At 41.5% G+C, this 282,500-nt stretch overlaps 11 protein-coding genes across 40 annotated transcripts in view; 7 read left to right on the top strand and 4 right to left on the bottom strand.

Moving 5' to 3' along the window:
* The window catches only part of LOC123774005 (protein wntless), a 49,434-nt gene extending 28 nt beyond the window's left edge, over positions 1 to 49,406 (bottom strand). The window contains exons 1-11 of the mRNA XM_045768063.2: positions 49,223 to 49,406; positions 48,192 to 48,355; positions 47,531 to 47,624; positions 46,586 to 46,890; positions 46,164 to 46,341; positions 41,722 to 41,849; positions 28,026 to 28,238; positions 24,183 to 24,308; positions 22,357 to 22,513; positions 16,899 to 17,005; positions 1 to 15,300 (exon numbers count right to left, since the gene is read on the bottom strand). The exon at positions 1 to 15,300 is cut by the window's left edge and continues 28 nt beyond it. Coding sequence (XP_045624019.2) covers positions 16,917 to 17,005; positions 22,357 to 22,513; positions 24,183 to 24,308; positions 28,026 to 28,238; positions 41,722 to 41,849; positions 46,164 to 46,341; positions 46,586 to 46,890; positions 47,531 to 47,624; positions 48,192 to 48,355; positions 49,223 to 49,328 — 1,560 coding nt within the window. The 5' untranslated portion in view covers positions 49,329 to 49,406 and the 3' untranslated portion in view covers positions 1 to 15,300; positions 16,899 to 16,916. The remainder of the gene's footprint in view (positions 15,301 to 16,898; positions 17,006 to 22,356; positions 22,514 to 24,182; positions 24,309 to 28,025; positions 28,239 to 41,721; positions 41,850 to 46,163; positions 46,342 to 46,585; positions 46,891 to 47,530; positions 47,625 to 48,191; positions 48,356 to 49,222) is intronic.
* A 1,055-nt stretch (positions 49,407 to 50,461) lies between these two features.
* Positions 50,462 to 65,108, bottom strand: LOC123774006 (chaoptin). Of its 2 annotated transcripts, none has more exons than XM_045768065.2 (8): positions 64,487 to 65,108; positions 59,130 to 59,255; positions 58,531 to 58,674; positions 57,319 to 57,513; positions 55,212 to 56,926; positions 54,443 to 54,638; positions 53,560 to 53,630; positions 50,462 to 51,568 (listed from the first exon to the last, which is right to left on the bottom strand). In XM_045768065.2, exons 1-8 carry the CDS (start codon positions 64,919 to 64,921, stop codon positions 51,412 to 51,414), a joined length of 3,039 nt encoding a protein of 1,012 aa, XP_045624021.1. In that variant the 5' UTR covers positions 64,922 to 65,108; the 3' UTR covers positions 50,462 to 51,411. The 2 variants fall into 2 exon arrangements, with proteins under 2 accessions (XP_045624021.1, XP_045624020.1); XM_045768064.2 differs by having other exon boundaries at positions 53,425 to 53,630.
* A 6,977-nt stretch (positions 65,109 to 72,085) lies between these two features.
* On the top strand, positions 72,086 to 168,513 carry LOC123774008 (modifier of mdg4). Of its 6 annotated transcripts, none has more exons than XM_069318758.1 (10): positions 72,086 to 72,295; positions 84,581 to 84,850; positions 85,430 to 85,601; positions 86,629 to 86,784; positions 87,321 to 87,499; positions 160,795 to 160,977; positions 161,176 to 161,672; positions 162,648 to 162,815; positions 163,480 to 163,605; positions 166,454 to 168,513. In XM_069318758.1, exons 2-10 carry the CDS (start codon positions 84,586 to 84,588, stop codon positions 166,562 to 166,564), a joined length of 1,857 nt encoding a protein of 618 aa, XP_069174859.1. In that variant the 5' UTR covers positions 72,086 to 72,295; positions 84,581 to 84,585; the 3' UTR covers positions 166,565 to 168,513. The 6 variants fall into 6 exon arrangements, with proteins under 6 accessions (XP_069174859.1, XP_069174860.1, XP_045624022.1 ...); XM_069318759.1 differs by lacking the exon at positions 72,086 to 72,295 and adding an exon at positions 74,078 to 74,155; XM_045768066.2 differs by lacking the exon at positions 72,086 to 72,295 and adding an exon at positions 75,384 to 75,530.
* Positions 92,494 to 153,653, bottom strand: LOC123774009 (uncharacterized). Of its 4 annotated transcripts, none has more exons than XM_069318761.1 (3): positions 107,908 to 107,923; positions 104,789 to 105,075; positions 92,494 to 98,349 (listed from the first exon to the last, which is right to left on the bottom strand). In XM_069318761.1, exons 2-3 carry the CDS (start codon positions 104,838 to 104,840, stop codon positions 97,289 to 97,291), a joined length of 1,113 nt encoding a protein of 370 aa, XP_069174862.1. In that variant the 5' UTR covers positions 104,841 to 105,075; positions 107,908 to 107,923; the 3' UTR covers positions 92,494 to 97,288. The 4 variants fall into 4 exon arrangements, 3 of the variants coding, with proteins under 3 accessions (XP_069174862.1, XP_045624026.1, XP_045624027.1); XM_045768070.2 differs by having other exon boundaries at positions 107,894 to 107,915; XM_045768071.2 differs by lacking the exons at positions 104,789 to 105,075; positions 107,908 to 107,923 and adding an exon at positions 153,266 to 153,653.
* Positions 168,514 to 173,092: 4,579 nt separating the features above from the next.
* On the top strand, positions 173,093 to 190,532 carry Mic26-27 (MICOS subunit 26/27). 2 transcript variants are annotated; one of them, XM_069318763.1, is made up of 7 exons: positions 173,093 to 173,223; positions 173,911 to 174,074; positions 175,358 to 175,503; positions 178,054 to 178,200; positions 181,157 to 181,261; positions 181,474 to 184,811; positions 189,582 to 190,532. In XM_069318763.1, the coding sequence occupies exons 1-7, from the start codon at positions 173,209 to 173,211 to the stop codon at positions 189,708 to 189,710; spliced, it is 4,044 nt and encodes a 1,347-aa protein (XP_069174864.1). In that variant the 5' UTR covers positions 173,093 to 173,208; the 3' UTR covers positions 189,711 to 190,532. The 2 variants fall into 2 exon arrangements, with proteins under 2 accessions (XP_069174864.1, XP_069174865.1); XM_069318764.1 differs by lacking the exon at positions 173,093 to 173,223 and adding an exon at positions 173,416 to 173,706.
* A 344-nt stretch (positions 190,533 to 190,876) lies between these two features.
* On the top strand, positions 190,877 to 195,489 carry LOC123773847 (MIF-like protein mif-2). Its single transcript, XM_069318765.1, has 3 exons — positions 190,877 to 192,679; positions 193,663 to 193,837; positions 194,261 to 195,489. Exons 1-3 carry the CDS (start codon positions 192,574 to 192,576, stop codon positions 194,322 to 194,324), a joined length of 345 nt encoding a protein of 114 aa, XP_069174866.1. The 5' UTR covers positions 190,877 to 192,573; the 3' UTR covers positions 194,325 to 195,489.
* A 1,807-nt stretch (positions 195,490 to 197,296) lies between these two features.
* On the bottom strand, positions 197,297 to 201,579 carry Mthfs (methenyltetrahydrofolate synthetase). Its single transcript, XM_045768075.2, has 3 exons — positions 200,031 to 201,579; positions 198,471 to 198,659; positions 197,297 to 197,559 (listed from the first exon to the last, which is right to left on the bottom strand). Exons 1-3 carry the CDS (start codon positions 200,270 to 200,272, stop codon positions 197,394 to 197,396), a joined length of 597 nt encoding a protein of 198 aa, XP_045624031.2. The 5' UTR covers positions 200,273 to 201,579; the 3' UTR covers positions 197,297 to 197,393.
* A 146-nt stretch (positions 201,580 to 201,725) lies between these two features.
* Positions 201,726 to 209,995, top strand: lark (RNA-binding protein lark). 2 transcript variants are annotated; one of them, XM_045768073.2, is made up of 7 exons: positions 201,726 to 201,859; positions 204,703 to 204,921; positions 205,181 to 205,348; positions 207,250 to 207,561; positions 207,790 to 207,968; positions 209,311 to 209,340; positions 209,553 to 209,995. In XM_045768073.2, exons 2-7 carry the CDS (start codon positions 204,715 to 204,717, stop codon positions 209,581 to 209,583), a joined length of 927 nt encoding a protein of 308 aa, XP_045624029.1. In that variant the 5' UTR covers positions 201,726 to 201,859; positions 204,703 to 204,714; the 3' UTR covers positions 209,584 to 209,995. The 2 variants fall into 2 exon arrangements, with proteins under 2 accessions (XP_045624029.1, XP_045624030.1); XM_045768074.2 differs by having other exon boundaries at positions 201,793 to 201,974.
* A 13,811-nt stretch (positions 209,996 to 223,806) lies between these two features.
* On the top strand, positions 223,807 to 247,639 carry LOC123774014 (RNA-binding protein lark). Of its 4 annotated transcripts, none has more exons than XM_045768077.2 (12): positions 223,808 to 224,034; positions 227,136 to 227,467; positions 228,636 to 228,779; positions 230,219 to 230,437; positions 231,239 to 231,409; positions 233,452 to 233,670; positions 233,877 to 234,044; positions 237,528 to 237,839; positions 242,627 to 242,808; positions 245,873 to 245,902; positions 246,717 to 246,746; positions 246,941 to 247,639. In XM_045768077.2, exons 2-12 carry the CDS (start codon positions 227,276 to 227,278, stop codon positions 246,969 to 246,971), a joined length of 1,698 nt encoding a protein of 565 aa, XP_045624033.2. In that variant the 5' UTR covers positions 223,808 to 224,034; positions 227,136 to 227,275; the 3' UTR covers positions 246,972 to 247,639. The 4 variants fall into 4 exon arrangements, with proteins under 4 accessions (XP_045624036.2, XP_045624033.2, XP_045624035.2 ...); XM_045768078.2 differs by lacking the exon at positions 223,808 to 224,034 and adding an exon at positions 225,325 to 225,347; XM_045768080.2 differs by lacking the exon at positions 237,528 to 237,839 and having other exon boundaries at positions 223,807 to 224,034.
* Positions 247,640 to 249,696: 2,057 nt separating this feature from the next.
* LOC123774015 (RNA-binding protein lark) lies at positions 249,697 to 269,095 on the top strand. 11 transcript variants are annotated; one of them, XR_011225956.1, is made up of 12 exons: positions 249,697 to 249,831; positions 250,876 to 251,175; positions 255,173 to 255,289; positions 255,716 to 255,934; positions 256,895 to 256,969; positions 257,218 to 257,424; positions 258,365 to 258,532; positions 259,643 to 259,894; positions 260,333 to 260,465; positions 264,463 to 264,536; positions 268,481 to 268,510; positions 268,707 to 268,723. XR_011225956.1 is itself a non-coding variant. In XM_045768082.2 (11 exons), exons 2-11 carry the CDS (start codon positions 250,993 to 250,995, stop codon positions 268,735 to 268,737), a joined length of 1,356 nt encoding a protein of 451 aa, XP_045624038.1. In that variant the 5' UTR covers positions 249,697 to 249,831; positions 250,876 to 250,992; the 3' UTR covers positions 268,738 to 269,095. The 11 variants fall into 11 exon arrangements, 9 of the variants coding, with proteins under 9 accessions (XP_045624038.1, XP_045624045.1, XP_045624037.1 ...); XM_045768082.2 differs by lacking the exon at positions 260,333 to 260,465 and having other exon boundaries at positions 268,707 to 269,095; XM_045768081.2 differs by lacking the exons at positions 249,697 to 249,831; positions 260,333 to 260,465 and adding an exon at positions 249,939 to 250,078 and having other exon boundaries at positions 268,707 to 269,095.
* Positions 269,096 to 272,890: 3,795 nt separating this feature from the next.
* LOC123774077 (protein FAM110B) overlaps positions 272,891 to 282,500 on the top strand; it is a 119,640-nt gene continuing 110,030 nt past the window's right edge. For 4 of the 6 annotated variants that reach the window (XM_069318770.1, XM_069318774.1, XM_069318769.1 and 1 more), the window contains exon 1: positions 272,891 to 273,277. The gene's annotated coding sequence lies outside the window, so the exon portion shown is untranslated. The remainder of the gene's footprint in view (positions 273,278 to 282,500) is intronic. The other 2 variants (XM_069318768.1, XM_069318775.1) reach the window with 1 other exon arrangement.

Raw genomic sequence — 282,500 nt, forward strand, 5'->3', positions numbered from 1 at the left:
ATATTATACAACACTACACATTACAGACAATGCAATACTAGTAATGAAGTATAACATGGAGCTCAAAATAAAGAAAATCTTTCCTCCACAAAAATCACTGTTATACTGCAAATACAAAATACTGTGCAATAATGGATTATTATTAACAAACTTAATATCAAGAGGACAATATAAAAAATACAGTACTTTTCAGTAAAATAATATGTATATATGTAATGGTAAAACATTATCTTACTGTACTGCATTATAATAATAACTTTATTTAGGCAAAAGTACAAACATACATACATGGGATATAAGAAGATAGTGTGAATCATGGGTAGGGAAAGTACAGTGCCTGAATCAACTAATTAGCAATGTGTTTCAGGCATAAAAGGGACAAAACAAAAAGACTTTCTAACTAAATGAGATAAATCACAATAATGAATTGAGTTAGATCAATAGGAAATTGCAATTATTACATGATGGTTGGAACAGCAAACATTTCAACTGAACATACTAATTTTTAACCATAAACAGATAAAATACAGTTTTTTTAAATTTTAACATGGCAGATAACAGCAGTAGTACAGGTTCAATAACACCAAAATATAGGTTGACATTTAGGAAGTAATTTAGGTTACACAGAGCTTATCAGGTGGTTCTTAGTTTCTCTTTTAAACTGGTTGAAAGTCTTTGATGTGATTAAGGAGGTTAGTCCACATTTTGGGATCCTCAATTTGTTGAGCATTTCTGCTGTGGTTGAGAAGAGTGAATCAGTCTCGTACCGGACTGGACTGCCTCTTGAAAGAGGCGGAGCCGCGGAAAAAACTCCGGGTTCGGACACCAGGCAAGCAGCACCTGAAACCACGGCTGGGCCGGCCACCAAGGGGCCAAGAGGGCTACTCGCCCCTGGTAAGTTTCCAAGCAAGCCAGGACCTGTAGCAACAGCTGAACTGGGGAAAAGAGGTACAGGAACCCCCCACCTCGACCAGTCCTGCCAAAAGGCATCGATCCCGACAGTCTCACAGTTGGGGAAAGGCGCTACATATACAGGAAGATGCCTCGACTACGCCGACGCGAAGAGGTCCACCTCCAGGCACCCGAACGTCTGACAGAGCCACCTGAATGAGTCGGCGTCGACAGTCCATTCCGTGGACAGGGAAACAAAACGGGACAGGCCATCCGCCAGGACATTGGACACCCCCAGATGTGAACCGCCAGGATAGCCAAACCCCGAGGACTCAACAGACGAGTCACCTGAAGCGACCAACCCCAAAGACCCAAGGACCACATTGAACCCCCTCAGTTCAGGCAATGAACCACCGGGGAGCAGTCCAAATGGAGCTGGCTTGTCGATCCGTGGGTGACCAGAACCCTCCGAAGCACAAAGCACACCACCGCGAACTCCTGCACCGTGCTGTGGACCCGATGGAAGGACAGACCCCACTGCCCCTGGCCGGCCTGGTGAGCACTGGTCACAAAGCCCCAGCTGAGAGACGACTCGTCTGTGAACACATCGAGTGAGGCTCGGGAAGGCACCAAGGCACAGAATCCCGAAGAGGAAGCTGGGGACGTGGCAGCCGACAAGGTCCCCGGGGGACGAACCCAGCGATCGTGAGAGAGGTGGAAGGGATGTCCCCGAAGGAACCAGAACAGTCGACGAAGCCAAACCCGACCCGGCAGGTAGACCAACAGTGCAAAGTTCAGGCTCATGCACAGACCCTCGAGCAACCGCCGGGTGACCCGGGAGCCTCCCAGAAACAAGTATAGGCGAGACCCCAGCCGAAGGAGAGACGCTGGAGGAAGAGACAAGGAAGCGGTCCGAGAGTCCCACACAAGACTCAGCCAGGACCAAACCTGGGAGGGAACCATTTGGGACATCCTCCAGTTCACCAGGAATCCGAACCTGGCGAGCTGGGAAATCACCAAATTCCTGGCGAGCAGACACGCGGACCAATTGGGAGCCCAGGCGGGAAACCCAAGGCCAAGAGAAACAACCCGAAAACCCCACAAATCGTGAGACCAGGTGTGAGTGAAAAGAGCAAGCCTCTGTTCACTCACAAGGGAGGAAAACCCCCATACACTCGGGGCGGCCAAATGCCAAGCAGCGAAAGGCCAACCGAGGAAGACCCAAGGCGACTTGTGGAAGGGAACCCCAAGCTCCAAGGGTGGTACTTACAGGGAAGGAGACCCAAAGCACATGTATCTTCTTGAGGTTATCTTGAGATGATTTCGGGGCTTTAGTGTCCACGCGGCCCGGTCCTCGACCTCCACCCCCAAGAAGCAGCCCGTGACAGCTGACTAACACCCAGGTACCTATTTTACTGCTAGGTGACAGGAGCATAGGGTGAAAGAAACTCTGCCCATTGTTTCTCGCCGGCGCCCGGGATCGAACCCGGGACCACAGGATCACAAGTCCAGTGTGCTGTCCGCTCGGCCGACCGGCTCCCTCGTAGCCCGTAGCGTACTGTAGCCCGAGTACCTGAGAATATTACTCCCAGCTCACACGACCACCGTAAGAGCAGCACCGAAAACAATGAACAGCACTGAGAGAAGACTGGAGCTGGAGCCACACGACCGTGCACGATCCCATCAGCCGAGGAACTGGGGTGGTGATCGCCAGCACAGGGGGTCTGGGGCTTCCCCTTTACCCTCCCGGGGAGGGGGGAGCTGTGCAGACATGTGGCGCGGCTCGTGTGACGTCATGCTTGTTTGCTCATTTTTCTTTTGGAGAGTTCTGTCCACTTGTTTGACGATTTTCGTTGTTAACCAGAATAGGGGTTTGTTTTGTAGCGCTTATCTTTCTGGGTGCCTGTCCCAGTCAATGGAAGATATAGAATGCTCTAAATCACATGTGCATTTCTATGGGCCATTGCTCCTTCGTCCTCTGTGAGGGGGCCAGGTTCTGTCTCGTGGTCCCCGGTAGGCCTAGAACTCCACTGACATCGACTGATGCAAAATAGTTAGGGTATCCATATCAGCCATGGATAGCTCCTGGGAGCCGTAGGCTTTCCTCCCAGAAAATAAAGAACTAAGATCATAATTGTTTGTGAAAAAGCAAAGGTTGTTTGCAACGGCTGACACGCTACAGCAGACATGATATTCAATGAAACAACCAGTTTGACGCTGCACTGTACTGCAAAGCCAGACTAACAACAACGGAGAACACACAGTAATTGTATACAGTACTGTAAAGCTCACCCTACAACAGCATAGCAAAATATATAATCAAATAAATTATTATCTAACATTTGAATACTACAGCCTTTCACTCCAAATAGTGGAACAAAATGCCCACCTGCCCCCTCTGTTTAGTGTGTGCTTCAATGTGCAGCCTCCTACACAATCCTCCAAAAATATTTTAAACAACTTCAAATCATAAAACACTTTTAATTAGGTATTTTAAAAATGTTGAAAAGTTATCACACAATTACTGTATAGTAATTTGACTATAAAACCAGCGTTGAATGTAATGTAATGCCATTTTCTGGGCGATTCCCATTAGCTCTCCGGAGCTATCCAGGATGAATGGATATGAATAACTTTCTGGCATCAGTCAATGTGCTTGGAGTTCTTGCCAACCAGGGATCATGAGCCACAACCTGGCCCCCTCAGAGAGGCACGAGGAGCAATGGCCTATAGAAACCCCCTGTGGTTGAGAGCATTCTGTGTCTACCCTCAAACGGGACAGGCACCCAGAAAGGTAGGCGCCCCAAAACAAACCCCTATTCTGATGAAACTATTGCTACCGAAAGCCGAACGAGTGGACAGAACTTTCCAAACGAAAATTAGCAAACGAGCACGACGTCATCATGCCGCCGCTGCTGTCTGCGCAACCCCCCCTCCCCGGGAAGGGGAAGGGAGAGCCCCAGACCCTCACGCCAGCGACTCAACCTTCAGTTCTTAGGCTGGATGTCAAAACACGCGAAAAAACACTGCCAACTTGGGGGTGGGGAGGGAGGGAAGCCGGGGAGCCTCCGGGACTCAACCAGAAAATGGCTGTGTTTTGGTATACCACCAAAACACAGAAGAAAATACACACATACACCACCCCCCCACCCCTACAACTGCTAAGGGGAAACCACGAAGGCAGACCCCCCACCATGCAGAAAACACAAACAAAAGAAAACCCCCACAAAAGGACAACTTACCCAGGCAGAACAGAGCCGGCCGCTATAATTAATCAAAACTTGCTGTGCAGTAAACCGAGCACCTACCAGTAACAAAAACTACCCCTTACCCAGGGACACACAAGGGCAAGAAAACCCAAGCAGACCCCGAGGGCGGCCAAGTACCGAGCAGTAAAAGGCACAGCAGAAGCAGATACCATGGTGAATTGTGGAAGGTGGCCCCCAAGCCCTAAGGGCAGTACTTACCGAGCACCTAGGGAAGGTAGCCCTAGATGCATGCAGCCCGAGTACCTTGGAATATTACTCCTGGCTCACACACTACCTGGAGAGACAGCCCATGCCACCAGACACAGAACTGAGACAAAAAATTCCGGAGCCAAAGGCACAAGACTTTCCCAGAATCACATCAGCCAAGAACTGAAGGTTGGGTCGCTGGTGCGAGGGTCTGGAGAGGTCTGGAGGGGAGGGTTGCACAGACAGGGGCGCAGCAGCATGATGACATTTGCCAATTTTCGTTTGGGGGAGTTCTGTCCACTCGTTCGGCTTTCAGTGCCAATTAGTTTCACCAGAATAGGGGTATGTTTTGGGGTGCCTATCTTTCTGGGTGCTTGTCCCGTTTGATGGCAGACATAGAATGCTCCCAACCACATGGGGGGGGTCTTCTATAGGCCATTGCTCATGCCTCTTGAGGGGGGGCCAGGTTCTGGCTCATGGTCCTCAGTAGGCAAAAACTCCAAGCACATTGAATGATGCCAGAAAGTTATACATATCCATTCAGCCTGGATAGCTCCGGGGAGCCGATGCCTCCCCCCCCCCCTAGAAACAAACAGCATTGAATGTAATGAAATGCCATTTTCTGGGCGAGTCCCGGAGGCTCCCGGAGCTATCCAGGCTGATAGGGATAGTCTAAACTTTTGGTATCAGTCGATGTGGGTAGAGTTCTAGGCTTACCGGGGACCACGGCCAGAACCTGGCCCCTCCCCCCCTCAGAGAGGCACGAGGAGCAATGGCCTATAGAAATGCACATGTGATTTTGGAGCATTCTATATCTGCCATTGACCGGGACAGGCACCCAGAAAGGTAAGCACCTCAAAACAAACCCCTATTCTGGTAAAACCAACAAAAATAACAAAACAAATGAACAGAACTCCCCCAAGGAAAAACAAGCAAACAAGCATGACGTCACACGAGCCGTGCCTCATGTCTGCGCAGCTCCCCGGTCCCCAGGAGGGGGGAAGGGGGAGCCCCAGACCCTCGCGCTGGCGATCAACACCTCCAATTCCGAGGCTGGATATAAAAAAAAAAATGCAAAAACCGCCTACCGCAGGGAGGGAGGGTTACCGGGGAGCCTCCGGATTCACCCAGAAAATGGCGTTTCATAACATTCCACGCTGGTTTTCTGGGGGAAGCCCCTATGGCTCCCCGGAGCTACTTCACCAAAGAATAAGGAAAAAAGGGGACTTACCCGGGAGGCGGTCAGTGTTCCACACCTCAACTCGAAGTTGAGACAGGCTGCAGCCGCTGACCCAAAGCGACACAGGCCCAACTAGGCCCAAGAACGTCCACAAGGTAGAGTGCAGCCAGGACCCTGTTCGACCGCCAAAAACCTCGTGCCCGAATGTCAGCCCAAGACATGTTCCCAAAAATGCCAGCAACAGCAGGGAACTTACCAACGTCATAGGCATGGGGATAGACCGCAGGCTGGCTAGACTTAATAACCCTGTGGACGACCTAAACCTATCCTGCAATGCGCGAGCTGCCTGCACTCGAATAACATCATCATCAGATTGGGTGAACTGAGTCACATACAAGCAACAAAACTCACAGGACTCTGGGTCAAACGTGTACCTGACCCAACAGGCAGCATGACAGAGGCAAAAACAATGAGAGTCGCCCTGAGACAAGGGGACAGAGCAACCCTCAAACTCACAAAAAGTGAGAGGAGACTCAGGGGTCACATCCATTGGACCTGAGCATCCCGCGGAGTTTTCCAGGGGCCCTTAGACTGGGTCTGCTAAGGGTTATTCCAGGCAGGGTACTGCTAACCGACACATCCAAGCTTCCAACCAACACTGCTAAAGCTGAACCCTTGGGACGTGTCCACTCGCGAGGGCGAAGCAGGGGGTACCACCAAACACAAACAACCCTAAGATAAAGGGGGGAGGGACACCAAGGCAGACCCCACCCTCCTGCCAGGCAAAAACAAAGAGAAAAGAAAAACCTCACAAGAGGACAGTGTACCCAGAAGGAACAGAGCCAGCCACTGTTATAGGTGAAAACTAGCTGGGCAGTACCCCGTGCCCCTACCAGTGCAAAAACTACCAAGGCAAACAAGGGAGGAATCCCCCAAACACTCGGGCGGTCAATCACCAAGCAGCGAAAGACCAACAGAGGTAGACCCAAGGGGACTTGTTGAAGGTAACCCCCAAGCCCCACGGGCAGTACTTACAGGGCACTTCTTAGGGAAGTTAGCCCTAAGCGCATGCAGCCCGAGTACCCTGGAATATGTCTCCCAGCTCACACACCACCAACGGGGAGTACTGAACCCAGGCACAGCACAAAGAGAATCTGGATCTGGAGCCACAACGACTAAGCCTTATCCAATCAGCCAAGGAACTGAAGGTGTGGATTGCCAGCGTGAGGGTCTTTGGCTACCCCGTCCCCTCCCGGGAAGGGGGTAGCTGCGCAGACATGCAGCGCAGCTCGTGTGACCTCATGCTTGTTTGCTGGTTTTCCCTTGGGGAAGTTCTGTCCATTTGTTTCGTTATTTTCATTGGTTTTACCAGAATAGGGGTTTGTTTTGAGGCGCTTACGTTTCTGGGTGCTTCTCCCGGTCGATGGCAGATACCGAATGCTCTAAAATTACATGTGCATTTCTATAGGCAATTTCTCCTCGTGCCTCTCTGAGGGGGGCCAGGTTTTGGGCGTGGTCCCCGGTAGGCCTAGAACTCCACCCACATCGATGGATGCCAAAAGTTAGGACTATCCCTATCAGCCTGGATAGCTCTGGGGCGCCATAGGGGCTTCCCCCAGAAAATACTGTATATTGTTATCTACTTTCATATAAATACAAAGACAAAATGAAATATAAAAGCTAATAAGAATCACCAGGAATAAGTAGGATTCATTGTGATCCTACAATGTGAAGATACACAAATAATTGGAAAAGGGATGTCCTGTCTAATTATCCCTGTGTAATGTCTTCAGTACATTAGAATACTGTCAATACCAGCAATTAATCTACCTTCTGACAGAAGAAAATATAACACAGTCAAACTACAGTAGTTATTTGATAGAGGAAACACACTCAAACATATAATACCTTATAACACTAATAAATATGATACACTAAATGAGTATACCTTAGAGTAAGTTTAATTACAATATACTTTGATGACCAAAAACAAGATAGATTACAACACAGCATGCAATATATAACACAGTCAAATGCAAAAAACTAACAGCTATCCTTTAAAATGTTGTATGCTAATTAAGTGAGCAACAAGTTAACAATACAATATTTACCATCATAAGACAATAAAGCCTACTTCACCCTTTATTCATAACCAATATATTCTTAATTACCAGTATTGCTGGATAATCAATGACTATGTTACAGCATGTTTTGCTACAAGATAACACTCGAAGCCTCCTCAATCATAATTTTACCTATTTTAATTTTTCAGTGGTTAACACTCATCAACTTAAATATGTATAATTCAATTGCAGAAACAAATAGAAAGGAAGATTGCTTTCAGAGATAACTTTTGATGCCTTCTTTTAATAATCACTTACTTGCTTCAGAGGTAACTTGATTAAAATCAATTTGTAACAAACTAAAAAGCTCAAGGTAAAGTTATCTCTATTGAAAAATTATCTCCAATTTACTAAAACGAAATTAAGAAATTAGTAACAGAGAATTGAGAAAGTGAAATCAGCTGTTGTACAGACCAAGAAAACCTAAGAAGAATTGCAAACACCTGAGAAGGCACTGCAACACCCAAGAGGGCAGTGCAACACCCTAGAGGGCAGTGCAACACCCTAGAGGGCAGTGCAACACCCTAGAGGGCACTGCAACACCCTAGAGGGCACTGCAACACCCTAGAGGGCAGTGCAACACCCTAGAGGGCAGTGCAACACCTTAGAGGGCACTGCAACACCCTAGAGGGCACTGCAACACCCTAGAGGGCACTGCAACACCCTAGAGGGCAGTGCAACACCCTAGAGGGCACTGCAACACACGAGAGGGCAGTGCATAACCATAGAGGGCAGTGCAACACCCTAGAGGGCAGTGTAACACCCTAGAGGGCACTGCAACACACGAGAGGGCAGTGCATAACCATAGAGGGCAGTTCAACACCCTAGAGGGCAGTGCAACACCCTAGAGGGCAGTGCAACACCCTAGAGGGCACTGCAACACCCTAGAGGGCACTGTAACACCCTAGAGGGCACTGCAACACCCAAGAGGGCTGCAACACCCTAGAGGGCAGTGCAACACCCTAGAGGGCACTGCAACACACGAGAGGGCAGTGCATAACCATAGAGGGCAGTGCAACACCCTAGAGGGCAGTGCAACACCCTAGAGGGCACTGCAACACACGAGAGGGCAGTGCATAACCATAGAGGGCAGTTCAACACCCTAGAGGGCAGTGCAACACCCTAGAAGGCACTGCAACACCCTAGAAGGCACTGCAACACCCAAGAGGGCTGTGCAACACCCAAGAGGGCTGTGCAACACCCTAGAGGGCAGTGCAACTCCCAAGATGGCACAGCAACACCCGAGAGGGCACTGCAACACCCGAGAGGGCACTGCAACACCCGAGAGGGCACTGCAACACCCGAGAGGGCACTGCAACACCCGAGAGGGCACTGCAACACCCGAGAGGGCACTGCAACACCCGAGAGGGCACTGCAACACCCGAGAGGGCACTGCAACACCCGAGAGGGCACTGCAACACCCGAGAAGGCATAGTACAAGACAGCTTGGTAAAACAGTGTGGTTATAACAGTAAATGTCATAAAAAAAATGAAAGAATTACAGGAGTAACAGCTTTTTTTTATACAAAATTCAGAAGTAACATGGCCAGAGAAATCTAAAGGGAAATCAATCCAAGATTTGCATAGGAAGGATCTGGTATGTTATGCAGTGTAATTTCTTTGTGCCTAGACAATACTTGAATTAAAAATTCCATTGGAATTTTTAATTCAAGGGGGTGGGACCTTTGACAAGATGTCGGCTTCTTGTCTCCACTGAAGTCACTCGACATGGTGCCCTTCATGTAAATTTGGGCAAATATACTTCTAAAATTTAGTACATACAGTAGAATATCTTTAAATCAAATTCTAATTAACCAATACTCAAAAAAAAATGTAAAATGTTAAATTTGTGTAGTGTAATCTTCTACAGTGCGACATTTATACTACAATATATGAGTTAGGAAGTAAAGGAAGGAGCATCATTTCCATATTTACCAATTTCTTGCACCACATGCCAGCTCATATTCAAAAGTATTTATATACTGTACAGTACATCATTTATATTTTTATTTAGACCCACTGTATATAATTTTGTAAGTAAACCCTTGCTGTGTGAATACTGTGTTTCTGTAAACCTCAACCATATTCGAGTAGTGCACACTTACCTGTACTGTACTGTACTGTATATGGTTAAAATATTATGACATTCATGACTCAAAAATTAACTTTTTTTTAACGAAAATAGTCAGCAACGTAATGTGCAAAACGTTTGGGGAGACACCATGCAAGAATATAATACAGAAAGTGCAGAAAACACACAATAACTGCAAGGAATCACAAGGACAGATCGAGATATTGTGGCAATGCACACTGAAACAATGACTGGGTTGCGCAAATCTTACACTACAAATCTGCCATTTGACAGTTAGAATATTAGTGTTTTAAAAATTAATTTGTCTGAATTTACACATAGCATAGGTTTACTAAATTTTATTTATTTATATATTTTAATAGTTATTTACCTGTTACCCAAACCATGTGGGATTGACTAGTCCCAAATAACTGGGAAGTTCATAGAACACATCCACCAATCATCTTTGTACTCTATGGCCACAATACTTCTGGGAAAGCTGCTAAACCTTTCTAATAAGCTCTATTTTCTGTTCAATGCTCACTATCGCATGTTTTCTTTCCAATGGTCCACTAGCAGAAGCAATAATTGAAATGTTACCTTAGTTTTGAGTGAAACATATTGAAAGAATATTTTTTGTACTTTTTACGATGGCTGGCCCAGAAACCCCACAGAAGTGAACAGAAAATGTCACACAAATAGATGCACCATTTTGGAAATTTGTGTTTGAATAAGTTACCGGTAAATTTCTATACGTTATATATACTGTATTCATATTATAGTACACAACCTATTATGTATGATTCTTTCTTTTTAATATATACAGTAACTGATCTATTTTAGTATATGATAGGTCCCAAAATTTTAATGAAGAATGGATCCATGTCTTCTGTGATGTGATCACATTCATGCAGCGGGTGACCGTGACACCTCTCGACTCTTAACAAGTTAAAGTTAATTTTAGTTCAATTTACAGTAAATCAAATTAAGAAGTAATACTAATGTAATTGTGTTATTAATATACTGTACAGTATGTGGAAACAAGTATTCTACTGATTGCAAGAAAAACTACAACTTTTGAAATTTTTGTGGACACAATGTAAGACAATCAGAATACAAGATTCTGGTCATCATACAACAGATGGGATCCACTCTATATGATCTGAATTAGTGAGCGATCTCTGTACTGTACGGTGCTGCGTATGACTGTAAACAGTTGTAACAACTACGTCAGAAATTGTGTAGCAGCTACTTACACATCTGCAGGAATTGCAAGTGCTACAAATGATGTCCACACGTTTCCCAGAATTGAGCAGTTTCTTCATTAATCAAATAATGAACGGCGTTGCTCCAAACAGAGTCAGGTCGATAGGATTGTAAGGCTGTCTGACCACAGCATCAGGAGCATTCTCAACACAGCTCAGCCAGAAGCAAAACCACCTTTGATCTGCCTCAAACCTAGCCATCCCAGCAGACAAATTTGTTTACAGCTACCAGCCATCACCATCTCTGCCACCATCTGCACTCTACAGCCTCATCTTATGGCTCGCCTTGTCACGATACTGTCGTACCATACAACCATTACAGCTACCAGCCATCACCATCTCTGCCACCATCTGCACTCTACAGCCTCATCTTATGGCTCGCCTTGTCACGATACTGTCGTACCATACAACCATTACAGCTACCAGCCATCACCATCTCTGCCACCATCTGCACTCTACAGCCTCATCTTATGGCTCGCCTTGTCACGATACTGTCGTACCATACAACCATTACAGCTACCAGCCATCACCATCTCTGCCACCATCTGCACTCTACAGCCTCATCTTATGGCTCGCCTTGTCACGATACTGTCGTACCATACAACCACCACCGCTGTAACCATTTACATCAAATATATATCTAGTTACCATATTGCATTTGTCCAACCTGTCAAGGTGACTAAAAGTGTTTAGACTGCTTAAGTCTGTAGTCAAATCATCCACAGTACATGGCCATGCAAATGTAAAATGATTATAAACATTCACATTCAGCACACTGCCTGCCACTCAAAATCTGAGCTGAATTATGTTCACCATATGACTGGTATTCTAATTTGGGGTACCCGGCATGAATACCAAGAAATACCAGTACATACACACACACACACACACACACACACACACACACACACACACACACACACACACACACACACACACACACACACACACACACATAGGGAAGCCACTGAACTAACTTCATTTGTCTTTTGACCAACAGAATATTAAAATACAATACTGTACAATATAAAAAAAATTTACATATTACGAATATTAAAAATGATTGTATTTATCTAATACCTGCAGGCTGATGCCTCAACCTCTCACGAAAGTGGAAAGCAATAATAATAGTAATAATAATAATGACAATGTGGGTACATCAGTATGAGTACACATGGACACGTACAATCACACCCAAAAGGGTTTGTATAGGGCTAAATGATTACAGCGTCAGCAAAATCCAATAAAAATGAATAGAAATTAAAAGTGAGAGAAACATCTGAAAATTTGCACTTTGCTCTGATTAATCAAATGTAACTGGCATATACAGGAAAGTAAACCAAATAAGAAATACAGTAACATTATACCATACATTACTGTACTGTATAGTTAATAAGAGTACAGTACAAGTTTGCTCGAAAATATAAACCTTTGGATAATATAGCTTCTATATATTACTTGGCTATTCTAGATTACAAGTAAGAGAGGAATACATTCACAAAATAATGAAGATATGGCAAAAACATATATTTTTTAAAACTTTACTATTTTCATGCAGAATTTTGCTGTTTAATAAAAGTGAGCTTCACAAAAATAGGAACTGAGAGCCTCTTAGAAACTTCAAGGGAACATATGTCAACTATTTACACTGAAGCTTTTGTCATTAATTGGCAATAACAAGTTCAACAGAAGCATCTATTACACAAAGTCTTAACACCCAGTAAAAGGCATCATACTACCTTATCTTTAACAAACGATACTTTATATTATGCAATAAAACAGTCTGCAAACCATGACGCATTTCCCAAACTTGTCATGCATGCATAATAAAACAAAATTCCATCAATAAGGCTAAGGTCAATCCATGATCTACAAATAATCTTGAATCAAATAAAGTGAATTTTTTGTTACTATTCTTTTATTAATCTTTGTCAAATAAGCCATCAAACATGACACGCAATTTAAGTAAACATTTACATATTAGAGAATACTGCAAGCAGTGGATGATCACTGTATAATAAACTTGAAAATAGAGAAAAACAACATTTTTTGGAGCTCATAATAATGTTACTTATCAAATGCACGAGCACCATTAAAACACCACAAGATTTCTCTGCGAGTAAAACAAGTACGCATGCCATGTGTAACAAATATAGCCAAAGTAAACTCACGTTAAGAGCATATTTTTTGCAACCCTAATAACTTTGATCAAACAACTTTCTGCATGCAACAACTCAACAGCTCAAAACTAATATTATTTACTACAATATGCATAGAGAAAATGTGCAGTGCTGTACTAGGAAGTCTATAGAACATATTGACCTTTCGAGTGCATGACTATCTAATTTCCAAAAATCTTGGAGCCACATATATCTAAACTGCAAAGATAAAGTATGTTGCAGCATATTAACTCAAGTTAATCATGTCTCAATTGCTACTGAACAGTGACATGAGTGACACTGATCAATTACTGAATATGCTTTTAAGTCACTTTAATCTCAACCTCTTCCTACCTGTGTCAGAAAAAGACCATTTCCAAAATGCTCCACACAATAAATGTATCAACAATGAAATGTGATGTTTGAGAAGAGCCCTGAATCTTACAGCCTTAAATGAAATCGTGAATGATGAAGCCGAGATACACTGAGCACCATGCCATACATAACTTATAAAACCAAAAGTAAATCAAATAGTATGGCTACCTGTAATATCTAGAGTATATGCATCAGCCATAAACTTCCAGCTATTTCACAACAGAAGAAACAAGACCTTATGTAAGCCTAGGCAGACGTCAAAGAGCTAACAACTGAAGCAATATATCTAATCCCAAATGAGACATTGGGCAGTAATGAAACATTATAATATCTTCATGTCCTCTTAACATGCAATGGTAAACTTGAATAAGTAACAAATACTGTAACAAGTAATTCATTAAAGACTTTGAGTATAATCTTCAAATATATCTAACAACTGAGATCAAATGAGGTACAGTATTTACTAACATACCAGGTAAGTGCCAATGTGTCCAAAATCAAGTTCGGCGCATCAATGCATTCATCCAAGCGTCTATTTTGTCGGAACATAATATTTGACTAAAAATGCAAACACTATTAAGATCTACCTAAATAGTATTTGCATTCTTGGTCAAATATTATGACAAAATAGTGTGTTGGAGGAACAATTGGTATTTAATTTTGGCTGCAGTTGTCCTTAGCCAAGTATGTTAGTAAATGCCTCCAAAAGAGGCTTTTACAGCACAGGACTAGTTAACTTTATTAATCAAACAAAATATTAAAGAAGAGAATATTAAAAGTCATCATCAACTTCCATAGCCTGTGTATGATAGTTATTGGGTATCAACTTTATAAATTTAAGAATGATCATACCAAACGTGACTGATGACAAGACTCAAGTGACAAGACTACTGTACCTATCAGCAGGACCTGAACAATCAACTGGCATCCATCAAATTTGGTTTGAACCAAATTTGACAATATTCTAAATACCACTATAAAAGTCAAAATTGTCTACATTGTGATATAAATTATACTACCAGAACCTAGCACAAGTTTACTGGTTGGAAATGTTTGGATGTTAACAAGTGTCGAGAGATTGAGATAAACATTACCTACACCATGTACAGCTGTCTCCTGGGCTCAGGCCTTCTCACAGTCGGCTATTGTTCTTTCTCTGGCTATTCTTAATACTAACTTCAAGTTGACAATTATTCCTTATAAAATATATATTGTTTCATCTTATATTTTATAAGGAATAATAAAAGTAGCACAAGCATTTGCTTCAATAACGTTGTGTTTGTTGTAAGTGGCAGTGCAACAATGATGGGGCTCAGGTATAGCAGTTTATTATTATTCAGCCAAGTACTCTAATTATGCAACAGGTAACTTTAGGAAATTACAAAATATTTGAATGAAATGAAACCAAATAAAATACTTATTTATAATTAAATTAGCTTTACTGTTTAATATAATAAAATTAAGCAATGCACTGATATGGTGTGTTAATTTTAGATTTTTAAATGCTTTAACATTATTAAAATGCTGGAACAATATAAGTAAAAAATATATAGTTCCTGACCTTAAAAAAGATCATTACATCAGAAATGGAAAACCAGGCCTTTGATATGGATATTTTGATACATAGGCTACGAGCTGCCAAGTATAGGGTAGTTTCACACTGAGCTTCTCGGGTAAGTTTTAATAAATCTGGAAACAAATGTGGAGGAACAATGTTTTCCAGTATTCTTCAGTCATTCACTTGTGATTTACTACAGGAGTAGAGGAAATTAACACGAGTCCTGTTGGAAGCAGACAATTTAATACATTAATATAATTTTGCCATATATAAGCTAACACAAATAATGTACCTGAAAAAAAAAAACAGCTAGAATGTTGCTTACACGAGAACCAATAATAATGATGTCTGAATACTTGACAAAAAAGTTGTATGTCACTGCATACACAGTACATAGTAATGCAATACAGTCATTTATCACAATGACAAAGAGCAGAGAGGAAGATGTTGACAAAATAATTAGTTGAAGTGCAGTAATTATTCAACAGGACAATGAAATGTATCTTTTAACATTACTGTAACAATGTAACTTGCCTGAAACGCTTTGTGTAATAGTGACTTCATAAGTATGTGTAACTCCTTTCCCTACAATTGAACATTTACTCTTAAGTTCTTTGTACACACATTCTTTTGAATAAACATTGAATTGAATTGAATATAACTTTTTGAATATAACGAGGGTTGGTTAGGTTAGGTTAGGTTAGGTTAGGTTAGGTTAGGTAGGGTTGGTTAGGTTCGGTCATATATCTACGTTAATTTTAACTCCAATAAAAAAAAATTGACCTCATATATAATGAAATGGGTAGCTTTATCATTTCATAAGAAAAAAATTTGAGAAAATATATTAATTCAGGAAAACTTGGCTTATTAGGCAAATCGGACCTTGAATAGCAGGTCGAGTACGATGTTCTGGCTACTAGGTACAACATAATAAATAAATTATATATATATATATATATATATATATATATATATATATATATATATATATATATATATATATATATATATATATATATTATTAAATATGACCGAAAAAGAACGTTTAACGATGCATAAGCAACAGGGCTCCATTAAGGAACATATAATCTCTTCCCACAAACAAACCATCACCAGAGAAATCTTAGCAAACAACACAGAAATCATCAATAGATACAGCGATAGCAGGCGGCTCGCCGTCTGCGAGGCACTACACATCAAGAAGTCAACACCAGCAATCAACAGCCAATTAATGCACAACTATATTCTACCCACTTCAAGACTCCGCTCCAATATAGAAGCATCAAGAAATATGGACCAATAGGCTTTCTACAATTACTTCCATTCAATACCCATTGTTTCGTGTTCTGTCTTGTGTTGGAATTTAATACCCATTGAATACCCATTGTTGAAAGTTCGTTTTTCACCTCAGCCACCTCACCCAAATGTAGATATAAACCTCGAAGATATGTAAGCTCTATTCAGTTTCAGTTGTGTGTTTGTAAACTAAAGTCTTTGAAAATGTAATAAGTTTTACGAAACGCGCTCAAGTGTCGCGTCAGACTAGAAATAATAATGAATTTTGGAGAATTGATCTTTGAATTACCATCAACAGTGAAAAGAAACATAAGAAAGATAGAGAAAATTCGTGTTAGAATTATTAATCTTACTTTTTCGGTCATATTTAATTATATATGTCTACAGGAAAGACTGCTACCAAAATATACTAATATATATTTTATTTATTTATATATATATATATATATATATATATATATATATATATATATATATATATATATATATATATATATATATATATATATACTGTTTTTCACTCACCTATATAACAGAAGAGTTTCATAATGTAGTGACTCTCAAGTCAATAAAGGAGGGTGACTGCCTGGCCCGCAGAGGTACACCCACAACTCTGTTTCTATCTAACCTGCCTGAAAAAGATTAAAATTTAAAAAACCAGCGTTGAATGTAATGAAACGGCATTTTCTGGGTGAGACCCGGAGGCTTCCCGGAGCTTATCCAGGCTGATATGCTAATGTCAGACTCTGACATCAGTCATGTGTATGGAGTTCTTATGGGCCTACCGGGGACCACGAGCCAGAACCTGGCCCCCCTCAGAGAGGCATGGGGAGCAATGGCCTATAAAAACCCCCATGTGGTTGGAAGTGTCGGAAAACCCGACACCATTTACTAATATTAAATTACAATATGCAGATAATATTGCTGCTGTTGTATACACAAGTTAACCCATAGAAAACGTAGCTTGTAATGGAATTTTCCGTCAATAGAAAACGGCATATCATTGCCACATAGTACTATAAATTCACCAGCTATTCTGTTGGGAATTATTCTTAAATACCGTACTCTTTGGATTTTTACCATCATAAATACATCTCATTTGAATTAACTTAATTATCAGTATCAAAATATAGTAAATGTGACCCTTCTATCACATATTGACATCTGGACAAGGAGAGCCAGGCATCAGTGGTGAGGGAGGTCAGCCATTGTTAAGATCATAGTGGCAGGAGCAAATTCAGCTCCTATAATTCTCTTGGACGAAGTGTTATGGAGATCAAATTAGTGTTCTACTATCATCAACACGCAGTCAACATAAACAAGGGAAGTGCCTTGCCAAAACCCGTTTATCAAATCATTTCTGGCCAGTTAATGTTAAGTAGATTAGGGCGAACCGGTTACGACACGAACGAGCCACTAAATACAGGTAATTAAGCCTTGGTCCTTATCTAATAATATATAAATGTTTCATCTGATATAGCTGTCATATATTAGGATTCCGGCTTTACAGCTAGTGCCCTTTGACAGGAACAAGAAGAGGAAGCAAGAATTAATCTCGGTACATCAGTTACTTGGGTGATGAAAGCTAGCCTCTCACAAGGATAATTTGGTGTCTACATCCTAGTTATACCTGGTGGACTAAGCCTACCATACAATAAGATAAGGCACCTCCAATCTTATTAACTAATATATGTAGTTTAATACTGTAGTTTGATTGGCTGCATATACATACATTTAATATAAACCCCCCCTAATGTGTAAAGATCGATTTGTGAGAATTTGCAGATATACAGTCCGCTAAACATCATACAAATTGCTATTGAAATATATAAATTAATGTAAATATAAATTCTATATAAATTCATATAAATTAAATAAATATAAATTTCACAGGTCGGTTCCCCACAGGAAGCATTCTATGTCTGCCATCAACAGAGTCAGGCACCCAGAAAGGTAAGCGTCCCAAAACAAACCCCTATTCTGGTGAAAATTGCTACCAAAAGCCGAACAAGTGGTTAGGATGTCAGGGAGCCTCCGGGTCTCACCCAGAAAATGGCGTTTCATTATATTCAACGCTGGTTTTCTGGGGGGGGGGGAGCCCCTTTGGCTCCCCAGAGCTAACTACCCACAGAGGAAAAGTAAAGGGACTTACCCGGGAGGCGGTCGCCGCTCACTCCGCAACTCGAAGCCGAGACAACTGACTGCAACCCCCGACCCAAAGCGACACAGGCCCGACTAGGCCCAGGAACGTTCACTAGGTAACGCGCAGCCAGGATCCTGTTCGACCGCCAAAATCCCTGCGCCCAAATATCAGCCCAGGACATGTTGCCAAAAACGGCAGCAAGAGCAGTGAACTTGGAAACTTCATGGGCATGGGGGATAGACCGCAGGATGGCTAGCCTTAACAACCCTGCAGACGACCTGGGAGACCCACACCCGCGAACATGGAAGAAGGGAAACCCGGATCAAACCAAAGCGTGTCCCTGGACACAGCGGCTGTGGCGTGCAAATAACGGCGGAGGGCCACAACCAGACACAAAACATGATGCATCCCCAGCCCGACCAGCCAAGCATTAACAACCGAAGGACCCGTCCGGAAAGCAGCAGTCTCTTTCTCTTTCCAATGACCGTCCTTGGGAAAACAAATTCAAAATCCCCCTGGCCCCAATGACTATCCCTGGGAAAAAATGGCTAACCCCCTGGCCCCAATGTCTGTCCATGGGAAAAAACAAAATGGACGGTCACTGGGGTCATTTCCACTACTACTACGCTTAGGGAGCAAGGTCCCCAGATACAAGGTATCATTTGGGAGATGAAATACTTCAAGAGTCAGAAAGAGAAAGACATGGGGGTTGATATCATGCCAGACCTGTCCCCTGAAGCTCATATCAAGAGGATAACATCAGCTGCATATGCCAGGTTGGCTAAGATAAGAATGGCCTTTAGAAACTTGTGTAAGGAATCTTTCAGAGCATTATATACCACACACGTCAGACCAATCCTGGAGTATGCAGCTCCAGCATGGAGTCCATATCTAGTCAAGCATAAGACTAAACTGGAAAATGTTCAAAGGTTTGCCACCAGACTAATACCTGAACTGAGGGGTATGAGGAGAGACCACGGGAATTAAACCTCACATGACTGGGGGAGACAAGAGTTACAGGGGACATGATCACCACATACAAGATTCTAAGAGGAATTGATAGGGTAGATAAAGACAGACTATTTAACACAAGGGGCACACGCATTAGGCGACACAAGTGGAAATTGAGTGCCCTAATGAGCCATAGAGGCGTTAGAAAGAATTTTTCAGTGTCGGAGTAGTAGACAAATGGAATGCATTAGGGAGTGATGTGGTGGAGGCTGACTCCATACACAGCTTCAAGTGTAGATATGATAGAGCCCAGTAGGCTGAGGAACCTGTACATTAGTTGATTGACAGTTGAGAGGTGGGACCAAAGAGCCAAAGCTCAACCCCACAAGCACAACTAGGTAAGTACAAGACCCACCCAAGTCTAAACCTGAGAGGGAACCAGATGGGACTTCCGCCAGTTCACCAGGAACCCGAACCCGACAAGCTGAAAAAGAACCAAATCCCTGGCGAGCAGACACTCGAACTAGCTGGGAACAGCCCGTCGTCGAAGTAGGCCAGCACCCGAACCCCTAAGAGACGCAGATGGGCCACTACGACCCGGGTAAGGCGTGTGAAAACTTGAGGTGCCAGGTTCAACTCAAACAGGAGACAACAAAGCCGTAACTGAGATGCCCCCACAACAAACAGAGCCAGTCCCTGAACCCCGGATGAAACAGGACGTGCCAATACATGTCCTGGAGGTCCAGGGATACCATCCAAGTGCCTGGCTCCAACAGAAACCAGACCTGGGACAGAGTAGTCATCCAAAAGGATGGGCAAAGAACCCAGGGGTTCAAACAGGACAAGTCCAGAATGAAGCGCAGGTCTGCAGTCCCATTTTGGGACTGGGAACAGACGGGAAACCCATCTGAGAGACGATGTCGTTTCAACCACGCCCAAGCGAGTCATCCGAGATGCACCACAACAGCGAGATGACCCAAGATGACCCAACAGAGTAAATGAGAAGGCCGCCCTGCCAGCCCTAAGCCCCTCAAAGGAGGAGGGGCCACCCAACGCCACCGCAGGCCGACTGAAATGACCCGAAATGCCCACAAATTGTGAGACCAGGCACGAGTGAACAGAGCGAGGCTCCCCTCCCCCCCCCCCATCACCCCATCAATGGGACAAACAGCAAAAGGACTGGTGCCCCCTTACAAGAACCCGACCCACGCACAGGGCGAACACTGCGCCAACCAGACAAAGACGAGTTCGAAAGCGGTGCTGGATCTGAAACTGGCACCAGTGGCCTACCACGACGAACGGAACCCCGAGCCCTGGCACGATCCCTCCGGGAAGGAATGGAAACCTAACAAGTCCGACATTGGATGATAACTAGAAGAAGCTGCCTGCAGATACTGCTCAACTGCAGAATCTGCAAACAGCAAGGGACAAAATGGTTTAGACAACCTAAGAGCCATGGCCCAAGCAGATTCCAAGGAGGAAGCAAGTACCGCCTGCAGACACGAGAGCCGCAAAGCATAAACAGACAGTCTGCCAGCCATGACGACTCTGGAACCTCAGCCTCAGAACTGGGTTTTGGATAGCCGGCGCAAGGTGTCCGGGACTTTCCCTTCCCCCTTCCCCCTTCCCGGGAAGGGTGAAGCTGCACAGATGGCGGCGCAGTGATGTGGTGACATTATGCTCATTTGCTCATTTTTGTTTGGGGAGTTCTGTACACTAGTTTGGCTTTCAGTAGCAGTTTCTTAACCAGAATAGGGGTTTGTTTTGGGATGCTTATCTTTCTGGGTGCCTAACCCGGTTGATGGCAGACATAGAATGCTTCCATCCACATGGGGGTTTCTATAGGCCATTGCTCCTCGTGCCTCTCTGAGGGGGCCAGGTTGTGGCTCGTGATCCCCGGTAGGCCTAAGAATTCCATTCACATTGACTGATGCCAAAGTCTGACATATCCATATCAGCCTGAATAAGCTCCGGGGAGCTGAAGGAGCTCCTTCCCCCCAGAAAATTAGTGTAAATACTTGTGTAAAAATGGATAACCATTACTAGTGGTGTGCCCTAGGGGTCTGTTTTCGAGTCCTTTATTTTCATAATGTATGTCAACAACCTAAATGATGAGATGAACACTAATGGAAGCAAGTCTGCAGATCCAAAAATGACAGTGGTACCATCTACTGAATCAATGATGTAGATTTATAAGATTAAAGTTGCATAACATATGATGACCAGACTGATCCTTGATACAGTATCTGAGACCTATACAAGGGGAAGTTAAGAGAAATTGGGCTACATTTCCAGGAGAGGCACAGGATGAAGGAAAACAGGATCGAGTTCAAGTGGATGAGGAGTATCACTAGGGAAGATATGAGCAAGGTCTTGAAACTATCAGTTCAGGTCAGAACCCATAACCATGGTAATAAGCTTGAGCAATTCAGATTCAGGAAAGCTTTCATATTATTAATTATTGGTTTGGCAACAGGTTGGTAGATGAATGGAATAAGCTGCAAGCCAACATAATTGAGGCAAATGGTATAGTTAGCTTTAAAAATAAGCTTTATATATGGGTAAGAGGTATTAGCTTTAGTTAGGCACAGCTCAGAATGGGGCAACAGGCACGCTACATTGTTGCATTAATGCCTGCTTATGTTCTCATGTTCTCTACATAAATACCCTCCTCCTCCCAACCCTCGAATAATGTTTCCATAAAATCAAGCAGTGCATTTAATTTTGTACAGATGGTATAAGAATGCACACTGAAAACAGACAAAATATAAATTAAAGTTTCTATATTTCATTCAAAAATTAGCGCAGCTAGTAGGTCAACATTGCTATCCTAAAAGTGAAGAGAGACAAATCTTACTGACAAAAAGTATATAAATAAAATTAACTAACCTTGTTGTTCTGGTGGCTTTTTTAATGGAGTGTATATAGTCAATAAAACACAAGTGTAAACATTCCACATACAGTAAACACCCAGGAGGAATCCACCTGTATTCTTGATTTCTAATTGTCCAAAACTGTATTCCCACATCCACATACCATCATGGAGCTGTGGACAGAAAAATGAACCAAGCTTTAAAATTTCATGTGTGGTATGAATATCTAATTCCATCTGATACTGAAAGAGGAATGAGTTCCAAAAGGACCATATTTCTGAAACCTGATTCATTGTGAGGACTGTGACTAGGAATATTGGTCCTTTTTCCAGACAGGATCAAAATGGGGACAGACAATTCATTTTAAAGCAATTCTGGATGGCCCAATGTTCTTCAGTTCATTTGTTAATTTTGAAAAATTAGAAGAGGACTGTGTATTAAGGCGAGTTATTCACAAATAGAAATACTGTAGTCTATTTCCAATTTAGTACTGGAATAAATTATGCACCAAATAGTTATTTTTAATTAGTGTCAGTTGTATACAATCTCTGCAGAGAACTGTCACCTAGTATTCAATGGCAACCCAGCCCGGCAATGAAGGACTTGTTCATTAATTTCAGTATGCCTATTGCTTCTATTGCCAGCATGTAGAGGTTCTCCTCTTTGGGGTAAGACGTCTTTAAGCTGAAGAAATCAGGCCTTGGTGACAGTCATGTTGAAATGCTAGTCTTCTTGAAGGGAAACTGAAGCATTCAACTTATTGTATTTGTCCTAATTTTGTTACAACAATATTGTATTAATTGCATTATTTGAACTAGTTATAAAATTAAATATTAATGATTTTTGGTGTCTTCAATTTAATATTTCACTTATATTATATATATAACGTAAGGACCAGGGACTTGAGCCATAGTTTCTTTCTTCCGAAAGGATTACGACTGGTGTTGGTACATTGAGAAATGGGGTGGCCATTTTTTACAATACCTAATTGCCTTCGATAATTCTAATTGAAGGAGCAAGCAGAACAAAGATACATACTGTACAGGTTGCCCTAAAGTAAGCTGTTATATCATATTCCATAGGTAACATCTTCAAGAGAAAACTAGATTGTTTCCTCCAAGGAGTGCCAGACCAACCGGGCTGTGGTGGATATATGGGCCCGCGGGCCTCTCCAAGCAACAGCCTGGTGGACCAAACTCTCACAAGTCAATGAGAAGGCCGCCCTGCCAGCCCTAAGCCCCTCAAAGGAGGAGGGGCCACCCAACGCCACCAATGCAACGGGCTTGGGGAGTAGAACAACTCCCAGGACCCCATCAACCACGTACTAGGTACTGCATTTTAATCATTTGAGTTTAAAAAAAGAGGAACAACTGTGCACAAATAATGCCCATAATCCATGTAAAATAGAACAGAACAGTACATATTATGCTTAACTTAAATTTTATAGTTACTGTATATTCAAAGGACTATGAAAATTAATTGTGTATTTATATTCAATATTTTAAAGTAAAATAAATGAAGAAAACAACTTGCCTTGTTATTTTATTTTACATTGTTATATTATGATTTAAGACCCAAGGCCAAATTCTGAAATTGACTGGTACTGAAGAAGACATAATCTCACAAGAACCTTTAGAGGATGCCTTAATTTGGATCCTGATCTGAGAATATAACATTTCTTAACATTCACAAGATTTATTTGGCCTTCTTTTGACTATTTCGTAATGTATACAGTATACGCAAATTATGCAAATAAAGTTGAGTAATACATCATCAGTAATGATGACTGATGTGAAACCACAATACAGGCTCATGGCACACGATCTACCGGAGTAAACTTACACGCTTGATGACAAAATCAGCTGCACTCAATGAAAAGCAGATCCAGGTGACAATAAGAACCACCACTTCTTGACACTGTGTTTCTTCAGCATAAGTTGGACCCTTCTTAATGACTGCAACAATTGCCTGCAACCATCATAACAAAAGTTTTGAACGAATTCAGAGGGATACATATTTTTGTTTTTAAATCTGGTCCTCATTTTTAAATCTTTTTCCATCAAGTACTGTAATGCAAAATAAATAACTTACCTGCTAATATAACAATGTTGTGTCACAAATACAGCAATGTGTCACAATTACTCTGAAATTTATTGATGAGTTTCACTTTAATGACAGAAGTGCATCTGCTAGTTTTAGTTCAGCGTTATTCTAGACATCTAGATTAGGTTGCAAACATTTTTGAGTAACTGTAAAACAATTCTAAAATGTAACAGTCAGACAGCCATGAATACCCTAAATATTAAATAAGCAGATTATCTTATCATACGGTCAGAATGTAGTCTATGAGCAATATTCTTGCATAAAAAGAAAAAAAAAAAAGCATTGAATGTAATGAAACGCCATTTTCTGGGTGTAACCCGGAGGCCCCCCAAAGCTATACAGGCTGATATGCGAATGTCAGACTTTGGCATCAGTCATGTGTATGGAGTTCTGTGGGCCTACCAGGGACCACGAGCCAGAACCTGGCCCCCTCAGAGAGGCAAGGGGAGCATTGGCCTATAGAAACTCCCGTGTGGTTGGAAGCATTCTATGTCTGCCATCGACCGGATTGGGCACCCAGAAAGGAAAATGTCCCAAAACAAACCGCTATTCTGGTTAAAATTGCAACCTAATGCCGAACTAGTGGATAGAAGTCCCCAAAAGGATGCGAGCAAACTAGCATGACGTCACACAACACCGCGCCGCTGTCTGCGCAGCTCCCCCCTCCCAAGGAGGGGGAAGGGGGAGCCCCAGACTCCCACACCAGCAATCCAGTTCTGAGGCTTGATATCAAGAAAATGCAAAAACCACCGACCGGAGGGAGGGAGGGATGCCGGGGAGCCTCTGGGTCACACCCAGAAAATGGCGTTTCATTACATTCAACGCTGGTTTTTTGGAGGGAGCCCCGTCGGCTCCCAGGAGCTAACTACCCACAGAGGAAAGTAGAGGGACACATCCGGGAGGTGATCGCTGCATGCTCTGCAACTCAAAACCGAGACAACTGGCTGCAACTGCCGACCCAAGGCGACACAGGCCCGACTAGACCCAGGAACGAGTACGAGACCATGAGCAACCAGGACCCTGTCCGACCGCCAAAAACCCTGCGCCTGAATATCAAACCAGGCCACGTTGCCAAAAACAGTGGCAAGAGCCGCGAGCGTATGAATGTCAGGAGCACGGGGATAGACCGCAGGCTGGCTAGCCGTAAGAATCCTGCAGACAACCTGGGAAACCCGCACCTGCGAACCGGGAAGAAGGGAAACCGGAGCAACCCAATATGCATCCACAGACACAGAAGCCGAGGTGAGCAAAAAATGGCAGAGAACTGCCACGGGCCACAAAACATGATGCACCCCGGCCTAATCAACCATCCATCAAAAACCCAAGGACCCCTCCGGAAAACAGCAGTCTCAATCTTTGTCAGACAAAAAGGAGACGAACAAACCTACTGCCCCAACCGAAGGAGCAGAAAACCAGAACAGGAGGGGTCACCATAAACCGAGGAAAAGAAAGAAATGAGCACTCTGCCCAAAGACCAGGATGGCACAGGCGGTGCATGAGCAGGTTAGAGGTGCACACGAGACAGCTTGCGGAACGGCTTAGAAGTAACATCAATACTGAACGCAAGCGAAAGCGGCTCCGCCAGAGCTGCACGATACGAGGCGACAGTATGCAGCAAAATGACGGCCAAGAACACCCACAAGAGAGGAGCAAGACAATGCCAACAAAACACAGCCACCTAAGAAGGGACAGAAGGAAAAGGAAGGACTGCCAAAAAATGAGCGTTGAATGTAATGAAACGTCATTTTCTGGGTGAGCTGCGGAGGCTCCCTGGAGCTCATTGGGCTAATGTATGTTATATTAGACTGGGACATTAGCTATGGAGTTCAGACCTACCAGGGACCAGCGCCAGAACCTGGCCCCTTCAGAGAGGTTTCAGGGAGCAATGGCCCTGGAAAACCCCCTTGTGGTTGGGGTTTTCTTTATCTGCCATCGACCAGGGTTAGGCAACCAGAAAGGTAGGCATAACAAAACAAACCCCACATGGTGAAAACTAAAACAAAAAAAACGAACAGAGAGGTAAGAAATTCCCTACAATCCCAAGTAAATAAGCAAACATCACACTTTACTGCCGAACCGATCGCCCGCGCAGCCCTCCCCGCCCCAAGAGGGGGAAGGGGAAGCCCCGGACCTCACCACGCCGGCTGCCTAGCATCCATTCGGAAGCTAAGCTTCAACCAACGTGAAAAAAACCGCCGACCGGTGGGAGGGAGGGTTGCCAGGGAGCCTTCGGGGCTCACTCAGAAAATGGCCTTTCATTACATTCAACGCTGGTTTTCTGTGGGGAGCCCCTACAGACGTCATGCTAGTTTGCTTGTATCTTTTTGGGGAGTTCTATCCACTAGTTCGGCGTTAGGTAGCAATTTTAACCAAAATAGGGGTTTGTTTTTGGACGCTTACCTTTCTGGGTGCCCGACCCGGTCGATGGCAGACATAGAATGCTTCCAATCACACGGGGTTTCTATAGGCCATTGCTCCCCTTGCCTCTCTGAGGGGGCCAGGTTCTGGCTCGTGGTCCCCGGTAGGCCCACAGAACTCCATACACATGACTGATGCCAGAGTCTGACACTAGCATATCAGCCTGTATAGCTCCGGGGAGTCAACGGGGCTTCCCCAGAAAATAGAACAAAACAGAACATATTTGCTATTACTTGTACAACACTGAGCTTCACCAAGCCTCAAATTTTCTCTAGTCAAAAGCTAATGGCCGAGTGAAGCATCACCAAAAATAGTCATCTTCCTTATTGGTGTTTTTCCTACTGAACACCTTATTAGTGTTCAGTACTTGGTAGTAATCTTGCCCATTTCCAGGGTCCTGTGGCACAAGGATAAGCTTAATTGGGTCACAGCCAAAAAAGGTCCTGGGTTCAATTCCCATTGTAGGATGCAGGTGTTTAGGCATTGTTTTGTTTCACCTAATGTGCCTGTTCATCAAGCAGTAACTATGTACCTGGGAGTTAGGCAACTGTTCTGGGTTGCAACCTGTGGAAGGTCATCAGTAGTTGACCTTGGGGTACCTCAATAAATCTTAACAGGCTTCCTATCCACAATTATGGAAAACAAAATGAATAATAAAATCGATTGAATGAAATCAGTGCTTCTGAGCACTACTACTCAGTTGCTCTTTAAAGCAAGATCCTCTATAGTACTGACTTCTGTTTAAGATCGGGTGCTGTATTTGTTGTATTCACTTCAACCTAGTCAGAATCTTTTGTTAAAAGGATGGCCACTATCATTACGTTCAGACAGTGATGTTGGCTTCCTTAGTAAATATATTTTCACATGACAACAAAATGCAAATTACCATAAATAATCCTTTTTATATAAACTTAAAAACATTAACTGTCTTTGAAAGGATAGTCTGAATTTATAATTAAGCATTTATAAATAGAATTGTTACCGAATCTTAAATTTCTGGCAAATTACATTTCAGCATTAATGAACACAAGTTAATTACAATAATGAGGAAACATTTTTCATTGCATCTGGAACATTCAAAAAGACACACTACAGCTTTTATACAATCAAATACTTTACCTATTTGCACATAAGAAAGCAAGAGAACAGACGACAGCTCCTCACCGAGCAGGTCCTGACAGTGATGCAGGTGAGGTAGCAGCCCAACATACAAAAGAAGAGCATGGTCATGCTCAGGTGCATACTCTCAAAGGTCACAGCCAGTGGGTGCTCGGCATTCACAAGGTGTTCTATCATGTCCACGATCAAGATTGCAAGGGTGCCAGACCGAATACTAATGTTTATGGCTTTTTTAGCATGGGGACATAATTTTCCAGGCTGTAAAGAGAAAATGGAAATGATTTTTCCACAGATATATAGAAAAAAAGTCACGTTAAAATATAAAAGAAGACGGAGGTGGAGTAGAATATGGAAGCAGAGAAAGGGTTGAGAAGAGAGACCAACAGATGGAAGAAAAAATGGAAGAGAGGAATGGAGGTTGCAATAGCAAGTGGTGATAGGAAAGATAGAATGGGGGTAAGGAGGGGAAAGAGAGAATGGGGTGCGAAGAAAGTGCATTTTGTGCATCTACAGTGCAGGATGTCTGTAGTAACTTTGCTTATCTCTTACATCTCTGATTCACTCAAGTGTTCAGCTTTCACTTGTGCCTTCTCTTGGTATCAGAGGTATCAGACATCAAATATCTATCTTTCTTATGGATTCCTGTAAGTATCATGTTATGAGCTATGTTGTCTGTGTTTTTGTTTCCTCAAGCATCGTTAGATATGGTTCAGTTATATTATAGTACAGGTATACCATTTACATGTCATTGCAAATATTATATATCAAGTAAGCATTTCCATGTCTTTTCTTACAAAACAAGCCATCAACAGCAATAAAAATACCACCTTAATAAATCCATTCTGAAAATGTGTTGGGTAAGCTCAACTCCAAATTATTCAATGAAAATCACTTTTAATTAACCCCATATTAGTAAATATACTGTACTTGAGTATTCTTTACAGTAATACAGAAAAAACACTTGCAAATTTTCTGAATGACAAACATAAACATGTATTTTCAGTTTGCATGCAGAAGCAAATTGTCTACAACACTAGCAGTGGCCGATACCAGTCAGACTAGTCAAAGTTCTGTACATGTGACACTTTCATTGCCTACTGGCAATAAAAGTTGCCTCCTCTACAAGGGGATCAGAGAGATCAACTAAGTACCAAAAGTAAACCACCCAAAAAGCAATGAAAAGGTGCTACTAGACACCAAGATCTCCACCAAAAACAACACTTTGTTCGTTAATATATATACAGTACATGTGTTCGCCGTAACGAACCACTAAGCTAGTATGGTGGGCAAAACAAGAGTGGCTGCCACACACAGTGAGGCTACCTCAATTCCCTCCCTCTCTCACTAAAATTCCTTCTCCCACAATATTACATGCAGCACTAATTATCACCACAATCCTGCTATTATCACAATCCTGGTCACTAAATCCTGTAAATGAATAATTGACCACAAGTTTATTTTGTAAAGGAACATAAGAAGTCATTTGAAGATTCCAAGATGGACGAAATAATGCTGTGGTGCTGTAGCTAGCGCTGTGAACATCATGAACAGCATTGATTCACTGATATTTGAACATTGTACACAGTCATTATCACATACAGGCTCTACTGTAATACTATCATGGCTAAATAATACCAGTTATATATTTTGACATTATTAGGCGATGCTGTGGTCACAAGCTGAACAGCAGTGCTGTGAGCTCATGCTGCGTGTATCAGCCTTGGTTGCTCACTCAGTACTGAGGCTCTCACACCCAGGAATGTTGCCCACGATTTTTTTTTTTAATGGCGTCTGTTTACAAGAGCCCTGAGGAAGCTGATGTGAACCCCATGTAGCCGTGGGAGTTTTGAATCATACGCTAAAAATAAAAATACCCGGGAGGCGCGTTGCGTGCCCCCCCCCAATCCGTCGAGGGCCTGCAGGTGCATTGCGCAGTTCAGTGATTAAGGAATTCAGTCTTATTATCTCTCTGGCAATTAACTTTTCACTTGCATTCCCTCGCCACAGTCTCTCGCCTATCAAGCAACTTGCCTCTATCCACTATGTTGATATGTCAGTACTGTCTCCACTCGATTATCCAGACTATATGGGAAGGACCCCCAACCATTTTTTTTTTTTTGCGCCTGTGGTGTTGAAGGTCAAAAGGCCCTTAGTGGCCTAAGAGTTAATCTCAGGGATCAGCCTGGTGTTAAATTTTGTGAGCCTTTAAAGGCTCCTAGTGCTTGAGGAGGAGAGGGACTTCATATTATCGTCTGTTATATTTTCTTCAAATGCGTGTTGTACAGTATTACAAACAGAAAATGACATTGTCGAGATTCAGGTTCTGGCATTTGCCAATGTTGCATGCACCGCTGATGTTATCCTCCAAGTGCATGTTTGTGCATGATTACCTGTTTATAATTACATGATCAGGGCAACATAATTGCCTTGTGGTATGCAAGCATGCATCTATAATTGTTTGAATATATTTGTATACATATATACAAAACATCGGTGTATGGTATGTAAATTCATGTACAATATACATACTTAAATATGGGTATGTGAGTATTTTTATGCATGTGAATGTTTGTTTACATGTTCATACATACAGTGACACCTAAGCTTACGAATGCCCCTATTTACGAACTTTTCGGGTTATGAGCCCAATTTCTTCATAAAATGTGAATCGGCTTACAAGCTTTGCCTCGGGTAACGTATTTTGTTGATACCCATGTGGACGATCTTGCGCATGGTTCCTGGTGGCACAGTCTCTCGCACTTTAGTTTACCAGTGCCTCCCGCTTAGTGACGGTCGCGCATGAATTCTTTGTAAGGAATTTCATTGTTTTTCGGCCTTTTTGGGTTTTGAACGTAAAAGTAATTATTATATATCCCGCCATGGGTTCCAAAAAAGTCAGTGGTAAGGTTCAACCTAAAAAACACATGTGAGGATGACCATTGAGCAAAAGGATGACCATTGAGCAAAAACAAGAGATCATTCGTAAACATGAAAATGGTACACGGGTTGTTAAACTAGCTAGGCAGTAAAACAAATCTGTCAACGATATACACTGTAATTGCCAAGAAAAAGGACATTATGAGTACTAAAGTGGCAAAAGGCATATCAACAATCACGAAACAAACAACACAAACACTTGAGGATGTTGAATTGTTATTAATTTGGATACACAACAAGGAGTTAGCAGGTGATAGCATTTCAGAGGCCATCATTTGTGAAAAAGCATGGCTATTGCTTGAAGTCCTATTAAAGAAAACTCCTGGAACAAGTGATTGCAGATTAGAAAGAGTTTAAGGTGAGTTTAAGGGGATGGTTTGCGAAATTTAGAAATAGAAGTGGCATTCACAGTGTTGTGAGAGTTGTGAGTGTTGTGTGTTGTGAGTTGATGGAGGAACACAGCGAAGAACTGACCACAGAATAACTCCTAGCCCTTCACAAGAAGCAACGAGAGGCAGCTGAGGAAATTTCTTCATGGAAGGAGGAGGCAGTACAAAATGCCCCTTCTCCAACAATTAAGAAGTGGTGTAGACTTTGGGAAAAAATGCAAACTTTTGTTGAAACAACTCACCCGGAGCAAGCTGTAGTAGGCCGTTGCCTTAGCTTCTTTAATGATACTATGATGCCTCACTGCAGACAAATGTTACACCATAGGGAAAACAAGTCTCTATGGGAAGGTTCTTAGAGAGACAGACAAGCAGTGAGCCACAACCAGGTCCTAGTGGTATGCAGGCAAAATGTAGGACAGAGCATACCCCAGAGAAGTCCTCACTGCCTGATGTTATAATGGAAGGGAACTCCCCTTCCAAACACTAACACCTTGATACCTGGTTGATACCTGGTTGATGGGGTTCTGGGAGTTCTACTCCCCAAGCCCGGCCCGAGGCCAGACTTGACTTGTGAGAGCTTGGTCTACTAGGCTGTTGCTTGGAGCAACCCGCAGGCCCACATACCCACCACAGCCCGGTTGGTCCTGCACTCCTTGGAGTTGTACATACTGATCTGGGGCTCTGACAGCTGAGCGATTCATAGTCCTGAGGTTCCAGGTTTGATTCCCGGTGGAGGCGGAAACAAATGGGCAGAGTTTCTTTCACCCTGATGCCCCTGTTACCTAGCAGTAAATAGGTACCTGGGAGTTAGACAGCTGCTACGGGCTGTTTCCTGGGGGTGTGTAACAAAAAGGATGCCTGATCAAGAACCGGGCAGCGGGGACGCAAAGCCCCGAAATCATCTCAAGATAAGATACTATAGTATTAAATATTTGGGTGAATTAGGTATGAAATTTATTTTGAAGTTAATATTTTTGGGAGTGTGGAACGGATTACTTTCAATTTACATTATTTGTCATGGAAAAATTTGTTTCGGAGTGCGAATTTTTTACTTACTGAACCGTCTCTGGGAACGGATTAAATTTGTAAGCTGAGGTACCACTGTATATGCATATAAATAGTACTGTCCATGTTTATGTATATAGACAAAAATACTTCAGTACCTGTAGATGCAAATGTACATTTCCATGCACATGTGAGCAGGAACATTTTTTTTATAGGTGAATGTTTAGGCACACTGTGTCAATGGTGTGAATGTTTTGGTGCATGCTGTGTGTGAATGTTTATGGGCAACTTGTTATAAGCCTAATTAAGCACAAAACTGTAAAATATGTATATACATTGATAAAATATGGCTAAAAGTAAAAACAGGAAAAAAAATATACTCACCAATATTGTCAATATTTTGGTGAGCACAGGTTGTGTGTGCACCAACAAGCGACCTTAATGAGGTGAAATCACTCATTGAACTCACCCAGTGAATGGCCTCCCTCACTCCATTCCCATCTACATGGGTAAAACACATGCACAAAGTTTTATAAGAATAGACAAATAAAGATAACAAAAAAAAAATATGCAAATAAAATCTACACAACATACAGTATTGACTAAAACAAGAATAATGGAAGTCAACTCATTTATATCCGCAAGTCTTGTGACAGCAAAACACTACACTGAATTAGAGACATGCACACTTGAAGTACTGTACAGTATTTATAAATGGTTTTGATTTATCAACGAAAATTCTATCTCTACTCCTCATTTGCCTCTTTCATAAAATTCTACTTCGAGTCTCAAGTGTACATTTCCTCTAATCTTTCCACTAGCAGCGTCTACTCGGATATCTAAAGATGTTCATGCTATGAATGCACAGTAATTACAGTATATCTAGGGCATATACAGTCTTTTCCCTCTCGTAACTTCAACTATACTCATTAAAATCCTCCTCCTCATCATATTTATGACTCATTGTGTTCGTTCCAAGCAATTTTCATTCACATTTCTCACAAATTATTTCTTTATCCAACAAATCTTTCTCATACCTTTACCCTACAACTAATTGTCTTACTTTGTACAAGTTACTATTTTACATTCCCCACCCTTTTAATAAACACAAACTTGAAATTTATAAGTTTAATATATATACAAAAAACATAACACATTAATAAACCAGCCTTGAATGTAATGAAACGCCATTTTCTGGGTGGGACCCAGAGGCTCCCTGGAGCTTACTAGGTTGATATGCTAATGTCAGACTTTGGCATCAGTCATGTGTATGGAGTTCTGTGGGCCTACCGGGCACCACGAGCCAGAACCTGGTCACCTCAGAGAGGCAAGGGGAGCAATGGCCTATAGAAACCCCCGTTTGGGTGGAAGCATTCTATGTCTGCCATCGACCAGGTCAGGCACCCAGAAAGGTAAGCATCCCAAAAAAAGCCCTATTCTGGTGAAAATATTGCTACCAAAAGCCGAACAAGTGGATAGAACTCCCCCTAAAAGAAACGAGCAAACGAGCATGACGTCACACATCACCACGCCGCTGTCTGTGCAGCTCCCCCCTCCTTGGGAGGGGGAAGGGGGAGCCCCAGACCCTCCACGCCAGCTATCCACCCGTCAGTTCTGAGGCTGGATGTCAAAACACGCGAAAAAATGCCGATCGGAGGGTTGGAGGGATAGCGAGGAGCCTCCGGGTCCCACCCAGAAAATGGCATTTCATTACATTCAACGTTGGTTTTTTGGGGGAGAGCCCCTTTGGCTCCCCGGACCTAACTACCCACAGAGGAAAAACCATAGGGACTTATCCAGGAGGTGGTCGCCACTCACTCCTATACTCGAAGTCGAGACAATTGGCTGCAACCGCTGACCCAAAGCAACACAGGTCCGATAGGGCCCAGGGACGTACACTAGATAAGGAGCAGCCAGGACCCTGTTCGACTGCCAAAAGCCCCGTGCCCGAAAGTCAGCCCAAGACATGTTGCCAAAGACAGCAACAAGAGCAGCGAACTTACGAACGTCATGGGCACGGGGAAAGACCGCAGGCTGGCTAGCCTGAACAATTCTGCAGATGACCTGGGAGACCCGCACTCGCGAACAAGGAAATAGGATCAACCCAAAGCGTGTCCTCAGACACAGAAGCCGTGGCGCGCAAATAACGGCAGAGGGCCGCAATCGGACACAAAACATGATGCACCCAAGGACCCTTACGGAAAGCAGCAGTCTCATTCCTTACCAGAAAGGAAGGAGACGCCTGCAGAAGAACAAAGTGATCGCCATGACCGAAGGAGCAGAAACCCCTGTGCCGAAGGAGAGCATGAAGCTCACTGACCTGACCCCCAAAGGCCTATGCTAACAGGAAAAGAGCCGTCGAGAACCAAACCTGAACTGAAGGGGCCACAACAAATCGTGGAGAAGAGAGAAAAGAGAGCACACACTCCAACGACCAGGACGGCTCAGGTGGCGCATGAGCAGGCCGCAAGTGAAACAATGCACGAGACAGCTTGCAAAACAGCGCAAACTGTTACAGCAAGACTGAAAGCAAGCTGAAGCGGCTCCGCCAGCGCTGCAAGATACGAGGCAACAGTATGTGGCAAGATGACGGCCCTCAACCACCACAAGGGAAGGACAAGACCAATCCAAGAAATGCAGCAACCTAAGAAGGGACAGAAGAAAGAAGGAAGGACCACCAAAAAAACAGCGTTGAATGTAATGAAATGCCATTTTCTGGGTGAGCCCCGGAGGCTCCCTGGAGCTTATCGGGCTAATGTATGTTATATTAGACCGGGACATTAGCTAAGGAGTTCAGACCTACCCAGAACCAGCGCCAGAACCTGGCCCCTTCAGAGAGGTTTCAGGGAGTAATGACCCTGGAAAAAACCCTTGTGGTTGGGGTTTTCCTTATCTGCCATTGACCGGGGTTAGCCACCCAGAAAGGTAGGCATAATAAAACAAACCCCACATGATAAAAAACTAAAACATAAAACTGAACAGAGAGGTAGAAACTCCCTACAATTCCAAGGAAACAAGCAAACATCACACTTTACTGCCGCACCGATCGTCCACGCAGTCCTCCCCGCCCCGAGAGGGGAAGGTGGGAGCCCCGGACCTCACCACGCCGGCTGCCTAGCATCAGTTCGGAAGCTAAGCTTCAACCAACGCAAAAAAAAACGCCGACTGGTGGGAGGGAGGGAGGGTTGCCAGGGAGCCTCCAGGGCTCACCCAGAAAATGGCGTTTCATTACATTCAACGCTGGTTTTCTGTGGGGTGCCCCTACGGCTCCCTGGAGCTTCATACCCAAAGAGAAGGAAAAGAAAAGGCTGACCCGGGAGGCGACCGACACAAACTCCACAACGCGAAGCCGAGACAATAGGCTGCAACCTGCGACCCAAGGCAACAAGAACGCACAGGAGCAGACACGCACATAAAGAATGGGCGGCCAGGAACCTGTGCGACACTCAAATCCTTGCGCCTGAAATGAGCCCTAGACGTCACCAACACAGCAGCGAAAGCTGTAAACGCCCGAATAGCACGGCGGCAAGGATAGACCGCAGGCTGGAAGACTTAAAAACTCTGCGGACGACCTGGGAGACCCGAGCCCTGAAACAGGGAACGAGGGGAACCAGATCAACCCAAAACGCATCCCCAGACACGGTATGCAGGTACCAGTAATCCAGTAATGGCAAAGAGGCGCAACCGGACAACACAGGACGCACCCCCAGCCGAACCAATTAAGCATCAATAATCCAAGGACCCCTCCGGAAACCAGCCGTCTCGACCGTCACCAGAAGGACTGAGAAAGGCTGCAAACTTACAAACCTACCACCAGTACTAAAGAGCAGAAACCTCTGCACAAGAAGAGCCGGAAGCTCTTCTTGTGCAGAGGTTTCCCCAAGGCGAACAAGGGAGACAGAACACCCTAGCACACAAAGCACAGCCGAAAGTCAAGCAGTAAATGGCCTAGCAGAGACAGAACCCAAGGAACTTGTGGAAGGCGGCCTCCAAGCTTCCCTAGGACAGGGCACCTAGGGAAGGAAACCCTAGGTGCATGCAACCCGAGTTTTGGAGAATCACTCCCAGCTCACGCACCACCTAGCAGACAGTCACCACACACTAGGTACAGTGCTGAAACAACCATCAGAGCCGGTGCACACGACCTTTGCCTCTAGCATCACCCTTAGAACTGACGGGTGAAAAGCCGGCGTGGAGGGTCTGGGGCTCCTCCTTCCCCCTCCCGGGAAGGGGGGAACTGTGCAGACAGTGGCGCGGTAACGTGTGACGTCATGCTCATTTGCTCATTTCTTTTAGGAGAGTTCTATCCACTTGTTCAACTTTTGGTAGCAATATTTTCACCAGAAAAGGGGTTTGTTATGGATACTTACCTTTCTGGGTGCCTGACCTGGTCGATGGCAGACATAGAATGCTTCTAACCACACGGGGTCTTCTATAGGCCATTGCTCCCTATGCCTCTCTAAGGGGGGGGCCAGGTTCTGGCTCGCAGTCCCCGGTAGGCCCACAGAACTCCATACACATGACTGATGCCAAAGTCTGACATTAGCATATCAGCCTAGTAAGCTCCAGAGAGCTGAAGGGGCTCCCCCCAGAAAAACCTGATTTGCCTATTCAAAATTGAATTTCTCAGCCAAGAGGCATACTACAGGTATTTCTACACTGCTCATCCTTTGATCAGCTTCTCCTTTTTCACTGTTCTCTTTATCAAATATAATAGTCGAGAATGTGTCCTATCCATAGCCATCCAAGTACAGGTATCACTTTAAACTTTCCACTTAACTCATTTATCTCACCATTTACACTTACAACTAGTGTACTGTACATTTTGAAGTTTTTACAAAACACATTAATACTGTATCTCCATTTGTAAATTTTCACACACATCTCTCCATTTACACTTGCAATTGTTCACACACCTCACATCTACTTGCACTTACAACACTCTGGTCTTCCATATAATGTACATTAATTCTTGATCTCTCATTATATATCACAAAATATTTTAAAATGTTGCATGATACATCAAAAATATAAAAGATTTGGAAAACACTTAAAATTGGAACAAGTACAATACAACCATGAACTCTTAATAATTGTTTTTACATTTTTTCACAGGGCTAAGAGGATATTGCAGTTATTTTCAAGGGTATCATAATAAAGCACTGCTAAGAAAACAAACATACATGTACATAGCCATGTGTGTATATTCATGCATATATGGAAATCTAGTGTAGGATATAATTCCATTAATCATACTGTACCTGCATCAATAGTCACATGTATTCATATAGTATATATTTGTGTAAACATGTGTTTACCTTCGTGTGTGTGTAATTACCTAAGTGTAATTACAGGACGAGAGCTACACTCGTGGTGTTCCGTCTTCCCAATGCAGGTACTCTTTTCAAATAATGCTTTGAAACTACTGACAGATTTAGCCTCCACCACCTTCTCACTTAACTTGTTGTGTGCTAACCTAAATGTGCTTCAAAGAAACAAGCTCGGCTCCCACGAGGTTTTGCCTCTCAACTATCAATTACCTTATGTGCATCATCCTCAACCCCATGGATTTTGTCAATTGGTATTTACATTTTAATTCATGTACTGTATAACGCTTGCCTCCAGTACATCATCAAGGAAATTTAACCAACTTGCTACACTCACAAAAGTAATACCGTCTCACACACCCATATCTCTAACTCCCTAGGTGGGCTACGATTATTTTTCTTGGGATCCTTTGCATCTTTTTTTACAGGGATGCATGTCAGGATTCTGGACTTGAGTTAGTACATCTGTTCCCTTCATGGAATCCAGTACAGGTATTAATACAGTATAGTGCTTGATCGACTGTTTTCCAGTTCTCTGATTTCTTTCATTTTCAGCAATACATAATAATAGTAGCAACTTGCTCAGAGTGCCAGACATAGAATCCATGTCAAGCTCTTGTCGTAGATTGCTTTCTTACTCATACAGAGCTCTTTCAGGCTCGCGCGCTCGCTCTCTCTCTCAGGCTCGCGCGCGCGCTCTCTCTCTCTCTCTCAGGCTCGCGCGCGCTCTCTCTCTCTCTCTCTCTCTCTCTCTCTCTCTCTCTCTCTCTCTCTCTCTCTCAGGCTCGCACGCTCTCTCTCTCTCTCTCTCTCTCTCTCTCTCTCTCTCTCTCTCTCTCTCTCTCTCTCTCTCTCTCTCTCTCTCTCTCTCTCTCCCAATATTGCCCATCAATCCTCAATTTTAAACATCTGACATCTTTCAATTATTTTTTACAGACTTCCTAGTTGTTACTTGTGCAGCAGTTAAGTGTTCTCTCTCAAACTGATTACTTGGTCTCTAATTACCAATTATATTTGTGTAATAGCTTTGGCTGATCTTTTACTTTATCATGCAACAGGGAGCATCATGAGGTAAGGTTAGGTAATTATCAGGAGAAAGCACCAACCCATTATGACTATATAGCACTTGGAAGGGATAAGGGAATAAAGATTTTGGATAGGACGAAAGAAAGAAATGGTGCCCAATCACTTGGGACAGTTGGGGGATTGAACGCCGACTTGCAAGAAGTGAGACCGTAGCTCGACCATCCAGTCCAAGTGGTTGGGTGAGCATCATGAGGATATAGTAGCTGTAAGTACTTGCCACCTTATCAGATCTAGTACTTGGCTGGTTAATCTTCACTCATAAGTTCTTTAGCATGCTAATTGAAGAACTTCTCTAATATATATATAAGCTTCACTCTCAATGTTTACTTTTCACCATTGGTAAAGCAAGCTTTCTACTATTTTTTGGAACAGTAGCTGAAGTTTCCCATTCTTTACTGGTTCAAGCCTCTTTATCTATGGCTACAGACATTCACTCTATTATGTTTATGATGCCTCCAATGTTCTTGTCTAATTCCACATTTGGTCTCCTGACATTTGCAGGTGGCATCCAATGGGATTGCTATGATTAATCTTTGTTACTGCTATCCTCATTGAAGAGCCTGTAAACTCGGGACAATTTGCTAATCCTAGCTCTTCAAAAATGTTCTTACTTGATCAAAATGTATATGTGAGCATATAGTACATGCATGATCATATGTGCAAATAAGCATGTGTGATGCTAAGTGAATGAGCATAAATAAGTGTGCAGTCGTGTAACTGCATATACTGCAGCAAGGGTATGCATGCAAGTGTACATTTTCTGTAATTACCTATGTGTAGTTACAGGATGAGAACTACATAGTATGTTAGACGATGTGCACAAGAGAAAGAATGAAAGGAAACTTGCACACATACATGTACATGAGCATACAGGGTATCAAGTGCCCTCTTGTGAGTTGATAAAAAAACATTATGGTGGCAGAAGAGTCTGTGGAAAACAGGATGGAAACATGTTTCTAATTAAAATAAGGCAAGACAGCATGATAAAAGGAGAAAGTCTCCCAAGTTTTTGAGTGTGAAAGCTAAATAAATGAAACAATCTCTTACAAAAAAACCAGCGTTGAATGTAATGAAACGCCATTTTCTGGGCGAGTCCCGGACTCTGCCCGGAGCTATCCAGGCTGAGTGGATATGTATAACTTTCTGGCATCAAAGCGCTTGGAGTTCTTGCTTACTGGGGACCATGAGCCAGAACCTGGCCCCCTCAGAGGTGCACGAGGAGCAATGACCTATAGAACCCCCCCCCCCCCCCCCCGCAAGCACAACTAGGTGAGGACCCCACCAAAAAGCTAGAACCAGCACCTGGCCGACAGAGTCGTCAGACAGTACAATCTCACCTGCAGAACAGAAACACCATCGTGTCATGACACAGCTGAGCTGTGCAATGTAACAGGAGCATCCCAAGTGGAGAATGTCCAGAGGTGCATGCCCAGTAGGAGAAGACGAGGTGCATGCAGTACAGAGGCGAAGGCAGCGCCACTCGGAGCCGCCCCACACTCACAAGCTGAGAAAAGAACTGGAAGATCACCCCACACAAAATCGAGAACACCCCAAGTATCCAGAGAGTTATGACCAGAGATAAGAGGAGTGAGAACAGCATAAAATCCGCGAGAAAGACGACGGAACACCAACTCGCGTGTACACCGCCCAAAACAACCCCTCCCCCAGACCCTGCGCTTGAGGACCAAACCGCACACCTGTCTTCGGGGGAGGGCGCCAGCAAGGCATACGGAACAAATAATAGGAATGGTAAGACAGGAAGGAGACACAATGTGAAGACTAAATAATGCAAAAACAGAAACAAAAGAAGAAAAGAAGCACGGAAGAGGACCAACGAGTCCGAGAAAAGACTAGAGGGAAACCTCACCGGAAGTGAGGGTCTGGAGCTCCCCCCTTCCCCCTCCCTGGGAGGGCAGGGGGGGGGGTTGTGCAGACAGCAGCGTGGCGACGTGATGACGTCATGCTAGTTTGATAATTTTGTTCAGGGAGTTCTGTCCAGTCGTTCGGCTTTTGGTAGCAATATTTTCACCAGAATAGGGGTTTGTTTTGGGGCACCCAATTTTCTTGGTGCCTATCCCGGTCAGTGGCAGACACAGAATGCTCCCAACCACAGGGGGTTTCAATAGGCCATTGCTCCTTGTGCCTCTCTGAGGGGGCCAGGTTCTGGCTCGTGGTCCCCGGTAGGCAAGAACTCCAAGCACTTTGACTGATGCCAGAAAGTTATACATACTGTATCCATTCAGCCTGGATAGCTCCGGGAGCCGATGGGGCACCCCCAGAAAAGGGATGTTGGAAAGAGCTGGATATTTGTGTGTGGGCAGGTTTTGAAGGATATATACTGTAATATGGTCTGTTCTGGAGGAGCACTACTAACAAAATACAGACCTGTGAGTGAACACAGGTGCAATAAATTCCATTTTGATAATGCTGAAAAATGAGAATAAAGACTTGGGTATGGACTGGGAATAAAGGAGTATGAAGGGTGGGGGTGTAACTACTTATGTGTAGTTACAGGATGAAAGCTATACTTGTAGTGTCCTGTCTTACCTATACAGTAATCCCTGTAATATGACACTGAAAATATTGATGGTTTTGGCATCCACAACCTGCCGACTTAAACTGTTCCAACCATCTACAACTCTGTTCACAGAAAGAGAACGTTTGTATATTTTTAGGCACCTTTGTTTCCCTACTTTGAATCTTTAGCCTTTTGTTCTTGTAGTTTGCAGATTTCACAAATTTTTCCTTGTCCACTATGCAAATTCCTGTCACTATTTTGTATACGGTGATCACATGACCTCCTTTCCTTCTATCTTCAAGCTTTTTCACACTTATTACCTATCTGTAGTTACGTGCTCATAGTGTTCCGTGTATATAAGTGCGTGTGTGCACATGTCCGAGTATACTGTACTTGGGCATGCTCGTGTTCACATGCATAATCATGACTTCACATAAGAGTATTTTTCATGCACTGTGAAGTGTCTACAACATTCTTACCTCAAGATGTTTGTCAGTGAGGTAGAGGAAGAAAGTCATGAATGAAGCATAAAAAAAGTTATGTCGAATATCATTAATTACTATCATCCAGGGACAGTCAGCAATGAGCGTTACAAACTCCAAGGGACCTGCAATGTCACAAAAATATCTGAGAACTCTCAATACCATACATACATATACACACATATTCATACATGCACACACAAATACTGTACAGTAATTATATACATACATACACACATACACAAATACAGTAATATTTGTGTGTGTATGTATGCTCACCTCTCATTATATCTTGGTAATGCAGTGGTACCTTGGTGTACAACTGCCCTAGAGTACATTTTTTTTTGGTATACGAAGTCAAATTCATCGTAAAATTTGAATTGGCATACGACATTTTCCTTGGAATACAATGTCTGATGATACATGTTTGGGTCGAACGAGAGCATGATGCTGGGGCAAGGGGCGATTGTTTACCAGTGTATCCCGCCTACCTGCTCAGTGATGATTGCGCTTGAATTCTTTGTAAAGAATTTCATTTTTTGTGTGCTTTTTTTGGTTTCTGAACATAAAAGTTCTTACTATATATCATGCTATGGGTCCCATGAAAGTCAGTGGTAAAGTTCAACCTAAGAAAATAGTTGCGAGGATGATGATAGAGGAAAAACAAGAGATCATTCGTAAACACAAAAATGGTATGCGGGTTGTTGATATCCCTTCCTCATTAAGAAAATGTGTGCAGTATGGGAAGAATTGCAAAGTTTTACTGAAAAGTGTCACCCAGATATAGCTGTAACAGGCTATTGAATTAACTTTTTTAATGACTGTGATGTCTCACTACAGACAAGTGTTAAAACATAGGGAAAAACAAGCGTCAATAGACAGGTTTTTAGCGAGTCAAATAAGCAGTGAGCCACAACCAGGTCCTAGTGGTAAGCCTGCAAATGTAAGAGAAAGTACCCCAGAAAAGTCCTCACTGTCTGATAATGTAAGGGAAATCCCCTTCCACACACTAACACCTCTTCTCCCCCCCTCCTCACCGTCTTCCATACTGCCAACAAAAGTCCTCAATAAAAGTAAGATATACATACTGTATTGTAGTACAAAAAACCAGCGTTGAATGTAATGAAATGTAATTTTCTGGGTGAGACCCGGAGGCTCCCCGGAGCTTTACCAGGCTGATATGCTAATGTCAGACTTTGGCATCAGTCATGTGTATGGAGTTCTAGGGCCTACCAGGGACCACGGCCAGAACCTGGCCCCTTCAGAGAAACAAGGGCCTATAGAAACCCCCATGTGGTTGGAAGCATTCTATGTCTGCCATCAACTGGGTCAAACATCCAGAAAGGTAAGCATTCCAAAACAAACCCCTATTCTGGTTAAAATTACTACCAAAAGCTGAACTAGTGGATAGAACTCCCCAACAGAACACAAGCAAACTAGTATGATGTCACACGTCACCGCGCCGCTGTCTGCACAGCTATCCCCCTCCCCGGAAGGGGGAGCCCCAGACCTCTCACACCGGCTATCCACCCATCAGTTCTGAGGCTGGATGTCAAAACACTCAAAAAACCGCCGACCGGGAGGAAGGGAGGGTTGCCCGGGAGCCCCCGGGTCTCACCCAGAAAATGGCGTTTCATTACATTCAACGTTGGTTTTCTGAGGGAAGCCCCGTCGGCTCCCCGGAGCTAACTACCCACAGAGGAAGGTCAAAGGGACGGTCAAAAGAAAAAAAGGGGGGAGCAATGGAGAAGAGCACCCACCTACAGGACGGAACCAACCGACTCAAAGGACAAGGAACCAAGCCCGGGGAGAGACCGACATCCAACAACTCGTACGGCGAGGGGGGAGGAAAAACCCCACTCCACGTAACCACAAGCCCCGCCTAGAGGGTAGAAAGAAAACCCCGCGGGGTTCTACAGGGCCTTAGGCCCCCCCAAATCAGCCCCTCCCCAGCCCCGGGAACCCACACGACAGGCCCCGGGGCCGAGCTGTCCCTCCAAAGCCCCGGCCACACCAGAAAACCAGGGGCAGCCGCAAAAATACCAAGGAAGGGAACCTACTGGCAGACTCTTACAACACGGCTGGAGGAACAGGCTCGAATGCCCCCGTCACTACCCTGGAAGGGGAATTCCCCGAGACCGCTCGAATCTCAAAACCATCGAACCCCGCCCCGACCCCGAACCCACAGAAGGTAAGGAACCGGATGGAGGTAGGAAGGGGGCATCCAGGGGAAAGACAAGGGGGCATGGAAGGAACCGAAGCAACCAACACCCCCATGTCCCAACACCAACCAAAACAGGGCAGCCCCGGGGCTCCCGGGGAGCAAACAAACGAGTGTTGCCACCACCAAAGCTCAACGTGTAACACCCCTGCTGCCTGCACCCGCATAGTCAGCATACAACTGGGTAACCGAGCCACAACGAGCAATAAATTCGCAGGACTCCGGGTCGAAGGTGTCACCGACCCCACAGGCAACAGACGGAGGCAAAACAGAGTCACCCTGAAACAAGGGGTGAGAGCAACCCTCAAACTCGCTGGAAGCGAGGGGGTACCCCGGGGTCATATCTATCGGACCCGTGCACCCAGGGACCAATAGATATGACCCAGGGTCCCGAGCGTTTATTATAATAGGACTCGCGCTCAGGTAATCCCAGGCAGGGTACTGCTAACTGGCGCCCAAAGCTACCAAACAACTTTCTAAGAACTGAACCCCGGGACGTGTACACTCACTGGGACCTAGCAGGGGAAACCACCAGAATAATACTCAGAACACAAGGGACACAGGGGGCAAGAACGAAGGCAGACCTCCCACCAGGCAGATAAACTAAATTAGAAAGAAAACCTCGCAAGAGGTCGGAGTACCCAGGCGGAACAGAGCCGGCCGCCATATAGGTGAAAACAAGCTGCGCAGCATCCTGCGCCCCACCAGTGCAAAACTACCCCTTACCCGAAGGCGAACAAGGGAGACAGAACACCCGAGCACACAAAGGGCGACCGAAAACCAATCAGTAAACAGCCTAGCAGGGGCAGAACCTAAGGAACTTGTGGAAGGTGGCCCCAAGGGCAGTACATATAGGGCACCTAGGGAAGGTAACCCTAGGCACATGTAGCCCAAGTACTGGAGACTCACTCCCGGCTCACACACCACCTAGAAGACAGACACCACACTCTAGGTACAGTGCTGAAACAACTAATGGAGCCGGAGCACACAACCGGTGCCTATAGCATCAGCTGAAGAACTGAAGGGTGGATAGCCGGCGTGAGAGGTCTGGGGCTTCCCGTTCCCCCTCCCGGGAAGGGGGGAGCTGCGCAGACAGCGGCGTGGTGATGTGTGATGTCATACTAGTTTGCTTGTTTTCTGTTGGGGGAGTTCTATCCACTAGTTCAGCTTTTGGTAGCAATTTTAACCAGAATAGGGGTTTGTTTTGTAATGCTTACCTTTCTGGATGCTTGACCTGGTCGATGGCAGACATAGAATGCTTCCAACCACACGGGGGGGGTTTCTATAGGCCATTGCTCCCCTTGCCTCTCTGAGGGGGCCAGGTTCTGGCCGTGGTCCCCGGTAGGCCCTAGAACTCCATACACGACTAATGCCAAAGTCTGACATTAGCATATCAGCCTGGTATAGCTCCGGGGAGCCGACGGGGCTCCCCCCAGAAAGAGTGGTATTCGGTATAAAATGTATTTTTAAGTTAATATTTTTGAGGGGTGTAGAATGGATTAATTTAATTTACATAATTTTAAATGAGAAAATTCTTTTTGGTTTACGAAGTTTTGGTGTACAACCTGTCTCTGGAAACGGATTAGGATCATAAACGAAGGTACCACTGTACAGTACATCATCTTTCATTCACCATTAAATCTCAACTAAAATAGTACAGTACTAGCATGTGATCTGACAACTATAAATATATTCCCATTACACTCATTTTATCTCACATGTATAGTACTTTAACACTGATCTTACCACACACATGTAATCAATTAGTATATTTATGTGAATTCTGATACTTAAATGTATAAATACAATATTCAAACCAAGCAAACAACTAGACGAGACAATGACTTCTCGATGGAAGAACTTGAAACAATATAAAATATTTACTATTAAAAGAAGGGACAATGCAACAAAACATTTAGTAGTGGACTAGCATAATCATAACAGATGGACTGTGTTATCATACTTAAGAATATGAGCATTCTAAGAAAACTACATAATGAATGAAGGAGTGTGAAATTAAATAAAGATGCGAGTGATATGTACATAGAAATAACACAAGGTAATGCAAAGGCTTAAATATGGATATTAAATGTCCCTATCAAAACTGGGCAGACATGCAGGGAATCCTAAATTTGCTGGAGGTTCTATGTGAAATACCATACTGTGGAAGGCAAAACCTGGAAGTCAAAATCTATAATAAGATATGGTTTAGACTTACAGTTCATTACTATAAGAGCCACAGCCAAGAGTGCCAAGACGCACTCAAGGTGTGTAGGAGGTCGCTCCAGCTCCCCAACACACTTCCTGAATCTCCATAAGAGTGCGGACATAACAGGAAAGAAAACTGTTTGAAGTGACACCAGCAGCTTTGTGTACCAGCCAGTCTGGCTGAAAAACTGTCGGGCAAAATACAGAAAATTAATGCTTTCCCGAGATTAAAAATTCTGGCCACATTTTTTTTAATGTGTGTAAATAGGTAATGTATAACATTGTGCATAATAAAATATCTCTACAATTTATCTAATAATGATTACGTAGTAAGCCTATTCTAGAATACTTTAAAATTATATTTATCTTTATTATCGCATCTAAGGTAGAATTCTTCCTTTTTCCAATTAGACTAATCGACGATTCACTCACTGTTATATATGCATCCTTAACACGTCCAAAATTCCGATTAACCCATTCATTTGTATCATCTCTGTGATGAGGAATCATAATGTTGATGAGGTAGTAGTCATGGTGGAGCGAGTAGAGAACTACCACCACCTGGGGAGAGCAGTCATACATCATTCCATCAAACGTGTGCTTTCTTACATAATTACAGTATAGTTTCCGTTCTTGATAATTTTCTGCAATCAGTGTTGGATTGTACATGTCATCATCATCCATGTACCCTATACGGGACTTCAGTACTATATCGTTACTGTGCCTTGATATATGCCCTGTAATATGAATTATAAGAACAGTACTGTAATATGATATATACAAAAATTATACTGTACACTAGTGGAACCTAAAATATCCAGACTCATTATATATATCACATTAACTGTCAAGAGATCTAAGGTACCCATAAAGAGAGTCATAATACAGTACTTCAGGTATAATATTGGTCTTTATAATACAGTGCAAATACAGTGAAACATTTACATACATCATAGAAAAATATAAATTATTTAATAATATTTATCATTAATGCATAAGAATAATGGAAATACATGTATAGTACAGCACTATAGCCAAGACATGACTGACAAGAAAATATTATGCCAAGTTGTCTTGAATTTCAGCAATGTCTTTGAAATTCATGTTCTGTGTTACAGACTGGTGAAAACTCTTCTACTAGTCAAATAGATCCAAACTTTCAAGGGCTCTGTTAGGTTGATGTCTGGATTTTGAGGCTCCACTAAATATACAAAGTACTGTATATAGAATATAATAGATGTACTGTATGAATTATTTCAGTGGATATAATTTATAAGTAAAAACTACACATTTTCTTTTGACATGATAATTACCTTGTCTTCAAAACTGAATACTGTATATGACATGATTACAAATCTGATACACTCAAGGATCTACCATCATTTATCAGAAGGTGCAGGCGTAAAACTCCGTATAGTCTCCATTGCCATCTAGAGAGCCTTGGTGCTGTGCTGTCTTTCATCTGAGGGACCTGTCAGTGAAAGGTCAAGATACTGTATAGTAAACATATTTAATTACAATGCCATTATTATAAAGAAATTGAGTGTAGTAGTGACAAAATACTTTGACAGTGAGGTACAGGATTTAGAAACTGTCTGATTGATGGTACAAGATTATGATACCTTTTCACAAGTAGAAACTAGAATCCAGAAACCATTTTAATAGCAGTTCAGGGATATAGATATCTTTTAGAAAAGTATCAGGCTTATTATACAGTATAGTATTCTTTCATTCTGGATGAAAGGAAAGGATCTAGAAACCATTTTCACTAGCTGGTCATAAGCTCTATATATTGCTACGAGTCAAAAAAATGTATATCTGCTCTGGGCTCAAGCCTTCCCTCTCCCTAAATCTTGGGCTGGAAAATGATAACACTATACCTATTGGATACCAACAAAACTATTGTATAGGATAAAAAATCCCATTAATGAGAAAGCATGCATTTGCTTTATGAATTCAAATAAATCAGTTTAATTATCAATATTTCAATACCAGGTATTTTAGTACATTTTCAATTAAATAAAAAACTTATATTTACCTGAAAAGTATAATATGTGTTGTCTGGATGAATGGTCCTCTTAATGTTAGTAGCATCAAACCCACTGAGGCAATCGTGTTTTCCATCTGAGAAGTACCATCCATTCACTGGTGACTGAAAACACTTTGTTCCTTGGACTGTGATTTGAGTCCAAGGAGTGGGTGCTAGTGGGAAAAAATAATGTGATTCAAGATTGATTACTGGGATTGTCATGGTCTGACAGTTTTAGATTATAATGTAATGTAATTTTCAGTGTACTGTAATACACAAAACTAATAGTGGCAAAATCATCACAATTAGCACCTCCACATAAGTTTAGGTCTAGCCTTTTATGGTATTTCAAAATTGTGTTTTTAATTGTGTTCCAAGAGTACGACTTAATCAAACTAGAGATGCTCTACAAATCAAGGGACCCAGAATGTGGAATGACCTTCCCAACCATGTTAAAGACTGTACCTCCCTCAACCAGTTTAAGATAAAAACGAAGCACTAACTAATAAATTCCCTGTAACCTACCTTACCCCTATATTGTCAACCCATGTCTGTTTTCTTAAACAACGCTGCTTGTCGACCTAATTGTATTTGTGCTGCGTTTTCAGCCATGTTTCCCCCTTTTTTATTTTTATATTCTCTCAACATATTTTATACTCTAATCTCAATTAGTATTAAGTTTTAGTCTTTAGTGTTTTTCCTCCCCAAAACGCTTTGCGTAACAGTGGCTTTAGGCATTGTATGTACTAGCTCTATCTATAAATTCATCAATATTTGTATCACCCCTTGTATGTATGTACTTTACCTGAATAAACATTTGAATTTGAATAGCATGAACATACATTACCTGTAATAGTTGTATGACCCCTTTACTGTATTGCAATACGACACCCTCCCCCCACATTACCTGCAATAGTATCATGACCCTCTCAACACCTGCAGTACCCATTAGTAATATAATCCCCTATTACCCTCAACAATACATTTCACCCCCATTCAGGGCTGTAATTGGGCAGGACATACTTCAGTAAATGACTCACCAATTTCTCCACCAATAAGCACGACTGCAACAACCACCAAAGTGGCCAAAGTCCATGAAGTTAAGAAGATAATCGTACTGGTCCTCTTGGGGGCATTATCTGGCATATCTTGCTGACAACGTTGAATGCAGCTCAACTTTGTTTACACTGTCGGCTGACATCTGACACAGCTGGGCGGCGGCGGCGACGGCGGCCCAGCTAGCAAACGCTTCCTGGCGCTCCTAACATATATATATATATTCCCTTCCCGTCATATTAATTTGATATTTACTTAAATAATGCTTATTCTTTCTTTCATAATATTTTTTTCTGAACTGGATGGAAGAATTTTATTGTAATTGCACTATTGTTCCGGATAGATTACTTTAATAGCAAACGTAATCAGCAATCATGAATAGTAACGAATATCCCTGAAATGTTTATTTATTTATATTTTTATTTATATATACAGGAGTTCTTACATTCTTGTACAGCCATTAGCACGCATAGCGTTTTGGACATAGGTCCTTAATCCTATGTCCGTATAATACGACCCGCTGTATGTCTGTGTCGAAGCTGTAGTGTCTTGGGTCGATTAGAACTGCCTACGCCGAGTGCTATATTCTTGACTGGAAATTGTACTGTTGTCTATTCGATAGATTGATTGATAAAGATTAAGCCACCCAAGAGGTGGCACGGGCATGAATAGCCCGTAAGTGGTGGCCCTTTTAAGCCATTACCAGTATCAAGAGCTGATACTGGAGATCTGTGGAGGTGCGACTGCACCCTGCGTGACGGGAGATGTCTCCCGTGGTTGTCTATTCTCATATCGCTTCCTTATATTTGGTGACTACCCCTCACCTTACTCTACTAGGATAGGAGGATGTGAGAACTGTTACCTGTAATTAGGGATAGAATTATAGCTGGTGTAGTTAGTGCTAATTAGTTACGCCATTATGATAATGAGATACTGGAGCGAGTATAAGGATTACTCGCTACAGAACTATCAGTCAGCTCTTTGGGTACTCGACTCACAATCAGGAATCCTGAGTTCGATTCCCGTGTGGGACAGAAATGGTTGCGCACGTTTCCTTTTACTGATGTAGTAATATGTAGTGACAATGGGCTGAAATATTTTATGAGGAAAATTTGTTGATAAATATATATTTTTTTAAGATAACTGCACTGCAAATACACACAACTTAATTAATCTTCCATTTATTTTGGAGGTTACAATTAATTTTGTTTAAATCAAAAGCATTTTGTAACACAATGATTTATTTAGTATTATACAGCACGAGAGATAATATGAACATGAGGACATAATAATATATACACGATTACTACATAAAATTATGCAGTATATTTACAGATTAGTGACGCCAGTCTAATACATCAAGGTATACTCATATGAAACAGTTTTATTGCACACATTATAAATTAAGAAGAGAAATACAGTACTGAATATATGGACTGATAATCACAATGGTATGAATGTAAACATTGTGATTATCAGCTGCTATAGTCAATAGAGCCCACATGTGGGAACTCTACTCTGAAACTCTTACTTTACTTCAAGTTTCAGTTCGTATAGTGTAGAGAGCAGCCAACCACTGGTCACCTCGGGTCACCAGACTGAGTCAGGCACGGGTTATAAAACATGTTGGACAATAGTGGAATACCTTTCAGTTTTTATTTGAACCCTTGAAAATTCGAACTCTGGTCAGAAAAATAAGAAACAAGTCACTGTAGCCACAAGCCAGGATGCTCACAATAAGGAAAGGTTTCAGAAGTACATATATAAGGGGTACTCAACTATGACTAAATCTCATTTGAAGCATCATGGTCTGGAGCTAGGGTGTTGGTCTTTTATATTTAAGGCTCAAGCTTGAATCTCTGAGTGCCCAAGTGAATTAAATATTATTACTCGTGATAATGTGGATTTGCATTTGATCATACTCGAGGTATTATAATTATATTCAATTTACCTTACACAAATGCTATAGTTATTATGTTCATGAAACAAGTCATCGTACGTCTTACTGGAAAACACAATCAAGAGGTTCACATTATTTAACTTAATGATTGTCATTATTCTCATAGGAATATCTTGACATACTTTGTAGTTGAAGCCCTCGTACTAGAGAACTATAAGCAACATTTTGTACAGCATAATTATAACAATCAATTATAGTAGCCTCGAGCGAAAGTCACCTAAATCCTAGGAGGAGCACGAGGGTGGCAAGGAGAAGGAAGGAAGTGGGCGTGGGCGTGTGGGCGTGACTGACGTAGAATCCCTGGCACTGGGAAGGTTGGAGAGCTCGCGTCCCATTCGTTGAGTCTGACACTCCCACACACACTCTGTACCTAAACAAATCACCAACAATTAATACAACGGTTATCTCAGTTGTAATTAGATAGAGATTACCACCAGTTACGAAATATTCATGTTATATTCCATCAGCCAATACGATGTTTAAAGAGAGTTGGCCTACATTTACAAGTAGCCTATCCATCAGTGATATTTTGTTTATTAGATCTTTTAACCAACAGTATTTGAACCCACTTAATGATACTTTATGCGTACCATTGTTATTTGTAAGAAAATCAGTTAGAGCCGTGCAGAGGATTCGAACCTGCACCATGCGTACTCCCAAGCACGTACATGCCTTAAACCACTGAACCACGATATTTTATAAATAATGTAACCTGGGATTCAATTGAATCCACAAGGGGTCTTGGGGCATCGAATTGACACAAAATCAAGTTTTTACACATTACCCGCAAACACTCTGGTGTAATATATGAGGTCCTTCCACTAACACTCCCTTCAAATGCACAAAGAAATCACATTAATGTGATGTATCAATAAGAAAATCAATTGACTTTCTCAGTGACATCACATTAATGTGATTTTTGTGCAATGTTATTAATTTCAAGTTTTGGTCATCATGGCAACTGGATAACTGCCTATCGATCATAATTTTCATTATTAATAAAATTCTTTAGATAATATTTAAACAAATAAGAAGTATAGTTAGTTGAGCCTGTCCTCAGACATAATCCATTACCATGAGGACCCCTCCCCCCCATTAAACCATCTGGATATTTATCTAGATATTTGTGATGGTTTGAAAGTATATTGCGGTTCCAGTAGTAGTCTACATGTAAACTGGCTTTTATCCTAAATAGAGATTATTCTCAAGCAATTCGAAATTGTATGCAATTCTATTATAAAATCGTTGTGTTTAAAATATAAAAAGTATACGCTGAAAACGTTTTCTTTGATCAATACGGTTTTCTGTAAACGGAATTCTCGAGGACACCTAAATAGTTTTCAAATTCCATATTTCACATTATCATCAACAATGCACCACCTTAACGTAACCAAATGTAATGAACACTAACCTAACCAAAACTTAACATAAAGTAACCTTACGCTAACCTAACCATGGATGGAGAGTAAGTAATAGTACTAATTATGTAGTCGTTCTCAATCCATCCCTCATTAACCCATTTCTTCAGAGGACAGGTTGGTTTAGTACTATGGAAATGTGCTTTCGTAGTATATAAGAAACTTACTATCAAAACAAACATTTTTCCGTTTATCAAATTCTTAGATAAAAGGAAATGATTAATTTTGGCTTTCATATACTGTAGAGAAAAGAGAACGGAAATTGAAAATTGAATATGCTGAAAAAGGAAAGGCCATAAAATATTGATTTATGAGAGAATTGATATTATAATACAGCCCTAAAGTTACATACATATTTATGTCATATAGCCAAAATATAAAGCAAACTAACCAAGATCGATGTACTAAAAGTATTCTCTCCTAAAAAATAAGAAGAGCCAGAGGGGTCATGATCCAGACGTGCAGGATATTTAGGGGTATCGACAAAATTTAAAATAAATGTTATCAAGATGAGAAACATTAGATGGAGTGGGCATGCTTGAAGCCATGCATGCAGATGGCCACTAGGGATAAGGCAGCACTTCCTCAATGTGAGGACAGCGAGCACGTGCAGTGAGTTAAACGGCAGGAGGTAAAAACTCCATTGAATAGATTTTAGTTAGAACATATGACAAGAAATATGAGGCGTCGGGAGTCATCAGACAACCCGAGAGTTAGAAAGGCGGGGCCCAGCAGGTGACGCTCGGCCCTGGAAGCTGTTTAGCTGAGTACTGCTTGCTGCTTGGGAAGGGGGAACCTGAAGACTGACCTGCCCCGCGGCACGTCTGAGAACATGCCCCGCCGGGCCGTGTAGGGGTAGGGGCGTTGGACCACCTCTTTGCCCGAGCTGATGTTGTACACCATGACTTTAAAGCCCCCTACATCCTCCCTCGTCGTCACGTACCACGACACATCCAGATGCTCCAGCTCGTCGGGGTTCTCCCCAAGTAGTCGGAACCTCACATCCGGGTTCACCTGGGAAATAATCATCCGGGGTTATTGGTATCATTGTACAGTATTTGTAGAGTTCATATTTGCACAAGGGGGGGTAGGGAAAGGTGTCGTATGACACTCGTCTACAGGAACCGTACTTCATGTCTGATGTTTAGAGTACATTGTACTGAATGTATGATGTTTAGAGTACATTGTACTGAATGTATGATGTTTAGAGTACATTGTACTGCATGTCTGGTGTTTAGAGTACATTGTACTGCATGTCTGGTGTTTAGAGTACATTGCACTGCATGTCTAGTGTTTAGGGTACAATGTACTGCATGTCTGGTGTTTAGAGCGGGCGAATTACATTGTATAACATGTTTAGAGAAAACGCTGATATCTTGACTAACAAGTAGTGCAAGTTAATGTTTTTTTATGAATCAATTAAGTTTGTCGCCGATATATAGATAAGATTGAAGATTATTCTTTCCCGCTTAATTCATGCACATAAGGCTGTCCCACCCGGGATTCGAACCCGGAATTCTTGATTGTGAGTCGAGAATGAATCCGACTGTACCACCCGGACCCTCAAAAGAGTACTTATTAGTCCTGGAATACACATGTCAGGGGAAAGACTTTCCTATATTCTATGCTATAATTATAAGCCAAAAGTGTTGGTTATCACAGAGACGGCACCACTCCCGTGCCAGGTAAGTCCACTACGGGCTCACCATAGCCCGTGCTACTTGCCCCGCTCCTGTGCCAGGTAAGTTACGGGCTCACCATAGCCCGTGCTACTTGGAACCTGTTCCGAGTAGCTGAATCTATAACAACATGTTGGTTATATTCACCTGGTATTGATCAAGAGCGCGACGCTCGTCTGAACACCGGAGCTCCTCCTCGCTGACGGCGGGCAGCGGGCGGCCCGCTAGGTGCAGCGGGGCGCCGCACACCACGTCCCGCCACCTCCCAGACCCCAGCCACGTGTCCAACCACGCCCGCACTCGACGCAGCGAGCAGTCACACACCACGGGGTTGTTGGTGTACCTGCAACACACTCACAATGTTGGTGTACACGCAACACACTCACAATGTTGGTGTACACGCAACACACTCACAATGTTGGTGTACACGCAACACACTCACAATGTTGGTGTACACGCAACACACTCACAATATTGGTGTACCCGCAACACACTCACAATGTTGGTGTACACGCAACACACTCACAATATTGGTGTACACTCACAATGTTGGTGTACACGCAACACACACTCACAATGTTGGTGTACACGCAACACACTCACAATGTTGGTGTACACGCAACACACTCACAATATTGGTGTACCCGCAACACACTCACAATGTTGGTGTACACGCAACACACTCACAATATTGGTGTACACGCAACACACACTCACAATGTTAGTGTACACGAAACATATTTACACAGATGATTGTGTACTTTATGATTAACGGATGGTCTATATGATGGCAACGATTAATAGCAGATCTATATGATTGACACGTTGTGGATATAATGTTGGGATCGTTGATATGTGACAAGAGATAGCAATGAGACCTTCAATGATGGAGGTCCTGTCTAAAAGATAGTATTACCTTATGGTCGTTCCATTGATGGCTCTAGGTACAAAATCTTCGTAGTAATGATTGAGGTTGTTATCAGAGAGGTCGAGGTAGGTGAGGTTCTCGTTAGACATGAAAATGTGAGCTGGGACGGAGATGAGGCTATTGTTCTGGAGGTACACCTCCCGTAAGGACTTTCCTCGTCCAAACACGGTGTTACTAAGGGCCTCCAGGTCGTTGGAAGATAAATCCAGGACCTCAAGTTTCGTCAGATTGCCAATAACGTTGGGTCGTATTTCATTGAGGAGATTATGGGAGATATTAAGTCGTTTAACCTTCTGTAAGCCAATAAGTAGGTTCTTGTGGAGGACGGGCATGAGGTTGTAACTCATGTCCACCGACTGCACGTTGTATGGGATCCACTTGTGGTATGGAAACATCTTCTTGGACACAGTGCCGAAGAGATTGTGTGAAACATTGATGTGCCGGATTGACAACAAGTCGTCAAATAGCCCATTAGTTTCATTGTCGATTTTTTTAAGGAAATTATGGGATAAATCTATACTTTGCATTGATACACAGCCTCTGAATGCCTCGTTGGGGATATGATGAAGGGCATTATGCGAGAGGTTCAGGGTGAGTAGCTGCAGAAGCCCTTCAAATGATTGTTTGCTGATGTTAGTCATACCATTGTAAGCCAGATTGAGTCTGAACACAACTGGGAGACGACCAAACGCCCCTCTCGTGAGGTTAGTGATGTTGTTGTAATCAAGATTCAGGTATTGCAAAGTCTGCATCTCACTAAACGCTTGCCATGGTGGTTCCGTTATGGAGTTGTTGTTGAGACTAAGAGAACGGAGTGAGTTAAGATTCTGGAAGGTACCCCCTCCCATAGAGTCTCCTAGATGATTGTGGTCTAAGTCTAGATAAAGGAGAGCATTCATCAGAGGCCAGGTGAGGCCAGGACGGATACTGGAGATGTTGTTGTGCTGCAGGTAGAGGTAGTTGAGTGATTGTGGGATGAGGAACACACTAGAGATGGCGTTATTGTTAACCCACAGTTCTCGCAGTGACACCAGACTTGCGAAGATGCCTCGAGAGACCTTGCTGAGACGGTTATGTGACATGTCTAAGCTGAGGAGGGTCGGGAGGGACCCGAAGATGCTACCGAAGAGCGTGTCCATATTGTTGTAACTGAAGTTCATGTTTCTAATGGAGAAGAGGCCGGCAAACACACTCCTGCCGATGGTATGGATCTGGTTATGGCTTGCGTCGATGGTATGCAGTTCAAACAGCTCAGGAAATGTTCGTCTTGGAATTGTTTCAATTCTGTTATATGATACATTAAGAATTTTTATTCCAGAGAACTGTAAAGTTACATGAGAAAGATCGGTTATATTGTTAAACTGTAATCGCAGGTCGGTCATATAACTGTTCGTACCCGAAAAGGCTTCTTTGGGTATTTCTGATATATTGTTGTAAGAGAGATCAAGCACTGTAATGTTGTTAGTGTTGACGAACGCTTCTTTCTCGAATGTTGTGATCTGGTTGTGGCTTATGTTGATAGCCACCAAAAAAAGACTAACAAAAGCATTTTTCTGAATTGTGGTTATTTCATTCTCTGCTAAATTGATAAGTTCACAGTACTGGAAATCATCAAATATCTTGGTGTCGACCTGCTTGAGCTTGTTGCGCGAGAGGTCGATGGTTCCTATACGCCGCATGTTACTGAAGGCGGCGCGACCCACCTGCCATGGAGACACACATTAATATTTTAGTGCGGTCAAGTAAAACTGTATGGGTGTACACTTTAAGCAAATTTATTACACACACACACACACACACACACACACACACACACACACACACACACACACACACACACACACACACACACACACACACACACACACACACACACACACACATTTATGAAAAATTAAGACGTTTTTAATTGGAATACATCCAGTCAGCTAACATTATTTAAATAAAAACCATATTATATGTTTAATTCGACTGCACTGAAAATTATTTGTCAGTGTGAATATTCCGTAGTGTTTGTTGACTTACACAGTTGACACAAACAATGTCAGTATTAAGGGTAAGTATCCCTAGAAGTGGGTCAGGGTTTGGGACTTACATTGTTGATGAGGTTGTCGTTGAGGTAGAGCCGCCGGAGGAACCTCATGGACCTGAAGGTCTGAGCGTCGATCCTGGCCAGGCGGTTGTGGGCGAGGCTGAGCCAACCCAGCACATTATTCCTGGCGAAGGGATTCCTGCCGAAGTTGTTGATCTGGTTGTGGGACATGTTGCAGTACGTCAGCTGACTCAGGTCCTGGGGATAGCGTACACGGGTTATGGAGAGGTAAGGTTCAAGTTCAAGTATGTTTATTGAGATAAGCAATAAATACATCTCAAAGGGATAGAGTAGCTTAGGCTATTTCTACCCCCCCTTAGGCTATTAGAGGTAAGGTAATTATGAGAAAACGCTAAGCCAATATAACTACATATAACAATTGAAAGGGATATGAGGAACAAAAGTTATAATATGAGGACGAGGTGAAAGAATGGTGTAGCGTACAGATGAGCACTTTTTTCATATTTTTTTTCAGTAAAGTACTAATCCCTGTTTTTTAACATGAACCTACACAAATGCTCTTTTCAGGATTAATCTACATAAATGTTATTTTTAACATACTCTTGGACAATGTACTCTTTTTAACATAATGCGATATTGATTACCATGCCCTTTGTAAATTATTCTGCTAGTCTTATCAACAAAATTTAAAATACTTTATTATACGGGAATTGTTTTAATATTCGGACCAAGACTATATGTAGTATATAAGGAAGTTTCTTCCTGATAATGAAATAGGAAGAAACCTGTCTTATCCGTCCTGACCCATCTTCCTTAAACCTAAATAAACCTTCCTTAAAACCTTTTGACAGTCTCCGTGGCGTAGTGGTAAGACACTCGCCTGGCGTTCCGCGAGCGCTTTGTCATGGGTTCGTATCTTGGCCGGGGAGGATTTACTGGGCGCAAATCCTTAACTGTAGCCTCTGTTCAACTCAACAGTACTTGGTTGTAAAAACGATTCTTCGCGGCGGGGATCGTATTCCAGGGACTTGCCCGAAACGCTACGCATACTAGTGGCTGCACAAGAATGTAACAACTGTATATATCTCAAAAAAAAAAAAATAGGAGCAAGAACGCCCTCTCCTCCGTCATTGACATTTACCAAACTCCATATTCTGGTATTAACCTAGAAGGCATCTTGTCTCCCAATACAAGCCTGAATATATTACCAAGCTATCTTTCCCTTCCTCCCCCAACCCATTTACCAGTACTGACCTGGAAGTATGCGAGATCCAGTTTGGTAAACTTGTTGTGGGAAAGGTCGAGGGCTCTCACTTCACGCTTGTTCTTGAAGACACCGTTGGGTATGGTGGCCAGCTCGTTGTGGCTGAGGCTCACCTTCTTCAGCTTGGGCATCCCCTGTGGTGTGCATACATTAACCTTACTGCTAATACCTAAGGTTATCCTCGACACTTTATACTACAGATTGTTATTATTCCTATGCTATTTCTCTTGCTGGTCCTGTTCTACTACATTACTTCTACTATTACTACTACCACCACCACCTACTACTACTAGTGCTGCTACTATTACTGCTACTGATGCTACTGTTGTCGCTACTGTTACTATCACTACTATCATTACTACCACGACTACAATTACCGTCACTGCTAATATTTCTACAAGGCCGACTACCGTAACAACTAGTACTACTATTGATAATAATAATAATAATAATAATAATAAAGATAATAATAATAATAAAGATAATAATAATAATAATAACAAATAATAATAATAAAGACAATAATAATAATAACGCCAATAACATGATGGCGACCACACCAGGAGGGCGGCAAGTGGTGGCGACTCACCTGGAAAGCTTGTTGGTTGACGTTCTTGAGAGCGCAGTGGTTGAGTTGAAGAGTCTCCAGACTAGTGAGACTGGTGAACACGGAAGCTGGCAGACGCGTCAGGTTGGCCCCCACCATCTCCAGCGTCTGAAGAACAACAGTGCTTGGAATTTGACTTTCAATTCTACGCTAGCCTATAGATCTATCCTCACCCCCAACCGTATTACAGATGGTCCAATTTAATTACTATTTTCGCGCCCATTCGACCAATGAGACCAACCATATTACCCAAGATAGTGTATTTTATAATGTTATTGTTCATTCCAAAGTTTCCTTGTCACTAGGCTGTATCTGCCTCTCCAAACGACCAAATAATTTTAATTGATGTCACGAAGCAAATTATTAAACACAACTTGCCTCCGATTCATCTACACAATTCCTACTTCAAATACCAGCATTAATATGTTTTTTTTCTGTCAACATTGCCATTATATATACTACCATCTCTCAAGCCTACTCGTCCCAAACTACGACTATGAAATTTCTATAAAACGGTGATTCAGGATTCCACATCCTATTTAAATTCTTCATGTATCCATCATTATATTCCACGGTTAAAATGTTCATACTTCTCCGGCAGCGAGATTCTATCCAAGCTCTGGCAGCACTTTAGGTTCACTGCTTATAATGAACAAATGCGGCCAGAATAAAAGATGGTTGGCGAGGGGGAGAGAAGTCGTTATCGCAGCGAGCTCAGCAGTAGTAATTGTCAGTCCCGTTACTGCTTGGTGGGGATCCTACTTCCTGTAGTAGCCCCAACTACAGCATCTCACATCCGTGTACACCAAACACGCACAGACAAGAGGTTATTAATGTGTGTGCACATTTGTAAAATTGTTTATAATCATTGTTCTTGCGCGTCGAAAAAGCTATGTGGGTTAGTGGCTTTGCAGATTTTATAACATTTAATATTCAAAAGTATAAGGAAATATATATTCCTGTGCTGCAAGTGTGGGGAACTCACAACCTCAAGGAATAAAAGGTATTCAAAGAAGACCTTGCATAGTCTCTCAGAACACTTGTTGACCCATTTTCTTATCCTATCACCCGAATTTTTCTTTTAAAGTTATACCCGTTTTCAGTTGCCCGAAACGCTGCGCGTTTTCGTGGCTTTAGGCACAGTATGTACTAGCTCTATCTTGAAATTCAACATTTTGTTAGATTCAACATTATGTTAGATTAAGGATCTGCCCGATAAGCTATGCGTGCTAGTGGCTTTACAAGAATGTAAAACTCCAAGTCTCTGTACTCTAATAAACCCAATGTACCTTCTTGTATATAAATACATAAATAAATAAAATAAATAAATATATGTTTGTAACTCATTTTGATTGTATGTACTTATACCTGAATAAACATTATTATTATTATATATGAAAATACAGCCGAGAAGTTAGTTCATTACTATGTTGACTGTCGACAGGTGTTGAACTGCTCTACATGTGTTGACCGTCGACATGTGTTGGACTGCTCTACATGTGTTGACTGTCGACATGTGTTGGACTGCTCTACATGTGTTGACTGTCGACAGGTGTTGAACTGCTCTACATGTGTTGACCGTCGACAGGTGTTGGACTGCTCTACATGTGTTGTCTGTCGACAGGTGTTGAACTGCTCTATATGTGTTGACTGTCGACAGGTGTTGAACTGCTCTACATGTGTTGTCTGTCGACAGGTGTTGAACTGCTCTACATGTGTTGACCGTCGACAGGTATTGAACTGCTCTACATGTGTTGACCGTCGACAGGTGTTGGACTGCTCTACATGTGTTGACTGTCGACAGGTGTTGGACTGCTCTACATGTGTTGACCGTCGACAGGTATTGAACTGCTCTACATGTGTTGACCGTCGACAGGTGTTGGACTGTAAGTCCAGAGATGATCACCAGCCTCCGGCTCTTTAATTATCTAATTAAAACACCAGGATATTATTTTAGAGTTAAGTAATTATTATCATTTAATATGAAAACACGAATGATCATATTATGGCGGTATACACGGGTATACCCATTTGTATACATTATCGTATACTCTATTATCGTGACCTTATCAAGCGACCAACGTATGACGCACGTTACTGATGGCAGTAACTTGACCAACTGGTCACATCTAGTTGTAACAGGGTTCATGGGTTCGTATCCTGGCCGGGGAGGATTTACTGGGCGCAAATCCTTAACTGTAGCCTCTGTTTAACGCAACAGTAAAATGTGTACTTGGTTGTAACAACGATTCTTCGCGGCAGGGGATCGTATTCCAGGGACCTGCCCGAAACGCTACGCGTACTAGTGGCTGTACAAGAATGTAACAACTCTTGTATATATCTCAAAAAAAAAGAAGCGGTCTCAGGCTATTCAACTCTACTAATTACCGGCTTGGTCATCTTACAGACGAGCTCTTACTAGACCTACGGGGAAACTATTTTACACAGCCAATTTTCTTGAGGTGAGAACTAGAGCATTCTTCACGGCCGGTAATTAGGCTAGCGTCAGCCACAGCAAGCTTTCCAACACTTAACTCTCTCATTCAAACACTGTTTGCTTTATAACAAAATATTTTGTTTTATATTGAGAATAAAGATTTAACTTAACATACCGTTAGGTCTATTTTATATAGTTTTGTTTACTCTTTGATTGGATCTGTCAAAGTTTCTGTTGATTTGCTTCTCCATTATATAGCATGTAAGTGTTCCGTCCCTATTGGAGCACCGTGTCGTTATAAAAGTGAATGGCTGTCTGAGGTTGGAGACCAGGGGCCAGATTCACGAAAGCACTTACGCAAGTACTTACGAACGTGTACATCTTTCCTCAATCTTTGACGACTTTGGTTACATTTATTAAACAGTTTACAAGCATGAAAACTTGCCAATCAACTGTTGTTATTGTTATAAACAGCCTCCTGGTGCTTCGGAGCTCATTAACTGTTTAATAATTGTAAACAAAGCCGCCAAAGATTGAGAAAAGATGTACAGGTTCGTAAGTGTTTGCGTAAGTGCTTTCGTGAATCTAGCGCCAGACTAGTTTTGAGAAAACATTAGTAATATAACACACGTTAAACCCCGGTTGCTAGAAACCGGGGTTAAGAGAGCCAGTAATGTGCAAACAAAGCAACGTATTTACCACACTTTACGGTCTAGTGTGTGTGTGTTTACCTTATTGTGTCCGTGTTGCTTGCCTGCTTTATATTTTACATTTATTGAGAATATAATAACATTTAGGTTAATAAGTACTGAAGTGAAAGGCCAGAGTGCAGGCACTCGTCCCGTCCACTGTGGACGGCCCCCGACCTGTTTATAACGCTGAAATATTTAATTTATTGGACGGAATACATTTAGACGCTTAAAAGACCGGACACCTGAGTCCTTGAAGTGGGTTAATGGGACCTTTTACCGGTATGAGAGCCTACGTCACCACATTCCCAGATGCTCACGTCTTCCCGGATCTATACTGAACCCCTCCTCATACATCTATACTGGACCTCTCCCCATACATTTACACTGGACCTCTCCCCATACATCTACACTGGACCTCTCCCCATACATTTACACTGGACCTCTCCCCATACATCTACACTGGACTCCGCATCATACATCTATACTGGACCTCTCCCCATACATCTATACTGGACCCCTCCTCATACATCTACACTGGACCTGTATCACTATACATCTATACTGAACCCCTCCCTGTACATCTATACTGGACCCCCTCCCTATACATCTACACTGGACCTCTCCCAATACAGTTACACTGGACCTCTCCCAATACAGTTACACTGGACCTCTCCCAATACAGTTACACTGGACCTCTCCCAATACAGTTACACTGGACCTCTCCCAATACAGTTACACTGGACCTCTCCCAATACAGTTACACTGGACCTCTCCCAATACAGTTACACTGGACCTCTCCCAATACAGTTACACTGGACCTCTCCCAATACAGTTACACTGGACCTCTCCCAATACAGTTACACTGGACCTCTCCCAATACAGTTACACTGGACCTCTCCCAATACAATTACACTGGACCTCTCCCAATACAGTTACACTGGGCCTCTCCCATACAGTTACACTGGACCTCTCCCAATACAATTACACTGAACCTCTCCCAATACAATTACACTGGACCTCTCCCAATACAATTACACTGGACCTCTCCCAATACAGTTACACTGAACCTCTCCCAATACAATTACACTGGACCTCTCCCAATACAGTTACACTGAACCTCTCCCAATACAATTACACTGGACCTCTCCCAATACAGTTACACTGAACCTCTCCCAATACAGTTACACTGAACCTCTCCCAATACAGTTACACTGGACCTCTCCCAATACAGTTACACTGAACCTCTCCCAATACAGTTACACTGGACCTCTCCTCATACATCTACACTGGACATTTATCACAATATATGCACAGTAATCATATGTCTACATACATACACCACAAGCCATCCTCGTGTTCACATAGTACACCTTGTAACTATGAGCACCACAGTATAAACATTAATGTACTAAGCAATAAGATAGTAGAACTTTATGTTATTCACTTTATAGTCTGACAAAAATTAAGCTAAAACCAAACTTAAATATTCCTAGGCCTAGTATAGCACACATATGTACTATATTAGGCCTCAGATAGCGTGCATTAGGCCTAAGAGGTTATGTTAGGTTAGTTTAGTGTGTCATTGCTACATACGTAAAAAATCGTTTTCCGGTTTGTCCTACTTCAATAGTACCGATTTCTACTTTCTAATTGCGTTATAGGTCTGTATAAGAACTATGGTCTTTATGCTTCCTTTAAATACTATCAAAACAGGAGGATGGGGCTGCGCATACACTAAGCCTGTGTACAATACATGGAAGTTAAGCCTATGTACCAATAAATATATGAATGTGAAGGGAAGATCCAATATATGTAAAATATATTAAAAACAAATTTTTGGTTGTAACCTATAACTTTTCTCAAGGTCCTGTATACAGTAGAGAACATTGTATACAGCACCTTGAGAAAGGATGTAGGATACATCCGACAATTGTTTTTTAATACATTTATACATATATTGGGTCTTTCCTTCACCTTCATTGAAGCACTACGGCATTGTAGTAAGTTTCTCAATAAATATACAATATGCCTGTGTCCCAATACATAAACACTAAGCCCATGTCCAAATAGATATACACTAAGCCTATGACCTAATAGACATACACTAAGCCTATGTCTCAAGCCATATAGAGAAGAACATTGTTGGAGGGGAGTCAGCCCCCCATATGGTGCAGAGTGTGTACAGTGGCTGGCCAGCACCGCCCGCCTACCTTCAGCTTCTTAAGGGGGTCGAAGGCCGCCTTGGGGAGGGCCTGTAGGGGCGCCTGGAGGAAGTGCAGGCCTGTCAGGGTGTCGGCCACAGGCTGGAACACCCTGGCGTCCACCTCCGACACCATCGTGTCCTCCAGCACCAGCTTGTGTAGCAGCAAGGACTTGAACACATCGCCGTAGAGCTTCTTAAAGTTGCACTTGTAAAGGCGTAGTTCCTCGATGGGGAACCTGACGTTGGCCAGTCCTACCGAAATGGAGGCGAGGTTGGTGTTCTCGCAGCGCAGGTAGAGGCCCTCCTCGCCTCCCCGCACACAAAAGCACGGGTAGTAATACGGCGCTGTCGTAGGGCACTTGAACTTTGGTTCGTCAGCTGTGATGGAACAACATAAGAACCCACTCACCACCAACAACGTCCACGTTACCGACCTTGGCATATTACTTCACTTCTCTTATTTCCGGATCACTTTACTACAAATTGCGTGACATTTTCTCTTGTTTTACCATTGATATACTTCACAGGTGACCAAAAGCAATGATAATGTTGGTAAGATGTCACACGTGTGTGTTAGTTTAACGAGAGACGAGAAGCATCCTCCCACCACAACGTCCAGTCATGCACTGAGAGACAGACCTGAAGGTGAAAGTTAAAGGAGGTGCCGTGCAGCCATTTAACTGTGCTCACAAAACCCAATATATTTCAGCTTAATTACTTCATGGATTGGTATTGTTTTCTAAGGGGATTATTGAACAGGGGGAAAGTATATGTGAAAACACCAAAAGGTATTTTGATGACAGTTTTCTTAAGTTAAGGGCGTGCCAGTGTTCGTGCTTGTGGCAACACGGAAGCCTGTGTGTTTGTCCAGGTGAAGACTGAGTACATCACTGTACGTACGTCACTGGCGCAGCTGTACGTACACCACTGGCGCAGCTGTACGTACGCCACTGGCGCAGTTGCACGTACACTACTAGCGCAGCTGAACGTACACTACTATCCCAGCTGTACGTACACTACTATCCCAGCTGTACGTACACTACTGGCGCAGCTGTACGTGCACTACTAACGCAGCTGTATGTACACTACTAACGCAGCTGTATGTACACTACTAACGCAGCTGTACGTAAACCAATGGCTGCACGTAAACTGCGAGGGCAGAATAGAAAGCCTAATATGACGACATAACATGAGAAAATACGAAGCTCTATTATTGACACACACAAAATATTGAATGTCTTTTAATAAACTCGTAACATCACTACGTCGACCAGTCACACAATATTATATACGACGTATGAGGCCGTAGGGTCGTGGAGAGCGGCCAGGGCAAGCACCTCGGTCAGGCAGTGATTAGTGGAGACCTTTACAAGCCTAGCATTATATCACATACCATTGTGCGTCTCACTTTTAAGAGTTAATAGACTGGTGATTTCAACACCGCCGCCACCAAGTAGTGATCCACAGCTGGTGTAGGCGGGTTAAGCTTGACCTGTTGGCATGAATAACCTATATATATAGCTCTCCAGTTTATACATTCTCGTGTACCTTAATGTTTCTTTATAATCGATCTAAAGTTGTCTAGAGTGCTTGACAACAGATTTGACAACTCATTTGTATTCCGAAAACTTTCCTGAAATTGCCAGGCAATAAAATAATATATTTTAGGATTCAGTTCTTGAGCCCCATATATCCCACAAACTTCCACTACCACACACAGCTACCACACACAACTACCACACACAGCTACCACACACAGCTACCACACACAGCTACCACACACAGCTACCACACACAGCTACCACACACAGCTACCACACACAGCTACCACACACAACTACCACACACAACTACCACACACAGCTACCACACACAACTACCACACACAACTACCACACACAGCTACCACACACAGCTACCACACACAGCTACCACACACAACTACCACACACAACTACCACACACAGCTACCACACACAACTACCACACACAACTACCACACACAGCTACCACACACAGCTACCACACACAGCTACCACACACAACTACCACACACAACTACCACACACAACTACCACACACAACTACCACACACAACTACCACACAATCAATCAAGGGGAGCCGGTCGGCCGAGCGGACAGCACGCTGGACTTGTGGTCCTGGGTTCGATCCCAGGCGCCGGCGAGAAACAATGGGCAGAGTTTCTTTCACCCTATGCCCCTGTTACCTAGCAGTAAAATAGGCACCTGGGTGTTAGTCAGCTGTCACGGGCTGCTTCCTGGGGGTGGAGGCCTGGTCGAGGACCGGGCCGCGGGGTCACCAACCACATACAACTACCACACGATCAATTGTTCGAACTTTAACATTTTATTTATAGATAATTTAAAATATTATTTTCTAATTACTCATTTAAGTTAATAACATTTCCAGCGTGTTATTGCATTATGTTTTCCGCGAGCGCTTTGTCCAGGGTTCGTATCCTGGCCGGGGAGGATTTACTAGGCGCAAATCCTTAACTGTAGGCCTCTGTTTAACGCAACAGTAAAATGTGTACTTGGTTGTAACAACGATTCTTAGCGGCAGGGGATCGTATTCCAGGGACCTGCCCGAAACGCTACGCGTACTAGTGGCTGTATAAGAATGTAACAACTCTTGTATATATCTCAAAAAAAATGTTAGTGTAGGTCTATAATAGACGCTCATTTGACTGATAATTGAGTTTATCTAAAACAATTTCCGAGACTTCAGAACCTTATCCTATATTGTTTGATTGAACTTTTCATACATTATGTTTTCATTCTTTTAATTTAACATATATTGTTTGTTTGAACTTATCCTGCGATGGTTGTCCTACACGTACCCTATGGTGTATGTCTGTACGTACCCTATGGTGTATGTCTGTACGTACCCTATGGTGTATGTCTGTACGTACCCTATGGTGTATGTCTGTACGTACCCTATGGTGTATGTCTGTACGTACCCTATGGTGTATGTCTACATTGGCAAGCTCAGTCGAGGCTACAAAGTTTAGTAACTCAACGGGTTTCCGATGAAGTCATTGTTAACAAGAACTGGAGTTGGCAGCGCTGGCCTGGTGCATAACTGTGTCTCAAGGCCTCGTGTGGACCCCGCCCTGCCGTCACTCTGGACCCCGCCCTGCCGTCACTCTGGACCCCGCCCTGCCGTCACTCTGGACCCCACCCTGCCGTCACTCTGGACCCCGCCCTGCCGTCACTCTGGACCCCGCCCTGCCGTCACTCTGGACCCCACCCTGCCGTCACTCTGGACCCCGCCCTGCCCTCACTCTGGACCCCACCCTGCCGTCACTCTGGACCCCACCCTGCCGTCACTCTGGACCCCACCCTGCCGTCACTCTGGACCCCACCCTGCCGTCACTCCAGACCCCACCCTGCCGTCACTCTGGACCCCGCCCTGCCCTCTCTCTGGACCCCACCCTGCCGTCCCTCTGGACCCCACCCTGCCGTCACTCTGGACCCCACCCTGCTGTCCCTCTGGACCCCACCCTGCCGTCACTCTGGACCCCACCCTGCCGTCCCCCCGCAGACTACGACCGCATCAAGCTATAATGCTCACGCTCCCCGTGAGTTCAGACACTCACGATTCTCCAATCGAGCCGCCACGCTCTCCCGCATAGAGCTCCGCGACGTCGGCCTCACTCAGCTCTCTGCTCTGCTACAAGTTTCATCTGAACGTCTACGACAATGTCACCAACCGACTACTCTAATCAAGACTACTAAATAAATATGAAACTCACTAAACACTGTGTATCTAATTTACCCAACAACGTAACATAAATGTACGTTACAGACGTAAGAGCAACACATGCAGTAATCTCCGTAAGTTCTTCACTGATTGCTTTGAAATTTAAACACAACGTTCCGTTCGAATTCTCGCGTGTTTTTATATACCTACTATATAGATGCCACACCTGTGACAGGTAAAAACATGCTTCTTCGAAAAACAGCGCCATTTGTTGGACATAAAAGCAACACATGCTATACTAAATATGTTACGATTCCATTTCAGTGTTTCCGATTGCATTGATAAATCAAATTTTCATTGAATTTGATTTATTTTCTTTTTGATCTAATTATTTTGTGTGACATTGCGTTGGTATTGAGCTGTGTTGTTTGCCATACCGTTCATTTCATGAGTATAGTTTATTTCCTTATTTTTTCATTGTTTTCATTTCGTTTTTTTAATGGTTCTCCTTATTTTTCAGTGATGGGAACATCAGATCATGTGATGTTCCCAGTTTTCTGATGGGAAGATCAGCTAATTTGGGAACGCATCGTACAAGGGAGTGGGGAATAGTGGGGAGGACGAGGGGACGGGGGAGGGGGTAGTGGTGGGGAGGACGAGGAGATGGGGAAGTGTAGAATAGTGGGGGAGGACAAAGGGACAGGGGAGGGGTTACTGTGGATGCTGAGCCACAGCAACGTGTGGGCCATGTAGAGCTAGTGTACATATATATATATATATATATATATATATATATATATATATATATATATATATATATATATATATATATATATATATATATATATATATATATATATGCGAACAAGCCTGAATGGTCCCCAAGACTATATGCGGAATGAGGTGATTTGATAATTTATGCGTGTATATTATTGATAATAATGATAATCTGATTTGATAATGGTATGCGTGTATGTATTATTTATGTATTATGTAATTCATACATACACCAAGTGTACACTTGACCTTAATTTGTAACCAATGATATAAAAAGAGGCCTCTTTTGTCTCTCTCTGACCTCGTTATCTTGACTCTCTTTTTCCAGTGTTGCTAACACTCTCCCCTCTCCCCAGTGTTGCTGACACTCTCCCCTCTCCCCAGTGTTGCTGACACTCTCCCCTCTCCCCAGTGTTGCTGACACTCTCCCCTCTCCCCAGTGTTGCTGACACTCCCCTCTCCCCACTGATGCTAAGTCTCTCCCCTCTCCCCACTGTTGCTAATTCCTTCTGTTTTTGTAATATATGACCTACACATGAATTTTGCCAGAGAGAGGTCAATGGCTCTTAAATATACTCATTTGTTTGTGTATGAAAGAGTATTGTTGCAAAGCTTACGTCGATACAGTTTATCTTGACCTTATTGCAAGACTTTCAACACTGTTCCACATGGCAGGTTCAGAAGGAAAGTTGCGTGGTACTGAAGGACAAACATTATACTAAATGGAATTATAAATTGGTTGACAGTTACACAACGTTTAACAAAAATGGGACGAAAGCTGAACTCAGAATTGTCTTTTATCGCGGGGCCTTAATCATCCATAATATACAGGAATTATCCTGATATTTGAGAAAAATAGCGACATAAGTAAATTTACGGATGCGTCTAAAGATAACGCATCTGTAAATGCATAAAATGCACAAGAGAAAATGCATTAACAAATACTATGTGTGGCCAGAAGAAAAGGGAAGAAATATTGTGGACCATCCTAAGGCGTCAGGTTACACGCACAACTAATAATTTGTTTACATTTTTGGGCATTAGTGTGGTTATTCTCATTAATGTATATATGTTTATGTTATTTTACTCTCAGAGCTTCGGGAGTAAATAGTAAAGACCAAAAGCCTAAAGAGTAATAATAATATTGACATTTGGCTAGCCTAGCCAACCTATACTGAATTTTGTAACTAGCTCATCATGATTGTAACTTGCTTAGTTAAATGAATTGTGGTGTTCAGTCCGGGAGCCCATTTTGTGCCTCTGTAACCCTTTCCACTACCGCCCACAACATGGGTATGGGGTGCATAATAAATGAACTAACCTAAACTAGCCAACCGTTGGCCGCTGGAGAACCTCAATTGCATAGCGTTGTGACTGGGGGGGGGGGGGACACGTCCTCTTACATATTACGTCGCTTTTCGCTCGAATGCGCTACGGCCAAATGTCGACGTAATTCAAAACTGAAATTTGTTTTACAATTAAATTTTGGATTTTGTTTTTCCGAAACAACAAGTTAAGGGTCCTCTGGTAGGTTAGGAGGGCAGGGAGTTCTTCTGAGGTTTCAAAACGTTATGAAAACTGTTAATTGAAAGTTTCTTCTCCTAACCTGACAGCCTAAGCCAGAGGACCTAAAACAGAAAACGGGACAGTACGTCACTTTCGTGAGTCGATTTCATTTTGAATTACATCGATTTTTAACCTGAGTGCGAATACGAGCGAAAAGCGACGTAATTTGTAAGTGGACGGGTTACTCCATGCTACAGTATGAACATTAACTTCTCTCGAAATCTACAACTAATTCTTGACATGTGGAATTTTTATCATGAATATCAATTTGAACCCATGAACATCATTTGTTCTTAAAGGTGTAAATTTAGTGGGTGAAAGCCTTAACAGAAGGTGTAGAACGAGTGGATGAAAGCCACAGCAGTTGGTGTAGAGTATCTTAGTGTCAAGCTTAGAAAAGAGAGAGATAAGAGATAAGAACAGTTGGGAGCAGCCAGGGCGGACCTGCCTGGCTTGTGTCCGTGTCACACTTTTTTATTTCTTTACGGCATAACTATATGACGTCACGTTAGTCTTACCCACGTGTGCTGCAGCACCCACCATGGGATGCCCACCTGCCCACTGCCATAAGACACTGGCGGGCATGGCCTGTACCACTATGAACCAGTACCCACCATGGGATGCCCACCTGCCCACTGCCATAAGACACAGTGGCGGGCATGGCCTGCACCACTGTGAACCAGTACCCACCATGGGATGCCCACCTGCCCACTGCCCTAAGACACTGGCGGGCATGGCCTGTACCACTATGAACCAGTACCCACCATGGGATGCCCACCTGCCCACTGCCATAAGACACAGTAGCGGGTATGGCCTGCACCACAATGAGCCAGTACCCACCTGAGGTGTCTAACAATAAACATTGCAGTAGTAAATAATATACTGACTCACTACAGCATTGTTAACATCCAGAAAGAACTCAAATGATCCAGCGATTTAAGTGTTAAGGCATGAGACTCAGTTTGATGAAGTCATACCTGAAATATTAGCATAAAAGAATGATTCAAATATTCCATCTTAGAGATGAGGCCAAAAGTAATGATAAATGTTAATGTTTAACATGCAAGGCTCCCATGAGTTTTCTTACATTTTACAATTTAGAATGGAATGAAACTTCCTAAAACACTGGAAACAAATGTTTACATAATTCTACGCAACAGTTTAATCGCGAGAACGTGACGCATCTATGAGGAAATATTGAACCAGTATGACGGGATCGAACCCGGGTCCTCAAGACTGTGCCCGAGGAGTCCAGAGACGTGGGTTCGAGCCCACCGTACGCTTTCAATATCTCCTCAACAACACAATGTTTTCTTAAATTTCCGTTAAAATGCAAGAAATTATTGTGAAAAAGTACAGTTAAGCAAGTTTATTGTGATAATAACATACATCCCAGAATGATAGAGAGGCTTAGGCTATTTCTACCCAGTTTTTATTGAGTAAACCGCGCCAGTGAGAGCATGTGGCGGTGTTCAGGGCCCCGGAGGTGCCCGCACACGACCTTTAAAACCCGCCAGCCTTGAGGTGTTGGTCACCTCTGACTCGCTCACCAGCCGCTCTGGATCCCTGTACTGTATATGTCTCCCAGTGGTTGGGGACAGGAAGCCGCGTGTCCTCGTGCCACCTTCCCCGGGACGCAACCCACCACAGCTAATGCCCGGGTACCTATTTCCTGCTAAGGCAGCAGAGGCATCGGGGGAAATGAAATATTATCAAGACGTCTCGTCCTGCCCCGGAATGGAACCGAAGGTAGTGAGCAGACTGCGCTAGCTACTGCACCACAGGCCTTATTAATGGGGTTCCCTGTACTGTATATTGTGATTCCTCGCACCATAACTGTAGTGTTAGTCAGAAGTATTAAAGCTCTATGTTAAGGTCAGCCATTGGTCAAAACTTGTGACTAACGCCGGGAAAATGGTTGTGGAGCCCGGTTGTTGTGGACCCGCTGAGGCTCCACCAACATGATCAAGCTCACGCCCTTTACTAAGCTTGCAGTAAATAAATACAATGTTGGACATAATCTTGGGCTGTCAATATAACTCTTGAAGAGTGTCATTATGAGAGAACTTTCAGATGAAATTGGAGGAAGCAGATGAGTAGCAAACAGGAACGAGCACATCCATTGTTTATCACAATGTAAGGAGTCAAACAAAACACTTGTATTGGGCAAGTAACGAAATCAGTAGCTTGATAGATGGTTTCACAGCTGGGATACGGCTTGCCTACAACAGTCTCTGGCAGTTCAGCTTGTAATGGGATGTAGATGGCATGAAATGTTCAGTGTGTGGAAGGACAGGGGCGCACTACATCTTATACCTTGTGAACATTTTGCCATTAAGAGATAAATCTAATCGTACGTTGCCTGAAATGGAAAATAATTTTATTATAAATGAAAAAAAAAATATCTCAAATTCTTGCACGGTATCCATGTTTCACTTCTAGTAGATAAGTGACTCATGTATCTTACCTTACCTCGGGCCTCTGATGTTGATAGAGTTCTCTCTCAGAGTACCTGTTGCACCTCCGCTTTTCAACGGGAGTATTCTGCACATCCTGCCGTTTAGCAGCTCATGTAAGATGAAAGTGTAAGCTGTGTAGACTAAAATTATATTCACCAACTCTTATATTACCCTGTAATATTAAAAAATGACAATTATTTTAAATATTACCTAAATGATTTACCTCCAGTATATAATAATGTGATGTAGTTGATACAAGTTACAGTGCAAGGACGTCTGTTATTAGCCAGCATCACAATTAGTTACAAGGTGTGTCGCTAATTTGTTAATGCTGAACATACACTAAGGTCTGATTAAGACCTTTTGAACCTTTTGAAATCCATTTGATTTAATTGATGTTTATTAACACTCTAAGTTACACTGACACTGGATACCTTAGGAGTTTCTCCGGTGTAGATTCCTCAAGGCCAGCAGTTCATCAGAGATGATTCACTTCCTTGTCCTCTCTGGTATCTGGGATGTTCACTCCTCACAGATATCAGAGAAATCAATTAAGTCAGCGGAGCAAGTGAAAGTTACCTACCCTCAAATCCTTACATTTGTCAGCATTAAACTTGTATCTGCCAACCTTTTCACCATTTCAAAACCCTATTTAGTTCGTCTTGAAGTGATAGCGAGTCTCTGTGTTTACCTCCCTCTACGTGGGAGAGTCTCCTGGGTTCACACATGGCTCCTATAGCTATTACTTTCTAACTTTTATATTTGATTCCCACATTGAATTGAAGCAGTTTTCGTGGAGAAATTTACCCCATTGATAGTATTTCTTGCATTTTCCTGATCGGTCAGTGGTCAAGGGTACACTGGTAAAAGGTCATATGGCCGGGTATAATATATTATATTATTTAGTTTAAACTTTCAGGTCAACTCTAAGCCATCAATTATATATTTTCCCTCGTCGAACTCGTTCATTGACCCCAAAGCCTCTGGGTTTATTCACAATAGCGTTCACAAGGTGTCGGGTGAGGCGAGTTGAGACCATATAGAGGGACCTCGATCTTCCAGTCTTGTCGCAAACCAACAGCCCGCTAACCTGACGAGTCAGAAAGTCGTCCGCTCAAAACCGTTTAAGCAAAATCGTCAAGATGCATACGTAAGTTATCTATAGAACAAATAATCTTGGAAACAAAAAAATGTACTCGGAAATATGTTTGCCAGACGTCATATTCTTGAGGTGCTCGGTTACTGTTTCGGGAATGTGTGTGTGTACTGTCGCTGTGGCATATGTCGTATTTCCTGCTTTTCCCGAGTCAGGTACACATGCATGGCTGTGTGTATTTTACGCCAGAGTTGAGAAGGACATATTTTCCATAATTATTGAGTTTTATGGTGGTCGATTCACAATTATGGCACATCGCCGCAAACAGTGAGCGGTGGCATGGATATAACTCATTCATGTTTATGAGTGACTGAGCGCATGGAACTCATACGTATTAATGAGGGAATAAACCCGGCGGCCTGTGACAAGTATCTTCATAATGTCTGATGAGTTTCAGTTGTATTTGCAAGCCAAACAATAATGCTGCTTCAGTGGTTCTGGAGGCAGATTTTTCATATCAAGGACCTCCAAAGCGCTTCCTTAAAAGTTGTAATCTCCTTCTTTATCCGAGCTGTTGATCTGTGTAGCAAATATCTGAAAGTTAAGTTGCACGTATTGATGGCCCTGATTGATTTAGCATCACCTATGTTGCAAAAAGGTAATATTTTAAATAAACTGTTGTTTCTAAGAAGGACTAATCGTTAGGCCACGAAGAGAATCACTTTAAAATCAATTGTGTATTTGGTCTAATCAGATAAGAGTTTAACATAAACAATTCATATGTTTTATATATTTCCTTGTCTCATAATATAAATGGATTAACGAATTGTTTTTAAATAATTGTATTTAACAGCCGTATAAAAAGTGGATTTTATTCACTTTTAAAAGTGGATAAATTTTTTATCCACTTTTAAAAGTGGATACTAATTAATGAAAACCTGACACGAATGTTAAGATATGCCCGAAACACTGCTTGAGTGATTAAAAGGAGTGAGTGAAACGCTGCTGCTGAGTGATTAGTTGCTGTACAAAAGTACTTTTGGTGAGCGCAGAGTGGAAACGCTTCGCGGTCCTGTTTAAACCCGCAAGCCATAGTTTCCCACACTTGTTTCTAAAACTACCAGCGGTGATATTTTTTTCTAATTTCTGTTGTCAATTGTATCGTATTTTCTTGTAAAATTTGTATATAAAACATTTTTTTAATTAATAGCTTTCAAAACTGTAGTTAGTAAATAAAACGTTAAATGTTTTGCAAATAGAGATTTATTTCGGATCAAGAAGAGAAGGTTTAGAAGGTGTAGAGCGAATGTCTCATTCGTGGTCCTTGTTTACACTTGACAGCTCACCAGGCGACATTGTCTCACCAGCAGAGGACTGTAAGGGTGGAGTGTGAACCCCTGAGACAAAGTGTCGCACCTCGGTAGTGAAGGTGAGTGATCCTGAGGGTGAAGCGCTGACTCTGGTCCTGCTGTGTTTCGAGCCTAACCACGAAGCACTTTGCTGACGAGTCTGTTTACGCCATGTTGACCAGACGGCCTCGAACCACCCGAGATGCTTGCTGACATTTTCTGAGTATCCTTGTCCATGATTCGAATTGGCTTTTAGGCACCACGTGAGGCTTGGTTATAATACAGCGGTGAGCATGGGCTAGGGTCGCCATTAGCTTCTTGTAGGAGCAATAATGAAATTGGGAAAATGTTGTAAGATAAAGGCGAACCACTTCGAGTGATGGTTCACAGGTTTCGTGGTGGATTATGATGAGCATCTGACTCGAGGGGTTCGACTCCCGGGTCTCAGGAGGTGTACTCAGCCTAATTGTGCTTGCGGCTGTTGAGCTTGGACTCTTTGCCCCTGCCTCTCGACCATCAGTCACCTGGTGTACAGATCCCCAAGCATATTAGTCTCTATCATATCTACATTTGAAACTGTGTATGGAGTCTGCCTCCTCCACCTCGCTGCCTAATGCATTACATGTGTTAACTACTGACACTGAGAAAGTTCTTTCTAATGTCTCTGACTCATTTGGGTACAATACTCAGTTTCCACCTGTGTCCCCTTGTGTGAGTCCTACTTTCCTTAAATAATCTGTCATTATCTACCCTATCAATTCTCTGAGAATTTTTTATGTGGTGATCATGTCTCCCTTAACTCTTGTCTTCCCTAAATTTTAGTGTGAGGTTTGTTAATATAGTCCACATAGCTCATACCATGCAATTTAGGGTACTAGTCTGGTGGCATATCTTTGAACCCTCTCCAACTTAGTCATGTACTTGAGTAATTACAGACTCCATGCTGGAGCTGTATACTTAAGGACTTAGTCTGACATATGTGGTATACAAGGATCTAAATGGATTCATTACACAAGTTTCTAAAGGTGTAATTACTTCAAGTGTAGTTACAGGATGAGAGCTATGCTTGTGATGTCCTGTCTTCCCAGCACTCTTGTCATATAACGCTTAGAAATTACTGACGGTTTTGGCCTCCACCACCTTCTTGCCTAACTTGTTCCAACCTGTCTACCACTCTGTTTGCGAAAGTGAATTTACTTATATTTGTTCGGCAGCTTTGTTTAGTTAGTTTAAATTTATGACCTCTTGTTCTTGAAGTTCCAGGTCTCGGGAAATCTTCCCTATCAATTTTATCGATTTCCGTTACTATTTTGCATTAGTGCTTATTGGCCCCGCCTCTCGACCATCAGTCACCTGGTGTACAGATCCCTAAGCATATTGTCCCAATATCTAATGAAAATCTCACTGACCTATCAATTTCACAAAGACCTGAAAGTTGTAGCATTAAATATTACGATAAATATCATGAGGAGACATTCACATATGGGACTAATAGAGTAAAAACTCGGCAATGTGATTCTCAAAACCCAAGTGTCGAGTACACAATGTGTCAACTTTGTGAAAGAGAAAACATGCACTCACTTGAACATTATATTGGTAGAATGTCCCATATTGACTGACTTTTGCCCTCCTGGGCTGAGGTATGTTGAACTCTGTAACTACTATATAGGTACTGGAACACTTGATGGTATATTGGACTTGTACCTAAGATTGACCAATGTATCAATTATACAGTGTATGTATGTGATGTAACTATATAACCTGAGCCATCTTAATCACTTTCAGTGGTTAAGTGCTTAATAATAATAATAATTAATTTATTTAGGAACAGTACATACATAGTTGCAGAGTTACAGTACATACTGTTAGATTTAAAGATAGAGGTAATACATACAATACCTAAAGCCACTAGTACGCATAGCATTTTGGGCAAGGAGAGGTGGGGAAAAAACACTTGGACTAAAACTTAATAGTAATTGAGCTTAAAGTATAAATTGTGTTGAATGAAAAAAATAATAAAAGATAAAAATAGGGGGGAACATGGTAGAAAATAGCCAATATACAAGTTGGTCAACAAACAGCATTTTTTTTTTTTTTAATAGTAAGACATGGGTTAACATTTAGAAGTAAGGTAGGTTACATGGAGTTAATTAGGTAGTACTTAGTTTACATCTTACTGGTTGAGAGAGGTACAATCTTTAACATAATTGGGAAGGTCATTCCACATTCTGCGTCCCTTGATTTGTAGAGCATTCCTAGTTTGATTAATTCTAACTCTTGGAATATCAAATAGGTATTTGTTTCTGGTGTGGTGCACCAGAAATTATTTTTGTCTACAAAATGTTAGACTGGAAATCTAGTGAAATAGTACATAAAAACAAAACAACAAAATCATTAGTGGAAGGGGGAGTAAAGAATGAAGGGGAAAGGGAACATGTTCCTGAAAATTGTATATACCAACATGGATGGAGTGAGATAAAAAGTATTGGAGCTGAAAGATACAATTCAGCTTAAGTCCCAGATATTGTTTCATTAACATTGACGAAACTTGAAGAAAATATTTTAAATGAAGTCGTATTCTCAAGGGGCTACTCAGTTTGGAGACATGACAGGAAAACTAGGAAAGGGGGGAGGAGTGGCTGTGCTGGTGAAAGAACACCTGAAGGTAAAAAAGTTAATAATTGAAAACCCTCGATGTTGACATTGTAGCGAGTAGATTATCCCAATAATATACTCGCTCCAAATGCATTGTTAATATTCCTGTCAACCTTTGGAGATGAATGAGGTGAGGCGTTGCCCGGGCAACACGGTGAGGTGTTGCCCGAGCATATAAGCAGCAGAATAGCAAACATTAACTAGTCTACTTTCAAGTGTGGTCTAGAGCAGACACTTGCGAGATACTGTACCGACGCTCAGTGCGCTCAACTCACACCAAAGTATCACCTGTGTACTTCTGTATATTCGGCCAAATATAGTATCCACTCAATTTAACGGCCTATATGGGGCTGTACCCTAGTCGTTATTTCCGGAGCTCCGTTATTTCCGAAGTTAAGTCGGGTCGGGTAATTTTTCAAGTAACATTCAAGTAGGATATATTTTATACTGTATAACTAAAATTAAATAAAGTTCATTGTGTAATTGCATTCCAATTTAGTGCCACACCGATGATTAAGCCAGTTGTTGGCTGCTGCATGGATGATGTGTGAACACGGTCTGATCAAGCCCAGATGGGTGGGAAAAAATTGATTCATTCCTTTGTATTGCAAAATATTTCATGTATCAATCAGCAAGTTAATATTTTCTCAATAATATTTTAGAGATGTGTTTTGATTTACCCTGAACAGTGCAGGTAATGTATTTTTAATGTTACAATGTTACAACACACGCTGTGGCGGCCATGCCATAACAATGGCGATCGAGCCTTGTCACTGAGAGCTAGCCAAGACGAAATATTTTGAGCTCACCTATTCTCTGCTGACGATAGAATATACATTTGCAGAGACTAATATGTAGCTTTTGTTGAAAAAAAACAATTAATATCTTGTAATACTATAATAAAATTGGTAAATTGACTTACTTTTAATGAAGCTGAAGATTACGAAGCTGTGAAGATTACGTCATCCTCTGCAGCGCTTGTTTTATATTGTTTATATTGTATACAGGGTACATACTGTATGTACACTTATTTTCAGGCATATTTTAATAGAGTATCCTTCTGTTTCTTGATGTCACTTACTGTACTTTTCCCCGATGTTAAACTCTGCTGCTGCTCGTGCATGAGAATATCCTTTATCAAGTTTCTTAATTAACTCCAGCTTCTGTGCAACCGTCAGGCGCTTCCTTTGGGTAACTTTTGGCATTTTGTAAATTAAAAAGATCACAATTACAGTACAGTAATATCCTTCACAATTGAAGCTAGCCGCGCGAGTTCACAGTAAACACCGGGAACACATGGCCCGGCGGAGTACATTCTAGGTCCGTGGGAAAAAAAATACCTAGTGCCTATACTATAAAAGGTATTTAATAAGAAAACAAAGACTTTTGCTTAATAAAAACTGTTTCAAAATATTTTATTAATAATAATTTACAATTTTCTTCATTAAAGTGAATCATTTTAAAAGAAAATTAAGATGTAATATATGACTCTGGACGATCCAGGTCGGTGGCCTGGTCGCCATGTGAGGGGACTGCTGATGCCACAACAAACCCAATACCGACCGCAGACCGGTAATATCGACCGCAGACCGGTATAGCAGGCTCCAGATACCGGTCGTTAATACCGGCAGATCGGTATAAAAGAGGCCGTTAAATTGAGTGGATACTTATCTTAGTAGTCTGTGTTTATTTGTCACCATACTTTACGTAACAATAGAACCGTTACAACATAATGGTATTGCAGGTCTGGAATCGGGATGATAAACTGATAGTTGTAAATGCCTACAGCCCACCAGCAAGCAACACATGGACACAGGAAGAACTGGATGACAAACGAGAGGGCCTCATAATGGTCACGAGAGATTATAGTGCAAGCAGATAAAAATGAATCATGATTGTTGGTACTGGGGGACTTAAACTTTAAAGCAATAGACTGGGAGGCCTACGCAGCAAGAATGGAGGACATTTGGACAGGCAGATTTGTAAACCTCATTCTGGAGACATTCATGTATCAACACATGCTGGGCAGACTGCATATTTTTGGATTGCCAGAAAACCTTTCACACAGTACCACACAAGAGGCTAGTGCACAAGCTGGAGATGCAGGCGGGAGTTAAAGGGAAGGTACTCAACTGGAAAAGGGAGTACAGTACCTAAACAACAGAAGACAGCGAGTCGCTGTGAGGGGGGAAGAGGTCACAAATTGGGGAGGATGCCTACAAGTAGAGTTCCGCAGGGTTTAGTCCTTGGACCTATACTGTTTCTGATATATATAAATGATCTTCCAGAGGGTATAGAATCGTTCCTCTCATTGTTTACTGATGATGCTAAGATTATGAGGAGGATTAATTACAGGAATGAGGCTACAAGATGACCTAGACAAACTGAATGAATGGTCCAACAAATAGCTACTAATGTTCAACCTGAGTAAATGTAAGGTAATGAAACTAGGCAGTGGAAACAGGAGGTCAGACACAAGATACCGAATGGGAGAAGTAGTTCTTCATGAAATGAATAGAGAAAGATCTAGTAGTTGATATCACACTAAACCTGTCTCCTGAAGTCCACATAAAATGAAAAACATCGACAGTGTATGCAAGGCTGGCTAACATCAGAACTGCCTTCAGGAACCTGTGTAAGGAATCATTCAGAACCTTGTATACCACATATGTAAGATCAATCCTAGGAGTATGCGGCCCCAACATGGAGCCCATACCTTGTCAAGCATAAGAAGCTGGAAAACGTTCAGAAGTATGCCTCTAGGCTAGTCCCAGAACTAAGAGGCATGAGTAACGAAGAAAGGCTGCGAGAAATGCACCTCACAACTCTGGAAGACAGAAGAGTAAGGGGAGACATAATCACTACCTACAAAGTTCTCAGAGGAATTGACAAGGCAGATAAGAATAAACTGTTTTAACACTGGGGGTTAGCGAACAAGGGGACACAGGTAGAAACTGAAGACCCAAATGAGCTACAGGGACGTTAGAAAGAACTTTTTCAGTGTCAGTGTAGTTAACAGGCGGAATGCATTAGGCAGTGATGCAGTGGAGGCAGACTCCATACACAGGTTTCAAATGTAGATATGATAGAGCCCAGTAGGCTCGGGAATCTGTACACCAGTTGATTGACAGTTGAGAGGCGGGACCAAAGAGCCAGCGCTCAACCCCCGCAAGCACAACCAAGTGAGTACGTCAAGCTGGCCGCAAGAATGAGGGAAGGAGATTTTCCATCAGTACTGGATCTAATATTCACCTAGAAAGATTAAATATGCTTCGAGATATAATGTAGAAGAAAACGGGGACATTGAAACAGTTGTTAATCTTGATTTCAAGATTAAATTGAATTGATTAAATGGCCCTCTCGTAAAGTAATCTTGATTTCAAGATTAACTTTCAAGATCAAGGACACTATGGGGAATTTAGAAATTTTTTTAATGGGTGTAATTGGACAGACTTGTTGCTAGGCAAGGAAGTAAATGAGATGCATGTCAAATTTTGCAAAATATACGATGAAGGCACACATTCATACCAAAACGGAGATTTAGTACCAGAAAACAGGATTCGTTTAACAGAAATTGCGAGAGGGGCCAGAGACCAAAATGACACAAAAATGGAATCAGTATAGGAAGAGGCCAAAACTGCAAACATTCCAGCGATGCAAGGAACATCTACACAGCAGTAAGGAGAGATGCAGAATAAAATTTTGAAAAAGGGATAGCAGACAAATGTAGAACAGAACCAGACCTATTCTATAAATTCATAAACGACAAATTGCAGGTAAAGGATAATATTCAGAGCTTGAAAATGGGAAACAGATTCACAGAAAATGAAAAGGAAATGAGTGAAGCATTACACAAAAAGTTCCAAAGTGTGTTTGTACAAAAATGAAATCTTCAGGGAACCCGACACAATAAGAATTCCAGAAAACAACATAGACACCTCTATGTGCTCTAAGAGAAAAAGGGGAAAAAATACTCGAAGGAGCTAAGAAAGAACAAAGCAGTTGGCCCAGATGGAGTTTCACCATGGGTTTTGAAAGAATGTGCACCTGAACTCAGCATTCCACTTCAACTGATTTTTCAGACATCCCTGTGTACAGGAGTTGTAGCAGATGTGTGGAAAAAAGGTTAACATAGTTCCAGTCTACAAAAGTGGGAGCAGGAAAGACTCCCTCAATTATAGAGCCTGTATCGCTGACAAGGTCTATAAGTTTTTCCGATAGTCCAAATATTGGAAAAAATAATTAAAACTAAATCGGTAGAAGCACCTGGGAAAAACTGATTTAATATCAGTCAGTATGGTTTTCGATCTGGAAGATCCTGTGTAACAAGATTTTTCAGAGATTTTACAGGAAAGAGATGGTTGGGTTGACTGCATCTATCAGGATCTAATAAAGACTTTTGACAGAGTTCTACATAAGAGGTTGTTCTGGAAACTGGTACATATTAGAGGGGTGTACAGGTAGGCTTCTAACATGAATGAAAAATTTTCTGATAGAAAAATGAGGGCACTAATCAGAGGAAATGTATCAGGACTGGAGAAATGTCCCAAGTACCACAGGGTTCAGTTCTTGCACCAGTAATGTTCATTGTCTACTTAAACAATCTATCAGATGGAATACAGAATTATATGTACAGTACATGTTTGCTGATGATGCTAAGATAATAGGGAAGATAAGTAACTTAGATGATTGTCATGCCCTTCAAGACGACGTGGACAAAATAAGTACATGAAGCATCACTTGGCAAATAGAATTTAATGTAAATAAATGTCATGTTATGGAATGAGGAATAGAACATAGACCCCACACAACCTATAAATTATGTGAGAAATCTTTAAAGAATTCTGATACAGAAAGAGATCTAGGGGAGGTTCCAGATAGAAAACTATCAATACAATACAATACAATACAATTTTATTTAGGTAAGGTACATACATACAATAAATATATACAAGGATTGTTTGACTTATAGGTATAGCTAGTACATACAATGCCTAAAGCCACTATTACGCAAAGCGTTTCGGGCATCACTGAGGATCACACAAAGAACAAGGAGCAAGGGGCACATGCTACACTTTCTAACTTCAGATTTGCTTTTAAATGGATGGTGAAATATTGTAAAGAAATTGTTCATAACATTTGTTAGACCAAAGCTGGAATATGCAGCAGTTTTATGGTGCCCATGTCTTAAGCACATCAACAAACTGGAAAAGGTGCAAAGATATGCCAAAAGTGGCTCCCAGAACTGAAGGACAAAAGCTATGAGGAGAAGTTAGAGGCATTAAATACATATGCCAAAACTAGAAGATAGAAGACAAAGAGGCGATATGATCACTACGTACAAAATAATAACAGGAATTGGTAAAATTGATAGGGAAGAATTCCTGAGATCTGAAACTTCAAGAACAAGAGGTCATAGATTTAAACTAACTAAACAAAGATGCCGAAAAAATATAAGAAAATTCACTTTCGCAAACAGAATGGTAGATGGATGGAACAAGTTGGTGAGAAGGTGGTGGAAGCCAAAGCAGTCGGTAATTTCAAAGCGTTATATGACAGAGTGCTGGGAAGACGGGACACCACGAGCAGTAGCTCTCAGTCCTGTAACTACACTTAGGTAATTACACAGTATCTGAAGGCAGTAATAATAGTGGGTGAACCAATCATTTATAAGAATGCAACTTTTGTAGTGATATACTCAACCTTTACTTAATTGGGAATTTCAGTTAGAGTTTGTGAATAGTTTGGTAAAAATTGCTGGTCCTTGCCTAGAATCTTTTACATGACTGGGCTATTTTTGGCCTAGACTATACAGTACTTAGATTTTACTTTATATTAGTTACCTGGACTAGTTGAATGTTGCAGTAAATTACTGTATTACATTTTCCAGAATCAAGTATCTCTAGGGAAGGGTAAACCCTGCTAACCCTATCCCTATATTTTAATATTTTTGTATTTTATATTCATTTTATACATTGATATAGAGTACAGTACTATATTCTTTAATGCATTATGATATTTCTTGTATTATTTCTTATACAGTATCATTGAATTATTAGTGATTATAGTATTGTATTTATCTGTTGGATAATTTAGTTTTACAAAATGCATACATTATTAGTGACTTATAAATGAAGAAATTTTTCCAACTAATTGCCACTTATAAACAAGTGTCAATTATTTCATTTAATTGATTCTTCACTGACAACTATTTGCTACGTGTAATAAGTTATCATGTATGATTTGGGTTACATTTATTCTATTGTTTGTGTTGGTAATTAATTACTATTTAGTTAAATATGTACCATCATAATACATATGATGGTACATATTTAATGAATTTATATTCCCATTCCAAGTCTGAGTTTTGCTTGATCCAGGAATTATGCACTTTAGATTTTCTACATCTCACATTTGAGGAATATTTATTGTATAAAAGCTTTATTTTTATTGGGTCTTTCATATTTACACACAGGAACAATGCAGAAAAAACGGTCTGCTGTTTGGAGACATTTTGAGGAGGAGGGGGATAACAAAGTAGCTTGTAGGACGTGCCATAAACGACTCACAAAGCATGGAAACACCTCTATGATGATTCGCCACCTCCGAGGGCAGCACCCAGAGTTGATGCATTGCCAGCTGGATGCTGAGGGACCCACTGTAACTGGGGAAGGTGTTTCATGGCAGATAGAAGAACAACAAGTGGATGATGTAGTGGAATCACTTCCTTCTCTGGATAATTCAGGTAACTGAATAATGATACATAACTTTAAAAATAATGAAATTGAAGTTATAATTATGTAAATAGTTTGAAGTAAAACAAAAATCCCTTGCTACATGCAGTGTTTCATGCTAGTCTTTAAGGTGCTAAGATATGTTCTATTATTTGTAGTAAGAGGCCTAAAGACCTGTGTAATATTGGAAAGCAAAAATTTTATTGATGCCTTGTAAAATGACCTAAGTGTGTAGTTAAATGATCACCATGACCGCCAAATGACTTGGTTCATATTTCATTTAAATTGTTATATGTTGAGAATGAGTAAACTTTATTTGCTTGTGTAGCTGTAACAGTTGTAGTAAGTTATTTGCTGTGAGAGAGATGTGAATTATTTTGTACCAGTTTTAGTGCCCTTGCTATTCTTAATGTACTGTATGTGTATTGTCAAAAAATTCTTTTAAATAGCTAAGATTTGTACTGATCAACAGCATTAATAGCAAATTTTAACAAAATATAAAGTTGCTTTAAAGTTGCTGACATTACTTTTATTGTTATAGTTAGTACAAATATAATTGGTGCTCATGATGTTCTTTTATATAATGTCAGTGAAGAAGAAAAGGTCGACAGTTTGGAGACACTTTCAAGAAGAGGGAAATGACAAAGTTAGCTGCAGAATATGTAATGAAAAGTTGGCCAAGCACGGGAACACCTCATCAATGCTGCGTCATCTCCGTGGCAAACACCCACAGCTCAAGTTAGGGGATCTCCAGGGAGACAGGTAGGAAGGGTAAATAGTTTTATTTAGATATACTGTATAGGGAGGTGTCTTAACAAACTTGATAACCAAAATTTGTAAATTGCACACGAAGTTGGTGACCATGGGGCTGTCTATGCTGATTGTCTGGTTGACTGACTGGCAATCTGGCTGTCTGGCTACAATGTAAGGGTAACCGAGGACATTTCCATAGTGTTCACCCCAAGTTTAGTCTATCATGTGTGACTTTGTAGGTCACCGAGGCCATACGAGTGTCATTCCTAACAACATTACCATCACCACACCCGAGAACACTCAACACTGACAAAGACTCCTGTCACCCATACCTATACTGTGTTCCCATTTTTAGCTAGCTAGCTAGCTGGTTGGGTGTCTAGGTCTCATATTGTCTGGTTGACTACTGGGATGTGGGCTTAGTGTGACCAACCCATCCTCTAGCCATGTTCTTCCAAGCTGTGGCCAACCCTAAAGATGCATTCATAAATTTTAATGAACTGTGTATTCAGAAGTGCTATTTTCTCAGATGTAAATTAATTATATTTTATATGAGAATTGTGTGTATAGTTTGGTCAAGGCTTGATTAAGTTATATAGGTTCTATTTGCAATTATTTGTATTTGCAGTGCAAGTGCCAAACATTAATGAAGGTTAGATTTGAAGATAGGAAGTAAGCAAAGTACTGTTCAAGAAAAGTACAAATATAATCAGCTGTAAATCATGTTGTAAAGAGTTTTTCATTCCTACATAGATTAAGTAGTTGGATTAATGTGCATTTGGCCAGTGTTTTAATTATGGGGTGATTTAGCTTAGGCAGCACTAGAGGGTTCAGAGACAAACTGTATAAGAGTAAGCAAAAAGTTAGGAGGAAAAAAAAATCATTGATTCCTTATGGAATGTAGTCTGATTCAGATTTTTTCCTCCCACCAATGTGTTCATGGTCTGTATAGGTAAATTTCAATCATTGACTATGCCTACAAAATATTAGTGATAATTAACTTTGTACGATTTTTATTAATTTCCTTTAATTCCAGGAAGTTAAATCGCTTGCATCTTCGATCAAGCAACTCGGAGACAAGATTTTTGTCTGTGTGTGAAAGATTGTTGCGTCATAATCAGCTGACTGACTGTACCCTTGTAGCTGATGGTCAATTTGTTCAAGCTCACCGACTGATCTTGGCTACGTGCAGGTATAGTTTTTAAATTTAGTGTCTAGTTTTGGTCATTTTATAGTGAATATATTAGTTGGTCATGATATGTAATTTTCACGTTTTTGTAATTGTTTAAAGCACCTAAAGAGTAATATTTTTATTGATTAACCGAGCCAAGATTTATTAGCCCTGTTATCATCATTGCCTCATTTCCTGCTTCATGAGATGAGAAAGCATTAGATCAAGATAAAGTAGGAAAGCAAACTATGGAAAGAAGGAAGCCAGTCTCACACTATGCAGCATCACATAACCTCAGCACCAACCAACTCCAGTAAACCATCCATGTCTGTGTGTCACATTGCTTCACACAACTGCTTATAAAATGCTTCCCATGACTTGTCATTTAGAATACCAATTTGAAAAAAATTATAATAAAATTTAAATGGCTTTAAGAAATTATTTTTAAATTTAATAATTTGTTATAAAAATTGATGCAGTAGCTTGTAGTGTTAGCTTAAGAATACTTAATTTTTTTGTTTGTAGTACTGTAATGGTGTATGTTTTTGTCCCCACAGTGAAAGTTTTGAAGACATTTTTAAAACTGTGACAAATGCAAACCCAGTTATTGTACTTCGGGACATTACAATTCAAGAACTTCGTGGTTTGATCAACTATATTTACAAGGGTGAGACTCTTGTAAAATCAAGTGAGCTTCCAGGGCTCCTTAAAGCAGCATCACAGCTTAAAATTAAAGGTAAGTTGAAACCCATTAAAATATATAACAGGAAGAATATGATTCATTAATCTATTCTGCAAGCAACATTCAAATTAGTACTGTAATGGTTAAAAATTGATGCAACTTAAATTAAATCTTGACTTGTTTTCTTGTGAATTCTATTTTTATTAAACCGAAATGAGCCTTATAAAATACGTACCTGGGTATTAATCCTTAAACAGCGCAAAACATACATATATGATTGGACGTAACATCAGTTTTTAAAACTTGCACAAATATTTTTCAATTTTTTATGCATAATAAACTCTGCAAAGGCTCCAATTTTGTCACTTGATCACCAACATAACTTGAAAAACAAGAAAATCAAAAATAATTTTAAAATTAAATATTGAAAGCTTCAGAGTTTCAAATCAAATTCAAAAATATAAACTATCGCCAATATTTCATTTAGTGTTGTTATGCTCTCGGAACAGCATATGATCTTCATTTTCATCAAATTAGAATACTGTATAGGTTTTCAGTATACAGTGGGGCCTCGACTTACGATGGTAATCTGTTCCCAGAGACGGATCGTAAATCGAAATATCGTAAGTCGAAGCGATTTTTTCCATAAGAAATAAAGGGAATTGAATTAATCCGTTCCCCACCCTTCAAAATATTAACTTACAAATACATTTTATGCTGAATACAATTTTTTTTTCAAACTACAATACAGTACATGTTTATCTTACCTTTATGGAGGACTCGTGATGCATATGGAAGATGGTGAGGAGGGGAGGAGAGGTGTTACTGTTTGGAAGGGGAGTCCCCTTCCATTATCACATCAGGCAGTGAGGACTTCTCTGGGGTTCACTCTCTCCTACATTTTACCTGCATACCACTAGGACCTGGTTGTGATTCACTACTTGTTTGTCTTACTAAAAACCTTTCCAGAGATTCTTGTTTTTCTATATGTTTTAATTTTTGTCTGTAGTGAGGCATCACAGTGTCATTAAAAAGGTTAAGGCAACGGCCTACTGCACCGTGATTTGGGTGAGTCGTTTCAGCAAAAGTTTGCAATTCTTCCCATGCTGCACACATTTTCTTAATTAATGAGGATGGGACATTCTGTACTCTCCTGAAGAAATTTCCTCAGCTGTCTCTTGGTGCTGCTCCTTGTGAAGTTCTTCGGTGGTCAGTTCTTCACTGTGTTCCTTGACCGGCTCGCAACACACAACACTCAAAACACTATGAATGCCACTTAAAATAGCATTTTATAATTAAAATGTATAAAATATAAAATAGAGTTTGAAATCTCTGAAAAAATCATCCAAAAAAAATTCCAAGTTCCAAGTTCTGCGAGTTCTGTTACTGATTTATTTGTTGACCAATTTCATTCCATCTTCAGATAGTTAGGGATGTGTATGCACTCTCCAGGATGTAAAGGTTCTAACAAAATCGGATAATAAACAAAGTAAAAAAAAAAATTAAAATTTAAAAAAAAAAAAATCGGATCCCGCTTGCTACATGCAGGTCGGCGTTCAGTCCCCGACCGTCCAAGTGGTTGGGTACCATTTCTTCCTCCCATCCCATCCTAAATCCTTATCCTGACCCCTTTCCAGTGCTAAATGGTCATAATCGCCTGGCGCTTTCCCTTGATAACTCCCTTCCCCCCCCCCCAAATGGACATTGATGAAAGTAACAGATATTAACATTGGGCAATGTTTTTATATGATGTATAACAAAATAGAGCATAATAACATAATTATTCATTATTATGTTGTTATATATTACTCGGCAATGCCATAAAGGCACCAGCTGCATATCCACTTTGTGGACACTTCTTACTACTATTCTTCTTCTTTGAGCGTCGGACAGGTGCTTGCATCTCTTTATTATTCCATTATCCCTCGGTTCCAATTAATAGGAGCTGTTCTCGTCAACAAAACGTTCTTCTTTTTAAAAAATTTGTCTAAAATCAATTTCAGAAAATATTTTGATGGAAGTTTCATGGCCCTGAAGCCAATAAGTTGAAGATTTGCAGACGAGGAGTCACAATAAATTGGCTGAAATATGTTGGTCAGAAACAGTGTGTGAAAGTTGACCAAACCACACACTAGAAAGTGAAGGGACGACGACGTTTCGGTCAGTCCTGGACCATTCTCAAGTCGATTGTGTCGTCCCTTCCTAGAAACATTGTCGTCCTCTCACTTTCTAGTGTGTGGTTTGGTCAACAAGTTGGAGATTTGTTTAACATTTTTAAGTAATTTTTACATAATTTGAATATTTTTCGTTTTGTGACCTCTAAGGATGCGCCGTTTAAGGGTTAAGCAACTGTTCTAAGTTGCATCCTGAAGGGGGTCAGTGATTGGCCCTTGTAGGACCTCAATAAGCCTTACAGGTTTCCTCTACTGGTAATAAGAAACTTGTCTAGTTTTCAAAAGTTGCATATTATTTTACATGGTTCATATTCTGTATGAAATAAATAAGAATGGTGACGTATTAGAAGTGGGTCGAATATATTAAGCGCTGAGGTTGTGTAATTGATAAAAGAGAATTTTGTGTAATCGCAGTTGAGAGTAGTGCAAGTTGGGAAAGAATGGTGGTTATTGCAATAAATGTCCTAGTTTTGAGAAACCCAAGACAGAGTGACAGATGCAGCCAGAGGTCTGCATTGAGGAGTAGTTATGCTGGACCATTATGTACAGGTGCAAGATGATGGGGTATGAATGAGAAATTTTGACTTAGGCTGTTTAAAATAGTACAAATAAACACTACAATGTCAAAGGTACACCTACAGATAAAGCTCGCTAATTATTATGCGTCATTATTAAGAATCAGGCAGGTCTGACCAATATCTATTATTTTCAAAAAGGGAAATGTGATAAGCAGGTTAATTAAGATATGTTAACGTGAAACAATTAAAATGATACTGAATGAAGATACGAGTGGGATTCAGCTGGACAAGGCAGAGACTTTTGAAGAGGAAATATAGTAGTTTGAAATTATCGAAGATTGAGGACTTCTGACGCAGTGAGTTTGAATACGAAAAACCCTGGAGGAGCTTGGAAAACCTTGCTTCCAAGGTGAGTGATTTATTATGTGGCAAGCAAGAGCATTGACAGCCATTAAAGACACTTCTCTTAAGAAGAGCATTGATAAAGAGAGTACTGTGAAGAAATATTGTACAAGTATTAGTATTGCATTTAAATGGGCGGGGAGGGAGGGAAGAGTACTTGTAGAATGTCAGTACAGTATATATATGCCAATTTAGAGGGGAAGTTACCTGTGGTGAATGCATGTAACTCTGTGGGTGGAGCTTTCTGTCTTTTAGCTATGCTTATATTAAAAGAAAGTGAAGGAGACTTAAATGCTGAAGATAACAATAAAAAATAATAATTCATTTTGTTAGGGGATAAGCAGCTAGAGTATATTTATACACGGTAGGCTTATATCAAGATTCTTCCCCCCCCCCCCCAGTCGAATTACTGACCTTGCCCAGGATGCAACCCCACAAGAAGCTGATAACTCCTGAGGACCTAGTTACTGTTAGGTGAACAGTCCAAATAGGTGAAAGGAAATGTGCCCAACTACAGTATTTCTGTGTCCCACCCCAAGATTCGAACCCAGAATTCTCGATTGTGCGTCAAAATTGAACCCGCTGTACAATACTACCGGGTCTCTGCTTGGAAACATTTTTTTTTCCTGTTAAAGCAACAATATCTATGTAGACAAATGTAGGAAAAAGGCCTTCTGTAGAATTATTTTGTAGGCTGTAATAAAAATGAAGGACCAAGTGCCTGAGAGTGTACATTATAGGATTCTGGTGATGGGAAGAAATGGTTTGACCTGCTGAAAAAGTGGTAAAAGTTTGTTCCCTGTGGGTCTTTGCTGACTGAAAATCGGCAAATGAGTCTGGTGTTTATATTTCAGCCAAAGAATATTGTTCATGTGGTCCTGGATGTTCTTGTAGATCAGGAGAGTATCTTGAATGTATTTGATGAAGCAGGTTGGGTGAACAGTTTATGGAGAATGCTTGGGCTAGTGGGGCAAAAGACTGTTGCATGTCTATAATGTTTCCCAACACATCGTTCACTAGCTAATTCTCTTGTCAAATGTTGGTGTTGTAAGAAAGAGAGAGACATGCGCTATGAGCATGTGTGGAGGGTTCAGTCTATTGCGTAGGGTGTATGGGAGAGGGTGATAGAAGTGTACCCAGGAGTGGGTGCCTTTTTTGTTTTTGTCACCTGAATACAGGGAATTGTGGGGTCAGAATTGGCCAAATTGGCCTAGCGAAAGTTGCCTGTTGTTGTTTTAGATTCGGCTACTCGGAACAGAAGTTCCAAGTAGCACAGGCTATGGTGAGCCCGTAGAGTGGGAAGTTGCCTTCTTTTGGTTCCCTGGTTTTTAGCTTTATTTGCTCCCATGGAATGTTTACTTTTATGAGTGAATAGAAAGAATTTGGAATAACATGTGCTAACAGTAACATGTAGACGTGTTTGGTTAATTTGCGATAAAGTGACATAACTAGTAAAATCTTGTATGGTGAGGCATAGTACTCTGAAATACTGTAGCATGATATAGAGCTAATATTTGTGAATTAGAGTGCTTAAGGTAAAATAAAGTTTTAAGGAGGTTGTCCAGGGGATAAAGAAGAGGAGAAAATTGTTTTTAATTGTATGACAGTGTTGAAGAGTAATGTTGATCCTAGGATAGAGAAAGCAGTCAAGGATTGGTAAATGATTCAGTAGAGGTTGTAAACTTAGCAAACCTGATGAAAACATAGCTATGGAAGACTATGCTGCTACATAAACTACCTGGATATGTGCTTTCCTTTGATAATTACTTTCAATGTTCTAGATCATCCCTATAAATAAAGGTCAAGTAGGTTGCTATAAAAGATATCACATTAATATGTATCTGCACAGTCTATATGAGCCAAGTACATCACAAAAGTACTGTACTTGGATTTCTGTTTTCTTGGATCATCTGTTTTCTGATTAGAATATTATAGGTTAAATGAAAGCACAATATACATAATAGGTGAAAACATGTTTATTTTATTGCCACTGTTGGCTGAACTCTCAGAATGAGTAATATATGGAAATCTTTCTATAAAATTCATAATGTATTTATTAATAACATCACAGTACATTGCCTCGTATGATATATTGGAGAAGTTTTAGTCATTTTTTCTACTTTAGGCATAAGGATCTAATCTACACTTCAGAGTTGTTCTTTAAGTGATGTGACCTTACAGTTACAAAATTTCTCTATGTACTAAATATAACAAATACTGAAGAAGATTAGGAGAATTTGATCTTAACAAAATGTGAACCACCTTAATAATAACATCCATTGCTTTTAGAATGACTTCTTGTCTTAAATGTAACATAATTTTCTCATCGTCTGCTCAGTTAAAGAAACCTAGAAGATAATAAGGTTTCATTAGATAACTGATCACCAGTGGATCTACAGTCTAATTGATCAGAGGATGAATGAATGTGGTTCACAAAGTACAATATATTATAACAGGAGGCAATTTGTTTAGATCTTCAGTAACATAACATTTATTTTTTTTTTTTTTTTTGAGATTCTCAGTTGTGCAGTGACTTTGAGATATGTTTTCTTGTCTAAAGATATGAATGGGTATGTGGAGACGAGACTCCAGTTTTGCCATTGGCTATGAATGGAAGTAACACACACACACACGGTAGTTATACTATGAATACTTTGTGTATAGAGGTTGAACTCAAGTTTTATCATTGGTTATATTCCTTAGTTTACATTATGCTGTGACATTAGAGTTGATGGTGTCTCAAGAACCAGAGTACAATGCAGAATACATATTGCCTAACCTTTACAAAAAAGGGTAAAATATGAACACCTGCATGAACGTTCTACTAAACATTTAAGACATAAGAATTTAATTATTTCTTAGAGTGATTACATACAGAAAGGCAACTTTAAATGCAGTATCAAAAAAGTTACAATATTTGCCATGACACAGCAGTGTATTAAAACTATAACAATTATACAGTATTTGTATTACAGAACAAAATACTATAACTTAAAATAGTCTACACATATACAGTAATAGTGAATTAATGGTTCATAAAATGTCAGTTATGAATGTGAATTTTTTATATTGTATCAAATATCTGAGTAGTATTTTTTTTTTTTTAATTTCCATAAACAGTATTTAAAAACTAATTATATTTTATAGGTTATTAACCCTTACATTGCCAAGTTTCAGACGATTTAGACGTCCCTCCACTGGTATGACTTACAACAAAATTTTATTGCTTGCCCGGTCGGGTACACAGTTGTTCAATTTATAGCAGTCTGATTATGAAGGGCTGTCAGTGTTGTCAAAAATTTGCTCACGAGTTTAAATTAAATAGCCCTATTGAAAAACATTCTTTAGTACAAATACTATAGTCGTAATAGGTAACTTGTATAACCAAACAAAATAATAATAATTATGAATGTTACGTAAATTGGTGATTTTATTTTTTCATAAATATTAGTAAAATATTAGTTAAATCTAAAATTAAATAATACAATAGATTGACAATAATTCACAAGTAATAATTAGTGTAAATAGCGTCACAGCATACATATAAAACCACACAAAGACATCCGATACCATTGTATGCCATTGCTGTCTTAATCTTGGAAGATGCTAGCAACCTGTACAGTGAGAATTCTCACACACAATCACACCACATGAATACAAATTAGTGTCAATATAAATAAAAATTATCACAATCATTAAGGGCAGTCTTGGAACAAATGTCACACTTGTACTATATAATCGTTGATGGCAGTGTAAGGGCTAAATTCTTTTTACTGTTTAACTACTGTAAGCTCATGATAGTTTTTAAAACTGATTACATTTTTTATTTATAGAGGTTACCATAATAATTCCAGTATATTTGTTTCTTAGTTTGCAAAGAACTGTACTCCTAAATAACTGTCTCATCTTAGACTAGTTATGGGGTGGAGTCTTGAGAGTCATGGAAAAGGTTGGCATTCCCAGGTTTCACTCTTAGGTGCAGGTTTCCTTAGTATATAAAACTAATTATGCTTTATTTCATAATTGGCTGGTTTAAGGAAATTACTTTGAGATCAAATTATTATATAATAGTAAATGCATTGGGGCCTATAACCCGGGAAAAGCCCAGTCATGCACTGCAATAATGTTAATTATAAAAAAACTGAGAGAAAATCACAGATATATAAGAGGTATAGTACTTGGAAATATTTGACAGTATGAATAATAGTATGAACAAAATACTGCACTTAACATTTAAGTAACATTGATTTGGATCAGTTTGTTTTTTCTTTAGAAGCTTTTAAAATAAGTGCAAAGAAAAGAAAAAACCTATTACAACAGCCACTGTATTTAGTTTGAAGTCTTTGCTGAGAGTTCATACCTCATTCCTCACTAGGGTTAAGGGGCAGGGGAAAGGAGAACTTCATGACAAAGACTAGGTTAAGTGCAGTGCTCTTGTATACTTCACGTGGAAGAAGAGTACACGTTGTGACTTGAACTACTGATAGATCTAAGAGCAGAAAGATTTCAACATGGCTCTGGTAACTAACCATCTGGACATTCCCGATTCAGGGCAGTGAAATGTTCATGTACAAAATAACTTTAAATGGAGTTTGTCTGTGGTACAAATAAATAGTTATTATCCACCACTTTCTACATGTTAGAAATAAGTACAGTACTATTAAAATATACCATTTTTACTAAACATAAACATATATAGAAAATGCTTCTAAATATTAGTGCATCAAGATATTGTGATTAATCCAGAGGTTTGTCATGGGTTTGATTACTTGACAATTATACACAAATAAAATAGCATTTGAGATAGCTTTGCTTTAGTTAATTGAAGGTCGTGATATTTAGCTGCTTGATATACTATATATCCATAAGCTGTCCAAAATTTACGGCTAAATTTTCTTTTCAGAAAAATATCCAAAGTTGATAAATTATGCATGTTTTAGATGTTCCATTCCATACACATCTTAATAAGAATGTTTTGGAACTTGCAAAAAGTAAACATTATATCTTTAAAGCTTGCCCAAATGTAGCAATATTGGGCCAAACATTTGGGCTGCAAGGCCCAAGATTAATAATACTGAATCATGTGTCTGTAAACAACATGCTGAATATCTAACAAGGTGGATTACATACAGGAAGAAATAGATCCAAAGTTGGACAGTGATAAATGTGTGTATCACGCCTACCACACAATGTGATGCATTATGAAAATACTGGGTACTTAATGTAGGATTGTTATGTTGCAACCTCTTATTGATCAATGGAATGTTGTCCAGTAAAAATATATTGCTAACACTTCGTACATCTTGGTCACAATATTGATAAATATATATACAGTGTTTCTATCTTGTTTTTCAGCGCTTACCAGTATTGTACAATATACAAGAAACCTTAATAGAAACATTCCAGGAGTGACTGTTTCGTGGCTTTCAGAATTATTCTGATTCTACCAAGCTTTCATCCCAACAAATCAGTTCTCCAAATTCCATCTTTTGCCTACCCGGAGCCAGGTGCAGAATCTGGCTCATTTTACAAGGGAGGGGAACAAGTGTATTCTGCTAGTGGCTATTTCTTTATCTTTGTTTATGCTCCATGATTGTGTTTGTCACTGTTATTGCATGTGTCCTTGGATTCCATTTCACTCTGACCATTGCCAGGGTTTCCCTCTTTGGGGTATGGTTGCATTTTCCTGTACCCAACCAGCTATGCATGTTCTAAAGGATTGTGGAGTTCCTTCTAAGGAAGGAGACTGTATTCTCAGCTTAGAAAAACATTAGCATTGAGAGAGAGTGAGACTTGTGTACTTGTGCAAGTGAAAGACCTGCCTGTCATGCTGGCCCTGCTCCTGTGAATGTTTAAGAGCCAAAGGTGAGCATGGATCACTTATTGACACTTTGTGACCTATGTCTGCTTACTCACACTTGTCAAGGTTTAATATTCTTCACCTAGATTATTTCCCTACACCCAGCATGCCTGTCCTTCTGCATAATGGTTAGTATGGCCAATGGCTGTTGCCCATGTGTGATGGGGTTTATTATCTGGTAGAGTGTGTTTTAGGATGAATTGTTGTGGTTTCTCCATCGGATTCCATACTTGAAATTACTGTTTATAATTTTCCAGAATGTTCCTCTTGTGTTCATAGACTCAGATGGCTTTTCCTGTTGTTTCTATTATATGGCCTCCAGGGGTTGTTTTCATTCACAGGTATGTACTGTTGGTACATACCCACATGAAATATAAAAATACAAGTATGTATATGACATGAAATATAAAATACTTGTGCAGTAATTACAATATAATTCCTTAGGATATATGATATCACTAAAGTTTCATTTATGCTGTTTAGCTTGAAACAACTTTAATGTTTTAATAATAGAATTTGTGTTGGGGACAACCATTTGCTTTGGCCACATGTGCTGTGTAGTGATGCGCCAGTAGTAGATAGGTAACAGAATATAGCTACTAGATTGGCAACGTGTTCAACAAGCAAGAGAGTACAACTGCCGTCTAAGCACAGTTATACGTGGCACTAACCTTTTTACTCTTAAATAGTTTTCATTATCACTGTTCTGTATTAGAATTATAAACTTGTGCTGTGTTGGCATCAAGAATGGTAATGGGGAGCCTTGTTTACTAGTTGAAAATTGCTTCCCAAGTAATACTTGCTATACCAAAATCTATATGTGGACTTTACTACTGTTCAGTAATACATCTCTTCCTTGTGAAACCAACTGAAAAGGATTGAGCAAGTATCAGATAACAAAAATAGATCCAACAATGCCATTATCCACCAAAAAGTTTATCACCTCAACTAATGATTGAAGGCCTTCCTCAGTGTGGAGTTGGCGATCGAAAAACCAAGTACCGGAGACAACAAACTTGTGTATTATAGTGATGAAGGCATGCAAGAAATTTTCGCCTAGATCTCGCATTACATCAAAATAAGAGAGTTCCTCCACATCAGATGTTGCCTCTTGGCGAAGAAGTACTTTATTAAAAGCATTACAGTAATCATCACAGAGCTCCATATAACGGTCATGTAGTGTTTCTCCTTCAAGTAGAGTGAGCCAGACCCAAGCAGCATCACGGAGTGGTGGACTTTCCATTTCTTGACCACCTCTTAATCTTATTGCAATCATATCTTCATCTTCTTCCCCCTCCTGTGGTCTGATCCAAATATCTCTAGTGCAGACAGGACCCACACTAGGTACTTTACAAATCTGCATGGCAGAGGCAAATTGCAAAAACTGTGTTAATGTTGGAAGGTCAGACTGCAGAGCCTCCAATCGTCGAACGGTTCTTTCATTGCTGCCAGTATTCTGTAAAGTATCTACCAAAATTGACAAATTTGCCTCGACAATGTTTAACCGTGATACTTGTGCAGTCCACTTATCATTCACACAGCCTCTTTCCACTGGCCTGCAACTTTTTGCATCATTGCTCTCCCCAGTATTACTCTCTTCTGCATCTGTAGTGGCTGAAGTAGCAGAGTGAACTTCTCTTTCAGTTTGTTTAATTTGAGATGAAGATCCCCAAGATCTTTTGCTTTGTTTTGCTTGCTTTATGAGTGTGTGAGCATGTAGAGTGGCAAGAGCACGAGTGACTGAAAGTGCGTGCTCTGTAGTTAGATGGACATGAGGATAAGGCGAGAGACCCTGGGAGGCGAGATCGGCAGAAGTAGCTTGGATGACTGTAACCACACCACCCCGGTATAACAGTGCATGGTCAGGAGAGCTGCCCTCTCCCACTTCTGGACCCATGAAACATGCCGCTCCACACAGCATATCTGGACCAACCATGCCAATCAAGTTGCCTGGAAAATAAGTGCATGATATTAGTGATTTATGACAACTTTAATAATACAATTTAGCATCGATATATGAAGTATAAAGCCAAAACATGTCGTGCATACTTTGAGTTTTGTTTTCTATAATTTGCTGCTAGAACTGAAAGTTTGCTTTTAAAGAGCGCTTGAAAAGTGAAACATAAATAATTTGATATGTGGTGTTATCCAAAAACTGAATAATGTCATCAATAAACTTCATACTAATGGAAGGCATTATAATTCATTTTGTTGGAACAGGCAGCCAGAGTGTATAATGTATATACATGTTAGCCTTGTATTGAGGTATCCCTAAAGTTGAATTACTGACCCCCCTTCCAGGATGCAACTTCACGACAAGCTGACTAACTCCTGGGAACCTACTTACTGCTAGATGAACAGAGGCATTGGGTGATAGGAAATGAGCTCAACCATTTCTGTCCCACCCTGGCTTTGAACCCAGAATTCTCAATTGTGAGTTGAGAATGAACCCAACTGTACTACTTTACCAGGACCTTTTTTATACATACTACAGTATTCACTAGAAGACATTATATATAGTGCATGTCATGTGTTTTACCAGGATTTTCTCGATCATGTTGCTAATTTACATAAATAGAACTTATGTGTTTCTAGCCAAAACATAGTTCTATGAATCGTGTATACTGTACAGTATGCTGAAATTGAACTCGTCAATTTATACAGTATTGATAATTTTCTGTTCAAGAAACTTGTTCCCTGTAGGTGCTGCCCATGCAGATCGCCCACAAAATAATGCTAATGAACATGGACATGATAAATGTTTAGCTATATACAGTTATTATTATTATTAGATTTAGATTAGATTTAGATTTTTTAATAAAGTAAAGGTACAGTACATACATTGAAGATGAGTTACAAACATAATGTTGGATTTAAAGATAGAGCTAGTACATACAATACCTAAAGCCACTAATACACATAGCGTTTCGGGCAAAAACAAAATTATTATTATTATTTACAGGTACTGTATATAATAAATCTTGGTTAAGTCAGTAAAAGTACATATATTTTATTACTACCTTAACAATTATTTTGGAATGAATACAATATTTGTATTAAAAGTTGCGAATACTAATACAGTACTAGAAAGTGCTATGTAATATAATTTTTTTTTTTTTAATTAGTGAGGAAAAGCACCTAGCCATTATGACTTTATAGCACTTCGAAGTGGTCAGGATAAGGATTTGAGATGGAACGGGGTGGGGGGGAAGGAATGGTGCCCAACCACTTGGACGGTCGGGAGTTGAACGCCAACCTGCATAAAGCGAGACAGTCGCTCTACCGTCCAATTAAAGTGGCTGGTCTATGTAATATAGGAAATTATACTTATTTGTGTATTATCCTTGTGTAGAAAGAGATTCTGATAAAACCTTTTGCAACACAAAATTGCTAGGAAATAAGATAAATTTTAAACTTTTTTAATTATTTACTAGGAAATTTTTAAGATATTCTTAAAGCAGTTGTCCTACTGCTTATGATAATGAATCTTGCTAGGTTACAGGCTATATAAATGCTGGAAATTCTTGATCTCTCCCTTCTCCAGTTAAACAAATCTATTTAGTTACATAAAATTTCAAAATGTTTAAATGTATGCATTTTAACAACAGATTAAAAGTCAGACTATAGGCAGATACATTGCAAACTTGTCATTAAATTAAACTGTGAATGGAGACGTCGGTTTCATTATGACCTTCGTTAGTACAGTACTACATTAACTGAACCAATGATATAAGAGCTGTAGCTTCACATGTATGCCAGAATTTGAATGATCCTGACAATGCTTCAGGCACTTGGGTTAATGGGATCAAATTGCTGGTGGGTTATGAAGTAAGAAAGCCTGCATTTTGTCACTTCACTTTCGTTGTCATGTGCACATTCTAAATCTTTTTGTATAGTTTTAGCAAGTGTTTATTTTGATATCCTCTCTAAATGGTTTTGTAATGTTGGTAGTCTTCTGAAACATACTGGTAGTGCACAAGATTTTTCTAAAACACTGGTGGTATTATGTTACTGGGATAGTCTTGAAACCTAATGCATACAAGAGTGTGTGGTAATGTTAGGCTATTGAGACTGGTGGTGGTACTGGGATCCTGCAATGGTCTAGCACTGTTACTAGGCTCCATGAACAGCTTGATACCGGTGTTAAAATCAGCGGGACACTTGGTTTTACCATTAGATTAAAAAAAAAGTAGCAATGTTAAGTTTCCAAGATTCTCTAGTAGCAGTGGTAGGCTCTTGGAATAAATTGTATGAGATTTTGTGCATATTATAGTGGTGTTGGTTGGCAAGGGAATATTCCAAATGGAAAGTAGAAAATTCCAGTTTGGCAGCAGGATGCTGGTTCTAGAAACTTTCCTTTATTAAGACCACTCAATAGCCCAGTCAATAGAGCTTCGGCCTCACATGCATGGAGTCCACGGTTCGAGTCTCCTAGAGCCCAGGTGAATTGAATGTTTATTTCCACGGAAGTGTGGATGACAATTTATATGACGTGGACCACTAATTCCTCTTGAGCTTCAGTAGTAGTGGTTCATGGTTCAGGTTGAGCAAGAAAGGCGATATAAAGGGGTGAACTTGAAAGATTCTAATTTTATATATGGCTGAGAAATTGGAGGTGTGGGAGCGCAGACGCATAGTTACCGTGTATTACAGTCTGTAGTGTATGAGTGGGCGCTTGCCCCAAGGTGACAGCCGAAGGCGCCAGGTTGCTTTGTGTGGGTGTCGTCACTGTCTGATAGACGGGCGGCAGGCGGGTGGGTGGCAAGCGGTCATGCTACCCATTGCCACCCTCCCTCCCGCCACATCTTGTCCCTACCTCACCTCGCCTACCCCCATCCTCATACACACAGTTGTACCACTCCACAACACCCGTCTGGGCACCTACACCACCACCACCTTGCATTATCTGCCCAAATAATGTGTGCTGCCTCACATTCCAACTTGTCATCCCCTGCTGTATAGTCAATGAGCACCTCGTCTTCCTACCCGGCGTCTCCTGCACCTCGGTAATTGATCATGGGTGAAGAGGGGTGCGAGAATTTTGTTTCAATGGTTTAAAAAGCGATATTGTGTATATCGAAGTTATATTATAGGGAAAAATCAGCGCCTGGCTTACACTGACTGATAAACGCATCATTTATGCTACTCTATGCACGTTATACTTATGCTTACCGATTAAATTTACAAATTAAAATTACAGATCTGATTTGTTTAACTTCCTGGCCTTCAGTGGGCACAAGAGCGGCATTGGTTCGATGTTTAGTCTGTGTTATCAACGTTAATGACCTTGATTAGCGTCAACGTCATTAACGCCCACTTGTTGATTAATGAGTGGGCGGGCCTGGCCCCGAGGCGGGAGGGTGAATGGGGGGGCATGGCCCCCGAGGCGGGAGGGCGAGTGGGCGGGCCTGACCCCGAGGCGGGAGGGCGAGTGGTCAGGCGTGACCCTGAGGTGCAGCCTGTCCTATTACTGAACGCACTATTTTTTACACATGCGACTCCAGCATAAAAATTGCGGTGGTGGAGTGAAATTAAAAACACCGCAATATTGACTTCATGAGGCTAATGATCATCAGCGCCGCTGGAACACTCCCTCAGTGTTAAAGAGAGAACTCGATAAGCACCTCCAAAGGATACCTGATCAAGCAGGCTGTGATTCATATGTCAGGCTGCGAGCAGTCGCGTATGGTCAGTCAACAGCCTGGTTGACGAGTCCATCAACCAGGAGGCCTGGTAGGGGTCTTGGGGACTGGGCCGCTGGAACGTTAAGGTCCCGAAATCATGGCAAAGGCAAGATGAAGTGGATAGCCTGTGTTCTGACACTTTCGGTTAGTGGATAGCCTGAGACCTACCTAGGTGGGTGAGAGTGGGGCATGTGGGTGGGTGTGAACCAGAGACCCATACTACGCAGTGTAGACCTTTGTGTACGGCTGTAGAGAAGAGAAGAGGCGAGGAACAGGTTGAGGGTACCTGTGGCGACCAAGGTCAAACAAGTGCGCATCGCCCCCATCATTACTGCTAATTTTAATTCATTGTGTCGGGAGACAGGAAAGCCAGAGTGTATTCATACACGTTTGGATTTTATCGAGGTTCCCCACCCCCAGGCATAATTATTGACCCCGCCCAGGATGCAACCATACAGCAAGCTGACTAACTCCTGAATACCTACTCACTGCTAAGGGGGGGGGCGGAAGGGAGGGTTTCATTAGGTGAAAAGGAAATGTGCCCAACCATTTCTTTCCCACCCGGAATTCGAACCCGGAATTCTGGATTGTGCGTCGAGAACGAACGCGACAGTACTACCATGACCCTAGTGCCTATTAACAACAACTTGCCACAGTCGAGGTATTCTTCAGTGGTCTCTTACAGTCGGGACGCTCTAGGACCTGCAGAAAGCGTGGGTTGTTGCATAATTTGCCAGGAGCTTCCTGCGTAATTTGTGCTACAATCAAATTATTATGCAAATTATGTCACAACAGCAGCCATAACATTTCCCCGTAAATTGTTCTGATGTCTACCGTGGGTTGGTGTTATACTTGCAACAGTTATATTTGTAATTTAAATTTTATTATAATATTGTATTGTGTTGATGCGTGTGTGTGGTTGGTTTAAGTGAGCTGTAGACTAACATGTCTAGGTATGGCAGCACTGTACAAAGTGTCCAGGACTGCCATATACCTCCACATCGACACGATAACCTCTCGCTGGGCATTGGCTGTTCACGTGATCACACTGGAAGAAAAGGAGTAAAGATGCGGAAGAAAATACATTAGGAAAATTTGTACGTAAGAAGCTCTGGAGTTAGATGACCAACTCTGTCCAGGCAGAGAACAGAGCCTAGACTTCATTTTCTAAAGATGGGGGATACTATGAAGCATCCTAATGTAGGCTTCCAAATGATTCTGTCGAATGTTAGAAAACAAATATCTAGTTTATGGTTTAGAAAAATGGTCACCATTTTTTTAGGAGAAAGGTACGCGTGCATGTGTGTGTATATATATACCAAACTATATACAAGTGATTATACACGTAACTGGAAACGCGAGCCCGGGTCCAGCATCATACTTAGTTTTGTGCAACTAATTGAACCTCACTACTAGTGCAAGTGGTTCCGGCCTCGGTGTTGTCATTTACTGGAGAAAATTGCATTTGTAAACAGTAAAGAAAATAAAGAATGAGGGAAAATTGTCAAAAGCTAAGCACGGCACAAAAAATATATATTTATATATATTATATAATATATAATATATTGTGTGTAAATCACGAAAAATATATATAATTTATATATATTATATATATAATTTATATATATTATATATATAATTTATATATATTATATATATAATTTATATATATAATTTATATATATTATATATATAATTTATATATATTATATATATAATTTATATATATGTATAATATATATAAGTTGTGTGTGTATATATCACGAAAATAAACGTGATTAAAAATGTGACAGTGTCAGACCACGGAGGAAAATTGAAACAGGAATTTCCTTAAGTACTTTCGTATATTAATATATCTTCAGAAGGAGTGGTTTTACAGGTCGAACACTGGACATAAATAGGCAGGAGAGAATGGTGGAGTGAGGTGAGGTACAATACGTGACACTGCAGAGGGGCAATTATTGGATGGGCCAATAGGCCCATCCAATAATATATATATGTATATATAAATAATACAATATATATATGTATATATAAAATATATATATAGTTATATAAAATAAATATATTATAATATAAATAAACTGACAATGAATTACAAAGACGGAAATGAGGTTTAGGTTCGTCCGGCGGCCCGTGTCATGATAAGGATCCAGGACGATCAAAAACGTCATTTTCTTTCTTTTTCACGCGTGGGTTGGGTATTAATGTTCTTGCCCGTTATTATGAGAGTCTCTCCGCATTATTTGTAAATAATGTCTTTAGTATATTTGACACTTAATGAAAACTGTTAAGGAATGAGATCGCTTTGCTCTTACAGCTTTATGTACTGTGCATTGTGGTTAAATAAATGAAAACTACCATGGATAAATAGATTTAATAAATATATTTTGTCATTTCCATCCACAAATGTGGGGTGCTGGCGATGCTGAGGAACGGTAAACTCTCCCAGTATTCATATTTTGAGTAGTTACGGCAGTGAATAAACTAAATTTCTTGGGATTGACTGATAATTATTAAATGAAGGTTAGACTCTTGCAAAAGACTTGGACTTTCTTATAGTGTATTACATAAATTAGGCATAGTTTTTAGAATAAAAATGTCGCGTACTTAAAAAAAAATGAATGCATTAACTTGAGAGCGTGATTGGTACCTTTGAAGGCAGTCTCAAACGATGTAACCAGTGGGTTCATGGCCAGACGTACCTTCCAAGTACTGAAGAAACAGGTCCATGAAATCCATATCTGCTCTCGCCATGATGCTGGCTGGGCGGGCGAGCGGGAGGCTTGGTGAAACGCGGGAACTACTAGACAGCGTGTTATGACAGCCTAATTAATTAACGGGCTTAGATTTGTAAGTTCTTGTGGTGACTATCTTTGCCCATTAAAAGTACGTTTCCTTCTTAATGACGGTTTCGCACTTTTTGTTTTTCACGCACGAGCAGAACATTCTCGGATCTTGTGTAACTTGGTCCACGCGTTGCCGGCGTTCTCTGGTTTTATCTTAATTGTTATGAAGTGTACTGTAACAACGGCTTTCGAAAGGAAATATGGGAAGCAGAAATAAGACGGGCAATTTTCTAGTGTGTTTGGTGTGACATTATGGCCATTGAGGAGTGTGGAGAACAGCAACAGCAGCACGACTGCTTGCTGCTCGACTGACTTTCCCCCTTCCTCAGGGCTTGTATCCGGGTCCCGCATTGCTGAGGGGGGGCAGTCCCACCATGGGTAAATATTACTTTATTCCCAGAAATGTTTTTTGTGGGTTTTATGAGCCGGCCACTGTGGGTGCTGACCGTGTTCGGATGTCCGCTCATGCGGCGCTAAGTGGCGATGCGATATAGGAACACTATACACGCCCAGGAATGGTAACTATCAGTGAGGGACGTCATGAGCCGCACAAAACATACACAAATACCATTTCGAGAGAGTATTCGCGGCTGATAATGTAGCGGATTTCCACCTCCCAGGCCCTAATAAACAATTGCATTTACAGGTTGCCATCTTTGGGTTAGCGTTATTTTCATTGTTATTAATATTATCGTCGGGATTATCGACACGATCGTTATTATCGTTATCAGCAGTCATTATTGGTGTTACCGCTGCTATCTCACCTGACGTTCCGTTTACCAATTGTATCAGTTTAATAATTCATACCACCAAGGTTCGGCAAGTTGAGAGTTTAAGCGGCATTTCCTCTAAACTTGATCTAAATCTTTCTCATTTATGGAAAACAAGTTTGTTGCTAGTCTTAACCAGGAGTCTCAACATGTGTTATAACTAAAAAAAAATATTTGATGTTTTTATTATATATTGGTTTCTATAGTCGCAATAGTTTAGTCCTTTCTCCTGATAATTACCTTTCCTTTGAAAAGTAAAAATAGTCTGAATATCAACAAAATTGTATCATTACAAATTTTATAACAAAACATTCTTAGACCTTGGTGTCTAAGAATGTTAAAAAATTATAACGCCAAATGTCTTAAAATAAATAATTTTGTTATGGATATTAGTTGATGTTTCTGCAACTTTTTTTATATATTCGGATTTGTTTAATGCAAAGCAATGTAGATAAGTTTTGCATTTAGTGCAAAGATGGAATTATAAATAGCTTATTTACTCGACACTTTAAAAACTTGTCACTGGCAAAACAATAGAAGATTAATATAATAACTTGGTGGGTCCCTTGGGTTGACGGCCGCGGTACAGGCAGCGACCGCCGTCAATTATATAGTTTTTATGCCTGGAGATGCTGGACAAGTCTTGGAACTCCCACAAGCAGCTTGCAATGCAACCATCACCTCTCTGATTTGTTGGTGGACGGTGTGTGTGGGGGTGTGTGTGTGTGTGGGGGTGGATGGTGTGTGTGTGTGGAAGGGTGGATGGTGTGTGTGTGTGGAAGGGTGGATGGTGTGTGTGTGTGGGGGGTGGATGGTGTGTGTGTGGGGGGGTGGATGGTGGGTGGGTGTGTGGGGGGGGTGTGCAACCCGTTCTCGCACTTGCTTATAGTCAATATTGACTTATTTAATAAGTGCATATGTGATACTAATTGATTGTGAATATTTTAGTTTACCTTGAAAAGCTTCATAGAAAACATCGACCTCACCTAACCTTCTTAGTATGTTAAGATAAGCATCTTATTGCTTCTTATTTACAATTATTACTTAACCTATCAACAGTATAGGTTAAGTAATAATTGTAATTAAGAAGCAATAAAATGCTTATCTTAACATACTAAGAAGGTTAGGTGAGGTCGGTGTTTTCTAAGAAGCTTTTCAAGGTAAACTAAAATATTCACAATTAGTATGTCACATATGCACTTATTTAATAAGCCAATATTGACTATAAGCAAGTGCGAGAACGGGTTGGTGTGTGTGTGTGTGGAGGGGTGGATGGTGTGTGTGGAGGGGGGGGGAATAATGTGTGGATGGTGTGTGTGGGTTGTAGGTGGAAGTAGTAGAACCGGTCGCTGGTGAAGCCTAATGTTCTGTGAGATAAATGTAGGGAAGGGAACGTCATGTTGAGGGTTTGATTGGCTTCTCCGAAATGCCGTTTAGGAGCCTAGCTTCCCACAGTTTGTATTTGACGTTCATATGTGTATGCTTGATGGCCTTCTGATGTGTGTTGTATTAAGCGGCGGAATGGTTGTGGTGTTAGATCAAAGTTTTGTACCAGCTGTATTTCAAAAGTCAACTATATTGTTTCTTTGAACTCTCAAAACACATTCTAGAATTTACCCTTTAAGGTAATAATGAAAATATTACAATTTGCATTATTATTATTAATGAATGTTATATGCTGTACGGTCATAGATAATAAATGTTTTAGTCAGACTAGCGGTACAGTTCTTTAGCCACAGTAATCAATAGTATTGAAATTAATTTCTGATAATGCGTTTGTATTCGGGGCAAGTGCTGGCTTGAAGTTTACTTTCTAATGCATGTGCATTCACTGCAGGTGATATTGTATAATATGATCGTATTCAGTGACCTGGGAGGCTTGGTATTGTGAACACGGCAGTAGCCTCGTACTCGGGATGTATAGTAATAGTTCAACGGTACCATCTCACACCATGGGCCACCTTCACTTCTCTCCTCTACTGCAATATTCTAGGCTTACAATAAATACTTCAACTTTTTTAGAACGGGAATCTTAATACATTTTCTTATTCACCGATAACAAAAATTTCAAAGCACCAAAAATTCACACGATAGTTTTGTTTTAAGACGTTTTTTTAAGACAATAATTTGTTGTTTTCAATTGAGGAAAATATGAGGGTGTTGAAAGGTGAGGTCAACCCATATGATGCACCATTAGCGAGGTACTTTAGTTAGGGGTGGGAGGTGTGCGCCACACATGGGAGACGAGGCCACTGGAGCCACCGATAGCCAGGGCTTGTGTTGCTCCCGTCGCTGCCCTCCACCACCTACCTCCCATCACCCCTTCCCCACCTCCCTTCACCCCTTCCCCATCTGGCATGGGGGGAGCAGCGGCCGTGTTGGGTAGGGAGAGTAGGCGTCGTGGCAGCAGCAGCAGTGTGGGGCTTATTAGGGGAGAAAGGTACGCGTGGATGTGTATATATACCAAACTATATACAAGTTATTATACACGTAACTGGAAACGTGAGCCCGGGTCCAGCATCATGCTTAGTTTTGTGCAACTAATTGAACCTCACTACTAGTGCAAGTGGTTCCGGCCTCGGTGTTGTCATTTACTGGAGAAAATTGCATTTGTAAACAGTAGATAAAGAAAATAATGAGATGGAAAATTGTCAACAGCTGAGCACGGCACAAGGGCCGTGTAGGAGCCATTAAACACAGGAAGCTGAGGGTATGATGAATGTCTGGGGAAGGGGGGGGGGGTAAACACGTGGTGGGGGAGGGGGTTATACCACCAGTTATATCACCAGAGGTATGCTTGACTAGCAGAGTGTACAACTTAGGTTACAAGAGTGCGGCTAGGTGGTTATACTAGAGTAGTGTGAAGAGTGGGCACAAGAAATGTGCTTAGTGGTCATGAAGCGTAGGTCGGCCTAACGCACCCCCTTGACCTTTGACCTTTAAATAATAAACCCCAGTGGTAAAGGAGGGAGGGATTGGTGAAGTAGGCAGAGAAAAGGTCATTTCACCTGGGGCAGGAGAAAGTGTCGCAAATTGACCGCTACTTTTTATCTGGGAAGATGGTGTGGAGGCGCTTGGGCAGTGGTGATGAGTCAGGCTGGTGGGGTGCACGCTCCTCCACCCTCCACCGTGCATGCTCCTCCACCCTGCACCCTCCTCCACCCTGCACGCTCCTCCACCCTACACCCTCCTCCACCCTGCACCCTCCTCCACCCTGCACGCTCCTCCACCCTACATGCTCCTCTTGGCTAATAAAGCCTAACTTGCTCCCACAAGCCGCCGTTAGTCTTATTTATTCTACATATACATTTTCTTCAATACGGATATAATATGTGTACGCAGAACATATACGCTTCCCAAACTTTAGTGATTTGGAGAACGTGTTTGCGTAGGAAGCGTACGCTCCTTAGTGAAATTCAACCAAATTGAATTTGGTTGAATTAGTTATTTGCAAAGGTTCATAAGCCTACTACATACACTTTGCACGCATTTCCACCGTGAAAACTGGTTGCTGTCTTCCCCGTGAGGCAGGCAATTTATGATCTAGGAACTAAAATTAACGTAAGATTAACATGGACAATGTGAGGTTGTCCCCTGACGTGTCTGTGGACCATGTACAGACAGGCTGTTCCTCCTCGGCCATTGGTCTGTTCTTGTGTTCAACGGTCAGTCAGTTCTTGTTCTCCCTGTGTGTGTCACCGGTCAGTTCTTGTTAATGTAACTATTGTCTTATGCCACTGGCTATGAATGAAGTGAAGAGATAGGTATAGGTGAGAGGTAACGCTGGGAGCTGAGGGCTGAGGCGGCCTGGCTGACTCGACACCTGGTGGAGGAGAACCAGGACGTTGGTCCTCACAGTGCCACGCAGCGAGGCGTCAGCATGGTGGAGTGGGGGCCGGGGTCTCTGAGAACCTCACCGTTATACGCACTAATACATACATATCGTCATGTTGGTCTCCAGTGACGGCACGGGACTGGAGACCGTGCTCAGGCTCGCCACCATTGGCAGGGAAACACGTGTATATAATCTGCAATTTTGTTGAATAAATCCACAAGGGCCGTACGAGGATTCGAACCTGCGTCCGGGAGCATCCCAGACACTGCCTTAATCGACTGAGCTACGACAGGGTTAAAAGGGTTGAAACCGAAGTTCTACTGAACTTACTGGATCCCGTAGCCTCTCCGAGGCACAAACCGGGCTTTTATAACGTGATGCATCACGTTAGTGTGATCTGTGTGTGTGATGCGATTTTGTTTTTATTTCATCGTTATGCATTTCCCGGAAAATCCGCTCTTGGAAGACTGCGGGTTACTTGGTGTGAGAAGGTGCGTGTTGGGACGGTGTAGAGGGCAGCGCTTGCCTAGGCTCCCTCCCTCCCACCTATTTAACACATAGCTTACAAACTATAGATGTTCCAGCGTCTAGGGATGAGACATGTGGTCTCGGTGATGGACAAGGCCGTATACCCTGCAACCACAGAGCCTTGTCCTCTCTGGTTCGACATTACATACTCCGTCTCAAATAAGCTCGTTATTACGAAGCTATATAAATTATTAATCTATTAGTGAAGTGAGAATTTAGCACTTCCGTCTGCCAGTGTGTGCAGATGTGTTGAGCTTTATTAACTGTAAAGTTAAGAGCTTTGACTGTTATGGTTATCTTGAACGTTATGGAAGCCAGTGCAAGCGTGCTCATAACTGGTGGAGACAGTCGGTGGCTGTCAAGTCTCACCAACTGTCAAAGGCTCAGTTTGTGAGACCAACTGAGTTCAGCCTTTAATTAGTAGTGTAGCAAATTCCACCAGTATTGCTTCCATACTCTGAGATGTTAGCTCAACGATATCAAGATATATTCCTGAAATTCCGAGAGAGCCGTCCAAAGCCATAGCAAGATGATAGCCAAGATGAAAGATGACGGTGGCAGCGTGTTGCTCAACAACACTGTGACACACATCACTAATGTTGCAACCCGTTCTCGCACTTGCGTATAGTCAATATTGGCTTATTTAATAAGTGCATATGTGACATACTAATTGATTGTAAATATTTTAGTTTACCTTGAAAAGTTTCATAGAAAACACCGACCTCACCTAACCTTCTTAGTATGTTAAGATAAGCATCTTATTGCTTCTTATTTACATTTATTACTTAACCTATCAACGGTATAGGTTAAGTAATAATTGTAATTAAGAAGCAATAAAATGCTTATCTTAACATACTAAGAAGGTTAGGTGAGGTCGGTGTTTTCTATGAAGCTTTTAAAGGTAAACTAAAATATTTACAATCAATTAGTATGTCACATATGCACTTATTAAATAAGCCAATATTGATTATACACAAGTGTGAAAACGGGTTGCAACATCACATGCCTACCACAAATAGACAACTTGCTCGTGCCCTCGGGCCCGGCTACCACAGTAGTCAAACAACGCTGGAAACTATCCATAGGTAAATCACATCTGATGATTTTGCATTTTTTATATCCAGATAAGTGGCTTATGGTAACCTCCGTGAATATAATGTTTATGGCTTCTCGCTGTTTTAGTAAGTGCTATATTAATTTGGTGGTGGGGGGGGGGTTCTTCTTATCTTGAGGTTATCTTGAGATGATTTCGGGGCTTTTAGTGTCCCCGCGGCCCGGTCCTCGACCAGGCCTCCACCCCCAGGAAGCAGCCCGTGACAGCTGACTAACACCCAGGTACCTATTTTACTGCTAGGTAACAGGGGCATAGGGTGAAAGAAACTCTGCCCATTGTTTCTCGCCGGCCCCAGGGATCGAACCCAGGACCACAGGATCACAAGTCCAACGTGCTGTCCGCTCGGCCGACCGGCTCCCTAAACCGGCTCGGGTGCGTGGTATACGGTTCCATAAAGGATGTTCCAGCCTCTTATGGAAATTTGACCTTTCCAGTATATTGGTTCATGAACAAATCCACAAGGGCCGTGACGAGGATTCGAACCTGCGTCCGGGAGCATCCCAGACACTGCCTTAATCGACTGAGCTACGACAGGGGTAAAAGGATTGAAACCGAAGTTCTACTGAACTTATTGGATCCCGTAGCCTCTCCGTCCTGTCGTAGCTCAGTCGATTAAGGCAGTGTCTGGGATGCTCCCGGACGCAGGTTCGAATCCTCGTCACGGCCCTTGTGGATTTGTTCATTTGATGCATCACATTAGTGTGATCTGTGTGTTATATTGGTTCATGTTGAGTATGTAGAGGTGTAAAGCAAGGAACAATATGGGAAGAGACCTTGCAGTGTGGTAACGCTAGTAATAGACAGTGTAGACAAGTATAGCCACCACTAATGTTTAGGGCAGGTAACACTGCCGCCGTGTTAATATATCCCCCAAACGTTTTGGTTACTTCACAAGTGCCCGCCGCACCAACACTCACTCACTCACGGCTGTATTACTTGCCCTGGGGCTGGACGGTACACCGACGGTCTCGCTTCATGCAGGTCGGCGTTCAATCCCCGACCCTCCCAAGTGGTTGACCACTATTCCTTCCACCCCGTCCTATCCCAAATCCTTATCCTGACCCCTTCCAAGCGCTATATAGTCGTAATGGCTTGACGCTTTCCCCTGTTAGTTGTTGCTTTCGGTAAAAACGTGCACCAACATCGAAATAAATCTTCAAGAACAAATACAAATTTTATTCCTAACATTTGAGCCAATGTAAAATTGGTTGTCGCTTACGGTTGTGTTCAAGAGGATTACGTTGTGTATATTTAGTTGTCACAACGGACACAAAATGATGTACTATATTGGTCTAACGTAGCCTAACCAAAGGCCCGCAAGCATAGAACACGTGGTTGTGAGGAGCTATGATTTATAGTATATCATATTTCGTCCGTTGGGGACATTGACGTCAAAATGGTATGTATTATTGGAGAGGACAGATTGGTTGACCGGTGTCTACCCGAGATCTCTTGGTGAAATCTCTCATAATAATTGTATACATTAACGTTTCATTTGGTTTATTTTTACTTAAGTGAAATAAGGAAATGGGAATGTTCGGAGGAAATACCTCGTAACATTTTTGTCGATCGTTGTTGGGCGTGCGTGCGTGCACAGAATTGTGATGGGCGGTGGGAAGGGGTGGTGGTGTGTGCTTGTGTAGTTGTCTAGGTAAGCACACACCAGGGAAGCGAGATCCTGCTTGTCAGCTCTCATACTTGGTGCATTGCTTCAAATTCGTTCCACTTGTTTGCCACTTGCTACATACCACCACCAGTATTGCCTTACATTTGACTGACTTGGCAGCGTGTCCGACTCCCACCTGGCGGGCGTCTACCACCCTTCTTGTAGCGGGCGTCTACCACCCTTCTTGTAGCGGGCGTCTACCGCCCTTCTTGTAGCGGGCGTCTACCGCCCTTCTTGTAGCGGGCGTCTACCACCCTTCTTGTAGCGGGCGTCTACCACCCTTCTTGTAGCGGGCGTCTACCGCCCTTCTTGTAGCGGGCGTCTACCGCCCTTCTTGTGGCGGGCGTCTACCGCCCTTCTTGTAGCGGGCGTCTACCACCCTTCTTGTAGCGGGCGTCTACCGCCCTTCTTGTAGCGGGCGTCTACCACCCTTCTTGTAGCGGGCGTCTACCACCCTTCTTGTAGCGGGCGTCTACCGCCCTTCTTGTAGCGGGCGTCTACCACCCTTCTTGTACATGTTGCCCCATAATCTGAGTAGTCTGACGGTCGAATTCTTTGTCGAGTCTGGCCTTAAAGTTATGGATGGAGGTGGCTTCCACAGCTCGTTTCAGTGCAATCCACCCGAGGGTGCACTACGGGCTCACCATAGCCCGTGCTACTTTGAACTTTTGTTCAGAGTTGATGAATCTAAATTAAGGTGCGAGTATTTTCTCGCATTGCTTACACCTATTTGCGTTCCTAGCTTCTAATTATGTCTGCTCTATCTACTTTTTCTGGCTTTAAAGTGGCTTTCCTTGTCCCCCCTTATCAATCCCGCTCAGTATCTTGGCCCCACTGTTTCATCTCTCCTCCAGGGATGTAAGGTCTAGTTCCCTTAACCTATCCTCATATCTTAACAGTGTGGGTATACTCGACTAGTTGTGTTTGTGGGGGTTGAGTTTTGGCTCTGTCTCTCTGTATCTCTCGCGTTCGTACGTTCTCGCGCGTACGTACATACGTACGTACGTGTGTACATGTAGTGCGTACGCGTATGCTGTGTTTGTGTTGAGGGGTGGGGGGAAGTGGAGTGATGGATGGGTTGTACTTAATTAATATGTATACGCTTAGAACACGTGGGTAGGGGTGAGTGAGGTGCAGTGTAAAGAGGGGAGTGGCGCGCCTCTATATTGGATAGTAACCTTTCTCTTGGGTCATCGAGCGGGCGGTAGCTCTTGTGTACAAGGGTATCCTGATTGAATGTTAAAGTTCACATTTGACCAGCAGGAATTTAAATTATTGAACAGAATTAATGACAGCATGATGGTCGAGATCCTCTCGAGTAGAGTATATACTGTAGACTGAAAGCGGTTTCCCTGGAAGTTTACGGGCTGAGAAGCCTTCCAAAACACCTTTGCAGTTGGATCTAAAGGCTGTACAGCTTTGACATTATGACGTCGTCACGTCACGGACACGCTCAACATTTTGTGTTTATTAAATTGAAATAAGTTTATTGAGGTAAAATACACACAAAGGTATGAGGTAGCTCAAGCTATTCTCTCCCCGTTCACTACAACGTGTTCACACATATATAGACACACATCACAAACAATAAACATATTACCGAACATTCTGAGAGACAAACATACATTTGCTCCTTTGTTAGATTTGTTTATTAATTTAAAGAGTAGTGATGACGTAGAGGGGCACATACTCTTCTCAGGTCTTAGACTATATTGGAATTTAGGGGGTATGGAGGCTAGGCAAGGCTGGTGTGCCCGGGTGACCAGTAGTGATGACACATCACTGGGGCACAGGAGAGGGTAACACCCAGGGTATTGTGGTGATGTGAGGCCGGACATTTGGCTCTTTTAGACCCCCATATAAATGCGTCTGTCGACCGCTGGATGCAATGGAGTCGAGGACGGGTTGAATATTCCCGCCAAATCGTTTAACAATCAGGTACCCATTTTACTGTTGGGGGAACAGAGGCTACACTTAAGGATTGGCGCCCAGTCAATCCTCCCCCGGCAAGGATACGAACCCAGTCCAAAGCTCTCGCGTAGCGCCGCCACTTACCACTAGGCCAGGCCACGGGGACTGGACTGACTCGGTATTTTTTTCTCTTGACTCAGGCTGGGTTAGTATGTGCTCGCGGCGGACGTGGTGGTGTCTAGCACTGTACCGTGTTTAATCTCCTGTGTAAATATTAATTGTACATATGGTAATATAACACAGTATATGTTAATTACAGACTAACCTACTGTACTTGGTTTGTTATTTTCGTACGCGTGATTAAATAAAGTACTGTACTGATAATTTAATTTCTTATTCTCGCTCATCCAGGCATAAACTGTGGAAACGTTATTTTTTATTATTATTTTGCATAATGTTTCCGAATATACCTTGTGGATTATAATAACAAGTAGTTGAGTCCACCATGCAATGTGTAACATTTTCTCTATTGCTTGCTTGAGCTGCGTTTTCTTTTGTGAACTCTTACGCTGCCAAGGCAGTCTATAATAACTACACTTAGCATAGCATAGTATTTACAATCTTGTAAAGCCACTAGTACGCGCAGCGTTTCGGGCAGGTCCTTAATCTAACAGATAATTTTAAGTAGGTAAATTCTAGCAGAATTAATAAAATGATTAAAATGAGCAAAACCAAAAAGTACCTAACTTCATCTATTTAGTTTCCTACACTGAGCTTTAAATTTGCTCTGTACCTAGTGGTACCCAATCTCCTAATTTTTATGTAATATCAAACAACCTTATCATTGTGTTCATTGCTGTCTTCTTTTATGTGCTAGCCATATGCTGTATTGTGACTACCAATTTTTGTCAACTACCATTCAAGCTGTCATTGCAATCAATCTTATATTGTTTCTGCTGTATTGTGCCTACCAATTTGTTGTCAACTACCATTTTAAGCTGTCATTGCAATCAATCATAGCTACCTATGTGCTTTAATATACTGTACCTATAATTTTCTCTCATCTTTTTTTTTTTTCATTCCATGTAATCTGTTATCATTTTTTTGTCTATAAATTTTGCAAGTATTTACCTCCTTAAAATTTTCTTAGATTAAGGACCTGCCCGAAACGCTGCGCGTGCTAGTGGCTTTACAAGACTGTAATTACCATAATTGTATCCTCACATTCCTTATGTACATTCTTGTATATGCATAAATAAATAAATAAATAAATAGATTACAGATAAATTGCAAGAAAAAAATGAGATGAGAGAGATTAGTAAGTATATTAAAGCACATTGGTATGTTAAAGCTCTGATTGATTACATTGACAGCTTGATTGGTAATTTAAACAAGATTAATAGACACCATACAGCAGATTGACAGCACATATAAGAAAACAGCAATGATCACAATGGTAAAGATGTTCAGATTGGATACATAAAGATTGGGAGATTGGGTAGCAATAGATACAGTACAATTTTAAAGCAAAAAGTAAAATTATGAAGGTGAAATTAGGTACGTTTTAGTATCGTTTTTAAATGACGCAAAAGTTGGACTGGACTTGACTCATATCCGCGCCCTCGCTCCCTGTCCCCGCCAAAACAAATTATTAGAATAATAATAATAATATCCACACTTGGACTTGTTTGTTTTGTGTTTTAACCTTTCATACCTTTTTTACCCGCTGAAGCCGTTAATGACAAAACTTAAGCCGCCGGCATCCTGTCCAGGGGCTAGATTCACGAAGAAGTTACGCAAACACTTACGAACCTGTACATCTTTTCTCAATCTTTACCTGCTTTGTTTACAATTATTAAACAGTTAATGAGCTCCGAAACACCAGGAGGCTGTTTATAACAATAACAACAGTTGATTGCCAAGTTTTTCTTGCTTGTAAACTGTTTAATAAATGTAACCAAAGCCGTCGAATTGACGAAAGATGTACACGTTCGTAAGTACATGCGAAACTGCTTCGTGAATCTGGCCCCTGGTGGAGGCCACTAGTGTTACTGGTGGATACGGATAGCATGCCAGTGTGCTACATTCGTAAAGTGAAATGTTAAGCCAAACGTTAGATAACAGGAGTAAAGTTGTGCATGAGAGAAAACGGCAGTTACTTTAATGGGACTATTATAATTTTGTTTATCAAGTGTTTACTAGAATAATTAAATATCACATGTAAATAGTTACGTTTAATAAAGTGAAAGAAACAGAAATGATTGTCAATTCATGTTTTTATAGTGTGATCTTTCACAACATTAAGAACGTGTTACCTGTTTACCTGTTTAGCTAAATTAATTTTGAGGTTGTTTCTGAGCCTATTATGTGCCTCTAACCTTTACCACAGGTGTGTACCCACAGGTACAAAATGAATTAATAAAATACAAAATTGAGAACGCAAGTTTATTTTCAAGAAGTGTACAGGTAGAGTACTGATGCTGTGTATTTGATGGGTTACAGAAGGTCAGGGAACGGGGGGGGGGGGAGGCAGGTGAGCGGTATATACCTGGCTGACTTGTGCGGACTGACACACCGCTCCTGTGCCAGGTAAGTTACGGGCTCACCATAGCCCGTGCTACTTGGAACTTGTTCCAGTAGCTGAATCTATAACAACAACAACATGCAGACAGATTTTTAGTATGGGGTATTCTTGCCCGTGCCACCTCGTGTAGACTTAATCTTCATCAGTTAATGACTTGATTTATTTCATACCGGAAAAGGAAAGTTAAGTTGGAACAGGAACAAAGGTAAAGGGGAAACATTTATCAGTAGTGTGTGTGTGTTGCCGCGAGACAGTCTTGTCACGGGTAACTAACTAGTCGACTGCGTCTTGAGGGTCTTAGCCACTGTTGGTGCGACACATGAATCGTCGCACACATGCTTCCTGGACGCTTTATGCTTCTCCGTTTGAAGGTCAGGAGATGACCTTCTCCCGCGAGAGAGCGGGTAACTGCATATTGTCTGGTTAGTGCAAAGTTATTAGCTCTATTGTGTGAAGGGAGTCCAGTGTTATTGAGGCAAGTGGAGAAGACTGGCTGTGGTGTCCCTTAACTTCTGGGGATGATTCCTCCCTCCATGGTCGATCTACTGACCTGCCTCAGGATGCAACCATACAACAGTTGCCTAACTCCTGGGTACCTGTTTACTGCTAGGTGACGAGAGGCATTGGGGGGAAGGAAACGTGCCCAACCATTTCTCTTCTGCCTGGGGATCGAACTCAGGATCTGCAATTGTGAATCGATAACGTAGACCACTCTACTACAGGACATTCTCAAGCGGTGTGTCCTCTCGGTTCGTTGCTTACTGTGCGTTCCAGGCTGAGTTCTTTCTTCAGACATTCCTTGTTTTTACAGGTTGTCAGGTCTTGGGTGTCTCAGATAGTCGTCCAGTGTGACTCAAGCAGGCCGTCACTAGTCTTAATCCAGGTGTTTGGTGGAGGAAACGCGGGGGTTGGTAGCAGTGTGTGTGTCCCCACACACGACTTCTCTGTCGTGTGTGTATATCTGTGACCTTAACCTTGGCTTGTTACCGTCCCTAACTGTAAGGAAGCTACTGGGGAAGGTGGGTGGACGGAGTTCCAATCGTTAGTGTGTAATTAACAAACCTTCACCCAATAGATTGGGACATTTCGCTATTTTAACATAGCAGAAAAGTAAGGAGTGCAAAATAAGGGAGTGGAGGAGGAAGTTGCGTCATGGTGGAGCGACTGTGCACATGCGCAGCCAGGAGCCTCCCACCTCACCCACGCCTCTGACGGCCCAAAGTTTCCAGCCTGGTTCTTACGTTATATATCCTGGTCATATTTCAGTGTTTTCTACGCTCTAGATGCGAATTGCCCAAGTTCAAAACTCAGGTGACGGAATGAATGGAAGGGACGTTGTCTGCAGTTTCAGTTATCTACTTTGTTATTAATGAATACGGGAAAGGTTGGTGTGTCGGTAACACTTCATTGATGGGGTGCAAGAACGAACTGAGCATGCTAGTGAGAGCATCGGTTAGTGCCATTTACCTGGCGAATTTAAGTTTGTGTGTTTGTATTGCACTTAGTTGTGCTTGCGGGGGTCTCTACCTAGTCCGGAATCGAACCCGGCCCACAGGATTACGAGTCTCGTGCGCTATCCACTCAGCTATCAGAAAACTATAGCGTGTATGTGTGTGTATATTTATATAAACTGAAAACTCCACACCCCAGAAGGATGTGGAGTGGATGTGAAGGATTCATATATATATGAATGAGGTGATTTGATAAAATACTATGCCTAAGATTACCATTAGAGTGCCGGCGGGCTGGTGGGTAAATAGCCTCGGCTACCATCAGCTTTTGTCCGGTCGTGATGGTCGAGTGGATTAGGTGCCCTGTACACCAATTGCAAAATGCTCCTGACAGTATGGGTTCGAGTCACTTCTGGGGTGTGAGTTTTCAGTTGCATGTATGCCTGGGGACCATTCAGGCTTGTTCGCATATATATATATATATATAATATAATATAATTTAGCTAGTATATATTGACGTATTTTCGGCGTACCTCAGGCACTAGAGGTGTCTAGTGTGGCCGCTGTGGAATAACTGTAATTGAAACATTGCTCAGAGTTGTCAATTTAAAGTGTGGTGCGTTGTACCAATAATGGCAGACTTGGCCGTTCATGGTGACTCGGTTGTCCCCGAACTGGTTTGTGTTGGCTAGTACAGGAGCCGGGAGGTGACTGGCGGGACACTGATGGCAGAGGACATCAGGACATCATCTGGGTGTGGATGCCATCACCCAGCCGGATCCTCCCAACTTGTTTATAAGAACGTTTTGTTGACAGCGGATCCTTGTTTGTTTGCGTTCACGTTGAGTCTGAATTAGAGTGGGAGTAGTAGTAATAAAAGAAATATTAGTTTAAATCATAAATGTTGAAAATGAGGATTAATTTTTACATAGTGCGGTTTTAAGATTTGTCAGGGACACTTTGGATCCCGGCTGTTTAATGTAGCATAGCACTTGTGTTTATATTAGTAATGACAATAACATCACTAGGATACCAAGCTGACGGATTGAATGGTAGCGAGAGTAGCCTAAACCATCACAGGTGGAGAGTACCGGGGGTCTACTGGGTGTCGGGGGGGGGGGGGGGGGGGGTGAGCGCCGCCACACTCGCCTTCCCAGACTTGTTCAGTTTAGTGTCTTGTTTGTTGTCATGATGTGTATATTGCTTCTTGCAGGAGGTTATTGTAGTCAAGTGTGGTGAGAAGTGGTAGATGAGGCAACGGTGCTTCTGTGTAATGCCTGGTCCACCTGCCCGAAACGCTGCGCGTACTAGTGGCTTTACAAGAGTGCAATTACTGTACTATGCTATGTATTCTCACAAACCCAATGTACCTTCTTGTATATAAATAAATAAATAAATAAAAATAAATAATGCATGAGATAATGGTGAGAAAATCAGTAGGACCCATCAGGAGGATTCGAACCTGTGTAGTGAATATTTGGCCTCGTAGCTTATTGCACGACGAAAAAAAATGCACCCGGAGAAACTACATAACCAAAGCTAGTATATATTAAAGTGACGAGAGTGCATTTGTTGCTGGGGTCAAGCAGAAAAGTGTGATAAGTTGGTGGCAGCTCTTGTGGTCCCTGTCTGCAGCTCTGCAACTTTTAAATTTTCTGTAATTTTTTACTGTGAGGTTTTCAGGAGTAATGAGGGTGACGCCTGATGGAGCGGAAAGATGGGGGGGGGGGGGTACACCTTAGCTCCGGTGCTCAGATGTAGTCAACAGTCCGCCAAAAGGAAGATGAATGTGTACTGGAAGATCTACTGCACAGTGACGAAACTTGCTTTCAGCTAATAAATACGCTTACATAAGACGTGGGCTTTACTGGCTAGTGTCTTGAAAGTCTGGTATGTATTGACTGGCTGGTGTGAACACTTGAGGAAGCTGAGGATCCTCAAGTGTAGTTTGTGTGACTCGGCCGTCCAGGGGAATCATGGATTATCTGTTTGTGTAACTTTTATCTTCAATTTGAACCGTTTTTAAGATGGAATTTCTTGTGTGAAAGAGTATTGTGTTGAGACACGTGTGGTTATGGACCGTCTAGGTAAGAGTGAAGGCTTCCCTACACTCCCACAAGTTATTCCACCAGCTGCTCCCCGGGGCACCTCTCCACTTGTCTCCTATTACTCTCCCCCCTCCCCCCCCAGCTCTGCCAGGCTCGCCTGCTGCCTTTCAGGCCTACCTCCTCAACCTCTTCTCGTTATAGCACGTCGCATTTTGACTTATACTTAAGGGCAAAAATTGATGTACAAGAAAACAACCTGTACTCGGGGAGGAGATCCCCTCAAGGGAATGGAGTGGGAGCGATTACCTGATTAGTGTTATTATTTACTCTACCTATAGTTAGGTTATAGTGGGAGCCGGTGGCTGAGCGGACACAACACTGGATGCGTGAGCCTGTGGTCTCTGGTTCGTTCCCGGGCGCCGGCGAGAAACGATGGGCAGTTTTTTCACCCTGATGCCCCTTTTTTACGTAGCAGTAAATATGTACCTGGGTGTTAGTCAGCTGTCACGGGTTGTTTCCTGGGGGTGGAGGCCCTGGTCGTGGACCAGGCCGCGGGGACACTAAAGTCCCGAAATCATCTCAAGATAACCTCAAGAAGGTTAGGGTAAGGTTACTTGAGTTTAAGGTTTGGTTCGGTTAGGTTCAATTACATTGATACAGTGTGTTATCGATGATAATGTGAAATATGTAATTTGAAAACTATTTCAGTGTACCAGAGAATTCTGTTTACAGAAAAAACAAATTCTTAAAAGAAAACGTTTTCAGCATACACACTTCTTATTTTGTACCAACGATATTTAATACAATAAAGTTATGACGAGAATAATCTGTGTTTAGGACAAAGGTTCATGTGTCAGTTTACACGTAGACTATTACCGTAATATTCCTTCAGACCATCACAAATACCTAGATAACTATCCAGGTGGTTTGAAGGTGGGTGTGGTCGGTCATTGTAATGAATTTGGTCTGAGGACGGGTTCAGAAAATGGTAGCAGCTCCCGAAATTGACATAATGTCCCGTTTTCTGTTCGCGGGTCCTCTGGGTGGTTAGGACAGGGCACACTACAACAGTTTCTTGTGCTGGCTGGACGCATGAAGATCTCCATGATACACAAGCAGATTGTGAACGCACGAACATGCGTTCAAAATAAAAATGAATTTTGGAGAATTGATTTTTCAATTACCATCAACAGTGAAAAGAAACATAAGAAATGTCGAGAAAATTCGTGTTAGAATTATTAATCTTACTTTTTAGGTCATATTTAATATATATATATATATATATATATATATATATATATATATATATATATATATATATATATATATATATATATATATAATTTGTGTAATTTTAATTAATAATTGCAAATAGTTTGTGCATAGTTAAGACAACCCATCTTCCAGGCTGAGGCCGACCTCAAATTGGTCTGTTTTAACATATTATTTATTCTCGAATCTGTTTTCGGTTCTGTCAGAAGTTGTTTGTATTTTCTGTACGTTGGTGAATCATTAGTGGAAGTGTGATTCGAACACAAGGACTGAGCAAAGTCGCTGTTTGAAAAAAGTTCACATATAGTGAACTTCTATACAGCACTAGTGTTTCTCCGGGGTAAAACGCGCCTAGATTGGCTTGGCTAGATGCTGTAGCAAATTGATTTCAGTTGGCGTTAGTGATGAGCCGACACGTTCTCTTAAAATAACGTCACTTTTCGCTGGTATGCGCGCTAGGGCCAAAAATGGACGTAATTTGAAATAAAAGTCGGCTCACGAAAGTGACGTACTGTCCCGTTTTCTGTTTGAGTCCTCCGGCTTACTCGGTTAGGTTAGAAGAGGAAACATTCAATTAACGGTTTTCATAACGTTTTGAAAGCTTAAGAGAGCTTCCTGCCCTCCTAACCTATCAGAGAACACTAACTTACTGTTTTGGAAAAAAAATCAAATTTATTTTCAATAATTTTTAATTTTCAAATTAGGCTCATTTTCGGTCATACGAGCAAACTGCCAAATTCAGAGGTAATTTGTAAGAGGAGAAGTTGTCCACGAGCAGGATGCACCTGGGTGTTGCCACGCCGTAAGTCTTGTCACCATGATGCAGGGAGATAATACCCCTGCACCTCCCCCCCCCACCCCACCTCCCCCCCCACACACGCACACGCGCACACACACACACGCACCACCACCCCCCCACACACACACCACCTCCACAACCAACCCGTCCTCTCGCATTTTGACCTATACATACCCGTAAGACCAAAAAATTTACGTATTAACAATCACAATATTTAACCTGATGTCCCGTTTTCTACTCGTGGGCCTTCGGTTAGGTTAGGTTCGGGTAATTTAGTACATCAGTTTCGCGAGGTTGTGAAGGGTGGAGAGGACAGGGGGTGCATCGCTACACCAGCTCCCTCACTGGTATTACTCTCATACACCAAGCGCATCACCACAACTCAATTTCGAGAAAATTTACATTTATCTTGTGCGTGTAGTCCTTTTAGTATACGTGCCTAAATAATATATTTGTAAACAAGACAGCTATTTAGTTCGTGACTTACACTAACACAGGTGTGACAACCTAGTCTCGTTTTCTTTTGGAGTTTTTTTTGCATGCTATGAAGAAGAATTACATTAATGTTAATATTGGACTATAAATATGTGGATATAGTTTAATACGATACGTCAGTTATGCAGCTGAAGAATATTTACCAATCTGGATTATTTTACAATGTATACAGCAAATGATTGATATTGAAACTAAGACTTGGTTCTTAACAAGAAAGTTGTGATGTTACCTACTGGTGTAAATAATTATTTTGATAAAATAATAATTAAGAAATAAAGATTGATGAATAATTTTTTTATAATGACTTAAGCTTTATTTTCATGGGCGTATGTGTGTGAATATATATGTGTGTGTGTGTGTGTGTGTGTGTTTGTAAATATGTTTGTATGTGTAAATGTGTGTGCGTGTGTGTCAGTGTGTGTGTATGTGTACATAGTGTTTGTTAGGGAGAAGTGTAGAGAAGTAGGAAGCATAGAGAGAAGAGGGAGAAGCTGAAGCCAGAGAAGAGTTTTGCCCCCCCCCCCCACCTGTCACACATACAGGTCTTGACGACAATTAGGCTCCATTGTTACCCTCCCTCCCTCCGGTGGTGTGTGAGGAGGGGTGGCGTGTGGACACTGTTTTAGGGTTGGTTGGTGGAGGTGTAGTGCACGTGTTGTTGATGGCTGGGGGGAAGAGTGGTACAGAGTGGCGGAGGCGCTCTCTTGTGGGTCAGTGCCTCTGACCCTCTGTGCTTGTGTTTATCCTTCTGAATACGTATAGAGGGGGACGTGAGGCTCCTGCACCAGTGTGGGTCATGTCGAAATGGTCAGTGTGGTTTTTATATGATGCTATAACAAAGGGGTCGAAATGGTGGGTACAAAAACTTAGTGTGCGAGGTAGGCACTGTGTCAGGGCCACACCAGAGCCACACTAGGGCCACGAGTGAGCCACACAGAGGTAGGCACTGTGCCAGGGCCACACCAGGGCCACGAGTGAGCCACACATAAGTAGGCACTGTGTCAGGGCCACACCAGGGCCACGAGTGAGCCACACAGAGGTAGGCACTGTGCCAGGGCCACACCAGGGCCACGAGTGAGCCACACCAGGGCCACGAGTGAGCCACACAGAAGTAGGCACTGTGCCAGGGCCACACCAGGGCCACGAGTGAGCCACACAGAGGTAGGCACTGTGCCAGGGCCACACCAGAGCCACACCAGGGCCACGAGTGAGCCACACAAGGAACCGTCTGCCGCCACCATCGGCATGTAAGCATGATTCACCTGATGATTGGACGTCCGTATTAAGAGTTATGAACCGCTCATGATGCAATTAGTCAATTGTGAGGGCTTTGGCGCATGTACAGGGCGTCATTAGTGGACGTCCGTCATTACCCACCGTGCCCAGGGCAGGGGGCACTGCTTGCTGGTGTGTGTGCCCAGAGGCCGCTCCTCTCGGGCTGTGAGTGCCCTCGCCAAGAATTGTATTACTATTTATGTCGTATGACATATTTAATTATTTGTAATAATATTTTTACTGAACGTAATTATGCATGCGCTTAGTGTTTACTATGAAGACGTGCGTGTGGAGTGGTTGTGTGATGGCAGGCTATATGGTGGATATTAAGATTATATGGGCGTGTGTGTGTAGATTATAAGGGCGTGTGTATGTAGATTATAAGGGCGTGTGTATGTAGATTATAAGGGCGTGTGTATGTAGATTATAAGGGCGTGTGGATGTAGAATATAAGGGCGTGTGTATGTAGTTGGTATGAGCTCTGGCAACTGCTCTGGTGTCGTCAAGATCTGCCCCAACACAGGCTGCTGCCTTTATCTCTCGCAGTTAGTGTAAACAAGCACAGATGTGTGTGTGTGTGTGTTGAGAGGGGGCGTGTGAGTGGTGGACACATGCTCAAATATACAAGCTTGATTGGAATGTAATTAATACCCAGTAATTAACAGTAGCACATTGTTCTGAACGATAGGCGGTGTCTTTTATGACGAGTTGGCCAGCAAAGATGGAACGTGGTCAGAGATGAGCGCTGACATGAGGATGCCAGGATCTAATATTAACCACACGTGTACAAATACTCTAAACTTGAGATGCCTGTTCTCCCACACCCAGTGTCAAGACGACCCCTGAGGCACCCAGGTCACAGACGGTACACCACCCAGGTCACAGACGGTACACCACCCAGGTCAGAGACGGTACACCACCCAGGTCACAGACGGTACACCACCCAGGTCACAGACGGTACACCACCCAGGTCACAGAGGGTACACTAGCCAGGGCACAGAGGGTACACCACCCAGGTCAGAGACGGTACACCACCCAGGTCAGAGACGGTACACCACCCAGGTCACAGAGGGTACACCAGCCAGGTCAGAGACGGTACACCACCCAGGTCACAGAGGGTACACCACCCAGGTCACAGACGGTACACCACCCAGGTCACAGACGGTACACCACCCAGGTCAGAGACGGTACACCACCCAGGGCACAGAGGGTACACCACCCAGGTCACAGAGGGTACACCACCCAGGTCACAGAGGGTACACCACCCAGGTCAGAGACGGTACACCACCCAGGTCAGAGACGGTACACCACCCAGGTCACAGAGGGTACACCACCCAGGTCACAGAGGGTACACCACCCAGGTCACAGAGGGTACACCACCCAGGTCACAGAGAGTACACCACCCAGGTCACAGACGGTACACCACCCAGGTCACAGACGGTACACCACCCAGGTCACAGAGGGTACACCACCCAGGTCACAGAGGGTACACCACCCAGGTCACAGACGGTACACCACCCAGGTCAGAGACGGTACACCACCCAGGTCAGAGACGGTACACCCTACACCAAGAAGCAGCGGGTGATGTGTTAGGGAAGAACACACTACGAACACGTGTAGCCTGACAGTTGAGCAGGTGTTGGGTGAGGCGATACATGGCTGTATGAACACACTGCTCACCCATCAGTGGCGTGTGTTGGGGTGGGTGGGGGAGGTCTAGCTCTTCACTGCCCCGTCTATGGACCTTTATAACCCGTCCATTTTAAAATATCTACGTTCTTTGTTCTGTCTGCTCTCTTCAAGAGACTGTGGTAGGCCATCCCTGTCTAGCCCTTTCAGTATTTTGTATATATTGATATTGGCCTGTGTTCCTTCAGATGTAGCGTCGAGAGGTTGTTTCCTGAGGTCCACCCTTGTGGCTTCCCCACATTTCCTCCAGTCTATCTAATTGTGAAGGTTTGGTGGCCCTCAGTTACTAGCTTACATATGCAGGCGATGAGTCACAATAACGTGGCTGAAGTATGTTGACCAGACCACACACTAGAAGTTGAAGGGACGGCGACGTTTCGGTCCGTCCTGGACCATTCTCAAGTCGATGAGCTTACACATTTCAGCCTTCCAGTTATCCCAGATTGTCTCCATTATATACATCCTTTGTGTTTGGGGACAGTGTTAAAAGTTTGTGTGTGTGTCCATCACTGTAATGACACGTCTGTAATAACTGGTAAAACCCTCCAACACGTAGTTATAACCAGATGGGCATGACCCTGGGTACGTGTTGTGTTGCCCAATGACCACTGTTTTGTCCTGTGTCCATCACTGTAATGACACGTCTGTAGTAACTGGTGTAACCCTCCAACACGTAGTTATAACCAGATGGGCATGACCCTGGGTACGTGTTGTGTTGCCCAATGACCACTGTTTTGTCCTTGGGTTTGTGTGTGTCATCACTCAACAACGGTGACTCGACACCTGCAGCACACAGCTCGTCACCTAAGCAGTGTAAAAGCCACATGTAATAATGTTCAGTGTGAAGACCTACACCTCTCAAGACTTCACTAATGCAGGTGAAATACGGTTGACCAGTTCCCGAGAGTTTATCACTAGAGGCCACGCTGGATTTTAAGGTCCTGCGAGATGGGGACTTGTATTACCACTGCTGCCTTATTCAATCTTGTGTTGTTGATATCCTCAAAATGCATCCGGAGTCTGCCAGTGCAGACCGCTTATCACATGCCTCTGTATGACTAACCATCCTGTGTGATGGGGATTTTATAGCATCACCTAGTTAGCTTTTTTGACACACTGTACTCCACTTCATATAGTCTAGGGTAGCTGCACTAATGCAGATGTACCTCATAACTTAATAAAAAAAAAAAAAAAAAAAAAAGGATTTTAATACTGTAAGGAGGATAATTTTTAATATTGTTGATTACCTCTCTCACACACATATACATACACACACACACACACACACACACACACACACACACACACACACACACACACACACACACACACACACACACACACACACACACACACAGACTACACAACAAAAAAGAGAAGATTAAGAGGTATGCCACCAGACTGGTCCCAGAACTGAGAGGTATGAGTTATGAGGAAATGCTACAGGAGCTAAACCTTATGTCCCTGGAAGACAGAAGAGTAAGTGGTGACATGATCACCTACAAAATGTAAAGAGGAATTGACAGGGTGGACAAAGACAAACTATTTAACACGAGTGAAACGCGAACAAGGGGACACAGGTGGAAACTTCGTACCCAAATGAGGCACAAAGACGTTAGAATTTTTTTTCAGTGTCAGGGTAGTTAACAGATGGAATACATTAGGCTGTGATGTGGTGGAGGCTGACTCCATACACAGTTTCAAATGTAGATATGATAGAGCCCAGTAGGCTCAGGAATCTGTACACCAGTTGCTTGACAGTTGAGAGGCGGGACCAAAGAGCCAGAGCTCAACCCCCCGGAAGCACAACTAGGTGAGTACACACACATACCCACTGATACATGTATGTTATTTATGCAGTCAACATTCCTGGCACTGATAAGCCTCCAATATGCAGCTGTCATTAAGGCATCCTAAACCAGTAAAAACAGTTATGGAAAACTTTATGGTTTTTACTGGACATAAGATGTCTTGAATTAACTAAAAATTAATAATTCAGCGACTTTCTACGGGCAATTGGAATAGAGTGAGGAGCATGTGTTTTACAGGTAATAAAGGAAGGTAGCGGTGCGTGAGGGGCAGACACGCGCCGCACCCTCATTACCCGCACATAAAATCAATGAAGACGACCATATACGCTGCTCCTGCACCTTACTGGAAGTTTCCTCCCCCTTCTCCCCTCCCTCTTTCCTCCCGGATAAGCTAAATATATGTAACCTTGACTTTGGTGGGGTGGGGGGGGGGGGCCCCGCGGCGCTCTTCTGCTGTGTTGCCTTGACCGTAGGTCCTTCCTCCTGTCCTCCCCTCCCTTCCCCTCGCTCTCCTCCATGATTGCCGCCTTCCTATCACCCTTCCCCCTCTCTTTCCCTAACACACACACACACACACACACACACACACACACACACACACACACACACACACACACACACACACACACACACTCACTCACTCACTCACTCACTCATTATATATATATATATATCTCACAACAGAAAATTCCAAAATGCTTTTCACATATGCAAAACCAATTAAATGACCTGTAGCACTTACTAATGAAATATTAGTGTATAGAGGATGAGGAGGAAATATATGGCGTCCTTCAAGAAGAGGTCGACTAGTAAGGAGATAAGCATCAGGAGAGATGCTCGACTAGTAAGGAGATAAGCATCAGGAGAGATGCTCGACTAGTAAGGAGATAAGCATCAGGAGAGATGCTCGACTAGTAAGGAGATAAGCATCAGGAGAGATGCTCGCACTGAACACCATACATCTGCTGGTAACATGAAGCTTAGTCTTGAAAGCAGCAGTTAACAGGAAGACTTGGTAAGAATATAGTCACCAATACAAGACTTATTGGCCTATGCCAGACGGCTCCTCTTACACTACTGTCTTGACTCTCACTTTAAACCTCCCAGCGAGTATCCTTCTATGGTGTTACTTGCTAACTTGTTGCCTACATTTGCAGTCATGTTACTCCACTAGAGTTTGCTTGATCAAATTTAAACTTATATTGGATCCATAGTTTCATGTTCTTATCTTTGGTTGATATTTTTAGTGTCGTCTTCATATCCTCTTTAGTAAATCATGTGTATATTTAAGACATATCTTCCCCTTAATCTGCCGCTTTCCAAAGAGATTAAATCAAATTATATTATTATATATGGTTTCTTTATTGCCTTGAATAAGGTAGTAATTCCTGCAGACTGTGGCTAGCGTAATGCGATCTATCTGGATGAGAAGTGGTTCCAGGCGGTAAGGTGGAGGGGTGTGTGGCCGGGGCACCTCCCACGGCCCGCCCGTACACTGTCAATTTAAACTGTCCTTCTCCTAACCTAACAGACTAAACCAGAGGACCCAAAACTGAAAAAAGAGACAGTACGTCATTTTCGCGAGCCGCTTCCATTTTGAAATACGACAGTTTTTGGCCTTAGTAACGCATACGAGTGAAAAGCGACGTTGTTTGTAAGAGGAGAGGTTGGACAGGCACCACGCCTAGAGGCACCGAGCACCAGGTCTCTTCTGCCCCCCGTCCTTCACCTGCTTGCTACCGTCACATAAGATAAGGAGTAGGCCACATGTGATAAAGCACACCTCGGGTAATTACGAGGCGCGACAGCCAGGGGTGGTGGGGGGGGGGGGAGGATGAGGGGGGCCCTTACACCTGCGGCCCCAGAGCGGCCCTGAACCCCCCCTGACACTGCCAACCTTGTCACGCGCCTCCTCCAATGTTATGCTGGTGCTGATGACAGTATTATTATAGGATAAGTTGCAGCGATTGCAACACTCGCCGCCTTGTTCAATTTCTGTTTTGTTTTTCCGAGCGAGTTTCTTATATGGCTTTGTGTTATGGTGACTTGTACTTGTATGTGTGCACTGACACTTGTATTACGTACACACACTTTGTCATAGTCATCCCTCCTTTACTGTCGGTATCTCTCTCACCCCCTCCCCCCCCCCGCGGTGTGTACTAGCCTAGTTGTACTCCCCTAGTTGTGCTTGCGGGGGGGGGGGGGTGAGCTCTGGCTCGTTAGGCCCGCCTCTCAACTAATTCCCTTCCCTCCCCCCCCCCCACACACACACACACACACACACAGCGGGGAGCCGGTGGTAGGCGGTGGCCGAGCGGACAGGACGCTGGACACGTGATTCCTGTGGTCCAGGGATCGATCTCGGGACCCTATAACTACGAATACCGAGCGTTGACGGCGCTCGGGATTCGCGCGCGCGCGCGCGTGTGTGTGTGTGTGTGTGTATGTGTGTATTCGCCTATTTGTGCTTGTTTGTGTGTGCGTGCGTGTAGAGGAAGAGGGAGGATTACTTCACTGATAATAGGCGAAATTCTCTGAATGAATTGTTATCAGAGTTATCATGTTTCGTCGTCCGTGTCTCGAGGAAATTCCTCTTGAGAGAGTTATCTAAATCAATGGTTTTTCCAGACGATGTTGGGTGTTGCTTTACCTTATAGTGTAAGTGGTGGTAGAGGGTGACACGAGGCCCTCAGCCTGTGTTGTGTGGGGGGGGGGTGTTGCACCTGGTGGTGGTTGAGTGGTGGATGACACGAGGCCCTCATCCTGTGTTGTGTGGGGGGGGGGGGTGTTGCACCTGGTGGTGGTTGAGTGCTGGATGAGGTGGATGTGGTGTAATGGGATCACGGGAGTGCGGGTGACGGTGGTGTGGGGTGTGGGTACACAGGCGGCCCGGGGTGTGGGTACACAGGCGGCCCGGGGTGTGGGTACACACCAGGCTGTGTCATGTGCTTGACGCAACGCTCCCAAGCCCACTGCTTGCACCCCCCGACAGATGTGTACCCTGTGCGTGACGCAACACGTTCTCCTTAGTGACGCGTTCTCCATTCCGTAGTTTGAATGTGTCTTGGCACACACTTGCTGTGGACATTCATGCCTCTCGGTTCTTTCTGGCCCAAGGTTGGCTCTGTGTGTGTGTGTGTGAGCGTGTGTGTGTGTTGTGTTTGTGTGTGGTGTGTGTGTGGTGTGTGGTGTGTGTTTGTGTGTGAGCGTGTGTGTGTGTGTACTCACCTAGTTGTACTCACCTAGTTGTGTTTGCGGGGATTGAGCTCTGGCTCTTTGGTCCGGCCTCTCAACCGTCAATCAACAGGTGTACAGATTCATGAGCCTATCGGGCTCTGTCATATCTACACTTGAAACTGTGTATGGAGTCAGCCTCCACCACATCATTCCTCTTTTGTGTGTGTGTGTGTGTGTGTGTGTGTTAGGAGGGGGCTATTTGTAATCATAACTATAGAATAGATTCACTACACTATGCAGAGAACTCGCAGTAACGTGATATATCAATGAGGAAATCCACGGGAGCCGTGATGAGGATTCGAACCTATGCGCTGGATATACTCCCAGACACAGGCTCTAAACGACTACGCCACGACATGGTCAAAAGAATTGCCACCTTGGGTTGTGGTGAACCCACGAGGCTTCCCGAGGCTTCCACTGAAAGCGACCCAGGATTTTCACACAATTACCCCCATGCACTCTGACTGTACTTCTCTCTCTGACGGTCTCTGTCAATACACAGAAGTGACAGTAAGGTGATATATCAAACTCCACATGAGCCGTTGTAACGGGGTGGGGGGGGTATTAGTTCTGTAATTCGTATCTTCGTTCTCTCTCTCTCTCTCTCTCTCTCTCTCTCTCTCTCTCTCTCTCTCTCTCTCTCTCTCTCTCTCTCTCTACCCTCTCTCTCTCTCTCTACCCCTCTCTCTCTCTCTACCCCTCTCTCTCTCTCTCTCTCGGTCTCTCTACCCCCCTCTCTCTCTCTCTCTCTCTCTCTACGCCTCTCTCGCTCTCTCTCTCGCTCTCTCTACCCTCGCTCTCTCTCTCGCTCTCTCTCTCTCTCTCTCTCTCTCTCTCTCTCTCTCTCTCTCTCTACCCTCTATCTACCCTCTCTCTCTCTCCTCTCTCTCTACCCCTCTCTCTACTCCTCTCTCTCTACCCCTCTCTCTACCCGTATTCTACTTTAACTCTCTATACCAAGGGACCCCAAAACTTTTACTGATACTTCTTGTAGAATACATTATTATAACTTTAGTTTTAAAACTTTATATAAATTTTGGCGTAATTTGCCTTTATCTGCTAGTCAAAGTTGCTATGCAAAGGCTTGTCTTAAATAACAACTAAGTTTCTTTTTATTTGTGGCGATGTGTAGAGTGTTGAATTATAAGAGAAGTTACTGGCGCTGTCCTCAGGCATGAGGTGGCCGGCGTCTTAGTATCGCGCCTTATAACCACAATTACTGTTTGAGTAATGATGACCAGACCACACACTAAAAGTTGAAGAGACGACGACGTTTCGGTCCGTCCTGGACCATTCTCAAGTCGATTACTTCAGCCACGTTATTGTGACTCATCGCCTGTTTGAGTAATAATTATATCTTCATACTCGCCATTATTTTTGTCATTGACGTAATATATTGTCGACACACATGAGCTACCATCATTATTACATAGACAATGTGTGTTGATTAAAATCAACGTAGGAGTATATGATTGTCTTTGCTCCGTTTGGGTAATTTTCTGCTAAGTGCCTTGTCATAATGGTAGTGGAGGCGCGGGCAGATGTTACCAGTGGTGGCTTGTGGGTGTAGCAAGGCTATACCAGGAGTGACCAGGTGTAGAGCGGGGCTGGTCACTCCGCCGGGAGTAACCAGGTGTAGAGCTGTGCTGGTCGCTCCGCCGGGAGTGACCAGGTGTAGAGCGGGGCTGGTCACTCCGCCGGGAGTGACCAGGTGTAGAGCGGGGCTGGTCACTCCACCGGGAGTTGTGTGACCAGCTGACTGACCAACTTCAGTCATGCTGGAGAGCTGCGTGTGTTAAGTGAAACAGGGCGCACGGGACGCGTAGAGTTGCACGTCTGTGCTGCGCTCTGAGTGCCGTCACTCCACACCTGCCAATATGTGGTACCTGCAGCTTTGCATTTACTTCATTCACAAGAAGATATTGTCATAGTGTATGGAAAGTTTACCAGTGCAGGTTATGGGTGAAGTAGTAGACTATGTATATGACCAACCATCCTGCGAGAGGGGAATTGTCTTAGGATCACATAGTCTACCGTTATCTTGAGGTTATCTTGAGATGATTTCGGGGCTTTTTAGTGTCCCCGCGGCCCGGTCCTCGACCAGGCCTCCACTCCCAGGAAGCAGCCCGTGACAGCTGACTAACACCCAGGTACCTATTTTACTACTGGGTAACAGGGGCATAGGGTGAAAGAAACTCTGCCCATTGTTTCTCGCCGGTGCCCTGGATCGAATCCGGGACCACAGGATCACAAGATCAGCGTGCTGTCCGCTCGGCCGACCGGCTCCCTAAAGGACAGGTAATGTGTGTGTGTAGGAGAGGGTGTGGCGTGAGGGGGGTGTGTGCAGGATCAAGCGAGGCCCCGCACGCTACGCTAGACGCGAGGGTAATGTTGACCTGACTGTGTACTGTAGCCCTACCGCCAGATTCACGAAGCAGTTACGCAAGTACTTACGAACGTGCTACATCTTTCCTCAATCTTTGACGGTTTTGGTTACATTTAATAAGCAATTTACAAGCATGAACATTTCCCAATCAAATGTTGTTATTGTTATAAACAGCTATCTTGTGCTTCGAAGCTCATTAACCGTTTAATAATTGTAAACAGAGCCACCAAAGATTGAGGAAAGATGTACAGGTTCGTAAGTGCTTGCGTAATTGCTTGGTGAATGTGGCCCCTGGTGACTGGGCGTACAGGTGACCGTCAGCACAGGTTATCTTCCTGGCCACCCCGCGGCCTTCACGTGCTGCGGAAGTGTGTCAGGGAGTCACGTCGCGTGTCCACTACTCACCGCCGTACCGGCGGTTCACTCGGGTATTGACCCCAGATACACGGCCGAAGGTCCCTACTAATCAAAGCTCATGTGTAACACAAACACGTTTGGTAAGTCGAGGCAAAGGTGACTCATTACAAGTTGTAGATGTAGCGTTGGTGTTAGTACAGCTTACTCTACCTGCTCCCTGCTTTCCTCTCCCCCCCCCCCCCTCCCTGCTTCAACAATGTTCTCTGGCAGGTGTGGCACACATGTGAGTGTAATCTGCTTCGGGCTGGTTATCCTTGGCAGGCAGGCAGACAAACAGACAGGCATGACTGCATCAAGCTTCCCCCTTACCACCCTTCCCAACCCGTCATGCCCACCCCTTCCATCCTCCCCCGTCCTCTCCAACCTTTCCATAACCCCCTACCCCCGTCCTCTTTAACAGGTTATGGGGGGAGGAGGGGGTCATGGAAAGGTTGGGCAGGGTGGTAGAGGATGCAGGAAGGTTATTGTGCGTGCTGGGGGTCCCCTCCCACTCCATCCCTGCCGTAGCTAACCCTCCCACCACCGCCCTCCCACATTCCTCCACTGTCTTTAACTATCTCAACTCGTTATTGACATTTTATATAGGTGTCGGGGCTTGGAATGCTGAAGGGGGGGTGGGAGTGTCGCCACGTTGTGAACTTGGTGTAAACGGTTGTCACTGTACTGTACAGAATATCCCCCCCCTCTCCTGTCTGTCTGTCTGTCTGTCTGTCTGTCTGTCTGTCTGTCTGTCTGTCTGTCTGTCTGTCTGTCTGTCTGTCTGTCTGTCTGTCTGTCTCTCTCTCTCTCTCTCTGTCTCTCTGTCTCTCTCTCTCTCTGTCTCTCTGTCTCTCTCTCTCTCTCTCTCTCTCTCTCTCTCTCTCTTCTCTCTCTCTCTCTCTCTCTCTCTCTCTGTCTCTCTGTCTCTCTCTCTCTCTCTCTCTCTCTCTCTCTCTCTCTCTCTCTCTCTCTCTCTCTCTCTCTCTTTGTTTGTGAAACATTTGAATTTGTTTGAAGAAATTGTCCCTAAACTCTTGGATGTGTTGACATTAAGGTACGTAAGGATAGAATGTGTGAGTTATATTTATTGAACTCAGTTGCACGTGACCTCGCCTAAGCCAACCAACCCAACCACTTGGGTTGGACGGTATAGCGATGGTTTCGCTTCATGCAGGTCGGCGTTCAATCCCCGACCGTCCAAGTGGTTGACCACCATTCCTTCCCCCCGTCCCATCCCAGATCCTTATCCTGACCCCCCTTCCAAGTGCTGTGTAGTCGTAATGGCTTGGCGCTTTCCCCTGATAATCCCCTCCCTCGTCTAAGCTCAGTAGAAGTAGCATCTAAGAAACTTAATTCATTCTTGTGAGGTTGTTGCCCGTGGGGTCCATTTAGCGTGATGTCAGTTGACCAGTAGGAAGACTATCAAACATGTGTTGTCTCAGGTGTTTGGAGAGGTATCAACCAGGTATCAACCAGAGGTATCAACCAGGTATCAACCAGAGGTATCAACCAGAGGTATCAACCAGAGGTATCAACCAGAGGTATCAACCAGAGGTATCAACCAGAGCTCTTGGTGTAGTGTTGTGTGAGGCGCATATATTACCTCCCCATGTTTCTCCTCTCTGCCGTCCCCTACGTACCCATAGCTGCTCTCCCCCCCCTACCCCCCCCCCCCCGTCTCCCCGCCCCTCCTGGAGGATACGGAAGTCTTAGGTAATGAGCGGGTGCAGCTGTGATTGTCTTACCTGATTATAGACTCCCTTATCCTCCCTGCTTCCTCTTCCCTCTGCCAGATTTGACTTACCTTCTTCCCTTCATATTGCTACTCTTGTCCACCTGATCCCCCCCCCCCCCCCGCCCTTACCTTGTGTAGAAGAGCCAGGGGCCAGATTCACGAAAGCAGTTACGCAAGCACTTACGAACCTGTACATCTTTTCTCAATCTTTGGCGGCTTTGTTTACAATTATTAAACAGTTAATGAGCTCCAAAGCACCAGGAGGCTGTTTATAACAATAACAACAGTTGAATGGGAAGTTTTCATACTTGTAAACTGTTTAATAAATGTAACCAAAGCCGTCAAAGATTGAGACAATATGTACACGTTCGTAAGTGCTTGCGTAAGTGCTTTTCGTGAATCTGACCCCGGGGCGTGCGTGGCCGCCCGCCAGGAAGTGAACACCCCGGCGGACCTCGTGTTCATATCGTAGTTCACTGTATCTCAGGATATCCTTGGTAAACCAGTTATCTCAACCGCAGCTTGAGACCACACCGACTGTTCAAAAGGATTGCAAATCGTCAGACCCTTAACCAAATGTTACGTGGCCACCGACATCTCTCTGCGGTCAATTTTGAGGGCAAGTATTTCATCAAATTACCTCTCATGTTGAGGCCACGTGACATTTGTGTTACTCCATTAGAACAGTTAGTGTGGTCTAGCGGGTTAAATATGCTAAGCGTGGCCCTGGAGCCCTGCCTGTCTGGCTGCGAAGCTGTCAGGGGTGACGAGTTTTCGGTTGCATATTGGCTTGGGGACCATTCAAGCTTGTTCGCGCGCATATATATATATATTATATATATATATATATATATATATATATATATATATATATATATATATATATATATATATATATATATATATATATATATATATATATATATATATATATATATATATATATATAATAATATAGGGTCTGACGGCTGAGTGACAGCGCTCGGGATATTATATATATAATATTAATCTGCCGAGGTCGACGGTGGTGGAGCTCGGGGAGCAGACTCGACTACACATTAGGGCTGACAGTGTTGCAGTGTTTCCTTGTTGTGCAACCCGGGACAAAAACTTTGGTGCTCAACTTCCTCCTTCTCCCCAAACGCCTACCACGCCACTTTGTTTCCTACTTCCCTCCCTCCCTCTCCTCCCCAACTCCCACACACACACTCCTCCTCCCCACCAACACTGGAAGAGCAGGGATGAGAGGGGCGCCAACAATGGAGGCAGCAGCTTCTGTACCGGAGGCTTCACTGTATTTGGTAAAACATGAGAGTAATGATTGAACTTGTAATAGTTGGAGAGAGGCAGTTTAGGAGGTGAGGGTGTAGGGGGATTGGAGTGCATGGTGAGTGTGGTGGTGGTGGTGAGAGCGGGCCTGGTGGTGGTGGTGGTGAGAGCGGGCCTGGTGGTGGTGGTGGTGAGAGCGGGCCTGGTGGTGGTGGTGGTGAGAGCGGGCCTGGTGGTGGTGGTGGTGAGAGCGGGCCTGGTGGTGGTGGTGAGAGCGGGCCTGGTGGTGGTGGTGGTGGTGAGAGCGGGCCTGGTGGTGGTGGTGGTGGTGAGAGCGGGCCTGGTGGTGGTGGTGGTGGTGAGAGCGGGCCTGGTGGTGGTGAGAGCGGGCCTGGTGGTGGTGAGAGCGGGCCTGGTGGTGGTGGAGGCGTGTCCGGGAGAAGGTCACTGGGAAGTAGTAGTGACTGTGGTTCACTTCCTGCTACAGATGACCTTGTAAACAAGGTCTCCACGTGGTGGTGAGAGCGTTCAGCAGTGCCGCGAGCGTTGAGTGCACGCCGACACTACAGGTGGCCGCGAGCGTTGAGTGCACGACGACACTACAGGTGGCCGCGAGCGTTGAGTGCACGCCGACACTACAGGTGGCCGCGAGCGTTGAGTGCACGACGACACTACAGGTGGCCGCGAGCGTTGAGTGCACGACGACACTACAGGTGGCCGCGAGCGTTGAGTGCACGCCGACACTACAGGTGGCCGCGAGCGTTGAGTGCACGACGACACTACAGGTGGCCGCGAGCGTTGAGTGCACGACGACACTACAGGTGGCCGCGAGCGTTGAGTGCACGACCGTCTCAAGCAGCGTGAGGGTCAGCCACCCAGACTTGTAAGACGCGACAATTTAGATAAGGCTCCAATAATAAATGATAACGTCCTTCAGGAAGAGACTGGACCACATTAGACTACTGTTATAGCGGCCACAAGTGCTTATCTGCGCCGTCACCCTTAACTCTTCACTTTCACTATGTTATACTAATGAACAAAAGGGTATAACAAGCGAGAATGTTAATAGGGTTCTCAATAAATCAAGACGAAATAAACACTATACAATAGATATAAACTGGAAAAGTTTAGAGTCATAAAAGATCTTGGTAAAGACTGGATTGGGTTCTTGATTTATGGAACAAATCAGGTTGTATCAAACTGATAAACAAGGAGAAGAGAGACTAGGCACAAGCCAAGGTTTACATGGAACCTGGTACCCGTCTCTTCAGTATACTGTAAACTGAACACATGAGGGGTTGTTGTATATATATATGGAAGGTTGTGCTTAGATCTCAACACCCTGGCGCGCCTTGGGGGTGTTGGGGCAACCCGTTCTCCCGAAATAGTACATTTAGTTCAGTATGTGTGTTAAAAAAAATCACAGCGGCTCTCAAAATTGACGTATGTCCCGTTTTCTATTTTTTGGTCGTGGGTTGGGGGTAGGTTTGGGTAATTTAGTGCATCAGTTTAGTGAGGTTGTGAAGGGTGGAGAGGACGGGGAGGTGCGCCTTGCCGTGCATGGCGTCACCACCCTTGTACAACACTCCGCCACATGACTAACACCTTCACGTAGTGAGTGTAAGATGATCACTGATCACCCACGTGCCCATGGTAGTTACCTCTCCCACCGACTACACAACTAAGTTACAATATTAACAGTTCACTGGCGCCTCACCACTGGCGCCTCACCACTGGCGCCTCACCACTGGCGCCTCACCACTGGCGCCTCACCACTGGCGCCTCACCACTGGGGCCTCACCACTCGCGCCTCGCCACTCGCGCCAACATTACCTCTCCAACATTCCACCTACTAACTCCTCCTATCTCTTGGAAAATACCGAGGCAATATTTTCACATACAAACACCACATTCATTTGGTTTTGTTTAGTGATGGAGGTGATGGAGGTCTCCAGGTCACCTGAGTGTGGCCAGCGACTGGTCACCTGGGAGTGTAGGTACTGGGGCCAGATTCACGAAAGCACTTATGCAAACACTTACGAACCTGTACATCTTTTCACAATCTTTGGCGACTTTGTTTACAATTATTGAACAGTTAATGAGCTCCGAAGCACCAGGAGGCTGTTTATAACTATAACAACAAGTTGATTGGCAAGTTTTCTTGCTTGTAAACTGTTTAATAAATGTAACTAAAGCCGTCAAAGATTGAGGAAAGATGTACACGTTCGTAAGTGCTTTCGCGAATCTGGCCCCTGGACCCGCCTTCACGGTATACCTCGCCCAACTTCTGCCTTTGGTACTCTTCTCTCATTATAGTTCAGTGTTTAGTGCGTGTGTCTGGGGGTCCAGGGACGCGAGTTCGATCCTCTTACAGTGTCTGAGTATTTCCTCACACTTCAAACTATTGGTATAGCATTGTGGGGGTGTATTTGCGTGCCTTGTTATCCATGACCCCGCACACTGGCCGAACATCAATTAATTAAGGACTTCACGCAAATAGATTTATACCATAAATGCAGGAACTAAAAATAATCAAAACTTTTTGTCTCAATTTGTACAGATCAGTTTTTGTATATATCAGGAAAAGGCTCAGTGTAGCTGTCAAGCGGCCTAGAATCTTAACCCCCTCTCCCCCCCTCCCTCTGCCCCCCCCCTTCCCACAACCACTACTATTTTCTTGACTTAATTTTGTTGACTTGCACATGCTTCTGTTCCGTTGTTACCACGTGTCTTGAGAGGAGTAGTGGTGCAAGGACAGCGGAGGGCAGGAGCAGTTAAGGGGAGACAAAAGCAGTTAAGGGAGGCAGGAGCAGTTAAGGGAGGCAGGAGCAGTTAAGGGAGGCAGGAGCAGTTAAGGGAAGACAAAAGCAGTAAGGGAGGCAGGAGACATTAAGGGAGGCCGGAGCAGTTAAGGGAGGCAGGAAAGGGGGTGATGATAGGGATATGTGGGTCAAGTTCAGGCGGCAGGCAAGATACCGAGCCAGCTGCAGCCAGCCAGCCACCCAGCTGCTACCTCATGTTACTTCATTCACAGCGCCCGGGCTGGGGGGGGGGGGATGTTGTCTCTCGCCTCCTCCTCCTCCTCCTCCTCCTCCTCCTCCTCCTCCTCCTCCTCCTCCTCCTCCTCCTGTTTTATTTAATGTGTGTGTGTTTGGGGGGTTCCGTTTCGTGAGGTTTGCCGTAGCCAGTGTTTCCATCGCAGTATTCCCACTGGAGCACTTGTTTACAAAATATAGCGCCTCGGCACACCTGTTCACTACATACATTAGGGGGCCTGACGGCTGAGTGGACAGCTCTCGGGATTCGTAGTCCTAGGGTCCGGGATCGATCCCATGCGAAGGCGGAAACAAATGGGCAGTTTTTTTTACACTGATGCCCCTGTTTACCTAGCAGTAAATAGGTACCTGGGAGTTAGACAGGTGCTAAGGAGCTGCTTTCTGGGAATGTGTGTGTGTGTGTGTGTGTGTAAGAAAGTTGATTGATTGACAGTGAGAGGCGGGCCCAAAGAGCCAGAGCACAACCCCCGCAAGTACAACTTGGTGAATACATCTTGGCCACGAGTTCAGATATCCTTATCCTCTATTGATATAATTTACGAATGATATCAATAAAGTATTATATTATGTTCACAAATACTAGTTAGATTTTAATTAAATATAGATATATTATTTGTGACATGATCTGTTAGTTGTTACTGACATTGTGTAGTTGTACAGCTGGTCTTTGTTGGGCCTCCTTGAGGCGTCAAGGATGTCTCCCCCGACTCCTGCTCTTCCCTTCATAACTCCCACCATTCCCTAGCTCCTTGGCCACTCGCCTCCCTCCACTACACGCTCTTCTTTTTAACGTCTTACACACCACCACCACCGGTAGCTGTACATGTATACCCTGAGCCACCAGTGAGGCGGACTTCACGCTGGTGACTGGTGTCTACACTGCCTAACTGCAGTACAAGTTCATCTTAGTGTCCAACTTACTGGATGTGTGTGTGTGTGTATATATTATATATATATTGGCACCGGGGGTATTACACACGTGATGTACAGTCTTTCTGGATAACATCAGTTGACCTCTTGCTCTCCTCATGTTATGATGTTATGGCCTATGTGTACCTCCTCACAAAGTTCCAGTTACTTTTGTAATGTTCAACATTGGTCACTGAAGGGCGTTTGCAACACAGGTCTGTTGGGGGTTCGACAATTGAAATTGAAATTGAAATTGAAATGAGTTTATTGAGGTAAAATACACACAAAGGGATGAGGTAGCTCAAGCTATTCTCACCCCATTCAGTACAACGTGTTAATATATACAGACACACATCACAAATAAACACATTACCAAACATTCTGAGAGATAAACATATACATTTCCTCCTTCACAAGTAGTATGGTATCAGACGTACACACAAATACTTTTATGACCTAGGTATACTGTATAGACAATTTGCAAGACACCTGCAGATAATTCAACAAAATATTACAATCTTGGTGCAAAATTCTTATATCTCTCAAGAATATCATCAACCTTTCCGTTGTGACACATCCAGGCTATTTGTTCAGGAACAGTCCTTATCTCAGTGTTTCTATATACATTAATCAACGGACAATCAAGAATATAATGGGCAAGGGTGTGAGACCTTAACATACCACATAGTTTACACTTCGTGTCATTACCATGAACATTTATCCCATATTCCCAGTAATATTTGTACCCAAGCCTGAGCCGCATGTACACAGAGTCACTCCAAGCATTTCTCCTTTTAAGAGACAAGGGTTCGACAAGGGGTCTGCATTTGTTTCCCAGAGAGAGAGAGCTTTCCTGTCAGGTGCAGGGTGGGTCAGGGCTCCCCTCCCAACCTCACCTTCATATACCCTCCCCATCTGCCATGGGGGGGCCTTGCCATGGGGCCTTGCCATGGGGTCCTGCCATGGGGGAGCCTGCCAGGGGGAGCCTGCCATGGGGGAGCCTGCCATGGGGGAGCCTGCCATAGGGGAGCCTGCCATGGGGGAGCCTGCCATGGAGCCTTGCCATGGAGTTTATAGTGTTTCTTTCGTCTCCTGCCAACTATCATTGAACAAACTTGACATGTGTTTAACTATAGAATCACAATCGACTTGAGAATGGTCCAGGACGGACCGAAACGTCGTCGTCCCTTCAACTTCTAGTGTGTGGTCTGGTCAACATGTGTTTAACTGTGCGTCGCTGTGTTTTATCATGCAACTACAAGTGATAATAATGATGCGTGTTTATCACTCTCTGGTATCGGCGGCTTCCTCTTAACAATGTAGGTGAAGGTCAAGTGTCGGGGTTAACACATGATTCTCAACTGGACATGTCAACTAAATTAAACATTAACCATCATTGCAGTGTGAAGGGAGTGGAATAGTGAGCCATGTAGGGGGGGGGGGGGGGCGAGGGTCCTGGGACTAGTAGTGTTCAAAGTATTGATGTTACACTTGTTGCTGCTACACTGTAGGAAGTTTTGAACAAGATCTTAGTTGAAAATGGAAAGTTTGAATAGGAAAATTTGAACAGGAAAGTTTTCAATAAATGAGTGGGAGCCGGCGTGAGAGTGGTGGATGTTGTGGTGACCTCGGCAAGGCTGAGAAGCTGCAGCACCAAGCGGCCCCACGCCATCGTAAGAGATATTCACTTAGGGAAGCATTATTGGGATGTGGAGTGTGGTCCAGATGTGAGCGAGGGGAGCGTGGTATGTTGAGCAAGGAAGAGGGGAGACTTGGGTAGAGACCAGGCTCCTCATGGGTGTGTAGACTAGTGTAGCGTATTGTATGTGTTTCCTCAGTAGGGTCTCTGTCATCACCAGTAGGTGATGCTCACTTGTCTAGTATAGTAATTTGTATTGTCCTGAGCCCAACCACTTGGGCTAGACGGTAGAGCGACGGTCTCGCGTTATGCAGGTCGGTGTTCAATCCCCGACCGTCCAAGTGGTTGGGCACCACCCCAAATCCTTATCCTGATCCCTTCCCAGTGCTATGTAGTCGTAATGGCTTGGCGCTTTCTCCTCATAGTTCCCTTCCCCTTCCCTGTAGGTCTGTACTTACAATGTCTTACTTGTTGACTGGTACATTAGAAGAGTAATTAAGCAATACTCTTTCATTTTCCTGTTACTTTCCTATCCGTGGAATGGGTGTTGAGCGGGAGTGTCCGGTGTGGACGGATGGGGTGGTCTTGATGGGGGTAGGTGTGACGAGTTCAGTGGTGACCCATACCCGTGGTGACCCATACCCGTGGTGACCCCATACCCGTGGTGACCCATACCCGTGGTGGAGTGTGTAGCGGTAAGTTGGGGTGACGGGGATGGCTGGCGGGAGCAAGACCACACCAGACAGCCTGCCTGCCGTGGGACTCTTCCCGCTACCGTTGTCCCTGGGTGAGGCCTCGCACACCCCGCTCTTCTCTGTGTTAGCGCTACCTCAAGAGCGGATCAATCGCCGTATTTGGCCCAGGTAGCCTTTATGTGTAGTCTGCCTCGACATTTAAGTCGACATGTGTGGTAAGACTTGGCAAACGGTGCCGTGCTCGGGTGACTGGTCTTGTGATGTCAGCGCATGTCATTGGGCGCCGGCTGACCATGATCATTTGTGTAATGTGGCCTTTGTTGTCAAATATATATTTTCTGGTTGGAATGAAATAGAGCGGAAGACCCCGAGTCTGGCACGCCAGCAAACACAAACTGATAAGGAACTATTAATCGCAGGAGGTATTTAGAGTTGGTAACAGATAGTAACAGATAAAATGTAAAATTTTAATATTGCATGTTTACACGAGGCAGCGTGAGGACCGTGCGTGTTCTGTTACACCTGATGTGTGTGTCCTGGGGAGGTGCCGCCCCTGGGCCCCGTGGCACCCTAGTCAGTGGTCCACATTGCGGACTGGCCCAGTACTTCTGTCCTTGGGTAAATGTTTGGCATTCTCTCCGAGTACAAGTGTAGCACAGCCTCATCACCTTCTTTACTGAGGAAACATCCTCCGTCTCTGAGGCAAGACTTGGCTTCAATAAGATAAATATTGATGGTCAGGTATCAATACTGTTGGGAACTGTTAACCTACATCAGCTCATTTTGAAGCATTGTCGTGTAAAATAATCTAGTAAATGTATTATTATTGGTGTAAAGTGTATATAATGTTATGCTACAGTCGTGAAGGTACAGGGTGAAGCTGGACTAGTCTGTGGACCTGAGCGCTCACAGGGTCAGTTAACTTGATTTCTCGAATAACAACTTGTTGAGAGAACATGTTCCAAGTGCGGGTTAGTCGAGCAATGAATGATTACTGATGGAGTGATATTGTTAAGAATGTTACAGCCAGTGTGACGTTTCTGCCGACTGTCTTGTATTTTAATTGATGTAAAAAAAAAGTTGTCCACAAAGTTTGGCCCGGTGGCGCACCTTGGAAGGTTGTCCTTTGACGTTACTGTAAAGCCTCATACTTCTCTCTGGTGCTGTACACTGCCGCAGTGACAGGTCCAGACAGGACCACGCGACATGGGCCACGGCTCTGTGCCTTGTCTCCAAGTCTGAGAACGGATGGGGACACGCCATCCAACAACAAAAAGGTGGAGCATATTCAAGGTGCCTCTGATGAGTGAACTTGGCCTTTATATAAACTTGTGAAACTGTTATCGAGCAGGTACGGTTTGATGTTGTAAGCTTCCTCACTTGCCTTGTATGGCAGGGTAAGCGTGCTTGTTGAAGACGCAAACTTCATCTTGGAACACCAAGTTTCTTGCAGTCATTGTACGTTTATTTTAGTAGGTTTATTATGGTGTGTGTGCATGAAGATGGTGTGTGTTGTGTCAGCAGTATTGTGTCCCACCATCACCTGCCTGAGGCAGAGATGGTGCAGTGGGTGACACCCTCGTCATGGGGGACATTGGCTCTCCTCTACACCTCATTACTACTACGGTCGACTGCCGCAGTAATAATTACTGCGGCAGGTATTACTATCCTGCTTGTCCAACAAACACGAATAGTTGAGGTCGTTCAATAAACGCGCCACAAGAGTGCACCAACCACACTTCCCCATTGTTTGCTCTGTCTCTAGGCGTGTGTGTGTGTGTGTTTACTATTTATATTTACTACTTGGATTTGCAGAATCGAGGTATTAGTTCTTGGACCCCGCCTTTCTGACCAATTTTATATTTACTCCATTATGTCTACTTCATATATTTCTCTCTAACACACACACACACACACACACACACACACACACACACACACACACACACACACACACACACACACACACACACACACACACACACACACACACACATTCCCAGGAAGCAGCCCATAGCTGATGTCAAACTCCTAGGTACCTATTTAGTGCTATGTGAACAGGTTCATCAGGATGAAAGAAACTCTCCTCATTTGTTTCTGCCTCTGCCTGTGATCGAACCTGGGCCATTAGGGCTACGACCCCAGAGCGCTGTCCACTCAGCCGCTAGGTGTGTGTGTACTAACCTAATTGTGCTTGCGGGGGGGGGGTTAAGTTTCGGCTCGTGTGTACTCACCTAATTGTACTCGCCTAATTGTGCTTGCGGGGGTTGAGCTTTGGCTCTTTGGTCCCGCCTCTCAACCGTCAATCAACTGGTGTACAGATTTCTGAGCCTACTGGGCTCTATCATGTGTGTGTGTGTGTGTGTTCCTCCCTCCCTCCCTCTCCCCCCTTCCTTCCCTCTCCCCCCTTCCTTCCCTCTCCCCCCTTCCTTCCCTCTTGTGTATCTGCGTGTGTCTCCCACGCCATCTCATACATAAACATAGCTCCATGATAGTGAGGGTTGAGGAGTGTTGTGTGTGTGTGAGCGGGGCGGGCGTGCCGTTGTTGGTCATAATGTTAGCTGGAGTGATGGGTAAAGTGTTGGCCAAGACCCTGTCACCAGCACCCGGGTGTTACTCCTCAGGTGTGGGTGGTGATGCTTCCTGTATATACATGCCGCCACTTTATGGACGTTTCTTGCAGAATAATTGACGGCCGCCGCCGGTGTTGGACCTCACCACGCGGGTTCATTCCGCCTCACTTGCTTCACCTTCCTCTCTAGCTAACTTGTTTTACCGCGATTTTATTTTTTTGTGTTGGCGCGCGTGTGATACATGTGAGAGGTTATCTTGAGATGATTTCGGGGCTTTAGTGTCCTCGCGGCCCGGTCTTCGGCCAAGCCTCTACCCCCAGGAAGCAGCCCTTGACAGCTGACTAACTCCCAAGTACCTATTTACTGCTAGGCAACAGGAGCATCAGGGTAAAAGAAACTCTGCCCATCGTTTCTCGCCGGCGCTCGGGATCGAACCCGGGACCACAGGATCACGCGTATAGTGTTGTGTCCGCTCAGCCACCGGCTCCCTCCCTCCTGGAGTTGTGAGGATGGTTATGACCGGGCCCGTGTGTGGTGTGTCGGGAGCGCCGCCGCCTCATGCTACAGGGAATGACTGTATAACCGTTCAGGTGAACCGTTATAATATAAGAAATATTGCCGGAACAACCGTGGACATTTTCAAGAGGAAACTAGAATTATTCCTCCAAGGAGTGCCGGACTAATCGGGCTGTGGTGGGTATGTGGGCCTGTGGGCCGCTCCAAGCAACAGCCTGGTGGACCAAACTCTCACAAGTCAAGCCTGGCCTCGGGCCTGGCTTGGGGAGTAGAAGAACTCCCAGAACCCCATCAACCAGGTGGTTTAGGGAAGCGGCATCAATGCACTTGTACCTCAGTATGATGAAATGTAAAGGTGGGAGTGATGCAGTGTTGACAGCGTCACGCGGAGCACCGTGACGCAGGAGTGACCTCCTCAGACACGTGCCAGGAACGGTCAACAGGGGACAGGGGAAACATGTGTGTTGGAGTAAGACGTACTGGATGGTGCAGGGGGGGGGGGGGAGAAGCCTGACGACTCGTGACGTCACGCCCCCGGGGGCCAGGTAGGTCACCTCGGGTCATCACGCCGCCGGTTCATTTACTATGCACCTAATACCCGTCCCGTGGGCGGCGAGGTGGGGGGGGAGGGGACAGGGGTCATAGCTACACATTCCTTCACTTCCTGCACACACAGCTGGCCGCAGGAAGTGAAGCCTCACAGTTACTAGTGTGTTGTACCCGTTGTGTTATAAGTCTTGGTAGAATCTGGCCGTGAAGTTGTGGATGGAGGTGGCTTCCAAGACTTGTTCTAGTCCATGACCCTAGTTAGCGTTTCGGACTGTCTTTGTTCCCCTCAGCGTCTAGTGCTGGGATTAGTGGGCACTTTGCTAGTGAAATAATTCAGAGTTATGCAGTTACAGTATGACAATGAAGTCCAAACAGGTGTAGAGGCAATACGTGAGGGAGAGTGAGGAGAGGTTGTGTTGGTGCAGTGGTGAGGGGTGAGGGTGGAGGTCATATGGGCGCCACCACCTGCCCGCCACAACTAGTATACCCCGGTCTTCGTGCCCAGATCCTCTCCCTGTCTACCTTCCTAGAGGGTATTCACCTAAGAGGTGACTACTGGGTAGAGAGGCCTGGCGCTCTATGCCCCGCCTGCTAGCCTTCTTGCACCTGTTGCATTATAATTGAACTCTTCTCGTGTTAATAAAACGCCTGAAGAAGTAGCAGAAGACAGAGGGAAGCAGAGCATTAGGTGAAGAGTGAGAGAGCCGGCGACACAGCCAGTGTTGGAGAACACAAGGTGTGACCTGACTACCTGCCCGTACACACCTCGCACATTGTGTTCTTGTGTACACCTTGTGTACGCCAAGACTCGCTGTGTCGCCGCCTCTCACTCTTCACCTAATAATCTGCTTCCCTCTGTCTTCTGCTACTTCATCAGGCGTTTTATTTAGTGTGGTTCCCGCTCTTTTCAAACCACTTAAGCTGGACGGTCTGGCTTCATGCAGGTCGGCGTTCAATCCCCGACCGTTGTTTTAGTTGTTTTAGATTCCGCTACTGGGAACCAAAAGTTGCAGTAGCACGGGCTATGGCGAGCCCGTAGTGGACCACCACTTACCCTGTGCCAGAGCCCTGTGAGGCACCAGCGGGTATAACTATGCACCTTAGTACGTCAGCGTCGACGGGGGGGGGGGGGTATAAAGGTGCCTTGTGTATTCTTTTAACTTTTATCTGTGACAAGATAAAATGTGATCATGTGCGTGTGACTCACACGCACAAGACTGGTGCTCGAGTTAGATGAACTGTCAGCGGCGTCTCGAACACACACACACACACACACACACACACACACACACACACACACACACACACACACACACACACACAATGGTAGCTGTAGAGGGGGCTAAGAGGGAACTGGTGGGTACTGGGAGGCCTCGTGGAGGGAAGTGTTGATCACCCGAGGACCAGCTGGCCAGGTGGAGCGCCAGTAGCGAGGTTGGGGACACTAAAGTGCATAATTACAACCACGCGACATTTATCTCTCATTACCAGTAAGTGCTTTATCTTGGGAGGGCAGGAGTCCCCCGGCCGCGTGCCGTGTAGCGGCCGTCTCTCCCATCACCTGGCCTCAGGTATTACACGGCTCTTCTCCTCCTCTCCTTCTTCATTGGCTGCAACTCCATACGTTAGTGCAGCCTCGTAATCCTTACTTCCACTCCTTCACCAAACTTATGAAAAGGGTTTATTACTTTAAATAAATTATATATATATATATATATATATATATATATATATATATATATATATATATATATATATATATATATATATATATATATATATTATACTTTATTTTAAGTAATAAACCCTTTTCATTTCTAAAAGTGCACATGATATGAAGTGTTCGGCAGTGTTCAAGTGAATAACTTTATTTGTGTTGTGGAGTGTTGTTAGTGCAGGTCCAGGAGGACGACAGTTAACTGGGTCAGGCTGCACGTGGCCTTCACACACACCTGGCTCCCTGCCCTCCACGCCCTTCACACACACCTGGCTCCCTGCCCTCGACGCCCTTCACACACACCTGGCTCCCTGCCCTCCACACACACCTGGCTCCCTACCCTCCACGCCCTACACACACACCTGGCTCCCTGCCCTCCACGCCCTCCACACACGGTAATCGTCTGCTGTGTTGGTCAGCAGCTCGTACTGTAGTAAGAGTGCTTGTGAGAGCAAGGAACGGGTCATGTCACCCGTTCCTCTCTCTCTCTCCCACTTCCCTCCCTCCCCTCAGTTACAGCCCCGCTCCTGTACCAGCTCACAGTTCATTACGGGCTCGCCATAGCCCGTGCTACTTGCAACTTTTGATTCCCAGTAGCAGTATCTAGGTTCCCAAGCAACAACAACAACATTCCTTTATCCCATTGCCACGTCTCCCCATTACCCCCCCCCCACCCCTTAAATACACTATCATATATATATATGTTTTGCCCAATATTAAACAAAGCCTAAATAATTCCTTTCAGGTTCTCTCAGATAGTGTTGGTGAGTCATATACTCCTGGTCATAAGAGATGTGTAGGCTTGTGTGGTGTCAAAGTCACTGTTTGTAAAGTTGTAATATATATAAATATATAACCAAACTCTCACAAGTCGAGCCTGGCCTCGGGCCGGGCTTGGGGAGTAGAAGAACTCCCAGAACGCCATCAAGCAGGTAGAAGTTGGTGTAGAGGTGTGTGGGGTGCGGGCTGGCACATAGTGTGTGGTGTACACTACTGCACGAATGTCTGCCTGACATTCCTGCTGCTGAATCAACTGGTACTCGCGAGGCCGCTTGATCCATTCACCATTTTCACGGTATATAGTACTTGTGTGGTGTAATAATGTGTGCGGCAGGCGGGTCATTATCGGCGGCTTCTTCTTCTTGTTTCAGATTCAGCTACTGGGAGCAAAAGTTCCAAAAGTAGCACGGGCTATGGTGATCCCGTAGTGGACTTGCCTGGCACAAGAGCGGGGCTGTTGGTGTAGTGCCTGTCTGCGTGCTGGCACCGCTGGCACTGGGGTGAAGGGCACACCGTCTAGGTGTTACCCCCTCGTTTACATACCAGCGAGACTAACCACACTAGCCAAGAGTAACGCTGAATCACTTACGGTGACTCAAGGCGGAGCCAGCGGCGTCCTGGGTATGGTGGCCGCTGGGGGCAGCCGTCCACAGCCCAGGCGCACCTCCACAGGAATGTGTAGCCAGCGTGACGGCACATAGTTATTATTAATGCAGTTATTCTCTATCACTGTCCCAGGTGTTCCAGCAGGAGGTGGTGGGCATGGTGGGTGGTGCAGGGGAGGTGGTGGGCATGGTGTGTGGTGCAGGGGAGGTGGTGGGCATGGTGGGTGATGCAGGGGAGGAGGGAGTGCAGGAAGTTCTTGACAAAGCTGATATACTGTGGGTGTGAGAGGTGGTGTACCCGGCATCAGCCCCTCGCCATCCCTGTAGCCTCACCAGTGTGTGCAGCCTCACAATGTTTTTGTCTTCGCATTTGTGGAGGTGTGAGGGCGTGTGATACCTGGTTGATGGGGTTCTGGGAGTTCTTCTACTCCCCAAGCCAGGCCCGAGGCCAGGCTTGACTTGTGAGAGTTTGGTCCACCAGGCTGTTGCTTGGAGCGGCCCGCAGGCCCACATACCCACCACAGCCCGGTTGGTCCGGCACTCCTTGGAGGAAACAATCTAGTTTCCTCTTGAAGATGTCCACGGTTGTTCCGGCAATATTTCTTACGCTCGCTGGGAGGGTGTTGAACAACCGCGGACCTCTGATGTTTATACAGTGTTCTCTGATTGTGCCTATGGCACCTTTGCTCTTCACAGGTTCTATTCTGCATTTTCTTCCATATCGTTCACTCCAGTATGTTGTTATTATACTGTGTAGATTTTGTACTTGGCCTTCCAGTATCTTCCAGGTGTATATTATTTGATCTCTCTCTCGTCTTCTTTCTAGTGAGTACATTTGGAGAGCTTTGAGACGATCCCAATAATTTAGGTGTTTTATCGCGTGTATGAGTGTGTGAGGCAGACACGCCTCACTCTTCACAACCCCGCCTCATGGTGCGTGTGCTCTTGGTCATGAGAGGTTGTACACGGTGTGTGGTAGTATTGTTGCCGTGTGTTAGTAACACTTCACCAGTGTACATTCTAGAGCTTGTGCCAGCTGAACAACTCACGCTAAAGCTTCGTCGCCAGGGAGGTCGAATATCGACTCAGCTTTGTTTTTGTAGTGTGGTCGCTGTTTGTGTCCACTCGCGTTCTTTACTTAAAAAAAAAGTTAGGTTGCGGAGAAGTGAGCCAAAATATTGTTGTAGGTCAAGCATGTAGAGCACTGGTTCCCAGACTGGCCGTGAGGGGGCCCCTGGGGGCCTCTGTGCCACATGTAGGGAGCCACAAGTTGAGGCAGTGTAAAGGTTATGCCACCAGACTTATTTATTATTAACATCTTTATTGACAAAATTAATTACAATTTTGCCTAATCTGAGGATTTCGATTAAGTCTTATTAAAGTGAGGATAATGCTGGTATTCACCAGATGGGACCTTTACGGAGTGTAAGGGGGGGGGGGGGCATTAACAAGGCCGCTATGTGAAAGAGGTAATGGCCAGGTGGAGGCAGTATCGCCCCGGCTGGCGTGTGAACCCCGGGCCACTCACCTGGCCACTCTCCTATTGACCTCGATCGCTCATTCATAGCAGCAAATAAATAATACAACCAGATCACGGGAGACCATTTTCGTCTATGCTGAGAATGTGTGTCAAGACAAGCAGGATTTCCCACGATCACATATATATTTTCTTATCGCAAAAATACCTTAATTTCCTCTTTTAGACCTCCACCTAAATTTACATGGTGGGCAGCTTGAGAACCCCCTCTTATAGCCAAGTGATAGGAGTGATGTATCCTCTAGAGATGAATGAACCTGTGGGCCGCCAGGGACCTGTCTCCTCCGATTTAAGATTTTTGAGAATTTATTTGATATGTATATTTAACCTAGAGCAGCCTAGATCTATATAAAGGTTAGTAGTGAACTGCTTCCCTGATCTATACGATGTGTTACAGAGTTGAGTACAGGTGTAAGCTGTGTTCAGAAAAAATATGATTTGAAGGGTCGATGGACAGTGAAGATGATCTATGAGCAGGTGAAGGGTGAGGTTTAGCAGGTGGCGGGTTTAGTGTTCTTGGCGGGGCGGCTCCGTCAAGGTCACCCGCCAAGTTGTGTTGACAAACCCCGACATTGACAGCCACTTATCCCACCATACACACACACACACACCTCTACACTGCCTGCACGTCTCGCGTGTAAACTGTATCCTTACACCTCCAAGTGGAATGTCACACAAGTATACCCGTCTCAGGTATACACAAGTCAACGCTGCCACTGCAGTGAGGTATTTAATACAGTAATCCGCCCGTTGTTTTAGTATTATTTTGTTTACATTATAGGTATCGGGAGAAAGTGCTAAGCCAGCATAATTATAGAGAACCAGTGTGGTTTAAACAAAGGTATTTGGTTACTAATATATATATTGTCAACCAGTTTGGTGGTGTTGGTGGTGAAGGTAACTTTATTTAGAGGCCGGGGCTGGCTGGAATACACACAGCCTGTGTTGGTACCACCTGCTGCTCACTTGGACACTTGCCAACACCATGAAACATAAGTGTAACTAAATACTTTTATACTTGTCTGACAAATATACTTTATCAGTCTTATTACTTATTGGGTCTGTTTACATAAAAGTTTCCGGTCATTATATGAAAACTGTGTTGAAGAATGGAGAATGTACCTTAATCGTAGAGTTAACACTGGTGGCGGCCGCGCGGATTCTTAACATTCAATTTGACATATAATGTGTTTATCGCCGTTGTCACGCGATATTCTTTCCGAGCATGTTATGATGGTAACCGCTACAGATTACCACACTTTACCATAGACAAATCACACGTGAGGATGAAAGGCAAATTATGATACAAAAAATGTCGTTACTGGAAACTGAGAATGTTGTTGTTGTTAGATTCGCTACTAAGTTCCAAGTAGCACGGGCTATGGTGAGCCCGTAGGAGTTTTTATAATGAAACTGAGAGGGAAACACGGCGCTAAGGCATCCATGTCAATTAGACAACATTGTAGACTGTACATTGTTCTCTTACCTGGCGTGATTAGCTGGTAGGGTGTTCCCTGGAGACGAGCAGCTGTGGTCGTGAGGTGTAACACTCCCAAGAGGGATGCTGTGGACCTCGTATTCAGTCTTGGTCGATGGCTTCTTATCAAGAGATGCTACTTGGTCCACTAGTAATAATGACCACTGACTTCTTTAGCACACTTTAATTGTGGCTTGCAATTATTTGTATACTTGATTGGACTCAGATCTACAATAATTGCTCTTCGTCAACCCTCTTTTGTATTTTTGGGTGTAGTGGGTGATACAAGGTTCCTTAGAGGTGAGTGAGTAGTTGAAGCCCGCGCGAGGGTTGACGAAGGTGCAGCAGGCGTGTGTGTGCTGGTCGGGGTGTGCGGCGTCAATGTTCAACGTTGGCTCCACTCCACTCCCAAGTAACGCCACGGCAGGAGGAGGAGCTCCCGCCACAGTTGCCACTATTATTTTATCAACAATCTCGCTCCCGCATTTTGTTTATCCTTTTTGGAACACTTGCGAACTCTTATCGTTATATGTTTGTTCCTTTATTTTTGTGTAACTTAATTTATTACTTTTTTAATGGGATCAGTTATAAAAGGACTTGTGGAGTGATTAGTGTACTAGGGGAGAGGTGGGGGCAAGAGAAGCACGTGTTGTGATGGGAGGTGCAGCCGGGACGCAGAAGCGGGTGTGATCCGGAGCTGTGGTGATGATGATGCTTGTTGAGGGCGAGATGTGCTCACCTGAGTCACCCGGCCACATGCTGCTTCACCCGGTATTCTCCTTAACCGCTTCTACTTGCACTTTTAATCTCATCGGCCGCAGTTTGTTTTTTAACTGAAATTTAAATATCTATTGAGGTATAAAACACACAAAGGGACGAGGCAGCTCAAGCTATTCTCACCCCATTCAGTACAACGTCGTTCCTATATATAACACCTCACAAACAATAAACATTTTACAGAACATTTTGAGTGATAAACATATACATTTCTTCCTTTACACATGCAGTATGTTGTTACAATCTCGGTGCCATAATCTTATATCGCTCCAGAGTATCTTCAACGTTTCCGTTGTGACACATCCGGGCTACTTGTTCAGGAACAGTCCTTATCTCAGTGTTTCTATATACAATAATTGAGGGACAACCAAGAACATAATGGGTGATGGTGAGGGACCTTAACATAACACCTTACACTTGGTGTCATTATCATGAACACCTGTACCATAGTGCCAGTAATATTTGTACCCAAGCCTGCGACCGCAGTTCGACTTTTCATTCATTGGAGTAGCTTAGTATTTGGGAGTGCACACACGGTAGCTGCTTCAGTAATGGTGTAGCTGGCAGAGGTGCTGCCACCTCGTGGGTTACTCCTGGAATTGTGTTAATCTTCCCTTCATAAACATTCCATTATAGGGAGAAATAAGTATAAAAAAGCGAATTGAAAATGACATATATTCTTTGGTTATATTTAAATATTTAACTAGTGTTCTTGCTGATAGTACAATGAGATAGGCTGCCATTAACTGTAATAAACAATAGTATTTTGTGGTACGTTATCAGTTTATCTAGCCTCCTTTCATAGCTGCAAGATATTAACTATTACCCTACACACACAACAGGGGAATAACTAGGCACGTCTTGTCGTGGTCTTGGGAAATCAAACATACATTGGTGTGTTTCATCACCAGATGTGAGGAGACGCCTGGGGGATGGGGGGTTGGTCTTGAACGTAAATATTTGGAACTAGGAAGAAACTCATTATTCACTCTGGCCATAATTTGATAATTTTGACCTAAATAGTATTTCGTAATAACAAGTTTCAAAATGCAGTGAATTACATGTGCGCGCGCAGAAGGAATTGTATCTTGTTACAAGATAAATAAACAAGAGGCACTTATTGACAATCACTCGTGTGATTGTAACAATTTTGAGAATAAATATATTGTATAAGCAGAGGATATTTATTGAAGATTGTGAAAAGTTTGCTTGTCATAACTCGATGGAAGATGCAACTAAAAACATTTAAAAGAATGGAAAGATAATGTTTTGACTACTATTTGGATACATTACATCTACTGTATTGGTTATATGTAATGTTAACTAATTAGCTCTCATGTGATCTATAAGCATCCTTGTCTCTTAAATACTGAGAGATAGATGGAATCCTTTCTCCCTCTAATATATATATATATATATATATATATATATATATATATATATATATATATATAATATCTCTTTTTCCTCTTCCTCCTCCCGTCCTCCGCTCTTGTGTCCGTGTTATCAACATAGGAGTTTGTGTGTGTGTCTTGTCTGCAATTGCAGTAACTTGTTATTTCTCCACTTGTGCACGTATTATTCACCTTAATTGCCTTTCAAAGTTCGTATTTTTTTTCCAAAGAATAAAATGAACTATCTTGATTGTACTTAGTATTCCTTCAAGTTCCTTAAGGTCATGGCCCTCGTGGATTTGTTCCTTAAGGCCAGCATTGTTAGAGATCATATAGTGTTAGTTTCTCTTGTCGGCTCCTTTATGTTTATTATGTTAAATTTTCATAAAGATAAGTACATGTGCAGCTATACCCTGGTACATGTGCAGCTATACCTGGGTACATGTGCAGCTATACCTGGGTACATGTGCAGCTATACCCGGGTACATGTGCAGCTATACCCAGGTACATGTGCAGCTATACCTGGGTACATGTGCAGCTATACCCAGGTACATGTGCAGCTATACCCAGGTACATGTGCAGCTATACCCAGGTACATGTGCAGCTATACCCGGGTACATGTGCAGCTATACCCAGGTACATGTGCAGCTATACCTGGGTACATGTGCAGCTATACCTGGGTACATGTGCAGCTATACCCAGGTACATGTGCAGCTATACCCTGGTACATGTGCAGCTATACCCGGGTACATGTGCAGCTATACCCAGGTACATGTGCAGCTATACCTGGGTACATGTGCAGCTATACCCAGGTACATGTGCAGCTATACCCAGGTACATGTGCAGCTATACCCAGGTACATGTGCAGCTATACCCAGGTACATGTGCAGCTATACCTGGGTACATGTGCAGCTATACCCAGGTACATGTGCAGCTATACCTGGGTACATGTGCAGCTATACCCAGGTACATGTGCAGCTATACCCAGGTACATGTGCAGCTATACCTGGGTACATGTGCAGCTATACCCAGTACATGTGCAGCTATACTTGGGTACATGTGCAGCTATACCTGGGTACATGTGCAGCTATACCTGGGTACATGTGCAGCTATACCTGGGTACATGTGCAGCTATACCCAGTACATGTGCAGCTATACTTGGGTACATGTGCAGCTATACTTGGGTACATGTGCAGCTATACTTGGGTACATGTGCAGCTATACTTGGGTACATGTGCAGCTATACCTGGGTACATGTGCAGCTATACCCAGTACATGTGCAGCTATACTTGGGTACATGTGCAGCTATACCTGGGTACATGTGCAGCTATACCTGGGTACATGTGCAGCTATACCTGGGTACATGTGCAGCTATACCCAGTACATGTGCAGCTATACTTGGGTACATGTGCAGCTATACTTGGGTACATGTGCAGCTATACTTGGGTACATGTGCAGCTATACCTGGGTACATGTGCAGCTATACCTGGGTACATGTGCAGCTATACCTGGGTACATGTGCAGCTATACCCAGTACATGTGCAGCTATACTTGGGTACATGTGCAGCTATACCTGGGTACATGTACAGCTATACCTGGGTACATGTGCAGCTATACCTGGGTACATGTACAGCTATACCTGGGTACATGTGCAGCTATACCTGGGTACATGTGCAGCTATACCTGGGTACATGTGCAGCTATACCTGGGTACATGTGCAGCTATACCTGGGTACATGTGCAGCTATACCTGGGTACATGTGCAGCTATACCTGGGTACATGTGCAGCTATACCTGGGTACATGTGCAGCTATACCTGGGTACATGTGCAGCTATACCTGGGTACATGTGCAGCTATACCTGGGTACATGTGCAGCTATACCTGGGTACATGTGCAGCTATACCCAGGTACATGTACAGCTATACCCAGGTACATGTGCAGCTATACCTGGGTACATGTGCAGCTATACCTGGGTACATGTGCAGCTATACCTGGGTACATGTGCAGCTATACCTGGGTACATGTGCAGCTATACCCAGGTACATGTGCAGCTATACCCAGGTACATGTGCAGCTATACCCAGGTACATGTGCAGCTATACCCAGGTACATGTGCAGCTATACCCAGGTACATGTGCAGCTATACCTGGGTACATGTGCAGCTATACCTGGGTACATGTGCAGCTATACCTGGGTACATGTGCAGCTATACCCAGGTACATGTACAGCTATACCCAGTACTTCACGAAGAGTTACAGTTGTGCAGAGCCTTGCTGTGTGATAGGTCAACATCTCGCAGGACAGTTACCCATACACCAGCTTGTGGTCTGTAGCTCTCACAGCTGAGTTGGCGTTCATTGTGAGGACCTCTGTGTTTTACCGTTGAACTTTGTAAAAACAATTGTTAACAGTTGTTTTGGGTGGGATCTGGGTGCCGGTATATGAGACACGGGAAGTTCCCCCGTACTGTCACCCAGGGCGTGATCCTGATATCCTTCTCTTCCTAACTGGGCCGGGCTCTTGTCTTTTCAAATGTAATACTGGGTATTAATTTGAAGGCGCCATATACACGATTAATATAAGGAGTTTTATATGTGTGTGTGTGTGTGTTTGTTTTAGTTAGAAAGTGTGTGTCACGTGGTAAGAATAGGAAAATATTGGAGCGTAACAGTTGGCCATGAGACGGTACAGGGCTGCCAACCAATGATAGCCACACATACGGATGACGTGTGTTGACGTCAGAAAACACTACCAGATGCCGCTAGAGAAAACGTTTACTGCTTATGGATGTTCAATTCTCTAATAATTGAGTTATTATATAGTAGATATGGTCTTAAATGTAAAATTCTACATTACTGTCCATAATGGTAATTTGTGCCTGTGACAGTTTCGTGAATCAGCGGCTAAAAATCAACTGTTGTGAATTCTAAAATAAAACGTTTCCTGTAAATGCATTGCCTTTGTATGTAATTTTCCGCGTCTTTTAAATGGCAGCATACTTGCTGTTTTTGTCGTGGAAGTTGGAGTAGAGTGCGTGAGTGTTCGCCGCCACTATCCTTTTGAAACATGAACTATGTTTATTGTTTTGCATATTGTATTTGTACAAATATATTGTGGAGCTCTGCTTTCGGGGACCAGTTGGTCATTGGCTCCAAATTGAGGAGTCTTGAGGTCACGAAATTAGCGTCTGGATTTCTGGGAAATTGTGAGAGGGAGTACGAGCAGCTGGTTCTCGTGTTTGAGGTAAATTAAGATTTCGAGGAGACTGCACATATATATATTACCTAAAATCAAATAAACGTGTAATTTATCAGTAAGGCGTAGTTTCGTTAGAATATTAATTCTATCTTCCAAAATATAGTTTTGATTGAATTGTTTCAGATATTAAATAGAAAACTACATTTGCACCTTTCTGGATTCCATCATTTAAACGGGACAAAAATTATCCGCGCGTCAAACAGTTTTAATGGTTTACACAAACTGATTTGGCTAAATACTTTAGGAAAAATTTGGGTCAGCTTGGTGTACGTCTTAATGAAGGTATAATACCCGGGTACTATGTGCAGCTATACCCGGGTACTATGTGCAGCTATACCCAGGTACTATGTGCAGCTATACCCGGGCACTATGTGCAGCTATACCCGGGTACTATGTGCAGCTATACCCGGGCACTATGTACAGCTATACCCGGGTACTATGTACAGCTATACCCGGGTACATGTACAGCTATGCTCAGTACATGTACTGGGTATAGCTGCACAATTGTGCACAATTAACCGCGGGACAGTTAATTATTAAGGCCCTGCTGCTTTCTGCAGTAATTCAGGAGAGGGAGGACGTGGGGGAGGAATAGATTCCCAGTTTCTCAATGTTTTAAATGTTGGTTCAGCTGGGTTTGGCTTTAACAAGCACTTTGGGATACTCGTTTTCCCGTATATATATACTTGTGAAACTGGTTATCTTATCTAGCACAGGAGGATAGCGACCATCATACAACAGTGTGTGGCTGGTGCACGCTGGGGATGTTGAGAGTGCAGTGGGTAGCCCCAGCTGGCTGTAACTGTACTAGGGGGCACGAACCCCGCTGACTACCAACGTCAATGTGATATTGTATTGTTTAAGCAGTGAGGACACTGCTTAGGGGGGGGCCCCCCCCCTCCTCTCGACCCAATAGCATTTCTTAAAGCAATTTAACCTTGATGTGCCAGAGACCAGTCGTATTAATTCAAGTACAATTGAATTTACAGTGATCTTATAAGATAGTGCAACCTATTTTAGATAGTGACAAAGAATGACGGGTAGTATAAGGAAGCGGTTATTCAGTTTATACAATAAAAAAAGGTATGATAGTGGTAGTAGACATGACGAATTCAATATTAATGAATAAAATAAAAAGTTGGAGCCTACTGAGCAATATATTCAGGGTTGCCAGATTGGGCTACAAGTAGCGAATTGGGCTACTTTTGAGAGCCCCACGCTCCCAAATTTTTAATTTCGCTACTTGCGACTTTTTGGGCTAGTTTGAACGCAAGTTGGGCTACTTTGGGCTATTAATATTAAGAAACTCAATGATGAACCCATCGCCGTTTTCAGTAATTGGCATATTTTCGGTATAAATAGTCGTAATTTGAAAATGAAAATAGGCGCAGAGTCAGAATTCGGCTCAAAAATCACGCTCAGGAGTCAAATTTCCGATATTTTGAAAACTGCAGGGGGGTTTGGGCAAAATATGACCCCTCGCCGTTTTCAGTAATTGGCATATTTTCAGTATAAAAAGTCGTAATTTGAAAATGAAAATAGGTGCAGAGAGTCAGAATTCGGCTCAAAAATCACGCTCAGGAGTCAAATTTCCGACATTTCCGATATGTTATTTGTCTATTTGTACTCACTGAATTTGTGCGCCCCTTGAGGGACTTGAAGTAGAGGGGGGTAGAAATAGCCTAAGCTACTCTATCCCTTTGAGATGTATTTATTGCTTATCTCAATAAACATCCTTGAACTTGAACAGTTCCACAGGTATATATGGGAAGACCGGGAGCTAAGCTCTACCCTCCAGGAGATAGCCTCTGGCTATCTACCTACCCCACCTAGATAGCGGTTTGTTTGATGGAAAAACAGCTAACCGGCTGCAATTATCAGCTTAGCAGAAAGCTAGGTCACTTCACATGATCTGACCCGAAAGCAACCTGCTGCAATTAACACCTGAAAGGTGTGACTATAATAATTTATAGGGCGACTGTTTGGTGCCTCCAATATCATGTGCGACTGACTTGTATGTAAATTAAATGTACAAAAACACATTTATGGTGTTAGTGTGTTAAATAAAAGCATAATTTAACTAACAATTAACCACACTGGCCTTGAACAGGGTTAAGCCAAATGGGGCTGGCAGATTCATGGTTGGAAGACTCGAGAGCCTCTGGAGGCCTCCACCAGCAACACATGGGTGCCACCACTAAGGCTGATATGACCTTTTACCATGAGGAGGACCCTGGTATGGATGATTTAGACGATGATGAGGTGGACGAGCATGTTGGTCACAGTGCCCAAGGTAAGTGTCCTAAATTCCCTGTCCCAAAAGTCATATCTAAAATACTCAACCACTTGGCTTTTGTAAAAGCATTGCACTCATATTCTGGTTTACTGTACTCCTTTTATTGAACTGCACTGAATTAACAAAAGATATGGTATTTTCATGAAATCTAGAATGGTGAGTACATTATTAATACTGGAATATTCTCCTTTGCAGGTGAGAGAAAAAAGTCTGGATCAGCTTTAGATCTGATGGCAATGTGTGAGGAGGTGGAGCTGGAGGAGACACACACGGGTGGACTGGGAACCCCAGAGGATGACACTAGAACTATGAAGAGAGTACAGATCAAACTTGAACATGGTACAAGTGTTTCAGACTCTCATGTTCAAACTTCAGTTGAAATTTCTCCTATGACTAGTCACCTTCACCAACATCAAAGTCATCAATCTGCTACTGAATACTTAACAACTGAAGAAGAGGTTGACATCCACAAAGAGTCCATTGAAATGCGTGAAGATCACAGATCTGCTGCAACGAGAGCAACAATCCGTATAAGTCACGATGATGATGATCCACTGTCACATGCAGTGAAAGTAACCGAAGCGAGCGAAGAGATGGGAGATCAAAATATGTCCAGCATCTTGACCACTTCAGGAACTATGATGCGAATGGGAAGTGCTCAGCATGTACCCACATCTGTTCAGAGCACTATAGTAAGGCTCGACTATTTATATACCTTAAAATAAAAATAGTATATACCTTAATTAAATGTTCTTGCTAATCATTTATTCAAAACATTAGAATAAAGGCAACTGCAGAAGGCTTATTGGCCCATGTGAGGCAGCTCATATATACAGTATACCTAGCTAAACTCACTCATATATTTTTATAACTTTTCCTTGAAACAATTTGTTTGGCAGTCCTACATTGATTGTTTCCCAATAAATTGTTCTACAAATCAACAACTCAATTTCCATACCAATGCTTGCCAAAGTCTTGTTGGAGCTCTCGGGTAAGTATTATGTAATATATTTGATTTGAATATTTAAAACTACTGTACTCTAATAATAAGTAAAATATCAGTTTCTAATATCTGTTCAGTTATTCTATTTATACACTATTAAAAAAAAAAAGATACTATAGTTAGGACATTTTAGTACAGTACAGTCAAGACAGAATTTTAACATTTTCTCGGTTGATTTTTATTTGGGTATACTATACTGGTTTTGTAGGATAACTTAGTCTGCTACAGTGTCTCCATTTTTGTTGGACTATTTTTTCTGTTAATGCAGGTTTTTTAATTTTTTGCCTTCTTTTGTGATTTTCTGTACCATATTCTATTAATTTTACATTATTCTACATACATATGTTTGCTTTGTAAATCATCATTCCACACATTATTTTTTCTGTGTAATAAAATTGACACTGTTTCACCATTATGATTACCAAACAAGCTTACAGAATTCTTCAGCATAGGTCTCAAGTGCTCCTTCAAAATGTAACAGCATGAGTGTTTGTAAATTCAAATTATCTTTCATGCAGATGAATATCAAATGTTAGATAAGATTATCATTGAACCTTGTCTCATTATGATTTATTCAGGAGTAATGTTGCTAAAGTGATTACAGTTCGAGAGGCAGTCTTAAACTTTTACACATTGCATTATCATCAAATGCAATTTTTTTCAGGATGTGCAAGATGATGGAGGCCTTATCCTTCTTGGATTGGCTGGTGGAGAGCCGCAGAATCGTGTTTATGCTGCTGGATCTTCTCAGTCATCAACACCTCTAGTTACAGATTCTATGCGACCAACACCTCCGCGGCGCATTCGAAAGTACTCAAAGCACGACCTCATAGTGAGTTAATAAGGTGAAAAACTGTATGTAAATACAGCCCTCACTGCCTCTTGATACCTTTTTTGGCAAATGATGCCTGTATGCAATTAAGAAATTGATAATAAAATTTCAAGGTTTAATTTAGGGGTGCTACTTTCCCCCACTCATTGAAGCTACCGTGACTGAATTGACCACAGTCAATTCAATTCACATCAGTAATAACAATATGGAGAAACAAAGTGTAAACTTTATTAGATTTTTTTTTGTCTGTTAAAGAACACATGCCATTTTGATCTAGATAATTTTAGGAATGAATTTACTACAAATGGAACCTATGATATATTTATTGTACTTCAGAAAAAGACTTCCTCTCCTAAAAAGGAAAAATCGTGTCTAATGTGTCAATAACAATATTAATGTTTATTCAGGTAAAAGATCTACACTGTCTTCCCGGCTTGGGGAACAAGCCGGGAACTTTTATATTTACTAATTAATGTGTCACTAAGACTTACTTGTTCGGTCTTGCTTAGACTCTGATATTAAACTTATTTTCACTGTTCCTGGTATTAAAATGTAGCCATATTTTCACACAAAATCATTTGAATGCTGTGGTCTCTACAGTTATATTTAGATTTTAATTCCATTTGCATAGTTTTGTTTAAATTACAAAAATTTGTATTTACAGACTGCACTGAATCTTGTTCGTGATGGACATCTTGGGATAAAGCCAGCTGCCCGAGCCTTCAACATTCCTGTAGCTACACTGTACAATGTTACCAAGAGACACAACATCTCCAGCCCCATGCAGCAGGTAACAGAGAAAATGACAAATGAGACAATCAAGAAACATTCTGGGTAAATAGAGGCGAGAGTAGATTGGGAACCAAGCCATAGGTGTAGTGAAGGCAGAAGTTTTTTTAAGAAACTGGATCCAGCTCATTAAAGAAATACTGTATGTGAATTAAAACTGCATGTAATGAAATAAACAATTAATTCACTTTAATGAAACGTTTATGTTTAACATATATAAAGTTTAAGTTTAACGCAAAATTTAAGTAAAGAGCTACTACAGAGATGCAGAATTTAAACCCCTTTATTACTGGTAATACAATAATACCCTTAGCGGTAAATGTAGTTTTATAGAATTAGTAGTAAGCATTATTACTCTTTTTGCACTTTCATGTGGGGAAAAAGAGAGATTAACCTAAAGATAGAAGGGATGTAATGTAGAGAAAGAGAGGTTAACATATAATAAAATAGCACCCATCCATTGACCATATCTTACTACATAGACTAACAGGTAACCAGTCCCACAACACTTGAGCAAATCATCCACAGCATCACCCACTTCTTCATAAGACTAGGTGAACAGCGTACACTAAAATCGAGCCTGTATCGTTCCAGGCATTCATATTTAATTGCTCCAGCTGCCTTACAACAACAACAACAATAGTGCATAATCAAGTCCAGAATGCTTAGCATGCATCATTATACATGAATATAATAAACTGTGTTAAACATAAGAAATGTGGTTTATATGGTATCCCAAAACAGTGCAGAGAATCTGGTAAGCCTACAGATCATTTGATAATCCACACTAAACCTGCTTAATATTTATATTGACCCATGTGCTTTGTAACTGGGCATAACATTACATATCTGCGAGGACAAATGAATTCACATTCTTATTGCTGTACAAACCAAAGGGCTGCTTTTACAGTACAGTGAGTTGTATAATATGAGTTATGTACAAGTAACTAAACAATGGAATGTGTTTTGTAACATCATTGCCTTTGGAAAACAGTCAGTTTTCCCAGCTATCATTTCTAGGTAATTGGAGCTTAACTGTTATCCAAGTTATGTGGCTTAATATATTGTATATCATTGAAATACAACTTTTGTGTACATTCAAAATTCCTGACACATTCATGGATCTAAAGTTTACCTTTGATAAAGCAGGCTGACTTATCCTTAAGTGAACTTGCCAGAATTAATGCTACTAAATGTTGTGTTTAGTGAATATTTATCCAACATGATGCCTTCTGTTATTTTAAGGCTACCGAAGTATAACTATGAACTAGGCACTCTGCTGGGAGATGTCTTTAGTCCTACTTTATATATATATAGCTTTAACAAACGTTTTTTCTAAATTCTATACCTAGGAAATCTAATGATCACAATACAGTATTTGCTTTGCTCATGAGAGCATGATTTCATACTGCTTTATTGGGCATATCAACAATCAGAAGATCCTCAAAAAACCTAGGCTTAATCTAAATCTGGTACGAGAAAATATGATTACTTAATCGACTGCCATGCTACGTAGCCTTCCCGGTTTGGTGCCTTGTTTTGATAATTACTTATTTGATCGACTGCCAGGCAGACTGGAGACTTATGAGATGCGACTTTGTAATTGATCTTGACTTCAGTATTACCAGATTAAAATACTTTACCATAGTTTTGATATCCCACTGTATAGACTCTTGTAAATGTACTTTCGTCAGCAATACAGAGGGCACTCATGGTTGTGGCAGGGTAGCAGCCTATCTATGGGCACTAAATAAAAACTGTTAAGAACTTGGCTGTATCTTTATATTTTAGATCTACAAATTAGGTATCCTCCCAGTGAGGAAGGGGGGTTATCATCATTTTCAGGCATGAACTACATGTCAATGGCTCATCCAACAAGATAAATAGACTTAGATGTTAGCACTTTTGGCTTTGGCTAGCCTGTAAATATATTTTGACATTTGTACCTGATGTAGATATTACAAATTGTAAAGTGTCAGCAGAGCTATTCTAATTCCCAAGCACCATTGTGCTTGGACAAGAAAAATCTAAAAATTTAAAGATCAATATTACGAATGTTCAAGATAAGATTACAGGAAGTACAAATACATGTACATTACTTCATCCAAAAAGGTGTATAATATTACTGGCACACTAAATCGTTGGCCTAATATCCTAACTTTGCCTGTTTGCAATAGTCAGTTCTGCCATACTGCCCACATAATGCATATTAGGATACAATATTTAATAAACAATCAAGTAAAATATGACTAAATATCTTGTGTGCATAGTTCTGACCTTATCACTGCTTGGATGAAGAAATTGAAGGTTTCTAGAATACTTTGTATCTTGAAACTCCAGTTCAGTTGACATCAACCAGTTAGCTAGCAGGTTTATCAGTGCTACAGGTGAGTAGATCATTAGGTTGTTGACATCAACCAGTTAGCTAGCAGGTTTATCAGTGCTACAGGTGAGTAGATCATTAGGTTGGACACTTGGTCAAGAAGCATTTTTCTCTTGCACTTGCACTTATGAATTCCAAAAGGAACTACAGTAGGTTAATTTTTACTTAAGTGATTCATTGCACAGTAAAGGGATTAAATGTGCAAGGTAAATTTTGTACAAGACATTTGTTTAGAGAAGTTGCAGCAGTATATTTGAAGGTAAGCAAAGTTGAGATGTGTGTGTAATATAAGTGCCCGCTCAATACTACGCCTATTGCTACTTGTATTTTAGGTCTATTATCTTTTAATCAACTTTTTATAATTTACTGAAAATACTTTGTGGTTTGTAATACTGTATTCATTTTACACATATATTATGTTAATAAGAAATAATTATCAGTTTAAATGACATTGTCTCTTCTTCAGGGAGCTAATGAGAAAACCTGGCGAGGTAAAGGTTCTCTTCTTGTTAGTACTGATGGTAGACATTTCCAGTGTTTGCCATCTCGCTCTCCAATGATTCCTGAGTCAACTTAAACTGGCCTTTCATTTTTGTTCAAGTGCATGTCATAAACCAGTGCCCACCATATTGCCAGACCATAATGTGACTTCACATCTCATTAGTAGAACCATGTTATGAGTTGGCTGTCATATTAGTATTTTTCTGCAGATGGAGCGTCACAATGTTGAAGCGGTTGTAATTTTCGTTCGTTATACTTGATAATGTTTACGTACTTTGAAAGGCATAGTATATGACAGAGTACAAATACACGTTTTGTATAAAAGTATCGGACAACAGTATTGTTTAGATTCTTCCTCTCAAAACCTGAAGATGGCATTAGTCTTAACCTAAGAGGTAATTCATATTTTGTATTGATAGGAGTTATTTTTCCAAACATTAAAAACATAGATCTAACATTGATCTAGAAACAAATGTTAATTATCCATGTGCAAGCTGTTTTCTTGTTTTGGTGTTATCATTCAGTGTTAAATAACAGAACTTATATTTATGATAGCTTTGTGGTGCAATAAATGGTAAGATGACTAAGTTTGATGCAAGTACAGTAGATGTTAGCATTTGGGTGAGCAGCTTGGTAAAGGTGAAATTTGAGAGATGCAGTTGTGAGTTGCAATTTAGTAAAGGTGAATTGAAGCCTAGAAAAATAAGTGATGTGAGAGATGTATGCAAGTGTAAGTTAAGGGAGTATGTGAGAAGTATATTCATGTATAGTTGCAGGACAAAACATTAGTTTTCAGAGACCGTTAAGCTGTCAGTTAAGTGTGATATATTTAGTACAAATATAAATTGGATTTAAAGAAAATAAAAATTGGTTAATTGCAAAGCCAAACAATTCTAAGCCATGTAATAAATATAATAATAAACTTATTTAATTTTAAGTTAAAAATGTCTACTGTGACTGTAAACTGTTATGTATATTTGATTGAGTTAATCATTTGTTTGATATAATTATTATATAAACATTTGGTATATATATTATTAATACAAACTGTATTCAGCTTAATGCTGTAATTTTTTTTTATTTCCATATATAATTATTCATAATAAAGTTGTTTTCCCTATGATTACTAAAAGTGATAGTAAAGTACTTAGTCATTATAGGCCCAGTATAGGGTATGCAGTAAGGGAAAATAAGAAGTTGATGGTTGAGATTTTTGCAGGATAAGAAACTGGACATAGTAATAACACTCGCCATTTGCTCGCTTCAACACTACAACTTCACTCATGGTTGTGCTTGCCTACACCTCAATGCCCACAACACATTTACTTTCATAATTGTTTTTGATATTAAAGGCCAGTGCTTTTATTATCAACATTTAACTTGTGAAGGCCCATATAATAATGACTAACATATACCAAAATTTTATTTATAAGTAAAAGTTGGAGACTCTTTGGGATGAAATTGTTCTCTCTCGTTTTCCTTTATCATGTGCGTGCAGAGCTCACAGATTTTGAGCCTTCATGTTTCTTCACTCTTCTTCTCCCTGTCTGGGTTTTTTAATATTCAGTAATTCAATACCTATATCAGGAAGAAAATCTTCAAATTTCAGCAAGACTTTGTTATTTAGGCAAAGAAAGATGATGCTTCATTACTGTACTGTACTTATATTTTCTCTGAATAACATTTAGCTGCGGTATTTCATAGTGACATTTCTCCTCGTACAGTAGTTCATCTCTGCACAGTACTTTAAAGCACATTTTGTGTAGGCATTTTCCACAATTCCCTTAATTTTATGAAGCTAAGTCCCGAGAAATCCATGTATACATATATCATTATTATACAGAGTATATCAGAAATGTTGCATAATATTGTACTGCTAATATTCTTTGTAGAACATCTGTTGTTTTAAAGCAGAAAGAGCTTGATTACAAATTTGTATACTTGATTGTATGAGCTAATTATTCTTCAGTAACTAGAACCATTAAGAAATATAGTACATATCTTAAAAAAAAAATATATATATATATATATATATATATATATATATATATATATATATATATATATATATATATATATATATATATATATATATGCGAACAAGCCTGAATGGTCCCCAGGACATATGCAACTGAAAACTCACACCCCAGAAGTGACTCGAACCCATACTCCCAGAAGCAACGCATCTGGTATGTACAAGACGCCTTAATCCACTTGACCATCACGACCGGACATAATGAGGTGATAGCCGAGGCTATTTGAACCACCCCACCGCCGGCACTCGGATAGTTATCTTGGGCATAGCATTTTACCAAATCACCTCATTATGTCCGGTCGTGATGGTCAAGTGGATTAAGGCGTCTTGTACATACCAGATGCGTTGCTTCTGGGAGTATGGGTTCGAGTCACTTCTGGGGTGTGAGTTTTCAGTTGCATATGTCCTGGGGACCATTCAGGCTTGTTCGCATTTGTGTTCCTCACGTGTTGCCCCAAAGAATGAGGTGATTTGGTAAAATGCTATGCCCAAGATAACTATCCGAGTGCCGGCGGTGGGGTGGTTCAAATAGCCTCGGCTATCACCTCATTATGTCCGGTCGTGATGGTCAAGTGGATTAAGGCGTCTTGTACATACCAGATGCGTTGCTTCTGGGAGTATGGGTTTGAGTCACTTCTGGGGTGTGAGTTTTCAGTTATATATATATATATATATATATATATAATATAAAACTTTTTTAAAGAGATAGAGATATAAATGATAATTTATCAGTGTGAATACTGTGTGGGGAAAATTTTGTTTGAGCTCAGACGGGCTGGACACCCCATAAAACACGATTCAACAAATATTTACACATCTACTTCTGACACTGGACATCTTTTTTCAATCTTTGGTGGCTTTACATCTATGAAACAATTTACGAGCATTGAAACTTGAGTCAAATGTTATTGTTATAAACAACCTACTGGTGCTTGGGATCTTACAAACTGTGTAATACTGTACATGTAAACAAAGCTGCCAAAAATTGAGAAAAGATGTAGAGGTTGATAAGTGCGTGCATAACTGCTTGATGACGCCTGGTCCAGGATAGTTGCACCAGGTATACCCTGCTCTTCTGTGCACCTGCTTTATATACTCTGTGACAATTATTATTAACTTAAGCCATAGGCTAAATATATTGTTACATTTAACTTAATTTATTCAATTTATATTTTAGTAATAATTGAAGGCCACTGATCTTGGTAGTACAGTATGCAGAATATTTGTTTAGTGATATGAATTACTAAGTTTTTGGTACATTATTTACATTTTCATGTGTGATGAGAGAAAAATTTTCAGCTGCAGTTCTCACAGATTATCACAGAAATTTATCTTTTTGAAGAATTAATGCCAATAGCATCGGATGCATACACAATGGCATGGATAATTTTTACTAACTTTTTGGCATTTTATTTTTAGTTAATCTCAAATTAGTAATTCATCTCATAAAGCTACAAAAACATTTATCCTACTTTAATTAATGTAACTATTAAGTAAGGCTCCTGTTCTTGTGGTCAGTGGATTTGGCCTTGTTATATGGTGGACTCCTTGTAATATAGTACTTCACTGTCTATTTGAATTGGAAGATGAAAATTAAAATGTTAATTTTCAGATTGTTTAGATTTATTCTTGATCATTCAGCTTTGTAGGACAGTTTCCATTTCTACTGAAATAATCCATCAAGATTTGAAGGAGCATAAGTACAATAAAAAACTTGAGCTAATGTTCACATTTTTCTATACGTATTAAGATGCACTCTACTAGTCAAAAGGTTTTGTTATATAGATCTTACATTAAATGTCAGAATGTTGGTAATGGCATTGAGTACCAAGTACTTGATGGCCAGTCTTATAACAAAAGACATTACCTGTGCACTGCTGCCTTACATAACATGTAAGCTTGTATCTACAGAGCATTATAATTGTAGTATAAGAAGGCTTTAAAAAAGTGCCTCAGGTGACAACTAAATTATTAGATTGTTGTATAATGTATTCAGATTTTGGTTTAAAAAATGTTGAAGTTAGCTGGTCACAGGAATGTTGGGGGTTAACTGGTTACAGGAATGTTGGGGGTTAACTGGTTACATGAATGTTGGGGATCAACTGGTTACATGAATGTTGGGGATCAACTGGTTACATGAATGTTGGGGTCAACTGGTTACAGGAATGTTGGGGGTTAACTGGTTACAGGAATGTTGGGGGTCAACTGGTTACAGGAATGCATTTTTGTTTGATTTATTACAAGTACAATATTGTAATTTTTGTGGGTAAATTTTTTGCATTGCAAGTTAAAAATGATGGCAACAAATAACTATTATTCTGTAAACTTTGTTTAAGGTTATCTGTGAACTGGGTTAAATCTGCTACACGAGTGTAAAGTTAAATGTCTAAAAGATTTATTGTTTTATCAGAGAACTGTGAACTGTTGCACTATTCGGTTACAACACGTGGACGTGAAAACTTGACATTTGTTGAGGGACTGAATTTTTGATCTAATGTAGTTAATAAATTATATATATATAATACATATAATTTTGTTTTCATGTAACCCAAGTTTTGAAAATAAAAATTTAATAGTAATAAATTTTTTTTACTTATAAAATTGTCCTATAATTTTATTTTAACTTATTACTGCACAGTAATAGTATTTGTTCTTTATCAGGATTAATTATTGGATTTTAAATGTTCCTTTTAAGACTGAATTAATTAAGTTCTTCTAAATGGGTTTCTGACTACATTTTGCACTTCTTGGTCTTAATATCAGCTTTGATGCCTACCGTTAAATGTTTTCCAATTTATCAATAAATGTTTATCCGGTCAAACTTTACGTACATAGGAAAATGCAGAAAACCATCGTCTCAAATGTAAAATAAAGAAATGCTCTTCGACTAGAGTGTTAAACATGCAGGTACACACACAACTACAAAGTGTTTGGAAAACCACTTGCTAAGACGAGAAGGATTTCTAAATTGTGACTACATTTGTTGCAATATCTGGTACAGTACATGGAAACTATGTCGATCTGCAAGTAATTAAGCTAACAGTATGTTGGGCTTCATTGCAATAAATTTTGATTATTAATGTCAGAAACTGTTGACTGTGTGTGTCTTAGTCAGACCACACATTTAATCACTTTAATGATTTAATTATGGCAAAAAGATGCTCAATTAAATACCGAAAATAATACCATAATTAAAAATCAATTGTGCGAAGAAATGTTTTTTTCCTTCAACGAAGCAAAGAATACAAGGTAGCTTAGTTCAAACCTTGGTATTTTATACAAAAAGCCTTATTTGAGATGTAAGGCAAGGAAGGTAGAGGCAGTACAAACATGGCAGTAGCTTCACCTGCATAAGATATACAGTATTAGAATAAATAACTCTTCAATGTTATACAGTGGAAGTGCCATATCAAAACGCAGCCATTAAACTTGCAAAGGAAAGCACAATGAAATCATGGTAACATGACTCTTCTGAGAAAAATTGAGGCAATGTGGTGAGAAAGAACTTATGTCCCTGGACTCACCAGGCACACTGCCTACTGAACCATGATGAACTAAAGATATCTCAACCACAAGTTCTGCCAGACTTGCTTAAATAACAGTTTGGAATGCACCATTTGGTACCACAAAATTCATTCTTAAATTAATGTAATTTAAATCATTGTGTCAGGGGACAGATAGCCAGTATATACATATAGTACATGTTAAGCTTACATCGAGGTCCCCCCCATTTTTATTTATTTATATATATTTATATATATTAGTATATTTTGGTAGCAGTCTTTCCTGTAGACATATATTATTAAATATGACCGAAAAAGTAAGATTAATAATTCTAACACGAATTTTTTCAATCTTTCGTACATTTCTTTTCACTGTTGGAGGTAAATCAAAAATCAATTCTCCAAAATTCATTTTTATTTCAAGTCTGACACGACACGAGTGCGTTTCGTAAAACTTATTACATTTTCAAAGACTTTAGTTTACAAATACACAACTGAATAGAACTTACGCATCTCCGATTTTATATCTACATTTGAGTAAGGTGGATGGGGTGAGGTGGCATTAATAGGGTATTAATTTCATCAACACAAGACAGAACAAGAGTATTAATAGGGTATTAATTTCATCAACACAAGACAGAACACGAAACAATGGGTATTGAATAGAAGTGTTTGTAGAAAGCCTATTGGTCCATATTTCTTGATGCTTCTATATTGGAGCAGAGTCTTGAGGTGGGTAGAATATAGTTGTGCAATAATTGGCTGTTGATTGCTGGTGTTGACTTCTTGATGTGTAGTGCCTCGCAAACGTCAAGCCGCCTGCTATCGCTGTATCTATCGATGATTTCTGTGTTGTTTACTAGGATTTCTCTGGCGATGGTTTGGTTGTGGGAAGAGATTATATGTTCCTTAATGGAGCCCTGTTGCTTATGCATCGTCGACTTCCTATGGCGTCACCTCTCACATAATTACGTCTCATTTCGTTATGAAATTAGATTATTTCAGAGTAAAAATAGGTTTGATCATGTTCTACGTGTAGCACCAACATTATAGTAAGTAAATATACCATATTTCTTCATTACTTACGTAATGCTAGGACGATTTGTGTAGTTTTGGGCCGATTTGGGCCGATTTGGGTAATTCTTTGGACCGTGTACGGAGTGTCTTGTATCAGTTGAGGTGATGGCTGCGCTCCGGGTGAGATGTTGTCCTTCACTGTGCCAGGGTCACCACTGTGTGTGTGTGGCACCTTGATGGGTGCCACGGTGCTCGGGGAGCCCATTAGACCTGGAGGGGGAGTTATAACCCTTAGACAGTGGACATTGACCACTGTGATTAAGAGACTTGGGACCCGGCCGGCTGGATGTTTGGGTCAGCTGATGGGAATTTGGTTCTCATTATTCTCACTGAATTCATTATAGAAACTCATTCTTAAAAATTAGTGGTGGTAATGGTGAAGTGTAGTGGTGTATGGAGAGATTGTTGTGGTGTGGTTAGCGCCCCCTGACATCACGGCTCCTGGAAGTAACCTAACAAACCCAAATGTAATGGGGCCCCTAGTACAGTTGGCTTCGTTCTCGACTCACAATCCCGGGATCCCAGGCTGGACAGTTATGGTTGAGCACATTTCCCTATACCTAATGCCCGAAATGCTATACGTGTTAGTGTCTTTGCAAGAATGTAAGAACACCAATGTTATGTACTCTCACAGACCCAATGTACCTTCTTGCATATAAATAAATAAAATATTAATATAGCAATAAATAGGTACCTGGCAAATTTTCGTTGATAATATTTACTGGGTGTTTTAAACTGTAGCCTTCATATATATGTACTGTGCTCTCTTTGTGAAAGACGAGTACAATATTTTTTAACCCTCGTCAGCTTGTGCGGAAATGGGGTATCCCTGTGGCCACAGCTGCCGCCATACCCATTCTTACACCAGCCGTGTGTGCCGATTCTGGAGAGAAAGATGTTTCGCCGCCCACATCTCGTATGGTGCGGCCCTCAGACCTACCAATTTACGAGGACCCGGAGGAAGTGCTTGAGTAAGTTCAGATTCAGATTCAGATTCAGATGTTTATTCAGGTAAGGTATATACATACAAGTGATGTTACATTAATGGATTGATATATAGATAGAGCTAGTACATACAATGCCTAAAGCCACTATTACGCAATGCGTTTCGGGCAGTTAAGTGATTCATATTATTCTTTATCAGTGTAAACAAAAAATGATTGTTACAGTATAAAAATACAAGGAAATCTTCATTATTCTCTGATTTGAATATGGATAAGACACATAATTATTCACTATAACTGAATTGTCACTAAATCAAAATGTCATTATAATTTAAATTTTGATTAATTAGGAACATAGGAATAGAGTAAAATGTTGTCAGCTTGTTGGTTCATCTAGGGCAGGTCCGGTTTGTGTGTGTACCGTCTCACTTATGTAGTTCCCATTGTCGGGGACAAGGAGCCGGTACCTAGACTCGTCGAGGTCCCCTAGACCAATAGTTGCCAACCGGTGGTTAACGAGACAATTTTATTTGTGTATTGTATGTAACTGTGTATTTTCATTAACTGTTATATTTAATGGCATCAAATAGTTTGACTTTTTAATAACTATCATTTCTTGTTTGGTGGACTGCAGGATTAAGATTATGAATTTGGTGATCCATGAGCTCTGAAAGGCTGGTGACTGCCACCCTAGACCACCTGGTGACCTTCCCCAAAAATCCAACCCACAACAGTTGCCTAACTCCTGGGTACCTATTTTAGTGTTAGGTGAACCGGCATCATGTGAAAGGAAATGCGCCTGTTTCTGTCATACCTAATGATGGAACCCAGGTCCCACAGTTGTGACCCAGGTCCCATAGTTGTGACCCAGGTCCCACAGTTGTGACCCAGGTCCCACAGTTGTGACCCAGGTCCCACAGTTGTGACCCAGGTCCCACAGTTGTGACCCAGGTCCCACAGTTGTGACCCAGGTCCCACAGTTGTGACCCAGGTCCCACAGTTGTGACCCAGGTCCCACAGTTGTGACCCAGGTCCCACAGTTGTGACCCAGGTCCCACAGTTGTGACCCAGGTCCCACAGTTGTGACCCAGGTCCCACAGTTGTGACCCAAGGAGTATATAGACCAATAGGTCTTCTGCACTTTCCTTTATTCATATGTTCTTAAATTAAATCCTGACAGATTACTGTAGTTAGAAATTGAACAGTGCCTAGTTTGGTAGGAAGTGGACTCTCCTAATTTCTTTACAAATAAGCACATTTAAATTTTTGCAGATAACAATATCTTGCTATAAATGTTTATTTAATTTCAGCTTTGAATATCACGGGAAGGAGAGAACATTCTTGGAAGAAAATGTTGGTGTGGTGAGAAAAGAAATAGAGGGGGTATTGGGAGCCACACGTTCTGTCCGAGAGCGAGCAGTCGAAATCTACGAGACCAGCAAAGCACATACAATGGGTATAAAATTTTATTTGGGGTGTTTGTGCTTGCTTAATAACTTAACTCCTCATTTTCTGCAACTTGTATACCATACTTAAATTTATTTCACTGTAGTTTATTATTTCCAGATTTGTAGTGCTCAACATGGCATTCACGTCCTAAGTTTTCAGGTTATTCAACTGGCTCGTTTTCATGCAAAAGTGTAAATATGTAATATTTCGGGTATATTTGTACTATGATGTGGCTACCTCCAACCTAAGAGGTCTATTTTCCTGGCCAGCCACATAGAGCTATGACCCGAGAGGAAATTAATGTACCAGAAGAAAAATGTTTTGACATTCTTGTTTTATTTTTGAGATTGGTGAAGCCTAACATGGATACGTGATGGATTAGGATTTCTCATTATAATTACAGAACATCACTTTGATATGTTTGCTCATAATATTGTACTGTATATTCAGTGTAAGGCAGGGTCTATAAACAGTAAGTCAAAGAGAAATCATGATGTGATGCCAAATGTAAAGCAAATTAAGGGAGAAGTGTTGGTGGTGGTGTACAGCCTAACCTAGCTCACAGCCAGTCAGCCGGTAAGCTTACATACCAAAATTTTATCATATTATACTGGTACACATTTATTTATACTGCACAAGACTATAATATCCAAGCTGTTTGATTATTCTCTAATGTATTTATTCTACCCTTTTCTTTAATCTGAGATAAAAATTAATGCAGTACAGTATATGGACAATACTAGATGAAGTGTACCAAGTCATTAAGTAGAACAACAAGTGGTTTTGTTGCATATAGTACCTGTTCCCATTTATCTGTATATGGGGGAAGGAAACACATTCATTCACACCTCTACACTTGAGTGGACTTGTTCCTGAGGATTACGAATGCTATGCTAGACACTGTGTTAATATTTTCTCTCTGTATTTTAATACCCAGTTAAATAGTTCTTTGTATGTTAATCTATTTATTTTTTGTTCATTTACAGTTACAGTATTTACACATGATATTTTATATTACTTATACTGTAATGGCAATTATTGCAATAATGAATAAATATTCATCAAAATAATAAGATGTAGGCAGATTTTGAAACAGAGTAGTAAACAGAGTAGTAAAAACAGAGTAGTGTGGTATTTGCTGGTTTAGTTTGGTTGGGAATCGTCATCTAACTAATTTTTAATTTTATACAGTGTCATGTTTTATTACGAATTAAACTCATAATAAACAACATTTTCCTGTCACATTGTTCAGTCTTGCTAATGTTTGCCTTATTATTTTGTGTGATTTCATAGCTTCAGTGGACCTGATGAAAGATCTACGGTATTCTGGAGGTTTGTCAAATTAAATCCCTTAATTCTGAATGGACTTTGAAAAATTGGCTTAGCAGTGGATATTATGAAATGTACAGTACTAGTGTACATGATTAGGAATGATAAAGACAGTAATGAAAAGAGCTGCTCTTTACATAATGTTGTGTTTCTCGTACTTTGGCCCCTCAAAATGGCTTTCATTAAAAACTAGTTAATCCTGAATACATTATCATCAGAGGGGAAATAAAAAAGGAGGACTTTTACTGTCATTAACACTTGGCTTCTCCCATGTTATTGGTTTTAGTGGTATATGTATTAGTCATTTTACTGCATTTCAATGTACTGTAATAAGAAAATCAACTGGAGCTCCAGTTAATTCTCTCATTGATGTGTATCACGTTTGTGTGATATCTTTGTGTTTCAATGTCATTTTGAATGGTGTATTTTATAAACATTGCATGTTCATATAAGAGTGTAAATGATTTGGAGTTGTCATTCCCTTGTTAATTAATGGCACTGTTTAATAAGATAATAAGAACTTTGTCATCTCATGTTTGTGGCAATAAGTAGTCACCCAGCATTTATGCTCTGTATAATAATTAGACTCGGTAACTCGGCTTAGGATATTGCACAAGCAGGTATTATCTGTTTTCATGTCTGCTCAGTTAACCTGTTGCTCTCATGCAGTTATTTTTAAAGGCAACTTTAATTTAGCACATCTTAAGCTCAAGTTGTTAGATAATGTTTATTATAAGCTTAATACAGGTATATTCATATCAGGGATAACCCCCCCCCTAGCAAAAATAAAGTTGAATTATTATCAATGAGTAAAAGTTTAAAATCTTAATGTTATACACTGTATATACATGTGCTCTGGTTAGTAAATTATTTGTTTAGTTCTTTGAGGGAAAATACAGTACAGTAGTGGAGTTTGTCACTCTTGAGACTAAATGTGTACACCAAGGGTAAATGAATGGCACTTTCTTATTTTGTTGACAAGGAATGTGGTTTTAACATTTCTGAATTAAAACACATATGTATTAATAATTAAAATGTGGAGTTCATTTATCCTTGGTGCACATTTTTAGTCTGAAAAGGGCAGAAGCAGCACTGTTTGGAACTTGTTTAATAAACTAATATATATATATATATCAAAATAAAAAGCATATAAGGTTGGTGAAAAAATTCAGTACTATTAGGTTGCAGAATTAGGATGTTGTATATATTTTTTTATTTTTTTCATTAGCAACTGTGGACTACATAACAGATGAAGAAAATATCTTGCCTCGTGCTGGTGCCATCACTGTGGGAGGTTTGGCTGGCCTCGTCATTGGAGCACGCAAGAAAGGAGGATTTTTTAAGAAAGTGCTCTACACTTCTACTGGTATTGTTTGTAAGTTATAAACTATTTGGTTTAAACTAGTAATTTTGATATTTGATGCAGATATACAATAGCAATTATTCTTTCTCTATCAAGTGTGGTATTCAGCTCAATGGTGTTCAGTCACCAACTCTCTTTTTGCATTATTTTCCTTAGCACATTTACTAGTAACTATTTTTATGTTGATGACTTCATTTTCCACTCCTTGTACATCGGTTATAGACCTTCTTTTGCAGCTCTCTCTCAAGCTTGCACTTTGCAGTTCTGATCTCTTTTGTCTCATCTCTTTGAAGCACTTGGAATTTTGTTATGTTCTATTTTAGTACAATGGTATTTTTTTTTCAATTACTTTAATACCAACTTAATCCTCAGTCCTCCATCAGTATCATTGGCATTCTGTTTCCCACTGTTTGGACAGGAAGTGTAGTGGCTTATTGAGCTCTTCCTAGGTCAGCAACTGACCTCTCTCAAGCTGCATCCCACATAGCTTTCCTGACTAGGATATATTCTTGCTCTAAGTAAACAGACATATCAGGTGTGAAGAACAACTGATTCCCTCCACCATTGAAATATGGTGTGAACAAGTTTTTTGAAAGATTATGCATCTTCAAAATTATTGATACAATTTTTTTGTCATTCGTTTTGTAATACAGTGAGACCTTGGTTTACGACTGCCCTAGTTTACAATTTTTTTGGTATACAGTACATTAAATGCATAGTTAAATTTGAATTGTATGGGTCGAGTGAGCGTGTGGTGCTGCTGGGTGCGGGCAAGGCACTTGGTTTCCAGTGTCTCCCGTCTAGTGATGATCATGCTTGAATTTTTTGTAAAGACTTTCATTGTTTTTCTGTTTTTTTAAACACTATAGCACTCCTCGAACGCAACTTGCGTTCGATTTTTTTCTCTCGAGTACAACCATCGGACATGATGTGCGACCGACAACAAAATATTTGTATAAAATTCATTTACTATCTGATCGACTTCGGGATAGTTTCAAAATGAGCACCTATAGAGTGCATACAATTTAATACCAAAATGAAAGATGTAACACGAAACTTGATATCAGAACACTTGAAAGATTATAAATACGTTTTTGGTCAAAATTTTTAAATATTTAACATTTTATTTATTGTGCATATACACCTGCAGGTAATTTAATTGCGAACACAATGATATTAAAATGAACAACGTAGCACGAGAATTAAGGTGAGAAAACTGAAACGAGTATACACATTTCAAGGATTTTGTGCGCTCACGGGTAACTTTTGCCGACTTTATGCTTTGCTGCGGGGAGTCACGCCGGGCTTTTGGACATTATATGCATATATACCTGTAGGGAATTCTATTGCGAACACAATGATACCAAAACAAACGATGTAGCACAAGAATTAAGATGAGAAAACTAAAACGAGTATACATATTGCGGTTTTGCCACGCGCTCGCCCACACGATCGCCCGTATGCCGGGGGCGTGACCTCTAAGTTGGCGGCGCGCATGCCCGGGGTGCGAAAGTGTTAACATAAAAGTTCTTATTATATATCATGCCAGGGGTCCCAAGAAAGTTATTGGTAAAGTTCATCGTAAGAAAATAGTTGAGGATGACGATAGAGGAAAAATAGAGATCATTCATAGTGAATGAATGTGATGTCTCACTCCAGACAAGTGTTAAAATGTAGGGAAAACCAGTGTCTTTAGACAGATTTTTAGTGAGACAAGCAAGCAGTGAGCCACAACCAGGTCCTAGTGGTATGCCTGCAAAAACATAGGAGAGAGTACCCCAGAATTGTCATCACTGCCTGATGTTATACTGGAAGGGGGGGCTTCCCTTCTGAACACGTCTCCTCTTCCCCCCTTCTCACTGTCTTCCATACACCAACAAGAGTCCTCAATAAAGGTAAAGTATATTAAAAAATATGAATAATATTCTGTATAAAATATATTTCAAGATAATATTTTTGGGTTTGTGGAATGGATTAATTCAATTTACATTATTTCTTATGGGAAAATTCGTTTTGGATTATTTTTTGGTGTACGATCCGTCTCTTGGAACGGATTAAAATCGTAAACGAAGGTACCACTGTATACATTTCTATAATTATTTGAATATAGTACGTATTAACAAACTGTAATTTAAAGCTTATATTAATTTAAGTGTGAGAATAAAACAAACTGAATATGGACAGAACTAGGAAGTCAGAAAGACAAAGATTTTTTAAGATAATAATAATTTTAATCAATTAAAATTATTATTAAAAATAAAGTGAAAAAGATGCAACAAGGCTTTTCTTGGTGAGCCCCTTCGGCTCCCTAGAGCTTACTAGGCTGATATGCTAATGTCAGACTTTGGCATCAGTCATCAGTCCCCAGTAGGCCCACAGAACTCCATACACATGACTGATGCCAAAGTCTGACATTAGCATATCAGCCTAGTAAGCTCAGGGAAGCCTCCGGGTCTCGCCCAGAAAATGGGGTTTCATTACATTCAACGCTGGGTTTTTTCAAATAAGTTGCATCCCAGCAAGGGTAATGCTGCCCCCTTCGAGTTGCAGGACCACAACAAGATGTCAAGATGATCCATTAACAGCAGAGGGCTTTGAGGGACAGTATCAGTATCTGAGAGAGCACGCGTGAGAATAAAGAGTGGGTGGCTGGAAGCAAGGAGAGGGATGCTAGCACCAAAACATGTAGGAGTTTATGTATGATTAGGAATGTCTGTAGGAGATTTGGAACTTTACATTGTGGTTGTAAGTGGGAAAGTGTCTTCAATGTAGATGAAATTTATTGTCAAAGATCAGTGAAATATGATTAAATATTGTATGATATAAAGAAGTGGCATTAGAGGAATACATAAAGATATTCCTCAATAAACATTCTCTAATTTGTTTGCAATTGTAATTGTATGATCACCTTACACCCAAATACACATACACACCTGTGTGGTTCATGCCAATGTTTTTCTTTTAACAGCTGCTGCCTCTCTTTGCTATCCTCGTCAAGCCTACCAGATCTCACAAAACATGTACGGGAATGCTAAGGATTATGCTGCTATTGGCTACAACTTTGTTGTTGGAGGTAATGCTCTTTTGACTCTTATGTATTGATCATTTTTTTTTTTAATTAAAGTGAGTTTTAACATTAACATCTAGCTTGTCATTATTTTACATTAGGGATGCCATGAGAAAAATGCAGTCTGAATCTTATATATGTATTTACTTATCCTTTTTCATTAATTTATTATATAATGATAATCAGATTGCAAACCAGTCATTGCATTTTCATTCTAGTGAAACCTCAATCAAAAATTTTGACTCAAGCTGAACCAAAGAAAGTACCTCTTGCACATACTATTCAAGATGTCACCCCAGAACCAACAGAGGAAGAGGTTCCTCCAGCAACACCTGCATCAACCACAGGTGCAGAAGGTGCTGAGGTAAGGAGCGTGATGCCACAGGTAATGTCCCACAAGACGCTCTCTACTCCTTTTGATACACTAGCACAGCAAGCAAGTGATATAACACTGTGGGGCTTTAGACTAATAGACAAATCCAGCACAGGTTCCAGATCCCCAACTGATTTAGTGGTACCTGCTAAGCCATCAGTGCCAGAAGGGTTTGGAAGTGTTGAAGGAACTAACAGAATGGTTACGGAGTCGACAGCTGAAGTTATAAGCGAAGAAGTTCATCATCCAGAAAACGTTGCAAATATTGAGAATGAGAGGTCTAGTACTGGCCAAGTGGAGGATATTGTACATATTGTCGCAGAGAAGGTTGCAGATTTTGTAGAAGAAAAGACTGCAGGAGTTGTTATAGAAGCAGCACATGAAGTTGAAAACGATGCTTCAAAAATAGCTGCAACAGCTGAAGTGGTAGAGGAGCTTGGTAGCAAAGTGGAGTCAGTTCTTAATGTTGCTAAAAATGTATCTGAAGCTGCTACCAAAGCAGCCCATTATACTCCAGGAGTACCCGAGCCAATCATAGAGAAGATAGAGTTAGTGACGGAGATAGTTGAGGAGGCAGGAAAAGTGGTTGACAATGTCACAAGTATAGCAGAAAGTGTAGAAGAAGTTGCTAAAGAAGTTAAAAGAGAGACAGAAGACATTGAAAGCCAAGCTTCTGAAGTAATACAGAGCAAGAAAAAGAGAGAAGAAATATTTGAAAAAGTTGTCGACTTTGTGATAGGCACAGAGTCACCCTCATCAGATGAAGTTAAAGAAACCTCTATAAAGTTACCTGATAGTAGTATAAAAAATAAAAAAGAACTGCAAAAAATCAGTGGTGAGATTATATCTGAAGAACCAGCAGATCTTTTGGAATTTGCTATCACTGACAAAAAGGGGCAGATACAAAATTCCGAGACTGAAATCAAGGACACTTCATACTTGGATACTGAACTGAAGGGACTTGCTCCAAAATCATCAGAAGAGCCTAAGTCAAGTTCAGATTCTGAGGAAAAGGATGACAGTAAAGCAGATCAGCTTCTTGTAGCACAGAAGGAACCAGTTATTAATAACAAGTTGGGATCACTTGAGAAAATTAAACCATTTTATAAAATTATTAGTTTTTTCTCTAAAGAAGATAAAGATATTTCAATTGTTGAAAAAGTGGAAGAACCTTTTGCCAGAAACATCAAGGGACGATCTACTGGTTCTGGTATGACTACTGAAAGTGAGGCAGCTGTTACAAAAGAAACTCCAGAGGAATATCTTCAAGGTGAAGCTAAAATGAAAGTTAATGAAAGTAAAACAATTTCTGCATCTGCTGTGACCAAGTTTTCTGAAGATGAAGCAAAACCAAATAGCATTGGTGAAGTGCTTCAGCCAGTTATTGAGGGTATTGCAAAGGATGTTGCAGAAGATGTTGCAGATGATGCAATGGAAACCATTTCTGAGGCTGTTAAAGAAACGGCAAGAGATGTACAGGAAGCTGTCTCTGGTGTGGTCAAGGTGATGGATATAGTTGAAGATGTTGATAAACAAATTGTGACAGTTTTAGATGCCATTCAAGAAGCTTCAGAAGAGGCTCAGAAAATTCCAGGGATATCAGAGTCGTTGGCATTCAAAGCAAAGGTTGTCGAAGAAGTATCTGAACAAATAGAGACAGTGGTTGAGGCTGTAACTACTGTTGCAGAAACTGTAGAGGATGTTGCTGAAGTAATAAGGAAAGAAGCTATAGAAATTGAAAACCAGGCTGTTGAACTTATGCAGAGTGAGGAAAAAAGGGAAGAACTAATTGAGAATATTATTGAGTATGTCACAGGAAATGAGTCGTCCTCATCTGATGGAATAAAAGATGAATCTCTAGAATTACCTGCAGTAGACTTGAAGATGCCAAGCTCTGAGGATACTACTGAAATACCAAATGAACTGCAAAAAGAAGTGAGCACTCAAGAAGAACCTGAAGAAAAGTTGCCATATGTATCCCCCACAGAAGTATTGGAAGTACCTAAAGACTCTATAATAGAACCAGCAGTGAAGGATAGTTTGTTTGATAAATTTGTTAATCTTTTTTCTAAAGATGATGAACATAAAGTCAAGATAGCTGGTGGTGGAAAGTCTGTGGGAGAAAGAGTTGAGCCTGTGGAAGAGGAATTAAAAAATATAATAATTAAGCATGATACAGAATCAAGCAAAATTGACAAAATAAACAAGCCAAGCACAAGCACTACAGTTGTTGCAGATGGAAAAGGTCTTATTGATGAACTGACAAGCCCATTCTCCAATGGTAAAGAAGAGGCAATAACCAAATCTGTCATGAGGGTAAAAGAACTAGACTCAGATTTATGTCGCACTGAAAGTGAGGAACAGGTTAATGAGAAAGTTATAGAGTTGGATATTGGTACACCTACATTTAAAGAGGAAAAGAAAGGTGTGTTTGATAAGCTGTCTGACTTTCTCACTAAAGGAAAAGAGGACAATGTTCTCTCTGAAACTCTGAAAGTACCTGGAGGTGAAGAGAGAGAAAATATTGAGAAGCTATCCATGGATGCAATAAGAGAAGCTGGAAACACTAGTGCTGAGTCAAGTGTGATAGCAGAACCACCATCTTCAGCTAACCAGCCAAATGATACAAATATATTAGAAATCTACAGTATTAATGAAGATACTGCAGATAGGTCTTGTAAAGTTGCTGTGGTGGCTGACACACAGTCAGCAGCTGCAGTAGCTGCTGTGGTGACACATGTAGATGTATCAGAGGAAGAATCACTGATACAATCCAATTTTGTAATGGTCTCCAGTAAAGAAGATATCGAGGGGACACCAATTTCAGATTCTGCAGTCCCATCATTAGTTGAGGTCCCAAAATTAAGTTCAGAGAGTTCTGTTTCAGTTCCAAGTGAAACTGAAGAGCCTTTGTTAGAAGTGAAGGACAAGAGTCTTGTCGATAGATTAGCTGAATTAGTGTCAGTTGATGACAAAAATACAGAAAACTTATCTCAAAAAGACACTGTCAATCAACCAAATGAAGTTGCTGAACAATCAAAACCTGAAATGACCTTTGTTGATAGTGATAACATTTTTGTGGTGAAAACCAAGCCAAGCAGTGGTGGCGATTCAGGGACTGCAGTTGAGAGTGGCCAAGAGAGGAGTGACGCAGCTGTCCCAGTATGGCAAGGCTTCTCCAGGGTAAAGTCCTAGTTCTTTTTGTCCCGGTGCCTGTTAACACATAGTGCAGCGGTTGTTCACATATACATGGCTTCAGGTTGCTCTCGTGCGTGTTCCTTTGTAATAAGGAAGATGCTCCCTTTCCTTACTTCACACATGGGAATAACAAGTTTTCAGTAACCTTAGGCACATGTTATAACGACAAACTTGTACAGTAGATTACCTGTACTTATCTCTACAGTACACACTATTTACAGTACAGCACAACTTTTAATGTTATTTACAGACTGCAAAAGTTAATTTTCATATATTTTGGTATGTAATATACAGTACTGTACACTGTACTGTATATCACTTTCCTGGATTTTCCACTTGGAATTACGGGCGTTTTGCTTAACCGCTTGTCGGATCACGACGTAAATTTACGGACCGTGTTTTATATTGGGTATTTACTACTCGATCGACTTGGGGTTTGTATGAATATGTTTGCCAATAAATTTTGGTTTTCTCTAATAGGCACAGTGCCTATTTGAGAAAACGGCAATGTATTGTAACTTAGAGGAGAGACTATTGAGTTGGTGACACACCGAGGGTAATCGCCCACTTCACACACTCTTGTGTTGGCCGCGATCATGATTCTACATTTATATGCATATGTCTGTGTAGAGAATTTTATTCCGAACACTATACAAACAAAAAAAACGGTGTGAATCAAGTATAAACTTGAAAAAACATGAGCAAAGTAAAAACTTTTTACGCTCACGGGTACAAACACGCGTAAGATTCGCGTAAGATTTTATTCGCCGCAAATTTATTTGATGCTCTATTGGCCAATTCTACCCATGTTCTTATAGAACTTTCTATTGCGAACACATTGCTATAAAAATTAAATACGTAGCTCAAGAAATATTTTCAGGAAAGTGAAATAAGTATAAACTTTCAAAGCGCTGCATCACAACAGTGTCGTCGCTGCTGAAATCACGGCTAACGCTTCGCCCAGTTCCCACACTCGTGCGGAACATAATTAGACATTGATAGGCATATGTCTGGGTGGGGAATTTTATTGCGAGTTCAGTGATATCAAAATAAGCGCTGTAGGATGACCGTGAGGCTGGCAACAAACGAAAGAGTATGAACATTTACTTCCTGTTTGGGTGTCACGGCGAGTCATCTTCGTGTTTATTTACTTCGTGGTGGGATAGCAAATGCTTTGGTGACATTTTATGCATATGATCTTGTAGAGAATTTTATTGCCAACGCATTGATACCAAAATGAAAAACGTAGCTCGAGAATTGATGTTAGGAGCGTGAAAAGATTATACGCTTTTTTGTGTTTACGCTTGAGCGCCCAGAACGCCGCGCGCACAACCCGCTTTTTTTTCCAGCTAGTGCCGCGCGCACTAAAGTGTTAAGATAATTTGGGTTATTTCAAAAAACGTATTGAATGCACTCAGTTTAAATCATGTTTTCTGCGGGGGGAGAAAACATGATTCTCTTCTTTTGGCTCCCCGGAGTTATCCAGGCTGAATGGATATGTATAACTTTCTGGCATCAGTCAAAGTGCATGAAGTTCTTGCCTACAGGGGACCACGAGCCAGAACCTGGCCCCCTCAGAGAGGCACGAGGAGTAATGGCCTATTGAAACCCCCGTGTGGTTGGGAGCATTCTGTCTGCCATTGACCTGGATAGACACCCAGAAAGGCAGGCAACCCAAAACAAACCCCTATTCTGGTAAAATATTGCTACCGAAAGCTGAACGAGTGGACAAAACACCCCAAACAAAATTAGCTAACTAGCATGACCATCATGTCACCGTGCCGCCGTCTGCGCAACCCTCCCTCCCTGGGAGGAGGAAGGGGGAGCCCCAGACCCTCCACGGTGGCGATCTAACTGGCAGTTCTTGGCTGATGGGTGTCTGGTGTAGTCACATGCCTCTGGCTCCAGAATTCTTTCTCAGTCCTGTGTCTGGTGGCATGGTCTCTCTCTCCAGGGGGTGTGTGAGCCAGGAGTAATATTCTGAAGTACTCGGACTGCATGCACCTAGGGCTACCTTTCCTAGGTGCCCAGTAAGTACTTCCCTTGGAGCTTGGGGCCACCTTCCACAAGTCACCTTGGGGTCTGCCTCCGTCGTGCCTTTTACTGCTTGGTACTTGGCCGCCCTTGGGGTCTGCTTGGGTTTTCTTGCCCTGGTGTGTCCCTGGGTAGGGGGTAGTTGTCGTCACTGGTAGGGGCGGAGGGCACTGCACAGCTAGTCTTCTAACATTATAGCGGCCTGCTCTGTTCCGCCTGGGTATGTTGTCCTCTTGCGGGGGTTTTTCTTTTTTGTTTTTCTGCCTGGAGGGAGGGTCCCTCTCTCTCTTCCCTTCGCTGGTCAGGTTCTGTGTGTTATTTTGGTTTGGTGGCATCTCCCGCTAGGCCCCTGTGAGTGGACATGTCCCAGGGGTTCAGCTTTTAGAGATTTGTTTGGTAGATTTGGGCGCCGGTTCGTAGTACCCTGCCAGGGCTTCCCTTAGCGTGACATCAAGGCTAAGGGCCCTGGGAAACCCTGCGGGAGCTACGTGATCTGATGGATGTGACCCCTGAGTTCCCCCTCGTGTTTTGCGAGGTTGAAGGTTGCTCTGTCTCCTTGTCTCAGTCGTGACACTCGCCAGTTCTGCCTCCACCATGCTGCCTGTTGGGTCGGGGATTCCTTGACCCGGAGTCATGCGACGTTTGTTGTCTGTTCGTACTCCAGTTCATCCAGGCCTCTGATACTGTTATGTGGGTGCAGGCAGCAGACACGTTGCATGCTCGGTTTAGGTTGCTGCTACGCACTTGGTTCATTGCAGCCCCGGATGCCCCGAGACTGCCCCGTTTTGGTTGTTGGAGTTCTTTGGGGGTAGGAGTTGCTTCGGCTCTGGTTCCGTCTGCTCCTCCTGGTTCTTCTCCCTCGGTTTTCCCTTGCTTTCAGCTCTGAACTGTCGGCCAGTTTCGGAGTTAAGGCAGTGTCTAGTTGGGTTGAGACTGGGGCGATCTCAGGGGGTTTTCCTCTTCCGGGGTGGCGGTGCAGGTCTTCGAGCCTGTTCCTCTAGCCGTGCTGTAAGGGTCTGACCAGTGGTCTCCCTTCCTTAGTGTTTTACGGCTGCCCCGGCTTTTTCTTGTGAGACCGGGGCTTTGGGGGGATGGCTTGGCCCCGTGTCCTGCTTGGGGAGGGGTTGCCTGGGGGCCTTAGCCCCATTTCGGCCCGCTTCGGGTTTGTTGTACCCTCGGAGCTGGGCTGGCAGTTCCTCAGAGGGGGTTATTCCTTCCCCCTCTGCGTTCATGTTGTTTTCAGGTCTACCCCCCTCCCTAGGTTCGGTTCTGTGTCCTTTCGGGTACGTCGGTTCCGTCGTTCCTGGGGGTGCTTTCACCCTTTTTCCTCGCTTTTTCGCGGTTATGTCACATTTCTGTTCCCTTCGTATCAGGTTCCCTGCATGTTCCTTGTTCAGGGGTATCTTTGGGCCCATGGGTGCCTCTGTGCCTTTGTGCTTGCTTCTCAAGTTTCTTGGAGGTTTGAGACACTCTTCGATACTAACGATATTATGGGAATGTCTGTTGACGTCTGGTGAGGCTTCCCTCTCGTCTTTTCTCGGACTCGTTGGTCCTCTTCCATACTACTTGTTTTCTTTTTAATCTAGTTTTGCCTTGTTTTGTATTCCCTTCGTCTGTCCTTCCTGTCTTGACGTGCCTCGTCTTCGTTACATACGCCTTGCTGGTGTGTGTACGATATGTGTACATCCGACTGGTGTACGAACCGTGCCACCCGGAGGGCGGGTGGTGCAGTTCATACCTCGGGCGCAGGGGCCTGGTTGATGGTTTTGTTTAACATGTATAGTACAGTATATAGTATAGGTTATAGGTTTCCTCTCATGTGTATTGGTTTAAATATAGGTTTGTTAATAGGTTTTTTGTCTTTGGGTAAGTAGCTCCGGGGAGTAGTAGGGGCTTGTCCCCCAGAAAGCCAGCGTTGAATGTAATGAAACACCATTTTCTGGGTGAGACCCAGAGACTCCCGGGCAACCCTCCCTCCCTCTGGTTGGCGGTTTTTCATGTGTTTTTGTCATCCAGCCTCAGAACTGGGTTGTGGATAGCTGGTGCAAGGGTTTGGGGCTCCCCCCTTCCCCCTCCTGGGAAGGGGGAAGCTGCACAGACAACGACACGGTGACGATGTGCTCGTTTTCGTTTGGGGAGTTCTGTGCACTAGTTTGGCTTTCAGTAGCAATTTCTTAACCATAATAGGGGTTTGTTTTGGGACGCTTACCTTTCTGGGTGCCTGACCCAGTCAATGGCAGACATAGAATGCTTCCAACCACACAGGGTTTCTATAGGCCATTGCTCCTCGTGCCTCTCTGAGGGGGCCAGGTTCTCGCTCGTGGTCTCTGGTAGGCCTAGAATTCCATTTGCTTAGACTGATGCCAGGGTCTAATACATTCATTTCAGACCGGTTAGCTTCGGCGAGCTTCCATGTCTCACCCAGAAAATGTTTTTTCATTACATTCAGCACTTTTTTTTTCTTTTTTTTTTTTTACTAACCAGTTATTAATTGTGCTTTATATATATGTTGTCCCCATGATTTATTTGACATGCATTAACTGCAAATATATATGTGTTAAAGTTTCTAAATAGGAGATGGAAACATTAATATTTTTGAATATGTACTCATAAAAGTCTTGCAAGAAAAATATTTTTATTAGCTGCATGTTTTAATGTATGATAGCATATTTTATGTATAATTATCTTAATTCTTACAATTATTATTTCTCATGCTCTAAGACTGGAGACTCGGTGAAGCAGGAAGGAAAGGATATCGTCGTACAGCTGGCACCACCACTGCCAAAACCGGAGATAGATTACGGCCAGAGTAATCCCGAGGACTCGGACATGTACACCACAAGGAGTTAGTGCCACAATGAAAGTGATACACCTACTAATGCAACTCTTCATAAATCTCAGTAGAAATCTAGTTAAGTTTGAAAATGTACTTGACTATAATGCAAAAGCTTGGAAGTGTATATACTTCTCAGACATTTGCTGAAATGTAAAGATGTGTCTGAAGACTTGCTAATGTCGTTCCAAGTATAGTATATGGTATATTGAATTTTGTATGTATAGATGAGTTTGTCAAAAAAAAATTCTTTATTAAACAAAAATAGTAACTGCTTGGATAATTAATTTAAAACATTTTCTAATTTTGTAAGATCATTGTTATAAAAAATATAAATTTGGCACCTTTTTTATGTATTCAGTTATTGATTCTTTTTACCAAGGATATAATTTATTAATGGATTTTAAAGAATAATAAATAATAGTACTGTATAGTATTGATTTTCCAAGCCTTTGACAATATCTATTTAAAAGAACAAGGTAAAATACAGTACAGTATTTGAATATAAAGTGTTGTAAATTATGATTTTGTTCTAATCCATAAATTATCATAAAAAGAAATGAGAATTCAAATTTAAAATACAGTAATCATGGGATTTGCATGAATATTGTAAATTATTTACTAGGCTTTATGGAAAGCTGTAAACTAGACAGAATAGTCAGTGGTAAATGACGATCTGAATATTATTTACCGGAATATTATATTCTCTATACATGCATTGCTGCATAATTGTTCTCATGAATCGAAGGCTTGTTAGTTATTATGTACATATTTCTATTAATAATGAGTACTGGTTGTATATTTCAGTTTTTATACACCTGTATCAACCACAAATACAATTTTGTTTATTTAATCCCTTAATATATTTAAGTGAAGGTAATGAGTGTTAATAGTCATTCAGTATTGTAAAAACATTATAATCTAGTGTTATGGACTGCTGCAGTTATTAGAATTTTGCTCTTGAGTTAGTATATGAAGGCACTGATTAATGATGGCGAGGGAAGCAAGTATTCCTGCTACCTTCTTGTGGTGCTTGCAATAAAAAATTACCTGTACACAATACATGATTCAGGATAACTTAACCGGTTCCAGAACTAATACCATGACAAATATGACAAGTTTACTAATAATGGAGCAGAAACATGTGAGTGTTGTGAGTTTTGTTATTGTCACATGATCTTGAAAACTAAATTTATGGATTGAAAATAATTTATTACACGCACCCATACTAGAAGCAGTCTAGCCATGACATGATCATCATTCCCATACTGGGAATATCATCCCTATGCCCATGGCAGGAGCAGCATTCCCACACCCGTACAGGAAGCATCACTGCCATGGTCACAACTATCATGATATAAATATGATGTTGATAAAAGATATGATTGCAGAAACAATTGCTGTTATGATATGAATATTGGAGGTGAGAATAATACTGGGGTTATAGTAGCAAAAATAGTAATGACAGGGGTGGTGATTTCAGTGGAGACTTAAAGTGGTGATAAGAGAAATAAAAACAGAGGTACTTGAGATGCTGATAACAAAACTTTAGCAGTTGACCATCATCGGACCAATGGGTGCAATACAACCCCATAGTTATTATCTGTATCAGAACAAATGATATAGTACTAGGTGTGTTCAATCATAAAGTATTCTTAACTGAATAACAAGTTACAGCTCTCAGGATTAGTCTAGTATCATATAAATCTACTGCTTGCAGGATGAAAATATGGGGTCACAATAAACTATCATTCACATGATGAGTCTATGGTGCACAATAAACTAACGCTTTAAGAATTATAGTACATTCAGTAACTATGGTGGCATACTCCATGTACAGAAATAAGAATGTGCACACAAAACAGTCCACATCTAGAACTACAGTATTAAAATACTAAAGAGCATTAAAAAACTGCTATACAACCAAACCTCTCTTAGGCCTAATAAACATAATCTTTGGCCAAATATTGTACTTACAATGTATGTGTTATACTAGGCCTAGGAGAAATTAGGTTAGGCTGTTGCCTTGTTTCCCGGAGTCTTCCCCACCCCCCTCAGAGTTAATAGTACAAAATGTTGACTGTTCCTGGGTGCAGCCACTCACATTTTGTACAGCTACCCTGCATTTGCTATGTGTATTGAACTTATCTGGAGGATACATTGAAATATTCTGTACTCTACCAAAAGTTTGCTAGCTCTTAATCTGTATTGTATAATCCCTCATATAGAATACTTCATATGAATATTAACATTTAAATCAAAAGTGGCCTGTATAGAAGATATATTTCATCAGAGCTGATAACGCTGAGGTGTAGTTTCAATGATGTAAGTATATTGTATTTCTATAATATAAAATTCAGATAGACTATGTGATTAGTCCATAGGTTACTGTGATCCACCATGATCACCAGTTATTTGGTGCTTCAGTGAAAATATTAAACACATGGAATTTAGTAAGGTCTGTGACCTAGTCCAGTTACTGATATCTACTTACAGGGAATAACTACAAAATGTGACAGATATCCATATGTCCGTTTTGTTGTGTTTACAAGATTAGCATCTCGGTCAAACCCAAACACTAGTTTGCTAAAAGTTATCTAAACCTGATATTTTTTATTGATTACAGATACTGCAATAATGTCAAGACTTTTGCCACCTATGCTAACAGAACGTTTTATATTTGGAGGACTCTGTGACTTTCGACAGCTATACCACTAACTGAAAACAGGCCAGTAAGCATGACAAAGAGTTCAAGAGCTGCAGTGTATAAACTATACTGTATAGATAACTTATCTGATACCCGAGGCATCCAGAGTATAGACCCTTCACTCTCTAAATTAATCCCTACAAGCTTGCACGCGATCCCTACCTGTTAAAATAATGCCTCGTGTGTATTTGAGAACCAACTTGCCTGGAGAGAAAATATCTGTAGAATTTCACAAGAAACTTTCGGCAAAACTGGCTGAAGTACTTAACAAACCTCCAGAGATAAGTACAGACATACAGTACAAGGAGAGTTTAATATCATTGTTTGAATTCCTTGCACAAAATACAGGCAAATTGATAGCCGAACTATTCACGATACAGTACAGTATCATATTTTTTATTAGGTGAGGCTAAGCTTGTGTCAGGAATATCCCAGAGACCCAAATAAATATTGCAAATAAATCTTGGCCTTCATAACCCACAGCAGTTATATCTCAACTCACTATGACCAACCTCTTTACAACCAGTTCCTTAGATGGCATTTAGAGCAAGGGGGTCAGGACTGGAGTAAATGAAGATCATATGCAAGCAGCTATATAACTACTGTACCGTGTAAAATTTAGTATACTGTACTGTACCAAGTTTCATTCAATTTGGCTTTAAATTTCATAAGAATAGGCTACCAATGATGCCATTATATAAGTTGACTTTCACTTGCTGATCTTCTCAGTACTCTATGAAATTATAGAGGTCACTTTATTGATTATATGTAGTAGTAATAAAATGATCTCTGGGCTGAACGGTCTCGCTTCATGCAGGTCGGTGTTCAATCCCCGACTGTCCAAGTGGTTGGGCACCATTCCCCCCCCCCCATTCATCCCAAATCCTTGTCCTGATCCCTTCCAAGTCATAATGGCTTGGCATTTTCTTCTGACAATTCCCTTCTACTCTTCTTGGCCCCAGTTATTGGCCAGATCCAACAGTGCTTAACCTGACTGACTGAACAGCATGGACATTATCTACCGAGTCACACACTATACATACAGCTTATTAATTAAATAGAAGATTTTCACAAATATGATTGTATTATATATGTATCCACCAACATTTTTATGAAAGTCTTACACAATCAAATTTACCAAAGTTCTGCAAGTCAAGGTCAAGACTGCCCATGCAGTCACCTGTGAAGTGTTAGCCTTAACCTAGCTGATTGAATGAACAAATAATATTCTCAAGTATCCATATCAACACAAATATCTTTGTAGAGTGTGTGGGTGAGTGTGGAGACTGACCTCCGGTTGAGTCATGGTGGTGGGTTCCAGCCACTGTGTCTACTGGACATAACCTGTATAGGGCTCAACACACGAGAGCTGACGCAACCAGTCACCGAGAAACTCACGGAATTCATTGCTGACCATACCTGTATCACACCACGCAAGTAAGAATTAATACTAATCAGTCACTGTTTGCCTTACTGATTACATTATTATAATGACTTAGTTTCCAAATTGACCTGAGCTTGTAACAATCAAGCGATCTCACTTGTATTATGTTATGTGATAGTTGGTTCCACAAAACAAAAACCCTTTTACCGAACTCGTATTTACCCAGGTCTTTCCTGAAATCTTTCAGGAAAGATTTCTTTTTGAAATCTAAACTAATCCAATGTATACATATTGTTTCGTGTTCTGTCTTGTGCACAATATGTGTAAGTTACCTATACAGTATAGACAATTGTAATAGTTCTTCTATTGCAGCCTGACTTTGGGCCAGCCTTCCTTATATGCATGTAGGGCTAGTGTGAGGTGCTTTGTCAATTTGATTCACAGCACAATACCTATTACACATATTGTTTTTCCAGTATTCAGGTGGTGATGCATGAACCAATGCCATATGAAGTAGGTGTTAATGGTAAAGTATTTTAATAATTTTAATAATTTTTGGCATCAATAGTCTCTTATCAACTCTAACCTGAGGTAACTACAATCTAATGAAAAGCATTATGTAAGTTGTGCCTATTTTCATGATTAAATATTCACAAATCAATATACTGCATCCCAATTAATTATCATATTCTTTATATTTTTTAGCTAAAAATAAGAACATTGTAAGAATACAGTACCTATTATCTTGAGATTATCTTGAGATGATTTCGGGGCTTTAGTGTCCCCACGGCCCGGTCCTCGACCAGGCCTCCACCCCCAGGAAGCAGCCCGTGACAGCTGACTAACTCCCAGGTACCTATTTACTGCTAGGTAACAGGGGCATTCAGGGTGAAAGAAACTTTGCCCATTTGTTTCTGCCTCGTGCGGGAATCGAACCCGCGCCACAAAATTACGAGTCCTGCGCGCTATCCACCAGGCTACGAGGCCCCCATTAATATGAAGATGTCATTGTAAAAAACTATGAAATGTCACATCTGGAGACAGACATGAGTTTTTTCAACACTGTAATCAGTCATCATCAAATGTAATGCAAATTTCACTAAAATGAAGATATTTGAATAATTTCTTATGCACATGAGCATACAAATATTTATACTGCTGAGTAAATACTTTGTTGCATCTGTAACTACATACAATTTGTGAAGAAATCATATTCAGTATTTATGTTCTACAATTCTGAGTATAGAGCTTTATACTCAGATTATTTACTGTAATACAATTCTGAATTACTCTGATACTGTACTCTTAAAAATAATGCAGCCTTCTAATTAAAAATTTTGCACAAAGTTTTATAGCAAACATTCCAGTTATTTCGCTAGAAAATAAAGAAAATGTAACAATGAATTTGAATAACTAGGCATACAATGTGGCATAACTCAAGTGTTTCAGCAAGAGATATAAAGTGACCTGAGATTTTATCTTACTGTATAGTTTCATGATTACAATTACTCTAGTTATAAAATGCTTCACTTTACCTAGTATCTTGCAAGCAATATGTTGAAGCACAGTACAGTACCTGTATACATATTATTATGGGTGATAACTGGCATGACCTTCACAACATTTTAAATTCTTGCAATCATTGTTATAGTTTAAATGCAGCACAGTGTTTATGCCATTAATAAAGTTATACACAGTGTAATGATTGTTGAGTTTCTAATCCTACTAGACTTTAAACTGTACATTTTTACAATTTTGTCATTAACTCTTTGTGGTTTCCTATATAAAATAAATGAAAATGTGGGTATTGTAACATGACAATTTCAGAATTATTACGGACGATTGATCCTGGTCTTAAGTTTGGAGCAGTCAGGCTTTATCTTCTTGAGGTTATCTTGAGATGATTTCGGGGCTTTAGTGTCCCCGCAGCCCGGTCCTCGACCAGGCCTCCACCCCCAGGAAGCAGCCCGTGACAGCTGACTAACACCCAGGTACCTATTTGCTGCTAGGTAACAGGGGCGTAGGGTGAAAGAAACTCTGCCCATTGTTTCTCGCCGGTGCCTGGGATCAAACCCAAGACCACAGGATCACAAGTCCAGCGTGCTGTCCGCTCAGCCGACCGGCTCCCTAAAACATCTGTATCATTCATGCCATAATATTGGACAAAAATCAATGAACATCACAGAGGTAGGTGACTTGCACGGGAATCAGTTTTTATTACCTTGTACTGTATACATCAATAAAATTGTGTATAATTTTAAAGTTGTTTTTTTTACCCGAGGGCCACTATCTGTCTAGTGGCCTCAGTGAGGACAGGAAGCCAATGGCTGGTTAAAGGCTTCCCCCATTGTGGCTGAGGATGTCTTACACTTATGGCTTCATCAGATAAGTGGTTCCGTAGGTTTATAACCCTATTGGTGAAAACACATGTTTTTTGTCCTACACTGTGGCTTCTTGAGTGTGAAGCTGTTGCCCCTTGTATGTGCTATATTTGACTTTAAAGAATTGGTCTGGATTATTATCCCTGACTTTTTCAGTGTTTTAAAGGTCTCGATGAGATCAGCCCTGTCACGTCTGGTTTGCTGTGTTGTTAGCCCTATGGCACTCATCTGTTAATGGTCTGAGAGTTGACTTAGTTCTGAGATGAATTTTGTTGTGATGTGTTGAACTTTCTCCAACTAGAGGAAATATATCCTTTTTTGAAGGTGAGGTCTCCATGCTTCGATACAGTAGGCCAGATGGGGGCATACCAGACATTCATATAGTTAAATAACCACTTTTATTTTGCTTAAAGTCAAAGGTTCTTTTGACTATTCCTAAAATTTGGTTTGGATTTTGTTTCTACTGCAGAATCCATTCGTTGTGCCACTTTCTGTGATTGCTGGATCCTTAATCCTAGGTCCTTTGCATAAATCTACTGCATATTAGTTATTGATATGATATTGATGACATGCATTCTTAGGCCCTGCTATATAGTCTACCCAGCTTGGTGCATTCTTTTGATAATTACTTGCAGTACAGTACTTTCTTAGGCCCTACATGCAACGTCTTCCATTCATTTTATACTACAGCTGTATTAAAAAGCATTTTCATTTTTGATCATTTGGTGGTATATGTAAATCTCTTTGTAAGGCTTAAAAATTGTTTTTGCTTCCTACTTTACCATAGATCTTGGTGTCTTCTGCAAATCTGATGTTGTGGTTTGTAATATTGCCATCTATATCATTGATGTACAGTATATGACAAAAAGGGATTGGCCGGAGATGGAACCATGCAATACTCCACTCGACATTTTTCCAGCCAGATTCATAGCCAATCAAAAGAAGTTGTTAGGACTAGGAGCTGGGAAGTGAGGATGGAGTGAAGGATTGAATGGTGCCCAACCATTTGAACCATCAGGAATTGAATGCTGACCTTACAAGAAGCTAGACCAGCTTTGTTCTGGCCAGTCCAAGTTGCTGTAATACATACAGGGTGGTGAAAGGTGAAGTAAAATCTTACAAATGAAACTATTTCTTGTATAAATTATAGTTTATTAAAAAATTAGGTTTGCACACAATACTATAAAGTACAAATTTATATAGGCTACCTTTGCATAAAATTATTCATTTAATCTGCTGAGAGTACAATGTCAATAAGCATGTCTGTGTCTTCTGTGGGAATTTCAGGGAAAATCTGTTCACTAAAAGCTAATGCAACTGTACTTGGTGCATTAATTTGTGAAGCTCTGCATCTGGTTAGATATCTGTCGTAATAGCCTCGTCCTCTTCCCATTCTGTAATGAGAACACATCAAACACCACATTATTACAGTATAGTAAATTCATCTTATCTATTTACAATGTCTTTTCAGTCAAAATGACTTGTGTTGGGGTACAGTAGTTGAGGTGTGGTTCATCTCAAGAACCTAATTGGCATTTTGCAGCTAATCTGAATGATGTGTATACTATTTAATACCGCCATGAATTTATAGAAAAGGCCTTGATCTGATTTACATTTGTCTGATATACTGTTCTCAAAGTGCCTTTCTGCCTCTCTCCTTACTGTCATGTAGTTATTTCTCGCATTTTGTATCGCTTGTATGTTTGGGGGTTTGGCCGCTTCCTATAATGATTCCAAGCTTGTGTCTTTTGATCTCTAGCACTTTTGCAGTTTCTGTTGAACCAACCCTGTTTCCTAGGTCTGCATCTCTATTTTGGTATGAATGTTTGTGTGCCTTCATGGTATATTTTGCAAAATTTGGTGTACATCTCATTTACTTCCTTGCCTAGCAACAAGTCTGTCCAATTATACCCATAAAAATATTTTCTAAGTTCCCCATAGCATCCTCTCTTGAAATTGAGTATATCAACTGTTTCAATGTCCCCATTCTCTACTAGATTATATCACAAAGCATATTTAATGTCCAACAGGACATGATCACTCTTTCCCAAGGAAGGAAGGTACTGGATGTCAAATACCTCTTCTTCTTTTCTGGCGAATATTAGATCCAGTACTGACGGAACATCCCTTCCTTTGTTCTTGTGGCCTGCTTCAACTAAATATATACTGTACACTATAATTACTAAATTATGTATGCTTTATATCAGTACACCATAACTGTTTTCAGTTCATTAAAGTTCTCTTTAAATATATTTGATGGTATGGTTGGCATATTTCAATATAATAAAGGCTAAAATAATATTACCTGTGACCCTCTTTTGTAAAAGCTAATCCAGGGATGAGGATGAGATCAAGGCCCCCAGAAGAGAGCGCAGTTTCACACTGCTCACTCAGAGGTGGCTGCTTGATCTGCCACTTTGTTACTGGCAAAGACTCATACTCCTCCCAAGAGTGAAGGCGTACCATGTCCATGTAGGTGGATTTGCTGTCATATCTGTCAAATGTGCTAGTAATATGTAAACAGTTCAATACTTCATGAGATGAGTGTTAAAATAATTTGCACCAACACCATCAAGTACCCATAAACTCATCATCTCAAGCCCTAAATAAATCTTGATCCCACTTCAAAGTCTTTATACAAAGTTATGTAAGATTTTAATTTTAATTATAAAATTACAGAAAGGAGAGCATTGATAGTTAAAATACAAATAAGCAAGATAAAATATGATTCACTCTCAATGGTATGTATACAGGTACAGTATTGGTTTGAAGTGAGGTAAAAGATCTTAAACTAAATAGTACATCTTTAAAAGTTACTGAACTTTCACATAAATTCATGGTACCTGTATTTATAATAACTCTACACACAAAAATAACATAATTTAAAAATCTGATTCTCAATTAACTCACAAAATACTATTGCCTTATGATATTTTCCAGATAACATTTAACTTACAGTATATCAAATTAATTAACTCTAAGTGATCATACTGTCCATAAATTTAGATATTTCCTTGAAAAGACAGTACAGTATTCAAATACTGTACAGTGTATAGCTGTACTATATACTCCCATAAACAAAACCAATACTAAAATTATATTACTGTATCTGTAGTGTACTAATTGCTAATCTTTGTCAATAATTATGGTCTATAATTTTTTAAATAAAACACTACAGTAATCTAATTGTAATCTGTTAATCTACAGTAATGTCGTTGGCTTCCTGTCCTCATCTAGTGTCAGTACCCCTCAGGTAAATTCAGATACAGAGATTAAACTAATTTTGTCAGGGATATGCTAGAGACTCTCTAACTCATAAACAAACTACTGTACTGCATTTCATACTTTTTTAGTAAATTTTCAAGTAAAACATCAGATTTTTTTGGTACATTGAATAGTAAAAAAAAAAAAAAAAAAAGATGTACTGTGTTGAAATGTAGGTAGAGTATGCCAACACACCGTGACACGACTACTTGCTACGGCACCACCTGACCATATTCCAGCCCACCAAGACTTTGTCCATAAGGCCTAGTCAATACTTTATGGGCCACGATAGGTCTTGGTGCCCATTGTGATCTGTTCACTTAATAAGATTACACTGATAAATTATAATATTACCTATGCAAATTAAGTCAAAAAAATTTAAATACAATATTACTAAATTGTTCATGTCATTAAGTAATTAAGGTATAAATGGGAAATTTTTAGCTATTTAAAAGTTAATAGAAGTAGTCAATCTTAAACAATGCAGTACACTATTAAAGTAGTGGATAATGTATTGGCAAACACCCCATGTTAAAAAAATTGTCAGTGATTATACAATATATTGTAGTAGTAAAGGGTGAGGTGGAGAATGAGGACTAACCTTGGGATATAGCAGGTCTTGCCAGCCTCCAGTGCATGTCTGAGAATTGGCTCCGTCTGAATCTCGTCGTTCATACTCAGGAATATTGACAGCCGCTGACTTTTCTTATAAAGTTCATGTTGCCATAATTTCTCCTGGACAACTACGGACTGTCGGGCTTTCTCTGCAGTACTCAAAGAATCAAGTTTCACTTTAACTTCTTTGCGCAGAGCGGCTTTGGCCGTCTTGACAGCGTTCATCATGATGGGAAGAATTGTAGAGTTGGCAGGTGGTGACCCCTGGACGAGGCCCTTGTATGTCTGCCGGCAGCCTCTAGCTCTGGGGCTGACGGGGGTAGAGGTCGTCGAGGGTGAAGAACCCTCTATATAACACCTGTCGCCTAGCTACAATACTGGACTATGTCAACACCTGTTGCAAAAGCTGGTACTGCGAGGTTGACGAGTCCACCCGCTCTGTTGTGGTCATCCCAGTTGATGCTGCCTTGTGGTCATCCCAGTTGATGCTGCCTTGTGGTCATCCCAGCTGATGCTGCCTTGTGGTCATCCCAGCTGATGCTGCCTTGTGATCATCCCAGCTGATGCTGCCTTGTGGTCATCCCAGTTGATGCTGCCTTGTGGTCATCCCAGCTTATGCTGCCTTGTGGTCATCCCAGCTGATGCTGCCTTGTGATCATCCCAGCTGATGCTGCCTTGTGGTCATCCCAGTTGATGCTGCCTTGTGGTCATCCCAGTTGATGCTGCCTTGTGGTCGTCCCAGTTGATGCTGCCTTGTGGTCATCCCAGTTGATGCTGCCTTGTGGTCATCCCAGTTGATGCTGCCTTGTGGTCATCCCAGTTGATGCTGCCTTGTGGTCATCCCAGCTGATGCTGCCTTGTGGTCGTCCCAGCTGATGCTGCCTTGTGGTTGTCCCAGCTGATGCTGCCTTGTGGTCATCCCAGCTGATGCTGCCTTGTGGTCATCCCAGCTGATGCTGCCTTGTGGTCATCCCAGCTGATGCTGCCTTGTGGTCGTCCCAGCTGATGCTGCCAGTGCCTTGTGGTCGTCCCAGCTGATGCTGCCAGTGCCTTGTGGTCGTCCCAGCTTATGCTGCCTTGTGGTTATCTCATTATATAGCAATAATACGTAATTCATATTTTCATATAATGTATATGGGCGCATCCGATCCCACGATCGTCGCCCATAAATCAACACAACATATAATGTATATGAGATGATTGATTTTAGTTAATTTATTATGCATACCATAGCCATCCTTTGAGCGAGAGTAAGGATAGGTTGTGTCTACAGGTTTTGGTAGAAGTTAGTGACTCGCACACTGCAAGAGGCAGTGGGTGTATAATAAATTACAAAGCAATTGCATGGTCATGGTTTCGCATAGTCACTATATTAACTGATAAGATACATTCCATGTATATGACCAGCAACCACCAGATGGGGGATATTATATAGGTGAACTTATATCTAGCTCTTGATTTACTTTCTGCAATGCTCCACAAAGAATAAGGTAGCAGCACACTACTGTACTTGAACCTAAACTTAATAATATACTAACAAAATCATATAGCGACGCCCCTATCATGAATGACGAGCGGCATTATATCTGAAGCAATCTATCTCACCTATGGCGTGCAACACATTTCTACATTATTTAGTGTATATATATAAATATATAACAATATTTTTTGGAAGGGTTTTGAAGCATTATAAGACAGTATGAGGAAACTCTCATTTGACTAATGCTATGTGTCCGCCATCTTTTATTACTTGGTTGTAGTGGACGAGAAGACTAACAGTTGACAGATACATTCCTATATATATTGGGGGAGTAGGTATGTGTTTGTCATATTAGTTGAGATTACTGGTGCCAGGAGAAGGTCTTGTTTGTGTGTGTTAAGGAGCCAACCTGAGAGTCTCGCCCACGGCCTCAACTACGTTTTAACTACGGTAGTAGTCTGGGGGTTTGTTCGCGACTCTTTATCGGGAATTCTGGGTTCGAATCCCGGGCGGGACATAGTTGGGCGTGTTTCCTATCACCTAATGTCCCCAGTTCACCAAACAATAAACAGGTACCTAGGAGTTAGCTTGTGGGGATGCACCCCAGGGGTGGGGAGGGGGGCAGTAGTTCCTTTGGCCAAGGGGGTGGGGGGGGCTCAAGATTTATTTTAATATATATATATACAAAAAGATACATTGGGTTTATGAGAGTACATAGCATTGATGTTTTTACATTCTAGTAATAGTATAGCCACTAACATGCATAACGTTTCAGAAAAGTCCTTAATCAAACGGTCCCCGTGGTGTAGTGATTAAGACACTCGTCTGGCGTTTTGGGAACGCTTTGTCCTGGGTTCGTATCCTGACCGGGGAGGATTGACTGGGCGCCAATCCTTAACTGTAGTCTCTATTTACCCAACAGTAAAATGGGTACCTAGTCTTATTCCGGGGAACAGGATTAAGGACTTGCCCGAAACGCTATGCAGGCTAGTGGCTGCACAGGAATGTAAGAACTCTTGTATATATAAATAAAATTAAGAAAAGAAAATAAAATGAAAAAAATTCAGTCGGTACAGTAATTTCTAGCAAAATTGAAAAAAATGTTAACGGGTACATTTTAAGAAAATTTGACAAAGATTAGTAGCTACTTTTAAAGTAAAATTTGAGGGTTATCAATAGGTGCATTGTAGCATAATTTGAGGATTATTTCAGGGTATAATGCAGTAAAATGTGTTCAATATAACAACCATGATATAAGATATACTATAGTCAGAAGCTAGATGAGCCTAACATGTATATACAGTCTACATATTGGCTGCCTCTTCCCTGTCATAATGAATTAATTACTGAATTTAGTAATTATAGGTCCTTTATATAGTTCCTGTCACTTTGCATCAACAGCTGTACAAATCATAATTGTCAACCTGTTGGCCACTAATTGTATGCTCAACTACATTTTGTTGAATATGTTGTGAAGTTGTAGCCATCATACATTAAGTTGGAGGGCCATAAGGTATCCTAAGTAATACACTTACAAAAGCTCCTGACCTACACCATCCCGGGGTGTGACAAACCTTACACGGGCATTTCGGCAAAGCTTGTTTCTTAGTTGTAGAAACTGTATGTGTCATTGGCTTGAATAAGGATAGATGGGTTTTAAAATCCTTTGGTGGACAACCTTGGGTATGTCGTGGCAACTGACCGGCCAGATCTAATGTTATTTGAAGTTTAACAATGAGAAAAATGAACCATGTTCTAAACTTCTGTATATAATTTACATCATGGGGGGGGGGGGTGTCTGTAGGGGTGCCAAGAGAAGAAACATGCGGGTAATTGCTTGTATTTGTACATGATAAAGATATAAGCTATATTGATTAAAATCATAAACAGAAATTCTTCTAATACCCTGTAATATCCAATATTAGAAAATATTTTTAACAATTTCATAATTAGGTTTGTCTGTGTATGTATGTATGTTTGGCTTGTATCAAGGCCCCCAAGGTGGAACTACTGACTCGCCAGGATGCAACAGATACCTAACTCCTGGGTACCTATTTATTGCTTGGTGAACAGAAGCATTAGGTGAAAGTTAACATGCCCCATAATTTGCCCTGCCTAAGATTCGAACTAGGGAATCCCGATTATGCGTTGAGAATGAACCAAACTATAATATCAAGGCCCTGATATTCTATACTGACTCGGTTTTGTTTACGAGTCACACTTGGGGATCCCAGATTCAATTTCCATGTGGTACAGAAATGGTTGGATGTGTTTCCTTTCACCTAAGGCGTCTTTCCCCTAGCAATAAATAGATACTCGGAAGTAAGGCAACTCATTGTGGGAATGCATCCTGGGGAGGATCAGACCTTGGGGGGGGGACCTATAGCTATCTATGATTAATTTTAAGATGTGCAGATAAATTGTAAAAGGTAATGTCAAATATCCACAGAGGTATGATTTAAGACTTTTGTACTCTCAGCATCCCCTTTATGGTACCACTGAGGATGAGTATTGGGTGCACAATAAACTAACTGCCACTAGTGACAACAATCTAATGAAATGTATTTGTTTCACTGTAAAGTATTATATCTTTGCATTTCCCAGCATATATTGGTCCATAGCAAACCTCAACCTCTTACAAATCAGCAAGAACATAATAAAGTTAATGCCATTTGTCAAACTTGCAGTAAATGACACTTGAACATGATCTTGTGTTATCCAATAGATGCATAAAAAGTATGATTAGATAAGAACTCCTGTCTCTTGTACAGTATTATTTATTTGAAGAAAACAGAAGTGTGTTAACTAGAAATAGTAGAGTCAATGTTACCACAAAAAAATGCAAAACATTTGTATAGTGCAAGTAACACTTAGTGACATGTCACTAAACTGACATGTCACACATTGAATATGACTAGGTTCAAAGAATCTCTGGCTGTTCTGCATTATGTATGAGGATCTAGATACAATATCTAGATGACATAAAATCTAAACACAAAACAGGGACAAAAGCAGGGGGAAGGCACACTATAGCATTACATCTTACACTAGGAAAATATGGTCATTTAGAGAATAACCCGAGATATCTTTAAGAAGCATTTGTGTGGTATATTGTTTTTAATCATTTTAATTTTAATGATATTTAATAATATTGCAAACTTATTTTGTTTTTAAATAGATAACAGTCAAGATGCCTGTGCGGGGAAATACTTTTAAGATATTTGTTGGAAACCTAAGTGACCGTGCAACTGGCTCGGATATCAGAGAACTCTTTGAAGCTCATGGTACTGTAGTTGAAGCTGATGTTGTGAAAAATTATGGTTTTGTTCACATGGAAAAGGAAGATGAGGGTCAGGCAGCCATAGAAGCACTGAATGGTCACTCTATTCATGGAAAGGTAAGATTTTAAAGTTGGAAAAGGTAATAATTCACTTGTGTACATACCTAACATACTGAACTTGCAGGGCATAAAGAAAATCACCCAGTTATTGTTTTAATTCATTGTTAAATATACAGTGTACTTTCCAAATTATATTACTATTATAGTTTGTTGTTGTACACCATTGATATATGTAATGATTTTACATTTGCTTTGCTTTTAAGAAGAGCAAGTACAGTACTGTACATCTTAGATTTTAATGAAATGTATATTTCAGCCAATGGTAGTTGAGGCCTCCACTGGTGCTAGGAAGGGTGGAAATCAGAAGACAAAAATATTTATTGGCAATCTTCATAAGGATTCCAAACTTGAGGAACTGAAAAGCCTGTTTGAAGTATATGGCAGTGTAGTAGAGGCTGACATTTTGACCAACTATGCCTTTATTGTAAGTAAATTATAGTGTAAATTTGATAAATTGTCTTTTGCTCTTCATGCCCGAAACGCTTTGCGTAATAGTGGCTTTAGGCATTGTATGTACTAGCTCTATCTATAAGTCCACCAATCTTTGTAAAAAAAATTCTTGTATGTATGTACCTTACCTAAATAAACATTTATTTATTTATTTTATTTTTTATGATGCATATTGCAATAATGAAAATCACTGATATCAGTTTAATTTATGTAAATTTTTATGTGGCCTTAATCTTGGGAATTGACATATTGACTTTTTATTATTGGAACATAAGGTAATATTCTTAACCCTTAAACTGCACATGGTGTATATATATACGCCATGAGTAACATGTCCCACCGTGCGCATAGCGTATATATATGCCATGGGGTGCCGGGCACGATTCAAATGGCCCGCGGCTACTCGGGGTTTACATCAGCTTCCTCAGGGCTCTTGTAAACAGACGCCATGTTTAAAAAAAAATTGTGGACTATATTCTCTGGTGTGAGAGCCACAGTACTGTGGGAGCAACCAAGGCTGATGCACACAGCATGAGCTAACAGCATTGCTGTTCAGCTTGTGACCACAGCATCCCATAAAAATGTCAAAATAAATATGTAACTGCTATTATTTAGCAATGACAGTATTACAGATGAACCCTGTCTGTGATAACAATGATCAGGATTGTGATAATAGCAAGATTGTTGTGATAATTAGCGCTGTGTGGGAGTAATGCTGAGGGAGACTGTGTGGCCACCTGTTAATGCCTGCATTCACTATACCAGCTCAGTGGTTCTCTATATAATGTCTGTGTATAGTGAATAAAAGCAAAAACAGTATGGTGGGCGGAAAATGTGGGCTAATGAGGTGTTGTTGAGGGAGGAGTGGTAGCGAGTGGCTGACTGGTGTGGCGGCCACTCTTCATTGCTTTTTGACTTACAGTACCAACTTAGTGGTTTGTTATGGTGAATAAAACATTCAGATACTTATATATAACCTATGTATATAGTGTAATAACAGCAAAACTGTTTATTGTTTTATGAACATAATAATTGAATCACTAATACTGTATGCTCACCATACTTTTGAATATAGCGATGATTCACCTCTTTTATTATATAAATATATCACAGTACACACTACTGAATAATATTACTGCAAAAAAATAAGAAAACATCAAAGACATTGAAATAATTAGGTAATAATATCTTTGTGGCAACTCCCGCCTCTCAGCTCGGGTGACACTGACCGCCTCTGACAGCTGCTCTGTCAACGCCCACATTTTGCCAGACTTCCTCGGCCTATTGTGCCCAAAATATGTCGCCTATGATTTTTTTATTATTTTTCTCGTGCTCGGGAACACAGATTAAAATTTTTTAAAGACGAAAAAAAAAATTAAAATTTTTGTTCTTGAGCATGGGTGTAAATCTCCTTAGGACCCCTAGCTGCTTAAGGATTAAACTCTCCAAATATACAGTATATTGATCTTCCTCTTCTCACAATAAAATGATTACCTGAACATCATATTGCTAATTACCTGTACTTCTGTTAAATTATAAATCTATATAGTACTGTATATAATTCTATGTAGTGTGCCTTGAAAGTGCCTACATGCCAGGATTTAACCTAGATAGTACATAAATGCAGATAATTACCTGTATAGTAAGAAGTCATAAGGTTAAAATGTTCTGTATTTGGGTGTTGTGCGCCAAAATGTTCAGAGTAGATTCACTCTTACTTGGTTTGATTTTTGGTGTTAAAATACTCCAGGTCAAGGTTTGTGTTATACAAACTCTTGAAGAATGAGGTGCTGACTATAGTACTTGTAGAGAATTAACAGACATAAGAATACCAAATATTTTACCTTACACTTATTTTTTTGTTTGACTTTTCAGCACATGGATGATGAGGCTCAGGCACAACGAGCCATTCGGGAACTAGATGGATATGAGCTTCATGGTCTGCGCCTTAGGGTCCAAGAATCTACTTCTCGGGTCAGGCAGCAGGCTGGGATGGGAAATCCAGACATGTGTTACCGCTGTGGGTCAGGTGGTCATTGGTCCAAGGAATGTCCCAGGGATGGACGCATAGGAGGCTTTCGTTATCCTGATCGAGAGCGAGGAGGCCGTAGCTTCGGTAGCAGATATGATCCTTATCCACCACCACCACCACCCAGTTACGCTAGAGAGCGCATGTTGCGGTATAGGGTCAGTTGCTTTCAAATCTATTTACAATATTTATGTTTATATACGTTTGTGTGTGATCAACAAGTTTTGGGACTGATTATATTGTTTGAGCACTAAAGGATTGCATTATGTAAAATGCATTACAGTATTGTATATGTATAATATATTTAATATAATATTAGCAAAAATAATTAAAGCCATTGCAAAGTATAATATTTAACTTGTATAAATAAAATAATTTGTTTTCAGGATGATTTTGACAGATATGATCGTTACGATCGCTATTATGATGAAGGCTTGTATGAACGTCGTGGTGATCATCCTCCACCACCACCACCCATGCTAGATGATTTATACGAACGACGGTTGCCACCGCTACCTCCACATCCTGATTATCTGCGATATGGTAGACGCTCTCCACCACCTCGGTAAGTACAGTTCTGTATTCGTAATGTGGCACTACATAACCTAATCAGTTCAAATGCTTTTCCTAAGAAAAAGCCCCCATGCACTCTGGCTGTCATCTAGGAATATTCTATATCTGATGCTCCTCTTTCATCCCCCCAATCCTGGGGGGATTGTGGGATAATCTTGGTCTGGCTTTAGTAGATGTCTCTGGAAAAACCCTTGTGTGTTTAGTAGAACTCCAGGTTTCAATCCTTATACCATGTCGTGGTCAAGTCACTAGAGCGTGTGCATGGCAACACCCATTGTATAGGCTGGAAGCCTCATCACAACTCCTATGGAGTTTCTCATTTGATGCAGTCACGTTAGTGTGATTACTCTCTGTATAGTATTGAATTATTTTTTTTCTAATCACCATAAAATCATCAAAACTAGATAATTACCTTCTATTATGTGGCCTACACCCCCCGAGTGATCCTGTTGACTTTTTCTATTGCCGAGATCACAATCGTAGCACTTGTTGAAGACCTTGGTCAGGTTAGTCGGCCATGTTTTTCCTATTCGTGGATCACGCTCTCGGTTGCAAAGTTAGTCCTCTCCAGATATTCCAGAGTTCTCTATTTGATTATCTTCAATATTTTCTATGGGTTACATATCTGGATATTTTGTAAGATTGATAAAAGCATAATTCAGACACTTACGTAAATTGCTGAAACTTCAGAAGAAACTGAAACTATTCAAAATAATGGAAGGAAAACTTGTATGATCTGGGAGTAATGTGAACTTATATTTAAAATGAATAATGAAGTAACTCACAACAGTAAGAGATGCCAAGCCAATGATATTGTTCTAGTAGACTCAAAAGATATACTTAAGTGGCTGATCTGGAGCCTTAAATGAATTTCCTGTAATGAAGGGTGGCACTGGTGATAAATACAGTAGATATAAGTAAACCTGATGATTATAAATAATGTACTGAATCACAGAGAAATAATAAATTTAAAAATAACATTGATCTTAATGTTTCTCTTACCCCTATAAATAGATTTACAAACAAAAAAATAAGCACTGTGCAATATAAGTATTTTATGTATCGGTAAACAAGCTTTCGGAAGGATAGGCACCACATACACATAATGCAAAAGTGTTAATGGTTCTGGAATATTGCGTAGAGTACAATTAGTACAGTATTATGTATGTGCTACTACAGTATAGCATGTGAATTTTACACACAAATTATTAATGGGTGGTAAAGTAAGTATAGTATAATGGTTTCATTGTATTTTGGTAGGGTATTGAAGACTTTCTAGTTGGAATACAGTACAGTAGTTATTTTTTATTAATTAAAATTTTTCTATCTTACAGTTACCCTCCTCCCCCTCCACCAATGCGTGGGTAAGTATAATGTATTGTATTTAATCATTTACACATTAAATTCCCATGTAGCCAGCATCGTTAGTCTTAGTTAATTCTTAACATCATTTGATGAAATCTTCAGCATCCATTTCATTTTAGATTTAAGGCTGTTTATTTTCATGATAATTTGATGGTTGACATAGAGAAGGCACAGGTGAGAACTAACTCCCTCCCCTTCCTTATTGCCGCAGTTACGGCCCACCGGACCGCCGGCCATACTAAGCGCGCGACATACGCCGGGAGCACCGCCGCTGAACCCTTGATCGTTGGTGCGGGGCGCGGTAGTGTGGTGTCAGCGTGTATTCGTAACTTGTAGCGTCGCGTCGGCTCCGCCCGGATCCATACCGCCATCGTGGCTATGCCGTGCCGCGCTGCTCTAGCAACCTAGGATGGGCACACGAAGCTCATTCGTGATACCCCCAAAGGGCATTACCCTGTTATTGAATTTCACTGTCAGTCCGATTAATTTTTTCCTTAGAGTTAGAAACTGCTGTCAAGATCGATCACTCCTCGGTTAGGATCAGGTACTGTTCCTTGAGTTCCTTTGTTTCATATTTTGTTGTAATGTAGGCTCCATTGTACTATGAATGTTAAGGAATAATTACAAATAAAAGTAAAAACCGTACAGATTAAACGTTTGTTTTACTGACTGTGAAATCCTTCGGTATCTGTATCTTGAATACTACTTTATCTTTTTTAAAATAGTAAAGAGTATTCTGAAGTTCATTGGACAGTGATGCCCTACAGATGCCTTGAGATGTCAAACGGTTCGGTTGATACTGGTAAGTTACCAGATTTTTTAAACGTTAAATCCAAAGCTGCCTTCTTGTTAGTTCGTATGATTACATTGTTCTACCCATCCACAAACTCCTGGGAAAATTATATAGTGCTGTACAGTATATTGAAATAATTATTGTTGTTTGCTTTTGTTTATTGATGCTAAGGTTTACTTCTGTGTGCATATGAAAGAAGGCAATTCTGTCTCCCATGTGATTTTGCATGTAAGTTAATCATCAATAGGTCTTTTCACTCTTGTCCAGGTGGATGGCTCTTGTGTAGGCTCTTGACATATTTCTTATCACACACATACTAGTAGTCTTCCCAAGTGTATTTTGTTTCTGCTCTTAGCATCTTTATGTAAGTGCATTTTCCATCATTCTTTTAAGTGCAGTTTTGTCTCGCTCGTCATTTTAACAAAAGTGCTGTGAAAACAGATCCATTATTTTTTTGTGTGTGTGTGTGACATGAATTTTGGTATTCATTTTGCAATTTTTTTAATCTATTGTTTTAGCATACAACAGTTTTCTGTATATCGCTGCCTCTAATAATGCTTTCATTTTGTTCTCTGTGGTCGCTCTCTCATGTCATCTTCCTTGGAATTACCTTAACCACTGCACTGCTCTGCTTTAAAATACGACACACCCATAGTGCGCCGAAAATAATTTCTTTCCAAAAATTTTTATCATCTTGTAGTGTTAAAATGCGGTCTCTGATCACGGGAAACTAAAACAAAATATCGTATGTGACATACTTTAGCCGCGATGGAGCTGGGAAGTTGAGCATATTATGGGTGTTGAGTGATGGAGCACTCAAAGTCACTAGGCCCCCGCCACCCCGTGGGGCGGCAGTTGCCGTTTGAATATAAAGTTTCACAATTATTTTGATGTTAATCATTCATTTCTTCTCTGGTTTTTTGCTGTAATATTATTCAAAAGTGTGTAATTTGTGGAATTTATATAGTTCAATGTGTGTAACATTGCTACGCTCAAAATTATGGGGCTCACTGTATATGTGACATGTACAGTATATTATATTCTATGATCAATCACAGTGGTTTTGCTGTTATTACACTATATACACACACACACATTGTATATACCTATCTACAAGTGTGTTCACCATAACAAACCACTAAGTTGGTATATTGAACCCAAAACAAAAGTGGCCATGACACAGCAGCCAGCAGATTGCTGGCTGACTCCCTCCCTCCCTCCTTCAACACCCACGAACCAACATTCTGCCTCCCACCATACTGTTATTGTTTTATTACACTATTTACACATGTTATATTTGAGTATCTACACGTTTTATTCACCATAACTGTACAACTAAGCTGGTATGGCAAGTTCAGGCAATAAAAGAAAGGTCGCCCCACACTCAGCTGATGGCTGTCTCCCTTACTGGTTCAAGGCTAGTGTCACTCACATTCCTCCCTCAACCATACTGTTTGTGGTGTTATTACACTATATGCACACATTATATATACATATCTACATGTTTTATTCACCATAACTGTACAATTAAGCTGGTATGGTGTCCAAATAGCATAGTAGCCACTACATGACAAGTCACACAGCAGGTAGCAGATGACTGCCTCACTCACTCCCTCACCAAAATGGCATCTCCCAACAAACTACTTTTGCTGTTATTATACTCTATACACATGTTATATATAAGTATCTACATTTATGTTCACCATAGCAAACCACTAAGCTGGTATGATTCCAGACAATAACATATTGCCACACACCAGACAGCAGCCGACGCCACCTCTCCCTCCCTTTCTTTCTCGCCAACAGTACTCCTCCCACTGCTATTTCTCACCACAATCCTGCTATTATCAGAATCCTGGTCACTAAATCATGTAAATGAATAATTTTCTGCATGTTTTTGTAAAGGAACATGAGAAATCATTTGAAGAATTTTAGATGGACAAAATAATGACTGCTGTGGCTAGCGCTGTGAACATCTTGAACAGCATTTATTTACTGATATTTGAACATTGTACACAGTCAGCCATGATAGTATTACAGAAGAGCCTAAGTAATACCAGATACATATATATTTGGACATTTTTAGGCAATGCTGTAGTCACAAGGTGAACACTAATGCTGTTAGCTCATGCTGCATGCACCAGCCTTGGTAGTTCACTCAGTACCGAGGCCTTCACTCCCGGGAATGATGCCCACAATTTTTTTTATTTTTTAATGGTGTCTGTTTAGGAGAGCCCTGAGGAAGCTGATGTGAATCCCGTGTAGCTACGGGAGTTTTAAATGATACACTATACCTATGAGATCCCTGAGGCGCGTTACGCACCACCCATTGAGAGCCTCAAGGCGTGTTAAGCAGTGCAGTGGTTAACATAAGGGGGGAACTATTGAGAAATGCTTTCATTTGTTGAATGCACTCAGTGGGTTGCCAAAACCTCATGCTGATTTGAGTTATAAGCTGAAACAGGGAATGTGGATAAGAGATTTATTAGGTTAGGAAGTCTATATATTTGTGTGTATGAAGCTGCATCAGCCACCTTTATGTTCAGTCATACGGGCTCCTGTATAGATTGTTGATGATATCAGTACAGCACAGGAATTTTTTCTTTAGAACCTATATGGAATTCACTCTTGGTTGTTTTGGAGCATAACACTTTACTGAGTACCTTAAAGTTATGCAGTGCTTATGTATGCAAGACTAGTGTGTAATCCCTCTCGCAAGTATGTCCTACAAAAACACAACCTTCACACTAGAAAATATAAATAACATGCAGGCATGGCAGCACATTGGATATTTTTTATTTATTTATTTTTCAATATAATTCAGGTTTAGAAAATAATTAAATATATAGATTAGTATTAATTAAAAGCTTTAACTTGAGATTTCATTATAATAAGGAATACATATTTATTAATGCTACTTTACTTTCACCATAATATTGTATTCAATTGATTGTTGGCTCAATGTTTATCAAATACATCTTGGCTACCACTTTTGTATTTGTAATTAGTTTGGTATTTGCTTTTTCATAAAGCGGATAGCAAATGTATATTTTGACAGTAGTAACTAATGGTTTTGCTATAAATTTGTAATGGCTTAACATAATTATTCAAAGTGAATATAAGATGCTTCATTTTAAATATTTACGTATTGTTTTAATTGAGAGAGAATCATTATTCTCAAAATCGTCAGTTTGCTAAAGTAAAACTTTGCTTAGTTTTGTTGAATGGATAATATGTAGTTATTTACAAATGCTTAAACAGTAACTAGTAAGTTATTACAGATTAAACAATCTTTTATGCAATGCAGAAAATACATTTTTGGCTTTTTTGTATTTAATAAAGAAACAAGTTTTGTTTCTTTGTAAAAGAAATTTAATAACTGGTGGTACTTTACAACACACTGGTTACTATTGTCAAAGGTAGCATTTGTTTATGCTTCAAAATAGAATTTCAGTCAATTAGCAAATCCTAGGCTATTCATTACCATATTTGTTAATTAGTAGTTTTGAAATATTAATAGTGGTTAGTTTTAATCTTGTGGGCTGAAAGCCTTGATACAGTAGATATATGTGAGGTCTTTAAAACAAAGGCCATTTTTCAGTTTGACAGCATGATGACACGTTTTACTGAACATCAGACACGTTGTACCTTGCAAAAGTCTTAATTGCATCTTTCTGTCTTAAACAGTAATTTATTTGTTTGCAGGCAGAATGCAGTGATCTGTTACATTGTTAGAGCCTTACCCCATGCCCAGTGTGTCCTCAGACAGTACACAGTGATCTGTTACATTGTTAGAGCCTTACCCCATGCCCAGTGTGTCCTCAGGCAGTACACAGTGATCTATTACATTGTTAGAGCTTTACCCATGCCCAGTGTGTCCTCAGGCAGTACACAGTGATCTATTACATTGTTAGAGCCTTACCCATGCCCAGTGTGTCCTCAGGCAGTACACAGTAATCTGTTACATTGTTAGAGCCTTACCCATGCCCAGTGTGTCCTCAGGCAGTACACAGTGATCTATTACATTGTTAGAGCCTTACCCATGCCCAGTGTTTCCTCAGGCAGTACACAGTGATCTATTACATTGTTAGAGCCTTACCCATGCCCAGTGTTTCCTCAGGCAGTACACAGTGATCTGTTACATTGTAAGAGCCTTACCCCATGCCCAGTGTGTCCTCAGGCAGTACACAGTGATCTGTTACATTGTAAGAGCCTTAACTATGTCCAATGTGTCCTCAGGCAGCATCAAGTGTGGAGTTGACCAGATTATGCCAGATAAATTGATTCTTCTCTTGGTAAGACAAGGTAAGTATAGTAGGTGCTCATCCCTGATGAAGTTAGCTTTGGAATAAAAAAAAAAATTAGACCTTCATTTTAAGTTCATGAATGTACTGGATTGCATTATTAATGTTTTTCTGGGGGGAGCCCCTTCGACTCCCCAGAGCTATCCAGGCTGATATGGATATATTAGACTTTGGCATCAGTCAATGTGCATGGAGTTCTAGGTCTACCAGGGACCACGAGCCAAAACCTGGCCCCCTCAGAGAGGCATGAGGAGCAATGGTCTATAGAAACCCTCGTGTGATTGGAAGCATTCTATGTCTGCCATCGACCGGGTCAGGCACCCAGAAAGGTAAGTGCCCCAAAACAAATCTCTGTTCTGGTTAACATTGCTACTGAAAGCCGAACTAGTGGACAAGACTCCCCAAATTAAAACGAGCGTGACGTCACCATGTCGCCGCGCCGCTATCTGTACACCCCCCTACCCTCCTTAGAAGGGGGAGATCCAGTCCCTCGCACCGGCTACCCACACCCCAGTTCTTCATGTGATGTGATTGGCAATGGTCGTGTGTCTTTGGCTCCTGTTTTCCTGTCTCCAGCTCTGTGCCTTGTGGTGTGGTGGTGTGCAAGCCAGGAGTAATTTTACAAGTACTCAGGCTGCATATGCCTAGGGTCACCTTGCCTAGGTGCTCTGTAAGTACTGCCCTTGGGGCGTGGGGCCACCTTCCACAAGTCACCTTAGGATCTACCTTCGCTGTGTCTTTTGCTGCTTGGTGATTGACTGCCCTTGGAGTCGGTGCTTCCCTGTTTGCCTCTTGGTAGGGGGATAGTTTTTGTCACTGGTCGGGGCCCAGGTTACTGTGCAGCTAGCTATCACCTCTCATAGCAGCCGACTCTGTTCTGCCCGAGTACATTGTCCTCTTGCGGGGTTTTATTTTCCTATTTTTTTCCTTCCTGGTGGGGGTCTGCCTTTGATTGGTCACACCCTATTGTATTTTGGTGGTCCTCTGCTAGGCCCCTGTGAGTGTAGAAGTACCGAGGGTTCAGCTTTAGCAGTTTGCTCGGTAGCTTTGAGCGCCGGTTAGAAGTACTGTACCCTGCCTGGGCTTTCCTTAGACGAATACCACGACTAAGGGCCCTGGGAAACGCCGCGGGGCTTCTGTTTCCAATGGATGTGACCCCTGGGTCCCGGGTAAGTTCCTATTGTTTGGTTTTGTCTTTTGGTAGGTAGCTCCGGGGAGCTGCAGGGGCTCTCCCAAGAAAACCAGCATTGATTGTATGAAACACCATTTTCTGGGTGAGACCCGGGGGCTCGCCCGGTTACCCTCCCTCCATTCGGTCAGCGGATTTTTCGCGGGTTTTGACATCCAACCTCAGAACTCGAGTGTGGGTAGCCGGCACCAGTGCCTGGGGCTCCCCCTTCTCTTGAGGGGGTTGCGCAAACAGCGGCGTAGTGACTTCATGCTCGTTTGCTTGTTTTCATTTAAGGAGTTCTGCTTACTAGTTCAGCTTTCAGTAGCAATGTTAACCATAATAGGGGGGTTTGTTTTGGGGCACGCTTACCTTTCTGGGTGCCTGACCCGGTCGATGGCAGACGGAGAATGCTTCCAACCACACGGGGATTTTTATAGGCCATTGCTCCTTGTGTATCTCTGAGGGGGCCAGGTTCTGGCTTGTGGTCCCCGGTCGGCCTAGAACGCCATGCTCGTTGACTGATGCCAAAGTCTAATATGTCTATATCAGCCTGGATAGCTCCTGGGAGCCTCCGGGTCTCGCCCTGAAAATGGCGTTTTATTACATTCTACGCTGGTTTTTTATGTGTACTTGAGTTATAGAATATGATGTAAAATATTATTTGAAACTTGACATGCTTGAGAACACTTAGTTTTGGATTTTATCAGTATGAAAGCTTATTCATTCACATCTCATTGTATGGCCTATTTTGCAAGACTTGCACCTTCTACAGCTTGGGAAGCTAGTTTCTCTTACCTTCCGTGTTCTTCTGTCGATACTTGTAATAGTTGTCTTGAGCAATGCTGCAATACTAGCTTTATCTTCATTCATGAAAGATGTTAGGATTTATAGTTAATGCTTTTGTCTCATTTAATTCTGTCTCTTGGTAACTGTAGAACTCTCTACCAGACTAGTTTCAGATTGAAAATTTATGTATTACGATAAAGTAGGATAATTTTCTCTAGTATGTTTTGGCTGTGTGCAACCTCTGTGATAATTTTGGAACCTTCTTTTTATCCCTTGTTAGGTATTTTTCCCCAAGGGCATCTTAGTCATGAGTGATCTGTTCGCCTAATTTAGTGTTATATTATTTACATACCCTTTGTTGGCTTATTTAATGTTATTCAGTGGAAAAACCTAAACATAACGTACAGTTTTAGGTACAAAATGGTTATTAACACTTTCAGCTGCCCGACGTGTGTGCCCTAGCCTGCCCCAAGGTGGGCGTAGCATTTCCTGTGAGTGCACACCCACCTACCCACCCCATGCTAAAATGTGTATACTCATTTCAGTTTTCTCACATCAGTGTCCGTGTTTCGTCGTTCATTTTGGTACACAATGGAATTCTCTAAAGGGATATATGCATACAAGGTCAAAAAGCCCAGCGTGCCACCCGCAGCAAACCTGAAAATCGGCCGAGCGTTACTCATGAGCGAGCACCCATCTCCACACCCACAATAACTGCACTAAAGTGTACAGTATATTCATTTTCAGTTTTTTCATGTAAATTTACGTGTTACATCGTCCACTTTGGTATCAAATTGTTCGCAATAGAATTCATTGAAGCTACATATGCATATAAGGTAAAACAAACAGGCGCGCTACCCACAGAAAACCGGGAAATCAGCCGAGCGTTACCCATGTGCGAGCACCCATCTGCACACCCGCAACACCCACACACAAATGTGTACACTCTTTTCAGTTTTATCTCCTCAATTTCTGTGTTACGTCGTTCATTTTGGTGTCAAATTGTTTGCAATAGACTGCTCTAAAGTACAGTAATACAGTGGGGCCTCGACTTACGATGCTAATCCGTTCCCAGAGATGGATCGTAAGTTGAAGCGATTTTTCCCATAAAAAATAAAGGGAATTGAATTAATCTGTTCCCCACCCTCCAAAATATTAACATACAAATACATTTTATACTGAATACAGTGTTTTTTCTAACTACAATACAGTACCTAAGTTTATCTTACCTTTATGGAGGGCTCTTGATGGCGTATGGAAGATGGTGATGAGGGGGGGGGGGAGGAGAGTCGTTACTGTTTGGAAAGGGAGTCCCCTTCCATTATCACATCAGGCAGTGATGTTTTCTCTGGGGTACTCTCTTCTACGTTTTGCCTGAATACCACTAGGACCTAGTTGTGGTTCAGTGCTTGTCTCGCTACAAATTTGTCAAGAGACATTTGTTTTTTCCTTCATTTTAACATTTGTCTGTAATGATGCATCACAGTGTCATTGAATAGGTTAAGGCAACGACGTACTGCAGCTTGATTTAGGCGAGACGTTTCAGCAAAGGTTTGCAAGTCTTCACATGCTGCACACACTTTCTTAATTGTTGAGGAAGAGACATTCTGTACTGGCACATCCTCCCCTGAAGAAATTTCCTCAGCTGCCTCTTCTTGCTGTTCCTTTTGAAGGGCTTGGAGTTCTTCGTTGTGTTCTTCCACCAACTCCTCCACATCAACACCATTCAACTCCAAACCCAATTGGCGACCCAGAGAAACAATTTCCTCAAGAAGAGGCACTTCAGGTTCAGGCTCAAACCCCTCGAAGTCTCATTCTGCAACACATGCAGGCCACAGTTTTCTCCAGCCAGAGATCATGGTTCTTACAGTCACTTCTTGCCAGGCTTTGTCGACAAGTTTTAAAGCACTATAAATGTTAAAATGGGTTTTCCAGAACTCTTTGAGGGTGAGGTTTGTGGCATCCGTCACTTCGACACATCTCCGGAAAAGTGCCCTTTCATAAAGTTTCTTAAAATTGGCAATGATTTTCTGGTCCATAGGCTGAAGTAGAGGAGTGGTGTTGGGAGGAAGGAACTTTATTGTAACAAAACTAAATTCCTCCTCCAATGAATCCTCCAAGTCTGGAGGATGGGCAGAAGCATTATCGAGAAGCAGGGCCTTGAGTGGCAAACTGTTCTGCAAATATTTTTTGATGACAGGGTACACCACCAAATTCACCCACTCCGTAAAAAATTGCCTAGTTACCCATGCCTTAGCATTAGCCTTCCACATCACACACATTTTGTGTTTCTGCACATTATATTTTTTGAAAACCCTTGGATTTTCGGAATGATACACAAGCAAGGGTTTAATTTTCAAATCGCCACTCACCTTACCACACAACACAAGAGTAAACCGATCTTTCATAGGCTTGTGTCCTGGCAATGACTTCTCCTTGGTAATGTATGTTTTCTTTGGCAATCTTTTTCCAGAATAGCCCTGTCTCGTCACAATTAAACACTTGTTGTGGTAGGTATGCCTCACTCTGCATAAAATCTTTAAATTCGCCAATGAATCTTTCGGCCGCTGGTTTGTCTGAGCTGGTAGCCTCCCTATGCCTCACAACACTATGAATTCCACTTCTTTTTCTAAATTTCTCAAACCATCCCCTGCTCGCCTTAAACTCTTTCACTTCTGCATCACTCGTTCCAGGGGTTTTCTTTAAAAAGTCTTCATGCAATTTTCTTGCCTATTCACAAATGATAGCCTCCGAAACGCTATCACCCGCTAACTCCTTGTTGTGTATCCAAATTAATAATAACTGTTCAACATCTTTAAGTGTTTGTGTTCTATGTTTCGTGATTATTGATACGCCTTTTGCCAGTTTAGCACCCATAAATGTCCTTTTTCTTAAAAGGACTTTTCTTCTTTCTTCTCAATGATATCCAGTATGGTGGATATCATTGACTGAGATTTGTTGTACTGCCTAGCCATTTCAACAACACGCACACCATCTTCATATTTACGAATGATCTCTTGTTTCTGCTCTATGGTCATTCTTACATGGGATCTCATATGTTGAGCCTTACCACTGACTTTCCTGGGTCTCATGGTGTGATATATAATAATTACTTAAATGTTCAAAATGCAAAAATATCACCACAAACGCGGAATTTCTTATAGGCCCGATCATCACTAAGCGGGGAGCTGTAGTAAACTGAGGCAGGTCAGACCACGTGACCGGGAACCACGCGCTCAGTCGACCCGAACGTGTACCAACAAATATCGTTAGTCGACGACACCATCGGATGTCGAGTCGCATTTTTTGATGAAATTTACATCGTAACTCGAAATTATCGTAAATCGGGGCAATCGTAAGTCGAGGTGCCACTGTATATGCATATAAGGGCAAATGGAAGAACAAAACAACATTACCAATACCATAAGATAAAATGTATCATGTGAAAAACTGGCCTTTTGTCATTATTTCACATTTGTTATTCATTCTTGACATTATTTATCATTCATTTTTGTTTTTATTCCTTCACATAAGTGTTTGTCCCACAACATCATATATATAAATAAATGAAAAAACACATCTGTTCTCACCACCCAACGATGTTTGTTGAGCATGAGTTGAGCATTAGGTTGAACCACTCCACCTGCTCCAGGAAAAGGTTTCCTGAAGTTTCTCAACCCATGTTCTAAATGTGGAGTGAATAAGGGTAAGCATTACTGCTTATCCACCCAGTATGTCATCTTGCGATGGTACAAGTTGGAGCATGGTGCAGCACACAGTGCCACACCACACAACTTGCACTTATACCTGGTGTCCTTCCTTTTACCAGACTTGTAGCAAATACTGTACAACACTTTATACCTTTCTCGGTGCGAATTAGGGAATGGTTCAAGTTCCTGTTCAGACGTTCGGATTTATCCACAACACAAGGGTTTCTCCTAGCGGCAGCACCACAAGAAGTTATCTGACGCTCTTCTTCTGAGTCAGATGATGAATTATCATCTCGAGGCAAAGAAGGGAATAGTGGCCACCTCACACCTGATGGTCCGGGTGATGCTACATTGTCGCTAGTAGATCTGCTCTCATCGTCATGTACATAACCAGCATGAATGATGTAATTTTGGAGAGGCCAATTCTTATACTCTAACTTCAGTAGTGACCAAATGATTACTTCATGGAACTGGAGCAAAGAGAGTTTCTTTGTATCAGTTGTGTAATACTTGTATAGCACAAAAGCATTATGATAGCCATTTGCAGAAAGTAGAACGTGATTTTCTTTGTCCACTTGTGACATTTCCGTGTGAAATGAAAATATTTGACCATTTGGTCGAAGTGATCAACACTGTGCATGTGATTAGTGTAGTCACAGATTGCCTTTGGTTTGTTCACAGTGACCTGTTGCAATGATGTTCTGTCAGGTTTGCTTACTCGTTTCCGTCATTCTACTTCTTGTGTATCTGCATTGTGGCAAGTTGTGATGAGTGAAACAACTTGCTTATCTTCTTACAGATTTAATACAATCCAGTTTTACTAGTCTCCCAGCCATATTGGTGTTGCCTCCAGTGACCTCGTAAATGCCGCCACTAAGGAGACCATTTTACCCGTCTCATTTCCCACTAACTGCTGCTGTCACAAAAAAGGTCTCGAGGATAGGTCACATTTGATAGTGTTTTGTTATTTATAAAAGTTAACCATCTATTTCTCCAACGGTTGTGGATTGCATCAAGAATGATGGAAGAAATTCAAAATAAGGAGGTAAGGCAAGGTAATTATCAGGACATAGCACTAAGACATTACGAGTATACAGTATATTACTTGGAAGGAATAAGAGGGAAGGAATAGTGCCCAGCCATTTGGAAGGTCAACGTTCAATCCCCAACCGTCCAAGTGGTTGGGCACTATTCCTCTGTCCTATCCTAAATCCATATCCTCATGAAAATTCTCGTCTAATCTCCTACCACCATTATCACGTAGGTATTTGAGGCTACAACATCTTGTGCTATAAGCATTATGAATTTATATGCAGTATTGATTGTGCTATAACTTTTCTGGTATCTTTCAGTAGTGTTCTCATAGTCATTACTGTATTTGGAAAGATTGCATAGTATTTATGAATGTGCTTTATTTTATACATTTGTTCTGCTCATTTCTTATTAAACATTCAATATTTTAACTCAAGTGTGTTGCCTTATTTGCAACTAAATATAACTGGCTTTTTTATTTAGTTTTTGAGCTTAACAACTGGCTATTTCCATTCTCGGCAACATTCAGAATACTGTATCTTTTAACATAGAAATAGTTGTTTTCTACCCTTGCCATTACCTGTAATGACTACAGTGATCATAATGTACTATACATACTGTGCTTTGCATCTCGGAGCTGTTATCATCATTAGGTATATGTAATACCTTGTTATTATTTCCTTCTGTTTAGCTGTATTTATTGAAATAAATTTTTTTGATTCATGCAGATTTATTTTTTCACCCTGGTCATAAGTGATGGGTTCCTTTTCTCAAATGATGAAATGTATTATAGTTCAACTGGCTTGAGATACCCTAGGTTACACCCCATTCCATCGACAGTTAATATTGTACAGTATGTTAGTCATCAACATTTAAAGAAATGTGTGTAATGTTTCAATAAATGTTGTTTTACTAAGTTTCCACCGATAATATATGAATTAAGATTCATGTACAGTACTGTACCTTAATATTTGTGAAGTATATATTCTTAAACTAGAATGTGTGGAGGAAAACAGCTCATGAATGTCTAAATCCTTTGCAGCCAAGTGGTGCTACATAGTTCTCCAGGCCTTTTGCCTTCTTTTTATTATTACTGCAAAGTCGGTATTTTTCAGTCCAAAGTAATGCATATTACAGTATTTAAACCATTGATCCTATGTATTGTCATAATTATTTAAAATTGAAACATATTATATAAGCTAAGTTCATTTTTTGGACACAACATACAGCTATACAGAAAATACTGTACTTAAGTACAGGTATTGTATTGTAAACAAACTTAACTAGTACAGTCTGGCAAAATACATAGGAAGAACAAATAATTGTGTTGATAAAAAGCAAAAATTTTGAAACTACATATAGCAATGAAATAACACTGTTTACCCTGAGAAGTTATCTTGAGATGACTTCGGGGCTTTAGTGTCCCCGAAGTGTCTTTAGTGTCTTTAGTCTGAGTGGTATCTACACAAGATGATGATGATAAAGATTAAGCCACCCAAGAGGTGGCACGGGCATGAATACCCCGTAAGTTGTGGCCCTTTTGAGCCATTACCAGTATCAAGAGATGATACTGGAGATCTGTGGAGGCGCGACTGCACCCTGCGTGACGGGAGATGTCTCCCGGACAAATTTCCAACATTTTAGATATTTTGAAAACTGCAGGGGGGGGGGGGTTTGGGCAAAATATGACCCATCGCCGTTTTCAGTAATTGGCATATTTTCGGTATAAAAAGTCGTAATTTGAAAATGAAAATAGGTGCAGAGTCAGAATTCGGCTCAAAAATCACGCTCAGGAGTCAAATTTCAGACATTTCAGATATTTTGAAAACTGCAGGGGGGTTTGGGCAAAATATGACCCATCGCTGTTTTCAGTAATTGGCATATTTTCGGTGTAAAAAGTCGTAATTTGAAAACGAAAATAGGTGCAGAGAGTCAGAATTCGGCTCAAAAATCACGCTCAGGAGTTAAATTTCCGACACTTCAGATATACTGATTGACTTCAATCCCATACTGATTGACCTCGCAGAGTTCGTGTTGAAAATATACAGCTTGCCAATCAGTAATGCCCTGGTTGAACGGATATTTTCGAGAGTAACGTCTGTGAAAACAAAACTGAGAAATCTTTAATGGGAATGGGACTTGAGCTTTTGACATCAGTCTTGAGAATCAAAACATATCTTGAAGAAAATGTAACTTGTTGCTCGTCATTTGAACCACTCATGTCAATGCTTAAATATGAGTCTGCAATATACAAGAACGAGGTTGTGGATGCAGATCAAGATCTTGGTAATCTTCAACTGTAAAGACGTGGAAGGACTTCACACCCATTAATCTTCAAACAGTAAATATTGGTAAGTTATCCTATTATCATATTGGTTAAATATGCAGAGATAATGTTAATAAAACAATTAAAATCGTTTAATGTACTCTATATATCATAATAGATTACTTTGAAACCCCGTATCAGTCACTGCCCGAAACGCTGCGCGTACTAGTGGCTTTACAAGACTGTAATTACCATATTATGTATCCTCACATTCCCAATGTACCTTTTTGTATATGCATAAATAAATAAATAAATAAATAACTAAACAAAAAATTGGGCTACTCTTATTACAAATTCGCTACTTTTAGACCGTCATCTCGCTACTTTTAGCAATTTGAATCTGGCAACCCAGGAGGGACCGGAATGAGGAGCCGTGTGAGTGAGTGAGTGAGTGAGTATCTCCCGTGACTCTCCTCATAACACACTCACAACCTCCCCGCTGACATGACCAGGTGACGCCTCACACCTCCACTGGACACAAGTATGAGTTGTGTGGCGGAATATACAAGAAGTTTAGGTCAATATCTGGAGGTGTTGTTATGACAGTGACGCTGCCTTCATCCCTGCACAGGTAAACACCGACTGTTGTAATATTATTATGACACTTTGGGTTATGTTGGCCAGTGTGTGTGGTAGCTGTGACACTGGTGTGTGTGGTAGCTGGGATACTGGTGTGTGTGGTGGCTGTGACACTGGTGTGTGTGGTAGCTGGGATACTGGTGTGTGTGGTAGCTGTGACACTGGTGTGTGTGGTAGCTGTGACACTGGTGTGTGTGGTAGCTGGGACACTGGTGTGTGTGGTAGCTGTGACACTGGTGTGTGTGGTAGCTGTGACACTGGTGTGTGTGGTAGCTGGGACACTGGTGTGTGTGGTGGCTGTGACACTGGTGTGTGTGGTAGCTGGGACACTGGTGTGTGTGGTAGCTGTGACACTGGTGTGTGTGGTAGCTGTGACACTGGTGTGTGTGGTAGCTGGGACACTGGTGTGTGTGGTGGCTGTGACACTGGTGTGTGTGGTAGCTGGGACACTGGTGTGTGTGGTAGCTGTGACACTGGTGTGTGTGGTGGCTGTGACACTGGTGTGTGTGGTAGCTGTGACACTGGTGTGTGTGGTGGCTGTGACACTGGTGTGTATGGTAGCTGGGACACTGGTGTGTGTGGTAGCTGTGACACGTGTGTGTGTGTGTGTGTGTGTGGGGTAGCTGTGACACGTGTGTGTGTGTGTGTGTGTGTGGGGTAGCTGTGACACGTGTGTGTGTGTGTGTGGTAGCTGTGACACGTGTGTGTGTGTGTGTGTGTGTGGTAGCTGTGACACGTGTGTGTGTGTGTGTGGTAGCTGTGACACGTGTGTGTGTGTGTGGTAGCTGTGACACGTGTGTGTGTGTGTGTGGTAGCTGTGACACGTGTGTGTGTGTGTGTGTGTGTGTGGTAGCTGTGACACGTGTGTGTGTGTGTGTGGTAGCTGTGACACGTGTGTTTGTGTGTGGTAGCTGTGACACGTGTGTTTGTGTGTGGTAGCTGTGACACGTGTGTGTGTGTGTGTGGTAGCTGTGACACGTGTGTGTGTGTGTGTGTGTGTGGTAGCTGTGACACGGGTGTGTGTGTGGTAGCTGTGACATGGGTGTGTGGTTGCTGTGACACGGGTGTGTGGTTACTGTGACACGGGTGTGTGGTAGCTGTGACACTGGTGTGTGTGTGTGTGGTAGCTGTGACACGGTATCAAACTGCAGGGTATGTGCATGAGGACACGTGCTGGCATAACCTCGAGCACGAAGCTAATGGATTAATTACGAGTGTTTAATAATTCACACTTGTCAAGTCTGCACGCAACTCCCACTTTCTAGTCATCCTCTCCAACATATTATATTTATGCATGTATTCAAGGTATAGTAAAAAAAAAAGCCTAGTATTTAATACAAAATAAACACCAAATGATTGATAGGTTTGGATGGGGATTTTTTTTGTTTTACTTTGTCGTATACACACACACCAGTAGCCTAAGTGAGGGTATTGAGCTTGCAGCTGTGACATCTAGCATGACCAATGACCAATACTAGCATGTTCGTTGATGTGGTTCCTCGTTCTGCACCAGCTAGGTGTCATATCAGTAAAGGTCAACACTGTGGCAAGACGGGACACCACGAGCGTGATTCTCATCCTGTAACTACTCTTAATTAATAATAATAATTCATTGTCGGCCTGATAGCGAAAAATATTTGAATTATGTAAAAATAACTTAATGTCTCCAAATCTCTCCACAAATCAAATAAATAAAAAAGAAACAAATCTCCAACTTATTGGTTTCAATGTCATGAAATTTTCATCAAAATATTTTCAGAAATTGATTTTAGACAAATTTTTGAAAAATAAGAACCTTTAGTTAATAATGAGAACAGCTCCTAATAACTGGAATTGAAGGATTATGCAGTAATAAAGAGATGCAAGCACCTGTCCTATGCTCAAAGAAGAACAATAGTAGTAAGAAGTGTCCACAAAGTGGATATGCAGTTGGTGCCTTTATATCACTGCTGAGTAATACATAATAACACAAATAATAATGAATAACTATATTAATATGATCTATTTTGTTATATATCATATAAAAACATTATCCAATGGAAATATATGTTACTTTCATCAATGTCCCCCAAATTTTTTTTTTAAGATTTTAGTCTATTTTTTTCTCCTTTGTTTATTATCTGATTTTAGTGTACCCTATACATCCTAGAGAATGCATATGTTTTCATAACTATGTGAAGATAGAATGAAATTAGTCAACAAATAAATCAGTCACAACTCGCAAAACTTGGGACTTTTAATTTTTTTACTGATTTTTTCTCAGATTTCAAACTCTATTTCCTTTGTCTCTTTAGGTTGTTTTAATGATTAGGGGACCATATTAGGGATTTTTCACTTATTTAAAGTATACCCTAAAGATATCCCCTAAATCATTATAATTATTATAATTATCCCGATATTTTGTGTTTTTTGGGGGTTATTTTTTCTTGACTTCATTTCAACACATATTGACCTACAACTTTCACATATTCGAGTATGAATGCCAAACAATGTTTATTAAAACATACAATTAAATTAACAAATTAAAACTACTGTACCTTTATTCTTTGTTGATAACTTCAACTTCAATTATCTTTAAACCAGAGTTTCAACTTTGAGTGGCTTCTAACATTCCAGTTTTTGACCGATTCTCACTATTTTGTCATATTGTGTGCTTAGCTGTCTGTTCTACAATCCCTTCAGAATGGATTTTTCATAAACTTTACATGTTTGGCGTTATAATTTTTTTGTCTAAATTTGCTGCATACAGCAATTGAGAATCCGGGGTGTGAATACTGGGCAGGACAGAATTGGTTGAGCACATTTCCTATCACCTAATGGTCCTGTTCATCTAGCATTAAATAGGTACCCAGGAATTAGTCGAACTTGTTGTGGTGGGTGCATCCCGGGGAGGGTCAGTAATTTAACTTTCATGGGAAGTGGGGGGGGGGCAACTCAATATAACCCAAAGATGTATGTATATATATACACTGGCCGAATGTCTCCCGGCACAAAGAATTATTATTGTTATAATGGGCTTGTTTGTTTTAACATATGGATTGCACATCTTAGAAATTGAGCATTGTTTTAACATTTAACATTTTCATTAAACAGATTGTGATGCTACAAGATCTTAAGAAGCTCAAGATTCACTGAAAAAGTAACTGCAAATAGAGAAACTATGAGTTATTCGGCATTCACTATTGGTTATTAGAGGCGGTTTTGTTATATTAAAGAAGACTACTACAGACTTAATGGAATCAATTGGAACTTTGAAAGAAGAGCCTGATCAAGAGGATCAGGAAGTTGGGCAAATAAGCACAGAGAATAACCAGTCCCTACAAAATGGTTTAGTGTCGCATGAAAAAGGAAAATTGCAAACAAAATTAAAGGAATTGGAAGCGTTGTTTGAGAATGTAAGACAGGAGCTGGAGGGCACACGAGTGGTAAGAAATACTGTACAGTACTAGTATTTATACAGTGTATAAGTTTTGAGATTGAGTGAATATCTTCTGTTATAGTTGAATGCCTGTATCTTCCTGTTATAGGAGAGACAACGCATGGAAAAGCCAGATGAGGCACAAGTTGTGTGAAAGGACACAAATTTTCCTTATTACTTTGTAGTTCTTTTGTATTTTTTCCTCAGTTATACTAGTTCTAATAGTCTAATATTTAAAATAAATAATGTTCCTACTACCAGTATTTGATATTCTTTTTAAATACTGTACTGTACTGTATCTGCATTCAAAATTTGATATGTTTATTCTTAATACAGTAACAATGAACGAGCTTTCATTTCCAATTGCATCATGCTTTGTTTTCAGTTCACCAGCATGAGGGGGGCTGAGTGGCCTCTTGAGGGATTTCTTTCCATACACTACCCTATACAGTACTGTATATCAAAGCCTTGTTAAAGATACTGTACTCATCTTACCCATGCATTTTCACACTGTCTTTTCATTAAGTTCTCAGTTTCCATTGTCCCTTTCTCATTTTATTCAGTTGAGGACACCAACCTATCCTCTTCATAGCATGTCGCATTTTGACATGTATTTTACCCAAAGCCAAAAACTAAAGTACAAGAAAATGGTAGTGGCTCATGAGAACTGGCTGGATACATAGTTACTCTTCTCAACGTAGGCAGCTCTTTTTCTTGCCCAAGTTTGAAAATAGTGTAATCAACTCGCCCTCTTCCTATATGAAACTCCTTGTTCCCCACCTACTATTGAGTACATAATAAATGGTAATTATTTTTATTCATACATTGATTTTGTATGTATTTTCATTTTACTCATATTGCATTCATATACTGTACTGCATTAGAAAAAATTGTGTTTAATCTTAAAGTAATATGGGATTTTGTTTGGATTTCAGAATCTCGGAAATAATTCTCCTTAATGTACAAAAATACACTAAAAGTAATAATAGCAGTTTAACTCGTATTATGTTAGTTTCCAGTAGCATCTTTCGGGAGTACATATCGCTGGAAACTAGCAGAAGTATGAGCGTAAACTATTGTTCTATTCACTGATTTCAGCAATATAGCATTGACCAGCATTATATTTTATATTGCTATCAATTGCTTTTTCTAACATAAAATATTTCTTTTTAAAGGCGTTGGCCAAATTGCAGAAGACTGACTGTGCAAATGCAGCTAGTGATCTTAAGACAGAGAAGAGCTCTCCTCTTGAGTCTCCTTTTTCAGATTCATCTGTCAACTCTCAAGTTATCATCAGGGTTGAATCTGAAACAAAACAAGTTTGTATTATTCATGAATATACTTCGTATCATGATATAGAAGTGATTATATACAGTAGTATTGTAGTTCAGTGGAAGAAATACAATTTAGGGTCATTTAAAACTATCATTTATTGAAAGTCAAATTTCTGCAACTCATGCTTCCTTCTTATACTCACCAGTGCTATTTGTTAATAAAAATGAGCATTTGTGTGCTATTTGATTTTCATTTCCACTTTAGCTTTGCTTTGAGGATTTCTTGCTTAAGAAGCCCTCCTGTAGCCTAGTGTTGAAGACAAATGACAATACTACATATATCTTCAGATAACTACAGATATATAGAATTATATCTTCTCTGAGGCTTTTTGGTAGCACTCGACATTGTCCAACTCTTCTTAAGTTCAACTCCTAACTTTGTGGTGTGTAGAAGATTAGTTTTTGGTCTGGGCTTTGGTGCTGTGTTGTGTTTATATCCATTCATGGAGTCTATGCATAGTCTTGATCAGATGCTGCTGTGGCTGCTAAAGCAGGGTACTGTATTGCTTTATTTTTTTGGTGTGATGTATTTTTTTGTAGGTGCATGCTCTGTTTGGTTTTGTATGCCTTAAGTGTATTCCCTGGCTCTGTAGGGTATCTCTTATGGGTACTGTTCTGTTCCCTAGTGCTCCCCAGTGGAGGTTCCGTGCTTTGCGGGTTTAAGACTTGTTCACTTTAGGCTTTTACCTTCTTGGTGTAGGCACAACTTCAGTGTATTCCTTGATATCCGGGAGGTTTTCTGCTCTACAAGATTCGTGCGAGACTTTTCGCTTGCTATTATTGGTTTCTCATCGGTTCATTGTGGTTTAATTAGCAATTGGTGTAATGCCTTACCTACAGGTACAATTGTTTCAATTTAGGAGTTTGATTGGATGATTTTCTTGTTGCTCCCTACTCACTATTCTTTCCTTCCTGAACCTTAGGAAATGTAGCAGGTGTTAGATGACACACAGATATTCTTTAAGATGAGTTAGATGTTCCATCTAAAGCCTGCTCTCTCATTTCTAAGGATGGAGACTGTATGAGGTAGAGGCCCTAGTGCTCAACTTCAGTACAGGCATGGTTTTCTCCATTCTAGGCTTCCAGGGAGCAAACCCCACCTGCTTTGGAAGTCATGCTACATAGTCTGCCCAGCTTGGTACCTTCTTTTGATAATTAATTACTTGGAAAATTCATGTTGTAGCATATGATCACCTTTTGCTTATATTTTTTCTGTATTGTTGCATTATACAGATACTGTTTTGATTTGTTTCACTGACTTTCTCCCAGCTGATAGTGTTATAATTTAATAAAACTAGAAATAATGCTTGCACTGTAGAATTAAAATAAAAGTTTATGTATGAATGTTAGAATTCTTGTAATATTTGTAATTTAATTTATATTTTCTTCATTTACTTGAAAATACCTTGATTGTCTTTTTCTAGATTTCAACCCAAACTCCTGATTGGGAAAATGCTTACAAAATATTTGTTGGAAATCTCAGTAATCGTGCTTCAGGCTCGGATATCCGCAAACTTTTTGAAACACATGGTACAGTGCTGGAGGCAGATGTCATCAGGAACTATGGCTTTGTGCACATGGAAAATGAGGATGAGGGTCAGATGGCTATTGAAACACTCAATGGCTATTCTCTTCATGGAAAAGTAAGATTTGTTACCATACATTGTTTTTAATCCAGGTTAACCATTTTGGATGTGATATATACCAGTAGGTACAATAGAGTTAATTGGGTTGTTTGTACGCATGGTTCTTGCTAATTTAGATTAATACTATTAATAATAATTATATTTATTTATACAAAATATTCACTTATTATATTACTGTACATTGTATAATGTAAATGCTGTACATGGTACAGTATAGTATTACAGTGTAGTTATAAATACACAAATTAATTAGTAATGTACATCTTTTCAGACAAAAAATGGAAATGTATCAATGTCATAAAAATACTTTTGAGGAGTGGTTTCCACATTTATACCCACGCCAAGATAAACTTCTCCTGCGGAATTGACTCGACACACCTCTGAAAGAGTCCTATTCAAGATAGGAACTGATAATGACTACTGTTTAGTGTGATCAATAAGATGCAGCATGAAAGTATTATCTCACAAACCATGATAAACAGGATCCCAGTGATTACTAAAAGCTATTTCTCAAATTAAGCATGAAATATACTTTTATCATTGTGTATTAATGTAATGGGATGGATTATAAATGAACTTTGGCTTTAGTACATTCCAGAGTTTTGTCTTGAGAGCATCAGTTGCATTATTGAGTATTGGGTAAATCTGTTTGGTTGATTTACAGTAAATATTTGATTTACAGATTGGTGTAGACTAGGCTTTAGTTCTATTCAAAGTTTGATTTATTTTTAGTTGAAGATGAGTAATTCTAGTTGAATATAAATCTTAATGGGTTGGTTAATATATATTTGGTTTCAGCCAATGGTTGTTAAGGCCTCTACCGGTGCTAAGAAAGATGATGACCAAACTTCAGATATCTTAGATGGCAACCTTCCTACAGAGTCTAGACTTGAGAGGCTGCAAAGTTTATATGACCTGGATAACAGTGCCATAGAGTCTAATTCTCTTGCCAACAGCTGTGCCTTTGTTGTAAGTATCTCGTAAAATTGCGATACATTTTGTGTTCGTTATAGTACAGGGTATAAAGAATGTCCACAAAGATTCGTGCAAATTCTGTCTGTATTATCTTTGTTATAAATGAAATGATTAAACTTGCAGTAAAATTATAATCGCATCATAAATTTGTTTTCAAATTTGTGATGTATGTCGCTTCAGAATGTGCTCAGTGTGTAGACTGTTGGTGTACCTTGTCATGTCAACACATGCTCCATGTGTAAATATCACTTCAACATGAGATCTGTGTGTAACACATAGCTTAGTTTTATACTACATGTGTAACAACATGTGCTCTATGTATAGTATTGTATGTTACTTAATACATGCTCTTATGTTCAGAATATCAGTTGAACATGGACTCCTTATTTGGCATGTAAAACATCCTCCCACATTTTGCATTTGCAGTCCTGTCATCAAATCGGCATCGTTTCGAGCAATATTTGTATACAGTACTGTCTTTAATGTACCCCTCACTGGGAGGGTCTTTTGTTTTAAATGGCAAGAAGTCTTTACCTGTCATCCTTAAGTGTCCCTTTTTTTTTACATTAATTTTTTAATTTTTTATTTTCCTCCTGACACCTTTGTAAAAAACATTTTGTTTATTTCTTTTGTTTCTGGCCAAAATGCTTTGCATACTAGTGGCTTCATATATTGTGTAACTCCTGTCCCTACAATTTGTACATTATTCCTTTGTTTTTTTGTACACACATTCTATTGAATAAAATTGTATTGTATTTGTTGCTGCACGAAAATCACAAAGTTCTGCTTGGCTAAAACATTACACATTTTTTTTGTTTTGTTTCATTGCCAACTATTTGCATCATTTGTAGTCATTCCCACTTCTAATACTGCTGTTTGGTTAGGACTGCCAACTTTGACTCTATGATATCTTAAAAACACAGTTTGTGATGGTAATTCTGCTTTAAGTTTCAGCTTTATTTTGTTACATGGAAAACAACAAATAAATTTGTATGATTTTTATGTTTTTACCCCTGTATATCACTGTAGAGTACAGTACACATGTATACAGGTGGCCTGCAATTTGTACAGTATTGCATTACTGTACCCGAATTAGAATTTAACCCTTAAAATGTGGCTATCATCACATGTAGATTCACTGGATAATGCGCTTATCATTTGTTGATTTAAATGATTATTGTCTGGGTTTTACAGGAATAATGCAAATATCTGTATGGATGTAGTGGAGTTTACCCATGCAGGCGATGAGTCACAATAATGTGGCTGAAGTATGTTGACCAGACCACACACTAAAAGTTGAAGGGACGACGACGTTTCGGTCCGTCCTGGACCATTCTCAAGTCGATTCTCGCAATCGACTTGAGAATGGTCCAGGACGGACCGAAACGTCGTCGAGTTTACCCATGTTCTCTAAGGCTAGCTGATTACCTCAAGGATAAACCTCATGGATAATTCTTTGAAACTATATTAGGAAAGTATTTGTTAGTTTATATGAACATACAGTGGTGTAGATATTGTACACAATTTGTATACATAATGTATTAGGAGAAATTAATTATACTTAGAGATTCTAAGTATCTTATTAGGGACGTGCATTAAGTTTTTTTGTGATTATTTTAAAGAAGTGAGCATCATTTAAATAAAAGATGCTTCCACACAATGAGTACATCGTCAACACAGTTGGCTCGCCATCAAATATTTCTGGGTTTAGTTTCTTGGTAAGGCAAGATGCTTGGGCACAGTTCCTTACACCTGATGCTCTGGTCACCTAACAGTAAATAAGTAACCGGGAGTTTGGTAGCTGTTGTGGCTTGCATCCTTCAGAAGCAGTATGATTGGCCTAGTTGGGTCTCGATGAGCGTAACAGACTTTGTCCTCAATCGTATGAACCCATACAGAAGGAAAGGAAAATGCATTAAAATTAACAAACATAGCATAAGCAATGCTTAAAAGATTAAAAAAATAGGGCAACTAATTACTATCTGTTTGCCTCATCCTTCAATTGTTAATACATACACCATCTGCCATTTTCCCAGATATCGTCTAAGAAAGCCGAACAGAAGAAAACTTACAAGATATTTTTAGGTAACCTCAGCCATCGCACCACAACTACAGAAATTCGAAAACTCTTTGAAGCTCATGGCACAGTGGTAGAGGTAGATGTGCTAAAAAGCTTTGGTTTCGTGCACATGGACAAAGAGGAGGAGGGCAAAGTGGCTATTGCAGCACTGAATGGCTATATACTGGATGAAAGGGTAAAATAATGTTTTAATTCCACCTGTAACATAGTAAACAAAATCACATTTTATCCCTTTAAAAATGTGAAATTATCTTTAACAAATTAAAAGCTTTTCTTTGATTAAACTTGTTCCTTGTGATGCACATTATTGAAATAACAAATTTAAATTTTGATATTAAGGTTTTTTGTGTGTGTTTTGAAGCTTTATTTTATTTATTGCAGCCTATGGTTGTTAAAGCTTCTACTGGCATCAAGAAGGGTGGTAACCAGAAGACAAAAATCTATGTTGGTAATTTGAACAAGAATTGTAGAGTATCGGAGGTGAAAAGACTTTTTGAAATGTATGGCAACGTAGTAGAAGCCGATATTATAAACAACTATGCATTCGTTGTAAGTTTATTATATCATGTTAGAAGAGAGGGGAAAGAGAAATAGAGGGAGGTGGATTGTTGAATTCCACTATTATGCATGAGTTATTTTCTTGAGAAATGATTGAGAAAGAGAAGCTCAAGGCCCCCCTTACTCTCACTCCTGGTCATCCCTTCAGTGATGGAATGTTCCCAGGATGGAACAAGATTTAAAAACAATGTTAGAGAAGAAGAGAGCCATGCTAGAAATAGATTTTGCTGATGTATTAATGAAAAAACCAGCGTTGAATGTAATGAAACGCCATTTTCTGGGCGAGTCCCAGAGGCTCCCCGGAACTTACTAGGCTGATATGCTAATGTCAGACTTTGGCATCAGTCATGTGTATGGAGTTCTATGGGCCTACCGGGGACCATGAGCCAGAACCTGGCCCCCTCAGAAGAGGCAAGGGGGGCAATGGCCTATAGAAACCCCCGTATGGTTGGAAGCATTTTATGTCTGCCATCGACCTGGTTAGGCACCCAGAAAGGTAAGCGTCCCAAAACAAACCCCCTATTCTGGTCAAAATTGCTACCACAAGCCGAACAAGTGGATAGAACTCCCCTAAAATAAACGAGCAAACAACAATAATGATGTCACACGTCGCCGCACCACTGTCCACACAGCTCCCCCCCTCCCCATGAGGGGGAAGGGGGAGCCCCATATCCATCGCGTGGATATGGTGGACCCATATTCACCCCCAGTTCTGAGGCTGAATGTCAAAAACGTGAAAAAAATGCTGACCGGAGGGAGGGAGGGATGCCGGGGAGCCTCCAGGACTCGCCCAGAAAATGGCGTTTCATTACATTCAACGCTGGTTTTCTGGGGGGAGCCCCTTCAGCTCCCCGGAGCTAACTCCCCACAAAGGGAAGTAGAGGGACCTCCCCGGGAGGCGGTTGCCGCTCACTCCGCAACTCGAAGCCGAGACAAACAGCTACAACTGCTGATCCAAAGCAACCCAGGCCCAACTGGGCTCAGGAACGCGCACAAGATAACGAGCAGCCAGGACCCAGCTCGACTGCCAAAAACCTAGCGCCCGAATGACAGCCCGTGACATGTTGCCAAAAACAGTGGCAAGAGCCGCGAACATGGACATGAGGAGAGACCACAGGCCGGCTAGCCATAATAATCCTGCAGAAGACCCGGGAGACCCGCACCCGCAAACAAAAAAGTAGGGAAACCGGATCAACCCAAAGCGCGACCCAGGACACAGAAGCCGTGGCGCGCAATGAACGGTGGAGGGCTGCCACCGGACACCAAACATGAAGCACCCCCCAGCCAAAACAACCAAGCAGCAACAACCCAAGGACCCCTCTGGAAAGCAGCCGTCTCATTCTCCGCCAAAAAGGAGACTGCCACAACGAACAACCCCATCGCCATGACCAAAGGAGCAGAAAACTCGCCAACCCGACCTCCAGAGGCCAAGGCCAACAGAAAAAGAGCCTAGGAGAAACAAACCGGGACCGAAGGGGCCACAACAAATCGAAGAGAAGAGCACTCTGTCCAATGACCAGGACCGCTCAGGTGGCGCATGAGCAGGCCAGCGGGGAAACAACGCCCGAGGCAGCGTGCAAAACGGACCAGAATAAACCGGACCAGAATAAACCGAACCTCAATCCTCAATACTGAGAGCAAGCTGAAGCGACTCCGCCAGTACCGCACGATACGAGGTGACAGTATGTGGCAAAATGACGGCCCCGAATCCCCAAAAGAGAAGGACAAGACCATGCCAACAAAACAGAACTGAAGAAGGGACAGAAGGAAAAAGGAAGGACCGCCAAAAAACCCCACTGCCACCAAGAAGAACAACGCAGGTGGGACACCATCAACGAAGCCTCCTGACCAACAGAAAGTGAGAGACCCGAGGCAGAGCCGAACCAGGCCCCCCCCCCCCCAAGGACCAAACAAGCCGAGAAGAGGCAGAGCCACGGGAAGATCTTGGGTGTGACCACCGAGCAGGAAGAGCCGGAAAACTGAGCCGGCAAAGAAGGTGGAACGTCTGCCGGACAAAAACGTCTCAACACCAGTGAGCTCTCCAGGAGGTCTGAGACCACGGCCCCGACTGAGTCTCGAGGAAAGGGATCCCGTGAAACGCAGAAAAGCCAACAGGCAGGGAAAGCCAGGAACCAGAAAACCAAACCTGGCAATCGGAGCCAAAAGGCACAGCAACAACTGCTGATACAACCATGGACAAATGGTAAACAACCATGGTAAACCCAGGCAGGGTACTGCTAACCGGCGCCCAAAACTACCAAACAACCTTCTAAGAACTGAACCCCCGGGACGTGTACACTCACGGGGACCTAGCAGGGGGAACTACCGGAAGAAGGAAGAGTACTCAGTACACAGGGGGCAAGAACCAAGGCAGACCCCCCACCAGGCAGAAAACAAAAAGAAAAAGAAAACCTCGCAAGAGGACAGGGTACCCAGGCGGAACAGAGCCGGCCGCTCTGATTGGTGAAAACTAGATTCGTAGTACCCTGCGCCCCGCCAGTACAAACTGCCCCCTACCCCAAGGCGAACAAGGGAGACAGAACACCCGAGCACACAAGGGGCAGCCAAAAACCAAGCAGTAAACGGCCTAGCAGGGGCAGAACCCAAGGAACTTGTGAAAGGGAACCCCAAGCCCCAAGGGCAGTACTTACAAGGCACCTAGGGAAGGAAACCCTAGGCGTATGCAGCCCGAGTACTGAAGAAACACTCCCGGCTCACGCACCACCTGGAAGACAGATACCACACTCTAGGTACAGTGCTGAAACAACCACCGGAGCCAGAGCACATGACCTCAGCCTTTAGCATCAGCTTTAGAACTGGGTCTGGGGCTTCCTCTTCCCCCTTCCGGGGAGGGGGGAGCTGTGCGAACCGCGGGGCGGCGACATGTGATATCATTATTGTTTGCTTGTTTACTTTAGGGGAGTTCTATCCACTTGTTCGGCTTGTGGTAGCAATTTTCACCAGAATAGGGGTTTGTTTTGGGACGCTTACCTTTCTGGGTGCCTAACCCGGTCGATGGCAGACATAGAATGCCCCCAATCACACAGGGGTTTCTATAGGCCATTGCTCACCTAGCCTCTTCTTAGGGGGCCAGGTTCTGGCTCGTGGTCCCCGGTAGGCCCATAGAACTCCATACACATGACTGATGCCAAAGTCTGACATTAGCATATCAGCCTAGTAAGCTCCAGGGAGCCGAAGGGGCTCCCCCCAGAAAACATGTAAAACATTTTAGATTTCCACCCACTAAATAGCTCGCAAAATGTTGTGATTACCTTTGATAAAATTCATTGTATTCTACTGTAGAACGTTAATTCATTCTCAACAGTCTGCAATCAGTTTTGATTAAGTTTAGTAGCAGGTAATTTCCAGACAGTATAGTGTGGCATTAACCTTCTCTGCCAAGCACTGTAGTCATTATACATCTTTGTTTACAATAGTGGATATCTCAAGTTAGTTTTTGTTATGACATTATAGCATATGGACGATGAAGCTCAAGCACAGAGAGCAATCCGTGAGCTTGATGGGTACGAGTTCCACGGTTTCCGTCTGAAGGTCAGAAAGTCAACTTCACACAGTCGACAACAAACTGGAACCACAAACCCTGACATCTACTTTTCTGGCGGATCTGGTGGCAGTTGGTACAGACAGTACACCAGTGATGGACGCGTCGAAAGTTCTCGTTTTGGCGATTGTGAACGTAGAGGACAGAGCTTTGGCAGTTCAAATGACTACTATCCCCCACTACTTCCACCCACCTTTGTCAGGGAGCATATGATGCACTACACGGTAAGTCTAAAAGTATCAGTAAGTCCCTGATAATTTTTGGTTGCAAAGAAAAGGAGATAACATCTAGGTCAGAAAGAGCTGTAGAAGAAGCGAAAGTAGTAGATAAAATTGTTGGCCTTGTGGAAGATCTTACTACCATAGAGAATGTGTGCGACTACAGGAGAATAGGCAGATACATAAAAGGGAAAGATCGACGTTTAAGGATCACCCTAAACGGTGCCAAACAGATGGAAGAAGTACTATGGAATGCTAGAAAATTACAAAGTGATGAGGATGAGAAAGTGTGGTCGTTAAGACGAGATCTTTCAAAAGAAGACAGAGAGAAGCTGAAACTGAACCTCGCCAAGGCAAAACATTTCAATTAGAGCAGGAATGAAGAAGAAATTGATTCTTTTTTTTTTTAAAAGTGATAAGGGTAGGCAGACCAGTAAAGTGGTACATAAAGGCAAACTAACAAAATCATTAGAGAGAGGGGTAGTGAAGGATAAGGTGAGGGGGGAACAAGTTCCTGAAAATTGCATACACCAACATAGATGGAGTGAGGTCGAAGATACTGGAGTTAAGTGATGTAATACAGCTGCAGACACCAGACATTGTTGTACAATACTCGTGGAGACAAAACATGATGTTATTTTAAATGAGGTCATATTCCCAAGGGGCTACTCAATTTGGAGATGGGACAGAAAAATTAGGAAAGGCGGTGGCGTTGCTGTGCTGGTGAAAGAACACCTAAAGGTGAAGGAAATAATGATTGCCAATCCACAAGAAGTTGACATAATAGCACTAGAGATCTGCTATGAGGATGATAAACTAATGATCATAAATGCATATAGTCCACCGCCAAGCAGCACATGGTCAGAGGAGGAGCTAGATAGTAAACGAGAAGATCTTGTAACAATAATGAGAGAGATTATAGCGAGAGCGGATAACGATAGATCACGACTGTTGAGAGTCGGCGACTTCAACTTGAAATCCATAGACTGGGAAGCATATGAAGCTAAACAGAAGATTTTTGGACCTGTAGATTTGTAGACCTCATCTTGGAAACCTTCTTGTTTCAACATGTTAAACAAGCTACGAGGATGAGGGAAGGGGACGTTCCCTCCATGCTAGATTTGATATTTATCAGGAAGGAGGAAGAGATATTTGACATTCAGTACCTTTCTCCCTTGGGTAAAAGTGACCATGTCTTTTTGGGAATAAAGTATGCAATGCATTATAATCTGGAAGAAAATAAGGAGGTTGAAGCAGTTGAAAAACCTGGCTTCAGGAGAGGACATTATGGCGACCTCAGAAAATTTGTTAGTGAGTATAATTGGACAGACTTGTTGCTAGGCAAGGAAGTGAATAAGATGTATGTCAAGTTTTGTAAAATATATGATAAAGGCACAAAAAATATTTGTACCAAAACAGAGATGCAGAACTAGGAAACAGGATTGGTTCAACAGAAATTGCAAAAGGGCCAGAGACCAAAAGGCACACAAATGAAATTAATACAGGAAAAGGCTAAACCCCTAAACATACCAGCGATACAAAGATGCGAGAAACAACTACATGGCAGTGAGGAGAGAGGCAGAAAGAAATTTTGAAAATGAGATTGCAGACAAATGTAAAACAGAACCAGGTCTATTCTATAAATTCATAAACAACAAATTGCAGGTATAGGATAATATTCAGAGGTTGAAAATGGGAAATAGATTCACGGAAAATGAAAAGGAAATGTATGAAAACACTAAACGAAAAGTTCCAAAGTGTGTTTGTACAAAATGATATCTTCAGGGAACCAGACTCAATAAGAATTCCAGAGAACAACATAGAGCACATAGAGGTGTCTAAGAGACGAAGTGGAAAAATGCTCAAGGAGTTAAGTAAGAACAAAGCAGTTGGTCCAGATGGAGTTCCACCATGGGTTCTAAGAGAATGTGCACCTGAGCTCAGCATTCCACTTCAACTGATTTTTCAGGCATCCCTGTTTACAGGAGTTGTAGCTGATGTGTGGAAAAAAGCTAACATAATTCCAATCTACAAAAGTGGAAGCAGGGAAGACCCCCTTAATTATAGACCTGTATCATTGACAAGTGCAAGTCAAAATATTGGAAAAATAATTAAAACTAAATGGGTAGAACACCTGGAGGAAAACGATATAATATCTGACAGACAGTATGGTTTTCGATCTGGAAGATCCTGTGTAACGAACTTACTCAGTTTTTATGATAGAGCCACAGAGATTTAACAGGAAAGAGATGGTTGGGTTGACTGCATCTATCGGGACCTAAGAAAGGCTTTCGACAGAGTTCCCCATAAGAGGTTGCTGGAAACTGGAACATATTGGAGGGGTGACAGGTAAGCTTCTAACATGGATGAAAAATTTCCTAACTGACAGAAAAATGAGGGCCGTAATCAGAGGCAAGGTATCGGATTGGAGGAATGTCACGAGTGGAGTATGGAGTACCACAGGGTTCAGTTCTTGCACCGGTAATATTCATTGTCTACATAAATGATCTACCAGTGGGAATACAGAATTATATGAACATGTTTGCTGATGATGCTAAGATAATAGGGAAGATAAACCTAGATGATTGTCATGCCCTTCAAGAAGACCTGGACAAAATAAGTATATGGAGCAACACTTGGCAAATGGAATTTAATGTGAATAAATTCTATGTTATGGAATGTGGAATTGGAGAACATAGACCCCACACAACCTATAAATTATGTGAGAAATCTTTAAAGAATTCTGACAAAGAAAAGGATCTAGGGGTGGTTCATTGAACATTGTGCAAGAAGAATATGCTACACTTTATAACTTCAGAATTGCTTTTAAATACTGTACATGGATGGAGAAATACTAAAGAAATTGTTCAAGACTTTTGTTAGACCAAAGCTGGAGTATGCAGCGGTTGTATGGTGCCCATATCTTAAGAAGCACATCGGCAAACTGCAAAAGGTGCAACGACATGCCACTAAGTGGCTCCCAGAACTGAAGGACAAGAGCTACGAGGAGAGGTTAGAGGCATTAAATATGCAAAAACTAGTAGAAGAAAAAGTGATCATATCACCATATAGTGATCACCGTAGTGATCATATCACCATATCAGTATGGTGATATGATCACTACGTTCAAAATAGTAACAGGAATCGATAAAATCGATAGGGAAGAATTCCTGAGATCCAGAACTTCAAGAACAAGAGGTCATAGATTTAAACTAACGAAACAAAGCTGCCGGAGAAATATAAGATAATTAACTGTTGTAAACAGAGTGGTAGACGGTTGGAACAAGTTAGGTGAGAAGGTGGTGGAGGCCAAAACCGTCAATAATTTCAAAACGTTATATGACAGAGTGCTGGGGAGACGGGACACCACGAGCGTAGCTCTCGTCCTGTAACTACACTTTGGTAATTACGATTAGTTACACATGATTGTTTGCTTATTATGATTTAAAGGTAAGATAATTTTGGGGATAAAGCACTAAGTATGACTATACAGATCTTGGGAGGAAGGAGCCCAACTACTTGGACCATCAGAGATTGAACGCCGACTCGGCAAGATGTATGGCTATTGCTCCACCGACTAGTCTAAGTGGTTGGCTGTTAAGAGTCGGTGATTGATTATTGCAGTTTTATGTGACAAGGTAATTATATATGCTCAGTAGATTGCTTCCTTTCTTTGTGTTTACTGTCAGTACAGTATTGTAGTACAGTAACTACACTGCTGGTTGTATTAAAGGTTATTTAACATGGAACACTTCTTCACTGGTATGTGTGTGTATTGATGGGATTGTTTTCATACTGACAAAGAAAAAATACATAAGATCATATAATTGAAATTTAAAATAAGTTGCATATTAACACATTTTGGAATAACAAGCACTGACGGAGAATTGGGTGAAGTGGGGAACTATGGACAGATATGTTACTGGACCCTTCTGTTGCAAAAGATTTCACTGTATCTCTACTTTGCTATTTTATATCTATAAGTACAATATTATATAAATTATTGCAAATAATAGCAAACTTTAATATAGTACTAAAATTGCTGGCAGAAGTATACACTATTTTAAACACCAGTATACAGTATTGTTGCAATCTGTTCCACTGAATATGTGGCTTTGCTTCATTGAAAATTTCCCATTATTTTTGCCTGTTGCAACCAATTGGACCAATTTTATGACCAGAACAAATCTTTCCCTTTCCCAGTGAAACCGGCTTTGTTAGTGGAAGTACAAAAATTTCCATTGATGCTCGTTTCTTGTAAAGGACAAATTCACTCTATCAATGAGCTAAAGTTAGTTTTTATATTGTAAAAAATAGAAGAAATAATTTCTTAATGGAAAATATTTAATACGGTTCTTCAATTTATGGTAATTGTAATGTTAGTTCTTACAAAGAGAGCACTCGCCTTTCATTACCGTTCTGTCCTGTTTAATGACATTCTCTAGAATGTCATTCATTCTTTTGAATGTCTCTAGATTCATTCTTTTGTTTATCTTAATATATAGACTACAGTGGAGCAAATGTAAATACTGTACTACAGTGTTTGGATAGATTTTTAGAAAAAAGTTAACAAACAATAGCTTGTTTTGCAGAAATTGTGGTACAATATATGATAATTTTAGCATTACTAGTGATGAGGCACATTTATGGTTTGGAAAAGCACTGCTAAATCAAGTTTTATGGTGTCACTAGCCAAGTGAACAAATATTTGTTTATAAACACCGTAATGTTTAGGAATACAGTGTACAACTCATAAGGATAAATGTTATACCTTTACATTTGCTACTTTTCAGGATGATTTTAGTCACTATGATCGTTATGATCGCTATTGTGACACTGGACTATATGAACACCATTATGGTGATCATCCCACACCACCGCCACCACTACTAGATGACTTGTATAATCGACGTCTTCCTTCCCTGCCATCTCATCCTGATTATCTAAGATTTAGTAGAGGCTTACCACCTCCTCGGTTAGTATTTGTCGTAATGGTTATTACAGTACTGTAGTTGGTAGTGTTCTACAGTACAATATACAGTATATGTGTGTGTGTATGTATATACAGTATATATATATATATATATATATGTCGTACCTAATAGCCAGAACGCACTTCTCAGCCTACTATTCAAGGCCCGATTTGCCTAATAAGCCAAGTTTTCATGAATTAATGTTTTTTCGTTTACCTAACCTACCTAACCTAACCTAACCTAGCTTTTTTTGGCTACCTAACCTAACCTTACCTATAAATATAGGTTAGGTTAGGTTAGGTAGGGTTGGTTAGGTTTGGTCATATATCTACGTTAATTTTAACTCCAATAAAAAAAAATTGACCTCATACATAGAGAAAAGGGTTGCTTTATCATTTCATAAGAAAAAAATTATAGTAAATATATTAATTCAGGAAAACTTGGCTTATTAGGCAAATTGGGCCTTGAATAGTAGGCTGAGCAGTGAGTTCTGGCTACTAGGTACGACATATATATATATATATATATATATATATATATATATATATATATATATATATGTCGTACCTAGTAGCCAGAACGAACTTGTCAGCCTACTATGCAAGGCCCGATTTGCCTACTAAGCCAAGTTTTCACGAATTAATTGTTTTTCGACTACCTAACCTACCTAACCTAACCTAACCTAACTTTTTCGGCTACCTAACCTAACCTAACCTATAAAGATAGGTTAGGTTAGGTTAGGTAGGGTTGGTTAGGTTCGGTCATATATCTACGTTAATTTTAACTCCAATAAAAACAAATTGACATCATACATATTGAAATGGGTAGCTTTATCATTTCACAAGATAAAAAATAGAGAAAATATATTAATTCATGAAAACTTGGCTTATTAGGCAAATCGGGCCTTGCATAGTAGGCTGAGAAGTGCGTTCTGGCTTCTAGGTACGACATATATATATATATATATATATATATATATATATATATATATATATATATATATATATATATATATATATATATATATATATATATATATATATATATATATATATATATATATATATATATATATATATATATATATATATATATATATATATATATATATATATATATATATATATATATATATATATATATATATATATATATAATAATTAATATATCGTACCTAGTAACCAGAATACACTTTTCGGCCTACTATGCAAGACCCAATTTGCCTAATAGGCCGAGTGATTTTTTATTTTCAATAAATTGTTTCCAAATAGTTTATTTGAATTATTATTATTATTATACAGTATTTTATTAAGAACATAAATTATTGACTTAATTGTGTTAGTTTAGGTTAGGTTAAGATAGGTTAGGTAGGGTTGGTTAGGTTCGGTCATATATCTACGTTAGTTTTAACTCAAATTTTTAAAAAATTAACTCATACATAATGAAATGGATAGCTTTATCATTTCATAAGAAAAAATACTGAAAAATATATAAATACAGGAAAGCTTGGCTTATTAGGCAAATCGGGCCTTACATAGTAGGCCGAGTACGACGTTGTGGCTACTAGGTACAACATATATATATATATATATACAGTATATATGTTGATGGATGATGGATGCCTACTACTACTACTACTATATATAAAATATATATATACACACACCCACACATATATATACATACATACACAGTATATATATCCCATATTTAGAAGATCACTGAAATTTTCCTTGTTTTCTGTATCTCACTTGCCCTATAATTATTCCTGTTGCTTCTCACTTTAGTTATTACTCATTTGTTATTTCAGAACCTATTTGATACTTCATAATCTATTATCTTATTTCAGAATCTGTTCAAAACTTATTATTTATTTCAGTACCCATTTGTTATTTACAGTTCCCATTTGTTATTTACAGTGCCCATTTGTTATTTACAGTGCCCATTTGTTATTTACAGTGCCCATATGTTAATTCAGTGACCAATTGTTACTATACTAGCTATAGTACCCATAACCAGGCTACATATGTTAACTGCTCTGACACTGGAGCAATTCTTACTAATGTGTCTGGCGCATTTGGGTTCTAAGTTTCCACCTATATTCCCTTGTTCGTGTACCACCCAATGTTAGATAGTCTGTCTTTACCCTATCAATTTCCTCTGAGAATGTGCTAAAAAATCTTTGCATGCTTAAACATCTTTCAACTGTGGCCTGAGTGGGCTAGCTTTAAAGATAATGTGCATTGTTTATTTTCGGTTTGATTTAGCTGCAGCTTGCCTTAAAATGTTCACCATCTTTCTCATGGATTTGGTTGCAGACTTTTTCAAATTGTCTTATTCATGGGTGTTCATTGTTGAGCCAATTTCATGAGTTGGGTTGTGCAGTTTCTCTGCTGTTATTCTCATCTATTTCTCGTTCTGGAGGATGTTGTGCAACAGCTGTTGGCTAAATCTTGGGCCTTGAGATGATTCGGTTGTGAATTTCCTCTGCTGCACTCCAGGGGTGGGGGGGGGGGGTTGAGTGGTTTTTTCCCTGTCAGACTTTTCCTCAGGGAGGGAGGGAGGAAATTATCAGGGGAAAGCACCAAGCCATGACGACTATATGGCACTTTAGAAGAGGTCGGGATTTGTTCAGGGAAGTGACTTTTTTTTTTTTTTTAATGGAATGAGTGTGATAGTTATTTCTATGACTCCCTTTAAGTTTGCATGAGTGGCACAACTGACTGTACGCTTGAATGTTCATTGATAGTCCTTGTAGTGTCATTTAGCACTTGTAAGGGCATGTATGTTTTTAAGATGTGCTTTCTGGCTTGAAGTCATTCCATGCTAAATTGAGTATTCTCTAGTGTCTCCTCAGCACCAGTATTAGCCAGGTACTGTTTATAAAGATCCTTACTGTGTCAGTGCAGGGGGAGGGGGTCACCTTGTGCTGAGCATAGGCCTGTCCTGGGCCAGGAGGTTCTTGCCTTAGAGAGCAATCAAATGGCTTCATCAAAATGATTTACATCATTCTCACTGTACGAGTGTTAAAAACAAATTGTAATATGTAGATTCCAATTTTTGCAGGAACCCTCTATATCGTCCACCAGTACGAGGGTGAGTACAAGTACACTGGTTATGTTACATTGTATACATACATGGGGACAGCATTACAATTCTTTTTTTATTAGGCTGCTTAGCTACAATTCACCCTTCAACAAGACCACCATAGGCAGGAGCTATCAAATGAATAAGTATGTGTACCCAAATTCATCATCAGTAATTCATATAACCTTCCTTACTTCCATTTTCTCCTTATTTCCACCAATTGCCTTAATTCAGTCATCAGATAACTTCCCTCTTGTCATGCCACCTGACATATAACATTATGTTCACCATCACCTCAACCCCCACACTTCCATCTCTCTCCAGTTATTTCAGCTAACTTGGGAGCCTTTTCCCCTCTTTAACCCCCCCCCCCAAAGTGTGGCTTAGGACTTACAGTGCACACACATCTGCCAATGCACAAAAACAAATCCGAAACCTATTTTTCCAAGTAGAATAATTTAGATGTAAAAGGTGAGGAAAAGTGGAAATACAGTAAACTGAAAATCTATATTGCAACTGGTTTCATACAGTGTACAAGGTGACTGCCAGCCCAGCCCCATCTGTCAATGCAAGAGCTCACTGTCAGCAGTACAAATACATGCTGCCCAAACCACTCACAATGGTGACCTTGGATGGCTTGATGATTGCTTGTATGAATGTGTATCAATGAATGAATAAGTGAATATATTAGTGAATGTATGCATGTATAATAACAATTCTCAGTATCAGTGTAAATAGTAATGAATGAATGTATGAATTTATGTATATCAATGAATTTGCATTTGGTATTTAGTTTTATTAAAGTTGGATGCCTGTGTTGCAGGAGCTCCCTTCCTCGTCCACCAATGCGTGGGTAAGTATAAAGTTCACTACTGAAAACAGTGCTTTTATCCAATTTCATCCTCACATGGGAATAAATAAAATGTAGTCTTCATTTAGCAGTGTGATATATCCAAATATGTTTCTTATATTTATTAAGTTTTTATATCATAACCTCAAGGAAGGTACTCCTCAGTACTAACCTTATTTCATTCCACATTGCTGCAGTAACGGCCCACCGAATCATCGGCCATTCTGAGTGCATAACTAGCCACAAGTACTAGCACAGAACTCTTGATAATTGGTGCAAGCACAGTAGTTTTGTCAGCAGATTTTCATACTTTGTGTAGTAGCCTTGTTGACCTCGCTTGGATCCATACTGCCGACATGTCTTTATGCACCGTAGACAGTACTGTACTCTAGAAATGTTGAACAGATATGTGATGCTTGTTATGAAAACCCATTATCCTTTAACAGAAATGTTACCCAAACTGAACCTGTTCTGCAAAAAATAGTTATCACACTAAACAAGTTTTCTTGGTTTAGATCTTGTGAATTTTTTTCTATTTATTTTGTATTGAATTGTTATGTAGACCATATGCTGTGAATGTTGTAGATGTAAATAAAACAAAAACATATCCATTGATTGCCTTACTATTGAATCATTCAATACCTGTTTACAGTAATACCATTTACTTACAATAGTTCAGTAGCTAAGAAATCCTCTTAGTTATTAACCTGTGTTGAAGAAGCATAATGCCATGCATTGCTCACTTCATTTAAACTGTAGCTCTACCTAACTACCAATGTAAAATATTAATTTAAATGATTCCAGTACAGTATGCTTCTAATCATTTATGAGTAATGTCATGCCCTATCAAGTGTATTACTGTACTTGTAGCAATAAATTGAAATTTTATTGGAAAAGGTTTCTTCACTTTCATCCTTGTGTTGTGTGGTGATGCACATTCCCTTTAATAAGTTTCAGAAGTGAAAACAGTTTATTAGTATGATACCAAGAAGTTAAAAATTCATTTGTGTTCACTATGAATGGTAAAGTGGAAATGCTTCATGAGAATGATGTGCTATCTAAATAGTACATGTTGTGCTAGGAAAAACAAAAAAGGCTGCAGATGAACAAATATTTGTAATTAAAGTCATAAGACGGTGGTAAATGGCTCTGGCTAGGTTGCGTATCAGTAACACACTTAACTTGTAAGCACTTAATGGAACACTGCCCTGTTCCTTATTGTCGGAACTGCATCATCCCACTTACAGTTGCACACTTCCTTGTTGAACGTCCCAATTTTCAGGATGAGGGGGAGGGCTCATGAATACTCCCTGAGGGGCTCATCTAGAGGTTCAACTGAATATATCAACAATTCAAGAAGTGATGGCAAGGGACTAGTTCCAGGCCATATGTTAAACAAACGCTGTAGAACATTAACATTAACAGATAACAAACAATCTGTTGAACAAATCCACAAGGACCGTGATGAGAGTTCGAGCCTACACATGGGATGTTCCCAGAAGCACCTTAGTCAACTGTACCACAACATGGTTAAAAGAATTGCAACCTGGAGTGCTACTGCCCTCACTAGGATCCCATAGCTTCTATGAACCCCAATCGGGGTTTGTAACCATGTCGTGGTATAGTTGACTAAGGCGCTTCTGGGAACATCCCGTAATGGCTTGGCGCTTTACTCTGAAAATTCCCTCCCCCTCCTGTGCGTAGGTTCGAACCCTCATCATGGCCCTTGTGGATTTGTTCATTTGATATATCACACTATTGTGATTTTTGTGTGTAAACATTGTTATCTTGTGAAACTCACTTACAAGTTGAATGTATCATTGGAGATAAGTGCTGGTGATTACCTAGTAGCCAGAAGACGCATCATTCTTCCTGCACAAGAGCTGCTGCTCAACTTGAGACCAATACCCACTAATAGTTGAAATATACCATGCATATAAAGCTAAAGAGAATAAGAAAAACAATAATGCAACTCATAGAGAGACTTCACAATAAAGTAGTAATATGGGTTCATAGAAAGAAAATCGAACTTGTCAAACCTAATAGTTTTATTTACGATGATTGAGAAGAAAAGAAAAAAATTGATGCATATTCAGTGGACTAATACTATTAGTGTCAGAAAATATTTGGCAACCATATATCTAGTAATTGGCTTGGAATGACCCCCAAGTTGGGAAAGTTGGGAATGTCAGTGGAGCTACAATGAGATTAGTGCTAGACTATGCTATAATTTACCTGAGGGCCACTGTGTCTATAGAGGCCTCGACGAGGACAGGAATATGGCGGTTTATCAAAGGTCTCCCATTTGTTCTGATGAGTTTTATCCAAGGAAGGGAACTATCAGGGGAAAGCGCCAAGCCATTACGACTATATTACACTGGGAAGGGGGTCAGGATAAGGATTTGGGATGGGACGGTGGGAAAGAAACGGTGCCCCAACCACTTGGACGGTCAGGGTGAGTTTTATCCAGATAGATATTGAATTGCAGAAATATTTACGGCTTCGGCGGGTAGGCAGTTCCATGGGTGGAAATGCTGGAGAACTATATGTAGAGTACATTGTCACTTAACTGACATGGTCAAAATAATCCGGAATATTAGAACAATTAAGCAATTTTGGCCACCAGGTCCTATTGGTTCTATTGTTAGAGGGGTGGAACCCCTCTAATGACCCCCCCCCCCAACCTCATCTGCGAAAGGTGGCTGACGGTCCCGCCCCCCCCCACCCCCTAAGATCTCTTCACTTGAGAGATGCTTGAAGTGGTTGTGTGTGTGTGGGGGGGGGGGGGATGACGGGGACATTTTGGGGAGAAAGTTGGAGACGGGGGAAATAGTCATTTTAATTGTATTTTTTTTTCATGGATCTGGAAGGAATCCAGGAAAAGAAGAAATGGTTTTATGCATATGGGTTTAAAGGGAGATATTAGAAGGAAGGAAGGGGTCAAGTGTCATTGCAGTAGTTAAGTGAGAGGAAGGTGGGGCCCAGGAGCTGTGTATGAGGAGGTGGCCGTTAGAGCGGGTTGGGCCGCCGCGCAGCACCGGGTCACCTACACCACTCTCCCTACACAACCACTCACCCACCAATTCCAGTTTGTACAAACGCTATTTGTTTCCAAATATATCCTGTCGCCACTATTTAACTAACATTTGTCTGCGCGTCATTTAATAATGGTGTATGATGATGGTGAGAATGTGTAATAAAGTAAGGTTGTATGAGGGAGGAGGAGCGGCCCCAGCGTCCCCCAGCACAGCCTCCTGTAGGGGTCCCTCCTCTCTGGCCTGCTGCAGCTGCTGCTCTGTCTCCTCCTGTCCTCCTCACCATTGTCTCAGACTCAGGTACACTCAATCAACTAAGTGGTACACCTTTCTTCGTGGTGATCGGAGGCCGTTTTCAAGGTGACGCTTAGTGTACATGGGCCATACGTGAGACCTTGCCCGTGTACCTAACTGTACTCTCTTATGTCCGCTCGTGTGAGAGTTGAGCTTCAGCTCTATCGTCTCGAAACTCTTGACTCACCAGGTGTGCAAGTTCCTGAGCCAATTATGCTTGTTGGAACTGTATGGAGTCTGTCACCTTACTAAGTATTTTAACTACTCGCCGTTTTACATCTGTTTACTACTCGTGACACAAAGTGCTTTGAAGTGTCTCCGTGGCACATTTGGTTACTCAGTTTCCAGGTGTGTTCTCTTGTGCAAGTAGCACCTGTGTAGAGACCATATGTGGCTCCTTACTGGCCTCCTGCAGGTATAGCTTCAGTGTCTTGCTGCTGCATCACCTGCAACCTGTGCTCCTCGGGGCTACTCTTGCACGCTTCACTAATTACAATGTTGATTGTGTAGGAAGATAAGTTTGGGTAAAATATTTCTGCTTGTAAGTAGAAATGTTTGGGTTAGGTAAGGCTAGGATAGGTTAGCTTACGTTACGTTACACTACGTTAGGGTTAGGTAAGGTAAAGTAAGGTTTGGCTCCGTTACACTATGTTGCTCAATGTTAAGTAGGTATTAAACAAGGCTGATAGATTGAGGATGCTGTATTGACCTTTGATATTACATTCCTATGATGGATCATTCACATAGGTTACTGTTCTTCATATTGGGATATCTTTTTCCAGCGTTTCTTTTTTTTTTAACAGGTTGGAGTGACAAGATCTTTCTGAGGCACTGAGAATCAGAGACAAAGTGATGTAGCATGGTGGAAAATTATAATCGTCAGTTGATTTTTGTGTAGTGGAAATTGTGCTGTGTTGAAAATGAGCACTACCTCAGATACCATGGACCAAGTAAATCAGGAACTAAACGAGCTAGATAGTGAGGAAAACCAGTCGGACCAAAATGGTATTGTATCAGAGGAAAAGGAAATTTTGCAAAAGAAATTAGAACAGTTACAAGCTTTGTACGAGAGTACGAAACATGAGCTGGATTCCACCAGAGAGGTAAGAAGATCTTGAGAAGAAAATGCTGTCTGCTATGATAGACTGCATGTCGTTGTTATCTGTTAGCCAAAGTACAGTACAGTACTGTATAAGGAAAGCACACTACACCACCTCCCTTACCATCTTAACTCACCCATCATATCAGAGTTGATGCATTATAATTTTCTGGCAAGTAATCTTGTATGAACGTTTACATGGGTATTTGTGCTTGTAGATTTTTGAATTACATTTTTATATTTAAACTTTAATGAGGTCTGGGGACTATGCCAAATGATAAGAAATTTATTATTATACTGAATGCTGTGTATCAAGTAGATGTTGTATATGATGACCACTCACTGCCTCAAACCACGGTAACTCAAATCTCTGGATAACTTGGCCAAAATCACAACCGAGTTTGACCATCTCTGTACAGTATAATTAGGCTTGCAGTGAATGCATTTCTGGCTTACTCTCAACCTAGCTTGATGGTTTGAGGCTTTCCACTTACCATTGGATATGGAGTTTTAAGGCATATTGTACTGCTATCTGAATGGGAGTTGGGTGGTAGACCACTTTATTTTGTTTTTGCTGCTTTCCTTCTTGCAGAATGTGGAGGCGTGGTGGGCCTTCTGCCTCTTCAGCATCTGCCTTCTGCATCTGTTACCATTGTGATGACTTTTCTTCCCTGGCTCTTCCTTGATCACTGTTTGATTGCTAATACTATTGCCTCATATTATTTGGCCTTGTTGGAACCACACTCACTTGTCTTTGAGAAGGATGTCTTTGCTCCCTTTCCAACGACTCTATCATTCTTTCAGCTTTTACCAGCTTGTGCTCCTTTATTACCTTCCTGTTCTTTAGATAGTTTTTGAAGTTGTTGTCTTCTCAATTTTGGGTTCCTCTCTCAGTTGAGGACTTACATGGAAGCTGTTCTGTGATTGGGTGCACTACTGTACTTCTTCAGGTTCATGCCTTGTTTGTCAACCCTGTGTCTCATCAATTGTGTGAAGACTTTGTTCTCCCAGACCATCTGTAAGATGGTTCACTTCAGGAAGCCAGCAGTTTATTCTTGCTCTGATGATGATTGGAAGTTTACTGCTCTGGTGGTTTTCTTTCATAATACTGTATGTTCACAGCTAATATCCTGGCTTGAGACTTATGGCTCTCCATCAGGGTGGGACATTATACTTTTTAATGGATGTCCCTCAGATATTCTTGTGTTGGTTTTAGGTGTTTCGTGCACAGCTGATGTACTGCTGAGTCGCTCTCTTCTGCAGTCCTCTCTTACAGATAAGCCATGGTTGATGAAAACTGAACAATAACCTGAAAAGTAATCCCTAAACTGCTCTTATTTATTTATCCCTAAACTGCTCTTATTTATTTATCCCTAAACTGCTCTTATTTATTTATCCCTAAACTGCTCTTATTTATTTATCCCTAAACTGCTCTTATTTATTTATCCCTAAACTGCTCTTATTTATTTATCCCTAAACTGCTCTTATTTATTTATCCCTAAACTGCTCTTATTTATTTATTTAACTTAACAATAACCTGAAAAGTAATCCCTAAACTGCTCTTATTTATTTATTTAACTTTCAACAATTTATGGCTATTTACCAGTGGGCTATTTAACTTTTCAACACCCACAGGTGTGCAAAAAAAAAAATCCTCATATAAAAGTGTTCATTTGTGTTGTCTGATCACGGGAAAAATAATAAAAAAAAATCGTGTGGCATATTTTGGTCGCAATACGACGGGGAAGTCTGGCAAAAAAGAGGCATTGACAGAGCAAGTGCCGGAGGCGGTCTGCTTCGCCCAAGCTGTCAGGTGGGAGTTGCTCAGAGATATTACAGTATTACCTAATTATTTCAATGTCTTTGATTGATTTTTTCTTAGTTTTTTTGCAGTAATATTATTCAATAGTGTGTAGTGTGATATATTTATATAATAAAATGTGTGAATCATTGCTGTACTCAAAATTATGGTGTGCATATTATTGATTCAATTATTATGTTCATAAAACAATGAACAAATACTTTTGCAGTTATTACACTATATACGCAGGTTATATATAAGTATCTGCATGTTTTGTTCGCAATAACGAACCACTAAGTTGATATGGTGAGTCAAAAAGCAACGAGGAGTGGCCACCACACACCAGCCACCCACTCACCGCCACTCCCTCCCTCTTACAGATAAAAACACCTAACTTGCCAACATCCTTTTCCCACCATACTGTTTTTGCTTTTATTCGCTATATACAGACATTATATATAAGTATCTACATGTTTTGTTCACCATAACTGTTCAACTAAGCTGGTATAGTGCCCAAAGTGCATAGTGGCCACCCTTACACAGCATGACAAGTCAGGATGATGATTCCACCTCCCTCACCAAAATGGCTTCTCCCAATACTCCTTTTGCTGTTATATATAACGTGTATATATATACTGTATATTGTAATAAGTATCTAGATATGTGTTCACCATAATGAACCACTAAGTTGGTATGCTGAGTTAAAAAGCAGCAAGGAGTGGCCGGCACACCAGCCAACCAGCCACTGGCTGTCACTCCCTCCCTCACCTCATCTGACTCGCCAACATTCTCCTCCCACCATACTGTTTTTGCTTTTATTCACTATATACAGACTATATATATAAGTATCTGCATGTTTTGCTCACCATAGCAAACCACTAAGCTGATATAGCAAGTGCAGACTGCAACCGGTGGCCACACAGATTCGGCAGACGACGCTACAGCTCTCCCACCATCAACAATACTCCTCCCACAGCACAGTGCAAATTATCACAACAATCCTGCTATTATCAGAATACTGGTCAGTTATATCAGTCAGGGGTCTTCTGTAATACAGTACTATCATCGCTAAATAATACCAGTTGCATATATTTTTTACTTTTTAGGCGATGCTGTGGTCACAAGCTGAACAGCAGTGCTGTGAGTCCATGCTGCGTGTGCCAGCCTTGGTGGCTCACTCAGTACTGAGGTCCTCACACCTGGGAATGTTGCCCACGAATTTTTTTTAAAATGGCGTCTGTTTACAAGAGCCGCGAGGAAGGTGATGTGAACCCCGTGTATCCGCGGGCTGTTTAAATCTTGCGTAGTACTGTACTCCAAAACTTCATATGTAGTGATGCACACTTTTGCGTCAGTTACTCAAACCTTCATATGCAGTGTTGCGCAGTTTAAGGGTTAATGTGTAGCAGAAATCAACTACTGTACTGTATATGGATATATATTTATGTGCAAGGAAAGTTTAAAGTTTATATTTCAAATTTGGGAAGTATATATCGTATAGTACAATATAGAAATTTTCATAATAACCCAAATAAGTTTTATTGTAAAGATGCAAAGTCCTCTTATTTCTTTATAATTGGTATGGGAGAAATTCATCAGTCTCTGGTACCTGTTTCTGAATTTGATTCTCATAATTGGTTACAAAAATTTATTAGTTTTATTTAGTATTGTATAATTGACCATATTCATTTTCAGTCTTCTGTGTGGATTGTAATAAAGTGTCAAATTAGGTTTAAATTCATTAGTGAGGTCAGACATCAGGGAACCTCTACCTGCCCCCCCTCCTCCCATGTAATGTAATGTCCCTCTTTACCTCGCCACCCTCATGTTCATCCCACCTCACCTGACACCCTTCCCCCCCCCCCCACCCCTCCCCCACTCAAGAGCAGTTTTTCTTGGTTTGAGAGTTCATCCAGCAATGATTGGGGACCTGGTTGTAAACCGATGGGTGGGTTGTTTTCAAGGGAAAACTAATAGGTAAGGTTTTCCATGAGCTACGGCAAGGGAAAGCTCTCAGCCTGCTAATAGGAGTCATAAACCATCTTATCTACAGTACACACAGATTTGTTCATCTATCTACAGTATTCCTGTACCCACCTGTGTAAAAGAGATGTACCATCTTCATTTGTTGAGCATGCTCTAGTTATTGTTACCATTACAGGTATTAATAATTATTATTAACTTTTGTTGTCTTCTAAAGGCACTTACTAAGATGCAGTCAACACAAGGTGTAGCCACATGCAGCAGTGTGGAGACAGAGGAGAGCTGTATGTCAGAGTCTCACAGTCAAGACACTACTGAACACGACTCTAAACAGGTTAGTTCATATAGTTTCTATTAGTATGTGGTTTTGGAATGAATATATACAGGTTTTTGTCATATATATACAGAATGTATGGAAATGTGCACGAGAATTATTATTGCTGTCAGGTTTCATTGCTTACTTGCATTTTGTTTTTTTGGAATGGCATAAAAATACACCTAGGATTATTTTAAATGTGAGAACCAAATTTAAAATAGAAAAATAATAAAATATGCAATACTATACAGTATTGTGCAGTTTTTGTTTCTGTAGTATAAATGTTTTTGTAATTTTGGTAATGTGGCTTTTAGGTCAGGTTTAATTATGATGGAATATTAGCTTGAGGAGAAACAAGGTGAAATATAAATTAAAATTTTACAGAGTAAATTTTTTGTGCTGTAATGAGCATTTTTCTAGTTAGCCTATATTTTTTACTTTTAGATTCCTACTAGTACACCCCCACGGAAAAGTACCTACAAGATATTTGTGGGAAATCTCAGTGATTATACGACTCGGTCAGATCTGCGGAAACTTTTTGAAGGCTGTGGCACAGTAGTTGAGGCAGATATTGTGAAAAATTATGGCTTTGTGCACATGGAAACTGAAGAGGAATGTCAGGCAGCAATTGACACTCTTGATGGCCATGTACTACATGGAAAGGTAGGCATTCATAGCTTTTAGGCCTTATGATTTCAATGATATTAGTGTTATTACTGTAATTTACTGCTGTTTAAATGCTCTGGCTTCTTTGATGGAAATTGGATTATAGTACTGTACTTTCATTTGCTAAGTTATGACATAAATTCGTGTCATTGATCTACATATACTTTTTATTGTGTCTGCTTCAACATTTCTTACTTGTTACTAAGGTGTTGTCTAATGTGTACAGTATTAATTGTTGTGGAACACTTTTCTGTAGAAAATGGTGCAAGTTATGTGTTAATGGTGTAATAAGGTAAGGTAATTATGAGTGCAAAGCACTAAGCCAATAGCATTTGGACAGGGAGATGGGATAGGTAACAGCACAATCCTGGTTTGATATTAATGTAGGCTTTTGCCAGGGATGTTGTCACCTGGTTATTTAGTATACTGTACATGAATGCGATCATGAGGATGGTCAAGGTAATAATGTTAGAGGGGCTTTTAAACCCAAGTTTATAGGCTTATTATGAGTAATTTTGTATGTGGACGAAAGAAATGTTTTTGTGGTGGAGAGAAAAGGAATTTTGTTTGTGAAATGTGAATGGTGAAGTGCTGGAAGAGGTAGACCATGATAAATCAGAGATAAGTATGGTTTGAGTTGGGAAAAAAAGTGGCAGATGAAATTCAATATCTGGTTAGAAAAATAAAGATAATAGTAAATGAGACCAAAGGAATGCATGAAGTTTTAGTGCTATTTCTTATGTGTGACCTAGAGTTGATGATCGGGTATGAGCTTGAAAAATCTAAGGTCGGAGCAGTAGAAATGAATAAACTGAAAGGCATGGTTGTGAATGTGGTTATTTGGATTATTAGCAATGTCTACTGCATACACAGTAAAGTATAATCTGATGTTTAATCTGATTAATGTTCTGCCTAAATTTTTCATTAATGAGTTACTGTATTTACATTTTATTTTAGCCATTGGATGTAAAGGCCTCTACTGGGGTTAGGAAAAGTGCAAGTGACCAACAAGGCAGCGTGGATAACAGTGTGGTAAATGTCCCAGTATTTTGTGCCGTGTTGTTCGACTCGGTAGGATGACAGATAATATCAGCGTTAACTATGTTTCATGCTGTATGTTATTATATATTTAAACAAAATAATCATGAACTAATTTGAATCTCAAATGTCATTGCAAAGTATAATTATTCCATTTAAACAGAGTTTAAAGTTTATTACAGTATTTTATTTTGGGTTGTATTGATGCCATAACATTTTTTTTGTTTTTTATTACAACAAAGACATCTGCACGAAAAAGCACTTTCAAGATATTTGTTGGAAACCTCAGTGATTTTGCCACAAGCACAGATATCCGAGAAGTGTTTGAAACTTACGGTAGAGTTGCTGAAGCAGATGTTATGAAGAACTATGGTTTTGTTCATATGAAGGATGAAGAAGAGGGCCAAGCAGCTATCAGAGCACTAAATGGTCACATGCTTCGGGGAAAGGTAAGTGTATGGTGTTCATGAACTGTTAAGTCTCCCACTCATCTGAATGGGAGAGTTGGAGTTAAAAAAAAAATCAAATCTTATAGATGATGCTGCTGAGGTATATACTGTATCTTGTACACACACAAATCACAATAGCTTGATACATCAATTGAATAAATCCACAAGGGCCATGATGAGGATTCAAACCTGCGTCCAAGATGATCCTAGACACGCCTGAGTTGATTGCGCCACGCCATGGTAGTGCTGCTGCCCTCACATGGATCCCGCAGCTTCCCCGAGACACAAACCAGGGTTTTGCACAATTTCCCCATGCACCCAGGCTCTGTCTTAAAGCTGTTCTACCTCTTCGCCCTTACTTCAATACACACAGAAATCACAATAGCGTGATACGTCAAATAAACAAATCCACAAGTGCCGTGATGAGAGTTCAAACCTACATCTGGGATGATCCCAGATGCGCCTTAGTCGATTGGTTATCGATTCGCTTTAGTAGATTAAAACCCCAGTTTGTGTCAGGAGAGGCTGCGGGATTCATGTGAGGGCAGTAGCACTCTGGTTGCAATTCTTTTGACCATATCGCGGCGCAATTGACTAAGGCATGTCTGGGATCGTCCCGAAAGTAGGTTCAAACCCTCATCACGGCCCTTGTGGATATGTTTATCCGTATATTGTAAATTTAAAGCTTTTATTACTGATTTTAATAATTGTCAGACTAATTTAGAATAAGTTTAAGGCATTATTTCCAGAAATTGAGTGGTAATGAAGTGTTATAGTGGTGGTGGTATCATTGAGTGTAGATAGTATGATAACTGAGTATGTGTCATATTGGGTATCTTTAGCTTTTATGTTTCCTTTGTTTTATCTTTGGGCATAACTGTTTTTCAATGAAAGTGGTGAGTATGGATAGAATGATTGAGTAATTTTCACCTTGTTTCAGCCTATGGTTGTTGAGGCCTCTACTGGCACTAGGAAAAATGGTAACCAAATGCCAAAAATTTTTGTTGGCAATGTACACAGGGACTGCAGACGAGAAGAACTGAAAAGTCTGTTTGAAGAATATGGCAAAGTCATAGAAGTTGGCGTTCTTACTAACTATGCTTTTGTTGTAAGTTCATTTTTATACAAGTACTTAATTACTAGTATTAAAGTTGGTGCTTTCTACTGTATTTGAGTTGCAGATAATTATTGTATCTAGAGCAATATTTAAGTAAACATGAATACAGTATTTTAAATTCAAAGACATTTCGGCAATAATTTTTAGTTTCATTAAGAATATTGGTCAAAGAATCTGTCAAAATCCACTGATTAGTGGTGAAAACTGATTTTGTAGTCTTATTCAGACTTGTTATGGATGTTCAGTATCTTTTAAAAAGACTGATATTTTTCTTTGTTTAGATTCCTCTAGCATTAGGTATCATATATATTGGAAACTGTAGTCAAACTTAAAGGGATTGTATTGGTTTCCCTATTTGACCTATTTTGGTGTGTAAATAGTTCATTCTTTCAAAGCGACTAATGCTGACTCTCTTTGCTATTTCAGGGAGTAGTGTTTTATTTTGTGCTGTTCAATGGGCCTTGATGCTCCCTCTCCAATTCTCATTATCTTGCATTTATTTGAGTTAAACTGACTAGCAATTTTGTCAACCATTCCTTGAGCTTATAGACACAATGTTGACAGTCTTCCATTCATTTGGGATTAACCCCTTCATCTATTTAGGTGTTGTAGGAAGTGTTAGCATTGGTCTACTTAGCTTGGTAATGGCCTCCTTTATGATCCATTTGGAAAATTGTTCAGCTCCTTTCCAGCTTCTCTAATTGCTTCCTCATTTTCTCTGCTGCAACATTTGTGTTTGTAATCCTGTATGCCCTCCACCTTTCCTGTATGCTGGATGTGCACCCTTGATCATTCACTGTTGTCTTCCTATTGATATGACTGCACAAAAGTATTGGTTGTTTTTTTGCCCTCTGTAAGTAAAAATAAATTTGTCTTTTTTTTTTTTTATAGCAGCCATGCATCTTGTGTGTCGTACAGTCAGTGTATATTTTCCATTCCATTTTTCTCACTTTTTTTTTGCATTGAGGCACTATATTAAATCATGGGTTAATTTCTTTTTGATTGTAAAATACATATAGTACTGTATTGTGAATCAGTGATGCCTTCATCAATTGGAATAAAAAATCTACTTTGTTTTTAAACTTCTATTTTAATATCTAGCACATGAATGATGAAGCTGATGCCCAGAAAGCAATACGTGAGTTGGATGGGCATGAACTGCATGGACTACGCCTGACAGTCCAGAAGTCAACCTCCCGAGGTAGACAGCAAGGTGGAATGGGATATCAAGATTCAGGCTCCCGCTATTTGCCCGGAGACCGCGGGGGGCGAAGTCTTTTAAGCCGATATGAACCTTATCCCCCACCGCCACCACCTCATAGATATTCCAGGGAACGTATGATGCCACAAAGGGTCAGTGTCATATTTAAATAATTATTATAATTTACAAATGGGAAATGAGAAATGAACCCTTTACGTTCATCTCGTCAGATAAATTAACTTCAAAATTAATAAGAATAATTTGTTGTCTTTGTTCAGTCTATGAACATTAAAAATTACAGTATTGAATTGATTAATTTAAATGTTAGAGAAATGTTGGAAAAATAATGTTACAAGCTTCCATGTCTGATGTCATCATGCCTGATGTTATGATATGAAGCGAGTAAAGTTTTGTTGTTGTTTTGAAAAATAGACATTTAATTCATTTTTGCTTATAATTGTCTCCAGCACTGTTCAGCCTTTGATTTTGTAATTCCCTGGACTAAATTTTTTTCCAGTCATTTTTAACATGAACTGGAATAAAGAATATATTGTTCTACAAAATATCAGTTGAAGAATCATACATTACAGTTCATCAAGGGTTAAGAGGTGGGTTCAAGAGCTGAATCTCAACCTCTTCAAACACATCTAGGCCTAGGTGAAGTAAACATATAATGAGGGAGTTGCTTGCCTGTTGCCTTGCTGTGTCGTGCAGAGAAAGCAAGTAAGTGCTCTTTAGGGCCTCTAGCTAGAGAAAATGATGAAAAAACTAAGGCAACTGTTCAAATACAATAGTTAATTTGTGGCTTTAGTTCTATATTCAAGATTTACTCACCCATTTGGTCCATATAGTTGACTGTAAGTAGCTCAATGACATGTTTTATACTTTTTCTATGTATTGTTCTACAAGTGCTACATAAAGAGGAGGATGGAGCTGGGTTTATTTGCTGCAGGTATTAGTAAATAACTACACAAAATGGGCAAAAATAGTAAGATCTTTCAGAAAATGAAAAAATGTCAAGTGAACAAATCCATTTGCTGAGCTCAACTCTAATGTACTGTAACACACATTATTTTGGGTGTCAACATTCAAAGAGTATGGTGGTTTTAAAGTTTATTTAATATAGACTTGATTGCAGCAGTTAGATGTTGGAAATAAAATGATGTGTTGTTATAGCTAAGGCAAGGATGCTTGTTATGTGCTGCTGGTAGTCAGGTAGGACTTAGTGCTGACTGTGGCCGGAAACGGAGAACTTGTGTGAGGCCTGGAGTCGGGAGCAGAGCTTGAGCAAGTCTTTGGGTATAGCGTATAAAGGAGGGCGAGAGCATAGCACTTATACAAGAGCAGGATTGGAGAGATTGAATGCAGGGTCAGGGTGGGATTAGAGTGTTGGAATGCGGGGTTGAAAGCAGGTAGCTCAAATAAGGCCGGAATTAGCCGTCTGTTCTGTAGTAAGCCCTGTAGAGTCTTGTGTGATAGTTTGACCTAGATTAATCGAGTGTTACATCATATCTGATGAATGTTGATGGCATCGGAGATGATCCATGGTATATCCAAAGTGATTGTCATCGAACCACTATTGTAGCTAGATTGACGATGCTACATTACTGATCAGTTCATATCCATGCTTTGCCTGATCTTGTGTTGGACACAGTTTATTTCTGGCAAGTTGATCGTCATTTAGCCTCACGGGAAACAAGCTGGAGACTTTTGGCTTTCCTAAGTGATTTGTGGAATGTTGGGAACATTAATTAATATAATTACAGATGTTATTAATGGTTAGTGAATATGAATTTGTTTCCTCCCGGTGGTTCATTGTCTGAACCGGGAGGGTTCGCTGCAGTCCTTGGCTCTTTGGCGCCGGCGCTTCAGGTGACTTGTCTGCTGAGTTCTCGGGGTTTGGCTCTCCTGGCAGTTCACATGCAGGGAGTGTCCAACGTCTTGGCCGATGGCCTGTCTCGTTTCGTTCCCCTCTCCACGGAATGGATGGTCAACGCCGACTCCTTCCGTTGGCTTTGCCAGACATTTGGATGCCCCAAGGTGGACCTTTTCGCGTCTGCGTTGTCGCTGCGCCTTTCACTGTGTAGCATCCTTTCTCGACTGCGAGGCCGTCCAGGTCGACGGCTTTCGGCAGGACTGACCGAGGTGGGGGTTCCTGTACCTCTTTTTCCCAGTTCAGCTGTTGCTCCAGGTCCTGACTCGCTTGGAGACTTACCAAGGGAGAGTTGTCCTCTTGACCCCCTTGGTGGCCGGCCCAGCCGTGGTTTCAGGCGCTGCTTGCTTAGTGTCCGAACCCGGAGGTTTTCCCGCGGCTCCGCCTCTTCCAGCAGATCGGACTGGTACGTCACGTGAATGGTTCGATCTTCTCCTCGAGTCTTCGCGTATGGTATTTTTGACTCGAGTTTATCACCACCTCTATGGTGATCAGGTGTCTTCCTTATTAGTGTCCCACCTGCGGGCTTCGCCTCGGCGGCAGTATGAAGTTTCCTGGCGGTCCTTCTGGTTCTTTTTACATCTTCATCGTTGTACTTCGCTGTCTGTTAGGGAGGTGTTGTCCTTTCTCTCTTGGTTGTTCCAGGACCGTCTCCTTATGCCTAACACTGTCGCCTCGTATTGTGCGGCGCTGGCGGAGCCGCTTCAGCTTGCTTTCAGTATTGATGTCACGTCTTCACCATTTTGCAAGCTGTCTCGGGCGTTGTTTTACCTCTATCCTGCTCATGCGCCGCCTGAGCCGTCTTGGTCTTTGGACAGAGTGCTCTTTTTTCTGTCTTCTCATTTTGTTGTGGCCCCTTCGGTTCCTGATTGTTGTTCGAAGGCTCTTTTCCTGTTGGCATTGGCCTCTGGGGGTCGGGTTGGTGAGCTTCATGCTCTCCTCTGGCACAGAGGTTTCTGCTCCTTCAGTCGGGGAGATCGGTTTGTTTCGTCTGCAGCCTTCTCCTTTACTGGCGAAGAATGAGACTGCGGCTTTCTGGAGGGGACCTTGGGTTGTTGATGCTTGGTTGGTTAGGCCGGGGGTGCATCATGTTTTGTGTCCGGTTGCGGCTCTCCGCCGTTATTTGCGTGCCACGGCTTCTCTGTCCATGGACTCGCTTTGGGTTGATCCGGTTTCCCTTCTTTCCTGTTCGAGGGTGCGGGTCTCCCAGGTCGTCCGCAGTGTTTTTAAGGCTAGCCTGCGGTCTATCCCTGTGCCCATTACGTCCGCAAGTTCGTAGCTCTTGCCGCCATCTTCGGCAATATGTCCTGGGCTGACATTCGGGCGCGGAGATTTTGGCGGCCACGGATGCAGCGAGTTGTCTCAACTTCGGGTTGAGGAGTGAGCAACTACCGCCTTCCGGGTAAGTCCCTATTATTTCCTCTGTGGGTACTTAGCTCCGGGGAGCCGTAGGGGCTCCCCCCAGAAAACCAGCGTTTCATGTAATGAAACGCCTTTTTTCTGGGTGAGTCCCTGAGGCTCCCCCGCATCCCTCCCTCCCTCCGGTCGGCGGTTTTTCGCGTGATTTGACATCCAGCCTCAGAACTGGGGTGTGGATCGTTGGGGTGGTGGGTCTGGGGCTCCCCCTTTCCCCTCCCGGGGAGCGGGGAGCTGCGCAGACAGCGACGCGACAATGGGTGACGTCATTCTAATTTGCTCGTTTTTGTTTGGGGAGTTCTATCCACTCGTTCGGCTTTTGGTTGCAATTTTCACCAGAATAGGGGTTTGTTTTGGGACACTTCCTTCGGACCTTCCTTCCACTTGGGACCTTTCTGGGTGCCTAACCCGGTCGATGGCAGACATAAAATGCTTCCAATCACACGGGGGGTTTCTATAGGCCATTGCTTCCCTTGCCTCTTTAGAAAGGGCCAGATTCTGGCTCGTGGTCCCCGGTAGGCCCACAGAATTTCATACACATGACTGATGCCAAAGTCTGACATTAGCATATCAGCCTAGTAAGCTCCGGGGAGCCTCCGGGACTCGCCCAGAAAAAGGCGTTTCATTACATTCAACGCTGGTTTTTTAGGTTGACTGTAGTTATAGACTCAGATGTTTGTGGTGGTGATTTTATAAAAGCAATTATTTATTGATTTGCACTTTATAGGAGTGGTTTTGTATTTAAGTAAACACAATTCAATACATTTGACCAAGTTTCTGAACCTGTTACATGCTTAGGAACTGAATGCCTTTTAATAAATAGAACTTACAAAAAACACTTTTTGTAAAGTAATTTGCCAAGGAAGCAAGTAAATTAATGTGCTATAAATTATGAAGCTAGTAAAACTGCAATGGTTCCTAACGTCTGCTAATTAACTGTGATGTTGAAGTGCCCATCACAATTTCTTTAAAACTAGGTAATCTGGCCATTGGGGAAACATTGTCCAAGCTTAATGGGTCTTAAATTATGAATAATTTAAAAAATATGTTTTACTTGTTTTGCATCAACTTTAGTTCCAAACTTTTTTGCCCAACATCAGGATCTTATTTCTGGACTACTATATTGCAAGGAAAAATAATATTCCAATAAATATAATTATGAAATTAAATACTTGCATAAGTAGGCACTTGGAGGATACCTAGTGAATTTAATGAGTGATATTGTTGAACAAATTATTTTCCCAGTTATCTGTGGTGGGTTCCAGGAATATTTCTACTCCCAAGGCTCAGCCTGATACTTGGAGTATTGTGTTACAGTAACTCTTACAGTATTTGACACAATTATTTGTATTAATAACCTCTCTTTTTCAGGATATGTATGAACCACGTCTTCCTCCTCTTCCGCCTGATTACCTACAGTTTAGTAGACTTGCAACTTCATCTCGGTAAATATCAGGAGTCATTTGCTTTCTGAACTGTTGTGAGTTTTATTTTACCAACAACAAGTAATTTCCTGTAAGGAAGGCTCGGTATATTCTTGATTGGGTTCAAGTGCTAGGAAAGGCTAGTTTGGAAACACAAACGATCCAGAGAATGACAGAGTGACATACAGCATTGTACCAGGATGTCATGAAATTAGATTCTGCTCAATGTAACATGGCTATGAGGTGGTTTCCTATTATTAGTTACAGCTTGTTCCTCACAATATTAGGTAAGCACTCTACTTCCCTCCCATCTCCCACACCCCACTACCACCCCATCCACTGCAGCATTATGCCTGACCTGAGTTGAGGGTTTACAACAAATATAGATTTTCTGTTTTTGTTGGTCAGTGACCTAGGTAAAACGGTGAGTAGAGTGCCTCAGTTACACAAGGTGTTTGTATTCCTTCATTGTTTTGTTTTAGTTGTCACACACATTGTGTGGTATTAGGTAATAAAAAGCCTTTAGAAAGTTTTATGGCAAAGCTAGCCATTTTTTTATTTTTTTTTATTTTTTGCAATCTGTTTCTTATTTGAAATTGATTTAAAGCCTTCATTGATATAGTATCCATTTAAAACTTTAGTCATATAGGATTAAACCTGTATATTTTGTATATGTATAAACCTCCTGTTTGTCTTTTTACATGAAGAAAGGGTCAACATTTTGTCATTTGCCAGTGGTCAGATTTTCCTCCGGTACTAAGTCATGTGTTCCTGCACGAGGGTGTGGTCATAACAACAGGCTCTAGGTACACTCATATTCTGCAAGCTTTTTTTTCTTTTCTTGCTTGGGGTCATTTGTAGTTCCTTTTTTTTTTTATTCGTCTTTATTCCTTCCTGGGGTAGTTTATAGTTACTGAATTTCTTTTTATGTGGGAGTTTTGACCATGCATATTCTTAAAAATGTTTTTGTCAGGATATTGGTTGCCTATCATAGCTGTATCTCTCTTTGTAAATTCCACTAATTACTCTATCCTATTCAGATGATTTTCAAGTGTTTCTCCTAATGCACCTGTTACTTCACACCATATTTAACACTCCACAGCATCACATTGTTTAATCCATTCCATCACTAAAATGCTATACATTTTTTAAATAGCTCACACTAGATTTATTACTGTGTTTTTCTTCCCGAGGAGTAACTAGTAAGTAAGGATATCTCTTATTATCCGTTGTAATATTTCTCCATTTCATAACTTCTCAGGGATCCAACATCTGTATCCTGGGTATTTATTTTATCCAATATCCCTCTCTCCGTTGTTCCACATATCATACAAAATCTTTAACGACTGTGTTCCAGTCTTTAAGTGCATTTGAGAGGGATAATTGGCTTTTTTTTTTTATTACAACATTTTTGGTAATTTTCTTACACAAAGATGTATTTTGTCAACTGTTGTAGGTTTAAGTACAATTGTATATTAAAACAATTTTATGTAATTTAAATGTGATAAAACTCATGCATATTGTGGCTAACCACAGTCAAGCACTTCTTGTAAACTGCTTGATCAAACTCATTGACAGGTGAAAATCTTTATCTAATCTTTACCATCAGAACTTTCTCTGTTGGATTTGTCCTCTGTCACAACCCATACAAGTGTCAGCACCAAACTTAGCATCCCAACTCTAAAGTTGATAGTACTGTATCTATAGCTACTATAGATGAAATGTACAAAATATGGACTGGTGAATCTCTTATGAAAGTTCATTTTATACTATCGGATTCTAAAGGGAATAACAAAGTGAGAGTAGCCATAATCCTAATCTGTTCTTGGTCTAATGTATAAAATTAAGGCTAAGATATAGAGCCTAGGAAAAGTTAAGGTTTGTTGTTGCTTTCTCTCTGTCCTACAAAATTATTGCAAAAATATGACCTTTCCTGTGGTACAATAGTGCATATTTTGTACTTCTATTCATATTAACTATACAGTACTGTACTGTCAGATGAAAGATTTCAGCATCCTCACTCCCCAGCCATGATAATTTGTCTGCATCAATTTAACATTTTTATCTAAGCTAAGATAGCTCCTGTTCGGTTTGGTCTTGTCAGTAGTTCAGACTATTCTGGCTGGTAGATATCTTTCTACTTGCAGACAGTACATTTAAAAACAAAATTATTAAAATCCTCAAGTACTGGGAGGCAACACCACACCTGCGTGCTTTAGTGAATTAAGATCCACTTCAGGATCTTAATTCACTAAAGCATGCAGGTTATGGTTATGGAGAGATTTGATAGCATAATTTGTATTTGCTGTTATATTTAGGTCTAGGTTAAAAAAAATTGGGGAACCCTAGAAACAGGGAAATTAAATGTTATCTTAATTAATTAATAAGTTTCTAACATTAAGATATGTTTAAAAAATATAGATAACCAGAGCTAAAAGAGAATGTCTTTCCAAGGTTAAAGGTCAGATGCTCAGTGCTGGCCTTGCCCAACTTTGCAGGGTGAATGATCTCGGGTATGGGATGGACATTGGCTTTTCAAAGTCAGTCTTGTTAAGAAGGGTCAGGTCCAGTACCACCCCCCCCCCTCCTTCCTCCCTCTATAATTGGTATTTGTATTTATATATACAAGAGTTCTTACATTCTTGTTCTTGGTGAATCGGATACTTTTGATATCGTTCGCCTTATGCGTTTCTGTTCTCGTATTGGCATCCTTGGTGATATTTAGCGCCCTCTGATTATTCCGCACATTTGTTGATGCTACATAGCCTTTCCAGTTTGGTGCCTTCTTTTGATAATTACTTACTTAAATTCTTGTACAGCCACTAACACACAGCATTTCGGGCAGGTCCTTAATTTTAATATTCACCGGAATGGGACCCCGCCAAATCATTTAACAACCAGGTACCCATTTTACTGTTGGGTAAACAGGGGCTACAGTTAAGGATTTGTGGCCAGTAAATCCTCCCCGGCCAGGATATGAACCCAGGACAATGCGCTCACGAAATGCCAGGCGAGTGTCTTTCCAGTATGCCATGGGGACTGATAATCGGTGAAAGTTTGCTAGGAGAGTCCCTAGATTTCAAAGAATGTGATTTCAGCATTATATTCTCTGTGAGAAAGAAAGAGAATAGAGAAGAGAGAGAGGAGGATTGTCCAAAATTCTGATGAATGATGGAAGACAGGCAAAGTGGCGAACCATGCAAGAAGGCTCATCTCTTGTCGTGGCCAAGTCTGGTGGGAATGGTCTGAACATTGGAGCCTCCTACACTACTGTGATGTTTGTCGACTTAACAATATGTACAAAGCCAACATTCTTAAAGTTCTGCACCTGGCCCAACTTGGTGGACACCCAATAGTTGGCACCCGTGACACGAGGCTCTCGGCCATCATTTCGCTTTGGAACTGCCTTTCTCAAGAACATCACTCCATCAGCAATCATTCATTCCCAGGCTGACTTGCATTTGGTACTTGTTCACTTGACATCAGGTTGATACTTGGGAGATAAAGTCAGCTGATCACATGAAGGCTCTGGCACTCAGTTGGCTACCAGCTCAGCCTGTTACTTAGATTTAAATAAAGTTCATTCATTATAAAAAAGCTTAGGTTTCTAGGGGGGTAGACCTCATGTGGGCAGAGGTTGGATAACAGCCTTTTCTTGCAGTTTCACTAGGTGCCTCAACTGACAGCCCTTATGAACCCTAGTAATTTTTTTATTCTAAGATAAGGAAAAAAGGTAGAGGTGGGGGATGGGGTGAACTTAGATGCAACAGGATATGCCCTCGCCCTCAACTTAATGCACTAGATTCATAAACACTCTAATAATGGGAACTTTCACCATTACACCATTAACATTGGTTGTGTGGGGGTGTGTATTAGATTTGAGTGAGAAGTCTTATCAACTCGCCAGGATAAATGATCTTTTATCAGAGCTTCACTTTTTTCACTTTTATATATTTTTGTTTCAGCTACTCCCTTGGCCATACGTCTTTACATAGGTAAGTAAACTGTAGACAAGTTTTAACATTATACAGGGAACCTCAATATAATAAATGGTTTAATTTTAACTTTAGATTATGTAGCAATCATGGGGTATAGTTTGTAAGTTTGTTTCTTTATTTTCATTAGAATTAGATTTGATGTAAGGAGGGCACAAATTAGAACTAACTCGCCTCCCCTTCCTTGTTGCTGCAGTTACAACCCATCGGACCGTCGGCCGTACTAGCGCTCGTATGCCGGAAGCGCCGCTGCCGAACCTTCGATCATTGGTGCGGACACAAGTGTAGTGTCACTACTGTACTTGTAACTTGTGCTGTAATATATGCGTCGGCTCCGCCCGGATTATACCGCCGCCGTGGCCATGCCGTACCGTATTACTCTTAATGTGTTATGAACACATTTAGCCCATTCATGATATTCCCAGACAACATTTCCCTCTTATTACAGTTTAATTTTATTATGTTAGCATTCGGTTTTTTCGGTTAGGATTAGTTAGTGTTTATATTCCTATGAAATGTTATTTAGACTACATTGTATTGTGTGAATGGTAAGGTTTACTATAAATAAAAATCCAAATACAAAAAGGTTTTATTAATAATTTCCTTCCATTACCTACAAACAGTATTTATGTGGTAGTTTATTACTAGTTTGAAGAGTTATGTTATTTTGTAACACATTTTTTTTTAGTTTTAGCCTAAAGCTGCCAACTGGTGATTGAGTGGGCACCACCTCCATTTGAGTTTGTCAAATTTTTCAGTCCCTCCTGAAAGTACTATCACCTCTGTTTTATAGAAAGATAGTACTAATTAAAGTACTATCACCTCTGTTTTATAGTTATACTGTTTTATAATTTTCTTTAAAGGATTAATATTTCTGATTATGTTATATTCACACTTCCTGTGACAAGAGTCTTTGGTAATGGTCAGCCAACCCACTTGAGAGTTTAGTTTGACACTAATGACCAGAAGAGGAATTACACTTGGTTTATATCAGCATGCACAGTGATCACGGGACACTGCATACCAACACTAATATGACAATTGCTACTCTATTTCTCACCGTCATGTGAGTGTGATGACATCAGCCCAAAAAGGCGAGTAATAGCAAAGAGGCTATTATAATAAATATAAAGAACCCTAAACTACGAAATCCAAGAGAGTAATAGAGCGTCACCAGGGCAGGGCGAGGAACATAATATCTGATCTTAGAAAGAATGCCAACAGTTTTAGAAACTTTTTTTGCTATATTTAGAATGTGTCGCTGGAAATTCAGCTTGTTATCGATGAGGACTTCAAGGAATTTACAATCAACTTTACTACTGATTTGCATATTGTTTATTCTTAAATGAATTTCATTTGAGAATTTGTTACCAAACAAAATATAGAAAGTTTTGTCAATGTTAAGGGTGAGTTTGTTAGCAGTTAGCCAAAGATGGACTTTATTTAGTTCAGTATTCACAGTGACAATTAGAGCAAGAGGGTCAGGACTGGAGAAGATGAAAGTTGTGTCATCAGCAAATAAGATTGGTTTGAGGTGTTGGGAGGCATTTGGAAGGTCATTAATGTAGATGAGAAAGAGGAGAGGGCCAAGTATGCTGCCCTGTGGGACACCGATGTTTATAGGTAGTGTCGGAGAAATGGAATTATTCACAGAAACACACTGGAGCCTGTCAGTAAGGTAGGACTGAAGGTATTACAGGGAGTGACCTCTGACTCCATAATGATGTAATTTAAGAAGGTTTTGGTGGTTGACTGTGTCAAAAGCCTTACGTAGGTCCACAAATATCCCAACAGGGAACTCATTTTTACCAAGAGCTACATGTATCAAGTTAATCATACTAATAAGTGCATCGTTAGTGCTTTATTTGGGTCTGAAGCCATATTGGCAAGAGCTTAGTATATTGTGTTTGACTAGATAAGAGTAAAGTTGCTTGTAGATTAGTTTTTCAAATATTTTTGACAAGTTTGGCAGAATTGATATAGGTCTGAAGTTGTTGACATCAGTGAGATCACCACATATATGGACTGGGGTTATTCTAGCTTTGTTTAGAATATCTGGAAAAGTTTGGAGTTCAAGTTACTTGTTGTAGAGCAATGCAATGGCAGGGGCTAAAGATCTGGAGGCTTTTTTGTAGATTAGAGTTGGTATCTCCTCAAGGGCACTAGACTTGGTCTTAAGGGAAAGGATTACCTCATTTACACCAGTGGAATTAGCGGGCGTTTATATATATATATATATTATATATATATATATATATATATATATATATATATATATATATATATATATATATATATAAAACGCTGAACTGTAATGCCAATCCTGACCTTAAAAGCATTGAAAGTTGTAACAGAACCCATGAGCACCACACCAGAAACAAATACCTTTTTGATATTCCAAGAGTACGACTTAATCAAACTAGAAATGCTCTACAAATCAAAGGACCCAGAATGGGGAATGACCTTCCCAATCATGTTAAAGACTGTACCTCTCTCAACCAGTTTAAGATAAAAACTAAGTACTACCTAATTAACTCCCTGTAACCTACCTTACCCCAATAATGTCAACCCATGTCTGCTATTTTTAATAAATGCTGTTTGTTGACCAAATTGTATTTTTGCTGTTTTTTTGCCATGTTTCCCCCGTTTTTAATTTTTTTATTTTCTCAACACATTTTATACTTTAATCTCAGTTAGTATTAAGTTTCAGTCTTTAGTGTTTTTCCTGCCCGAAACGCTTTGCGTAATAGTGGCTTTAGGCATTGTATATACTAGCTCTATCTATAAGTTCATCAATATTTGTATCACCCCTTGTATGTACTTTACCTGGATAAACATTTGAATTTGAATTTTATATTTTTTTTTAATTTGATGACATGGTTCTAATTTATTTCATCTACTCTCTCAAACAAACCATCGCCCGCAATCGCTTAGAAAAAAAACAAGCCCCCAAACACCAACCAGATGTAAGTCCCTCCCCAAACGCAAAACCTCTAAACTGAAAAAATATAATTCCCAACACAGCCAAAAAGCCCAATGGAAAGACCATGCTTGCTTTGGAATAATTTTTTTGTGGTCATCATATAACCGGCGAGACAAGGGAACAGCAACAACGACAGTGGAGGTTGTAGCAACAGCAGCAGCGGCATGAAAGTAGGGGTGTAGCAGCAGCAGCAGCAGCAAAGGAGGGTGTAGCAGCGGGAGTGGAGGTTGTAGCAACGCAGGAAAGAAGAAGGGTGTAGCAGCAGCAGCAGGAAAGGAGGGTGTAGCAACAGCAGCAGCGACAGTGCAGGACAGTGGAGGTTGTAGCAACAGCAGCAGCGACAGTGGAGGTTGTAGCAACAACAGCAGCGACAGTGGAGGTTGTAGCAACAGCGACAGTGGAGGCTGTAGCAACAGCAGCAGCGACAGTGGAGGTTGTAGCAACAGCGACAGTGGAGGTTGTAGCAACAGCAGCAGCGACAGTGGAGGTTGTAGCAACAGCGACAGTGGAGGTTGTAGCAACAGCAGCAGCGACAGTGGAGGTTGTAGCAACAGCAGCAGCGACAGTGGAGGTTGTAGCAACAGCAACAGCGACAGTGGAGGCTGTAGCAGCAGCAGCAGCAAAGGACGGTGTAGCAGTAGCAGCGGGAGTGGAGGGTGTAGCAACAGCAGGAAAGAAGGGTGTAGCAGCAGCAGGAGAGGAGGGTGTGTCAGCAGCAGGAGAGGAAGGTGTATAGCAGCATCATGACCATTCCTCTATACCTGCGCATGTAAACAAAGGCAATATCCCACATACACGTTTCCAAATGAAATTACAGAAGAATGTTTCATGGTGCTAAGCGTTGAGGGGTGTACAGCTGGGTGTTGAGGGGTGTACTTCTTCCGCTTAGAGACGTTACGACTGCCTGACATCAAATTCTCCCAAATAACACAAAAATAAATGTTTTTCGAGACAAAGACTGCAGCATGTGTATACGACTGGCTTCAACCTGTCGCATGCGTGGTGTACCCTAGTTCCCAGCTCTGCCTTGATAATCCAATGGCAATAAGGCCTTTGTCTGTTTGCACAATATCTCTTTATTAAGATAAGGATATGTCTTGAGGGTTATGTTAATGTCTTGGAGATGGCCCAATATATCTGGTCCATACAGACCATCCAGCAAGCTGTCCGCATGTTCCTGCCCTCAGTTGCCAACGTTCGCCATGAATGTCACCTGGAATATAATTAGCATCTGACCACTGGATTTTACGTCTTACATACGGTATAACTTTAATACCGCTATAAATATAAAGCTATAAATCTCTAAATATACGTGATTAATAGTGATATAAGGTATGAAGCGAGGGGGATAATAATGGTAGGTAGGACATTTGGCAGCGAGGCGTACCAGCTGATGGCAGCGGCTGCGGCGCCATCGTCAGTCGCCGTCTGAGTGTCTCGGGGGAGTGTCGTTCCACCAATTATTTATATAAAACTGTGAAACGAGTGAAATATTGAATGGACATGTAGAACTAAAACGTAAAATAAAGCATAACAGGCTTCCTGGGTCTGATTGGCGGTGTTGACAATGAGCTATAGTTTACAAACACATTAAAAACAACATTTAATCGCCCTGGGAATAGTTTCTACCGAGACCCCAAACTGGCACAGAACAGTTCATTTTCTTGGTGATTGAGTGTCACTGGAGCCCACGACAAGTCATCACCAGTGACTGAATACTGGGGTTAGCCAGACAGGAGCGAGCAACACTAACACGTCGCTGAGGTGACCAACACGTCGCTGAGGTGAGTGTAGTGACTGCCTCAGCTGGCCGGCTGATCAATATTTGGGTTATGTTATAAAGCTTGGGAGAATGTTTACAGTGTAGTCACGTCTGTTGCTCGTGTCACGTCTGTATAGCTCGTGTCACGTCTGTATAGCTCGTGTCACGTCTGTTGCTCGTGTCACGTCTGTAGCTCGTGTCACGTCTGTAGCTCGTGTCACGTCTGTTGCTCGTGTCACGTCTGTTGCTCGTGTCACGTCTGTTGCTCGTGTCACGTCTGTATAGCTCGTGTCATGTCTGTATAGCTCGTGTCACGTCTGTTGCTCGTGACACGTCTGTAGCTCGTGTCACGTCTGTTGCTCGTGTCACGTCTGTATAGCTCGTGTCACGTCTGTATAGCTCGTGTCACGTCTGTATAGCTCGTGTCACGTCTGTATAGCTCGTGTCACGTCTGTTGCTCGTGACACGTCTGTTGCTCGTGTCACGTCTGTAGCTCGTGTCACGTCTGTAGCTCGTGACACGTTTAAAATATACAAATATATTTTATATTTTCTGCAGACATGTCATCCAACAACGTGTCATCCAACAGAACATGTCATCCAACAATATGTCATCCATGTACATATAGCTGCTTACTATGGCAGTACTAAACATGGACTCGCGCGCACAATCCAAGTTTTACAATATTAATTTTATACAGAGGCCTAGCAAGACAACAATAAGCAAACCCATGTTTTCCTAGGCCTATTACAGATGTTCAGAACTAGAACTAAGACTGTGAATGTTAAGCCTATGATTGCTTATTTATGCCTAGGAGTTAGGATATTTTTTCGTAATCGTTTCATCAAATTAGCGCATTTGTAGGCCTAGTATTTAGTCCTAATCTCGATTTAGGTGTCATAACTATATTTATTTAACGAGTTCATGCCCCCATTACTTTGTAGGCTACACAGTTTCCCTGAACTCCCCATTACCTTGTAGGCTACGCAGTTTCCCTGAACTCCCCATTACCTTGTAGGCTACGCAGTTTCCCTGAACTCCCCATTACCTTGTAGGCTACGCAGTTTCCCACGGGTTAATTTGTTTACAATTTGTTACACATTTTTCACAGATTTCTTGTGGCTCGTTGACGCGCTTTGGGTAATATGTTATTTATATGCGGGTGAGGGTTAGGGTGAACCAGGTGGTGCTAGGGTGAGGGTGCTCCAGGTGGTGCTAGGGTGAGAGTTAGGGTGCACCAGGTGGTGCTAGGGTGAGGGTGCACCAGGTGGTGCTAGGGTGAGGGTGCACCAGGTGGTGCTAGGGTGAGGGTGCACCAGGTGGTGCTAGGGTGAGGGTGCACCAGGTGGTGCTAGGGTGAGAGTTAGGGTGCACCAGGTGGTGCTAGGGTGAGGTTTAGGGTGCACCAGGTTGTGCTAGGGTGAGGTTTAGGGTGAACCAGGTTGTGCTAGGGTGAGGTTTAGGGTGAACCAGGTGGTGCTAGGGTGAGGGTTAGGGTGCACCAGGTGGTGCTAGGGTGAGGAGGGGGGGGAGGAGAAGATTCAGGAGGATATCAACAACAGATACAGTACATGCGACTGGCGATAGTATTATTTATTTATATAAAGAACTAAGTTGGCGTTAACACAGTGTGTCCGGGTCTCTTCCACCTTTCCCACGTCACCCCCCACCCCACCCCATCTTCCCCCCTCTCCACCTATCTCTCTCCGTCCTCCTAACATCCTCCCTCCCCTTTTTTTCCCCAACATTTTCTCCATCTTTCTCTTCTTCCCTCCATCTAATTTCCACCTCTTCTCTCATTTTTCCTTCTCTCATCTCCTGTCTCCTATCTCCTCCAACATCCGCCTCTCTGGCTCTCCCTCCCCTCAGAAAATTAATATTACTAAGCGCTAAAAAAATTCTTAAAACTTTACAGAAAACGCGTCCCTAATTTGAGATTTCATGAAAACTAGACGATAAAAATCGCAGGCGGGTCGCTATAGATGCTGATATTTCTTAACCAGTGGCACTGGGGAGGGGGGGGGGGTTGTTCCCAACTGGCCTATGATATTCACATTCCCCCAACGTGTCATCTTGGAAAGTTGTGGGTAAGTTAGCCCCAAGCGTATTTTAGACAGATATTCAGACATTGTAAATAGATACAGAGGATTGTTAAGATGTACAATTGGGAAAATAATGGGGCCATGACATTGAACAGCTGCAGATTGACATGGAATGATTCTGTTATCACATCTTTTGGTTAAATGTCCCTTTAGTGTTGTACTTAATGCTGATTTTGGGGGACCTCTCAACTATTTAAAAATTTAGTCTTGTGTCCACCTCAGCACTTATGAGCACCTCCAAAGGATACCTGATCAACCAGGCTGTGACTCATACGTCAGGCTGCGAGCAGCCGCGTCCAACAGCCTGGTTGATCAGTCCAGCAACCAGGAGGCCTGGTCGACGACCGGGCCGCGGGGACACTAAGCCCCCCGGAAGCACCTCAAGGTAAGGTATGGGTGTTAAACCACAGGCTGTTTCAGTAGGATACGGTCAACACCTCACAGGCAGGCTAACACAACAGTGTTCATCGGGGGGGGGGGGGGGGGGGGTGACTCACAGCTGCTGCAGCAAACACGTGGAGATTCTTCGGCTGCCTTGGGTAGACTGATCCAACGTCCACTACAGCAGTCCCAGGTCGACTCTGTAATCAGACACGTCCTCAGTACTGGTTACATTCTAGGGCACCTCACTTACAGGCTTAGACACAAACGTCCACCTATCCACTCCATAGATGGCGTTGCTGTCTAAGCGCCACCTCACCAGAGGTCAGCAGCGGCTATGTTATGAGCTGATCAAGACGGGAAACCAGCCCCTGTGGCCGGTATATCCTGTCCTCACTAGATGGCGTCGTCCATTTGGAGGGGGTTTCGGGAGCTGACCCACAGATGGCGCGGTCGACACTGCTCCGTGCTCGGACGCTGGGCTCGGGTCCGTAACAGGCACATTGCTCGTTTTCTAATTGATAAAACTGTGTATCGTTAGGCTAAGCTGGGTTAGTGAACATGTATATTTCCTCGCTGCATAATGAAATACAGCCTTACTGAAATGACGTCATACCTAGGGGGTTGGATACGGTGGAAATGGTTGGTGTGGGACGCCCACTGGGGCAGAGTAACGATACGAGGGTCACAAAACCTGGGAAGTCTGGCCACGGGGCTCCAGGAGAGCACAACAATTCTAAACTGGCTGGTTAAAAATAATCGAACACAGTTTAGAGCAAGTTTGTCCAAAACTTGTTTGAGAAAGTTTCTCAAAATTGTATTTACATTTTTATTTTTTAAAGTAAACAAATGTATATTAAACACTGCTTTCATCACGGACTTATAATTTATATTAATCTTATTGTGAGCTCATCGAACGCTATGCGTACTTTGCCCGAAACGCTATGCGTACTAGTGGCTTTAGGTATTATATGTACTACCTCTATCTTTAAATCTAACAGAATGTTTGTACTGTAACGCTGTGACTATGTATGTACTGTTCCTAAATAAATTATTATTATTATAACTAAAGAGATAAAGTTCAACCCCAGCATACGCAGTGAGAGAGAGAGAGAGAGCAGACCAACCAAGAGAGTACCTTGTAAACAGTTTGATGCTTGTCTTAGCTTGAATAAACATTATCAGTAGTCAGGCAACAAAGCAACCCATTGTTTACCATCACTACGCCCGCCCCAGGCTCTGTTCTACACATCTACGACTCTACTTGCTTGAGTCGTTCTTTCTGACATCATTCTACATGCTTCAGTCGTTCTGACATCATTTTGCAGAGCAAAATGATGTCAAATTTCGTCCCGAAAATGGCCGATGCCGTCTCTTAAGTTGGTGTATACCGTCCCTTAACTGGCCGATACCGTCCCTCTCATCATCAAGGGACGCTGTCGTCCCGTCATGACATGTCTTAAGGTCAGCAGTGGTATTATGTTTAACATGGCCGCGAAGCGTTAATATCAGTATCAATGTCTTGGTGATAATTGTAGTGAATGGTATGATTACTCGTGATCCAGATGTCATCATTGCAGGCTTAGGCTAACTAATGTTTCTATAGTACCAATGTACGAACGTTTTGCTGTTAGGTATGGTATCTATAGTGTATGGTTAATATAGCATATATTAATAGGTTATAGGTTAATATATTAACCTCTTGTATGGTTAATATAGCATCAGGTGCCATGATACGCATGATTGCTATATTTCCTGTGGATCTGGTATCAAATATAGACTTACTAAATGAGACTGATTTAGTGGAACTGTGATACAGAATGTCAGGTATTCAGGTGAGGGTGTTCGGTCCGTTCCTAGGCTCGCTCGTCAAGTCAGCGCTCCAGAGCCAATACGACTCTCAGGCTCTCGTATTACGTCATGGAGCTCCGCGCTGATTGGCTGATATTTTACCTCTCATCATAATGTCACCTGTTCCCCATTGGCTTAGAGACGCCACGCAACACAACGTCAGAGTTCAGATGAGCAGCATCTTTTAAATCTTTGGTAAATGTTTACACAGAATATAAATTGCATATCACTAATGGGCCAATTACACAGTCAACTAAATGAGATACGCCGTAGCAGCTACTAACTGGGGAAAGGGAGGGATGGTGTTGAGCAGACCGGTGTTGTGGTGGTGTCACCAGGTGGAGAGGGGGCGAGCCAGGTGGTATAACCAGCTGTAGCCAGCTAGAGAAGGGGAGCCAGGTGGAGAAGGGGAGCCAGGTGGTATAACCAGCTGTAGCCAGCTAGAGAAGGGGAGCCAGGTGGAGAGGAAGAAGGGGCGGATTAATGAGGGTTAGTGAAGTGTCATGTCAACAGTGTAGGGGGGAGGGGGGGAAGGGCCTGCTACTCTAGTTAATTGAAGGACCTCATGTTGCGCGGTCACGCTCACCCAGAGACATGCGCGCGCATGCACGCACTAACCATGGAGATGTAAGAGTAGTAGTTAAATAGAATAACTTAAATGAGGTGTTAGAAGGCATCTCCATGGTTAATGTGTACTCACCTAGTTATGCTGGCGGGGGTTGAGCTCTGCTCTTTCGGACCGCCTCTCAACTGTCAATCAATCAACGATCATTTGTTTTACACACACACACACACACACACACACACACACACACACACACACACACACACACACACACACACACACACACACACACACACACACACTCTCTCACTCACTCACACACATCAGCGGCATATGCTAGACTGGCCAATGTAAGAACTGCCTTTAGAAACTTGTGTAAGGAATCGTTCAGGACCCTGTATACCACTTATGTAAGACCAATCATGAAGTATGCAGCTCCAGCCTGGAGTCCATACCTAGTTAAACACAAGACGAAGTTAGAGAAGATTCAGCGGTATGCCACCAGGCTCGTCCCGGAACTGAGAGGAATGAGCTACGAGGAAAGGCTCAGGGAGCTCAACCTCACAACCCAGGAAAACAGAAGAGTAAGGGGAGACATGATAACCACCTACAAAATTCTCAGGGGAATTGACAGAGACAAAGACAAACTCTTTAGCGCGGGTGGGACACGAACAAGGGGACACAGGTGGAAACTGAGTACCCAGATGAGCCACAGAGACGTTAGAAAGAATTTTTTCAGTGTCAGGGTAGTTAATATATGGAATGCATTAAGTAGTATTGTGGTGGAGGCTGACTCCATACACAGTTTCAAATATAGATATGATAGAGCCCAGTAGACTCAGGAACCTGTACACCAGTTGATTGACTGTTGAGAGGCGGAACCAAAGAGCCAAAGCTCAACCCCCGCAAACACAATTAGGTGAGTACACACACAGGAAGCAGTCCGCAACAGCCGTGTAACTCCCAGGTACCTATTTACTGCTGGATAACAGGGGCATCAGGGTGGGTGAAAGAAAGTGCCCATTTGTTTCCGCCATCGCCTGGGATCGAACCTCGGTGCCCAGGATTACGAGTGGTGAGCGCGTGCCTGTCGCAACCTGCCAAGTGGGAGTGACTAAAGAGACAGAAGACTCCACAGGAAAGGATAACAACATAACGGTTAGTCACACAACAAAGGACAATTACTGAGCAAGAGAAGGAGGAGGAGGAGGTGGTGTGTGGGTAAGTGTAGTGTGTAAGTGTTCCCGGGTTGACGCCTTCTCTTGATAATTACTTGTGTCTGGAAATTGTAGAAGCCTTAGAGAAGTAAGTGAGGAGGTGGGGGTGAAGAGGCCGGGTACCGTCTTACGGGAGTGTACCGATGCTTGCTCGTGTAGTGTGTACTAACACACCTGTGGGTCAGCCTAGCGGTACACAGGTAAGAGCGCCTCCTGCTGCTGCTGCTGCTGCTGCTGCTGCAACCCGTCCTCTCACCTAATACCTCACATGTGTGTACCGTATACGCACAACCTACTATGAAACCCAGCGGCTCACAGATATCCACGTTTTCTATGGATCGGTAAGTTAGATTAGGTGGGATGCTTGTGTTCATACGTCTAGGGTTAGGTTAGCACTTTATATTTTGTACGTTGGGACATATAGAGAGAACGGGGTGGCTGGTGTACAGGAGAGGGCTGAGGCGGGAAGCTGCAGAGGTGATCCTCCACATTGGTCTTGTCTGAGGGCGATGTTTACCCGTCTTTATCACCTCTTTTGTACCCGTGATGAAGGCGGACCTTTGCTATGTTTACCTGTATCATGCCGTGTGTATACTGGCCCTGTATACGTGGCACTCGGGACCTGCTTGGGCCGGTGAGTGCCTCACTCCATCCTCATATCCCAGGGCTTGGCCTGTCCTCATATCCCAGGGCTTGGCCTGTCCTCATATCCCAGGGCTTGGCCTGTCCTCATATCCCAGCTCTTAGTCTGTCCTCATATCCCAGCTCTTAGTCTGTCCTCATATCCCAGCTCTTAGTCTGTCCTCATATCCCAGCTCTTAGGAGGTCGACACAAGATTGGGAGGGAATTATCAGGTAAAAGCACCAAGCCATTACGACTAAATATCACCGAGAAGGGGTCAGGATAAGGATTTAGGGATGGGACAGGGTGGGGGGAGGGTATGGTGTCCAACCACTTGGACTGTCGGGGATTGAACGCAGACCTGCATGAACCGAGACCGTCGGTCTACCGTCCAGCCCAAGTGGTTGGTGTTGACAAGTGATAGGTATGGGGGCGGTGACACTTGGCAGGTGTGGTCTGAGGAGGAGGATTGTGTCACTGGTGGGCTTAGGTGGGTTGTGTTAGCATGTGTACAAGGGTCAGGTGTGTGGTGTGTACCGGTTGTGGTACTGTGTACAGTGTGAGAGGGATGTGGTGGTGTGTGTGTGTGTGTTGTGAGGGTGTCGTGGTGTGGCCGGACTAAATGTGCAGCGTCAGATATGAATAATGTGTGTCAGGGGTTCTGGCTATAATGTCACATCTTAGTAATTATAAATTATGTTCAGAATGTCGGTCATTTTCACCTCGACCGATGCACCACATTGTTGACCTTTGTCACCGTACACAGTCCGAACACCGCGTTGTTTGACCGCCGCGAGACACCACAACAAGGGGTGTATAGGGACGCTGCTACAAGAGCCTCTATGATGACACACACCACACCAACGAAGACGACCATGCCACTAAATCCACACACAATGAGAGCAGGTTTCAAGGAAGCTTTGAACCGTCGCAGTTCTATCCTGAGCGTGGTGATGATGGGGCATAACTGAGGATACTGAGGGAGGTGTTTGCCAGGTTAATGTGTTGTGTGGGATTACCTGAGGGATGGGGGGCTGGTGTTAGGGGTGGGGGGGGGGGCTGGTGGTGCATACTGGTGGTGTGGGGTTGGGGGCTGGGTGGTGAAAGGTCCAGTGTAGTGTAGCATGAACTATGATAACCGACCAGTGCTGCCATCTGGGGCGTGACACACCGCACTAGACGACCATAACAAGTTTACGTATCCAAAGTCTGTGAACTGTTTGGTTTAATAATGAGGTCGAGGCTGGTGATGCCGAGATGACGTGGCCTCTGCAAGCACCTTTTTGTGCCTGCAGGATCGAGTTTTAGCTCTTCGACTCCGCCTTTCTAGCCTCTGATTGTCTAATGCAATTATATGTCCTATCAGCCTCGGGAGGGTTATTAAGGCTACCACAATACCTTACTGACCAACCTGTAAGTATACTCTAGTTCTGAACATAGTTCAGGAATAAAGTAAAATCACAATGCATATAACACAATCGACTTGAGAATGGTCCAGGACGGACCGAAACGTCGTCGTCCCTTCAATTTCTAGTGTGTGGTCTGGTCAACATACTTCAGCCACGTTATTGTGACTCATCGCTTGCACAAAAGTAAAATCAGTTTATATGTATCGAGAAGCAGAGTACACCTGCTTCCACATATAACACAGAAGGTATGTATACACACCTCTTGGTGTATACATATAACGCTGTATTAATGTTATTTTTGTTTTAGGTGAATGCATGTGACGAGACTGTGTTTACGGCCGGTTTACGGTTTACGACCGGCTGGGGAGCCGGTCGGCTGAGCGGACAGCACGCTGGCTTTGTGATCCTGTGGTCCCGGGTTCGATCCCGGGCGCCGACGAGAATAATGGGCAGAGTTTCTTTCACCCTATGCCTCTGTTACCTAGCAGTAAAATAGGTACCTGGGTGTTAGTCAGCTGTCACGGGCTGCTTCCTGGGGGTGGAGGCCTGGGCGAGGACCGGGCCGCGGGGACACTAAAAGCCCCGAAATCATCTCAAGATAACGGCGCTCAGTGACAAATGCACACCACTGCTGTCTCCACATTGTCGGAGGGTAGTACAGGGAGCCAGGTGTACATACAGGCACTTATCAACCACGTGTATTACAATAACAAACACTTGGTTTTCTTCTCCGAGGCTTTGGGTCCCTACACTTGCACCAGAGGTGGTACCCCTTCTAGCTAATTAAAAAAAGTGTATTTCTCTGTATGTACACTTGAGTGTGTACTTTAATCCATAATAGAATACCGCTTTGAGGTACAGTTGTCAGTAAGATACTACGGGAGAGTGTAGTCAGTCACCCTATCTTGAGCTTATCTTGAGATGATTTTGGGGCTTTTTTTTTTTTAGCGTCCCCGCGGCCCGGTCCTCGACCAGGCCTCCACTCCCAGGAAGCAGCCCGTGACAGCTGACTAACACCCAGGTACCTATTTTACTGCTAGGTAACAGGGACATAGGGTGAAAGAAACTCTGCCCATTGTTTCTCGCCGGCGCCTGGGA

The sequence above is a fragment of the Procambarus clarkii genome, chromosome 91 (assembly GCF_040958095.1).
Source record: "Procambarus clarkii isolate CNS0578487 chromosome 91, FALCON_Pclarkii_2.0, whole genome shotgun sequence".
Lineage (NCBI taxonomy): Eukaryota > Metazoa > Arthropoda > Malacostraca > Decapoda > Cambaridae > Procambarus > Procambarus clarkii.

Bases quoted from the DNA above. Each gene is read 5' to 3' on its own strand.
- LOC123774006 (XM_045768064.2), bottom strand. From the start codon at position 64,921: ATGCCAAGGTCGGTAACGTGGACGTTGTTGGTGGTGAGTGGGTTCTTA. The intron at 53,631-54,442 runs GTGAATATAACC...ATTATTTCCCAG, and splicing joins GCGCTCTTGATCAATACCAG to GTGAACCCGGATGTGAGGTT. The intron at 51,569-53,424 runs GTCAGTCTTCAG...TGATTTGTTTAG, and splicing joins TCAGACGTGCCGCGGGGCAG to GTACAGAGTGTGTGTGGGAG.
- LOC123774008 (XM_069318758.1), top strand. From the start codon at position 84,586: ATGCAGAAAAAACGGTCTGCTGTTTGGAGACATTTTGAGGAGGAGGGG. The intron at 86,785-87,320 runs GTATAGTTTTTA...TTGTCCCCACAG, and splicing joins CTGATCTTGGCTACGTGCAG to TGAAAGTTTTGAAGACATTT. The intron at 163,606-166,453 runs GTAACAGAGAAA...TCTCTTCTTCAG, and splicing joins TCTCCAGCCCCATGCAGCAG to GGAGCTAATGAGAAAACCTG.
- LOC123774009 (XM_069318761.1), bottom strand. From the start codon at position 104,840: ATGGCGAGAGCAGATATGGATTTCATGGACCTGTTTCTTCAGTACTTG. The intron at 98,350-104,788 runs GTACGTCTGGCC...CTTATTTTCCAG, and splicing joins GTTTCTTCAGTACTTGGAAG to GCAACTTGATTGGCATGGTT.
- Mic26-27 (XM_069318763.1), top strand. The intron at 181,262-181,473 runs GTAATGCTCTTT...TTTTCATTCTAG, and splicing joins CTACAACTTTGTTGTTGGAG to TGAAACCTCAATCAAAAATT. The intron at 184,812-189,581 runs GTAAAGTCCTAG...TCATGCTCTAAG, and splicing joins TATGGCAAGGCTTCTCCAGG to ACTGGAGACTCGGTGAAGCA.
- LOC123773847 (XM_069318765.1), top strand. From the start codon at position 192,574: ATGCCTCGTGTGTATTTGAGAACCAACTTGCCTGGAGAGAAAATATCT. The intron at 192,680-193,662 runs AGATAAGTACAG...AAATATCTTTGT, and splicing joins AGTACTTAACAAACCTCCAG to AGAGTGTGTGGGTGAGTGTG. The intron at 193,838-194,260 runs GTAAGAATTAAT...TTGTTTTTCCAG, and splicing joins ACCTGTATCACACCACGCAA to TATTCAGGTGGTGATGCATG.
- Mthfs (XM_045768075.2), bottom strand. From the start codon at position 200,272: ATGATGAACGCTGTCAAGACGGCCAAAGCCGCTCTGCGCAAAGAAGTT. The intron at 198,660-200,030 runs GTTAGTCCTCAT...CACATTTGACAG, and splicing joins AAGACCTGCTATATCCCAAG to ATATGACAGCAAATCCACCT. The intron at 197,560-198,470 runs GTAATATTATTT...TTCTCATTACAG, and splicing joins TTTACAAAAGAGGGTCACAG to AATGGGAAGAGGACGAGGCT.
- lark (XM_045768073.2), top strand. From the start codon at position 204,715: ATGCCTGTGCGGGGAAATACTTTTAAGATATTTGTTGGAAACCTAAGT. The intron at 205,349-207,249 runs GTAAGTAAATTA...TTGACTTTTCAG, and splicing joins TGACCAACTATGCCTTTATT to CACATGGATGATGAGGCTCA. The intron at 207,969-209,310 runs GTAAGTACAGTT...TCTATCTTACAG, and splicing joins AGACGCTCTCCACCACCTCG to TTACCCTCCTCCCCCTCCAC.
- LOC123774014 (XM_045768077.2), top strand. From the start codon at position 227,276: ATGGAATCAATTGGAACTTTGAAAGAAGAGCCTGATCAAGAGGATCAG. The intron at 228,780-230,218 runs GTTTGTATTATT...GTCTTTTTCTAG, and splicing joins TTGAATCTGAAACAAAACAA to ATTTCAACCCAAACTCCTGA. The intron at 233,671-233,876 runs GTAAAATAATGT...TATTTATTGCAG, and splicing joins GCTATATACTGGATGAAAGG to CCTATGGTTGTTAAAGCTTC.
- LOC123774015 (XM_045768082.2), top strand. From the start codon at position 250,993: ATGAGCACTACCTCAGATACCATGGACCAAGTAAATCAGGAACTAAAC. The intron at 255,290-255,715 runs GTTAGTTCATAT...TTTTACTTTTAG, and splicing joins CTGAACACGACTCTAAACAG to ATTCCTACTAGTACACCCCC. The intron at 268,511-268,706 runs GTAAGTAAACTG...TTGTTGCTGCAG, and splicing joins GGCCATACGTCTTTACATAG to TTACAACCCATCGGACCGTC.